Source organism: Furipterus horrens, unplaced genomic scaffold (assembly GCF_987537825.1).
Source record: "Furipterus horrens unplaced genomic scaffold, mFurHor1.1.pri manual_scaffold_3, whole genome shotgun sequence".
NCBI lineage: Eukaryota > Metazoa > Chordata > Mammalia > Chiroptera > Furipteridae > Furipterus > Furipterus horrens.
Genome location: NW_028327173.1, coordinates 191769235 through 192057592, shown reverse-complemented (window position 1 = coordinate 192057592; position 288358 = coordinate 191769235). Strand labels below are relative to the sequence as shown.

Here is a 288358-nt window from a genome sequence, read left to right as displayed (position 1 = left end):
CGATGGTGTAGCTTCTTAAGTGTCTATCTGCACCGCAGAGAATGGTTGTGCAGTCCGACTCCGGAGTGACACGGTATCTGTCTCCTCCCGTGTTGAATCGACATCTTACGATGACGCTGGAGTGTCCTCTCCAGTGAAGTTGAAGCTACAGAGCCTGGGCAGGGTGATATGGAGGGTCTGCTGTTGCCCATGCAGCAGACCCCCCCTCTCTTCGCAGCTGAAGGATCCAAGGGAAAGACGGAGTCAATACAGCTTGGCTTCAGGTGCGCCGCAGGAGTTGCCGGTGTTGACTACAACGTCAAACCGCCTTAGGGACTCCGGCTCCGGATTTTCTGTCGGGGTTTACTCCCCTAGCCTTTCCCCTGAAGAGGTATGCCGCAAGGCAGCGGAGGTTTTTTGGAGTCAGAGTTTTCCTTCTCTGGAACTCTATGGTAGACCTTGGCTAAGCAGCGGTGCTATGATCCAAGCATGCTATTGGCGTTTCTCTCTATCTGTCTGTCTGCCTTTCTCTGTCTGTCTCTCTGTCTCTGTAACACATACACACGCTCCTGTGCTCCTTCCAAGGGAGACCACCTTGGTGTCAGTTTTCCTTTTCATTTTATTTTAAAGCAGACCCCTTTGGAAGCAGGAGTCAAGGCCCATCTGAACTACTTTTCTTCCTCTTCTCTCCCATGTTTTGTCTCCTGCCCAAACAAAAACAATGGCCCTGAATTTACGAGAAAAGCCCTTTTGTGGGATGGAGAACGTGAAGCGTTTACATCTTTTTTTCTAGAAAGTACTTGCATCTGGCTTGATTTCATTCCAGCCTACTTCCCTGATTCTGAGGGACTCAATCAACGTTTGTTGAATAAATGAAGGAAGGGAGGAAGGTAAGGAGGAAGAAATGCCCGAGTGTTTCAAGGCTGCATGAGGTGGTTGGCCAAAAGGCAAGCTGAGATGATGGACTGGCAGGACTTGGAGACAGACATGGGGGCCTCAGAAGTCCTCGAGCACCCACCTTTGAGAATTAAATGACATCTAACCTTGGTCAGCGTTTGGAAGGACACTTTTTGTTCAGAAAAGAAAAACGTTACAGTACACTGTGATAAGACCATTTCCTTTCTCACAGCGTCTCCTTTAATGTCAGGTCTGAAATATGAAGTCATTAGGGGATATTAAAACAGTGCTGACAAACTAATTAACAAAAGACATTACGCCGGATGGGCTCAATTTATCCTTTTTAATGGTTCTTATAAATGGGTGCCGCCAATTAAAATTAATAAAGATTTACCAGCGATTGCCCAGTGTACATTGCTAAGAAGCGCTGCTGAAGGTCGGCTTAAAGTCAGCGTTGTAGGAGCTACAAGTTCAGCTCTGGAGCGGCAAGTCCCCTGGAGTCCCTGCTTTTGTATTTCCTCCCGGCTGGTTCTCCTTCAGCTTCTTTCTCGGGCCTTTCTACCTTCTGCTCTGAGCTGTTAGTACATCTCCACCCCCACCCCCGCCCCCTACCATCAGCTCCAGCCCATCCTGGGCAGAATGAGAGGCCCCAAAATTAAAAACATAAAGGGAAGAATAATACGCTGCTCCTCGTCTTACACTAGCTGGTCTGATCTGTATCATCGCATTTCTGCTGTCACTTCTGGAAAGTGCCTTCCGGGTTAGTTTAGCAGAGCCCAAGTCTTGAGAAACACTCCCTCCAGCCAAGCTTTCCTGGCAGCCTGCTCGGTGTCCTCAGAATCCTGGGTGACCCAGCAGTGTGGGTGCACTGATGCCATAGGCCTGGGCCTGAGAACGGTGCCTGAATGAGCTGACCCCAAACTCAAGTGTGCTCCCACTGGGCACAGTGTGGAGTAAGGGGGAGTGGCCCCTCTTCAGACATCCCTGTGGTCTTGCTTTATGCTTTAATCAAGAGTAGGTTCCTTTCATTTTTCATCAGAGAACCACTAGTGGGTGTATCTCTCTCTGTCTCTCTCTCTTTTTTTTTATAAGTGAGAGCACAAACGCAGTCCCCCACTACCACACATTATACAGCTGAGTTTCCCACATTCGGGGAAATCACAGGGGCCAGCACATCGGGAGGGTAGTGGATAAGCCCCACCCTGGGTAAACCTCCTTTGTGATCATGGTGTCTCCCCCGCCAGTAAGTGTAACTGGCGTCTCTCTTACAGCAAGGGGTACCCAGGATGTCCAGGAGGACTGCGCCCCATTCTGAAGCCCTGCCCCTCCTTCCGACCAGCCTGGGGCTGAGTGGCTGCTCTGCTGTAACTTCTTATCCCACATCCAAGCCTCTTCTATCCCACAAGTGGGCTGGCCTTGGCTCTGCTCAACATCAGCCCCCCTCCAGGATGGTCATTCAAGGACTGGGGCCAGGTGACTTCCTGAAGGAGGTCTTCCTTGGCTGCGGGGGTGGGAGGGTGAACAGGGCTGAGGTTTCACCCCCTTCCCCATGCAGCTGGATGTAGTGGGAGAGGCAAGGGCTGGGGAAGAGGTGGAATGGTGGCGGGGGTTCCAGAGAAGAGGCAGAATCTTGCCGGTGGTTGTCCTGGGACCTTGCACAGCTGGGACTGGCTGCCCGGAGTGGGTAGAGGCACCAGCCCTCTGTTCAAACCTCTGAAGGGCCTGTGTGAGAGGGTGAGAAACAGTAAGGAAATCCTTTTAGGGCATGAGCCCCAAGGTTGGAGTCACAGGAGCCTGAAGTGTGTGGCTCCCTGTGTTGCCAGGACGTGATTTGAAGGACGCCAAAAGGCCCCTTCTCCTGATGGGTTGGCCATCATGCCCTTTGAAGTTCCTAGGATGGGAGTCAGTGAGGGTTGCATTCTAGGCACTCATCTCAGCTCCAGAAGCTCCAGTTAATGCTGCTTCCCTGGCTTTCAGGCTGACCTCCATGGGTGTAGATGTCTTTAAAAGATGAGCCACGTGGCACGAGACTCCCAGGCTTTAGAAAGCAAAGGAGCTAGAAACCAACTTCTTCGCTTCAAAATTTACCAAGTACCCGCTTTTCCTTATGTGCCCTTGATGTGAAATTCTGTATAAAGGCTTCCCCAAAAGTGAGGTCTCATTTCCCTCTTACAGTCCCCAGCAGGACTGTGTCACACATTCCTGTTGCAAATGATTCCATTGGACCTTCTCTTACCCGATGGGTCTCCTGAGAGAAGGCCACACTTAGGGGCATCCAAGGAGGAACACTGTGTCAGAGTCCGCTGGACTAAGGAACCCCCACATCTGACTGTGTCAGATAAGAGAGTCATTCAATGTCCAGCATATAATTATATACAATGCATGCTTGTTCCCTTCTTGTAACTTATTTCTGGGTCCCTGCCACCCCATCTGCTGACAGTATGGGAGTCATATTGCCCTGGTATCTGGGACTATGTGGTTGGAGGGAAGTGACATTCTTGGCAAGCCAGTTGGCTTTGTTAAAAGAATCCAGGGAAGATTCTACTCCTTCAGTTTTTCCAAAGAGAGAAGAACCAGGAAGCCTTGGACTTACTTAAAAACTCAGAAAAATAGTAGCACAAGGGGATCTATTTGTTCTAGGTCATTCGAGTCATAAAAGCCAGAGCTGGACAGGCTCTTTGAAGTAGGGGACAGAGCCCTTGGAAAGGGTGAAACAGGTCCATTTTCACCTTGGAGGGTCACTGGGGGGAGTGGGTTCTTGCTATCTTCTCTGTTCCTCCCCTCCCCCACCTCCCACCAAATCCCCACCTCCACACGGAAACATGGAAAAAGGGCCCGAACGGCTCCCACTGCAGAGCCCCTTCAAAGGCCATGCACGGGGAAACTCCATGGGCCTTGAATGTACGAGGAAATGTGACCTCCAGAGACCCTGATTCCCTGGGAGGCATCAACTACTCTCTTAATCATGCATTTTATTGTTTCCTTTCTGGCACTGCACAGCAAGTCACTTGTGTGACAGTACATTAGAGGTGACAGAGCAAGCTAGAATAAATAGACTCTGTTCCCCTCACAGTGCCTCCTCTCTCAGAAACCAGGACACAGTGTCTTCTGAAGGCCAGAGGGGTAAAGAGTCCCTGAAACAGGCTTGAAAAGATTTCAAGAGAGTGCCCAGGAATGCCTTCAGCGCAACTAGGCTCAAAGAGCAAGACGCAGACATGCTGGAATTGAAGATTCAAATGTTTCCAGTGATAATCTGGTAACAAATGTAAGGGACCCCATGTAATTTTAGCTGTGACCCAAGCTATGTCAAAGGCGATTTTAGGGTTCAGTGTGAGGAGGCAGTGGGGAGCAGCTGAGAGACCACTGGCTTTAGAACCTGAGATCTGTAGTTCCTCACCCGCTGCCAGGGTGACCTTGCATCAGGAGCTTTGCTTCCCTGCATTCTGACAGCCCGAGTTTCCTGTCAATTAGGAATCAGAACCCCGGACCACCTCATAAGAGGCAACACCCTGTTGAGACTCAGATGGGACTATGTACCTGGAAGTGGTGTGTACATAAAATGTGAGAGGTAATTAGATCTCCCTTAAGGGTTTAAGATCAAATGGGGAAAGGGAGTAAAGACTGGCTATTGGGTCTGTATCTGGAGAAGTTAGCTAACATATATTATACTTTAGTAGTTAGCAATTTTGTGGTTTGGGGACTTTTATCCTCTTTTTCTATGTGAGAAAATCAAGTGTCAGTAAATGTGTGAATTCCATGTGGTCATACAACAAAGGAGTACCAGTGCTTAGACTTGAACACACGTATTCTAACCCATAGCTCATACCCTCTCTAACACACCAGGTTGGCTTTGATCAGTGACCCAGAATCATCTGGCCAGCCAGCATCCACGGCTCAGTGATCCTTCCCAGGAACTGTGGTCAGGAGGCAGTAAACACAAACAAGGTCAGGGCCGCAGGATCTATTATTCATCTACAGCTGGTGAACCTATGAGGAGGAAACTGTTATCCATTCTCTTTGTCCATCTGTCCATCCATCCATTCATCTGTCAATCCTTCCTTCCTTCCTTCCTTTCAGTGTGATAGAAAAAGAGCAGAATTTGGAGTCAGAAGAAGTGGGTTTCTGTCCCTAAGGCATAAGAACCATGAGTTAAATGTGTGATTCCAAGACCCACTAAATTAGCCCATAATCTGTATACTTAAAGCCCTCTTGGTGACATCGGTGCACACATGAGTGTGAGAATTGCTGCTCTAAAGCATTATCCTAACTTCTGGTATGTTTCAAGCTATTCGAAGAATAGAAAATCAAACATTAGTCCAGTTCGCCATGGGGACTACTCTGTGGGCTCTGTCCTGGAGGTCAAGTTGTTCCTGACTCCCTGTGAAGTGGGGCTCTCTGTCATTTATTTTTCCCTCAGCAAAGGAACAAGCCTCCCTGATCTGGTGACACTCAAAACTGATCCTGTTCTGGGACTCTTTTCTCTCTTTCTACTCTGAAAGCTGACATATTCTAGAATCCTTGAGCAGGGAGGAGCCTTGGAGATTCCAACCTGGCTCTTCTGACAGCAGTCTATGTTCTCTCTGCTGCACAGAACTCCCTTGCATACAGCTACAGCTTTAAAAATGCTTGCACAATGAGTCGGTGATTGAGTATTTCTCCTAAGCATTAAAACAAGCTCCTCATTGTCATTGGGAAACTAGATGTGGATAATGGGCACTATAATAATCCTTATCGGTTATAATAGTAACGGCTGCTATAGCATCATTTATTGACACCTATGTGCCAGGTGCTCTTTTAGATGCTTTATATATATCATCTCACAATAGTCTGCGAAGGTGTATTTTTATCTTCATTGCATAGATGAAGAAATTGAGGTTCAGAAATCTAAGCTGACTTGTTCAAGGTCACAGCTATGAAGTGGCAGAGCCAGGATGTAAAGCCATATCTTTTAGACTCTGAAGCCCATATTCTTCACAATGCTCCAGGGAGGCCCTCTTTATGGCTCAATAAGTGTTAATCTGTCAGCTCTCCCAGGAATTGTGTGGACAGCTTGGCCTCCCCTCACACTGAGGCTGCCTGGTCTTAGTAAGTCCACATGGGAGCCGTGGGACGCAGTGAAAAGAATCCTGTCCATGCAGGAGCAGCTCCAGGTGCAGCTTCGATGAGTGTGAGTGCGCTCTACCCCCACATTAAAGGAATAGGCTGGAGTCCTCTTGACCCCTAGACCACTGGAGCTACTTTAAAAAGTGTATACAGTGGAAAGAAATAAAATTGTATATTTATCTAGTACCTACTACCTTATAAAAGACTTCCACATATATGCTCCAGTAAGTCTCATAACAGGTTGGAGAGGGACATTATAATCGTTCTTAGTTGTTTAGATGAGATGCTGAGGCTCAGATATGGTAAGTTTTCCAAGGTGATGCAGCTAGTGAGTGTCTGAGCCAAGATGCAAACCCAGTTCTTCAGACCTCAACCCCCCACTACATCTATTAGCAACATGCTCTCAAAACATTAAAATGTATGCAGATTCTGACTCAGTAGGTCTGGAGCACAGCCCGGGACTTTTGCATTTCTAATGAGCTCTCAGATGCTGTCCCTGCTGCTGGACTGCAAGCCACACTTGGAACAGTGAAGCTCTGGACCATGGCACCTGGGCACCTTGGGGTGGCACTGACCATCCCAATAAGGCTGTGAATCTTTAGTGGGTCACACTCCTCCAGAGCCCCTCCTAGCTTCTCTGTCTGTCATCTTGTATGGGGGCTTCCTTTTTAGTACAATGGAGATGAGATCTTAGTAGAGAAGAATTATGAAAGCTAAAGAGGACTGCTTCTTGTTTTTACGCCATTTCCTTATCGTCTATACTACCTGGTACGTTCCTTTCAAGGATACTGGAGAAAAGAAATAAAAATCACAAAAGCTCTTCAAAGTGTCCAGCTCAGGATAATCCAGGCAGGCTTCTGGCATCCACCCTCCTGGGGGTTTTCTACTAGGGAAGTGTGGATATTGAAAAAGGGAAATACTCAGGGAATCTTAGCAGAGAGGACGTCGCATCTCTTCCCCAGGACACCTTGTGGATAAACTTGAATTCCATTAGCATTTACTGAGCACCCACTATAGTAGAAGCAGCAGTCAGTGGCTAGTGAGGGTTTCCTGTGCGCCTGGTACTGTTTCAAATGCTTTGATCTATTAACTCATTTAACCTTCCCACCAACCCTTAGAATTGTGTAGTATTTTCATTTCTTTTTTTACAGATAAGGAGGCCCAGAGCGATGAAACAACTGGCCCAAAGTCACACAGTTAGTAAGTGGCAGGGCCTGGATTCAAATCCAGGCCCCCTGACTCCAGGATCTTAGCCCTCTAGCTCTGTGACTTTACTCCTCGGATGGCTTAGGAGTGTTCAAAGGAGCAGGTGACAGGAAACCGGAAAGCAGGTGCGGGTGATTTGATTGACTACCGGTAAGACTGGTGCTTTGCAAGCAACATCCTCCTAATCCTTACAGCAACCCTTTGAGATAAGAGGGGAAATGGAAGGGATGTCTAGTAACCTCTCCCAAGTCTCACAGTTAGCAAGAAACAGAGCCAAGGTGCACACTGAGAAGCGTCTGCCTCCAAAGCCAGCGCTCCGCCCCTTACCCCCAGAGGGCTTTATGGGTGTGACTAACACCCAGCAGCAGCAGCGAGACATTCTAATGGGAATGGGATCCCCTTAAGCCCATGATTTAGATGAACCCTTATGAGGGAGGAATTATGGGATCTTCCCAGCAACTGACGAGGGGCCCAGATACTTGCATCAGGACTCAAGTTTCTAGGTGGTGAGAAAGGCAGGTGATGCAGCGGCACTATCATGTTCTCCACCTCCTATAGCAAAAACGTGTATGCGGAACTGCAAACTCTAAAGTGTTCTCTGTGTGCCCATCATGGATCATCTTTAGTGAATGATGCCAGTGTAGGTGTGGTCACTGGTGGTGGGATGATGCTCTTGCCATGGGAGTCATCCATAGTGAGGATGGCGCTCAAGTGGATCTCTGATTTTTGGACCCGCCAGGGTTTGTTCCTTTCTTCTGCAAAAGAACAAGCAGAGACTGCTAATTCAGGCTGTTGCTTATTGAAGGTGGCAAAGCAAGTGCATGGGAGACAGGACCGTGTTATTGTCTGGGCAGAAGTAATGTTCAAAGACTTAGCATCTGGGAGGTGTGGGCTCTGGCCAATTAGGATTGATACTAGAGGTACAGCTGTGCTGCTAGGTATCTGCCTGACCTTTGGGTTGAGAGTTTTATGAAGTTCTATGAAAATGCTTGAGACTTAACAACAACAACAAATAGTAAAGTTAATGTCTTAATCAAATGCTTATAAATCATAATTGCAAATCAACTTCTAAATAGGTATGAATTCTATTGAAGGTAGGCTATGGGAGTCTTTGAATATGTTTGGGAAGCTGTGGGATGGGGTCTCCAGAAGTAAGAGCACCTAGAATTTACAGAGACCCTAAAATCCCCAGGATGGAGGGATGATTAGAACTAATAGGCACTCTCAAGTCAAATTTCTCCTTTCAAAGCCTGTTTTATTTCTTATGTTTTTCTCGCCCATCTTTCCCCTGGGTCATCACCTGGATAAAGGAGTTCCTTGTTTTCTGAAGAGGGCTGAGGAGAGGATCTCAGTGCAGGTAGCAAGATGGGCACTGGCCCGTGCAGCCAGAAACCTGCCTTCCTTGCCTGGATTAACTGTTTACTCATGTGTTTATTTACCGAGCCAGGCCCTGTGCTAGACCCCGGTAACACGACTAAGTGGCTGGGTGGCTAGACAAGTCTCTTGACCTGTCTGAACTCACTTTTTCCATCTGGAAGATTGGGGATTGGACTAAAGGGCGTTTCTGGTCCTTCTGGCTGAATACACCCAGAGACTGTGGTGGAAACCACCCATGGTCTTCATGTGTCCTTGGGGACGTGGGAGCTCTTTGTATGTCCAGCTGGGTCCAGCTGTTTAGGAGCTGCAGACTCCAGAACCCGAGACTGAGTATTTCTATCTGAGACTGGTGGATGGGCAGGACATGCAAAACCTCATGTTGGGAGCATTTCTCGTGAAGAGAGGTCCCTGGCTACACCTGGAGGCTCAGCATCTTGTCTCTGTCCAGAGGTTGTGACATCTTCCTAGAGCCAGACCAGAGGCTGCCTTTCTTAAGAAGGTCTCTCGGTGGTACCAAGCTTCCTTTCAGTCCTCAGGCAATTGCTGGGGAAGGGTAGGGGGAGAAGTATGTCATGGGGACCTCTCCTAACACAGCCACCTTGAGGACATCAGGAAATAGGGCAGTGGAGAATATGGTGGGATAAGAGCTAAAGCAAATATTTGTAATTTGAGAATCCAGGGTCACCTCAGGCTTGTGAAATAAATGAAATTAATTTTAATAATGATTTTATTTAACTCCATATATCCAAATATTATTACTTCAACTTGTAATCATATAACATTATTAATGGGATAATTTACATTCTTTTGCTCACAGTCTTTGAACTCCAGCATTTATTTTACTACAGCATATCTCCATTCTAACGAGCCACATTTTGAGGCTCAGCAACCGTTTGTGGCTTGTGGTTACCATCTTGGATGGTGCCACTCTAGAGCATTCATAGGTAAGCTTTAGGGAGGCTGTGAAACCCTTAAAATCAGTTGCAAATGTTTGTTTCTGTGCACATTGTGCATTTTTATGAGGGAGTCTGTAACTTTATAAGATTTTTAAAAGGATTAACAGCAAAATGGCAAATTTCTCAGAGCTAAGTCTTGTGATATCTAAAAGTTGGCATTGCAGTGCTAGGTGGAGTACCCTGTCCATGGACTTCCAACATCCTGGCTAGCTCTGTTTCCAGATAGTCTATGTGTATGTGGGTCAAGAAATGTGGTTGCCAGGTAGTTGGGAAGGGCAACCCAGGACTTGCTGAAAGGCAAGGAAAACCATCATGGGAGAGAGGGGACATTTCTTGAGACTTGCAGACCAGTATTTTTCCTGGATCTCTGTTTCATGATAAACTATGAGGTTATCAAGGAAATTTAATTCTCCAGATAACAAGGCAAAGGTAAAGAAAGTACCTGGTTGAGAATTAAATGCAGATGTGTTTTAAATCTTCCTTTCTCTCTCTCTCTCTCTCTCTCTCTCTCTCTCTCTCTCTCTCTCTCTCTCTCTCTCTCTCCCTCTCTCCCCGCCCCCCCTTTCTCTCCCCCTCTATGACTCCCTCCCTCCCCCCAAAGACATAAGCTTTTGAATCACATGCAGTGATTTGAAAATAAAGTGACTACTGAGTGGCCTTGACCCTCTCCTCAGCCCTCAAGGTTGATTTCTTCCTGGAACAAGTCTAATCAGAAGGTTCACCCTCTATACCAGGGATCATTAACCTGGTGACCATGAATGGGTGTTATAGCATGGCACCTATGTGCACACTTGTGAGAATTGCTTCTGGGGAGAGCATTCTAAGATTAAATCAAATTGTCTAAGAGGCCCATGACTCTTCATATGAGGCAAATCACGGGCCTATACCCTCCAATAAGTGAAGATTAGAGCTGAGTCTAGGTCGCCTTCCAGTCCTGGAGTGTCTCATGAAATTCCCCCCGGGAATTTAGCAAAACCTTTAGGGTTTCTGTGTCCTCAGGACCCAGGCAAGACTCATTTGAATGGTCTGCAGAATCATCTCCAACCCCCTCATCTAGTCTCTTGAACCATGTGATGGCTAAGCCATGGTGTAGATCTGATCTAGGGTTGTGTGGCCCACTATCTCCATTGTTTTCAGCTTTGGGGAGTCCTGGGTGCCTGATGTGAGCCCCTGTGCCTGGGAATAGTGTGAGGGTAATGGAGTTTTTATTTCAGCTCTCCCTTCCAGATGCAGAGGCTATAAAAGTTAGATGGGGACTGTGAGTTCATCTGTTCCCATTCCTTCATGTAACAGATGGGGAAACTGAGGCTGGAGTGGTAAACTGTGTTACCTAAGGACACACAGTCTGTAGGCAGAGCAATTAGGACAGAACGCAGCTCTTCCCACTGCCCAATAGAGTCCTCAGAGGACTCAGATAAGGTCATGACTGACTGACATTAGAGTGTGACACACCTGGGTACAAATTTCAGTTCAGCCATTTATTAGTTGTAAGACTATTATTAATCATTCGAACACTGAGCCTCATTTTCCCAGTCTGTAAAATGGGCATAATGAGTCCTATGTCCTAGGCTTATTGTAAGGACTAGATTAGATATGGTATTAGAGCTTTTGGCACAGGGTCTAATGCTTATGTGCTGAGTAGATTGAGTTATTAGGACTTATAGGGTAGGTACTCAAAGAATGTTGGTTGAATGAACAGATATTTATAATGGTGGCCTTCAGTGTTGTAGGCTGAATAGTAGCCCCAGAGATATCAGGTCTTAATCTCTAGAATCTGTAAATGTTACTTCATAAAGAAAAAAGATCTTTGTGGATATGATTAAGATAAGGAGCTTGAGATGGGAAGATTATCCTGGATTGTCTGGGTGACCCCTAAATGGAGTCATGTATATCCTTACAAGAAAGAGGCAGAAGGGGATTTAATTGCACACACAGAGGAAAAGGTGATGTGAAGACAGAGCAGAGAAAAGAGTGATGGAGGGATGTGACTACAAGCTAAGGAATGCTGGCAGCGACTGGGAGCTGGATTCTGCCCTAGAATCTCTGGAGGGAGTGTGGTGCTGCTGACACCTTGATTTTGAATTTCTGGTCTAAGGAACTGTGAGAAAATAAATTTCTGTTGCTTTAAGCCACCTAGTTTATGGTGGTTTGTGACAACAGCCAGAGGAAACCAACACAAGTTTGTCTTTATCCAAGGAAGTTAGTAACATGGAAATTTTAGGGACCAGAAAATTACATTTTCGAGGATGGAACCAAGGAAGCTCAACATTCTTTAATTCTGTGTTTACATTCTTTCTCTATAAATATTATTTTTCCTCTGTGAAGCCACTGACAAAGTCTGATGGTGTGGCTGTGATAAGAATCCAGAAGGAATGGGTGGGTTGAAGTGAGTTTTGCTCTTGCATCAAAGGGAAGAGAAAGAACCAATGATGACTTGTGGATAAAAGTGGGGAGGAGGGGGCACAATACTGAACAAAGCTGAGCTGCGTGAATTCATTTATTCATTCAAAAGATGTTTGAGTGTCTACTACAATAAGTGCCAGGCACTGTTCTATGCACTGAGGATTCAGTAGTGAACAAGATGGAGGAAAATTCTGATTATGTGGAATACCTCCTGGTTGGGGTAGACATGGACCCACAAATAAAATGAGTGTCCACCTCTGATGGTGATATTTAGCTGGGTGACCTGGACAGCAGTAGCCCTTCCTATGACATTGATTTCTGACTCCAAAAGCTTTGTCCACTGACACAGCACAGGCAATTCTCTGCTGATGGTCAGCAGTCTTTCCAAATGGCTGTTTCCTGGAACACTGCCCCACCCCACTAAGTCTCTGAAGACATCTTCCTACACATAAACACAACATTCTTCTCTCTCTCACTTTCTCTCTTACCCTGTCCCTGCAGAATTGCTATTTGTAAACTTTCCAGAACCTCTGATGAAGTTGGAGGAAACCGAGGCAAAGAAACCATAGCCTAAGATTTTTAAGGCTCCCTCATAAAGTGAGGGGCAGAAACAAGATGACTTTCAGGATTGAAGTATCTCTTTCCCAACTGGCATATCAGAGTTTGTGATACTTTTAGTACCTTTGAAGAGACCAGAAAAGGCACCCAGAAAGAGGGTTTCTGGTTTTGTCTTTCTAGAAACTGATCTGAAAGATGTGAAGAGATGCTGTTTGGGAGAGGATGCTCAATATTAGGACCAAGACCAACAAGGGACAGGAAAGCAGAGTCCAGTTCATTGAGAAAGAACTTCCCGGCTGTAAGAGTGGTCCAACAGAGGAGTAGGCACCTGGGCAGGGGGAGGGTCACGTGTTCACCAACACAGGGTGAGTGCAAACATGGCTGAATGGACACTTTAGGAATGTCAGAGAGTGATATAGCTATAGCTATACTAAGAGGAAAACTCATAGCTTTAAAAACTTAAGAGTACTGTGTGCTACAGCCAGATGGCCTAGTTAAAATCCCTTTCCTACCACTCATGAACTATATATACTTGTGCAAATTAATTATTTTATGCCTCAGTTTCTACACCTAAAAATGGGTGTAATAATAGTACTTACCTCATGAGTCCTGTTATGAGAATTAATTTATACAAGTAATATACTTCAACAGTGCCTAGTACATAATATTATTGCCAGCCATTCATTAAAACTATAATAATAATAATATATAATAAGTCATGGATACTGAAGCCATCTTTAAGATGGGCAGCACTGGGCAGCTTTGAAGGCATTCTAGGTTTCTCAGATGGGGAAAATTGAGCAGAGACCTGAACATTCTGAGAGAGCCATGCAAAGATCTGGGAAGAGTGTTTAATATGAGGGGACAGCCAATGTCAAGGCCGCAGAGAAGGAACCAGTTTTGCACAATTGTAAGAAAAGTGATCAAAAGGCAGAGGGGCAGGAGATGAGGTCAGGCCCCGACAGAACAGATCCAGCAGAGCTTGGCTTTTTGTAGGATGGGGTATGGAATGGGATTGCTTCACACAATGATGTGGTCCTTAAGTCAAGACTGTAAATCCAGCGGACCATTTAACCAAATGGCATTCTGGGATGAGCACTATACGGAGAGAGTCAGAGATTGAGAATTAGTTTGACTCAGCTACATGCTTGCTGGGTGACCTTACACAATTTCTCATCTCTAATGTTAAAGAAGTAGGGTCCCCTTCAGTTCCAAGTCCTTGGCACTATATTTCAGCTGCAGGAAACAAGCTTGTCATTTGGTAAAGAAGCAGAAGGAAGAGGGAGAGGAAAATGAGGAGAAGACAGAGTTCTGAGTATGTGCAAAGAGTTGCCAATGCACTGAAGGAGAGATGGCACTGGAAAGAAACAAGGTCACATCTGTTCCTGCTCATAGTAACACAGCAGTGTCAATAAGTCATCTGAAAAGTGAATGGGGTCTGAAACCCATGTCATCACGAGAGTACCCAGACATAAACAAAAAAATAATGAAGAGAGCCAACCAGGATAAACTTGAACATGCCTATGGAGGAATATCTTACAATTACATGTCCTTCAGGGCTTGGGATATTTCTGGCAAACGCTGGAGAGAAGAAAATATGAACGTAGGCGAAGCTCCTGAAAGTGAGAGGAAAGCTACAGGAAAGCCTGGCCAGCAAATGCAGCCAATGGAGATGAAGATTGTCAAGGCCTTTCTTGGGAAGCACATCTGGTGGGTCTAGGTCAGGGTCCCTGGAGGAGATGACTCTAATGGCCCTCTTTGCCCTCTTCTCTTAGGACTAAAAATGCGTTGCAGTGTGTAGGGGCACTCAAACTTGTCAGTGAGGGGTAGAGCAGAGGTAAGAGCCATTCTCATCTCACCTGTGTGACTTTGGGCAAGTCTTTTGACCCCTCCATGCTAAACAAATGAACAAACAAGCAAGCAAACAGACAAATAAATACAAAATAAGTATCGCATTATCTACATCTACATAATGGGTTGGTGCAGGGATTATGATAAAGTTGAATAGAGTCAAAAATACTACTGCCCTTCTCCAACTGGGCCTAAATCAATTTTTCAATAAAATAAGAATCTTCATAGGGAGGCCCCAAATCACCTTTATTACTGAGAAAGACCAGGACATAACTTGTAGCCGGCATCTACAGGCCAAGGATCTCCTGACACCGAGCCCCAGATTGACAGACTTACCTGGCCACTGGCAGTTTGGACCCGCTCAGCCCCAGTCAAACCTGAGGATGAGAGAGTACAGCCGTTAACTCCCAAAAGGAGGCGGAGGCTGCTGGGAAGAGGATCGGCCGCACATGCTCAGTGTCTGCTTCCAACTCACTGATCACATGCTTTCTAAAGGAGCGAAGGGGTAGAGCCTGGAGTGTTTCAGCCGGTGAAGTTCACCCCATGTGGAAAGAAAATCTCTGAAGTAGGGAGTAATCTAAACAGATAAAATTAGGAAATCTATATCCTGTGCTCAGTGCAGGAGCAGGTATCTGGTAAGTGCTCAGTAACCAGCAGCTTCAAATAACACCTTCAGCCTGGCTTCCTCATTCTCTCACACAGCTATTTCTTGCGCATATGCTGTGTGCAGGGTTTTGTGCAGCTAGAGAGGATACCAGAAAGTCTTCGACCCCAAGCCCTGCACCACTCCTCCTGTTCTGCTGCTGCTGCTGTAACTATTTCTTACTCCTAGCGAATATTTGTTATTTGAATACTACGCGCCCAGAACTCACGTCAGATCCTTGTGTGAATTATCTCATTTAATCTTCACACTCTGCTGAGAAGTGCTTGTTATTCTAAGTGTACCTTGTAGTTGTGGAATCTGAGACAGACAGTTAAGTGCCTTGTTCACGGATAGAGGACCGTTATGTGCAGGGCAAGGCCAAAGCCCCTGATGGTTAAAGAGCAAAGCATGTCAATAAGGAGATGAGCAGGTTCGCCCCTCAGCAACAAGGGTGAAAGGTCCCCAAGGGGGCTTTGGAGTGATGTGGCTTTGCCATCAGCATGAAAACAATGCAGGTAAGGTGGCAAATAAGGATGTCTTCAGGACACTTCCCAGACCATTTTGGGTGTGGCTTCACTTTCCTATTAAGGATATACACTTGGAAGAAATAGAATTGTCCTGGGGACGGAATGAAAGCAAATTAGGAACAAACTCAAGGGGCAGAGGACCAGCTTGAAAACCAGTCCTTCCCTGATGCAGCTTGGGCTGCCCGTTAGGAACTCGCAGAGACTGGTGGGTGACCCTTCAGTGGCAGCTTTGACTCCTTTCTGAAGGGCAGGGCCGCTCACCTCCCTCTAGCACTGCTGTGCTTAGGAAGGGCCATCGGGCTGGTGCAGCTCTGCTGTTTATGTGAAGGAAGGCAGCCGATGCCTCTCCAAGCACAGCCCTCCCAGCTGCCTGGGACCTGCAGTGGCCCTTGCTGTTGTCCCACAAGGGCCCGCTCTTCTCCGTGGCTGGTGGTGGTGATGGTAGTGCTCACATTGTCTGGGTAAGAATTATTTTCAGGTCATGGGGTTTAATGGGCTACCCTCCCCACCCAATTTTTAATAATGTTGCTAACGAGCCAGAGCCATAATTCACAGTACACACTTATTAAATGAGCAGGACCCACACAATACACAGCTTTTATGACGGCAGCTCTAGGCTAAAAAACAAAACAAAACAGAACAAAACAAAACATGCAAACTAACAAGGGCACAGAGGAAAGCAGACTAACATTGAACTATTCAGTGTGTGTCTTAGACTGAATTTCCCAAGAAGCAGCCCGGAGATAAGGATTGGACAGCAAATGGTTTCGCTGGAAGGTGATCCCAAGAAGCATTAAAAAGAGAGGGGACAGTGAGACAGAGGGGAGAAAGCTGGTTAGCACGGGAGGACCCCAGAGCTCGTTAGTCCTACTGGGGACCCCTGGACACTGTGTAGCACCAGCCTCAGGTTCCTTCCTCCAGGGAGTGAGGCAGCCGGGATACTTCAACCCCAGCTCCCACCAGTAGCTGTTGTTTGAGGGCCTGGTGTGCCCTGTGCCCACCTTGTCATGAGAGGGTACAGCATGCTTTCATGGCCAGAGAAGCTCTTGGAGAAAGAGATCCAGATGTGGCAGGGGGAGGAGAGGCCGGAGGGTAAGGCTGGGGCTCTGGCAGAGTCTGTTGCCCTCTGGGAGCTGGTGCCTTCGTGACAAGTCACTTAATCCTCATGGTGGTCTGATAATGCAGGTGACACAGTCTACACTGTAGAGGTGGGCAAGCTGAGGTGAGAAAGTTCCGTGTTTCTCAACCAGAGTGTTATTCTTTACAACCTAAGGTGTTTAGCACCTTTGGTTTCTTCAGCTGCCTACCAGTGGAATCTCCCTCCCCCAGTCATTATGACAACTAATCAGTCTCCAACCGGAAGACAAAATTGTCTCCCCCTCCTCTACTATATACACGCAAGTGCCAGCTGGGGAGGATATCCTATAAGGCAGGTCTTCCTTTTAAGATACTTGACATCCTACCCCAGGGTCATATCCATTGATTAGACTGGGATGGGAATGAGCCGATCTGAGGCAATGTGATTCTTGGAGCACAGTTTACTTAACTTATGTGAAGTGAACGCCCTGTTGATCAGCCCAGCGTCACCTGTAAACCAGAGCCGGAGCAAGCCAGAGAAAGGCCAGCCAGGGTCCCCAACCCTAAATGTTGGGGAGGGTTGTGTGGGTACATTCAGATAAGTGGAAGCTCAGTGTATATAATGTGCATACCCAGCCATCCATCTGCACACTCATTAACAGCAATGTCTAAGTAAACATAGCCTTTATGAGAATTCACCCAGATTTCTGTTTCTTTTTTTTCTTTTTCTTTTTCTTTTTCTCTCTGCTGGGAAGGTAGGTCTTTTATAAGCTTTCAGCAGTGTTTGGCAACTTCTGTCATATTCCAGTGACCTGCCAGAACCTGTTCCATTGGCCAGATTGTTGAGATGGCAGCCTCAGTCCAGCTAACTTTTGCCCAGGCAAGGTTATATGTCAAGGTTATGAGCTGGTTATATGCTGACTGTAAGTAGAGGAGTCTCAGCCCATTTTTGCTTTGGTGGCAAGTCTGAATTACAGCAGTCCCTCTTGATATTGCAGTTCACTTATCGTGGCCTCACTCTATTGTGGGATTTAAAAAATATATTATATTTAATTATTTATCATGGATTTTTTGCTATATCATGGGGTTTTGTGGTACCATATAAGTATGTTATTAAAGTTACGTAGGTTTAAAAGTGTAGAATAAATGTAAGGTTCCTAGTTCATGGGGTGGAGGCGTCTGGAACATAATACCCATGATAAGTGAGGGAATACTGTAATTCCTGGCTGTGCACCACCTTCCAGGTCCTCAGGAATATGGAAGGAGGAGCTAGACCAATATTAGTATGATTGCTTTTGTGTGTAGGATGGTGAGAGCTACACACAAAAGAGGGAGTGAATACAACCTCTTAAGTTCTGGAAGCAAGATTCAGCCTTAGTAATTCACCCGAGAAATGAGGCTTTTTTTGTGTTTGTATTCCTTTACACGACAGTAGTAACTAACAGGAATGGTGGAATTTAACATGGGCCCACCCTCTGGCAGGTGCTGTGACCACTGTTCTGTTCCTCACCACAACCCTCAGTTGGTATGAATATTCCCATTTTACAGATAAGGGTGCAAACTCATAGAGAACAAGGATTTGGTTGTAAGGTCACAGAGCTAGTGAGAAACACTCTAGCTAGGATCAGGATCACCTTTTGGACTCCTCACTCTAGTCTAGGGTTATGCAACCTTGCACCTGTTGACATTTGCGATAGATAACTCTTTGTGGTGGGGTTGTGCCGGGCATTGTAGTATATTTAGCAGTCTCCCTGACTTCTAAATATAGATACAGGGAGCACTCTCTCCACTCTACAGATTACAAAAACCAAAAAATATCTTCCTCTAGACATTGATTGCTCGGGTTGAGAACCACTAGCTTGGCCCTTCCCATGGGAAAACCTCCAGTTCACGCTTCTAAAAAGAACACTGTTAGATAGTGACCTTCAACCCCTAATTCTAGGCAACATCTCAGCTCTGACTTCCACTTTCCCTTTCAGCTTTTCCCTTAAACAGCTTTTCTGTTCAGCAGTCCCATGGCAATTCCTTCCTTCATTCATTCACTCACTTATTCAATGACTATTGAATGCATACTCTGCCCTAGCAGACAGAGAAATAGACAAAAATGCTCACCCTCATGGAAGTTACATTTCAGTGAACAGAAAGCACTCGGTAGATATGACCCATGTACCTGCGCTAACTTATTCCATTCTCATAGCAACTATTGTTACTTTCATTTCACGGGTGCCCACCCTGAGACACTGAGGTGTTAAGTATCTTGCTGAGACCTCAGCTGGCCAGCAGTGGAGAGTTAAACCCAGGCCCCCTGGGCTCCAGAGCTGTGTACCTGGCCTCTGCGTTCTCCTGCCTTTTGAAATCTGTATCCTCATCCCACAATTCCTTTAACTGCTTTGGATATTGTCACATAGTGTCCTGGTGTCATTTCAGGCCCACAGGTAAATCAAAACTTGTCATCTCTCCCCCAAATTAGCTGTTCACCTTATCTCTCCCAGAGGCAACACTGTTCTCCCTGCCAATGAAGGTCAACCTTCTGGTGTCACCTTGACATCATGACCTTCTCTTTCCCTATAACATCTCCATGTCCAAGTCCTGTTGATTTTTAGGACAAGTCTTTCATCTTCATCCAGTGACCTAGCCTGGCAAGTCTATTTTTAACCTGTTTATAAGAGGAAGCTGAGGACCAAAGAGGTCACAGACTTTGCATCATGAACAAATTGTGTCATGTAAAAGCCTTGTCTTGGCCCCTTCCTCAAGAGCTCGCCGAGGGTAGGAGCCATGGCTTATGCCATGTCTGGATCTCTTACATGGATGGAGTCTAATGCTTGTGTTGACGCAAAGAACTGGAGCTCTGAAGCCCAGAGTTGCCCGGGCAGAACTTAGATTGTCACAAAAGTTAATGATCTGAAAGCCCACCAGATGGCAGTGTTTTCCCCATGAAAGAGGACATTCCAGAGCCAAAGTGTGGACTGGAATTCAGAGGCTAGGTTGAAGCCACCAAAGAATTTAAATTTGAAGAGGGTTCTTGTTCTCTCTTCCCTTCCCTTCCCCTTTGCCTCCCCCTTTCCTTCCCTTCCCTTCCCTTCCCTTCCCTTCCCTTCTCTTCTCTCTCTCACCGTTTACAGTCCTGCTGAGTTTAAACACTGATGAAATCCTGATGCTATTATGGAGGCACTGGGAGAGCATAAATGTGATGTGATTTGCGCTCTTAGTCAAACCTGTGGCATTTTCTAGCTGTATTACCCCAAGGAACTCTCTTACCCTCTCTCAGCTTTTATGTTTCTCATCAGCAAAGTGGGTACAAGAATACCTGCTTGGTCTCCTTCACAGGTTGGGCTAGTATGAGGCTGAAATTGGGCACCTGTGAAACTATAGATGGCTTTACATATATATGCTATTGTAAGTATGGAGGTTATGAAGTTAATCTAACTGTTAGTCTGGTAAATACTTTTGTAGGAAAGCATTGCTTAGAACCTTGCTACTCAAAGGGTGGCACCAGCATCACCTGAGATTTTGTTAGAAATATAGACTGTAACTCATCCTAGACTACTGAATTTTCATACTGTGCTTTTTAACAAGATCCTGGGGTGATTCATCAGCATAGTAAAGTTTCGTACTGGCTAGAAAACCACTAGGTTTAGTGAGTTAAGAAAATATCAAGAAAAACAAGTTTTGGAGATTGTTTGGGAGTTAATATTGAGTTAGTTCAGTTCAGTTTCTCCCATAATATGTGTTTGCTATGATGAGTCTTAGTCATGGTAAAAAAAATTGGTCCCAAAGCTCAAAAAATATATTTCTGTATCCAAGTTAACTCCTTGTGGAGGGAGGGTGACTTTGGGTTGAAATGCCACTTTTCAATCAGTTAGGATAGGCTAGGTTGTGCTGCAGTAACAAACAACCTGACATTTCAGAGGCTTTCAAACCCCAGGGGTACATAGACATTACAGGGGAGCAAGGAGCTATGCTCAGCCATTCAGACGTTGCAGAAAAAGAGCTCTGAGGGTCTTGCACTCACCATTAATGTCCAGCCCAGGGGTGACACATGGCACTGCCACTCACAATTCCTTTGGCCCAAACTCGTGACTTGACGTGGCCTGAGCTTGGGTTGCAAGGCAGGAAGTATAATCTTACCCTGTACTCGCAAGGTAAAGAGGTAGAAATATTCAGTGAATTGCACAAATAATAACTACAAAGGTTCCTCCTGAATTGTTCAGGGCAGGGGCTCCCAGAAAGGGTTGTGCAGGGGAATTAATAAGACAGTTTATGAAAGGTACAGATTCCATATCCCCCGCTCAGGGACTCCAACCCAGAATCAGCAGTCTGTTTTAACCAGTGCCCAGGTGATTCTGATTCCCTCCCTCCATAGACAAGCATTTGGAAAGCCCAGGCTTTATGCATTTCTACTCCTCAACCCCAGCTAGAAGCCAGAAGTCCAGACTCTGGATGTCATTGGCAGACTCCTCTTTTTGGAGGTTCTGCGGCAGACCCCTTCCATGCCCCTCGCCTAGTTTCTAACGACTGCTGGCCAGCCTCGGTTTCCTTGGCTTGTAGCTGTGTGACTCCAGCTTCTGCCTCCATCCTCACACGATCTTCTCTGCCTCTTCTCCATGCCATTGAATTTAGGGCCACTCAGGTACTACAACATGATTCCATATTAAAATCCCTAATTTAATCCATCTGCAAAGACCCTTTTTCCAAACAGGGTACAGTGGGAGGACATTTTTTTTTGACCGGGTCCACTATTCAGTTCTCTACAGGCACCCACATTCACACTGAGCCTAGTGTTCCGCCTGTTCAGTCTGCACAGCCAAGAGCAGGCTTTGAGAGCCAGGTACCACAAGGGGTCAGGCAAGCCTTACTTTTCTGCTGCTAGTTCCCTACAGCACCCAGGAATCTAAAGTTGGGAAACACTCCACTGTGAGGGTCAACCAGGGCAAGCTGCTGGGCCGGGATCCCAGACCCAGCAGCCAATTTTTAGCCTATTGTTCCATGCAAAATAGGGGCTTGCACACTAAGAGAGCACAGCGTGGGATAAGCCTCGCCTCCACATGTGCAGCTCACTCTGCCAAACCACTGGAGAAAGTTACCTAACATTCCCATAGCCTCAGGCCCATTGAGGACCCGGATGTGGACAGCATTTCTCTCCTTGGTGATGAGGGCTATGTTCCTGAAAACTCCCAAGGTTGGAGGATTCCAAGTGGATGGTCATAAGATGTTATGAGAAAAGTAGGTGTGGACATTCGGGTCATCGGATGAATGCTTATTTTTATATTCGCTAAAAGATGATAGTCATGACAGTACATTAAATGGAACACCTCAATGTCATTTGACACATCTTGAATTAGCCATAATGGATCCTCAACAATTATTTTCCATTTAAGCAATTCCTTTGCTGTCCGGGAACATTTTTAGCACATTAAGTGAGATATTACAAATTAATCTTGCTTGGTTTTCAAGATTATGCCTAGGAAAGGGGGGGCATTCTTTTCTGTGTGTGGTTTTCCATTTAGCACCAACGTGTCTGAAATTTGACAACACCGAGCACCTACACCAACTCTCCCAAGGTCACAGTCTGGAGAGACCTGTGGCTCCTTACCTGGGTGGTTGCTGAGAAGTGTGTGGAACAACATCTGGGGGTGTGGGGACTAGAATTTGTCTCAACAAGATTCTTAATTAAAGGACTGGATTACCAGGAGCTTGGAATGTCTAGCTCTGGCCTTCCTGTCAAACTGGCCTCAGTGTTCCAAGCTGTCAGCTGTGTGGCCACCTCCTCAGAGCTCAGCCCAAGAGTCAGCCATGGCCTGCTGTCCTTTCATTGAACTTAGGTGACTTCAATTCATGACCACTTGGTTGTTTCACTGTGTAGGTGGCTTTGTGTTTGGCATTCTCACTCCTGGAATGTAAGCTCTCTGAGGGTAGAGCCTTGCTTGTCTTCTCCTCTGCTGTTGCCCTGGCGCCTGGCCCATACCGGAAACTGAGTAGGTCTTTGGTAACTGTTCTTTGAAAGATTGAGTGTCCACCTGCTTGTACTCGGAGCTGACCTTCAGGGGAACCTGCTCCCAAGAGCTGTTGACTGGTCTTGTGCAAAATGCTTTTCTCTGGGAAAAGAAGGTCCTCTGCTTATCACTTACTGTTTCTTTTGGCCCTGGGGACTTTTGAGAGCCTTCAGTCTGCAGATATGTATTGTAATCTCCAAGAGGGGAATTTAGCGTGTAATATTCTCCAAAATAGTGACCTTCTGTCTTGACCACTGTTGTTCCAGAAAGGGTCAAAGGCAGACTTGGGTTCCATCTTCCTGTCTGGTTGTGCTGACCAGCTGTATTCTCCAGTGGCTGGGGGACCCTTGTCACTGCCCAGCCAGAGGTAAGTGAACGAGTTCTGGGCAGAGTCCTTGTTTCTGTGTTCTGAGCCCAGTGCAACCATCTCCAGGCTGTTCCACTACGAGCAAGTCACTTCTGTTCTTTGGGCCTTGGTTTCATTCATTCAACGAGTGTTTATTGAGAGCCTATTAGTTGCCTGACATTCCACTAGGCATTGGGGATAAAATAGTGAGCAAAAAGACAGCCCTGCCCTCCTGGAGTCTGCACTATCGTCAAGAAAAAAGATGTTAACAAGCAACCCACAGACAGATTCAAAAATGCATTTCTGAGAGCACTGTGGAGGGGAAGTCCGGATGGTGTATGAGTTCCTACGACGTGGGGTCTGACCTAGTGAGGAGACTGCCCAGAGCAGGGATCTGAGGGACGAGTAGGAAGGGAGAAATTGTTCCAAGTATGGGAATCTCCTCAGGCTCAGGCCCCATGGTGGGAATGAGTATGGAAAATGGGTGTAGCTAAAGAGAGGTCAGTGGGGCCAGTGAAAAGAGTGTTAGGAGGATGAGGAGCATAGAGGCCAGAGAAGGCAGGAGCAAGCCACGCAGGACCTTGTGGGCTGTGTCAGGGTCATTGGATGTTGTCCCGAGAGCTGTGGGAAGCCAATGCTGTGTCTGAAGTCTGTGAGTGCAGGTGTGAGCAGCAGAGAGCAGACAGACAGCTGATCAGCTTTGGGAGATGGCCTGGACATGGACCAGAATGGGCATTGGTGGGCCAGACAGGAAGCTAGGGTAGTTGTTCAGACAGGAGACAGTCATGAAGAATCAGTCTATGAATATTTCTGAGCACCTACTATGTGCCAGGTACTTTTCAGTGAGCAAAACAGGCAAAGATCCCTACCCTCTAGAGCTGACATTTTAGTGAGGGGAGAAACAGCAAACCTAATAAATAAAAAAGAAAAAGAAATCAGAGGAAGTGAGACTGGGAATGGAGATAGTTTATGGCAGAGATCATAGGAGATAAAAATGATAGCGCTCCATGTTGGAGGACTAGGTTGCAGGGAGGTGTCAAGGTCAACTCCTAAGTTTCTGATTTGTACACTGAAGAATGGTTTCAAAACAGTGTTAGGCTGAGCGTCACTCAAGTCTTTCTGATTCTGTAGCCCTGCGAGCCCTGTGAGTGTCCTGTAACTTCAGGGGCTGCAGGTGGGCCTACAATACAGTCTCCTAATCCTCAGAGGTTATCCTGAGGCAGGAAACCCCTGCCCTGGACTTGTCACATGAGGATGTGCTACGTTGCTCTCTGAGCGCGGCAGGGCCACGCTGTGGGCAATAGAGGCTCCTGCTGCATCTCCCTTTCCCTGCATTGGTGGCATCTGTCCCACGTGTGTGCTTATTGATGAGGACTCAACAAACATGTAGCGTTGCCTCCTGTTGCCCTGGGCGGGGAGGCTGCCAACATCTTCCGAGTGCCCAGCCCTTGCCACTTCTGCCAGCCTGGGTGTCTTCTGTTTCCTGAAACAACTCTGCCTTAAACCTCCAGGGAACAGGGTATTGGTGGGTGGACTTCTTGAGTTTGGCTGGGAGCTCCAGGGTCACTTGATAGGGCTTGCTTTGGTTGGTGATTTCTTGTGAGATCCCAAAGACCAGAGAGGTTGCATTGGTTGACCCTGAGACTCCAGTCTGAACAGTTCCCATGGTTCCCTCCGTAGAGAAAGGTCAAGGTGCCCTATCAGGCTCCCCTTGGAAAATGTCTGGTGTGGACAAAGGAAGATGATGGAATAACAACAATAATTGACAGGATCGAATGCTTCCTATGTGCTGAAGAGTTTTCTGTGGATTATTTCATTTAAGCCCCAGAGCAGCTCCATGAGGTAAGTGCTGTTAGTATCATCTTTCTCATTTTAGAGATGATGTAATGATGTACAAGTTACCCAAGGTCACAGAGCTAGCAAGGTACGGAGCCGGATTCACACCTAGGCCAGCCCTTACTCTGAACCACTCTGTTCTAGCAGCTAATGGCTGGCCATGAAGGGCACCCAACCGGGGGTCTGCTGTTTGGACTCCAGTCCTGACTTTGCACTGCGTTATGAGGCAATTTGGAGCAAGTCCATCTGCTCATTCATTGAATCATTGAATATTGATCAAGCGCCTTCTCTGCAAGGGTGGGGGACATGATGAAGTGATGTCTTACACTAACTGCTTATGTGTGACTATTGAGAAAGACACATTATCACATCATCTGGGTTACAATGGGGCAGGTGCTTTATGGAGTAGGACAGAGGAGGGAGTGACAATCCTGGTCTGGAGAGGGGTGGAGGCCTGAGAAGAAGATGTGGCCTTTGTGTTGAACCTTGAAAGAAAAGGACATTTGCCCAGGTCTTCCAGGCAGTCAACTGTGAGCAAAGGCATGAGCTGTCTGGGCTGTCTCAGGAACTTCAGTTGTCTCTACAGTTAGAATAGAATTCCACGAGGCATGCACCTTGGACCATTTACCTGAGGACAGCCAGGCTGTATGCAGTGAGTGCTTATTGGGATATAGATTCCAGGCTGCACCCCAGACCCAAGAAACCAGAATCTTCAGCTGCTGGGGCCCAGAGATCTGCATTTCAGCCAGTGCCTCCGGGGACTCTGACATGCTCTGAAATTTGGTCCAGGCAAGGAGAAGCAGGGAAGCAACCAGTTCTTGGTTTATAACAGAGGTCAACAAACTTTTTCTGGAAAGGGCCAGAGAGTAAATATTTTAAGCTAAGAGCAAAATTGAGGACACTACGTAAGTACTTATATAACCATTTAAAGACATAGAAGCAGGTGGTGGGCAGGCTTGGCCCACCTTAGTTGCTGACCTTTCTCTGCTGGCTCCTGCTTTAGAATATGAACCAGTAGCCACAGGGAGAAGGACTGGAGCTGGCGGAAGTGAAGAGAGGACCCAGTGGGTGCCCTTCCTCCCGGGAGCACACCTGCACCTTCCTGTTGCTCTTTTCCTTTCCCCAGAGGTGAACACTCCTAAACTCTAAGGGTCTCCAGGAGACTTGCAACCAGGGAGTAATCGGCAGCAGCAGCGCATCCCAGACTAACCCCTGAACCTGTCTCCAAAGCCCCCTTTTTTCTGACTCTCCAGTGAGCCCAAGCATCAGGAAATGAACATTACCATTCATGCAGCCTCTTATCTCTTCAGTCCCCTGTTTGTTAATACACCCCTTTCTGTGCATCTAACATGTGCTGGAATTGGGTAGACAGGTATGATGGAATACAAAGCTCCCATTTTGCTTGGAAAACAGACATGTAAGCCAGCAGAAACTATGATATATGGTGTGGGGAGTGCTCTAATAAAGACAGATACAAAGAAGTAGAATGAGGTAGGTTACAGAACCTTGGATATTACTGCAGATGGGCACTACCTTTAATCCTGAGCTTCCCGGAAACCATGGTGAAAAGGAAAACATGTTGTTCTTATTGTCCAATATGGTATTCTTGAACAATTGCAATGTATTTTGCCTTTCCTATGGATCCACCCAAATTGTTATTTGACATTAAAAAAAATCATTGCAATTATTACATTTAAATGAATTTAAAAGAAAACTGGATATTTTCATAAATGGAAACCACCATCACTAACCATAAATTGAGGGGAGACATATACATAAGAGCATTTTCATTAAAATAAAGAATTGTCTATTAATATAATTTAAAATAATCTAAAATTCTGAGCCATTTACAACATGCCAGCTACACTAGGGTAATAAAATGATGTATATAAGGTCAATTGCAAGCAAACATCTTTTCTGGCATAAAATTCAAGGAAGTATATATTGCAAAAGATACAAATTCCATTCAAATGGAGGTTTTTTATGAGCCCTGTAGAAGTTAAGGGCATAGCATTAAATCTTAGTACCCTGAATACTTTTCTGTGGAGAGCTAAGCAAATAGCAAGACAAGCATGTTGCTTCTGATGATCTAACTCAGGAGTCCACAAACTTTTTCTGTGCAAGGGCCAGGTGGTCGAAAGTTTGGGCTCTGTGGACTATGTGGTCTCAGTTGCAATTTGTCTATTCTGACTTTTTATCCCAAGAAACCACAGACATATAAACACATGGGAGTGGCTGTATTTCAATAAAACTTATTAATGGGCAATGAAATTTGAGTTACATATAATTTTTACACCTTACAAGATATTATTCTTTTTTGGAATTTTTGCCAACCGCTTAAAAACATAAACACCATTTTTAGCTCATGGGCTGTACAAAAGTAGGTGGTGAGCTAGATTTGGCCTGTGGGCGGTAGCTTGCTGACTCCTAATCTAACTGACTGAACCCTCAACCAGGGCTTAGAGAGCCTAGAGGAGTAAAGAACTGTTACACTCTGTCCATTGTTTTTCCCTCTCCAGCCTCAATGCAGAAGGGCTTCACTGACCAGCAGTAAGGTCAGGTAATGGGCAGAGTTAGGATGAGAACCCAAATTTTCCAGTTTCAAACTTTGAGTCTTCTCCTTTCTAGATTCTGCCTCCCTGGATGGAGAAAACCTTTACCCCGTGCCAGGCCTGATGTAGGTCTCTTAGTAAATAGAAACTTGCTTACTCTTTCTGAAAGTCTTTTTGTGATGTTATGGACCCATCTTTTAGGTAAAGAAACAGAGGTTTAGAGAGGGTAGAAATTAACTGCTAGATCATCTGGTCAGAATTTATACCCAGATCGGTCTGATTCTAAGGACTTGCTCTCTCCATTATAATTTGTAGTTCTTTCCTATTTCTTTGGGCGCATTTGAACAGTGGCTTTGCTAAGGATTGCCTTGACTTTGATAAAGAATCCTCTTCCCATGTTCTTTCACACACCCAGGCACTTTAATTATAAGTGACTGGCTTGTGGGGGCAGAAAACATGGCCCCTGCTTTTCAGGAGCAAGTAAGCTCTGTGATGGATGGATAGAGTGACAGAAAGCACACAGGGGAGAAAAGCCTTGTCCCCCGCCCCGAATTCTCCTTTTTAAAAATAATTTTTTGAGGTGTATTTGACATACAAAGATGGCATATATTTATAATTGTACAATTTGATGTTTCAACATATTTATACACCCATGGTCAAGGAGGCAACATATTCATTGTCCCCTTCACCGAGGTTGCCTTATGCCCTTTAGTAATCAGTCCTCCCCAATCCCCTTCTTCTTACCCATCTAGGCAACCACCGATCTTCTTTTTGCAACTATAAATTAATTTGCATTTTCTAGAATTCTATATAAGTTGAATCATATAGTACACATTTTTTGTCTTACCTTTTTTACTCAGCATAATTGTCTTGTGATTCATTCTAGTTTGTATAAAAATTCCATTCCTTTTTATTGCTGAGTAGTTTTCTGTTGTATGGACATACCAGAATTTCTTTGTCCATTTATCTGTTGATGACATTTAGGTTGTTTCCAGTTTGGGGTTATTATAAATAAAGTTTCTATGATCATTCATGTGCAAGTCTTTATATAAACTTATATTTTCATTTTTCTTGGGTAAGTGTCTAAGAATAGAATGGTTGGATCTTATAGTAGGTATATGACATTTTTGTTCATTGGGTTTTTATTTTAGAAACTGCCAAACAGTTTTCCAGACTGTTTGAGAACTAGATTTGCTCCACATTTTGGCCAACATTTGATATAGCCATTTCTTTAAATTTAGATATTATAATAGGTATATGGTTTTAATTTGCATTTTCCTAATAACTAATGATAGCTTAGGCTTTGCATTTTCCTAATGACTAATGATAGTTTAGGCTTCATTAATTATAATTAGTGACTAATGATAGTTTGTTTTCAACTAAAGATAGTTGAACATGTTTACATGTGCTTATTTGCCATCTGTATATCTTCTTTGCTAAAGTGTCTTTTCAAATATTTTGCTCATTTTTTATTATAGTCTTTGCTTTTTAATTGAGTTTTGTGAAGTCTTAATTGTGGATACATGTCCTTTATCAGACATGTGATTACAAATATCTTCTCATCTGTGGCTTGTCTTTTCATTCCCTTAATAGTGCCTTTCAAAAATCAGAAGTTTTTTCAATTTTGATGAAGTTCAAACTTATCTTTTAAAAAAAAGATAGATTATGCTTTTGGTGTCTTATCCAAAAATTCTTTGCCAACCCAAGATCACAGAGATTTTTCACCTCTGTTTTCTTTTAGGAATTTTATAGATAGATTTTACATTTAGGGCTATGATCTTTTTTGAGTTAATTTTTAAAAATACGATGTGATGTATGGATTGAAGTTCAGTTTTCCCATATAAATAGTCTATTTTTTTTTAGCACCATTTGTTGCAAAGACTATATTCTCTCCACTGAATTGCATTTACACCTTCAAAAAATCAGCTGCTCATGTGTGTGGATCTATCTATGGATTCTTTATTCTTTTTCATTGATCTATTTGTCTGTATTGATGCCAATATCACACTATCTTGGTTAATGTAGCTTTATAATGAAGTTTTCTCTTCCTTTTTTGATGAATCTTGAAATAAGGTAGTGTTAGTCCTCCAACTTTGTTCTTCTGAAAGAGTTTCCTTCTCCTTCATCAGAAAATACAGCTAGAGTGGGTGTGGAGAGTTCCAGTTCTCGTTTTTTGCCTGATCAATGATTTGAGAAAATTTCACCACAAACCTCTGGCTCTTCTTCATCCTCCAGTCTCAGGTTAATGTTAGCGAGGCCTCCTCTAGATGTGTTGAAGCCCCTACTTTGTACTCTCCCTTATGAGTGCCCATCATACTGGTAAATAGTTTATCAACATTGTCTTACTTTCCAGATGGGAAAGGGACCCTGTGTTTCTTGTTCAACTGTTTAATACCTGAGCTGAGCACTTGGCACATAGAAAATATTTAATGAATATGTGAATGATGTAAGGGTATCAAGCATAGCAAATTATTCCTAGTAGATGCTCAGTATATGGCTAGTAGAAGGAAGGAAGGAGGAAGAAATGAAGGGAGGAAGGAGAGGAGGAAGAGAAGGAGGGAAGGAGGAAGGGAGGGAAGAAGAGGGGATCTGTACTCTCGATCTTTGGAAGCTCTAAGACTCAAAATAATGATATAGCCACAGAGATACCACCCACTGATGTCCACGTCCTTCAAGAAACTCCCATCTCAAATAGCACTGGACCCACAAAAATCAGAATATGAGAGACTGGTGTAAACTTAGAAATCTAGATTAAAGAAGCATCTAAGCTATTCTGATGCAGCCATCCTTGGAGGGCTTTGGAGAACTTCACCTTACAGTCACCTGAGTGTGCATATTCCTTGTGACTCAGTAGCCCTATGTGGCTAATGGTTTCCATATTGAACGCTGTAGAATTCTAGGCCTTCTCTCTCCTAAAGCTGTACTGCCCAATACAGTAGCCACTAGCTATGTTACTGTTTAAATTTAAATCTAAATTAATTTAAATTCAATAAAGTTAAAAATTCAATTCTTCAGTCACACTAACCACATTTCAAGTGCTCAACAGTCATATGGGGTTAATGGCAGCCTTACTGAGCAACACAGGTATGAGTATTTTCATCACCCAAGAAAGTTCTATTGGACAGTGTTACTCAAGAGGGGATACTCCTCTCCCATTCTCAGTCCACATGCTTTGGTGGAATTGACTCAACCCACAGTTCCATGGATGAACATGTGATGTCGAACTCCAATTACGGTATTGTACGTGACTCAAGTCATAATCAGAACACATATTGGGACTTTTACTCAAATGATCACCAAAGGCATTCTCTTTTCCACTGATATGAACCTCTATATATGTAGGGTAGTTTAGGATGACACAGAACCATAGAATTAAGCCAACAGAGAGGGAAGCAGAGCTGAAAAGTCAGGTCTGGATGATACTTTTTGAATCCTTAGACAAAAGTTGGACTTGAAGACAGAGTTTTCAATTCAGTGAGCCAAAAAAATGTCCCTTTTTGGTTTAAGCCTCTTTTTTCTACTTGCAGCAAAAGAATGCTGATTAAATGCACAGAATGACCATTGCAAGTCACTTTTTTTCTAGCCCTCAGTTTCCCCATCTGTAAAATGCGATGGTTGAAATAATTAGCTCAGTTAAGTCTCCAGATATACAGCGAGCTTGTATTGCCAAGTGTTTGTGCTTAGTTCAGAATGATGATTTAGATCCAGTCCTTCCCTGCAGGAATTCACAAGTATAAACTTAACTATAATACACTCTGAGAAGGGCTGATTATTGATATGGGAAGAATGGCCTGGGACCACAGAGGATGTGTTTGACTTGGCCTTGGAGAAGACTACACTGAGGAGGTGACATGGAGACTGGGTCTTAAAAAATGAATTTTTTTTTTCTAGCAGAAATATCAGAAGAGGACATTTTAGTTAAAAAAATATGAATAAAACTTCAAATTAAGAAAGCTCATGATGTCTTTGGGGACTGATAGATTATTATGCCCACAACTTGAAATATAAGAGAAAGGATGAACTACAGACTAAGAGAGGCTGGGGGAACCTGATTGCCAGGGCTTTGAATGCCGTGCTAGGGATTTGGAGCTTTCTCTTGCAGGACAAATAAAAGCAGGGGGATATGGTAATCAGACTAGCATTTAGTAAGATCACACCTGTGAGCAAGGAAGACAGATTGTTAAGGGGAGTTACCAGAGGCAGAGGGACCAGTTGGGAAGTTACTGCGATTGTGGAGGCAAAAAGTGAGGCTAAACTATACATTCAAGATAATTTACACTGTATTATGTGCTGGATGTATTGAATTGGTGCATAGTAGGTGCTCAGAAAATGTTTGTGGAGTAAACATTGTTGAGTGATGGGGAGCATATTGGAGAGGATGAGCTGATCATCTGAAGTTATGAGTCTGGAAGGTTATGAGTCTGGAAATCGGTAAAAGAGGATAAAGAAGGGAGTTGGTGGAGATGTCAAAGACTACAGAGAGGCCAAGTTAGGACACCAGCGACCTTTGCAAGGGCAGCAGCATTGGAAACCGAGTTGTAGTAAACTGAGTAGTGAAGACAGCAAACATGCCATTGCTTCTCAAAAGAGATTAGCGGCTGAAGAAAAGGAAAGACAGTAAGTAGTAGCTGGCAGTGGGGAAAGTGGAATAATGGAGCTAATGGCTGTCTTCCAAGATTCTGTTGCCCCACTTCTTGCTCCCTAACAGAACCCCAATTTTGTTAAGGTTTCCACTCACTATGATGAAACCCTTAGACTCAAAGTCCCAGGGATGGGCACTGATTAATCTAAACCAATCATAGTAATCCCATTCCTCTTTGCCATTGGTTGGCTCAAGAACATGAGCTAAGTTCATCAGTGCAGGGAATTCTCCTGGCAATAGTTATTTATTGTCCAGAGCACTTGACTTTATGGTCCAATCAGACTGATCAAGGTGTGGGCTACTGGCAACCCACCATGAGAGAAGCCAGTCTGAATACAAAGAGCTGAACTCAGATTGTCATGGTACCTGGAGACTGCCCTACATCCAGGCTTCTCATTAATGTGAGATAATACACTTAATGATTATTCAAATCATTTAATTAGGTTTTCTATTACATGCTGCTGAAGACATCATTGACGGTTACCAGTGGATTTTATTGTATTTTAGGGAGGGAGGCTACACAGGGTTCAGAGGGAAAGTTAAGAGAAGAGAAGAAATTAAAGGCATAAGACAGAGAAAGGAGAGAATAGATAGATCAAATTCCCAGGAGAAGTAGGCATGGTTGTGGTCAAGACCACTGGTGGAAGAGTAGGCTTGGAAAGAAATAAGCAAACTTCTTTCTCAGGTACAGAAGGGAAAGAGGTATGAGAATACAAGAAAATTTGGAGGTGAAGGCAAGTTGGGAGAGCAATCTATAAGGACCCTTAGAACTCTCCTACCTGCAACTGCTTCCCCTCTAGTCAAGGACTTGAGGGGCATCAGTTGGTGAAATCAAACTCATCAAGTGGTACTGCAGAGAAGGAGCCCTTCCCCCTGGAGTAATCCACAATGGAGGAGAATTCTGAGTCCGTCTCGATGGATGGATTTAATTACAGTAGAGTGTGGGGAAATATAGTGTAGGCACTGTACTTCATTTCTGTTATCTCATTTAAATGCCGCATCCTTGAAAAAAATATATTGAAAGGACAGGGAGAGACCAGTGTGGCTGCAGCAGGGAGTTCAAGATGGGGACGTCAGGCTGATGTCAGATCCTAGAGGGCCTTATGTGCCAGGCTGGCATTATTAACTCTAATGGGCTTGGATTAGTGTTTCTCAGACATGCGTAAAAAAAAAAAAAAAAAAAAAAAAAACTCTTGCTAACCCCCAATTTTGACTTAAAATTATTATTATATGATAACTCTGAAATATAAACACGCATAAAACTTAGTGTACACTCCTTATGCTTGTATCACGTATATGAATCACAAAACCACACTTAATTAAATACAAAAAGACATAACACTAATAAAATTCCACATTAAGTGGACTAGATGATATTTGCTGAAATTAAATTGCCACTCACAAGGCAAATCTGGCATTGACTGTTACTGAGAGTGATGGGCTGATAAATTGGCTCTCCAGGAAAAAAGGAAGCTGTTTCCTAGCATTTGCAGATTTCCATGGGGTAAATATTCTTAGCATGGCTCCTATCATAATTGCTATGTTTAACAACTGGCTCTCAAAATACCTGAAAATTGAACAATGGGCTCTGATGAGCCAAAGCAGGCTGGTTCCAGCCCACTATTACTTTGGAGGATCTTGTGAACTCATCATGCCTATTTTCTGTGTTCACTGCAATAAGTCAGTTGTCCCGTTCCTTTCCTGTTCCAGTTTCTGTGATGTCTATGTTTGGACACAGTCCAGGTACATAATTTGACCTTTACTTAGATTAGCATATCATTTACATATTAAATTAGTCACTATTCTATTTTCTACAACCTAAGATAAAATGTACTGTCCCTCACTATCCGAATCTACACAGTTTCCAAATTCAAATAGTGCATTATGATGTAGTAAGGGATGCTGAATTATCCAAAGTTATTCGCTTCCTGTATTTGGGATAACAAGTACTAAGAACTCAGAGAGTAAGAGATATTAGCCCTATTTAAATTTTTTTTTTTAGATTTTATTCATTTCCTAAGTTCAACTAGCAAGTATCTGGATAACAAAGAATATCTGTAGTACTCCTTGGCACCAAAAGGATTGTTTTACTGGAATAAGAAATTCTGGTGATGAACCCAAGTCATCTGTCAGTTTGGAGAGCCACTGTTCTCCTTTGAATGGACTTTCTGCTGAGCAACTCAGCAGCTGGAGACCACGGAACCACGGGCCTCTGGTGGACTCTGTCACAGCATTGGATGACCAGGACAGAAAGGAGCTCCTGAGGGCACCGTGGGTATTTCTGGTTACTAGAAGTTAGGGGCAATGGAAATCCCATTGGCCTAGGAGTTAGGAGACAAGGGTCTAGACGTCCCCAATAAGTTGCCTTGATTTGAGTGATCTTGCATAGGGTCTAACACCCAAAAGGTGCTCAGTAATGCTGGCAAAACTGCACTGATCTGTAAAAGCATGCCTGTCCTGCTTATCACCTAAATTTTTGGTAGAATGGTATGCATGGAAATATGTTTAGAATTAAAAATCACATTAGAATCTCAAGGTATTATCATAGTCATAGCAGGGGAAGAAGGAAGGAAAGAACTTTTATGGGGGTGCTGCCATGGACTTGGCACCACCCCAGGCATTTTCACAGAGCCTCTCTCTAAATTCTTACAGCAGTTATTTTAACTCAGGAATATAATTCCCGTTCTTGTTAATGGGTTCATTGGGTCTCAGAGAGGTAAAATAACTCTCTCCAAGTCTCATACTGTGTGAGGGGCAGATCTGCATTGTGAGTTATCCTGCCTTAGAAAATGCAGCTGTGTCTGAGCCTGGTCTCAGGACAGGGAAGCTGTGGATATCAGGGAGCAGTTAATACCTGAATAGGGTTACCAAGAATTCCAAAACTAGGCTGGCTAAGAAGGAGCTGGATGGGCCCCAGAAAAGTAAGGGGACTAGTTATAATTTGCTGAGACGGGCACAAACACTGAACATGTCCCCAAAAGCAATTTCTGCAAGACCCCCTCCCCTGCCTCTAGCCCGGGTAGCCTGGGCCGGCCTGGGCCGGCTGCCAGCTCCCTGCCCTCCTCACCTCTGGACTCAGCACCCACTCTCGGTCCTTCTCACGCCTCCTCTTGCTTTTACTTTTTCTGCCGAGTTCTGCCATTTAAACCTCCCTAATTTAATAGGTTTGTCTCATTATTTTGATTAATCATATTAACTCATGTTAATTAAGAGAGAGATTTAAGCAATGACAGAGGTTAATGGAATCATCCCCTGTTCTTCTCTGGCTTTTGTTGGGGGCCCTGACAGGCATGGGGAAGGAGCGGGAAAGTGGGAAATGGAGCATCAGCAGGGCCAGGCCTGGAACAAGCCAGGGAGTCTGTCAAGAGGGAGGGGAGAGAAAGGTATCAAGGAAACGATCAGTTCCCAATCAGAGTTTCCCACTAATTGAACGTCTGATTTCATTAATGATGGAATTTATAAAGGTCCTTAAGAAAAGAAAAGAATTTAGTCAGTTCAGCAGTTAACTGTGAAAATTAATGCCAAGGCTATAAGTTAAAATGGCCATTTTATCTGTCTTCCCTTTTCTCCCTTGTGGTGGGGATGAAACTGGGCACAGCAACTCAAAAGTCTTTCCCATTTCGGGGCTCTTTATTTGGTGTCAAAGAAGCAGACAGATGGGCGCAGGCCTCATCCTGATGCTATTAGGAACAATAAACTCACCTACTTTATTCCAGACTCTGTGCTAAGCAACTTTAATGCACCTGTCTGTCTATTCCGTGTAACAATGCAGTGAGGTCCCCTTTTACAGGGGAGAAAGCTGAGGCCCAGCGATGTTTGCTCACTAGTCCAAGGTTTCACAGCTCAAGAGCCACGGACCCAGGATTCCCACCAGGCCCCTGACTCCCATGCCCGTGAGGTTCAGAAGGAGTAGGCAACGTTTCCCTCCCAATGTCATTGTACAGCTACAAGGAGAATGCTTTGGAATCAAGGGGTTGCCTCTGTCTGGTCTTGATGATGTCAGTTCTAGAAAGGAGCTGTGACATCTTGACACAGGACCCACTGGAAAGGCTCTTCATGTGGAGAAAACAGAAAGGAGGGGAGGCAGATAGAGGGAGGTTCATTCTTGGCGGGTTGAGGTTGAATTGGCTTCACCTCAGCTGACAGGCTTGTCTCTTCTCATCTTGCAAGATGTCCCAAGGCTGAGAAGTGTGTGCCCCTGGAAGTTGTGTTGAAGTCCCAATCCCTGGAACCTGTGACTTGACATCATTTGGAGATGAGGCCTTTGCAGATATAATGAAGTTGAGGTCATACAGAATTAGGGTGGACCCTCATGCAGTATGACTGAAGTCCTTGTAAAAAGAGGAGGAGAGAGACAGACACAGATGCGCAGGAAAGAAGGCCATGTGAAGACAGAGGCAGCGACTGGGGGCTGCTGCCACAAGCCAAGGAATGCCTGGGGCTACAAAAGGTTGGAGGGGACAAGGGAGGACTTTCCCCTAGAGGTTTCGGAGGGAGCATGGCCCTGCTGACATCTTGAGTTTGGATTTTCAGACTCCAGAGAGGTGAGAGGATAAATTTCTGATGTTTAAGCCACTCCGTTTGTGGTAATTCGGTATGGCAACCCTAGGAAATGAATACACCTGCAAAAGCCTGAATGGGTCTGAACCTCTTTTACTTGCTGGCTGATGCTTCTTCAGCTTAAGATTTCAGTCCCTGTTAAAATGCAGAAAATGTTTTTTAGGCTGCCATCTGTCCTTTATAGATAACTGGAAGGAGAATATGATGTGTGGCACTTCTTGGAGTCCCACAGGGCAAACGCAAGTGACAGGGAATGTGACTTTGATCCAACCTAGCCTGGGGCAGCCCTCCTCTTACTGCTGGAACACCTGGCTCCCAAACCTGGGTCTTCTCCTGGGTCAATAAGTCCGGGGTATCTGTCTTGTGTGCTTTTCTCTCAGACCTTTAGGATGTAAATGAACTCTTCATAGGTTGTAAACTAATTCTTACTAGGGTATCTCTGAGTTTCCCATGACCTACAAGAAGTTGCAGATTCTGCTGTAGGAATTTCAGTCCTTCCCCTACAACGTGAGTACTCCTTATCTAACCTCCTGACTTCATGACACTGTCCGAGGTCAGCCCTCCCTCTTTTCCAGCTTGACCTCTTGAAGGATTGGAAGTGAGAGACTGGCAACGTGGCAAAAATCACTGTAGTTTTCCCAAAGACCTGTGGAGGCCCAGACTTCGGCATGTGATGCAGAAATGTCTCTTCAGCTTCTTCAGGGCCCATGCTACTTTAGTTGACAAGGAGTTGCATGGCCCAGCTGTCTACTCTATTCATATTCCCAGTTAACTAAAGGAACTTAACAGGAAAGATGGGAGGAACAGCACTGTTTCCCTAGAAGTGCCATGTTATCATCCATGCCAGCAACAGAAGTGTAGTCCTTGCTACTTTAGGGGACAAGATCTATCCGGAAGACCCTGTTGGATCACGGCAGCCCCCAAGACAGCATTTGAGAATTATTGTTCAATAGGATATGTTCTTGGGCCCAAAGCCAGTGTCTTTCTTCTATCATAGTGCCTGATCCTAAGTAAAGACTTAGAAACGCATGTTGAATTATTTTCTACATCTCTCCCGAAGGTCATACCCTTGTGTAATTCTTGTCTACTTTACTTTTAAAAGTTTTTATTTTTCAAATATAGTTGACATTCAATATTATTTTTTATTAGTTTCAGGTGTACAGCATAGTGGTAGGACAGTTATATAATTTACGAAGGGATCCCCTGATTAATTCAAATACCCAGCTAGTATCATACATAGATATTACAGTATTATTGGTTATATTCCCTATGCTGAACTTTACATCCCCGTGGACCATTTTGTAACTACCAAGCTGCGCTTCTTAATCCCTGCATCTTTTATACTCAGCCCCTGACTCCCCTCCCCTCTGGTGACCATCAGTTTGTTCTCTGCTTCTATAAGTGTGTTTCTGTTTACCTACTTATCTTAGAGATGACTCTATTCTAAAACCTTTTCCCCAAATCATAGCCTTTTATAGATTGCATGGAAACTTCCCCACAGTTGGGAAAACCAGCACTGATGCATGGTGAAGAACATGTGACCAGATGGGATGGGGGAAGGGAGCTGGTGACATTTTCAGAGACTTCAGTAGTGTCTACTGAGTTAGGACATGCAGCTCCGTATTGCTGTCTGGTTTAATGGGTAGAAATATAAACTAAGGAAAGAGCTGAAGGCCTTTCAGCCCCAAATGGTCCTGCTGTCATTGCTCATAATGCTCTCCATCTTCCCCTCCCTGCACTTCTCAGCTGGTAATTGTAGCAGGATGGTGTTCTTTGCCTCCATCTAAACCTCTTCATCCCCGCCCATCCCCACCTGCAAGGATTCACAAGGGAAAGGCTCTCTGTCTTACAAGTGCTTCACACTGAAGGCTCTGAAAGGTGAGTTCATCTCCTTTGGTGAGGATTCACTTGAGTCTCCCAGGATGGAGCCAGGAACTCTGGTTAGAAGGGATGAGGTGGGGTGGGTAGGAGAAGAGAACAAGCCAGGAATAAGAGGCTCCTAGGGGACCTTGTAAGGTAGGGTTTGTGGGAGAAAGTGAAGAAATGTTTGGCAGCACCCTCTGGGTGCTCTGAGTGTTTGGGGTTGGCTGAATCAGTAGTTCTTGGCCCTGAGTATAGGTTATATTCACCTGGATAGCTTTTATGAAATACCGATGCCCCCAGATATTCTGATTTATTGATCTGAGATGGAACCTAAGCAGCAATAGTTTATAAAGCACCCCAGGTGATTCTAAGTGTAACCACTGCCAAGAATCACTGCACTAAAGAGAGAAATATGTTTCCCTTTTTGTCACTGTGGGTTCTGAAAATCAGCCGCAACTGAACCCTAGTGGCAAAAGGTGGGTTCATGAGTGGAGCAGAGTGACTTACAAATCAGGAATGAATGGAAAGAAGATATCTTAATGGCTGGGCCTCACAGAAGAACTTGATGTTCCTAGGTTTTCATTCTTGCCAAGAGTTTGGCATGAAGGGACCTGGACCTGGACCTGGGTTGAAGTTTCAGTTTTTTCATTTGTCAGCTGTGTAGCCTGTTCAGGTCACTTAATCTCTGTAAGACTTTTTTTGAGCATCACAGTTGTCTACCCCAATAGGTAAGAGTGTCTGTGGATCCTGGAACCAGGTTGTTCTGCCTCTTAGAGCCATGTCACTGGGCAAGACCCTTAGCCACTCTGAGACTAGGTTTTCTCACCTGTAAAATAGAGATAATAAAACTTGAGGGGCTCTTGTGAGATTTAAGTAGATTACTCCATGTAAAGCACTTAGAATAATAACTGGCACACAGCAAGTGTTAGCCCGTCAGTCACAACTCCCCTAACTCCTGCTAGGACTGCCTGAGTACATCTCCTCGTCTCCATGCTCTGAAAAAGAGCATTTCATTTCTCTGGGTGCCAGTCTTTTATTTGCCCAATTGTTCAAGTAGGCGATAAATATATATTTACAAACAAAAATTTATGGGTAAGGAAATATTTGCTCAATTGGCCTTGCAAGATCACATATGCTCAGAATGTTGTTCTTTTTGCCTTGACATTGTGAAATGGTAAATTAACAGCCTGCAAGCTGAGGCATGGATGCTGCCTGTGCTGGGGGTGTTTTGTAGGTGTCCCCCTTTACTCCCCAGTAAATGAACCTTCTCATTTACTCTTTTATGTGTGTGATGTTGGAGAGGGCTCCAGGGGGCTAGAGAAGCAGGAATTACCAAAAAGTCACCAGGGAGGTTGCTGGAGGTGGGGTTGGGATGGGGTTTCTGATGAGCCCTGTGTTATAAAGGGTGAGTAAACAAGGTACTGGGACGGTCATAGGATCAGTGACATTTGTTTTCCCCACAAACTTCTTCCATTCTTCTGGTTACAGTGCCTGATTTTGCTCTGGGAAACCACCCCTACCCCCCCCCCCCCACCTCCCTCCACAACTCCAGTGGAAGGAGAGCTGAATGAATCACAGTTGGTGCTCAGCATATTTCATCCTACTTAGGTGTGGGCATGTGACTCAAGTTCATCCAAGAGACTCATTTTGGTTTGGTCTGGTTTGGCTTGGCTTTTTTTGGTTTGGTTCATAGGGACCTCTTTAAAAAAGAACAAGAAGAAGCTCTCTTGTCTTGCATTCTGAATGTAATCTCCTTTAGTCCTCACAGATATTTTGTTATGCATAACTATCCCCATTATAGAGATTACTGGGGTGAGGTTTTTACACCTTTGAGGGTGGCTTCTCTAGGCAGGAAATAGTTATTTAGGGTTTTAAACATTAATGTGTAATAAACTAAAATGATGCATTATAAGCCCCAAACCCTCCATAGATTTTTTCCATTGTTTTTATTGTGATTTTTAAAAAAAGCCCACAGACATACAATTTACCATGTTAAAGTGTACAGGTAATTAGTATTAAGTAGATTCACATGTTGTAAACAGATGTACAGACGTTTTTTTTGTACAAATCTGAAACTCTGTACCCATTAAACACTTCCCTTTCCCATCTCCCCCCAGCCCCTGGGAGCCACCATCCTACTTTCGGTTTCTATTTCTATGACATTGACTACTCTAGGCACCTTACATAAGAAGAATCAGTGTCGGTCTGCGAGCTACGTGTCGCTGGTTCGATTCCCAGTCAGGGCACATGACTAGGTTGCATGTCAGGTCCCCAGTTGGGGGCACGAGTGAGAGGCAACCACACAGTGATGTTTCTCTCCCTCTCTCCTTTCCCCTCTCTCTAAATAAATAAATAAATAAACAAACAAAACAAAACAAACAAATAAATAATTAAAAAAGAAAAGAAAAATCATACAATTTTGTTTTTTGACTGGCTTATTTCACTTACCATCATGCCCTCAAGGTTCATCCCTATTGTAGCTCGGGACAGGATTTCCTTGTAGGCTTTTAAGATCAGCTTATGCTTCTTATTATTCTGTTTATAAGTCTGTTTACAAATCATTTAAAGGGCCCTTAAATTCTATTTTGCCTCATTTTAAAACCTAGTTCATTAAATACTTTTGAGTATTTTACACTGCATTTATAAATGTGGTATGTTTTATTTCCTTCTTAAATATTTCCACTTCCTGACTTAATAAAATCTTCCCAAGTACTTAAATAATCCTCAAAAATCTATGAAATTAAACTAATAAAGTAAGTATAAGTTTCTCTTAAATGTTCCAACATCATACAATGTAAAATTCAAGGTCTTCAATCAATTATGTAATTATACATTTCAAATTGAACTAGAAAGTTGTTATGCCAAAGGCCAAACCCCTTACTCTTTGCAAGTATATAAGGATATCAAGTTTTTACAGATTCACTAATTCAAAAAATGTTAAAATATAATTTTGATTTCTATAAATGTTTCTCTACATATCAATTTTCTGGGAGTTGAACAAAATATGCCCCTTGGAAAGTAATGACATCTAGTTAACTGAGGTTACTGATGTTTGAGATTTCTCCAGGATTCTACCTGGATTTCAGTTCATGCCCCTTTTGGGATACACTAAATCATACTTATGGTTGCTATAAAGTTGATGGCTTTATAACTCAAAGGGTGAAGTCTGGTACCCCTATACCCACATCCATATTACATGTATTTCAGAAAGCCAGCAGCTCCCATTTAGGTGTTACAGGATTACTTTTTTTTTTTTAATCTCAAATTCTGTGCATGTTTTCCTTTTAGGCAAGAACTTAACAAAATTCTGCATTCCTTTTATATTTTTCTTACCTCTTTAATGTACATACAGTTGTTATACGTATTAATATAATATTGGATTGAATATTGGGTATTTTGGGTATCTCACTTGGTTTCGTCTGTCTTACAGTTACATTGTGTGAGGTCATTGTATTGGCATGAGTAGGGAAACTGAGGCACTGAAAGATTAAATGAACTCCTCTAGGTCTCACTATGAATCAAGGAAAGGGCAGGATTGGGTCTGTGGACTAAGATGCTAGTGGCCTTTCTATTGCCACATTGCAAATCATGTAAGTTAGGCTAGAAAGTTTCTATAACTCATTTAGAAAAAACTATACTGTCAGTCAGCAAATATTTATTAGGCTTCTGCCACGGTAGAGTCTGTAGTCTGGAGAAACCCCATGCTGGCTGCTGGCAAAGAGTAAGGAAGGGTGTTCCAGGTAGTCACGGTAAGGTGACTTAACCTGTGCTCAGGGGCCAAGAGGGCTTTCTGGAGTGGACCTGAAAGAAGGTCAAAATTTACTAGGCCAAAGTAGGAGAGGGGGGTCAAAACATCCTTGGGAGGTGGGGTGGTGGTCTGTGGAAGCTTTGTTCTCAATGACACTTTTCTACTTTTTAGGTAATAATGTCGATATGATAGTTAAGATCATAATAAAGAAATATTAGAAGAAAGGGTATGAAAAACAAAGACACAGAGAGAAGCTAGTCCAAAGGTGAGTCCTTTTTATTGCGCTCAGTCCCCTGCCAAAGATGGACAAGGTGCTGCTCCCCCTCCACTATGCCTTCAGCTTGACTTTCCCGGATATTAAAATGCTGAAACCCATCTTCTGCCTCTGATTGGCAGGTGCGGCCAGACTTCCCTACAGAGGAAAAGCAAAATGGACATTCTTGCCTCCCTTCCTTTCTTTCTCCTTCCTCTTTCTTGGGCACCATCTTTCCTGAGCTTCTACTCAGCACCAGGCACTAGCCTAGGGGCTGGGTTACAACGATGAGCGAACACAGGAGTGGTCTTTATCCACCAGCAGCCCATGGCCAGGCCTCGATGAGGCGATTATTCAAATCCCCCTATGAGCAGTTTCAGGGCAAGGGTTTTTTTTTTTTTGTTTGTTTTGTTTTTATTGTATACTCTCCTAGTGAATTTAAATATCATGAAACTTGTATTTATTTCCTGCATCCAATATGAATCTTTGACCTAAAACACTCCTTAGGAAGTTTCTTCTTGTGAAGTTCCCATGTATCATACCTTCAGATTTTAAGGCCTCATTCGTCAGCTAGATAAACGCATACACACAAGAGCATGCATGTGTATTAAAAAGGCCTCTGCATGGAAAATAAATGAGGAAGAAATGTCAAGAGAGTCTTATCAACTGGGGTATCTGAGTATCTACAGAGAGAATCCCAACCACTGACTGCAAACAGATAAGGGAGGGGAAGCAATGATAAAGTAGGAAACCTTATAATAGTTTACTCTGTACAAAGCCGGGTGGTGAGTGTGTGTCTACAATACTTTTTGGGGTGAAATTCTTTTTCACCATTTACAAGCCCTCCTCACTGTGACACGTGTGGACACACATGTACCCAGCACTGTGTGCAGCTGTCCTTGGTCCCTGGCATGCGCATGGCCGGGCCCGTCGGCACGCAGCCTGCTGTCGATGTGGGCAGCATCCGCGATCTTCGGAGCCCATCCATATGCATGTGTGTCTATATCCCAGCAGCGGTCGGCATCATTCATTTCCAAAACCAGCATGCATTCATTTTCATAACTTTTTGTTCCATTACAATATTAATGGGACTATCAATGGGAAAGGACAAGAGAAGCATTTTTAATGTTTATCTGACAGTTGCAAATTTCACTTGAGGTTGTTTACTGGGATCTGATTGTTGGCAGAGAGGAGCAGGAGAGGCGGCAAGATTAATGGGATCACAGGAAGAGGAGATGTATTTATGGGCCTTCTGAACACCATCTAAGAGTAATAAAAAGTCTTGCCGCACCCTTTCCCAAGTGAGACTTAAGAAGTTTTAAACGCCGAGAAATGAGGGATTGTTTTAATTAATTTCCACCTAATCCAGGTGGCCTGTTCAAAGTGAATCATGTTGCATTTATGTCTCAGGGTATTAAAAATTAGATGGCCCTCTCCCATCTCCCACCTATCATCTCTCTCTCTCTCTCTTTCTGTCCCCACCCCCTACTCCCCTCTGACCCTGGGCTGCTGTCACCCTGGCTTGCCATATTTTTTCCTTCTTTCTTAAATTCTTGTTCAATCGCAAGGAGAGGACCTGGTGGGGCCTTTGACTGGGAGGATGGAAGAGAGAAGGAGGAGAGGATGCCAGAGGCTGCTAAGGGAAGGGAGGTGGGTACTTGGCTTTGGACTGGGGGGATGGGCTTTGTGCTTCCCCCTGAGCTTTCTCTGCTCCGGGCTCCTGAGGTCTGACGGTACATGGCAATGGGTCCCAAGATCCCTCAAGAACCTTGTGAAAGTCACCTTTCAAAGGGGCACTGCACTGGGGCATAGCTCGTTGGAGCCAGGCTGGGCCCGAAACCACCCATTGTGTCAATGCGGACACCAACGTTCACTATTTCCGAGGAAAGGGCTGTGACAGCAGGGTAGGACAAACCTGAAGTTGGCAAGTAAGAATGAGAGAGAGGGGTCAGGGGAAGAAAATGGGCTTAGGAGTGTGGATGGAAAAGTTGGAGGAAAATATTCAGAGACCCCAGTTCTGCCCAGAGCAGTGCTATCTCCCAGCCTTGAGTCGAGGGCACCCAGAGCAACTGTCTCGCTACTTACCTCCCGCCCTCTAGGCCCTGCCTGGAGAGCCTGGGGCAGCAGACGGTTCCCTGCCAGGTTTCTCTCAAGTCTACACCAATGGACTGGGGCACGTGCCTCCCTCCTGAGCATCTCTCCCCAAACCATGCTTGTCTAAACTAAATGCTCCATGTGAAGCAGGGAAAACAATGGATGTTGCCGGTGTATGACGGAGGTCTGCCAACTCACCATCCCGCAGTCTCGCCTCCCACACGTGCTATGGAACCTACAGAAGGAGCCCTCATGCCACACAGGACACAGGACACAGGCTCCAAAGTCAGACCCAGCTGCCGGTGCCCAAACCAGGTGTGAGCCTCTCCTTGCCTCAGGTTCTTCCCTTGTGAACAGGGCTGAGACTACATGATTCTGGGGCTATGGGAGATTATAAATGAGCCGCAAAGGGTCTAACCCACTGCAGAGTACAGAGCAGGAGCTGCGGGGCTGGCTCCATGCCCTGCCCTCTCTCACTATAGATGCCATCAGGGCAATGACCTTGTACATGGTATCTCCGAGCTTTCCTGACAGATGCCTGAGCCCACCAGGTGTATCCCCCACCCAGCAACCCAGCAGAACATGAAAAGAGGAGTCGAAAATGGTGTGGGTGATTCTCCCCTCTGTCACTGACTAGCTGTGTGGACATAAGCCAGTCACTCAGCTTGTGCCTCAGCTTCTCCATCTATCACATGGTAATTAGAATGTGTCCTCATCTTACAACGACCCTCCAAAGTCATTATGGGAATTCCAGTAAGAACAGAGCAGGATAAGTGAGTTGGTTCTGGAGTCAGACCTCAAGGTCGCAGCCCGCTCTGCCTCCATCCACGCCGTGTGCTTCAATAGTCTCCTCTGCGAAATGGTGGTAAGAACAGCACTGCACTTTCAAGCCATGGCAAGGGTGATGTGTGCAAAGGGCTTAGTCTGGTGTCTGAGAGTAAACACTCAATATATGTTAGCTGTTACCACTATTTCATTTATTCAATAGCTATTTGTTGAGCGCTGACCTCATGCCAGGCTGTGTGTGGTGGTTCTCAGATCAGCCACACCAGCCCTTGGGTGGCTGGTGGACCAATACCCCTGGAATTGCAGGCCTGCTCAGGAATGTGAGGGACCCTCAGTCAAGGAGTTTCCTGTTTGCAAAACACTGCTCTCCCTGCCTTGGCAAACCTTCTTCATACCCCCATGTCAGTGAGGAGACCCACACCCCACTTTTCCAACAGACTGTCTACATCTGTGGAGCTTCCCAGACCATCTGTTGAAAACGTCATCCTTCCATATCACCTCCAGCACTGCCTCCCCCAACAACCTCTCCTTCGCCCAGGTGTTAACGTCAAGGCCAGAGTTCTAGTCTTGGCCAATATCCATCTCAGATGAGAACAGATGGGGGCAGGTTGATGCACTCCTTACATTTCTGTGCCAAGTCATGCAAATAGGCCTGCAATTAGGTTGAGAATCTAGCTATCAGCCTAGGTGTAAAAATATTTTTATACATATATATTTGTGGAATTAAGCCCCAAATATATATAGGAACGAAAGTCTGGAGTTGGAAGGGACATTAAGGGTAGCCCTTGTCTAGTCTGTTCATTTGACAAATGAGGACATTGAGGCCCCGGGAGAGAAGAATATTGTCCATAGTACCCACAGTCATCATCCCCGGACTTCTTCCAACTTCTAGACCATCAGCTCATGTACACCCCTCCACTCCCCGCCCCCACTTCACTCCCCTCCCACACACAAACAGAGCACATCACATTTGCCACTCATTGGTGTTTACTTTCATGGCTATTTTGACTGGTCACTTGTCCTGACTCATCATAAGATGGTAATATGTGCTGGGGCAGAGGTTGACCTCTGACTCTTCCCAGGCACTTACACAAGGGGTTTTCAAAGGATAGGTGCTTACTGACCCTCTGACTGATGCACAGATGGTCTAGAAGGGCCTTTTCCAAATCCCAGAACCCTGCCTTTCAGCAGGAAATCGGTGACAGTGTTCACTCAGTGTTTGATATGGGTCCCTTAAGCTATGTTAATAAGCTAAGGAAGGATGGATGTTTCTTGTGGAAGAAAAATAGATCAAACTGGGACACTTTCTTGGATAAACTTTGAGATGAGGAATAAATTTATAATACAAATTTTTGCAAGTGACACTTCCTTTGTTTTCATTAGAAATTTTTCTTATTAACTATATCATACATATAAAAGTGTTTAAGGAATAATAATAACATGAACACCTGTGTATCCATCTTAAGAAATAGGATCCCTGTCATCTTTGGAACTTCTATGTGTGTATGAGATTCCCAGTGCTATCTGAGCACCTCTACTCTCTTACTTCATTTGGGTGGCTATAGCAAAATACCGTAGACTGGGTGGCTTGTATACAACAGACATTTATTTCTCATAGTTCTGGAGGCTGTGAGGTCCAAGATCAAGGTCTTGTACATTCAGTATCTGGTGAGATCCCATTTCCTGGTACTCTGTGTCCTCACATGGCAGAAGAGGTGAGGGTTCTCTCCGGGGTCTGTTTAATAAGGACACTAATCCCATTTGGGTGGGATCTGTCGTCATGACCTAAACATCTTCCAAATGCCCCACCTCCTAATACCATCACCTTGGGGGTTAGGATTTTAACATATGACTTTGGGGGGGGGGTGTAAACATTAGTCCATAGTACCCACTTTGTGGAAGTTTGTGTTAATTACTTCTTGCCTTTATTTACAGTTTTACCACATATGTATGCATCCCCAAACACTGTATAGTTTAGTTGTACACTTTTTTAACTTTATGTAAATACAATTATATTCAATATATTCTGCAATTTGCTGTTGTCGTTCAACATTGTGCTTTTGAGTTTTATTCTTGTTGGTGCATGTGGCTATTGTTTGTCTGGTGTCACAGCTGTGTGGCTTTCCATTGTATATTTATACCAACATTTACTTATGTTGGCATTGATGGGCATTTGGATTATTTCTAATTTTTGCTATTATGATCAATGCACAAAGATTCTTATTCTGTGCATCTCTGGGACGATGTGCAAGTTTCTTCACAGTATGTACTGAGAATGGAATGCTGAGTGGTAGAGTGTGTTCACCTTAGCAGTTATTACTGAATGGCTTTTCCAAAGTGGTTGTACCAATTTACACGCCCACTAGTATCAAGTTACTCATAACACTGATGTTTTCAGACTTAAGGTTTTGACAATTTAGTGGGTGTGAAATGGTGTCTCATTATAGTTATAATTTGCATTATGCTGATTACAAGTGATTTAAGGGCTATTATGTTTATGGGCTCTTTTTATTTCCTTTAGTGCCTGCTTCATGTTCACATTCTTTGCCCAATTGTTTATTGGGTAGTTTCTGCCTGTTGATTCATATGCTTTCTTTATATATTCCAGATATTAATCCCCTATTAGTTATCTGTGTTACAAATATCTTCTGGTTTGTGGCTCATCTTTTCTTTCTCATGATGGTATCTTTTGGAGAACAAAAGATCCTGATTTTAACGTAGGCAAATAGAATAATTGTTTCCTTTAAGGTTTACACTCCTTTGTCTAAGGAAATCATTCCCTACCTTGGTGGCATATAGATATTCTTTTCTTTCCTCTACCTTCATCACTCATGATGCCCTCTTCTTGTAGGAAGCCATCCCAGAGGCTCCCACAAGTGGGTTATCTCCCATGTCAAAGTGAACATACCTCCTTCATAGCTCTTAACCTTCTCTATTGCCACAATAAGTTACTTGCGTTCACCCTACTGGGCCATGAGCGGGACTTTATATAGGGTTGGCCAAAAAGTTCATTTGGTTTCTTTTGTAAGATGGCTCTAGTAGCACTAAGTTGTCTTCAACTTCATTCAAAACAATTTTGTTAGCTTATATTGTGACAGCTGTCATATCAGTGTGCATTTAAAAAAAAACATCAAAACTGATGAATTTTGGGGTAATCATTTTAATATTGAAGATAGAAGAAAATAAGCAATATTTTTGGCCTATTATGCTTTATTATTACAGGAAAGATAAAGACGAAACTGAAATACAAAAAAAAGATTTGTGCGTGTATAGAAAAGGTGCTGTGACTGATCAAATGTGTCAAAAGTAGTTTGCGAAGTTTCGTGCTGAAGATTTCTTGCTCAACGATGCTCCATGGTCAGGTAGACCACTTGAAGTTGAGACCGATCAAATTGAGACATTAATTGAGAACAATCAACGTTATACCATGTGGGAGGTAGCCAACATACTCAAAATATCCAAATCAGTGAAGTTATTGGTGAAAATGAAAAATGTGCCTTTTATTTTATGGAAAAAACTAAATGGACTTTTGGGCCAATCCCATATCATCAAGTTCTAACTGTGCAGCTCCTGTAATGCTTAGCACACTAGTCTCTCTTCTCTACAGATTCTTCATTTTTTGCTTTCTTACGACCTCTGTTTTCTTTGATTCTGAAGCAGTGGGTTCCTAACCAGACCTGCATGCCTTGTCTGGCCCCTCACCAAGCTTTCTGATTTAATCATTCTGGGTGGGACCCGGGCATTAACGTTTTTTAAAAAGCTCTTCCGATAATTTCATGCGCTGTCAGGATTTTCGAACGATAGCTCAGTAGTTTTGTGGAAAAAGGCAGTGGCAGCATCTGCCCTCTGTGAAGCTGACCCACTTCTCACCCTCTCTTGGCCTCTTATCTCAGCCGCAGGCCCAAATAACAAGCCAGGAGGGAACGCTGGAATATTGAACCTCAGACACTAAAAGTCCCCAGAAGGTGGCCTGCCAAGAGCCCTCCTGGTCTCCACCCATCAGGCCGCCATATTGGTGAGTTCAGTTACCACTGATGGGAATGAATGAATGGGGAGGTAATGAGGAGGTTTGGAAGGGGGCAGATGATACAAGTACCATCTGCAAGAAAGGCAGAGGGATAGAGGGAGAAGCAAAAGCAACACAGTTTGGAAAGCGCCAAAGTTTTGACAGGAATCTGCCTCCTTCCCCCTCCCTCTCCCATCTGTTTTGGAGAAATGTAAATGCGCCTGCATTCCCAGGTGACTGGCCGGAGGGTAGCCTCTTTGGAATTCTGTGAACTGGCCATCTGTCGTCTGGTAATAAATGATAGCTATAAAAGAAAGTGATTATGGCACTGATAGAGGGTGAGGCATTTGTTTATATTCTTATAATATGTATCAGATTGAATAGAAATTATCACTTAAAATTGACAAATGGAGAGCAGGGTTCCTAGGAGAGGGAGTCGGGGACACAGCAGCAGTGATGGGACCATTTGTAAACTTTATTTGACCAAGTGTCAGGGATCAGCTCAGTCCCAGAGGTTCCCAGAATTCACGCGGGCCCTGAGGGCAAGGATTGCTATAGCTTTCAGCCTTCTCTGGATGTCGCGGGTGTGCATTTGGCGAACGTGACTTAATTGGTGCATATATGAGTCACTCTCCCCTCCTGTCATGGAAGGAGGAGGCGTGTCTGAGATATACAAAAGCTAGCTTTGGCTCCTCTGTCCCTGTGGGGGCTGCTTGACTTTGTAACACCTAGGCATGCCCCCCAGCAAATGACTAGCCCCCTGTTTGATTTTTACTTTTCCAGACAAGTTTTGCCAACCCCTGGTATGAAGCCTGCCAGCTGGGTCTCCATCTTTCTGACTTTGCCTTGCTCTCCTCCCCCTTCTTGGCCCCCAGTTTGCCTTGTTGTTGTCTGTCCAGGTCCAGAGCAGCATGTTTCCTTGGAAGTTCCCAGGAGGCTCACTTCCCTAATGTGCCGCTGCACATCTCTGGTGTAGTGTGGTTACCTCCTGCTTCCCAGCCCAGCCTAAGGAGCATTCAGAGCACACCTCTCCCAAAGAGGAGCGAAGGTATGAGTAGCTGCTGCATCTCCACCTTCTCCCGCTCACCCACCTTGGCTATAGCCTCTTCAGCTCTAAAATGCGGTGTTGTTCCAAGTCCCAGAATAATGAAATGGAGGCTTATATATAGCTTGCCGACCACTTTTACTTACCCTCTATGATAAGCAGGGAAAGTTTCATTCCTTCACCCATCACCATCTCCCAGTTGGGATCATTGAGTTATATGGTCAAGGTCACATATTAGGGAGGGCAGGGTCATTTCTTTAACAGTCTTTTACTCCTGATTAGTACCTACATGGCAACCAGAAAGCTTATTTTAGTTTTCAAATATTCTTCATTTCCCTTTTTGATAATCTGACTGTATGTCTACAAATATTTATATAAACAGAAAAATACATTTATATATTAAGCACAGGTCTATAAATGAGTACTAAATATATTTGTATATTTAATGCTTCCCCCCAGTCTTAGTCACTGTTACTACAATCATTTTGATTCTTAGCTCATTTTTAGTAGATTCCTCAGGAGGGGTTCATGGGGATTTCTTGGATGTTTAAAAGTTTGTCTACAGCCTTTATACTTGACTATCAGTTTGTATGGACATAACATCCTTCACTCTTAATTTCCTGGAATAGATTTATTGATCTAGATAACCTTTTGGCACCAAGCATTGCCGTTAGAAAGTCTGATGACAATTTGATTTTTTTTTCCTTTTAAAAAAATTTTTTTAATTTTTTTATTATTGATTATATTGTTACAACAGTTCCAATTTTCTCCCCCTTGCTCCCCTCCACCCAGCACCCCCCTCCCCCAGCAATCCCCCCCAAGTCCATACCCCTGGTTTATAAAAATTAACTATCCCCCCCTCTCAAATATTAGGACCCTTTGTAATCTTGTAAAGGACAATGGGCGAAGGTCTCAAGCTCCTCTAGCTGCTTCAAGCTGGACATGGTCGTCGTCCTACCTACCCTTGGGTCCAGAAAACCCTAATAAGAGTGGGAGTGTGGAGGGGAGGGTGGCCTTCCCACATGAGGAAGGATCGTGCAGACTCCAGGTCAGTTGGCTGTCTCCAGTCAACGGCGTGCTTGGTTTAACAGGCTGGTGACCTTGTTGTGTTCTGGGGGCAACAGATTTGGCAACAGGGTTAAAAGACATCATTCACTCCATAACTACTAGATGACAAAAGGCAGGGATTAATTTTTCAATGTTCCATATTAGGGGAAAAAAAAAAAAAAGGGCTTCTTTGTAAGAAGGTGTGCTAGTTTTTTTCCTTTTTATGTGACTTTGCCTCTTTGGGGGTGGGGGGTGTTGGCATTTGAATGTAGTTCCATTGCCTTGCTCTTGTTTAAGAGAAATGTGTGCCCCTGGACTGTTAAGAAGGGGATACGGGCAGCATAGCTATCCTAGTTTTCTGCTCCAGACATTGCTCTTTTGTTGTTTTGTTGAAGTGATAAAAAAAAAATAATAATAAGACCTCTTTCTTTCTGAGACCCGTGCTTCCTTCCCCCACTTTGATCTCCAGAGCTGCCTGATGAAACTCTCTATGATTATGGGAATATTCTCTATCTGCACTGTCCAGTCCAGTAGCCATACAGTGGAGTCCACCTGCCACGTGTGACCATCAAGAATTTGAAATATGATGAATGCAACAAAAGAACTAAGTAATAAAATTTAATTTTCATTAGCCTAAATGTCAAGAGCCATATGCAGCTGGTGGCTTCCAATAGACAGTGCAGAATTCTAGATCTTCTCTCTTCTTTTTCCCTGTTATCCCAATTCTCCTCCGCTTGATGTCTCCAACCAGGAATCCGTCTTCTATGTAGGACACTAATTTGTTGGTTTTAACAATTATCAGGTCTAGGATGCCTCCATCTGCAATTTGGGGCCTGCTGATATCCCTTCTAGCTTAGCTGCTCTTTCCACATTGGCCAGCACCCGCTGGTGTGTCGGAGGGTCTCTAGCTCTCACAACCATCAGAAGCGACCTGCCTTGTCTCTGTTTCCTCTGACACAGTTGCTGATACTATGCAGGTCTTACTGCTGTTGGGTGCTTATTCTCATCTACTTATACTTGGGGGTTCATGGAACTTCTTACCAATTTTGTTGTGGATATTGCCTACAGATTTTTGTATTTCTATGCTAGCTCCTTTATCTGTTTTCTGGGAGAGTTCAGGAAGATTCAAACCTATGTTGCCATGACTGCCATTGTCCCATTTTTATTTTGAAGACCTTGCCTCTGTGTGTATTTCAGAAGCATAGTCATGCTGGTGTTTAGCTCCCAGCAGGAAAAGCCACATGTAGTGAAGTGCTTGGTATGTGGGAAGCATCTAAAGACTATGTGTTAAATGAATGAAGGCTCTTAACAACACCAGATCAACTTTAGACACTTGAGCAGATTCTAATAGTGTGGGAGAACTTCTGGGACCATGAGCAAAAATGACAAGAAAGGACTTCTTGTACAATGATGATTCAGTGGCTAGGACTGTGTGGCATCTGAGACTCGGACGCGGGGCAAAGGGTGGCTCTAGTTGGCTCTGTGCTGCCCTTGGGCCTCCTGCATGCACATCAACAAGCAGAAGAGCAACAACCCCCGGCAAACTGATTAAGAGACCCCCAGCAAAGGGAGGGAGACAGTGGATTTGGAACTGAGCCCTGGAGGAGAGCGCAAGATACGGCTTAGACTGAAATATTTATTATGGGCATGGCACAGCAAACATACTGGGAACTTACTAAATGAATCAATGGAAGATTTGAAGAGGCAAACCATGAGTGATTGGCTCTAGCCACCCCAGTACTGTAGGTCTCAGGTTGCTCTTCTAAGAAGAAATAGTCTCACAGGGGCTTTTCTGGGCCTTGACCCCTACCCCAAAACCTATACTCCTGCAGAAATTTGGTCTAGAGCTTCATCCTGGCCAACTTGGTTTTGATCCCTCCTTGGAGCTCTCTGCAGAGATCATACCATCTTTGTTCTGCCCTTCTATGAGAGACCCTTTTATACCAAAGGTCCCAGGTTCTAGCACCTGTGGTTCTCCAGGTGTCCACGTGCACTCAGTGGGAGCCCGGAACCGTCCCTCTGTCCTTCACCCTTTGCTGGGATCTCCTTGGCCTCAGGACCCTAAGAAACCTCCATGCTGCCTTCTTTTCAATCTGGTGTCCTGCCTTCAAATTCACCAACACACACAGAGGGGAAAGGATGAGCTTGCCAGAAGGGTCAGTCCCTTTTAAAGAGATTTCCTGGAAGCCCCACACAATGACGCCCTCTAACACCTCATGGCTGTTCCAGCTGCGAGGGAAGCTAGAAAACGTCATTTCTTAGCTGGGCACCTCGCCATCCTCAACACTATAAGGATTTTGTTAGTAAAGGCTTAGCCAACAACACCTAACCCGTACTGAGTACTTATTCGATGCTGGTGTTAAGCTCTCTAATAACATTGCCTCATTGCACACTTGTGACAACTCTGTGAGATGAAAACTATTATTACTTTTGCTTTCCATAAGGGGAAACTGAGGCACAAGGAGTTAAGTAATTTTATCAAATGGCAGAGATAGGGTTTGCACCCAGACAGTGTGTCTCTAGAGCTGGAGCCCTTCACCTTCAGGCCGCAACACACCTCGGGGAAGCAGGGAGGCAGCCCAGTTCCATGAGCATGGCAGTTGCTGCCACAAGATCAAAGAAAGCCCATTGAGATTGTCCAATTAGGATTAATCCTTGGGTAGAGTTTCTTCCCAAATTAGGCTGTTTTCCACCTGGACCCTCAGCAACTCCCACCTCCACAGTCTCCAAGTCATAGCCTGTGGCCCTGGTGGAAGAGCTTAGCCTTCGGGATCAGGAAGGCCAAGTTCAAAGCCATCCTTTGAGACTTGGGTGAGATCCCCCAGCTCTGCGACTCACTGCCTCTCCATCTCCAGTGCTTAGTCTTAGTAGTTCCTGGTCCTCTACCCTGTCCCCTCCTGTCCTTACCTCTCCCTCTTCCTGTTGTTCTGTTTCCCCCTCTTTTTCAATTTTCCCTTTCTGTTTTTCTCAAACATTCCTTAATCCTTTCTTTAAACAAAAGAAGTAGTCTTTCGGCCAGGGTTTGGTTTCGATACACTCTCACCATCTCCTGCTCCTCCTTTCCCCACTTTTCTCCTCCCTCCTGCTCTCCCCTCATTCCCCCCATGAACGCTGACTCCCCATCCCCCTCCCTCACCTGGCACCCAGCCACCCCTGAGCTCACCACAGGGAGCAGGCCCAGAGCCCACCAAGCCAGGGTCATAGACATAATGGAGCTGGCACGGGCCCCTCCCCAGGGCTCGCAAGGCAGTAACTCACTACGGCCAACAGGCCGCATCCCCAGCTCCCTTCACGGTGCCAGGGAGGAGAGAGCCCAGAGTGAAAGGGACTTTGATTTTCCTCCAGGGAGCTCCACCTTCCACATTCTTGCTGCAGTTCCTCCTGCCCTGTGCCAGGCCTACTGGCGGTGTGAAAGGGTTTTTGGCCCGAGTGGGTTTCTCTCCTTCACTTGGCAAACACTAATTAATTAACAAGAACAATCAGTAGTACCAATGAAGAGCTCGCAAGGCTGGATGGAGAGGTGAAAAAGGCAGTCAGGGGATGGGGGTTGCACATTCTGCAATGGGGGGCTGGAGCCCCAGGTGGGTCTCCTGTCTTCCCCCTCCACCTCCTCCAACCCCAAGACTGCAATTTCTGGGTAAAAGTAACCTGCTCTGATACCAAACAAATTCAAGTGGCTTAGCTCATTCATCCTCAGAGCAACCCTGCTTCACTCACGAGGCAGTGCCCAAGTCCAAACAGCAGTAAGAGCCATGTTCCTACCACAGGGCTACTCTTGATTGTTGCAGATATCTGCTTGTTTCAGGATGACCAGGGAGGAGAGTAGAGGGTGATAATATTCAGTTCCAGCTCTGCCATGCAAAGCTGTGTGCCCTTGAATGGCAGATTCTATCGCCTGGCTACCCAAGGCCACTTCAAAGCCCCCTCTGTCTTGCCTGCCTCTCTTTGTACAAGACAGAAAACCACATACCCGCCTTTCCAGTGTCCTTCACAGCTAGAGATGGCCATGTAACTCGTGTCCCACCAGCACATGCAAAGAAAAACTTTAAGAAGCTCCAGGGAATGCTTGTCATTCTGGATAGAAACGAAGGGGTTTTCTGCTTATTCTTTTCTCTTCGCTTGGCATGGTGGTGTGCGGATAGAATGTTGGAAGCTGAGACACCCATTTTTTAGCATGAGATGGCCAGCATAAGGGCCAAAGCCAACATATTGAAGGATATAAAGAGCCTGAGTCGCAGAGCACTGTCCCCAAACCCCAACTCCTTCCTCCACACTTATTATGGGAGAAAAACAAACCTTTGTGTGCTTATGTTGTTACCACAGGCAGAATACTGTCTCTTACCCCCAAAGATGTTCATGTCTTATCCCTAGAACCTGTGAATATGTTAGTTTATATGGCAACAGGGAGAAAAGGTAGCGGATGAGATTAAGATTGCTAATCAAAATAGGGAGATTATACTGGATTGTCTGGGTGGATGCAATGTAATTGTATTAGTCAGAATTTTACGGAGAAACTGAACCATGGAAGATATATATAAAGAATCTGCTCATGGGATTGTGGGGCCTGGTAAATTTTGAATGTATAGAGCCAGGCAGCAGGCTGGAAATTCAGAGAAGAGTAGCTGTTGCAATCTCAAGTCTGAAATCTTCAGGCTGGAGACCCAGGCACAGTGTCCCATGGCAATCTTGAGGCAAAATTGCTTCTTCTTCAGGAAATCTCAGTCTTTGCCCTTAAGGTCTTCAACTGATTGGATGAGGCTTACCCCCATTCTGGAGGGCAACCTGCTTTCCTGCTGATTTCAGTGTCAACCACATCTCAAAAGCACCTTCACAGCAACATCTACACTGGTTTTTGACCAAAGACCTGGGCATCATAGCCTAGCCGAGCTGACACATCAAATTAACCATCACAATAATCATGAGGTTCCTTAAACGGTAGGAGAGAAAGGCAGGGGAGGGAGGGTCAGAGTGACTGCATGTGATGAAGACTTGGCTGGCCATCCATCACTGGCTTTGAGGAAGGGGCCATGAGCCCATCTCAAGAATATGCCAAGGAATGAGGACAAGAAAATGAGTTCTCCTCCAGAACCCTAGAAAGCATCATGCGCTTGCTGACACCTTGATTTCAGCCCAATAACAGCCACTTGGGACTTCTGACCTCCAGAACTATAAGGTGATAAATATGTTCTCAGCCACTAAGCTTGTGGTAGTTTGTTATAGCAGTAACAGGAAAAGAACCCAGCCACTGTTAATTCAGGTTTTTTTTTTTTTTTTTTTTTTTTTTTTTCAGGCACTTGAAGTCAAAAGCACACCTAACTTTCACTTGGGAATACAGCATTCCCTCACTTATCGCAGGTATTATGTTCTAGACCCCCCCTGCAATAGGTGAAAATCCATGAAGTAGGAACCTTACATTTATTTTAGTATTTATATATTTTAAGGCTTTATAAACCCTTCCCACACACTTATAAACCGTTCCCAATCCCTTATTAACCTTTCCCACACTTTTATAAACACTACTTATGTTCTTAAACATATTCGACACTCTTAAACCTATGTAACTTTAACAACATATGTATACAGTACCACAAAATCCTGCAATATAGCGAAAAATCTGTGATAAGTAATTAAATATAATATTTTAAGAAATCCCGTGATACAGTGAGGCCACGATAAGTGAACCGCGAAATAGAGAGGGACTACTGTATCACTTTACCCTTCTGGACTTCCATTTACCTCTGGTAGTAGTGGGAGCTGGGGGGGTGGGGTTGTCTGCAGACTAGAGACCTCTAGGCTCGTTTCACTGCTGCCTCTCTTGGGTTCTAAACCTGCCCCACTCAGGGATGGCCCATCATTCTCTTGAGAAGTTCTTCCTCTGCACGATTGACAACGGCCACTCCAGGATGTTGACCATTTGCTGACTGCTGCCTTTGAGGCTCCCCAGCCACATGGTAAGCTGGGGCTGGGGCTGGGAAGTTAGTTGTATTAAATAGCCAGCCACCAGAGTCCACTGCACTATACCTGAATGAATGTATGAACGAATGAATGAATCTAAGAGAGGGCTCCCACCGGGACAAGTCTGGAATTGAAAGGAATTTGGCTTTCAGAGTCCTGTGTGGTCACTGCGTCAGGCCTGATGAGAGTTCATGCCCAATTTTCCCTCACGCCTGTCTTCCCACCCCTTTGTAGGGCCCCTTCAATTTTGGGACCCTACTATAGTTCTTTACAGCCAGGAGAGACAGACGGGAGGTGTCTGTCCCTTCTGCTGGTCCCTGCCCCCATCCTGTCCATACAAGATTGATAATGAAACCAATACCTTTCACCAGCGTAATTTTCATATTTAATGAGCGTGACTCAAAAACTATTACATTAATTAGTCAAATCCCACAAACCGTTAATGGTGCACGCGGTAATTAATACCGTATTCAATTAAAAAATGACCTGTTTTGGGGGCCTCTCCCAGGTTGGGGGCTTGGGGGTCTAGGGATGTTTGCAGACATGCTGGCAGAAGCCCTGTGGTCATGGCTGCTCTTTCTTTTCCTTTTTCTTTCCTGGCACCGCCTGGGCGGAGAAGGCGCCAGGAGAGCACGTTCCGCCCCCCGAGCCGCTGGCCGGGGGGCTGGCTCCTCCCCCGTTTGGCTGCTCTCCCCCTCGGCCCCTTCCCCCTCTGCCAAGCCGACAGCCTACTTGCTGTGATTTATGGGAGGACCTGGCACAGAGCTCACAGACTGGAAAATTTCCAGTTTACACAAGAATTCCCTGAAAAATGAGCTTGGTTAATTTATTTCTTTCATTAACGAGTTTGAACTGTGAGATCATCTTTCTGCGTGCCCCCCCCCCCCCCACACACACACACCATGCCCACCCGGTATTGTTCACACATCCCGATGAGCTGTGCCCTCGCCTTCATCCCACCCAGGGAGCCTGGGGACCTCAGGGCCAGCCTCGGCGTGGGCTCAGTGTGCTCAGCCCGTGTCCACTCACCCGCTGGGACTGGGAGCTGGTGGCGGACGGGGGATACCCATGTGTCCCACACTGTTAATGACCGGGATGGAAGCTCGGGTTAAGTCAACAGGAGCCTTGGCTTTCTGTTGGCTCAATGCGCGTACAGAGGGCACAGCATCTTGCTGAGGCCCTGGGTGCTAGCAGCCAAGAGGAGCTGAAGCCAAATTGCCCCTCAACCAGAAACTTCAGACCCAAGTATGGAGATAGGACTTATCTGCAGGGGAGAGCTGGAGGGCCAAGGCTAAGACGAGGCCCACCCCTTACCTGTGTGGGTGGGAGCAAGAAGGTACAAGGGGCCCCCAACCTGCATCTCTCCCACTTCTCTTCCTATAGGACACCCCACTCCCCCCTCCAGCTTTTGACCCTCTGTGCCACCCAGCTGGCTGCCTCTTGACCAGCTGGCAGGCCTGAGGTCAGCATGCTGGTGCCTTGACCCACCTCCCAAAAGTAGACTCAGAAAGGAGGCCTACATAGGTAGATGCTGGGAGCCACTGAGGGCCACGCCATGTGGACAGGGAATTCTGAGGATGCAGAGTGTGGTCTATGAAGGGGCACAGGTGTGGCTCTGGAACTCCTTGTCCCATGGGGAGGAGCACAGCTAGAGAAGAGGAAAAGTGGGAGGGAGGGAGCCTTTCACCTGGGTGTAAGGGCAGATCTTATGAGATTATGGTGGAAACACAATTTGAAATCAGAGGATGACAAGGGGAAGCCAAGGAGGCAGCATGGTATGTGGGTGAAGGCTTTGAAGCAGGACCTGCTGGTGGGAATCCTGACTTACCACTTCCTGGCTGGGCAGCTGTGGACAAGTTATATATCTTCTCTGGTCTCAGTGTTCTTCTTTTAGGAAGGGAATAAAAATTGTTGTCTCGCAGGACTGTTGAGAGTTAGATCACCTATGTAATGCACAGGGCCTGCTCTGACACACCGTAGGGATTCAATTAGTGGAAGTGATTATTATTGCATTAATGGTAGTATTGTTAGAAGACCTAATAATAATGCTTTGGAAACTTCCATACTCATGATTGATGTTGCAGACTTGGGAGGCACCTGCCTCTACCACTTGCTGTGAGATCTCGGGCAAACTCTATAGCCTCCCTGTGCCTTGGTTTTCTCATTTGCAAGAGAGATGACAAAAACCATCTCATACATAGGATGTTATACGAATTAAATGGAACAATGCATGTTAAGGATTTAACACAGGGTGAGCACTTAGACGGAGTCAGTTATTATTTGTTAAGCATCTGTTACTCCATCTCAATATTTAGGGTCCATATTATCAGCCCCCTCCTAACAGTGCTATAGGAACACAAGCCAGCACTGCTGTGGGGAAAGGCTAAGAGAGCAGGTCTCCCTCCTCCATGCAGGAGAGGTGACTACAGCAAGGGGGAGTCTCCAGGGCACAGTGTGTCTGTTCATGACAGGAGGGGGCCTCTGGTGTAGGACATGTTAGCAATAGCAGTGGTGAAGCTCCTGGTATAGGGAGGGTGCTGGGTGCTTTAGGAGGCCTGGGTGGTACCCACCCCAATGCCAGCCTCTGTAAAGGTGGATTCTGGCAAAGGCAGCAATACCGGTGCCTATGCCCACACAGCATCCTCCCGGGGGCGCGGGGGGGGGGGGGGGTGAGTGCTCTCAGTGGTCCCTGGGCTGCACCCAGCCAGAGGATGAGAAAGGCATTGCTTCCTACTGGCTTCAGGGCTCATTAATGAGACACAGGACACATTCACTGGGAACTCCCAGAAGCCCAGGATGCACTTGGCCAATAATGTCTGGAGAGGAGAGCCAGAGAGGTATTGCTGTTCGTGCTACTGTGATTTTATCTCCAGATTCTGAGCACCCCAGCCGGGGTGGAACCATACTTGATTCATTTCTGTGCTTCCCACAGACAGAACCACACTGTCTTACAATTAATGTGGCTCTTCTGTTGTTGAATACAGTATTCCCTCACTTATCATGGGTATTGCATTCTAGACCCCCCTGCGATAGGTGAAAACCCGTGAAGTAGGAACCTTACATTTACTTTAGTATTTATATATTTTTTAAAGCTTTATAAACCCTTCCCACACACTTATAAGCCATTCCCAGTCCCTTATTAACCTTTCCCACTCCCTTATGAACCTTTTCCACACTTTCATAAACACTACTTATGTTCTTAAACATATTCTACACTCTTAAACCTACATAACTTTAACAACATATGTATACAGTGCCGCCAAATCCCACAATATAGCAAAAAATCCGCGATAAATAATTAACTATAATATTTTTAAAAATCCCATGATACAGTGAGGCCGCGATAAGTGAACCGCGATATAGAGAGGGACTACTGTATATTAATCTAAACTAGAATCTGAAAGTGCTATAGACTGAATGTTTGTGTTCCCCCATCCCACTCCTGCCCAAGTCATATGTTGAAGCCCTAACTTTCAGTGTGATGATATTTGAAGGTGGGGCCATGGAAGCTATTTAGATTTAGATGAAGTCATGAGAGTGTAACCCCTATGATGGGACTGGTATCTTTATAGGAAGAAGAGGAGACCAGAGCTCTCAATCTTTGCTACATGAAGACATAAGGAGAAGGTGGCCATATACAAGCCAGAAAGAAGACCCTTATCAGAACCCAAACTGGTCTCCTGATCTTGGACTTTCAGGGTCCAGAACCATGAGAAATAAATACCTGTTGTTTAAGCCACCTGTACAGTATCTGTGCTAGCAGCCAAGCTGACTAAGACAGAAAGGAAGAGGCAAAGGGCTAAAATACTCTTGCAAAAAAATAGGTAACACACAGGCAGGGACAGTGATGAGGTTCCCAGTAGGAAGGTGACAGGACAGGAATGGGAAGTGAGCTGTGGTTGGCATTAACCCTATCAGTTCTTCAACCCCCACCCCTGTCTCTCTTCTACCAAACATTTCCATGCTTTCTTTGACACTCTAAAACATAATCCAAATGTAATATAACCTACCTAAATGAATAATTTAAAAATAATATTGCAGGTCCAAAGTATAATGAAAGAAGAAATCAAATAAAAGTAATTTATTTTAAAAATAATGTGACTTTAAGTATTATATAAAGTAAAATGCAAGTAATTTATAACAAAACCATTTGTATTTTAATCCATCTGTGGTCAGGTATGGTGATACTAGAAGACATAATGGAAGAGCCAGTGGTCTAGTCAATTGGAATGTGCCAATCAATTTTCTGATCTTGATAATGAACTATATAGTTAGGTAAGATGTTTTCCATTGGGGAAAGCTGGGTGATGGGTACATGGCATCTCTTTGTACTATTTTTTGCAATTTCTTGAGTCTATAATTATTTCAAAATGAGTTAAAAAATTTTGTAAAAGAGTTGGAAGCTTGCACGTACGTAGATTCACTGCAAGTTTGACAGCTACAAATGCACCCTGATACATACTGCCCAATGAGCCAGCTGTGAGTGGTGTCCCCAAGTTGTGATTTCATCTTCTGAAATAATGAGCAATTCCTGAACAAAACGAAGTCCAGTCTCACCTTGGTTTATAAAAGTTGAATTGCTGGAAAATTTGATGATATTAAAACTTTGCAAAAAGTTACCTTATTACCAGGCTCAGATCAGTCAAATCAAGTTTTTCACATATGTGAATGTTGGGTGAAATATTTGAAATTCACATGGGACAAGAGACATCTTGTTGCACAGGATTATCCTGTGTGTTTCTGGATGTCAGTCTTCTTGGACACACCTGTTAAGTGCCAGCAGGGAAACCCAATCATTGGAATAGCCAGCCCCTGCCCCAATGTGATGAGAGTTCATTGTCATGAACTATGGCCCTAACACTGGGGGGACTCATTTAACATTAACTGTCTTGAATTTGGGCCTGTAATGCCAGGCTGCCCTTGTCCCTACCTCTCCAGGGAAGCTCTTGCATCCTTCTCCTTGCATATCTTTCTTCAACTCTGTATTCCTTTAGCCTGGCCCATGTCAGCATCAACTAATGAATGAACCATCTGAAGCCAGGTGCCAGAGCTGAATTCCTGGGTACAGCCACAGTCCCCCTGAGAGAAGAACCATCTCTCAGGTCGGTGCAGAGAGAGGAATGAGGCCTATCCACAGCCCCAAAGACTTCCCCCCATGCAACCAGCCCCTGCCTGAGCCCAGGTCTCATGCCACATCACTGTTATCCAGCCAGTTCTCTGGAATTTGGAACCTGGGTAGGAATTCCCGACATCCTACCACATATATGCTGACACATCCCGAAGAACAAACTGCCCAGTCAGCCTTTACATTTTTTTATTAATAAAAGGAAAACATGGAGCTGGGAAAGAAATGTGATCCTTGGCAAAACTGATCTCAAATGGAACCAAAAATGCTTACAAGCTATGTAGCAAGTCACTTAACCTCTCTGAGTCTTTAGGACCTCAAATTATGTAAGGCTCACGTGAAATAGTTTATATGAAGTAAGTCTGTAAACTCTAAACATTTATAGTAATATGATAAATTGCTCTCACTGTTAACTGTTACTGAAGCTAGTCCAATGATTCATTTAAATATGGATAAAAGAGAAGTGGGTGGGAATCCTGACTTATAGGAACCTAGAATACGCACCCCCTTCAAATCCATCATCTAGTTCAGGGCTTGACTAACTATGGCCTGTGAGAAAACCTGGCCCGCAGCCTGCTTTTGCAAATAAAGTTTTATTGGAACAGAGCCATGATCGTTTTGTTATACACTGTCTTGGGCTGCTTTTGCACTGCAACAGTGAAGTTGAACAGTTGTGACAGAGAGCAGATGGCCTAGGAAGCCTCAAATATTTATTCCCTGGTCTTTTACAGGAAAAGTGAGCCAAAGCCTGGTCTATACAGTCAACAGAAGAATCTGTCTAAAGGGCCAGCCATGTTCCTCCCCGCCTCTTCAGTGGTTCCTGTGGATGACAGACTCAAAGATTTCACATGGAAGGTGAGGCCCCCCATCGCCTCACTTCAGCCTGCCCAGCCAGCTCACCCTTCTGCTCCTGCCTGGCCAGCTCACCCTTCTGCTCATGCCTGGCCAGCTCAATCTTCTGCTCCAAACTGCGTGCTTTCAGAAAACAAGCTTCTTTCCTGCAGTTCCCTCACTCAAAGCTGTTGCTCACCACGTGTGTTTGCCAAGGACACAGGTTGCTTTGGGATGGTTCTGGCAGGTTGAGGCTGGAACTCCTTCCCCAGCTCACACTTGGACCCCTTAGCCTCATCCCTGGGGGCCTCAGCCTCTCTGTTCTTGAAACAGAGAATCTGTGAGCTCCTCTCAGCCTTGGAAGACCCTGAAGGAGTGAGGACCACTCAGGAACTTGGCTCTGGGGTATGTAAAGCCCCAGCTCCAGGCCGATTGCCCAGGAAATAGCAACAAATAACTACTGTTATTACTTCTCACCCACTTCGTGACCTCTAACTTGCATGGGGCCATGAAGATACAAAGGGAAGAAGACACCCCCCCAACTGTCTGCCTGCTGCTCCATCCTTCCTCTCCTCCCTGGAAGATGGCAGGATTTTTCTAAAGCATATAACACTATAATTTCAAATGCTCTGTGGTGATTTCTTAGTTACACAGACACTTAATAGAATTTTCTGAGAACGTGTCTGAGTCCATAGTCATTCAAGACCTTCTACCAGTTGAGTGAAATTGCTGATAATAGACAATGAGGTAAATACTGTGTAACCTGCCTTCTGGTTTCAAAGCAAATAATCACACATGCTGTGCTCTCAGGGGATCCAAAGCTTATTTCTATTGCGCCTGATCATGCCCCAGTCTCTGCCCAGCTCAAAAAGACCTAATGATCCAATCAATAATAAGACAGCTGGATCTCTGACTGGGAAGGGACATTGAGGTCCTATGGTTAACAGACAGTGGCTCCCAAAGATGTCCACGTCCAAATCCCCTGGACCTACGGGTATGTTATAGTCCATGGCAAAAGGGAATAGAGGTTACAGATGGAAGGAAGGTTGCTGACCAGCTGGACTTAAAATAGGGAGATTAGCCTGGATTATCTGGATGCACCCAGTAAAATCACAAAGGTCCTAAAATGTGGAAGCCAGAGGCAGAACAGGAGGTCAGAGTGATGGGATGGGAGAGGGAAGAGGCTCAACCCGCCACTGCTGGGCTTAAACATGGAGGCAGGGAACCACACTTCCAGGGGTGTGGGAGGCCTCTAGCAGTGGAAAAAGCAACGGAACAGGTGTTCCTCAGGCCTCTGGAAAGGAACACAGCCCCGCTGACCCCTGAATTTGAGTGCGGTGAGATTTGTGTTGGATTTCTAACCTACAGAGCTGTAAAATAATACATCTGTGTTGTTTTAAGCCACTAACTTTGTGGGAATTTGTTACAGCAGCCACAGATAACTCATCCTGGCAGATCCCCATTCTATTCCAGACTCTTACCTGATATAGAAACCCCTGTGCAGCAAACCTGATATATGGCATCTGACCTCTGGTCTAGGACTTCTGGTAACAGGGAACTTGCTGCTAAGGACATGGCCTATCTGATAAGGATCAGCTGTCACTTTTGGGCAAAGCTTCCTCTGTGGCTCAAAATCCCATCTCCTATAACTTCCCATTTCTCCTTGGGAAACACCCTCCTTTGATCTCCAGTCCTGGCTGACAAAGCTGTTTATCCCTGCCCCTGCCTGGCCACATCAGATTGGTTCAGGATGGCACGTGACTCAAGCCAGGAAAACTGGAACCCATGAAATCCAATTCTTGGACTTCGTGGGAGGACAACCAGTGAGAAAGAAGCACTCTTCCCACAGGAGACCTGGGAATATGAACTCTGAGCAAGCACCCAGCTTAGTGTGTTGCATACTCCACTGATCACACTTTGAGAAACTGCACGACCATCATTCATCTCAATCTGAACCCCGCAAATGTGGACTCCAATACCAACCCCGGAGGTGGCTTTTACTCAGGATCTTGTGAAGGCAAGAAAAGGATTATTTGAAAACACTTGAACTTACATGAGAATAAACTGGATAATTTTGTTAAACATAAAGATATAGAGTTAGTTATAAATAATATTTTGGAGTCACCCCAACTTTTTCCAGTTTACTCACTCACTTGAGGACTTGTCAACTTGCTAAATAGTCAGCTGCTCTGTGTGTCTGTCTCACTATCTCTCCCTATCTGTTTCTCAACTTCTCATGCAGACACCTAAGTTATAGAAGACAAAGAAGGGCCCAGTCCAAGGGCCCCTCCACTGCCAGCCTCCAACCTCAGAACAAGTGAAAATCTCATTGTTCCTATGGACAATCAGGGCCAAGCGGCTCTTGGGAGCATGGAGACAGGGATCCTGTCTTCACTGGGAAGGCTGGGCGTGAGCACTGAGGCCTTTGGAAGAGCCCCAGGGTGCTGCACCTTTTGAGGTGGACCTTCTCCTCCCTTTGGATCTAGGTTCCATTCAGGTGCCAGTTCTGTCCTGTTCTGAAGGACAACTGGGAAGTTGCTACCAGAGGCTTGAGCAACACCTGTGGTTTGGGGCCACCCTGTGATCCCCTGAGACCTAGAGCTGAGAGTTAGCAATACTGCCCAGGACCCCCACAGGAGGTCCTCTGAAATACTTGTTCAGTAAATGAATGGATGAGAACAGAGAGAGAGGGAGAAGGATGAGAGGAGAAGAGGGGGCGGGTAAAGACTGGGAGAGATCTCGCTCATCATCTCCTTTCCCACCTTTGGGAATGAGGGCATGAGATTTAGAGAAGTGTTTTATTCCATTTGTTTCACACAATAACCATTATAAATGTCCACTTAAAACACAAGCATAATAACCATAGTAACTGTTCTTTCAACTTCCACATGACTAGAATAAACAGCTACTTTAACAAACTTCCTATAAAAATTACATTGCATGCACAGTAGCTAAAGGGTGGAAACAATTCAAATGCCCATCAATGCCTGATGGATAAAGAAAATGTGGTATATGCATACAGTGAAATATTATTTAGCCATATGAATGGAATGGCATGCTGATTCATGGTAGCACATGCTACGGTGTGGACAAATATCGAAAAACTAAGTGAAAGAAGCCAAACACAAAACGCCACATATTTTGTAATTCCATTCATATAAAATACCTAGAATAGGCACATCCATACAGATAGAAAGCAGATTAGTGATTTCCAGGGGAGGGGAGCAACAGTGAATGACTTTGTAATGGGTGTGGAGTTTCTCTTGGGAGTAATGAAAATATTTGGAACTAGGCAGAGGGGATGATTGCACCAATTCGTGAATTATATACCTTCAAATGGTTAGTTTTTATGTTGCGTAATTATATCATTGTGTGATATATGAGTCTTGTTGCAGTGCCTTGTGGCAGTCTCCCTGCACCCCACCCTCCCTGTGTGAGGGCCATGACATTCTCAAGGGCTTGCTTTACAATGTGAGGATAACCCCACCAGTGCCCTCATGTGACTTGCCCCTCGACTTCTTCTGTGGCCATGAGGTATTGCTAGAATTCTGGTTCTGGGGTTTTCTCCACCTGGCCCTCTGTAATTTCTTGTTCCCTCCTGCCCACTTCTGTCCTTTCAGTGGCCAAGACTTAGTGCCTCCTTACCTTCACCTTGAGCAAGTTGCCATCCAGAGAAGTTGAATATAAAGCCAGAAGGTTCAGGGGTTAACCACCAATTCTGTCCTGCTACAGCTTTGCTGACATCTGTAGTCAGGAGTGACTAAAATCATATTTGTTTTGATTTCATCCTCTGGCTCTATTGTCCAGTTCACCTTGATGTGGGCTCCACCAGGATCTGGTACAGTGGGTCATTTTCCATTCTAAGGACGCATAACTATTCCCAAAGCATCCTCAGCCCCTGCCTCTGCCTCTCCCATCACAGGGTCTCTCACACACAGCCCCTGCCTTTGTCTCTGGACCCTGAAGACTCCTTTGGTTGTGCTCAAGCCCGTCCTCTTGCCCCCGATACTACAGAAGTGTGCGGCAGATGTGCTCAAGGAAGGCAGGCTGGTGAGAGCTCCTGAGCATGCACACGCAGCTGCACACCAGGCTTTGGTGGACCCCAAACCTTGGGTCAGGGAGTGTGGTCCCAGGGGTTCTCCTCCCTTTACCCCAGGAATGCAGCAGCTGTTCCCAGGGCTGATGTCAAACACAAGCTTGTCTGCTTTCAAAACAAGTACTTTCCCATCACTGTACCTGTACGTTATGGGTTGAACCATGTTACCTAAAAAGATAGGTTTTTTTTTTTGTTTTTTGGGTTTTTTTTTAAGTATATTTTATTGATTATGATGTTATAGTTGTCCCAATTTCTTTTACCTTTGCTCCCCTCTTCCTAGTACCCCCCCTTTCCTCCAGCAATCCCACCCCCCTTGGTTCATGTCCATGGGTCATGCACGTCAGTTCTTTGGCTTCACACTTTCCTATATTATTTCTAACTTCCCCTTGTCTATTTTGTACCAGCCAATTACGCTTCTTAGTCCCTGCACCATTTCCCAATTTCTCCCTCTTCCCTCTCCCAGCTGATAACCCTCCAAATGATCCCCATACCTATGATCTGTTCCTGTTCTGGTTGTTTGCTTACTTTGCTTTTGTTTTTATTTTTTAGATTCAGTTGTTGATAGTTGTGAGTTTGTCATTTTAGTGTTCATAGTGATGATCTTCTTTTTCTTAAGTAAGTCCCTTTAACATTTCATATAATGATAGTTTGGTGATGATGAACTCCTTTAGCTTTAACTTGTCTGGGAAGCACTTTATCTGCCCTTCCATTCTAAATGGCAGATTTGCTGGATAGAGTAATCTTGGTTGTAGGTCCTTGCTTTTCATCACATTGAATACTTCTTGCCAGTCCCTTCTTGCCTGCAAAGTTTCTTTCGAGAAATCAGCTGAGAGTCTTATAGGCAACTCTTTGCAGGTAACTCTGCTTTTCTCTTGCTGCTTTTAAGATTCTCTCTCTATCTTGAAACTTTGGCATTTTAATGATGATTTGTCTTGGTAGGTCCTCTTTGGATCTAACTTCTTTGGGACTCTCTGTGCTCCTAGACTTTTATGTCTATTCCTTTTGCCAAATTGGGGAAGTTTTCAGATAAGTGTTTGATTTCTTGCTCTTTTTCTTCTCCTTCTGGTACCCTTATGATTTGGATGTTGGCACCATTAAAGTTGTCCCAGAGGTTCCTAAGCCTCTTCTCATTTCTTTTAATTCTTGTTTCCTCATTCTGTACTGACTGACTGTTTTTTTCTTCCTTCTGTTTCAAAACATTGATTTAAACCCTGGTTTCCTTCCCTTCACCATTGGTTTAGTGTGAGTTTTCCTTTGTTTCATTTAGCATAGCCTTCACTTCTTCCCTTATGCATTTGCCATACTTAAGTATATCTGTGAAGTCTGTGAGCATCTTTATCACCAGTGTTTTGAACTCTGTATCTGTTAGGTTAGCTATCTCTTCACTTGTTAAGTTAGCTATCTCCTCGTCGCTTAGTTCTCCCACTGGAACCTTGACCCATTTCCCCTTTTGGGCCATACTTCTGTCTCCTCATCTTGACAGGCTCCTGTTTTTGTTTGCCTCTTTGTCTTAGGTAGAACTGTTGCACCTGATGTTGTAAGGGGCGGAGCCTTAGGTATTCATCAGTATAGGGCAACCTGTTTCACCACGTTGTGGCGTTGTGTGTGTGGGAGGGGTCTGAGAGGGAACAATGCCACTTGCTCAGCACTCGCCCCTTTTCCAGGCACTTCTCCCATTTCCATATGGGACTGGTGCCTCTCCAGCTGTTGCCCTGGCCATTATTCCCAGAGTGGGTGTGTCTGCGGACCTTCTAGGACCGTGGTGGCCCTTTAAACAAGCGGACTCTACTAAGATACTGGTAATTTCTGCCTTCGCCCCAACCCCCACTGGTTTGCACAGTCGGAAGCAATGAGGCTTTATTTTCCCTGGTGCTGGAACCATGAACTGTGCAGTCTGGTCTGGTGCTGGGAGTGTTCCCCAGGTGTCCCTCCCTACTTTTTAAAACGTGTGACTGTGCTTTCTGCCAGCCTGCCGCTGCCACTGCCGCTGCCACCTCCACACCACATCCTCTCCACCCCGGCTCTGCCCCTCCTACCTGTCTGGATGAGTATTTCTTCCTTATGTCTTTGTTTGTTGGACTTCCATGCAGCTCAGTTTTCTGGAACTTCTGGTTGTCTCTAGTTTTAAGGTAGTTGTATTTTTTCTTAGTTGTGAAGGAAGATGCAGCATGTCTATCTAGGCCTCCATCTTGGCCAAAAGTCCCCCCTAAAAACATAAGTTTAAGTCCTAAATCCTGCACCTGTGAACGTAACTTTGATTTTCAGATGTGATTAAGTTAAGGTCATCGGGGTGGGCCTGAACTCCAATATGACTGGTGTCCTTATAAAAGAAGGCAATTTGGACCCAGATGTAGAAAGATGGCCACGTGAAGATGGCGACAGAAATTGGAGTTAGTTTGACACAAGCCAAAGAATGCCAGGGGCTCCTGGAAGTTGTGAGAAACAAGGAAGCCTGGTTTTCTAGGGCCTTCAGAGGAAGCAAGGCCCTGCCAACACCTTGATTGCAGACTTTGGGCTCCAGAACTGTGAAAGAGGAAATGTCTGCTGTTTTAAGCCACCTAGCTTGTGACACTTTGTCACAGCAGCCCGAGCACACTAATAGACTCTTCCACACTACACCTCATCTAGAGATAATAAATAATAGACATATTTTGAAAATGGAAAAGCTCTCACACATAGGAGGGTGTGTTTTTAATTGCTTCACAGAATTGTTCAGGTTCAGGAAGTTTACCTGTGAAAGGAGGAGGTTTGGAAAGTGTTAAGTACCAATCACATACATTATTATGAAATAATTATTCCATTATTGTGAAAGCAGAACCAGTTCTGATCACCGGCCTCCCTTCTCCCTTGTACACACATCTGGCGGTTTCTTAACCTTTTACATTCCTCTTTCTGTCAGTTCCCATCTCCCTTCTTCCCCTCTAACGTCTCACAAACACAAAGAAGCAATCGTCCCTGACAGCCCAGTTAGGGCCACGGGACGGGTTAACCCAGCTCCAAGGCACCCAGTTAACTTTACCTGCAGGGGACTGGGAAGCCCCATCTCCCCCCACCCCCACCCTGGCCATGTGCCTGTGCACTCATGTGTGCCCACGGAGCATAGGGAGAGAATCCAGTGATATTTCACACAAATGAGAAATGTTATTCTGCAGATTAAAGCCTCGCCGAGCCTGGTTTTGTCTTTATTTATGCTTTTCCATTTCCCTCTGCGCAGACATGGGTGCCCACGCCGGAGAGCACCGAAGGACGTAATTGGCGTGGTGAAGGATTGTTGAGCGGACCAGACGCTCCCTCGAAGAGCTACCCCCCTTCTCTCCCCCATCTGTCACCATCTAATGTGACAAAGTTTTTATCAGGCATTGAGGCACAGGAGATTAAAAGTAAATACTGCAATCAGGAGGCAGCTGGGGAGAAAATGCAACGCATTTCACAGTAAGCTGCACAGCTCATCAGGGTAGCCTTGTGGCTCCAGGAGGCAAGGGTGATGGGGGGTGGAGAACTCCAGGTTGGGGTGGCAGGGGGAGACACAGGCCCAGGTAGCAGCACTTTTACACTTCAGTCAGTGATAATAAAATGACCACAGTTACCATCTATCCAGGGCCTACTGTGTGCTGGCCAGGTGGTTGTAGTACATTTTCCAATTTGATCCCCATGATGATCATGTGAAGTTAGAATAGACTCCTCCTTCAAAAGAACCTGAAGGCCACAGAGGTTAAGAAACATGCTTAAGGCCACACCGCTGGTGTGAGGTCCAGGATTTCCTCCCTCCTCCCATCCCTTTCTGCCCTCTTCTTCAGTGAACAGATATTGGAGTTCAGGCTTGCAATATAACCTGTCATGGGAGAACTTTGGTTTTGTTGCAGCTTCATTACTCTGTTGCACCATTAATTTAATCATGTATATTTCATTTAGAATGTAAGCTCTATGTTTTGGGTTGTTTGGTTTTGTTCTTGTGTTTTTAGTTCAGTATCTATAGCATTTAGAACACCGTCTGGCATATAATAGGTATTCTATAAATATTTGTTGAATGGCTGAATGAATGAACAAATTTCTGGTCCAGTCTACGATGGTGCAATATTGGCTACTAAGGCGTGGTTCCTGGGCCAGCAACATTGGCATCACCTGAGAGCTTGTTAGGACTACAGTCTCTCAGGCACCACCCAGACCTCCTGAGTCAGAATCTGCATTTTCCCAAGCTCCTCTGTGCTCTTCATGTGCATGCTGAAGTTTGAGAGATATTGGCATATGTATGAGACCCTTTGTCTGGATGGCCCAGGCTGTCCCGCTTTGTCATCAAGGGTGAAAGACGTTGCACTCCCCACCTACTCCTGTGATGGTGCTTTATGCCATGTGCCATTAAATCCCACTGTTGAATCACCACCATTAGATGGTCTTTGGGGCAGTTTGAACTGGCCATGGATGGGCACCCACAAATCCTTTCTTCCTTTGTCTCCCTACCCCTTTACTTTTTCTCCCACTACCCTCCCTACAGGTCCCAGCCTTATAGTCACAGCCAATAGGGGATCCTTGAAATTTTCAGACATACTGTCCTTAGCCACAACACTCTTCTCTTGAAGAGTTAACCCCCCATTGTGGGAGGAACAAAGTGGGTGGAGAAGAAAGAGAACTCCATCTTTCTAAGCTTTGAGCCAAATAAGCCTTTACTTATTGTGGTCCATTGGAAAACAGAGTCACATTCCTTCGTTTACATTTTATAGCTATGGAAACTGAAGCCCAGGTGGGAGGGGAAGCCCCATGTGGCTTGAGGACGCCAGCACGCAGAAGTATTGGGTCCTGGATAGGAAGATGCGGCACTGGTCCAGATAACAATTTCCCCTTGTTGAACCATGTGCAGTCCTTCCCTTCCTGCTTCCAATTCGTGGGCTGCATGGCCATGGGGGCAAACAGGCTTGGCTGTGATACTAGTCTCACGCTCCAGCCTCTAACATGACTCGTCTCCAGCAGCCAGCCTTCAGATGGTCTAGAATTTAGAGCCATAAAACATTGTCAGCTACTCAGTAGCACCCATTATCACATTACCACACATAACTTTATCAAGCACTATAAATGTAAATGTGCTTTTCTCATTTTAATATTTCCAAAAGCAGAGTGCAACTTATAAGCACATGTGGTAGATTGCTTAATTAAAAAAAAACCTTCTATTGAATCGATGGTATGTGTTACAGTTGATGGCATCTCACAAGTGAGGGAAATGGTATTATGGCTCTAATAGAACAGGACACAACACAGGTACATTTTGATTAATTATAAGGAGTTCAGGAAATGTGGAAATGAGGATAAAGTAATAATTACTGAATAATCATAATTAATACTACTTATCAAGTGCTTATTTTTATGCCAGTTAGACATTCTCTCTAATTCTTAAGTAATCCCACAAGAAGATAATGTGACTTTAATCATTTTAAACATACATACTTTGGTCTTCATCCTGTGATCTTTGTTTTCAATAACAATTTTATTGACATATAATTCATATGCCATAAAATTTACCTTTTCAAAGAGTACAGTTCAGTGGATTTTAGTATAGTCACAGAGTTGTACCTATAGTTTTTTATCTGAATTTCTTGAGGATCTGATCTTATGTCTCTTATATCTGCCAACTTTCACTCATGGTGGATTATTTCCTTATGCATTTTGTAATTTTGGATTGTGAGCTCGTCTTCAGTGAGACTTTATGTGTGGAGACCCTCCATTGATTGGATGGAGGATGTGTCCCTCCAGAGGGGCCTGGCAGGAGCAGGAGGGCAAAGCTTGGTGGCAGCAGAGTTCTAGCAAGAGGAGCAGTCGGAAAACATCAGTTCACTCAGGAGTTTCTAATAGTCCTAGATCCAGATACCTACACCCAGGACAGAAGGAGTGATGGTTCTGTTCAATTTACAGGCGTTTAATGAGTGCCTATTGTGTTGTGCTGAGCTCAGCCACAAGAGAAATAAGACCCACCACTCACTCGGAAGAGACACTTCTGGAAAGGGTGTATCACATGGGGGAAAAAAGAGGCACAAGGTTTTAAATGGGACAGGCCTGCGTTGGTGAATCCAGTTCTACTTACTAACTACATGAGCCTGGAAAAATTAATCTCTATGATAATTTCATCATTCATCATAAAACAACAATTGCCATTAATTCTCTATAGTACATGGTGAGCATAAAAAAAAAAAAAGTCTTTCATTTTTCCCTAGCCCTGGAACCAGCACCTAACTGTGTGATTGAAACTAAGGCTTCCTGAGTCTCAGTTTACTTACCTTTGTAGTGGGAATTATATTTCCCCTCTTTGAGATTAAAGGATGCTTGCTAAGTGCTTTTCTGCTCAGCTCTAGTCACTTTTTCCAGAGCCCAGGAAGTGGCTGTAAGCAGCCAGAGGCAAGTGGGCCCTGAAGCACTCCCAGACCCTACTTGGCTGCGCCATGGGTGAAGAACACAGTCCAGTGTATGTCACCCATCTGTGGCCCTGGCGTTCAAGATGGTAAATTCTGTCTTGAAAGGTTGTTAGGAGGACTAAATGACATGATCCATGACAGTGTTTCTCAATCACTCTACTATTGACATTTTAAACTAGATAATTCTTTCTTGTGGGTATTGTTCTGTGCTTTGTAGCATGTAGCAGCATCTCTGGCCTCTACCCACTAGATGCCAGTAGCAACGCCCAGGTGTGACACCCAAAAATGTTTCCAGACATTGCCAAATGTCCTCTGGGGGACAAAATGGTCCCCAGTTGGAATCTATGGGAAAGCACTCTGTAAGCCTGAATGTGTAAGACAGCATCCTTGTAATGACTTTTTATTACTGTGTTGCCAAATGCCGATGCTATGCCACCTTCGAGGCGTGTATGTCCATTTTGTGTGTGTAGTGGTTTGTGTCTGGTTTTTGCGAGGGTGGACAGTAAGGAAGTCAAGTTCTGTGGGACAAGGTCAGCCCAAGTGTATTAGTTTCCCAGGCCTGTTATAACAAACCACCACCAACGGCGTGGCTTATAACGACAGAAATGTATTCTCTCACAGTTTTGGAAGCTAGAAGCCCAAGGTCAAACTGTGAGTGGACCATGCTCTTTCTGAAGGTTCTAGGGAAGAATCTTTCCTTGCTTCTTCCTGAAGGAGGTGGTCGAGTGTAGGGTGAGAAATGGAGGCCCCTGGATGGAGCGGGAGGAGCCCACAGCCAGAGCCCTCTTACACCCTGCTCCACTGTGCGCCAGAGCCTGGCCCCAGTCTGCTGCTGCCCTGACTCCTGAATGTGACCCTTTGGTCTTGTTCATCGGAAATAAGCTTCTTAGTGAAAGGGACTGGTCTGTCTCATATATCACTGAGGAAAAGGCTGTTGGTGCAGCTTACCCACCCCCACCCCCAGACTGACTTCCCTTCTCCACTCATCCCCCTCTGCACTCACCCCTCCACTTTGCACCCCCTTTGTACTTACCCTGCAGGTACTCAGGGCAAGTACCCTTCACTTTGAACTTGATTCGCTGGGGAAGCATGCTTAGTCTGCACAAGGGTTAGGCTGGAAATACCAAGGAGCTACCCCTCAATGATGATGCCTGCGAGCTGAGGGTAAATGCCCGGCTGCTCAGCCTACATAGGGGTAGGACAACTCTGAGGTTGGCTGTACATTCTTTCTCTGAGTGCCCAGTGTGATTGAGTCCCAGGCGCCCCCAGTGCTGACTCGCTCATTGACCTCTTGAATTGCTTTCCTTCCCTTCCCAGTTTCACTCTCCCATGTCCCTACTGAGCTTCCTGGGTTCATGTCCCAACAAACCACCTCACTCTCATCCTATCTCAGGCTCTGCTTCAAGGGGAGTCCAGCCTAGAACAGCACTAAGTACCCAGAGCAGTGCCTGGCTCGGAGCCAAGTAATGAATGAATGGATTCATGCATCTGCATTCCTTGGCACAAAGAGGCAGCCCGATGAACTTTGGTTGGGATGAGAATCCTTAATCTTGTCACTTAGCCACCCTGACCTGTGTACATACACACTCAGAGTCTCTGCCATGGTCACCACCCTGTCCCTTCCCCCGGTCACAGGGAGCCAACGACAGAACCCAGGTTCGCATGCCCACTGGCATGACTTTGCACCCCACACAACAGAGTGGGCTGGAGCTGGTGGAGCAAGGCTCTGTGTTCTTGGCAGTGGCCTGCGGGTCCAACCCCATGTTCCATGTCCCATGTCCATAGGGGCTTCATCCTCCTCAAGGGGCTCCCAAAATACAGTCATCCCTGGCAGCATGATCTTCCTGTTGTCTTTGTGCTAACCATGAGACAACAGGGTGGGTGAGTGGGGAGAACCTATGTTTTTTTTGGCTTCCATGTGTATTTGTGTGTGCACGGTAGCTTCTGTCATTATGCCACTAATGGAAACACTGCCACGGATCGCAACTCTCAATTAGCTCCCGGGGCGATCGCTGTGACAGCCAGTTACCAAACAGCAAGGCCTAAAGGAATGAATTAATTTGTAGTACACGGCAGTTAGAGTCACTGTGTCAGCAGTGGATCCGACAGCCAGACACCCTGATTAAAGGAGCTGGGACCACTGGGCATCCGCAGGGGCCTGGGAGGTATCTCCCCTGAGGGCCTGACCTGGGCAGGGGATCAGAGGAACACTGGGGACCTTTGCTGAGCTCAGGACTGTGCAGCCATTAACCTCCCTCCAGGGCTACCCCAGGGGAGGGGGTGGAGCTGGTGGGGGGTGGGGCAGGCTATGAAACTATTCTGTTCCTCATCAAAATTTTACCCACTAGTGTTGGCATCCATTGATGATTTTCTAACTCCACATCCCTTCTATATTTATTACTTGGCATTCTACTACAATGAAGAATTATCCTTTCTCCATCATTTACTCATTTATCTTTTTATTCATTGAGCTATAATTTATTACTATTACTATTTATTTTGATGCTCAAATTGTCCCAGATTTGGCTAGAGGGATCCCCTCAAGTTGGTTCATGTGTCTCCATTATTCTTTGAGTGCAGCTTCCTGATGGGCACAACTGAATATTTGGACTCCTGTTGGACTTGCCTGGTCCCAGACCTGGAATCAGCTTTTCTACAAGGACCCCCCAGGCCCAATTTGACTTCTTTTGTCTGCAGAGCACTGGGGGGCCTCAGAGAACTGCCATGCATATGTCATTGTCATCGTGGTCCAGTTGGCATGTTTTGTTAAGCTCTCTCAGAGCTTTTGTGGGCTTATAATTTATAGTAATAATGATCTTACTTATTATCCACATTATGTTTGTTTTCAACTTCTTGTATTTACTTTTTTTCCCCATTAACAGCACAATACAGTTACATGAAACATAAATGACTGGCCATCATATTGGAAGAACAGACGCTAAAGGATTAAAAAAGGCTTTCTCCAGAGAACGAAATGAAGAAGCAATCTAGATCAGGGGTCAGCAAGCTACCACCTTCCGCTGTTCTTTTAAGTAAAGCTTTACTGGAACACAGCCACAGCTGTAGGTTTACCTGTTATCTGTGGCTGCTTTCACCCGACTCCAGAGCAAAGCAGTTGCAATGGAGACTGTGTGACCCATGAAGCCTAAAATATTTATTATGTGGATTTTTACAGAAAACGTTTGCCAACCTCAGTCTGAATGAAGAGATGCTAAGAACCCAAACTGATAAGGAAAGATAAACATTACTGAAATAAGTGAGAAACTCGATGCCTAGTAATTTAGACTCCTGCGGCAATTACTTAGGATGGCCTTGCTTCTTACATAGGAAGTCAACATGGAAAACAAAAATCCCACACAATCAAACTTGCCCTGGAAAATCTCCTGAAAATTGCCCTGTTGGAGACTGATACACCATTTCTAAGTCCAGCACATTCCGGTTTACCAGCATCTACAAATTAATGTTGAGCATTTTGTCAACGTATACATGCAAGGTGCGTGGAGCCGCATCGCCAGCCCTGAGACCAGCAGCTCAGATCTGCAATGTAATCAAGTATAATTCTGAAACCAGATCACATATGGCTGGCGATGTTTACAGGGGATCAATGATTAAAAACCCTAGAATAGCATCCCCCGAAGCTCTCTCATTTGGAAAATTGCAAAAGGAAATTGAAGAGATGTGGAAAGTGTTTTACCAACACAAAAGCTTGAAAAAAAAAAAATCCCTCTTAAACATGTTGAAAGAGACTTTATATTTTATATCTATATCCTTGTAAATTACCTCAATGCAAAAATAGCATCTACCTATGAGTGGTTAAAACACTGATTTGAAAGACCGTTTTAAATATGTTTGAAATGCTCTCTGGGCTCTGATTAATACAGCAATGAGACACACTTCCATAGCCACTGGACTGGCACGTGTAGGTAGGATTACACACCAAGTGATGACCAGGATCCAAGGAATGGGAATGCTTAAGCTTTACTGATGGGAGGAAAATGAATAGGCCCACTCTGAGAAGGGATGGGAGTGACCAGGAGGTAAGGTGCATACACTCAACCACCCAGCAATTCGGCTTCTGGTTAGATGCCCTGGAGCACCGTTCTCACAGTGTGATCCCAGGACTCAGGGGATCCCTGAGGTGCTTCCAGGGGACCTGCAAGGTCACAACTGTTTTCACCATAAACGAAGATGTCACACATCTTTTCCGCTGTGTTGACATTTGCATTGACGATGTAAAAGCAACAGTGGAGAAGACCCCAGCACCTGATCATGAATCAAGGTGGTGGCCCCAAACCGTGCTAGTTGTCATTGTATGCTGCACCACCATGCACTTTGGAGGGAGAAAACCGGTTTTACTGAAGGAGATTCTGGATGGAAAAGTACACTTTTTAGTTTTTTCAAATCTTGAGCCCAGAGTCCATATCTTCTTAGTACCCTGTGTGATGAAATGGGAGTTGTACACAAAGCCCTTCTGCTAAATACTCAGAGATAGTTGTCTCCGAGGAGCGCACACATGTGACTGCTGGAGATGGAAGATGAGCTAACTGCTTTTTCACAGAACGCTATTTTTTGCTCGAAACAACAACTGCAAACGGCTATTCCGGTTTGGGTATTTAGGAGATATTTCTCCCGCGAAAAAAGAAGTGAGCCTGTTGCATCAGGGAAAACAACGGGTCTTCTTTGTTGTCAATGATAAAATATAAACTTTCAAAATTTAGGAAACTTATATCTGCCACCATGAGCATGACAGCTTCCCAACACCTGAAGACTTATCTGATAAGATCAGAGGTAATGTTAACAAGTACAAATTTTTTGATATTGTGCAGTGTGCTAACATGGAGAAGACTATGGGATTGTGAACCAACGTTTTCCAGATGATCAGGGTATGATGTTTCAAAAATCAAGAGTGAAATATCCATTCAAAATACAAACTAGACCAATGCATTTTAATGTAGGAATATAAAAAGTTCGCTAATAGTGTTGCAGATTTCACATCGTAACTGATCTAAGAAACTACCACCTGTTGAGTTTTGGTGTATTGTCCAAGAATATCTACTATTACCTGAAAATTACTCCTCTCTTTCCAACTATGTATCTGTGTGAGACAATTTTGCTCCCAGGGTACATCCACAATGTCTCCAGACATGTTTGGTTGCCACAGCTGGAGGAGGGAGAAGCTGCTGAGGCATTTGGCAGATAGACACTACTAAACATCCCACCACAGGACAGCCCCCGCAGCAGAGAGTTTTCTGGAAGAGGGTTGAAAAACCCTGGAAGAGAACGACCCTTAATGTCCCTTTCTGCCCTGGAAATACTGGGGACTTCTGGAGGCTCTCGTTGCCTGGACATGGCTGGAGGAGCATTTGCGCCCCTCCCCTCCCCCCCCGCAGTGGGAGCCCTTGAGAAGGATGGGCCAGAGCACAGGGCTTGTTTCCAAACTGCTCAGACTCCTCCGGTCACTTTGTTATGGGAGAAACTTTCAGAAACTCAGTTCTTCTCGCCAACATAGTAAAGAATTACAGATCAGTGAGTCTATTAGCGTGCAAGCAGGGTTTATTAGTGATCCGCTCTTTATGGAAGAGAATGGGCCTAGCTAAGGTGCGGTGGGGGCGGGAGGCATAGGTTCAGGGCCTGGGCAGTCAAAGGCCAGGTGGCCTGAGGCCTGCAGCTGGAGGTCTGGCAGCCAGAGAGTGTCCTTTGTTCTGAGGACTTAGATAGCTGGGATAATCCCCAGGCAGACGTGACTGCACAAAGTTAGGTGTGTAGGGGGGTCTGTTAGCTCGAATCCTTATTTTATTCCAGGCTCCATTTGTTCATCTTGTTGTAAAACAGATACACGACAGGAGACAGTTAATTAACGTTGGGGCAGTTGCCCAAAGTTATTTAGGGGCTCTTTCTGTAAGCATTAGGGACTCCTTCGTAAAACAGACAGTGACCAGAGGTAGGTAATTAACCAAGGTTGTTTTATGTGCTTCTTCTTTGGGCACTGTGGACCCTTTCCTGCCTTTCAGGCCTTGGGATGAACTCACAAGTTTCAAGGCTCTCTTTCCCAGACAGTGGAAATGACACCTAGAATTGCAAGGACTGCCCTCCTCCCATGTAAGCATGGTGTTTCCTGTGATGTCGGAACACTTGGCAATATTATCCGACCAGGCTCAGGACTGCTGAGTTAGTGGGCGAGACATGTCTCCCTCCTCCTCCTCCTCCCTGCCTTGGTTTGCTATCTATCCTACCTAACAACTTCAGACATTTTGTTAAATGCTCAAGCTGCTGTAGGTTCAAGGTGGCGCCCAGAAATCTCTGCCTCTAACCAGTGCCCTAGGTGAGTCTAATGAAAACCCAGGTGAGAGCAGTGTCCCCACCTGCAGACCATCAGGATTCCCTGGAGGCTTTCTAAGCAAGCTCTGGGGTGGGGTCCAGGTTTTGTTGTTTAAATTCCAAAAGTAATTTTGACAAAACCGTCTTAAAATTTCGCATCAGCTTTGGGGGGTATCTGTGGGAGTGACCTGGGCACTCATTCATTCATTTATTCATTCATTCATATTCATTGTGCTAGGATTTAAGGAAACTGGATCTTTTAGCAACTCATTAACAATTCCACTCCTTGTGACAAAGGCTGAACAAAATCCTTTGAGAGAGCTGAGGAGGGCAGGAGGAACCCACAGTGCCTGAGGGCTTCTTGGAGGAGGCTGACTTTTGCATTAGGTCTTAAAGGATGAGGATGAAACCGTAGGGAGGAAATTGTGTAGAAACAGTGGAGGGAGGCCCCTTGGCAGAGAGATTAGGCAGCAGGACCAAAAAGAGAATAGAGGAAAGTTGCCCTCTCTTGGCCCAACATTTGGCACGGCTCTATTTTCAAGCAGATCTGAAACGGGGCAACACGAACAATGTGAAGGAAGTCTCCCTTGTCCAAAATTGAAATAACGCAGATCCCGCTTTGTATCTTTTTCTATGAGAAAATTAGTCTTGGATTTCGTGAGTCTGAACTTAGGAGAGGTTTCCGGAATACATCTCGCACATAAAAACTGGCCTGCCTGGAATTGAGCACCTTCTGCCTGCACTTGCCTGTGCTCTGGGTTCCAGAGAGGTCTAAGGCCCAGCCCCACCCTGGAGGAGCTCCCAGCCAAGTGCGTATCCCCCAGCCCCCATGCCGCCCTCCTCCCCACCCTGTGCAGCCTTTGACCTGAGTTTGGCTAGAGGAAGGGCAGCTAGAGGAAGAGGCGCTGAATCTAGCGGAGAGGTGGGCTGGGGCCAGAGGGGGAGGGCAGCAGGTAGCCTGGGGACCGATGCTGGCATTTTAAAGAGGCTCCTTGAGAGTGGACAGCGGAAAGAAGAGCTGGAGTGTCCTGCTGCTGGAGGCCACCGGAGGCCACCTTTGTTCCTTTCCTTCCCCCTGCACAGCAACAGCACGGCTCTTGTCCTTGGAGCTTGATGCTTGGTCCTTAATTCACCCACAAATATTTACTCAGTGCCTCCTGTGTGTGCAGCATTGTTGTATGTATCAGGGCCGTATCAGCGAACAGATAGACCAAATACTCGCCCTCATGGAGCTTACGTTCTTGTAGGAGGAGACAGGTGGTAAGCCAAATGAACAGGGAGTTTGCATAGCGTAGCAGAAGGTGGTTAATGCGCCGGAAGAAAATATAGCACAGAGGGGACACCGAGCGCAGGATGGAGTGTGTGTGTATGTGTGCACACACATGCTTAGATGCACGAGCTTTAAAAGGTTTTCAGGGAAGGTCTCACTGCGAATGTGACATCTGAGGGTTTCTTTGAAATCTCACACTCACATGTGTACATGTGTGTATTTTAGCAGCAAAATTGTAACTCCTCTGGGGCAGAAACTGCCCTGCTTGTCACTGACACTGCACTGGGGTCTAGTACAGAGCTGGGCCCCTTACGGGTATTCAAAACTCCTTTTTGGATAAATGAATGAAAAGGAAATATATAAATTAACAAAAATGGAATGAAAGAATAAATGAAAAGAGTCCTGCCATCCTTGCACCCAAGTTTGGTCAGTTAACCCAGATGTTATAGAATCCAGCCAGCCAGGGACCCTCCTTCTTAAGGCCAGAAGAAAAGGATGTGATTTGGGAAAGGGAAAGCCCTGGGGGCAGGGGTGGAGCAGGGAGGGTGAGGTGGGATGGGGTAGAGTTGGGAGGAGCTGGTAGAGGAGACAGAGGAGCCAGAAGAGCAGGAGGGGAGAAAACAAAAGATCAATAAGAACAGTGGGGAGGTGACAGCAGCCAGCCAGGGAGCGCTCCTCCCTTGATTAGAATTCATGAACTCCCCTCTTACATTAAGTCTTTATATGACACCTGGCCTTTAATGCAAAGCTGGCTGCGAACATTAAAAATTAAAAGCCGAAGGTAGGCTACATCCATCTCTGATAGCGCAGCTCCCCTCCTATCTGAGGTCTGCACAAAGCTATTACACATTGATAAATTATTTTGGGTAATAGCCGAGATATTACATTGTTTCTGAGTGAAGGTAAAATCTCTCCCTGACGCGGACATTTATCAGGAGTGCCTTTCATCCTATTTATTATGGGCCAGGTGGGCATGGGGCTGTGGCCACTGGGGTGTTGGGCTGGGCCTCCTTCCCCTTGCCCTCCTCCCCTCCCTCTTCCTGTCACTCCCTTGATGAGCCTCTGACAAGTTAATTATTAATTAAAGACATGCAAGGGATGTTTGGTTCTTGAACGATCACAGCCGAGGCCCCTGAACCCATCCTGGTTCCACCTGGTGGGCCTGAAGCCAGGTCTGTGCCCATCCTCATCCCACTTGCCTCACCTGGGGTAAAATCCACTCGGCTCGTGCCCCGGCTCCATGCCCTCCCCACCCATGCCACAAGCTGGCAGCTAATCAGAGTTGCTGAATGTCTTGCAAAGGAAGAGGGCTTGGAGGTATTGACCATGCTAGTCCCTCAAAACAACTACACCCACACCCATGCACTGCCCCCCTCCCCGAAGGTACATAGAGTCTAGGCTAGAAGCCACTGCCTCCTGGTGCCAAGTCCCCTAATGGTAGTATCTGCACCTCCTGCTGTCCTTCCCTCTCCCTGTCCAACCTCCATGCCTTCCTTGAAACGCTTTGATAGTGTCCTCTGTGCTGACAGTTTGAGGAAAAGGCAGCCTTTGGAACCTGGCTTTAATGGTAGGCAAGTTATGGGAACTTTCTGAGTCTCGATTTCCTCAATTGCAGTAGAAGCATCATAACATACTGCCCAGCTCTCGGGGTTGCTGTGGCAACGTGTCATGTCAGGGATGCCTGGGCATCGGTGTGGAGCCCTGGGGGAGGGTGTGGAGGCAAGTGCTCTGGATGACTGGTCCCCAGGGATAGGTTTCCTCAATGGCCTTTCATTCCTGGATCTGTGCAGCTCCAACTCCCATCAGGCGCTTGGCACAGAATCGGTGGTCAATAACAGTCCTTGGAATGGAGAAACGGGTGATGGAAGTGATGAGTGTTGAGTCACAGGTGGGAGATGTAACCTCTCTGAGTCTCACTGGGCCCAGGTATAGTCACTCAGTCCTGCTTTCTAGCAAACAGAAGCTGCTGGCTCAGCTCAGGGGAACTGCCTGTCCTCAAGCCCCAGGCAGGTGACATGACCTGTAGCAAAAAGGAAAAGGGCCATTGTCGCTGGATATAAGCTAAGCACCAAAAGTCCTCACACGGTCAGCAGAGCCAGAATGACTGTTCTCTTTCTGGAATGTCTACCTAAGGACCAGACACCCATGGAACACGCCAACCGGCAGGGGGAGGGGAAGGTCATGCTACGTCACATTGCCCCTGGGCCCAGCTTGCACTCAGCATGCAGGACAGGTGGGTGCTGGAGGAGGCCTGGGATGGGTTCATCACTGAGTCATGTGCTCCAGGCCCACCCCCACCTCTTCAGTGTCTACTTCCCTGGCCAGCCCTCATGAACTTCGGCAGGACCGTCTGACAGCCTCTCAGTTTTGGCTTCAGCCTTCTGCCATCTTTCCAATCATCTGATTCCATTCTCTGCCAATCAGGACCAGCCCCACTCTGCCCTGCATCCAACCAAGCTCCCCAAAGCCCAGGAAGGATGCCTGGACCCTGATGATGGATGAACTTGGGCATCTCTAAGAGAACAGGCACCTGTTTGACTATGTTGAGAATTCAGTTGGGCTGAACAAGCCCCTTCTTAATGGCTGTTTTCTTATTAGGAAAAGCATGAGTCTAAAATCTCCACCACTATTATGGGCTGTTTTCTCTCCTTCCCCATGAAATTCTGATACACCCTGCCAGCTAAACTCAGAGTCATTGCTGTTTACTGCCGAGAGTAATCTTATTCAACAAGTGTGATGAGGCAGAAGAAAGGCTGAAACTCTGCTCTAAGAAGTTGATTGTATAAATGAAAATGAAAGGACAACCCTTCTGAGATTAGTTCAATGATAGAGTGATACCTAATAATAATAATAATAACATTAGCAGCTTACACTTACTGAGTGTCTACCATATGCCAGGCACCATGAGAAGCATTTTATGTTTAGTTTCTCTTTAATCCTCATCAACCCCCAGGGAGTTGGTGTTACAGAGGCTCAGAGAGATCAACAGTGAGGGGCAGAAATGAGATTTCACCCTGAATCGGACTCTAGACCACATGCTCTTAACCATCACCCTGGGAAAGCTCTTCAAGACTAGCCACTCCATCTTTTCATTTCTACCTGAGAAAAACTAAGGCCCAGAGAGGGAAGTCCATTGCCTAGAATTAGTGGCAGAGCTGGAACTGGACTCTGAGTGTCCCAGGTCCAAACCTGAAGCTTTTCTCTACTGCACCACACTGTCCACTAGGAACAGAGCTCTCCTGTCCTCTCCCCTGTCCCTCCAAGGCTGAGGGAGATCATAAAGGCAGAGATGGAACCTAGAGCTGGGAAAGCTGGGGTTTGGCTATGACCAAAACATTGCCACACAAACCAATAGGTGTAGGCTTGTGTCCAGGGAAGCTCCAAGAAGCTAGTGTTAAAGGTAGAAGCCGGAGTCAGAAGCCAAAAGAGCAGCTGGAGGTATGGAATTTGCAGCTACCTGTGGGCTCAGGTGGGTCAGGGGTCAAGAAATTGGTAAAGACAGCGGCCATGGGGCCCCAGTGTTGAGAACACCTGGAACGGGAGCTGGCAGAACCAGGGGTCTGCTGAGGCAGGAAGGATCCCAACAGGCTTGAGATAGAGCCACCGAAGGAATGTGAGAAAGCGTCAGCAACAGGCAAAGGCAGAGAGACCTAGGGTGAGAAGAAGGTGAGTGTTCTAACTAGTAACAGGAAATAAAGAGGCAGCCAAGTTCAAGGGACGGGAGGCAGTAACAAGAAGTGAAGAGCCGGGTCACTGCATTGCACAGCTGCTGGGGTGTATGCAGAGCCTGACCCAGAGGCCTGGACTGCGGCTGGGAGGGCTCCTTGGTCTGGAGCAGATACCTGGGGAAGAAAAGATGCCAAGAACATCTTAGAAGTTTTTTTCTGAGCATCAGATAAATATTTTCTCTTTGTTATTTTCAGAGGTAACTGTTATACACACTTAACTTGTTTTAACCATTTTTTGGTAAGATTTTTTTGTGTGTGTTGAGAATGGACCACATGGGAGCTGGAATTTTTGAGGGTTCTATTTCTAATCAAGAAACTTCTTTTTTTTTTTTTTAATAGTCAAAGGATGTGATAGTTGTATACCTACTACGCCTGCACCTAGAACTTCTCTCCTTTCTGCACAATATAATTTTAGAATTTATTTTTTAAATGTTGGTAAAGAGGGGTACGCAGTATTGACCATTATTTACCTTGCATTTACCTCTCATTAGGGCTTGCTAGGGTCCTCAGAGTCTTTTCTATCTCTAAAAGGAGAGCTGCGGGCAGGTAGGGAGCGTGTTCTCTAGGGATGAGCAGACAGGCCTGCAGAGACTTCCCACATCAGATCAGCAAAGGAGCTGCAATCATTCAGGATGCGTAAGTAAGCCAGTCTTGCATCCAGTCTAAGCTAATTCTGCACATTCTTAATCTTTGCAATATTTCAAGCTGCCGGGTGTTAGACTTGGCTATTTAGAGTTAATGTTGCTAGGGGGAGGTCAGCAGAGAGAGGGAAAGAGGAGGGGTGATGAGTTTTTACAAACTCAGTGCCTCTGCACCCAGAACCTGGTAAGGGGGCAGTGGTCAGAGGGAAACAGAGGGAGAGAAAGATATCAAGTGTAGTAATCAGAATGAAAAATGGAGCCGCGGTTACTTTAAACAAGAGCTAATTCATCACAAGAACGAGTGGATAAGTAGCTGAGTTTCAGGCGTTCAGTAAGTTCCCCGTTCTGCTCCAAAAATTATTCCACCCCTGTCTGCATGCTCCCATAAATCATCCCTTCTTCACATCAGCTCCGATTACCAATTACTCCTGCCTGTAACACGCTTTCCCTGCCCAACACCATCTGATGGGGCCCTGCCTTTTAATTTTACAAATGCCTTTTTTCTCCACTTTGCTTCTTTCTCCTCCAGTCTCTCCCCTCCCCCAGCCTTTCATTCCCTCACTCTCTCCTCTTTCTCTTCTTACTTGCACAAAGCGCCGCCTCCAGGCCCCTGCCAACCTGGCCATCCTCAGTGGTCCCTTGGGAAGCGGGGAGCAAGGGCACCTTGGGTAGTAGTGGCAACCGGAAGGCCTGGGGAAGGTCCCTCTCGAACTTGCCCCCATAGACATCCATCTCCAGCCTGCTTCTTGGTCCAAAGACCTGGATAGAGTTTGGGTCTAGGTTCTGACAACCTGTTGGGAAAGTCTATTGATTGTTCCCGATGACAATGGTCATTGTAAATACAGTCATGCACCGCGTAACAACATTTTGGTCAACAGCGGACCTCATATACAAGAGTGGTGTACCACGAAGCCTAGGTTTGTGTAAGTGTACTCTATGATGCTCACTCAACAACGAGGTCGCCTAAGGACACATTTCTCAGAACGTGTCCCCATTGTTAAGCAGCACATGACTGCGTTTATCGGCTGCTGGCAGCCTTTGACGCACGGGGGTAAGGAGTCTCTGCAGGGTTCTAACAACCCACAACCCCTGTAGAAGAAGAAGCCCTGCCTTCCAGCCCAGCTTCTGCTCCTGCTGTAGAACTATTCAAAGTTGTGTGTCCCAAACTTCACTTGTTACTCTATCGCTTGCACAATTTTTGCCACATTTGAGTGCTATGTACTTTATTTTCTTTAAATCAACATTAAATTCATTTACCTTTCAAAATTTAACATTGTCATAAGCAAAAATTCGTGAACCTGTGTGTTTGAAGTGATAGCTATGTTTCCCCATACCTGTAAGAATACATGCTTAGCTACTATACCAATGAACCTCACGTTATACTAAGCAGCACCCACTGAATGTGTACCATGTGCTGGATAAAAGCACCAACCCCACCTGTACCCCCAGAGATGTGCTGTGATGGATGACAGGGGACCAAGCCACTGAATTCAGGGAATCTGGAGCTCCAAGAACTTCCCTGCCCATCCCAGTCCCACTTACAGAGATTCAGATTCTGATTCAGGAGATCTGAGACATGGCCCAGAAATCTGGAGCCAGACAAGTACCCCTGGGGTCCCTGACCCCGCTTTGAGCAAGCCTGGACTAGCCTGTGCATCAAAACTAATTTGCTTTATGACCTTAGGAATTTCTCTTTCTTTTAATTGCTGAAACTTTGCCTCGTGAAGGTCAGAGAAGGTTCGAACTTGACAAGTGAAGTACGGGATGGGTTTTAAAAAGTACCCAGCTCTGTTCAGGTAGATCTTCAGCTTCCATGCCTCTTTACAGGGACAGGAACTCAGTTCCACCTGCCCGTTGGTTTTTGCATGCTGGCCTTGTATCATCAGAGGCCATCTGTTTTGATTGGATTTAAAAACTACAGATTCCTGTGGGTTTGAGAACCCCAAAAGCGGATTTCCTGCAAGTTTCATGTGGTCACTTAAATACAATTGTGTATAGGGTGTGGAGATATAAAAAGTCACCCAGAATCTCAGGGTCGAGACAATGGTGCTGCATTCAAAGTGTCTCCAGGGCAACATTTAAAGGGGCCCTTCCTCTCAGGTTCAGACCCTGAACTTGCACAATCCTGAGGGTGAGGGCCTCCTTCGGTGCTGTCCCCCTGCCTGTCCTGCTGGCCTCCTCCAGGCCTGGCCTTGCAGAAGCCAGTGTGGTTGGGTCTAAATCCTTGCAAGGCAGGGTGGAGGCAGGAGAAAGAACCAAAAGGTAACTGAGCATCCGAGGGGAAAGGTACTATACCAGGTGTGTCCACCTGTGTCATCTCCTCTAGTTTCACAGGAGGCCACTGTGGAAACACTGTTCATTTCATTTTACCCAAGGATGCCAAGGCTTAGCCAGATTAAGGAAACTGCCCAATGAAAAGAAGGGAAAGAAGAAATTGGTAGACCTGGAATCTAAACTCTGGACCTATGTTTTTTTCACTTCGATATTGACTTTTTCTCTCTCACCGAGTGTTAGTTAAAATAGAATTGATTCCATCTCACAGTTAAGGCCAGTGAGACCCCGAGCCCTCATGTTTCCTATGCACTTAACCATCACTCATTGTCGAAGGGATTTTAGATCCCCCGTATTCATTTAGAGCACTCCCTTTCATCCTCCCGTCAAACATGGCTGGGTAGGCAATGAGTCTGACCCAGCAGAGAATCGCAGACATTCTTCTGGGGATTTAATTTTTTTTTTTTTTTTTTTTTTGAGAGAGAGAGAGAGAGAGAGAGAGAGAGAGAGAGAGAGAGAGAGAGACATTGATTTGCTGTTCCACTTATTTATGCATTCATTCGTTGATTCTTGTATGTGCCCTGACTTGGAAATGAACCTGCAACCTTGGCATATCAGGATGAAGCTCTAACCAACTTAGCTAGCCAACCAGGGCCAACTTCTTTTGGGAATCTTAGAAGCCAGCGGGGAGACAATTAGCTAGTGTTCATGAATGAGATCAAGGTAAGTGAAGAAAGGAGAGTCTCAGCTATAATCAAGAGGAGATACACATACCAGAACACCTAGGCTAAAGATGACTGTGAACTTTTCGTAGAATTTAGCCCTGAGCTTCCCTAGTAAGCATAGCAGCTGCTACTAACCAATAAAAAGTACCCCTGCTAATCGGGTGAGAGACACTTTCTCTGCACTAAACTGTGAACATAACTCATGGCTGAGAATCTTTATCGGAGGGGCATTGACAGCAGCAGGGCCAAGAATAATAATATAGTAGTAATAATAAAAATAGTAGCTACTCTTTATTAAGTAGGCACTTTTAAATGTTACTTAATCTAATCCTCAGAATGATACCATGAAGCAAGTATTATTATAATCCTTCCTTTTCAGAAGAGAAACTGAGGCATCATACAACGTGGTCCCAAGTTCCACAATCCTGCAGTCAGGAGTGGCAGATCTACTCAAGAGCAGGTTTTCCCTAAGTGTCCTGTGTCCTGTGTCCCTCAACTGCTCCATCTCTAAGACCAAAACTGCCGGCCATGTGGTGAAAGTCACCTCCCACTTCTGAAAGGATATGTTCACAGACATTCCAGTTAATTAACTACCTTGCCCCCTGCCCTTTCATTTCATAATCAGCCCTGTTGATCTGCGGCCAAATTTCCTAATGTCCCCTATTTTATTAAAGTCCTCCCTTCCTGCATGTATCTGCGTGCGCTCTTCATGATTCTGTGAGACTTGAGTGAGGCTGTCTAGAGCAGCGGTTCTCAAAGTCTGATTCGGCAGCACGTGGGAGCTTGTTATCTAATACGTGATTATCTAATAACGTCATTCTCAGGCCCCATCTCAGAAGCCTGGGGTGGGCCCAGCAGCCTGAGATTTAATCAGCCCTCCAAGTGACTCTGACATACACCAAGGCTGGAGGACCGCTGGTTTACGTCAGTGGTTTTTGACTGTGGGTGCACATTGGTGTCACCTAGGAAGCTGTAAGAACTATCAATGCCTGGGTCCCACCCTCGAGATCCTGATTTAATGGTCAGGAGGCTGATCCCTTCACATGGGACCATGTACTGGGAGAAAGAGTCAGTCGTCTGTATCTTCCAGGTGCTTAGAGGGAGGAGGGACATATTATGTGACACTTATCACACACTGTCTTGCCCCCTTCTTTCCATTCCCATGTCTGATGTCCAAGTTCAGGCTCTCATCACTTCTTGATGATCTGTTCAAGAGCCTTCATGAGTATCATCTCCCTGTTATAGATTGATGAGTTTATTGCAAGCCTGGTTTTATTCTATTGGCTTTATATGTAGCAACTCACTTAATTCTTAAAACTCCCTTATGAGGTATAGGTACTGTTATTATATCCATTTTATAGGTGAGGAAACTGAGGCACAGAGAGATTAAGTAACTTGCCCAGGATTTCATAGCTGGGCAAAGCAGAGATTCAAAGTAGACTGTCTGGCTTTGGAGCTTAATTTTTAACCCCTCTACTAACTCTCCTTCCACCAGCCTTTCATTTCCACCAGAGGCACCTTCCAGCAACAGGCTTAGAAGGGGACATAGCAGTCACTAATAGCAGTCCCCTGGCATCTGGTTTCCATTTCTTTCTGACCAATGGAACCCTGATTTCACTTAGGACTACCACTTATCCCATTAAAAAGACTCATTTCCCCAGACTCCTTTGCAGCTGGAGTGATCATGTGACCTGGTTCTAAGTAATGGGACAGGGCTCTGGGAAGACTTCCAGCAAGAGTCAGGGGGCACAAGTCTTTCTCCCTTGCTCTTTCCTCATTCTTCATGGCTGGAGCATGGTGGAGGAATCTGGGGGTGCAGCAGCCATCTCACGACCATGAGGATGACAGTCACATGCGAAGGGAGTTAGGAAGGGCCTTGGTTTTATGACTCCCTTGAGTGGTTGCACTAGCCATGGACTACACACCTCTGGACCACTTGTCAGAAGAGGAAAATAACCCCCTACCTGGGTAACTGCATTTGGGCTTCTATTATACTCAGGCAAATGTCTTACCTAAGAAACAAAGGGGATCACACATCCTTAAAGGTGTGCCTTCATGGTCAGTCCCAATAGTTCACCATTACCCACAGCAGTGTCCTCAAACTTGACCAGAATCACCTCAAGGGCTTGTAAAAACATGGTTGTTCAGCCCCAGCCTGATTCACTAGGACTGGTGGGGGTCTGAGAATTTGTATTTGCGTATCTAGGAGGTTCCCAGGTGATGCCGATACTGTTGGTAGAGGTATCACACTTTGAGAACCATCGCCCTACAGAATGGAGCTCAAACTACTACTTTAGGGCCCTTGGATGATCTGATCCTAACTGGTCTTCTGGGCCTGTCCCTGGCTCCCCACCTCCAATTCCCCAACCACCCTATTCTCCAGCCACACAAAACTGGAGAATTTGCCGAGCATCTCACACATGCTCACACCACTAAGTCTTTGCCCAGGCTGGTCCCTCTTCTTACAATGCCCTTTCCTTTGGTTTTTCTGCAAACAAACTCTCACTCATCTTTTAAAGCTCGGTCTTCTTCTCCATGACCTGTTGTTCTCCAACTCCTCCTGAGAGTGAAATATTCCTTCCACCGAGTCCCCAGCACTTAGCTTTGATCTGTTCTAGCATTTCTTTTGTTCTGCTTGGAATCACAGCAATTGGTTGCATGGTGGTCTCTCATCAAAACAGAGTTCCACGGGGTGGGGACCACGTAAGTGTATTTAGCTCTGTAACCATCCTCTCTTCAAACTGGCTCAATGCTATAGACATAAAAGTTGCTTAGAAAATAATGAATTACATGAGAACTTTTGGATAGAAAAGAGCCCCTCCGCCCAAAGCATAGTGTTTCCTAAGAGCTAGCGATAGGCCAGGACCTAGTCTACTTGCACGGTCTCACTGAGTCTCCCCAGGTCCCAGGGTAGGCCGCATCATCATCCTCCCATAGATGGGGAAACTAAGGCACAAGGGGTTGAAGTAACACCATGCCACGAAGAAGTGGTGGAGGCAGGACTTGAACCAGAGCCCCTGCCTTTCCCCAGGCATTTACCTGCCTGTCAATTGCAAACTTCAGACCTGTCAGGTCAGGGATGAAGAAATATTAGGGACAAAGGTGATCCATTCCTAAATGACTAGGAGGTGAGTGAAATTAATCAGGGGCCTTAAGTGGCTGAGAAATAAACCACCTATTAAAACCTGTCTTTAATAAGAAAAATAAAGTTAGGAAATGGGTGCAATTAGTAAGTCATAATAAAAAAACAGGTAAAGAGTCACTTAGAAAAATTAAATGCTAGGGAGAGGCATAAATCAGGGGGTCTTGTGGCAGGCAAACTGAACGGTCTGGCCGGAATTAGCTAATGAACTTAAGGAACTCTTGACATCTTTCAAAAAGTGAGGGTGAACCACAGGAGATGGTATAGAGAGAAAAATCATGGGACTAGACTTGAAAAACAGGAAGAAACCCATTCCAGCAATTTTTCCCCAGGGAAGCCTTAAGTTCCATTTGTAGGCAAGCCATAGAACAAATTTTATGATTAAAAATTTACGATAAATTTTACGAGTAAAAAATCCAGTAAGCAGCTGGAGGGCAACGGAGGCCTGAGCCATAAACTGAACTGGCAGGTTTACGCAGAAGTCATGCCGGGAAACCATAACGCTTTTTTATTCTGACTAATTTGTAATATTAGTGGGATGAGGGTCCACTGAAGATTTAGTGCTTTTTGATTTTTAGAAAAGCCTTTGATTCAGTGTCTCATGAAATCTGACTGGCAAAATTAATTTAAATTGGCATGGACAGGGACCACCTCAGGGATGGGGCTCCGTGGAAAGGCTATAAACAAAGCTGTGATGAATGAGAGTCGCAAACTGGAGGGGCGAGGGGGCGGGCCTGGGCCGCTGCTCTCAAGGGGGAATTGAGCAGAGCAGGTGCCCGATCACACTGACGGTCTCCATGAAGGTGAGGTTAATGACGGATCAATTAAATCTGCATGTATAATTTAGCCAGAGTGACACAAACAGGGGAGGGGAGGAAACCTGGGAGACAGAAAAAGGACAGAGTTATTCCCAGTAAACACTGTGTTCTGTATGGCAGGTACCTGAAGGCTGAAGGACCAAGTTCCACCTAGCAGGAGAAATCAGAGTCCAGGCAAGTGTCTAGCGAGGGGTGGGGGACACACAGGTAGTCAAAGCCAGAAGGGGGTGCAAGTAACAGAAAACCTGCCTCAAGCAACAAAGCAACATCTCACATGTGGGCATTACAGAGGTAGTAGGGTTAGCTTCGTGAACAGAATGATCGGGGTTAGTTTCTCTGCCATTTGTTGGCTCTCTCTCTCCCACTTGTTAATGTCGTCCTCAGGCTGGCTTTTTCAAGGTTGCAAGATGGCTATAGTGGGGTGAATAGTGGCTCCAAAAAAAGATACCTATGCCCTGAAACTGACCTTATTTGGATAAGGGGTCTTTTCAGATGTAATTAAGTTAAAGCTCTTGAGAAGAGATCATCTTGGATTGGCTGGGTAGGCACCAAATCCAATGACAAGTGTCCTTATAAGAAGCAGAAGAAGAGAAGACAGGCGCAGAGGAGAAGGCCACATGAAGACAGAGGCAGAGATTGGTGTCATGAAGCCTCCAGCCAAGGAGTACCTGGAGCCACCAGAAGATGGAAGAAGCAAGGGAACCTCAGTTTTGGACTGTTGACCCCCAAATCGTAAGAGAATAAATAGCTGTTCTCTTAAGTGACCAGTTTGTGGCAATTTGTCACAGAAGTTTCAGGAAGCTAATGCAATGCCTGTTAGGAAGCTGGGTGCTTCCTTGCTCTTGAGCAGGTTAGCTTTGTGAGGCTAACCCTGAACCAGTCCCGGGCATGGCAGTTGGGACCATATTACATAGTTTCTACTCATCACCCAGTGGAAGGGGTCACAACCACTGGCTACTTTCTAGATGGTGGAGCCTTGCAACCTGCGTCTCCTGTGAGGGAGAAGTGGAACAGACATGACCAGCCTCCATGACTGACATGCAGTGTGAGAAAGGACCCTTTCCTCTGCACCACTGAGATCTGGGGGCTATTTGTTACTGAGGCCTACCTGACTAATACAGAGGGGAAGATCACTGACATCCATTGGCAGAATTTTCACAGGAAGATATAGTCCACACAGGCAGAATGCATGAGCAGGGGACAAGGGACAGTGTGTTCAGGGAACAGCGGTGGCTGCAAATGGGGAAACAAATGCCAGAAAGGAAGAGTGGGGCCCAGTCAGGGAGGAGCAAAGGCTCCCCCGGTACTGAATCAGAATGTGAGGAAGAGGAATACAGGTGACAAGCTAAGTTTAGGAGGCTGATGCCAAAATCCAAGTAAGAATGATGAGGACCTACCCCAAAGAGAAGCAATGAAAAAAATGATCATAGTAACACCAGTAGTAAGAGTAACACCAAAGTCACATGTGTGCCGGGGACTGTGCTGAGTGCTCTGTCTTCATATCTTGGTGGAAAGGAGGGCTATGGCTAAGACGGGGGTGGGGGGTGAGGTTGGGCAATGAAGACACAACATGGGTTAGCACCGAAAAGCCACCCCTGAGACCTGGGTGGAGCACCTCTACTTTGCCTCTGTAGGGCTCCCCTTGCAAGCCCTGGCCTACGGAGGAGGTTCGCCCTGAACTCTGGTGAGCATGTTCTCTAGGCTGGTGACCCACTGTTGGGGAGGTGGGGCCGGGGTGGGCAGCAAGCCCATGGCCCAGGCCTGCATCACAATCCAGGAAGGTCAGCCCTCCTCTGTCCTGATGAGAGGTGGACTGCTCAGAGGTGACTATGACGAGTGTGCTCCTCTCTGAGGGGCTGCTGAGCCAGCCGTGGTTTTTGTGTGCTAAGCCACCCTGGAAGTGTCAGGCCTGGTGAGATAGCACGGGAACTGCCTGGGTGTCCTTCAAAGAACATGGTTTCCCTTGGGGTGAGAATGTGTGGTTCCCCTGAAAGGCGCAAAGTTATAAGTAAACTAAGGGCATTACTGGTTCACGTTATTGAAAGGCCCATGGGGAGGTGTGGTTTAAAGCTGGGCCAGGTAGGGTCTGGGTGCTTTCAGGATGTCAGGGATCCGGCCCTTGCCCTCTCTTAGCCCTCTTGTCTTTGGTCTTTCTCTACTTGGTGGCAAGGCTGACCCTGGCTGCTTAGCTTGTGGCCACTGATCCTGGTGAAAAAACTGTGCCTCTTTCCAGTGGTTTCAGCAAAAATCCCAGGGAGACCGCCACTGGCACAGCTTGGGTCAGGTCCCCAACTCAGGGCCAGCGGTGGGCCCAGCTCCATCTAAAGTGCGTGAGCTAAGTAGGATGGCGTTAGGGTGGTATCTTAGCTGGGTTGCCCCAAAGGCAGGCCTTGAGACAGAAGCTTGACTGCAAGTAGTTTATTTGGAAGGTGGTCCCGAAAAGCATCATTAGGGACATAGGGAAGTGAGATGGGGAAGGGAAGAAACAACAGAAGGTGCGTTAATGAGCAGGTTATATTGTGGGCAACCGGGGCTCAACTCCACCCAGGCCCTCTGGGAGATGGTGCAGAAGCAGCCTTGGAGTTGTTCCACACACCAAGGCACAATTTACCTTTGGCCAAGGACTGCTTCTGGGGGCATTAACTCTCTAGCACTTTGCACCTGCTCCATGCATGTGGACTGCACATGCTCCTGTGGCCAGAGAGAACCCTCTGGCAGGTGTTCCCAGTAAATAGTCCCCAGTGTGTTTGGAAACTGTGAGTGCTGAGGGAAAATGGGAAGGCTGTTGACACTGTGCTGTAGACTGTTCCCAAGGGAAAATAAGAGGCCATTACCAAAAGCAGGCAACAGGAATGCAGGGCAAACATAAACTGCTGACGGCTACTACAGCCGAGCTCCTAGTAGAAGGCGCCCTGGATAAGACAGGGAAGCTTATTTTTGATACCCTGCCCCCCAAAATTTGTGCATGTTTCTGGGCAGACCATCTACAGATTCCATCAGACTCTCAAACAAAGTCTGTTCTTAAATCCAGAAATATTAAGAATCATTTATCTAAGGAAAACCAGATAAAACTGAAGGTATTATCCCTCCCGAAAGATTCATACTAATAAGGGATGATGACAGACCCAAACAAGTACATCACTAATGGTAGAGTTTCAGGCTCCCTAAGAGTTGTTCTCAGGGAGAGGTTCTCGGGAAGAGGGACCTCCCCTTGCATTGATACCCCACAGGGAGTCATCTCTATGGCTAGTTAGATATAACATGATAGGACTATAGCTAACAATAATCATTACTAATCTTGTTTGATCTTTTAATAATCCGTGGGCAGGAAGACTAAGCATCATCCCACTGTAGAGAAGAAAAAACTGAGGCTCAACTAGGTCACACAGCAGAGCAAGACTCTAACCTGGCTTGTCTAATTCCAATCAGATTCCACTGTTGCTGTCTCGCCTGGGACAAATGGCACTGGCAGGGAAGTTCTTGCTTGTGTGACATTATCCCCCTCCAAGTAAGAGCACATTCCTTGAACATTTTCCCCATGGCCCTAAGCCTTCCCCCAAATCCAGACCCTACACGGGGGCGACCATCAGAATGGCAAGGGGCAGAGTGGAAGGAAAGCACAGAGACCCCAGGGGCCAAGTGCAGAGGACTCAAAGAACACTATAAAATAATCATGGCAACCCAGTCACTGGGAAGACAGGAGGACAAATGTCTCACAGAGTCTCCAAAAGCATCCACTTATTGATTTTGTAGTCACACGATTGAGCATTTCTGCCCTACCTATGCCCTCTTATATATGTGCACAAGGCAAAGTGGCCACAAGTCCCAGAAAGCAGGATCTTTCCTGCTAACAGCTGCACCTCTGGGCACTCATGGAAGAAAATTGTGCCCCATGCTAAAACGTACCACTTAACCAGCTCAATCAGTTCTCCAATGCCCAGTGTTCAGGGTATAGATGCACCTCAGCTGGGGAAAAAGTCAGCCTATAGTTGTCTCGTGTGCCTTTGGATGTTGTGGTAGAGATCCCAGTAAATGTGAATTTGACCCTGGGGCTTCCAACTTCTATGATTTGGGAAAGGTCCTTAAGCTCCCTTGTATCTTTTTCTTCTCATCTGTAGAAAGCAGATAATAACAGTACCTACCTCTTGGATTGTTTTGAGGATTAAATGAATGGATACATAAAAAGTGCTTAATACTGGCACATAGGAAGTATTCAATAGGTGCTAGCTATTTGGATTATTAGTAAGTATGTTACCCTGGCTGGTTTGGCTCAGTGGATTGAGCGTCGGCCTGCGAGCTAAGTGTTGCTGGTTCGATCTTCCAGTCAGGGCACATCAGAGAAGGAAAACTCTGACTCCAAAAAACCTCCGCTGCCTTGCGGCATACCTCTTCAGGGGAAAGGCTAAGGGAGTAAACCCCGACAGAAAATCCGGAGCCGGAGTCCCTAAGGCGGTTTGACGTTGTAGTCAACACCGGCAACTCCTGCGGTGCACCTGAAGCCAAGCTGTATTGACTCCGTCTTTCCCTTGGATCCCTCAGCTGCGAAGAGAGGGGGGGTCTGCTGCATGGGCAACAGCAGACCCTCCATATTACCCTGCCCAGGCTCTGTAGCTTCAGCTTCACTGGAGAGGACACTCCAGCGACATCGCAAGATGTCGATTCAACACGGGAGGAGACAGATACCGTGTCACTCCCGAGTTGGACTGCACAACCATTCTCGGCGGTGCAGATAGACTCTTAAGAAGCTACACCATCGTCTCTCGAGACGGACGGCTGCCGACGACGAGTAAGTATGTGGAAGGAGCCTACCTCTAAAAGGGAGCTGCTATTTGCAGGAAGGGTGTCCCACGAGGGTTTCTTAAGACCTCGGTTGTTTTTATTGCGACACCATCAACATTTGGTCAGCTGACTGCAATGAATGATCACGGCATTGCAGTTTTCTGGCCTAGCTGTGCCTAAGAGATGCCAGGCTGTGGAGTGAGTGTCTTGCATAGAGAAGTGTTAGATCTGCTTAAATCTCGCTCTTGAAAGAGGGTGGGCAGCCTCCTTTAGTTCAGCTGGGGTCATTAGACAGAAAACAATGGCCAGCTGCTCCCTCTCCTGCAAGAACTCAATAAGAGGAAATGGCCTTGGGCTGCGGTCAGGCATGTTTGAGGCCTCCTTCCCTGAGAGTCTCGAAGATGAGCGTGGAGGCCGACCAGCTCTGTGTGGGGAGACAGCCAGTGATATTGCTGGGCTCACAGCCCTTCCTAACTACTCATCCTCCTGAACCTTGCTCGGCCTATCTCCTTTCAGGGCAGAAGAAGGATCTCATTGTTTTATTTGATCTTCCCACTAACCCTCATGAGGTAGGTACTATTTTACCTCTTTTCTAGAATTGAAGAACAGTGAAGTTAAGTAAGTTGCTCAAAGTCACACAGCTATTAAGTAGAAAAGTCAGGCTGCAAACCCATGTCCATGCATCCAGCTCCAGAGCCCCTGCTCTGAACTATATTGTTAACCGGTAGCCAAAGAAGAACATCTGCAGCTCCCTTGGTGGCCTTCAGTTACGTGTTCATGAGCAGTCGGGACACGAGCAGCCTCATGTAGATCCCTGACTCTTGGCCGTTCTGACTCTGCCCTCAGATTGCTGAGATGTACAAAGCCCCAGGAAAGTGGGAGCTCCAAGGGTCCTGAGTGTTGTTAATGAGAGAAGAGAGCAAAGGGGTGACTCAAAAAACATTACCAGTGGGGTGGCCTAGAGATAAGGGGAGGCCAGAACCAGAAAAGCAAACTTCCCACAGATTCTCGGTTTGCCCAGGACTGGCTCTGCCTGCCTGGCACCATCCTTCCCAGGTCCCCCACCCCAGCCCCCAGCCCCTGATCAGGATGCAGCATCACAATGGGCTGTTTTTAATCCTTGCTAGATCTCTTTTATTTTTTTCCCCCTTTGCTGGGCTTCCTGGGCTGTAATTTTTCCCTCTGTGTCATCCATCACAGACACAACTTCGCTTGTGCAAATTAAAATGCACCTCAGAATAATAAAAAAGGGGACTTCTTTCCCCCCCTCCCTTTCCTTCCCAGCAGCGACTCCTCAACACAAAACATTTGTCTCTGGACAAGAGCAGGAGCATTAACCCTGCGTGTGCTGTCAGCAGGCCCATGTAGTCCTTGCAGCCATATGCAACCCATGAGCAGGGTCAAGGACAGCTGGAGCATGGCAGAGAAGTGAGCCTGGACCTGTCAACTTCACTTTGTGCCGATATGTGCCAGACACTGTTCATACGTTGGCTCTTCAGTCCTCTCTGCTCCCTATTATTGTCTTCATTTTATAAATGCAGGACCTGAAGGGGGGGAGGTTAAGTGACTTGCCCAGTTAGTTGGTGCCTGAGTTGGGATTTGAATACTGTCTGGCTTTAAAGCCCATTTTCTACCTTTGCTACTCAAATTGTGGTCCATGGACCAGTAGCATCATGGGCATTACCTGGGAGCTTGTTAGAAATGCAGAATCTTGGGCTCTACTTCAGACCTACAAACCAGAATCTGCATTTTGCCCTGGCCAGCATGGCTCAGTGGGTTGGGTATCATCCTGCAAATTGAAAGGTCATGGTTTCAATTCCCAGTCAGGGCACATTGCTGGGTTGCGGGCTTGGTCCTCGGTCAGGACACATGCAGGAGGCAACCTATCAATGTCTCTCACATCGATGATTCTTTCCCTCTTTTTCCTCAATACCCCCCCCCCTAGAGTCAATAAAAGAAAAAAAAATTTTTTTTAAGGATCTGTGTTTTAACAAGACCACCAGGTGATTCATGTGCACATTATATCAATAATTCACAGGGGAACAATTTTTAACATAATCCCTGTTGAGTTTGATTTTTCAGCTGTTTTAGATTTAAATAGGCATGCTGATTTCAAAACGGCAGTTAGTTTTCTTCTATCATGTCAAGTTTTTTCTCTACAGCTTATCTTAATGTGACCACTCTAGGCTGGATCGAGCCTGGATCGAGGGAAGCACCAGTGCTCTCCTATTGGCTGAGAGCAAACCTCCCTTGAGTGGGGAGGGGTGGGGGATGACCTTGGAGACCAGTGACAGGTTCATACTTGTCTAGGCTATTCAGTTACACATGAGACAGTGTGGTGAGAGGTTGTGTGTCACTCTATATAGTGAATCGCATTCCAAAGTCTTGTCCAAGCTCTTGTCTGTATACAAGGAGGTAGCAGAATTTATTTTTTTATTTACATACATACTGATTTCCTTTCCTTCAGGTCATATCTGCTTCTGCTATTTCTCGTAAGTGCCTAAACAACCTTGATTCGTTTTGTTAGATCTGTGGCAGTTTCACCATTCCCAGTCAAAGGACAAACATCAGCACATTTGTCAGGCAAGCCTATTTTGCATATTATAAAGTAAAACTTGGTGATCAAGATAAGTCTTGGGCCCCTCACAAGGTGTGCAGGCAGTGTGTCGGGAGTTTACAGATGTGGACGAAGGGAACACGTGATGAATCGCCATTTGGTATACCTATGGTTTGGCGAGAGCCCAGAGGTCATTCAAGTGACTGTTACTTTTGTATAGTGAAAACGTCAGGATATAACAAGAAAAAATAAATGTAAAATAGAATATCCTAGTCTACCATCAGCTATACACCCAGTGCCTCATTCAGCTCAAACCCCAGTGCCAGTTCTCATTGAACTACCCTCTTTCGAGAAATAGGAGTATGGTGAAGAACTAAGTGACAGCAACTATGAAGATTTTGAAATTGAAGATGACTCAGTTTGTAAGGGATTTGATCATCATGAGTTGAATGATTTGGCACAAGATTTGGGACTATCCAAAAAGGCTTCAGAACTCCTAGTATCAAGACTGCATGAGAAAAACTTGCTTGAAAAAGGAGCGAAGTCATCCTACTTTCGATCAAGGGAAAGTGCATTTCTGTAGTACTTTCAAAGTGACCGTGGCTTTGTGTATTGCCATAACATACACGGTTTAATGGAGGAATTGGGAATTCTAATCTATAACACAACTGAATGGCGACTGTTCATCGATAGCTCAAAACGGAGCTTAAAGTGTGTCCTCCTCCACAATGGCAATTTATTTGGTGCAGTTTCAATTGGCCCTTCAGTTTTTTTTTCATGAGGAGTATGAAGACATAAAGAGAGTCATTGATCTGTTGCAATATCACAAGCACAACTAGATCATCTGTGTTGACCTTAAAATGGTCTACTTCCTTCTTGGCAGCAATGCGGATACACCAAGTACCCCTGTTTTCTGTGTATGTGGGACAGCAGAGCTCATGAGAAGCATCAGGTGGAGTCAAACTGGCCTCTAAGATCTGACCTGGTGATCCAAACATTCTACATGAGCCACTTGTTGACAGAAAGAACATTATTTTCCCACCTCTGTACATAAAACTGGGTCTCATGAAGCAATTTGTTAAAGCTTTGCCAACTGAAGGAGACTGGTTCAAGTACCTCATTTTGGCATTTCCTAGCCTGTCGTTTAAAAAGGTAAAATACCTTACTTAATATGTATGTTTGGTAGCAGAACTTTACTACTTGTACACAACTTGACTTTCAGTAACAATATATAGCCTTTATATAACTCTAAATAAACAGTCTAGTCAGGTAATTTTGTCTTTATTTTCCTTTGTGTGTACATTTTGTATGATGGGACAAAAAGAGGGTATCCTGTACCTTAAAAAGTTGACGTGGTAGAGAAAAACTGGTCATTTTTGGATTCAGATGCCAAAAGTTAGTCAAAAACAAGTGTCAGATCTAACTCAATGAAACTTGTGTTCCCCAGTGAAGAATCGCTGCTCTGAACCACCGCACTATAGCCACTCTCTTCTGCTCCCCACCTTGGTGTCCCTACCTTGACCTGCCAAAAAGGGACCTTCTCTGGGGATGGATTAGGAGCTCCAGTGTACTTAGCTCAAGCATCTTGTTCACGAAGTCAGGCCCCAGGAGGATCTGACCAGGCTTTCTTACCTGGACCTATTTCCATCACAGCAAGAACAACAGGTAAAAAAGTACACTTGCACTTATTTACCTATGTGTCTGCTTCACCTCCCCACAAGCGCCTGGAGGCTGGAGTTGTCCCTTATTTTGCTCTGTCCTTGCAGTGCCCGTACAGTGCCTGGCATCTAACTAACGACTGATAATGAGACACCATGTGTGTGTATCTAATGATCCCAAACACAAAAACAACCATATACACGCATATTTTTTTCCAATTATAAAAGTTATATAGTAGGACTTCTGCTTCTGGGAAGAGAGAATAGACATACATTTCTATTACTTCCACTAAGTATAACTGGAAACCCTGGACATTACATAAGAAACATTAAAAAGCTGAAAGGCAGAGAGAAGAAGGCAGGCCGAATAGGGATGTTGAAACCTAAAGAACAGCATAAGGATGAGTTCAGCTTGTTTACTTTGGCTTCGTATCCCCCAGGCTTGAAGCTGAAGCAGGCAACCTAGAAACACCAATAAACACAGATTTTAAAAAGCCCATATGAATATAGGGGTGGGAGACACAAACATTTAATCCATAACAGCAACTATATACCATATATAATGAATTCACTTATATACTATAACAATGTAGGTAATTTGAAAGAAAAAGAATGGAAAAAATATGTCTTGCAAATTCTAATCTGTAGAAAACCAAAGTGTCTATATTAGCATAAGATAAAGTAATTTCAGAGCAAAGAAAATTACCAGACATAGAGATACATTACATCGTGATGAAAGGGTCAATCCACCAAGATGACATAACAATCCTAAATGTGTATGCACCAAACAACAAAACTGTAACATATATAAAGCAAAAGCTGATAAAATTTAAGGAGGAATAGGGGAATCCATAATTTTGGTTGGAGAATTTAATACCTCTCTCTCAACAATTAATATAACTAAACAGAAAACCAACAAGGATGTAGAAAACTCAACAACACCATAAACTAACAGAATCTAATCAATATTTATAGAACATTCCACTCCACAAAGCAGAATACATATTCTTTTCAAGTGCTTATGGAACATGTGCCAAGACAGATCATATCCTGGACCATAAAATAAATCTCAACAAATTGAAGAGTTGGAAATTTTCAGAGTGCGTTATCTGACAAAAGTGGAATAAACTAGAAATCAATAACAGGAAAATCTCCAGCTATTTGGGGAAAAAATAATAAATTTATAATAATCCATGGATCAAAGAAGAAAGTCTCAAGAGAAACAAAAAATATATAAAATTGAATGAAAATGAAAGTACAGCATATTAATGTTTGTGGGTTTGTAGCTAAAGCCATGCTGAGAGGGAAATTTGCAGCATTAAATCCTTATTTTGCCAAAGAGAAAAATCTTAAAACAATATTCTAAGCTCCCATCTCAAGGTCTCGAATGAAAAGCAAGCAGAAAGACGGAAATAAGAATGATAAGAACAGAAATCAGTGAAATTAAAAACAAACAAAAAATTTTAATCAATGGGAAAAGAGTTGGCTCTTCTGAAAAATATCAATAAAATAGACAAACCTCTAGAAAGACTTACAAGATAAAAGGAAAATTACCAATATCAGGAATGAAACAATGGATATTACTATACAGTAGATGCTGCAAATATCAAAAGAATGATAAGAGAATACTACAATTCTACACACGTAATCTGATAACTTAGATGAAATGAACCCATTTCTCAAAAACACCAATTAACACAACTCACCCAATAAAAAACAGATAATCTGAATAACCTTATATCTTTTGAGGAAATTAAATTTATAACTTTAAAACTTCCAAATTAGAAATCTCCAGGCCAAATTAGTTTTACTGGAGAATTCTACCAATTATTTAAGGAAGAATTAACACCAATTCTATAGTGATCAAACTGTGGAATTGGCAAATGAGTAGATACTTAATTCAATAGAACAGAATTAAAAAAAACAAATGAATAGAGGTAGACCTCCCACAAAATATGCCCACCTTCATTCCCTTTTATTATGTAACCTACTGTGTTCCAGGCTCAAGGGATTAGATCATGGACTGTTATTCTGCCTACCATAAATACATCTAAAGAAATAAAAATTTAAAATAAGAGCGAGGAACATGAGTGCAAAGAACAACAAAAAGGTGGAAATAAAATAAGTGGAACTTACAGAAATGGGAAATATAATAAAGAGTCAATGGGAGGATTAAACAGAAGATTAGACACAACTGAAGAGAAAAATACTAATAATATAAAAAAATAGATTCAAATGTTTTCCAGAATTTAGTTCAAAGAGACAAAGACATGGAAAATATGAAAGAGATGCTAAAAAGGCATGGAGGGTAGAGTGAGAAGATCTGGAAAAAGTCTAACTGGAGTCCCAAAAGGAGAGAAAGAGAATGGAAAAGAGCCAATATTTGAAGAGGTTATGCCTGAGGATTTACCAGAGTTGTTGAAAGGCATTAATACTAATATCCTGGATGTCCAACAAACACTAAGTATATACATTAAAAGAAATTCATTCCAAGTACATCACAGTAAAATTACAAAACGTCAAAGAAAAAGAGAGTTTTAAAGCAGCTCAGGAGAAAAGACAGTTCACTTAAAAAACAACAACAACAACAACAAAACCCTCCCCCAAAACAAACAAGCAATTGGGTGATGGCTCATTTATCAATAATAACAATGGAAACTAGAAGACAGTTATAGTATATTATCTTCAATATGCCAACCTAAAATCTGTACCCAGCAAAATTATCTTTTAGGGTCTAAAGATTGGTAATACATTTTCATACGAATAAAGACTGAGTTTACCTCACATTAATATTTTATTCAGTGCCTACTATGTGCTAGGCACTCTGTAAGAACCATCACAGTCTGGTGAGGTAAGCATGATAATTCCCATGTTATATGTGGAAAACTGAGTCTCAAAAAGGCTAAGAGACTGGTCCAGGTCCTTCTGACCCCAGAGTCCATGCTTTTTGTCCTACACCAAGGAGATGCATCTTAGATTGGCAGTGAACTTTCCAGGATCCTTCTGTTTCAAACCTGGATTCAGGATGGATATTTTGAACACAGGAGACTACCGACTTGAAGAGAGGGAGCTTCAAAACCTCATATCTCAAGAGTTTACCACTTCCCCTCAGCAAGTCTGGGTAAACCTGTGCAAACAAGTGATCATAGCTTGGGAGGAAGAACTCTGTACATGTGGTGATGTTCCACGTGATGCCTTGTAGAGAGGGTTCTGAGACCTACAGTCAAGTGTTATTCTTCCCCCTTTTCTCTCCTTTGCTTTGCCCTCTCATACCCACCTTGCAGCTCCAATATTCTCTAGTTTGGACAGTCCTTTCCATGATAGTTATAATATCATTTATTTTGCATGCTTGTCATGAACTCTAAGTGTTCAGGAGAACTCCCCATAATGTGTGCACACCATCAAGGTTATTCTCCACTTCTCTGTCCTTTATCCACTCCTATCAGCAACATTTGATACCATGTTCTGTAACTGGCACTAAGAATCCAGTGACAAAATACCAGATGGGATGGCTACCAGGGTCCTTACCCAGCCAGCATCTTAAGTTCCAAATGGAAGGAATAAAATTAGCAAAAATTAAAAAATTAAAAAAATAAAGAAGCAAACATGTAGCTTTTCTGTAGGAATGGAGGAAAAGAAGGTGGAGGGAAAGAGGGGAAGAAAAGTGGAAATCACCAATATTCTTAATCATTACATGGCGCATTAGAATAATATGATTATTCAGTAGCATTCTAATTAGTCTTAATGAAGAGTAATGGGTGTGAGAGAGGCCTACAACATACGTAGTTTTATATAGTAGGTGTACCCTCTGCCCTGGCAGGGAAGCACAGGACACCTTATCAGGACCCCAGGGCTTGCAGGCGAGAACAAGATGCAACCTGGGCCAGCTGGTGTCCAACCATAACTCCTGATATGTATGGTTGATAAGATTAGTGTCTGGGGAACCATGTTCATTCAGTGTGTTAAAGAACAGATAACCCTTGGCAGGTGAGGGATGGGGAAAGACAGAGGGATATTTTGTGAGCTGTGAGTGGCATGGACTTTTATTTTGGAAAGCAAGCTGGTAGGTGGCAAACATGTGATATTATGAGTTGTGAGCCCCTCCCCCATGGGGCATGTATACCTACCTATAACGGGTATCTCAGGATACATATGAGTTAGGAATGTGACAAGGTCAGATTTAGTGGGTGAATTTCCTGTGAGTTTTAAGCATCCCCAAATAACTAGCTACATGGAATACAAAGAGGAAGACTACTCAGCTCTCTTTCTGCTGTCTGAGGGCTTGTCTACCTTCATGGTGGTGAACTCATGGATTTTACAGCTCTTGAAGTCATGTCTCCCTAGTGGTTGTTCATCTGTATTCCTGGTTACTGTATGAGGGCCCTCCTTTTTTCCTTCCCTCTTTCCTTTTTTCCCTCCATCCTCTGCTCCCTCCCTCCCTCTCTTCCTCCTTGTTTCTGGGTGAGAGGGGGTTGGTTGGACTGGGGTCAGCATGAGCAGTAAAGTGGACCAGCATGAGGACAGAAGGATAGACTATAGTTTCCATTAAGTCCCCCAAACCCTATGGGCTCTTTGGGTGTGTCAGCTGGGACAGCCTAGGCCATGCTGGTTTAAAAAAAAAAAAAAATCAGAAGCTTGTGATAACAAAGTTTTCATCTATTTATCCTGGGGACTCTACTCAGTGTTGTCACCCCTCCAGGGCCCTGACTGATGAAGAAGCCACCATCTGAATCATTGTAGGTTTTCAAAGCGAAGTGAAAGAGAGCTCTGGCAATTCAGTCCTCCAGCTTAAACATGAAACTTGGTAATTGCACACATAACTCATGGACCATAATGATCCCATGGTCCCCCCCCCACCCCCCACCAATCACAACTGGGTCAGGGAGTGTAGTCCTACTGTGTACCAAACAGGTGGGGAGTTAGTTACAAATACTTGGTTAACAGCACTAATGAGTTTAAGAGGCTCCGTGGTCTGAAGCCTACTTGTCGGGAACTTTCCCAGGTCATGGCCATCAGCTACTCAATTGTCAAATATTTGCTGAGGGCCTATTGTCAGTCAATCCTTGGGCTGAGTTTTGAGGGTACAAAGGTGAACATGCCATGGCCCCTGCCTTCAAAGACCTTAAGGACTTATGTGGCAGGCAGACCAGTAAATAAGCAATTGGGGCCCATCATTGTAAGTGCTCTGATGAATAAATGCATCTACTAAATAAATGCAGGTGCTGGGGAACATAAGACTCAGACTGAGAAGTCTGGGCTGTGGTAAAGGAGGTGATGCTTTAGTGGATCCTGAGGATTAAGGAGTGAGGGAGAAGAAAGGGAAGGGCATTTCAGGCAGAGGGAATGAGATGTGCAAAGGCCCAGAAGCAAGGTGCTTTCAGAGAAAAAGAATATATGACCTGGCATGCTTGGTATGGAATACAACTGATGAGAGATGGCGCTGGAGAGGTAGGCGGAGGCCAGGTCACAAAACACCTTGTCTGTGAATTTCATTCTATAGTCAGCAACAAGCCATCAGGGGCTTAGGCTACTTTTTCAAAACAACCTATTGGCTGTTGTGTGATAAAAGATCACTTGGATGGAGCCACAAGACTGAAGTGAGGGATAGCAGTGAGGAGAGATGGCAGCAGAGAGTATTTCAGGTGAGAGACATTGGTGGCCTGACCCAGACAGTAGCAATGAGGATGGATGACAATAGACAGAAGTGGATAGTTTCAGGCTGATACTTATCAAGTGGACAGGAGTGGTTGACCAGTTGGACAGGGTGAGCATGCTCTGAAAGAAGGGCTAGAACTTGTGTTACACTTTGTTTCTTTGCAAGTCTGCTCTGTGGTGTCTACTTTACTTAGAACAAGGCAGGGCACAAAACTCAGTACTTCTCTTTGCTGGCTGTGTACAAGGCACAGAGGATTCAACATGAACGAAGCCCAGCCCATGCCTGGAGGAGCTCACGGTCTTAAGATAGGTTTTTCATCCAGCCTTGCTGAGGCTTAGGGCTGACTGGGGGCAGGGCAGCGTGGGGCTCCAGACTTCTCTCACACAGTGCTACCCAACTTCATTTATTCCAGCTCCACCTTCACAATGTTCACCAAATCCACATCTCACTTCTATTATTATTTACATAATATCTTTATTTAGACCAACCCCCTTTAAGTCTTATGTACCTACTTTAGCTTCCTCCTAAGCAAAATATCTGTAGACCATATATTTGGATATGTTAGTGATATTTTCTCTAATACACATGAAAAGAAAACAAAGCAAAATAACATTTAAAAATACAGTATTCCCTCACTTATCGTGGATATTATGTTCTAGACCCCCACACCCCCACAATAGGTGAAAATCCGAGAAGTAGGAACCTTACATTTATTTTAGTATTTATATATATTTTAAGGCTTTATAAACCCTTCCCACACACTTATAAACCATTCCCAGTCCCTTATTAACCTTTCCCACTCCCTTATTAACATTTTCCACACTTTTATAAACACTACTTATGTTCTTAAACATATTCTACACTCTTAAACCTACATAACTTTAACAACATATGTATACAGTACTGCAAAATCCAACGATATAGTGAAAAACCCATGATAAGTAATTAAATATAATATTTTTTAAAATCCCGTGATACAGTGAGGCTGTGATAAGTGAACTGTGATATAGAGAGGGACTACTGTAAAATGTAAAAAGTGTCCAAGTGCCACCAGAAAGCATCCAGCAACCACACTTGAGAAACACTGTCTTATAAGGAAAGATTAAGCAAGTCCAAAATTGTGTTTCTTTTCAGGTCTACTCCTTCGGTGGCCAAATGACCTGCCTTCAGATCCTTTTAGCAAAGATGTAGCCCCAACCTCTCCTCTTATTCAGGTTCTTTTCTTTCCAGCTACCCAAGGGTTCAAACATTCAACAATGCATTTGTTAAGGGTTTCTAGTGGGCAAGGCTCTCTTTAGCAGCCCACAGAGGGCACCCATGACTACTTCCTTGCTGATTTGTTAAATGCTATTAGACAGTGTCAGGTCAAGAGCAGTTGCTGAGGTTATGTGAACTGCTAATTACATGACTCCCCACCTGCTCAGGCTGGGAAGCATCATTCAGGACACAGGTGTACCCCTATCTGGGCACAGGCTAGAGGAATTCACTTGGTGTGAAATGCAAAGGATCACTGATATATATGGCATCTTTCAGGAGGATCTCCAACGGTTGGACATGCACCTCCTTCCCTCAGGAAGCAGGCAGTTAAGCTCAGCAAGGTCACTACCTGTTTCTCTATTAAAAGTCTTCCTTGCTGGGAGGCAGCTTCACTGACAAGTTGACCTGTGTCATCTACAGTCATTTTCTGATCCTGGATTCAGGATTTTAACAGGGGATCATCAAGGTCATTGATTGCAAACACCAGATACTGAAAGGGGAGAAAGGGGATTTTATAAGAGCAACACTGGAGAGTTTGCAGAACTAAGGACAAGATGGACAATCCAACCTCAGGAAGGGCAGGAATCTGGGCAGCTGGGTAGCTGTAACCACAGCAAGTCCCTTAGGGAGCTGGCATCACATGACCCTGTCCCAGAGTCTGATTAGTCAAACTCAGACCCTGGCCCCACCCCTCAGTGGAGAGGACAGTATAAGGACCAAGTGACAAGGGAACAGAGAAGAGGGATGCTGTTATCACAAAGAGAGAAAGGGATGGTATGCTTGAGAGAGCCACATGTCCACTACTGAGTTGCACAAGGAATAAAAGAATGAGTAAATGGGAAGGTAACAGAGTTCATTGATTCAACCCAACAAGTTAGGGATTAGGAAATCAAGACCCAGAGAGTTACACTAATTTGCTTGGGGTCCCTGGCTCTTCTGTGGCAAAGCTGGGTCACCAGTCCAGGCAGGGTCCCTGACTCTCATCCCTGACTCTCACAGCAGCGCTTCTCATACTTCACAGCTATCCACGGACAAAGGAAGAAAATGTGTGACAGTTAAGGGTGAAATCTTCTCAACACCCCAGTGTTTCCATTTGCTTATTCTTAGAGCACCTTCACTTTAACATTTTATGGATCAGGAGGAAGGTCCATAGAAGAGGGTGGGAGAAAGCCCCATAACCCAAATGGAAGCCAACATTATCTGGTGCACTCCAGTCATGGAAGGGACTACAGGGTCAAAGGAAACCACTGCGGTCCCAGAGATGGGACAGTGAGGAGGACAGCTGGCTCAGGTTGACTTCCCTCCCTCTCACCAACCCTAGGATACTCATCTCTCCCCAGTGTCCAAAGACACCCCAAGGAAGGGGAATTGGGCTGTTGACTGTGAGCAGAAGAGACTGGGAGCCTTTGCCTCTTCGGAAAGCAAGGCACTGCCTGGTGCCCGTGCCTTTGCGTGTGCTGGCGTCGTTGCTCTGGCAGCATGAAGGATGTTTGGTTTTGTTCCCAGTGCTGTTATCATTTATCTTCCTCTTGTAGAAGCTGGCACCCTCCTCCTGTCCCCCTTCCTTCTCTCCCAACCCTCACCTCCACTCCAAACTCCCCATCCTGCTTTCTCCCTCCCCTGCCACTGAGGGGAGCCCTCTCGTATTTACCCCAGAGGAAACTCTGAGCAAGTCCTCAGCAAAGTAATGCGCTTGGGGCTTTGGGTGGCAAAACAGAAGTAAGACAAGTTCCTGACTTCAAGGACCTTGTATTCTAGCAAGGAAATAACTATGAAGTCCTAGGCAGCAAAACACAGGAATGCTCAGAGAGCGAGGTAGAAGAACCACATGTTTGGAGAGTCTGGGAAAGGCAGCGCTGGTGGCCTTTGAGAGCAGAGGCAGGTGGTGGGAGATAGAAGGCAGGGTTAAACAGTGAGTGGTGAGGGTGACAATGAGAACATCAAGTATCTTGAGGGGGGAAAAAATGGCCCAGAACACAAAGAAAGAGATGAAGTCATCACTGGAAGAGAAGCTGTCATATTTGAGCCGGTATGAAGGTGAAAGAGAAGGAGCCAGTGGGACAGGAAGGCTGAAGGTACCAGAGAGAGGAAATAGTTTCTGAAGCAAAGGCCTGAAGCAGGCTGGTGACAGGGGGAAAGTCTGGCTGTGGATGGAAGTCAGAATATATCTAATTTCAAGAACAGTGGAAGGGAAGAAATGGCTGTGTGGCTATGAGGGGAAACTTGGTGGTAAAAGGAAGCTGTGTTGGCTCCATCTTCTTAGTGGATCAGGAGGTGAGGTTACCTGCTAAAGACGGAATTGGCTTGGGACCTTAAGAATACTGGAATTTGGAATCTCCACTGAGGGTAAAATAAAGGTATAAATTAAAATATAGAATACAAGTTCTGAGAAATAAAAGAGCTGTCTAACATTAAGGCCCCTGCTGAGATTCCATCTCACCTCAGGACCTTTGCACATGCTGGTTCCTCTATTTGCATGATTAGCATTTTCTCATCTTTTAGATCTTGGCTTAAATGTCACTTCTTCAGGGTGGCTCTCCCCAGTAACTCCAGCTAAACTAGATTCCCTCCACATCTCATGAGTCTCCATCTCAGCTTCTTTATTCCTCCCATTTGTAATTACTTTATTAGCTGCTTTAAAAAAAAAAATCTGTCAACCCAGGGGACCAGGGACCACATCTGTCTTGTCAGACACATAGCAGGAGCTCAACAGACACTTACTGAGTACAGGAATGGCTGTTGAAGAATGTGTGTTTGTAGTGGAGCAAACAGCCAGGCTGAGCCTTTTCCCCCAGGGTTAAGGATTGCAGGCAGAGGCTAAGATGGAGTTAAGGGTGCAAGAGGTTTATTGCTGGTGGGAGATAGGGGGTAACCTGTGAAAGATAAAGAAAAGGAAGGAAGGATAATCTCCACACGTGGCCCGGAGGCAGAGCCAGGGTGGAGGTGGGGTAGGTAAAACTGAATGGAAGGCAGAAGTGGGCTCCATCCATAACATAGTGACTAGATGTATGTCAAAAAAATAAATAAATAAATAAAAAAGGAATGGACTATCCAGCATGTAGGCTTGCCAGATTTAGCAAACAGCAATACGTATATGACACCCAGTGAGGTTTGAATTTCAGATAAACAACAGAAATCATAACTATGCAATATTTGGGACACACTTATACTAAAAATTATTCCTTGTTTATCTGAAATTCAAATTTAACTGGACATCTTGGATTTTATCTGGAAATCCTACCAGGATGTTAAGTTTTTGTCACTGAGGGTATACTAGCCCAGTCTGGAACACCACGTGGAGGCTATGGTACAATGATTGATTGAGGTATCACATGGAGGCTTGACTTTAAGAGTCCCACCCCACCCCCAACCAGGCATTCAATTTCCCCAGTTTCCCTGGGGCAGAGTGTTTAGGCAAGGGGCATCCTGGTGCTCCCCAGAAGGATTTAATTCACTGTCCCTGAGCCGGACAGTGACAGTGACAACGGCAGGTCCTTGTTTAGAGCTCTGACCTTCAATGGTCGGCAGCAGCCCGCATCCTGCAGCCCCATCCAAGAGCGGCCAGCCTGGGGAGTGGGGGTGCAGGTGGCTGAGCTCATCCCTACCGCTGGCACAGATGTGGACCCAGCAGCCCAACCCCCCAGAGCTGGGTCCCTCCCCCACCTCCTCTTATCAAGCCCCTCTCCTGGGTGGTGAGCTGTCACCTCCCTGCGCTGTTCCCTTGGCCTGCCATCACCACACACACTCGATTAGGGGGATCCGAGTGACTTACAGGGGCTGCTCTTCCCCAGGGTCGGCATTAGCATAGGGTGATGGATGCGGAGATGTCATCTAAACACATCTGCACTTTGCATTTTAAACAAAGCAATTTCCAGAGGAAGCTGGGCGAGCTTTGTCTCCTTCCAGGAACATTTCCTCTGAATCGAATTCTTTCTTTCTGGCACTTCCCACCACATCGGGCCCAGATGCTTCTTCTCACTGGCCTCCTGCTCACTCCCCACCCCCAACTCACCTCCACAGTAGTAACCCATTTGCCCAGGGCCAGTCAGAGATCACCTGGCCTTCCCTTCAGTGCCTGACTCTGGTTCCCGCCCACCCCCAACCCCCATGCTCAGCATGCAGGATACCTGTGACTAGGAGAGGAACCTTAGCCAGAACCAACCGCCTATGAGACCTGGTTTGAGGGACACATAATACCTGCTTTGGATATCCCTGTCCCCTCCCCCTCCCAAGATACAAGCCAAGGATACCTCTTAGATCCTCCATGTTCTGTTTGGGAACATGGGGTTTCTTCTAACCTCTGACATCTGATATCTACCATACAGTTGAGACTTTTCCTTGTAATGAGTCTAAGAACCCCCCCTACCAGGGACCTTTAGGAATATGATAAAAATGTCACCATAACATTTGCCCATAATATCAGGATGAATAAGGAAGCAATAAGGTAGACAGTCCCTGGAATTTTGTGCCCAGTGATGTGGTCTGAGGGCCAGTAGTGTCAGCCCAGCTCAGTTCCTTACAAGGGGTGTGGCTTTGGTTAAAGTCACTTAACGACCAAACTGGCATAGCAGTACCCCCTCCAGAGGCTTCACTGCAACAGTGCATCAACTGCAGGGCACAGCAAAAGCTTGTTGATGTTCCCTTCTTCTCTTCCTGTCCAGCTGAATGGGCCACAGCTGTCCCTGGTGGGAGCAGACATCTGTGGCTAGGGGTGGCTTCTATGGGGCCATGTGGTTCTTTGCGTGGGAGGAGGGCGGGGAAAGGAATGGACATTGTTAAGTGCCTACTATGTGTCCGGTCCTGTCGATGGCTAGTCTGAAATATGGCATGGCAGTTAAGAGATTTTAATTGAATGCCGGCAGATGTGGACTCAAACGTGAGCTCTGTGACCTTAAGCAAATTGATTAACCTTTCTGAGCTTTAGCCTTTCCTGAAAGGAAGGCAGTAGCATTTACATCAAAGATTCATTGTGAGGAATGAATGGAACAATGTGTGTGAAATGTCTAAGATGTAGCTAGCAGCCACCTATTATAACGTCTTAGCATCTTTTCAGAGTTTTGTCGGCTGCATTGGGCAGATGGGGAGGGAGGTGCCTGGCCCTGGGCCGCACCGCCAGTAAAGGCAGAGCAGGGATTTGTGAGCCTAGGCCAGTCTGAATCCGCAGCTCATGCCTCACACTGGTAGCCAGTCCACGGAGGACAGAAAGCTTGACCCCTGTCTCTAGACGGGAGAGACAGATCTGGCCATGTCCCTCCCTGCTTAAAATTCTGCCAGGGTTTTCCACTTGTTCTGGGATAGAGCAATGTCCTTATCAAGGCCGACCAAGCCCTATACCATTTGACTCCTGATTTCCAGCCTCCTCTTCCTCCTCTCTGCCACCAAACAGCCGATCAGCGGTCTTTTTCCAGTTTCTTGATCAAGCCTGGAGCACATCAGCCTCTCTGTCTCTCCCTCTCTCTGTTCCTCAACAGCTCTCTCCCTTCCTGCAATGCCACCCCCCAGCCCCACCTGGCTTCCTCCAGCCTGCAGGTCTCGGCCTCCACCTGGGTCCACAGGATGGCTTTCTTGCACAGCCCTTCCCCATCCAGAGGCCAGATCAGTTCCTTTGTTACACACTCCCATGGGCTGCTGAACGGCTCCTATTTAAGATACCCTCAAAAATCGCTAGTTTGATGTCTACTCTGCTCAACTGGGAGCCCCCACCATGCCCCCAAATCTAGCCCCCTGCCAGGTGAGGAACGAGAGAGTAAAGGGTGGGCCCAAGTGACTAGTGTCAGTCAGGAAAGGGAGGGCTAAGGAGAGAGAGCACACCCAGGATCAGAACAGATGGGCTGTTCTGGGTGTTTGCGGAAATAAGACTGGAGGCTGGAGGTGAGTTCCTGGAAGGGCCTGTCCTGGCTCTGTGGACCTACAGTTCCTTTGCACCACATAGCCTCAGGCCAGGTAAAGGTCAGCTGTCTGGGGTTCCAGGTGGTGTCTGTCCTTTGGGGCAAAGTGAATTTGCAGCAGAGGCAAAATGAAATAAATATATGAAGTGGTGAGCGTTTGTCCACCACCACCACGCCACACCCTTTGCTAAAGAAGATATTTCACTTGCTGGGTCAGCTTCCGACTCTTTAGCTTGTGCAGGAAAATGAAAAGGAGCTAAGAGGCTCTGCTGATTTAGATAACAAAGAGCCGAATCCTGGTGAGCAGGGCCAGGAAGGGGTGCCCATGGAGCTGAGTTAGGGAGAGCTGGGGCAGTGCGGAGCTGCCCGAGAGAGGTTCCCAGGAGCAGCTGCTGTGAGGGAGAGAGGAAAGAAGAGAGAGGTTTCTGATGAAGTTTGGCTGCGCAATAATAATTTAGCAACCCGCAGGTGATGTTGACAATGCTCAGGGCAAAGACTTGGATACTTCTAATTCTTCTGTGGTTTGCTGGACTGTTGTTTCTTTGGAAGTAAGTGGCTGGGCATTGAATGTGGCATTGGGGCTTTATCAGGGGTATGTATTTAACGAGGGGCCTTGTGAACAGGAACAGGGTAGAAGTACAATCATGTAGCTGGTGGCTTGTTCTCGAGCTTTCCAAATGAGGAGCCTGGCGGGCCCCTCCTTTATGTCGGCCCCCATCTTAGCCTTGTTCCAAGCTTGCTCATGGGGGGGATCGTCATGTCTGTCAGTGGGAGGAGGGGACGGGAAGCTCTGGTTGCCCCTCTTCTCCATAGGGGAGATGGGAGAGACTCTTCAGTACCCAAGTGAGAGCCCCAGTGCCTTAGCTTTGCCTTGTGACAGCTGCCACAGGGATCTTTGCATAGATGGACTGGGCATTTGGGCTGGCAAGGGAGGGGCGTCTGCAGAAGTGAGACCAATTTCCTGGAAAAAGTAAGCAGGAAAAAAGGCCTCTAAGGACCACCCCACCCCGCCCCTCGGCCCATCTCCTGTAAAGAAAGAGGCAGGCTTCTGACCGTCAGACACTGAAGAGGGGATGGCTAACGAGGTGCTTCAGGTTCTCATACATCTGATGTTGCATGTCCTGGACATTAATGAAGAGAATAGAGTGCCTCACCGTTACTATTCCGAGTATGAAAAGCAGTAGAGGGTTTCTCAGACCGGGATCCTACTTCTCAAGTTGCATTCCTGAGTTTTGCTGCTGAACACGCTTGAATACCCAAGAACTTGGGCCGGGGTGGCTCTCCCCATGGCCGCTCCTGGCATCGGCCTGAGACCCGAGAGCAGCGCTGTCCAGGGGGCAGCCAGCCCGAAAGATAAGGTATGAAGAAATCCTCCAATAGGCTGTTCCTTATTTATTAGATTCCAGATACACGGGACCAGGTCTGGAGAATCCTAGGGTGTTTCATTTACATGGGGGGGCGGGGGGTTCTCTGGGAGAGAGATACAGAGGAAATCCGTACAGGTGGGCGATGCGATGAGGGACTGCCATTTTAAAAAATATATACATCTTAAGAAGCCATTCCAGCCACATTATCATTATTAGAAAATAAAACAATCTTTCCACATAGTGCTCTTCTTTGGTGCTGTTCCATGGACAGGGTCCCCGTCTTCCTGTTACAGGCTTATCACCGCTGCTCCGGGCTCCCTGCCACCCCCGCCCCCACCCCACCTCCCCACACTTCTCCCATCTGCACAGGGGGAGGGGAGAGGCTGGGTGGAAGGGTGGCTCCCCCATACAGGGGTGCAGGCAGATTCCAGCTCCTCTAAGGCCTCCTCATGGCTCCCACCCTGCACCCCACTCTGGTTTTGAGAGCCTCATGCTAGGCTCCTCAACTGCGCCTGGGAAATATCTGAGGTTTCCTGTGTGTAAAACCTGGGGGCCTCTCTCAAGGCTTACGTGTGGCAAACGCAGTCTGAAAGCTTTAGAAAGAGTGGGGACACAGGGACCAAACAAAACCCAGCCACAACCACTTTCTCCATGGTTGGATTTGTACATTTTATTTCTTGGTTCATTGCAATGACCTGTGTGATGAGAATACAACTGAGAAGGGCTATTTCCACTTTACAGCAGATTTGGGGGTAAACTTGAGTTCTGTTTTGTTTTTTTTTTTAAAGGGTGGAGTATCCTAACCTCTCCTCACTTCACCATCCCCCTACTAAGTCAGGGTCACCCTCTTTCCAGGGAGGCCCCAGAGCTGGTGAGTCTTCCAACTAAGGAGCTGGTTCCTATGCTTGTTCTGTGCAGATCAGTGGCCCCATCAAGTAGGCACCAGGGCCTCTCCCACTGAATGGAGTTTCCGGTGGTCCTGATGTACTTCCTGTGGCCCTAAGCTTCTCTAAGAGGGAAAGCATCAGCAGTGTCCTTCTCCTTGGCACCAAGCTACCAGGACAGCACCCCCTCTGCAAGAAAGGGGCTCTCACGCCAGGACACTTGCAGAAGCACCAGTTGTTGCACCAGCAGCCAGATAGGTCTCTCTGGAAAAGATGGACTGCAAATGCCAGCAGGACACAAGCCCTGCCCTATCCGACGTTATGGTCCTCACACTTGATCAGAAAGTGACACTGCACAGAGCGGTGTGCCCAGGTGAGGAGATGCCGCCCTCTGTCCCACCCCCTCCAGCACACAGCGCAGTGAGCGGCAGGCCCCGAGTTCTTACTGGGAGTTCTCCAGTTCAGACCTCTGCACATGGGTGTGCACATTAAGTTAGACTTGGGCTTTGGCCCTGGTTCACTGATGCTGAGGGGGTACCCTCCCAGACCAGGGACAATGGGGGTCCACACAGAGCTAGGGATGGAGCATCCTGGATCGATTGTAATTCCAGTGCAGCCAAAGGGGAGTGGAGGGGGGCACACATCACTGGGGCCCTTGAGATTTCCTGTGTGAGGACGTCAGCCAGTCACTCTGCAGCCGGTGGGTCTTAGCCAGCCCTTCTGCCTGGAGAACTGGTGTCTGTGTGTGGAGAGACAAGGAGGTGGAGCCAGCAACGGCAGCCTGCCTTAGAAAACCCGAGGCTGTGGAAGAGGGTGATTGGGGAGGTGAGTCGGGGGAGGATGGGAATCTGCCTGCCTCTCCAAGTGATGGGAAGTTGGCTTAGAACGGGTATGGATATTCCAGAAAAACATCCAAGGGGGCAAGGAGTGGCTCTGATGTTTGCTTTAGGAGGCAGCTGCTTGGAAGGGCATCCTCCATCATGCCTGATACCCTTCCATCCTCAGGAGAGCCTCCAAGCTGCTCTTGGCCACCTGTGCACACCAGACAGGGTGTTCAGAGCTGCCCTTCCCCAAGTGGGTTAGATGTTCAGGTGACCAGCTGTCCCCATTTGCCCAGCCTGAGGGGTTTCCTGGGATAGGATGTTCAGTGCTAAACCCAGGAACATCCTGGGCAAACCAGGTGGTTGGTCACCCTTCACAGCAGCGGGAGGAGGCCGGGGCGGGTCCACCGGAGAGCTGGGCCCTCACAGTGCACCACTCCTCGGTCAATGGGAGCACAAGCTACCCAACCTGTAGCACTGTCCACCCAGCACCTTGGAATGTAGGGAGGGGGTGTCCGGGTGTCCGGTGCCCCTGGAAGCAGGACGGATCAGAGAGGCTGGTGGCCTCCACTGAGCTCCCTGTCTTCAGGTTTCCCCTGCCTGCTTCTCTGCTTCTGGGCTTTTCTGTGCTCAGCAAAGATTGGTTTGGGCCTCTCTCCAACCTGCCCGATCCTCCCAGGACCAGCAGCCTAGAATGCGAGTTCCCAGGCACCATGCACACCTCCCACTTCCCACAGACCACCTGCTCTGGACCCGCCCTGAAGGTTGACAGAAGGGCAAAGCAAGGAGAAAGGGGGGCTCTGTGAGCCAGCCCTGTTCTGGCTGCAGGCCCTGGTCATGCTGGCTGGCTGAAGCAGTCAGTGAGCTGAGGGAGGGGCAGGAAGTAGCAGGGGGTCTCCTGGGGGTGAAGAGGAGGAAGACAGGCAGATGGGAGGCACCCAGTGCTGGGTGCCCATGAAAATGCAGGAGTTCTTGCAGCTACTCTCTTGATGGTGAGTTCCCCCTGGGAGTTGGGTTGTGCAGAGCTGAGTGGAAGTGTGGAGGGAGGGGGCCGGCTGGACTGTGGAAGGCCTAGAGCCTCTTGAGGGACCGTCGGAACCATAGAACAGGCAGTACCTGCCCTCTGAGAAGGAACACCGCCAAGTGGTATCCAATCTGAGTGTGCCTGAGTTCTGGGTGCTAGCACTGCCCTCCGGGCCAGGGGTCGGGGTGGGGCCAGGAACTGTCCAAGCTGCGTCTTGGTGGTCTGATGGGGAGAGAGTGCCCTCCCTTGGTGGTCTCCAGTCTCAGGGAAGCCAGCCCTAGCCCAGGCCTCAGCACTGCCCATGGGGAAGGAAAAACATACCAAAGAAAAAGCCAGTTTCTGATGAGCCCCATGCCCCGGCCCCCCATCCCCATTCCCCTGCCCCAAAGCACCCAGGGCTCTGCACACAGCCAGGAGGCAGGAAGCCCCTTCTTCTGGGACTGCTCATGGCCATGACACAGGGCTTGAAGGTCAAGGCTGGTGGCTGTGGTGGTCTCTGCATCGGGCCGTCCATTTGTCTGTCCACAGGCAGGAGTCGGTCTGTGTGCCAGGCCGTCAGACCTTGGCCTCCAGCATCTCCAGGAAGAGTTTGTGCATGGGCACCTTGCCCTGCAGTTTGATGCTGTAGAAGTGCTGCACGGCCTTGGCCGCCGTCTGCCTCAGCAGGGGCAGCGTCAGCAGCAGCTGGCCCGTCCTCCGCGGCTCTGCGTGGCGCTGGCTCAGCTCGTAGTCCTGCAGCGCCTCGTGCAGCAGGTCCTGCAGCTTCTGGACCGCCTCCAGATCTTCGATGTACATGGAATCTGTGGGCACAAGGGTGAGCATCAGGGGCCTGGGCGGAGAGCACTGTCATGGAGCTTGGGAGCCGCCAAGGGCCTTGGGGTTCTGCTTTGGAACCATCTAAGCCCTCACTTTAGAGAGAAGGAAAGCAAGGCTCAGAGACGCTGGGCTGCCTGTCTGAAGTCACAGAGGCTGAGGACAGAGCTAGGGGTTGGACCCAGGGAGAGAGAAGTCTCTACCTATGGAGCACATTTCTTAAGAAACCAGCAAGAGATAGAGGTGGAAACCCTGAAGGGCTTGAACTTGAGGGGACCTGTAATTGCCCTGCAGGTACTGGGTGGACTCGAGCTAGACTAGTGGAGGTGGCATCCTGCCTCCCTCACTTGCTATTAGGCAAGGTATTTAACTTCTCGGTGCCCCTTTTTCCTCATTTGTGAAATGAGATAATAGCCACACCTACCTCAAGATGTTAAATGAATTAATACAGATCAAGGGGTTACAACAGTGTAAAGTAAGTGCCCAACTAGTGGTATCATCACCATTATCATCATCATCATCACCATCACCACCATAACCACCATCACCACCACCACTACCATCACCACCACCACCACCATCCCCACGAACAGCAGCAGCATCACTACTATTGTTGCTGCTGCCACAAGCCCTCAGGGCAATCACTAACCTCACAAAATGCTGGTTAGAGAGCACCCACACAGATAAAGAAGCTAAGCTCTGTGTCCGGGTGCCCTGTGGTAGGGGGCATAGCGGGTACTGAGACAGCTTGGCTGGACACACGGGGCACGGTGATGAAGGTAGCTGTTGGAAGGGACCTTTGGGTCCAGGCTGTGAATTGGGGGTTCAAACAAAATTTACCTAAGTCTCAGCAGGGCAGGAGGAGCCTGCTGAAAGCCGGGTTACAGTTAGGTCTGAGCTGAAGCAAAGGGAGTCTCCTGGAACCCATTCCCTGGCCTTGGGGGAAATAACCAGCCCTCTTCTGACATTCCCTGAAGTTCCCGAGCTGCCACCCTGAACGGCAGCGCCCAATGCCTGCCAAAGGTGGGAGGGGGAAGGAGCATGTGAATCAGGTGAGCTTGAAGCTCTGAGTGGGTCTCCAAGGAAGGCTGGACAAGTTTCCTGAATTACTCAAAGGAGCAGGGCAATTAGGTTGGTTTAGATGCCAGACTGCCAAGGGCAGCTGCACCAACCAGCCAACACCAATGACCACCCCCGGTCCTCCTGGGTCCACACTCAGCCTGTGTCTCCAAGGGCCCTGCCTCTCTCTCTTGGGAGGAGAGCAGTAGGATGAGGCAGGTAAGACTCTGGGGCCTTAGCTGCTGCGTGGGTTTGGCCACATTAGTTGAGCTCTCTGAGACTGTTTCCTGATTCTAAAATGGAGTAAATGAAAGTGCGTACCTCAGAGTAGTGGTGAGGGCTAAATGAAATGCACATTACCAGGCAGTAAGTAAGCACCTAATAAGGGTTATTATTATCATTATTGAGAGTACTCCAACTGGGGTCGCGTGCTCTTGCAGCACTGGGACATCACTGGCCCCCACCCTGGACCCCTCCATGTGTTTCTGCTCCTTGTTACCAAGGCGGTGAGGGCTCCTTCTTTGCGAGGTGCAGGGGAGCCTGGCTCCATTCCTGCTCTCGCAACTGTTTACAGAGTGTCAAGTTAAGATGTGCTGGTGCCCCTCAGGCTGGGACCTGGCCATCCAGGCTCCCTGCCTCCTGCCAGCTTTCTTGCCCCACCCCCCATCCTCCCCAAGGAGGCTGAAATTGGCAGCTGCCTTCGACCAAAAATGAAATAAAATAACATTGCAAGATTAATTTCTTTGCAATCCATCAACGCGTCTGTATCGATGGCATTGATAAACTGTTAATTACAAAATCAATGGCTATGATTTTTTTCCCTGCTGTCAAGGAGCCTTGGAGAGGGACAAGGGGCGAAAGTCAGCCAGCAGGCTCCCAAGGGGCCAGGCTTTGGGGCCACAGCCTGTCTCTGACGTGCTTCGCCCTTCTGCCTACTGTCAGCTCCCTGAGCCACATCTGAGTGGTCCTGTATTGTCCACTCAACCTGAGCAGTGGTACTCACAGTGGCCCTTGGGGCTGCCACCAGGACCACGGCAATGGTCCCCTGGCCCCTGTCTCTCCTCCAGCTAACACACTCTGTCTGCCTGGGTGACTTCTTTACCTTACTGCTGGGGACAGATCACTACCCCACTCTGACCTTATCTTTCATGGTTCTCTATACTGACCCCATTACTACCCAATCCCTTCACAGCCTGGGAGCCTCTATGACCCAAACTGCTTTTCTAGCCTAACACCCAAATGGGCCTGTTCTTCTCCCGTTTCTACCTGTAGCTGACTGCTCCACTATGCAGTCAGGGTCTTGAGCATCACAAGCTCCTTCTCCACCTTGAGCTTCTTGAACCTGCACATGAGAGGCGGTGGGGCTTGGCAACTGCCACTGGAGCCTTAAGAAGTCCAGGCTCCTGGAACTTCATCTCCCCCAACCAAGTGTGTCCTTAGGCAAAGCTTGATGCTCACGGAAGGTCCTAATGGGCTCATGTCACCAAACCACCGTCGGTCCCCAGGTGGTGTGTGTGCATACCCGTGTGAGTGTATGTGTATATTCGTGTGTGTGTGTACATGTGTGAAGATCGGTATGTGTGCATGCTTTTCTGCATCTGCCCGTACGCATTGAGACCAAGGCAAGAGCAGTGGGCCGGGCTGAAGAGCCTTCTGAAAGCCCTTGCAGCGTGGTGCTGAGGGGTAGCATGAAGGTGACAGTTGAGTGGCCTTCCCCCTTCACTCTCTCCTCCCAGCTGGGGTGAGCTTGAGCTCAAGGTCTGATGTGAACCGGTGGGGAGAACCCAGGATCGAGGACATGCCCTCCAAGGCTGCCAGCCTTGCTGTCTTGTGTGGTCACGCGGTGTCCTCTGCTTTCACCGTGTCCCCTTTCAGCCTGTGCCCCTCCAAACTCCCAGCCCCTCTGCCATGCTGCTTAAGACGCTGCCCTCTGAAGAGGTGAGCACAGGGGATTGTGGAGGTGGTGGAGCTACTCTGTGTGATAGGTAATGATCGGGCACTGTTATGCGTTTGTCAAAACCTCTAGACCCATACAATGCTAAGAGTAAAAACCCTGATGGCAACTATGAGCTTTTGTTAATAATAACGTATCGATACTGGTTCATTAGTTGTAACAAATTACCACACTAAGGCAAAGTGTTCATAACAGGAAGAACTATGTACACGGGCAGAGGGGCACACGGAACTCTATATGCCGCCTTCTGAGTCTGTCCATCTAAAACTGTACTAAAAACCCTGAGAGCATTAGCATTCTCCAACAAAACACACATTACAATTTGGGAATCTTAAGGTATCAATAAATGGTCTCTATAGAAGCGTGCATCATTCTAATTGTTATTTTGCAGTAGTTTATTAATAAATGCTTCCCCAGGAGCAGAGGCTGAGAGGGGGACAGGACAGGGCAAGAGTGGGAGCCTGCAAGGTAAGCATGCGGCCTCGGCTTCCAGCTGATCCCACCCTGCCGGGAAGTCTGCCTTTTGTTCCCCTGTCTGGGTGTAGCATTGGCTGAAGGTGCCAGGGGGGTGGGTGGCATAGGTGACCGTCCTGGCCAGGCAGGTGAGGGTGAGACTCTGGCGAGGGGAGCGATTGTGTTCAGCCATACAACTCAGCAGCTGGGGCTTGTGTGCACTGACCCAGGAAGGGGAGGTCTGATGGGGCATCAGCAGTGTCCTCTGCAAACTCTGTGAAGCCCTTTGTTAGGGGAACGCACTGACCCCGGTGAGCCAGGGACTGAGGTTTCCTGGGATATGGGACTTGCAGGCAAAGTACAACAGTATCAAGCGAACCAGTTGGTTCCTCTATTCGTACTGGCTCCATCTGGGAGCTAGCTCTCCCCCTTCTGTATGCTGATAACACTTTCTTTCCTCCAATATTAATAATAATGATAATAACGAATCCTTATTGAACATTTCCTCCAGGCCAGGCACTGGGCTAAGCGCTTTATCTTCAGTTGATCATTTCATACAAAAGTGCTTCAAGGAGGTACTGGGATATCCCCATTTTACACACAAGGACAGAGCTAAGAAAGATTGCTACCTTGCCCAAGGTCACATTGCTGCCACATATCGGAGCTAGAATTTGAACTTGGGTCGATCTGACTCAGACTTGAGCAGTTAAGTGAATGTGTCGTCTTGTAGCAGAATTATGTGCATGTGCTAACATGCTGTCTTTAGGACAGGGACCATACCTTTCTCTTCCTTCTGCCTCTGGGCATGGAACCTTGCATATGGCGGACGCCAAGCGTAGAGACAGGTTAGATTAGATTTAAGCTCACTCCCCTATGCTAGCCCCTCTCCCCAGAAGCTGATGGGAGCTAAGGAAATGGAGTGAGGCCTCCTTTTGAATGCCAGACTCAGTTGGGAAGGTTTTCTCTCTTGGACCCAAGCAATTTGGTTTTGAGATTCAAGGAATGATCATAAACTCAGGTTGATTTTAGAATCGCAGGACCTTGGTTTGACTCCTAGCTCTGTGTGACCCTGGACAATTTGCTTCACCTTTCTAAGCCCCAGTTCTCACATCTGTAACATGGATTTACAAAAAATAAGAACTTTGCTCATAGGGTTGTTGTGAGAATGAAATAAGTTCATAGCTAAATTTATTATGGACCAGGCATGTTGTAAGACCAATATAATTCAATTTATTATGGACCAGGTATGTTATAAGCCCAATATAATTCTATACAAGTAAATCCCTTCCATCGTCTTGCAGGCTAGGGACTGTTTACTGTTTCCATTTAACAAGAAACTGAGGCACAGAGTGAAGCAACCTGTCCAAGTGAAAGAAGCAGGACATGACTCTCAATAACCTGGCTCTAAAATCTGTGCCCTTAACCAGTGTGTTGGTCTGGAGATTGGGGGCCCAGCAGGTGCCCCGTGAATCAGGGCTTAGGAAACACTCAACCCATGCTGGCGTCCATCGCCATCCTTGTACAATCTGCAGTGATAAGAAGCTCCAGAATCTTCACATCATCCCACTCACAGGCCTCCAAGTGATGCCCCCCAGGCCCTGCAAAAACGTCTGAAAGCTCCCCCACGGGCCCACACCCGCTGATACCTGAGTTGGCCAGGGCCAGGGCCTTGAGTGTCACAAACTCCTCCTTCTCCACCTTGAGCTTCTTGTACCTGCGCACCAGCTGCAGGATGGCCCGGTAGAGCTCCAGCAGCCCCACGAGGCGGGAGTGCTCCTCGTCCATGATGTAGTCCTCCGCATACACCAGCTTGTCATCGTAGGGCAGCGAGCGGTACACGATGCCCAGGATGAGGATCTCCATCCAGGCGCTTTGCAGCAGGCTCATCTGGTCCCCCAGAGAGAGGTTTGAGAAGCCTGTGGGGAGAGGGGAAAGGAGGGCAGCCAGGGCCAGGTGGGTAGGCCAGAGCCTCCCGGGACTGGGGGAGGGCGGGACAGGTGGGGTCCAGGCACCTCCGGATCCTACCCCTCCCCCTGTACCTTGGGGACTCATCGTCCATCCCTGGGTAAATAAGTCAGACATGGATTTCACGGAAAAGACTTACATAACAAAAGCGCAGTCAATGCTGACACTTGTTATTATCATCATTACTGTTAGTTCTCTGGTATTTTTTCAACAGCCTAGAGAGGCTTTTGGATTAGTTAAATGCATTTGTAATTTAAGGAGTTAGTGAATTCACAGTAGTATTAGGAGGTGGCAGTACAGGGTCCCCTCCAGTCTGGGAGTTTGGAGGCTCCCCTCTCTGCTCAAGCCAGGGAAGGTTTGGGTGTTTGGTTTAGAGTGAGGCTTGACCCTCAGTGCCGGCTCAGCTGTGCAGACCCAGGGGCCCAACCTGGACCAAGGACTCAGCTGTTCCTGGCCAGTGACCTCCGCTGGCCACAGCCTGGGGCTACAAAATGCTCAGGAGCTCCCAGGATCAGGGGGCATTTGTCGTGGGGCAGCCTGTCCTCCCAGGGGTCCGACCCCTGATGCCCAGGTCATTAGTCTCCACTTAATGATGACCCAGCAGTCCTGTATCCTATGAGCCTGGACTCATGGCAGGTCCCCCTCCCTGCACGCAAGGAGGACGGGCATAGGGATGGCCCCAGAATTGTGGCACTGTCTTGTCCAATGTGTTCTAAAGACCGCCTGGGCTTGAATCCCGATTCCCCATTTACTAGCTACGGCTTCTCCACACCTCAGCTTCCTCATCTGTGAAATGGCTGTAAGAGTGGTGCCTGCTTCAGAGCGCTGCTGTGAGGTCTAAATGAGCCAATGATTATAGCACATACGACACAGGTACAGAGCTCTTACTATTGTTATTAGTGACGAGATGAGAGTGTACATCTGCAAAATGAGAATAATAATTGGAATTGCATTATATGTGCTTAACTTGGGCAAAGTCAATTAACATCTTGATAAACAAGAGAGATAGGAAGAAAGGAGGGAGGAAGGGAGGGAGGAAGGGGGAGAGGAAGGTTTTTCAAACAGCTAGTCACTAAACACAGGTGTAAATTCAGCAGTTGGTTCCAGCACTGACCAAGCCAGATATATTGAAAGAAGAAAAAGTATCCACAAAGTCAATTGCACCCGTGGGTCACGGCAATGGAAATTCAGGGACTTCCAGGGCTTATTCTGCTTATGTGGGACTCGTCAGTCATTGCCGACCGAGAACCTAACGCCACCTGGACACAGCGGGTGCTGTGAGGGTGAAGACAATGCTAAGTGGAAGCACCGATTCCCGCACACAGTGGGTGCTCAGCAAACCTGAGCTAGAGGGTGGTGGCGACTGCTGTAGTCGCTACTATTACTGATGCTGTTAGCGTATTATTGATATGACTCTCTTCTCCCCTTTGGACTGGAGGCCTGGGGTGGTCCCGAGCTTCTAGACTGGCCCATGGAGTCTGTCTCACCCTCGTGTACTGTCCTCTGTCTCTAAAAACCACTGTCCCTCCCTGACTTACAACCGGTTCAGGCGTGTTCACCTGCAGGGGCCAATTCTGGGGCTGGAGCCCCTTTACCTGGCAGGTGCCCTTTCCCTCTTAGTCCAATCATTGCAGTGCCCCGGCCCAATCTGCACTACCCGGGCCTGGGATGAACACCTGGCTGCTGGCACCTGGGGGTGACTGACAAAAGAGCTGGATCAATTACACTGACGACAGGGGCGAGCCTGGATTGATGTACCTTCTCAGGGGGCAGGCTGTGGCACAGAGGGTCAGGTGCATGTGCGTTGTCCAGATCCTAGTGTGGGAGACCGTGTGTGGCTGCCTGTGGTGGCGGGGAGAGCTGGGAGGTAATAAGATAGATAGAAATGGACATCCAATTTCCCTTATCAGGCTTCTGAGCAAGAGAGGCCTTGGGCGACATTAATTAACAGATACCAATCAGCCAGCCCATGAGGGTGTGTGCATGTAGGGAAGTGTGGGACCGCACTGTGGAGGGAGGGCGGGATGGGGGGGGTTGCGGGGGGGGGGGGTCTGAAAGCAGACAGAATGGGAGGAAAGATGTGGGAGGTGGATGGGGGGAAATTAATAGACAGTTGAATTGGAGTGGCAGAGAGGGTGAGGTAAGATCTGTGGCTTCTGGAAACTAAGGAGAAAAGACCCCTGGGAAGCTAATCACTCAGGTGCAATCACTGGAAGAATGCGAATAACATGCTTTGGCTTTGGCCTCTTCATTCATTCAACAACAATTTACTGAGCACCTACTAAGTGCCAGGCCCTGTGCAAGGCACTGGGTACAGATGGCGAGCTCAAACCGGAACAAGTGCCTGCCTTCGAGAGCGCACAGTCAGGGGGGAAAGATACACCAGGTACCCCATGTCCTCATGAAATTACGACTTGAGGATGAGCTGTGACAAGATGGAGGGCTCTGAGGAGACACAGTGGGGGGATGTGGCCCGAAGGAGAGTCTAGGGAGGCTTTGCAGAAGAGGAAACCTTGGGGCTGAGCCCTAAAGGGCCACGAGGGCGCCTCTGACCTCACATCTGCGAGCCCTGAGTGCTGAGCTCCCTGTCACCTTCCCACCCCCACTGCTGAGCACCCGTCCTGGTGCAAGCAGGTGCCCAATGAACATTCAGGTCACAGAGGAGAAAATGGACAAATACCACTGGGCCTTGACCCCTAGGTAATGAGAAAATGTGTCAAGAGCACTTGGTTATTGCCTCCTCGTCCTTTAGACAAGAGTGTGGTTTTGCTGCCTCTGAGTCAGACAGACTTGCCCTCTGGGGAGAGGGGCGAGGCTTCTGGGGGGAGAGAGGGAGTTGGGGAGCTTTGCGCCCACATTGGAGGTGTCCTGACCCCCCCTGCCAGGCTGGTCTGAGTAGTGGATTCAGCCCCTGCCTTCTCTCCTCCTCCTTGGGCATCTTCCAAAGGAGCTGGAAACAGCTTTGAGAATCCAAATGCACACTGCAAAGTGCTGGACAGCGCACAGGTGGCTTCCTTTTGTGCGAGGAAGAGGAAAATGTTTGACCTTTTCTAAATTTAACAAAAGAAACAATAGGAGGAAAAATGAGAAATAAAAATGGTTACATCTAGGAGGAAGAAGGAGGAGGGGATAGGGATAGAGATGAGACTTCTGTGTACACATTTCCGTCTGTTTTTGGCTTTTGAACCTGTTCGTGTTTAAGATGTCCAAAGATAAAATTAAATCAGGCACAAAGTGAAAGGTATGCTCCCTTTAACCCGGCAATTCCACAGCTGGGAATTTCTTCTGGAAAGAAAAGTAGGCTTAAACACACAAAGATAAATGTGCAAAGGTGTTTGTTAGATCAGTCTAAAATGGCCCAACGCAGGAAACAACCAAAATGTAACTTACGTAATACATGCAATTGTTATATAAATGTGATTATTAGTTAAATGAATGACATATTAGAAGCCACTAGAAAGAATGAGGTAGAATAACTGGATGCAGAAGATGCTCAAGAACACAGGGGAGGGGCAAGTGTGAAGGGCCCAGAGGCCAGAGCCGGACTATCTGTTAGAATCACGGCTTTGCTGACCACTGGCCACCCAGCTCCCTCTGCCTTTCATTAGTAGAGGAGGAATAATAACAGTACTGACCTCAGGGGGTTGTTTGAATTACATGAGCTAAGGTGAGGGGCGCTGAGAACACTGCTTCACATAAGGGAAGTGCTACTATTGTCCATAATTCAATGGCAGAAGCAGAGTGTAGAGCCGTGTTACAGTGTGACCCACGGAGGGGATGGAGACACACTCACGTGCACGCACACGGTGGTTGTACGTGTCCAGGAAAGCCCCAGAAGGATGCACAAGGAGGATGAGAGATTAGGAGCTCATCATCTCCTCCCTGCGTCACATCCAGCAACTTTCCCAGAAGCACACGTTCGTCTTTCATTTAAACCCAGACAAAGGGGCTGAGCCACTCCTCCCTGCCCTTCAGCAAAACACCCCTCGCTTCTACTTTTTTCTGCTGGGGTCTTCTCCTCTCCAGTCAAGTCATTAGCTATTCTGGGACCGAGGGGGCTGCTGGGACAGGCTGGGTGTGGCCCGTGCCCCCTGGAGTGCAGCACTGTCCTCGTGCCTGGTTGACCCAGCCGGCACTGGCCCCTTCAGGTGCCGCCCAAGCTGGCTGCCCACCGGGCTTCTCTCCCCAGGTCTCCCACCTTGAGCTCTTCTGCTCCCAGAAAGTTTTCTTCTCTGCACTGACTGATCTAATACCATTCAGGCTCTTCCCCAGCTTCCCCTCCCCCAGTGATCTGACAGCACAAGCTCCTAGAATTAAAAAAAAAAAAAAAAAGAAAGAAAAGAGCACATAATTTGTGGCAAGTGGAGTTCATAATCTGTTAATTTATTATCGTTTCTGTCGACCTGGAGGGCCATTAGCAGAGGTAATAAAGGGAGATGTAATTATAGGATCTGAGGCCACTCCAGACACAGCTGCTGTCACTCGGCAGCCCATATTTCATCGGCCGCTGGCACCCTTCTCTCCCCGGTGGGAGCCAGCCGGCGGCTACCTGGGCGCAGGGCCACCGAGGGCCCCTCTGTGAGGAGGCCATGCACCTGTCAGCAGGAGCAGGCAGGGCCTCTGGTGACCCCCCATGGGGGTGCTCCTGTCCAGGGCCACCTTGAGACTGCCTGGGCTGAGGATAACGGCCTAATAACGTCAGAGGCTGCAATTCATCACGGGATTCCCACTGTCTGCGGAGGCCGAGGGCTCTTGTTCTCACCTCTCACTCACCGGAAGCAAGAGCTGGACGATCTAAAAATTTGGGTTTGTTCTCTGGGCAACCCAATACTTGGAAAACTAACATTTGGGCGAATGTGAGTTCAGACTGACTGACACAGAAGAGTGGCTGTTGTCCTGAGCAGACCCCAATCAAGCCCAACTTCCCCACGGGGCTCACCCTGTGTGTTCGGCACTGTGGTAAAAGGGAGGGGGTGCTGGGAATGAGTTTGTGCTGAAACGATCCTTCCTCTGGCTGAGCGGGTCACTTGGTGCCTGCAGGAACACACCCGCTTCTGTGCTGTGTGTGAAAGTGTGTGTTCGCAGTATCTCCTCCCCTCCCGGACTTCCCTCCATGGCCTCTGCCCATCAACCCTGAAGGCCCCGCTCAGGTTCTGCTCTCTCCCCTCACAGCCCATGGCGTCCCTCCTGCCTCTAAACTCCGGCCTGGGCTTCTTCTCGCTATAGTCTAAGTGTCTGTCTCATGGATGAGAGACAGGAGGCAGGACACAGAGGGCAGAGTGGAAACAAGGCTGGCCATGGGCAGTAACTCTTGGCTCAGGGTAGTGGATACACACAGGTTCATTATACTCTTTGACCTACCTTTGTTTAAAATTTTCTATGACAAAGCTTTTTAAAAAATTGTCCATCTTATTCCCCAGTGGGATCCTTGGGGCAGAAATCAACCCAATTCTTTGTATCAGCCACACCTAGCAACAGATCCGACGTACAGTTAATGCTCAATAAATGCATGCAGAGGCAACTATGAAGCCCCCTCTGTGTGCAGGGCTCTGGACCAGAAGCTAGAGGACACAGAGCCTGAGTATGGTTTCCTTTGTTTCAGGACAGAGGCTTGGGCTCCCCTTCAAAGCTCTATTCCTGAGCAGTCCTTCTGTCTGTCCAGGAACTAAGACAGACAGGAACAGACAGAAGTCCCAGGGTGGGACCCATGTGTGTCTCCTTCCTACTCAACCTGCTACCTTCTTTACACTCTCTTTCTAGGGGTTGGTGAGCAGACCTTCAGGTGAGCTTTCCATCTAATCTAAGATGGATTAAGTCAATTTATTTAAATATATCAGGCACCTGATGTGTCAGCGCCCTTGATAGGATGTTTCCAGGCAGTGGCAGGAGACTCTATTAATTAATTTTGCCTTAAACACGCAAAGGTCAGACCCAAATAATTCAGCATGCAGATTTATGCAAAATAGGCAAATTAGCGTTTGAGGCAGACAAGTGAGCCCCTATGTTTACTTCATTTTTCAATCAAAAAGAATTCAGCTTTGGACAAGGAGAAATGATGGTGCAAAAGGAGGCTTTTAACACTATTGACAACAATGATGATGATCACAGTCTGCCACAGGCGCAACCGGGCTAAGGGTGCTCTATCCTCCCAGCAACCCGCTGAAGGGGCCCTATTCTGGGTTGCATTTCACAGGAGAGGACCCTGAAGCTCAGAGGAATGCAATGTCTTATAATACCAGGAAGGACAGCTGGGATCAGAACACAGGGCTGTCTGAATCCAGGGTCTGTGTCCCCCGGAGCCTTTCTGCTCTGTCCTCAGCCTTCTGGGTTGGAGCTGGGAAGATAGCACCCAAGAGGGAATAGGTGCTGGGGAGACAGTGACTCTACCCTCTGGGAGGTGTGGCAGGGGTGGGGTGGTATAACGGGGAAGCAGTAACCCCGGGGGACCACCAGGAGCCACTCCTGAGCCATTGCTTGGATACAGCACCTGCTGACCCTGAAGAGGAGTGTCTGATGAGGGGAGGGGCTGGAGGGAAGCTGTGCCCGATTTGGCCCTGGGTTAGTGGAGCAATCCAGGCTGAGGTGTCTTAAGCAGTGGCCTGACCCCACATCTGTGCTGAACCAGCACAGGACAGATTCAGAAACTACTGAGGGCGTAATCCCCAGAGGCTGAGCTCCTTAGTAAGGGCTCTGCAGCCCAGATCCCCAGGGAGCCCACCCCTGAGTCAAAATGCCTTGGGGCCACTAGGGAGTTCCCCAAAGTGGGAATTCTAGGCATCCCGCCAGCTAAGGAACACCAGAACCACCTCTGACCATGCGGGCTCTTTATAAGCTCCTGTCTGTAGGAAGGCTCCTCCCTACAGGCTGCGCACACATCTTACATAAGGACTTTCTCACTCACTGCGGGCCTTAGCATCTAAAGTCTAGGACACCTTTGCTACATAACCATGTATGTTGTATTCATCTTCAGAGTTAATGACAAACAAACACATAAGCAAAAACAGGACCTACAGACAAGAAGATAAAGTGCCCCACACCATATAGCTAGTAAGAACCCAAGTCCACGGTGGATCCTTGCTGGAGGGTAACAGGATGTGCCCACCACACTACAAGCCACGCTTGTTAGAACCTTCAAGGAATAAACTGCACAGAATTCAGAAAGGTCTCCAACATGTATGTAATGTAAAATACGTGGGTATCAGTATCTACAAAAACAAAACAAAAAATGGTTCCCCCTGTTTATCCAGAACAAGAAAAGCTAAAAGGGGGTTGGGCAATGTTAAAAAAGCCCATGTCATCTGAAACATGTTCATTACACATACTTCGCATGCCAGAAATGATCACAAAATCACAGAATCCACATAAGAAGACCGGCCTCCCTCAGCAATCTGGCACATGGCGACAGTGAGCATGCAACTGATATTTACACGTGCCTACTGCTCACATGCCTGCCCATATCTCATCCTCACGGCGCAGCCCAGCAAGGAGCTTTTTCCCACAGAAGTGGGTGGACCTGCCCAGGGTTACACAGCTAGCAAGTTGCAGGCCCAGAATTTGAATCCCAATCTGATTCCCAAGCCATGTTCTTAACTGTTCCACTCCAGCTGCCTCTAACAGGGATCTAGAGAACCAATCTGTCTTCTGCATTGTTTTCCAGTGTATTTCCAATAAGCTCTACAAGAAAAACCCTACTTCTTGGCCTTTAAGGATTCAAAGAACTTGCTCTTTGAATATCACCTATTGTAGATGCAATCATAACCCCTTTAGAATGATAACCAGTTCTGCAGGCCCCAGAAGTTTAGGGACCTTACGGGACCTTCCAAAGACCTGCTCACTTCCAATCCCACAAGGAGAGAAAAAGAAACCAGAAACAGGCTTGCCAGGATTCTACAGGGTTCCTCAGTTCCAGGCTTCCCTGCGTCAGAACCACAGCCGGCATGGGGACCGTGGCTGGGAGGCCCTGGCTGCGTTCTCTCCCTGGTCCTGCGTCACTCACCTGGGATGTGCTTGGCCCAGCCGATGATGACCACGAGCTCTCTGTCCGCCAGGTCACAGAGCGTGGTCAGGGCCTTGATGTCGCCCTCGGGCATGCCGGGGGGAGGCCTGGCACGCAGCTTGTCCGGCTCAGCCACTAGCAGGTAGGAGACAATCTTGGTCACTGCAAAGACCAAAGTGGGAATGTCAATGCCTAGAAAAAGAAAAGGGGCTGGGGCGGAGCCTGGGATGGGTCAGGAAGAAAAGCCAAATGCAGAGGAACCCAGGAAGGTCAAATCTAGCTGTCGCTTCCCCTCCCTGGTGAATTCTCCCAAGAGGAAACCTCTTTGAGTGGGTGGCTAGAGGGGCGTGTTCTGGGGGCTGGAGCCCAGGCGCTCTTAGGACCACGCTTCCTTTGGAACCACAGTCTGGGGTGTCGCATATGGAAAGGCCTCCTGAATCAAGTATCATTGTGAAGCACCCAACACCAATGCCAGGCACTGATGCCACCTGCCCAGCATCCACATTGCCCCATAACCACGCACTGGGAAGATGGCATTTCCCCAAGGGGTGCCAGATGTTCCAGTACAGATGTTGGCAACAGGAGCATGGGCTGCCCTGGCACTCACATGGCTTTTTAGCAGGTGGGGAAATCTGTAAGCTCAGGTATGGGCTGCTCTCCGAGTCCAGCCGTCGCTTGTATTTCTGGCGGCCTCCACGTACTCGGTCAAGGCGCACACCTGTTGCGGGGAAAAGCGGGAAAGTCTCAAGGATTGTTTGACATCGCCAGGGAATATTAGCACTGACTTAGGGATTTCAGCACTGGCTGAGTCCTTCAGGGTCACACTCAGATGACCTTTTACAGCTGCTTCATGGCCAGCCTCAGGCCAGGAGGTTAGACAATTGTAAAATAATTTCCTATAATAATGGCCCATCCCAGTTGCCCCAGACCTGGTCCTGCCTCTCTGGATTCAGCATCCTCCTGAAGTCCATCCCAAGGAACCTTCAGATGCCAAGTCTTTCTGTCTCTAAAAGGGAAAGAACAACAAAAGCTCTCCTCCACAGGCTGGAGAAAGAAGACTTGTTATTTCGGATCTGCTGTGAATCCAGGGAGGGTTTAGTTAGCTTGCCAAGAAGTGGGAGGAATACTTGCCAATGGCAGGTACCTCAAAAGGCTGAAAACAAGGATTTTCAAACTTTTCACTTACGAAGCAACTGGGTAGGCGCTCAGTATAGATGTCAATTTCTGGATCCCACCCTCAGAGATTCTAGGAGAGCATTCTAGAGTCAATCAGCTACACAAAGTCCCCACAGGATGGAAGTTCAGGGGTCCTGTCCACATCTCGAAAACCAATGCCTAGAAGTATCTCAGCAGCAGGTACAAAAGCAGTATGGCCTCTCCACACTGACACCCAGTTCCAGGAGTGAGGCCCAGTCCTTGAGATCTGTATTGTCACTGGGTCCCTATCACCTTCAAGAAACCGGCCCCACCCCCAGCTCCTGCTGTCCACACGGACACATTGTACCATCTGACACTGCCACCAGCAAGCAGAGTGGACAAGACCTGGGGTGGGCTCCTCCTCCAAGGGCATACAAGCTCATGCTGCCCACCAACCTGTGTGGCCTGACCTGAAGAGATGGATGGGACCCGTCAAATCAGCTCCACAGTATAAACTAACACAGAAAACAGAAGGGCTCTCCTTCCCTTGCCATGAACTGGACCTTGACTAAAACAAGTGAAAAGTCGGGAGTCAGAGTCCTGATAGGAAGACAGCTCAGTGGCCTCTGCAGCCTCTGATGTGACCAGCCAAGTTCAAGGTCCAGAATCAGAGTCAGCATTTTAACGAGGTGATATCCATGCACACGAGAGTTCGAGAAGTGCTGTACTCCAGCATCCTAGCAGATGCGGCTGTCAATCAACTTCCATCAGCCCCTGGGACCTTGAAGGGACAGCTGAATCCTATCTGGGGTAAAACCTAAACACACAAGCTGATACAACTTCAGCTCACATTTGCCCCCAGACCCCTCCTGGCTCCTTCAGAGAGGCCAGAAGGAGCAGGTGCAAATGCAAGAAGCATGGGTCCTCACTTAAAGATTCTTGGGGAAGAGTTCTCTGTTTGGCAGAGTTTTCCTGCTGCCATCCTGTGACACAGCCACAAAGCAGCTCCCATGCCCGACACCCAAGGGAAGCCAGCCCTCCACCAAGCTCTGCTTCCCCTTGGAAGCTTCACTCATGAAGGACAGGGAGGATCCCATTTCCTGAGCACCTACTATGTGCCAGCATCTGTCATGGAATCCAGGAGGAGCTCATTCCCCACTTCACCGAATTTCTCTCCTAGAAGGGCCACTTCATGAGCTCTGCCCTCCTACCAGCCTGCCTGACCCAGGCAGCTGTCATGAAGAGTGGAAACTTCCCAACAAGAAATCAAGAGTCACTTATCCCTTAGCCAGACAAGACAATGGGCAGTTGCCACCTCTGTCGTTGCCTCCATCTAGAATGTTCTATGTCCTGATGCAAGACCTTGCCCTTAGTGGGTGTTCAAGAAAGTCTTGATGAATACAGCAGTGGGTGTGGCTCCTTCCTCCCCCCACAGCAGCCAGGTGCCTCTTCCAAGGCTCCAATAACAGACAGGGCTTCGCCTACTGACTAGGTGCCCCCTACACACAGCGACTCCATCCCAATCCAGGGTCTGCCACGGCACCCAATGGGCAGTGGATGCTTAAGAAATGGTAATATTACTTTCATCATCATCATTACTATTTTTCTTCCCTAGTGCTGTGCACATCTCTCTGGAAAATCACATTAATAATGATAATGTGAACAGCCTAATTTACAAAGGACTTTCTGTATATACTGCCCTATTTAATCCACAACATATAAAGCAGGTGCTATCATCCCTATTTTATCTCTGTTATCCCTATTTTTCTTTCCAGAGATTTAGTAATTTGCCCAATAAAAGAGCCAGTATCCAAGCCCTTTGCCGTTCCAGGGTCTGACCTCCCAGGGCACAGCAAGTGTAAACTTTGCTCTAAATTTCTTTCTCCAGATCTTTACAGCAGTGGTCAATGGCTCTAATCAATAAATGGATCAATTACCAGGTTATTTTGTTTAAAAAACAAGCTGCAGGCTTTGATTATCCACAGACTGACACCTGGTGTGATGTGTTTGCTCTCCTTGCTTCCATCTGCTTGTCCCCTGTACAAGCTCATAACTGCCCAGTCCAGGGATCCGAGGATCAAGGGCCCAGGCCCGTCTCTGCCTCTTAGAGGTCATACAGCCTTGGTTTCTCCATCAGGTACAGAGGAGGAGGCAATAGTAATACCAGCTCTGCTGACTGTGTATGGCTTTTGTGACAGTCAGATGACAAATTGTGGGAAAAGGCTCAGTAAGTTGGAAAGTGACTGCAACAGGCTGGGCGAGGCGGCCATTCCCATCGCTCTGTGCTTCGGCACTGACCTGGCGCTCACAGGCCACCTCCCACTGTGTCCCCCTATTCCCATACGATCAATCTTCAGTTCATGGGCTCTAGAGGCCAGGGCCCAGGTCTGCTCCATGCGCTGAGCTCCGCCTCCCCCTACACACTGACCCACAGGCAGGATCACTTCAGGTCAAAGGGTCCCGTAGCAGAAACATATGCTTCCCAACCAGGGACCCCCTTCCCAGGGGCTAGGCTTGGGGCAGATGGGCCCCCACCTAAGGGAAGTGACCTTAACCCTCCTGCCCACACTATTCCCAAAGGCAATTCACACCCTGAATGCAGGAAGGCCCATTCAAGTATTATCTCTACTGAGAAGTCTTCCACACCCTTCCTGGGCTCCTCCTGCTCATCCTCGATTTCGGTAACTACAGTCAAAACGACAACTCTTCACAATACACCACACGTCCGTCTCCCTGGTGGACTGTGGGAGCCTTCTGGGCGAGAACCTTTTTTCATCTTTGCAGCCCAATCAAGTGTCTGAGTGAAATGATGCACCAGCTGAAAGGAAGCCCCGCAGACTTAGGAAAAAGAATCTCAGGGTCTGGTCTTTCTCTGGTTTCCATTTGTCTCTCTAGCCTCCAGAAATTCACTCCCTCAAGACAGCCCATTCTTCATAAAATTTCCCCCTCCTACGGAGTTAAATTCTATCTCTGAATCACTTCCTGACCATCTCCCCATCCACGAAGACTATACGCTTCCACAAGACAACACATTATGGACTTGAACTTCCTCGGGCACCCTCCTTTCATGGGCAAGCATTCTTTATTTTCTATATTTGTAGAGTGTTTTCAGGCCAATCACCTCCCAGCCCTCTATGCATTTGTCTTTATTGATGTGATTTGCTCTGAACTGAGAAGGGTCAGCCCCTCAAAAGCAGAGACAGCGGACAGAGGTCTCAATTCCTTTGCTCTAACTAAACAGGCATTGCTTGACTATGTTTATACTTATTGTTGGCAATGTGTTTTTATATTTTCTTGAGTATGCTGTTCATAACCTTGGTAAGTAAGAATAAGCTCCTCCCCAACAGGTATGGACTGGTTTCTCGTCCTGAGAGCAAGATATTGGATCATGAATCCTTCAAAAGTGGATCACCAAATTCTAACAGTTGGGTCTAACAGGCATTATTAGCTGTCTGCCCGGTTTTCAATCCATTCCCCCTCTTCCATACTAACAGAACCAGGATTTTGTTAGTGGAGATGATTTGTCCTAGCAAGTCCCAACAATCCTGCTCCCCACTTTCCCAGTTTCCCTGATAAACCAGGGCTGGTCAGATGACCTGGTTCTGGACAATGGGATGAAAAGGGAAGTCCATGGTGGGGGTTTCTGAGTATGGTTTTTGCTTTTCTGATAAAAGAGACAAATATGCTGAGGTAGCTGTTTTTGCCTTTCTCCTACCCTGACCTGGAAGGTGAAGCCCAGAGCTGTGGCAACCACCTTGCCACCATGAGGCAGCCATGTGAGGACAGCCAAGTACAGCCTTCGAGCAAGCCTGAGCCCTTGGTGTTATGTTGGAGAAGCCTGTGCAATACCAGCCCATCTCCAGACTTCTTGTTAGTGGGGAAATCAATCTCATTTATCAGTGCTTAAGCCACTAGCAATCAGGGTCTCTGTAACTTGCAACAGAGTGCGATTTTCACTGATAACAATGGGCAATTACTTTTAAATTAGGATGCTAAGTCTTACAAATACCAAATTGAAAAAAAGGGAAGGACTTGAACTTGAAATGAGTTGCCTTATTGTTTGCATTCTTATATTAGCAAAATATCTAAAAGGTAGGCTCACGGAGCATGTCAAAGTACTAATTAATCTACACTTACTGCATGGGATTATTGGATTGTATCATCTTGTTGATACTTTATGAATTTAAGCAAGCATTAATAGGACTCCTCTGTAAAGTGTACCTGATCTCCAAATACTGTAATAAACATATCCTTTGTTTTAACCACCTTTCAACACAGTTTAATCTCTTAACATGTGCAGGCCAAAATTTAAGTATTCATAAGTGTTCCATCAACGCAAAAAAGAATGATAATCACTGGACACATGCACCGGTGCAGACCGAGTCCTTTAGTTGAGCCCAAGACTGGATAAGGAGTTGTCCCCCTTCTTTGCAACAGGATAACCCTCCTAAATCTTGTAGACACAAGTATAAGCACATATTCACATCTACTGACCAGTTACTACCAGGTGTTGGCCCATCGTCTGAGCATTGTATGGATATCATTTCACATATGGATTGCAACAACCCTATTAGGGACCTTCTATTATTATCCCATTTTACACACGGGGAAAGTGAGGCTAAGAGAGGCTGAGGGACTTGCCAAGGCCACATAGGGAGGAATGGAGTCTGACTCCAGAGCCCAGGCTCTCGACCCTTCTGCAGCCCACATCTCTCAATGTGTGAAGTCTTCATGTTAGAAGACAAGCAGCAGAGAGACCCTGGGCCAGGCCCACAACACACACCTTGAATTCAGTCTGAATGGCGCCCCCAGAGATGCCCCTGATGGCCCATAGAAACCAGTGTGGCCTCCGCTGAGAACAGCCTCCCTCACTGCTGGTGGATTGATCTTGCCCAGAGGCCATTTGCCAACCGCATGTGTATAATCTACAGATGACCCCTGCTGTGGCATCTACGCCATCAGGGCCAGTGACAGCTCCTTGTGAGCAGCTTTCGGTGTGGGTGTGTGGGCTGTGCTTCCTTTGCTCCTCTAGTTCCACACTACTCTTGTCTGCCCTGCTCTGTCACCTGGGATCCCTTGCCCTCCAGCTTCCAACTAAGTGTGCTTTCTCGAGGCACCACAGAAGATAAGGAAGCAGGGGACTTGGGGTATTTATTCCCATCTCCCACCACTTCCATCCCTTCCCGTTGGGTCACAATGTGGCTGAGAGTTTGACCTCTAAATGCAGCTACAGTTCTCACATCTGTTCCTGCCCAGTCCTGACCAAGAGAGCAGGGAAATGGGATGAGTTTGGTCATCCTTGCAAGGAGCAGGGTTCACAAAGTGAACAGAGGAAGTGTCATATCCATGCTGAGATGTTCCATCATGATACCTGGATGGAAACACCCAGGGGCCTGACTGTGGCTTCCTATGCTTACCTGGGGACTGTGTTTATCTTGACAGCAGCAACTGTGTGGAGGCCTAGATATGACTGCACTTCTAAAGCAGAAGAAAAAAGCACTAGGCTCAGGGTCTACCCCTTACTACTTCCTCAATTCTCTGTGCCTCAATTTCTGCACCTGTAAAATGGGGTAATAATAGTACTTACCTTGTAAGATTGTTATGAGGATTAAATGAGCTAATACATGTAAAGCACTTAAAGTATTATAGATAGCATATATTAAGTGCTAAAGAAATGTTAGCTATTATTATTAATATTAAAATACTTCATCCTTGAAATTGTTCTATATCTTGATTGATACAGTCAAGTCAATAGTCTGCTGTGATATTATCCTAGAGTTTTACAAGATATTACCATTGGGAGGAACTGGGAAAGAGGTACGTGAAATCTCTCTGTATTTGTTCTTGCAACTTCATGTGAATCTACAATAAAAAGATTAATTAAAAATTTATAAGCACTAAGTTGTTGGCCAGGCTTCCTGATTCCCCAAAAGCCAAACAGAATTATCATATGACCTTGCAATTTCACTTCTAGGTACTACTCAAAAAAAAATGAAATCAGGAACTCAAACAGATACTTGTATGCAGATGTTCATTGCAGCATTATTCACTATAGCCAAAAGGTAAGACAATCCATGTATCTATTGACAGATGAATGCATAAACAAAATGTGGTACTCTACACGCAATGGAATATTATTCACTCATAAAAAGGAAACTAGTTCTGGTACACGCTACGGCATGGATGGACTTTGGAAACATTATACTAAGTGAAATAAACCAAACAAAAAATAAGAGACATTGCATGATTTCACTTATAAAAAATATCTAGACTAGGACTTCTGGCCAAGATGCAGGACTAGACAGACATGCTGCTTCTCCCTCCACAACTAAGAAGGAATACAGCTACTTTAAAACTAGAGACAACCAGAAGTTCCAGAAAATCGAGCTGCATGGAAACCCAACAAACAAAGATATAAAGAAGAAATACTCATCCAGAAAGGTAGGAGGGGTGGAACGGACACGGTGCGGTGGCAGTTGGCAGCAGCAGCAGGCCAGCCGAAAGCTCAGTCAAACATTTTAAAAAGTCAAGAGGGGCACCTGGAGAGCACTCCCAGCACCAGACCATACCACACAGCTCACGGTTCCAGCGCCAGGGAAAATAAAGCCTCATTGCTTCTGACTGTGCAAACCAGTGGGGGTTGGGGTGGAGGAAGAAACTACCCATCTCTCAGCAGAGTCTGCCTGTTTAAAGGGCCGCCACAGTCCTAGAACATCCACAGATCTGCCCACTCTGGGAACCACAACCAGAGCAACAGCTAGAGAGGTGCCAGTCCCATACGGAAGTGGGAGAAGTGCCTAGAAAAGGGGAAAGTTCTTAGCAGGTGGCATTGTTCCCTCTCAGACCCCTCTCCCACACAAAGCACCACGACATGGTGAAACAGGTCGCCCCGTACTGACGAATACCTAAGGCTCTGCCCCTTACAAAGTAACAGGTGCGACAGCTCTACCTAAGACACAGAGGCAAACAAACACAGGAGCCTATCAAGATGAGGGGACAGAGAAGTATGGTCCAAAAGAGGGAACAAATCAAGGTTCCAGTGGGAGAATGAAGCAATGAGGAGATAGCCAACCTAACAAACGAGGAGAAAGCCAACGTAACAGATGTATAATTCAAAACACTGGTGATAAAGATGCTCACAGACTTGACAGATATGCTTAAGTATGGCAAGCGCATAAGGGAAGAAGTGAAGGATATGCTAAATGAAACGAAGGAGAAAATCCACACAAAATCAATGGTGAAGAGAAGGACACCAGGGTTCAAATCAATGATTTGGAACATAAGGAAGAAAAAAACAGTCAACCAGTACAGAATGACAAAAGAATTGAAAGAAATGAAGAGAGGCTCAGGAACCTCTGAAACAACTTTAAAGGTGCCAACATCTGAATCATAGGGGTGCCAGAAGGAGAAGAGGAAGAGAAAAAAATCAAAAGCTTATGTGAAAAATAATGAAGAAAAACTTCCCAAATTTGGTGAAGGAAATAGACATACAAGTCCAGGAAGCACAGAGAGTCCCAAACAAGCTAGACCCAAAGAGAACCACACCAAGACACATCATTATTAAAATGCTAAAGGTGAAAGATAAAGAGAATCTTAAAAACAGCAAGAGAAAAGCAGAGAGTTACCTACAAAGGGTTGCCTATAAGACTATCAGCTGACTTCTCAAAAGAAACTTTGCAGACAAGAAGGAACTGGCAAGAAGTATTCAATGTGATGAAAAGCAAGGACCTACAACCAAGATTACTCTATCTAGCAAAGCTATCATTTGGAATGGAAGGGCAGATAAAGTGTTTCCCAGACAAGGTAAAGCTAAAGGAGTTCATCATCACCAAGCCATTATTATATGAAATGTTAAAGGGACTTACTTAAGAAAAAGAAGGTCAACACTATGAACACTAAAATGACAACAAACTCACAACTATCAACAACTGAATCTAAAAAATAAAACCAAAAACAAACCGAGCAAACAACCAGAAGAGGAATAGAATCATAGGTGTGGGGATCATTTGCAGGGTTATCAGCTGGGAGGGGGAAGGGGGAGAAATGGGGAAATGGTGCAGGGACTAAGAAGCATAATTGGCTGGTACAAAATAGACAGGGGGAAGTTAAAACTAATATAGGAAAGCGTGAAGCCAAAGAACTTACATGCATGACCCATGGACATGAACTATGGGGAATGGGATTGCTGGAGAAGGGGGATATTGGGTGGAGGGGAGCAAAGGGAAAAGAAATTGGGACAACTGTAACAGCATAATCAATAAAATATACTTTAAAAAAGAAAGAAGAAAAAAAATCTAGAATAGACAGATAGTAGTTGATGGTCACCAGTGGGTGGAGGAAGAAGAGAATGAGAAATTATTATTTATACGAGTACAGATTTTCTGTTTGGGATGATGAAAAAGTTTTGGAAGTAGATAGTAGTGATGGTTGCAAAACATTATGAATGTACTTAATGTCACTGAATTGTACACTTAAAAATGGTTTTGAAAATGGGAATTTTGTTATTTTATCTCAATAAGTCTGTTAAAAGATTTTTTTAAACTATTTCACATTTTTCAGATCAGTGTTAATTAAATAATATAAATGTGTGAAACATACTTAAGTGCTTGGTACATAGTAGGCACTTAATAGTAATTTCTTTCCTTTCACCTGCCTATTGAAGGTGATGGGGTCTGGCTTGGACTGCCAGCTTTTTTTCCTGGGAAGAAAGAGAGTTGCGTCTCCTTGGGTATAACTGCCATGGGTCAGGGGCGTTCAACAAAAGCCCGTAAAACACTGAGGTTCAGAGAGGTTGTCCCCGGGGGATCACAGCTCTGACCCAGCTCTCTCCTGAATATGTCCGCAGGGCAGAGGGGCCACCTCTGTCCACCCCGAGGACAGGGCTCTGCCCTTGCTGTAGTCATAAAGCCTCCAAACCCTCCACCAGTCTCAGCACGGGGCAGCTGTCCCCATCCAGTCCCAATGTCCAGCTTAGAGCACAGGAGAGAAGCTGCAGGCCCCCTCTGGGGCAGAAACTCCGTGGCAGGGAGGGAGCAAGGTGCTCCACACCTCTCTGCAACCCACAGCCCATCTGCTGACCTCTCTAGCCCACTGCAGGGACGTCAGAGCAACCAGAGCTGGCGGCCACCACCTCCTGGATCAGATGTCCACTTGCTGACTTGATAAGATTGGGCTTCTGACTTTTTTCTTAATGGAAATAAAATAATTCCTGATTCCCTCCCCGCCTCTCCCCACAACCCCCATCCTCTCTGTTTCCCTTCCTAAGCTGGAGGAGAGCCCAGTCTTTTGGAAGTAAAAATAGCCGAGTGTGCAGGGGCCGCGGCGGCAGCGAGGGGCAGTTTAAATTTCTTTCATTTATACCGAGGCACTAAAAATAACCAGCTGGAGCTCTGAAACGGTGGCCCTGCACCTGGCCCAGAGCCCAGCCCAGGTGCGGCCCCTGTCACGTCTCGCCTCCCACAGGAGAGGCTCAGACAAGACCTCTGAGCCCGTGTCCTTCTCCTGCCGCCTCTGTAGAGCTGCCGTCCACGTTGAAGGGCAGGATCTCGCCTGACATTGTGAAGTTTTCATGGTCAAGACCCTTCTCTTCCCCTTACCCAGAGATCCCACTCCCCTCCCTCAAAGTCAATGTCCTTGGCATATTAATGATGAAGCACATTCCCGTGAATGCAATGCTTCCCAGTTCTCAAAACTAGTTCCCTCTCTCCTTTGATCTGCATAACAGTATTTAGGGAGGTAGAATTAGCAATGATTATTTTCCCATGTGAACATTGAGGCTCAGAAAGGTCAGGTGACTTGCTCATGGTCACACAGCCAGGAAATGTCAGAGGATCTGAACCTTAATCTCCCAGTCCTATCTCTCTTGTCCTGAACTTGAGAGCACCCATCCTGCATGATCATAGAATGCCCTAGAAAGCCTTTGAGCTAAACAGGCTTTGAGGACATAGCCTGTGTCAGCAGCTTGGAGTGATGTCCAGGGATGGATAATTTCTCAAAGCTCCTCTAATGATTCTGATTATCTGCCAGGTCTCAGGGGAGCACTGTTCTAAACTTTTTTTTTTCTTCTTTCTTTCGCAATACTTTCATCTGACCTGTGTTCTTCCCAGGGGTCTTGAAGGCTGATTCTTTGTCTCTGTGTTCTACCAAATGATAGAGGTGGAGAAACACACATGCCAGCTAATATTGCGGCGCTAGTGCCAGCTGCTCCAGGGTGGGTGAAATGGCACTGAGGGACGAGCCCCTGGCCTCCTGTCTATTAGAGAAGCGTCCATCTCATGCTGCTCTCTCCTGGGGATCCTTCTCACCCAGGGAACCACATCGCCAAGGACATTTCGGCAAGCCTGTGCTATGGCTGTATTCCCAGCTGCGAAAAAGTTCCTAAAACTACACACTCTCCAGGGAAAATTCACTTCAGCCCAGCTTCCCATTCCTTTCCCTCCTCTTTGTCCCCCTTTGAAGGACTACGTGCTTTGCTATTGGCCAAGCCATCTACATTGAGTTGAAATAGGCTTCTTAGAAGGAACTCTTGCATAACCCAGGAGACTGGATTCCACCCAGATTTGTTATTTACTAACTTTGTGGCCTTGGGCAAATCACTTCAACTTAGTTAGAGGCACCAGATCAGATCAGGCAAATAGCTCTCGGCTGTGCCACTGCCCTCCATTTCCCAGTCTGTGGAAGACATTGCTAATCAATCACAGTGCTCTTGCCTACTGATCCCAGACACTGCCTAAGAAGCCTTTCAATCACGAATTCTAGGCAGCCACTCCCCATCCTAGAACTGACCGTCCGGAGTCTGGAAGGTTCCTCGGGTCCTTCCTACCTCTAAAAGTCTGATCAGGCAACAACACGTCCCAATCTGGCTGCAGGAAACTCTTAGGTGGGCTTCCGGGGTTCTGTGAAGCTCCTAAATTGTCAGCAAAACTTTACGTGTCAGTACTTGGCGTATGTTTTATGATAAAGTTACACTGGATTTTCAAAAGAATTTGTGAGTGCCTTAAATCAAGAACAATTGTGTAAGAGGCTGTCAGAGTGAACAAGTACACAAACAAGCCAAAGAATAAATAAGACCATTTCAGACTGGGAGAAGTTCAGAGGAAGTACACAGTGGGATATACTACAAAATAATGAAGTGGGAAGAAAGGCCCTTCTGAGATGGCATGTGAGTTGAGGCGGAGGATGAGGAGCCATGGGAAGAGCATTCCAGGCAGAGGACACAGCCTGAGAATCCTAAGATCTGTCATTCTTGAGAATCAAAAGAAAGCTGGTGATACTGCAACAGAGTGAGCAGGCTTGAGGGGCAGGCCAGGAATGGTGCAGGGTGGTGCATACTGAAGAGGTGGGGAGGGGCTAGATCATGCAGGGCCTCGAAGACAGTGTGTTTAGATTTTATTCTAAGTGTGACAGAATGTCCCTGAATAATGTAAAGCAAAGTGACAAAATCATACTAGTGTTTTAAAAGACCGCCCTAGCTGCTGTGGGGGTTAGATGAATAGGACCAAGAGTGCAACCAGAAGTCCAGTTTGGAAATTGCTGCTTTCCAGGACCAGGGTCATGGTCAAAGCCATAGAGATAAAAATAAGTAGACAAATCAGAAATAGATTTTAGACATTGACTTGAGAGAAGTCCAGGATGGCTTCTAGGCTTTGTTTGAGCAATGGTCATAGAGGGGTGCCATTCCAGAAATGGGGAAGCCTGAAAGTGGTGGAAGGGGTGGTAGGAAGAATTGAGAGTTCCTCTCTAGACGTGCTGAATCTGTGATGCCTTGTAAGGGACCCAAGTGGAGATGCAGGTAGGGCAGTTAGATTCTGGAATCTTAAGTGCAGGGAGGGAGTTGAAACTGGAGGTCTAAGATTGAGGTTCATCTGGTATCTAGTCTTAGATCTAGAAGAGATCACGTGCAGGGTGTAGGAGAAGAAGAGGACCTAGTTCCACGTCCAGAACAACACCAAAATCTAAAGGTCAAGAGGAAAGAGGAGTTTGCGAAGAAGACTAAAAAGCATGGTCAGAGAGGTAAGGCAAGCAGGGTGTCAGAGAGGCAAAGAGAAAAGGGGTACAAGGAGAACTGGCCAACTGTCTGGAATATTGCTGAGAGGCCGAGTAAGTGAGGACAGAGAAGCTCCAGGCGTGGCAACTCGGGCTGTGGAGGGCAGGCTCAGGGTGGGTCAGGAGTGAAGCGGACTTAGAACTCAGCTCCAGCAGGATCAAAGACCTAAATGGGTAAGGCAGGTTAAGGAAACAGCACTACAATAGCAGGTTAGAAAAATATTTTTTTAATGACATAAAAGTCCAAGCCATAAAAGAAAAGATGGATAAATTCATTTCATTAAAATTACTAACTTCTGTTCATCAAAGGACTCCATAAAGAGAAGGAAGTGACAACTGAGATTTTTACAACACGAACCACTTAAAAATGACTAACAAAATGACCAGAACATACCAATATTTCTATAACAAATGATTAAAAAAAAGAAAACTGGAAAAATAGGGAAAGACTCAAGTAAGCACTTCACAGAAAAAGAATGCCAAGTAGCTAATAATTACGTAAACTAGGCTTTTCTCATAGTTGAGAAAACACATATCAAAGTAGTAGGAAGACACCACTCTACACACACCAGCAAAAATTTAAAAGTGGTGAGGGTATGGAGCGACCAGAACATTTGAACACAGGTGGTAAATCAGTACAACCAAATCAAAATTAGTTTAACATCATCTCTTCAAGCTGAAGGTGTACATATCTGGCACTTCTATAGCCAGGCCTGTAATCTTCACATATGTGTAACAAGAAATGTGCACCGAACTATTTATAATTAGCAAAAACCCAGAAGCCCAAATGTCCATCAGCAGTAGAAAGGTAAAATAAGCTCTGCTAAATGCACACAATGCTACTGTATGTATAGTAGGAGTTTGCTAACTACGGTCTGTGAGCTGAATCCAGCCCTCTGCCTGTTTTAACAGAAAGTAGCCCTGACTGTTCATTCATTTACACGTTGTCTGTGGCTGCTTTCACAGGTCAACATAAGTGTTAAGTAGTTAACACAGAGACTCTGAACCACAAAGCCTAAAATATTTATTATCTGGTTAACTTCTGGAATCCAGAAATGAAAATAAATTAATTATAGTACCATGCAACAAGAAGCATTAATCTCAGAAATATTGACTAAAATACCAAGATACAGAAAAATATGTATAATCTATTTCATTTAAAACTAAAAAAGCAATCATTAGAGATACCAACATGTGATAACGCTATAAAGAAAGTCAAGGGAAAATAATGCAAAATCAGGATAATAGTTACCTCTGAAGGTAATGAAAATGAGGAAGAACACATAGGAAACCTCAAAAGTAAGGATAATTTTCTTATTCTGGAGGAAAGTATCAGTATTCTTCATATTTCACATATATTTTTGGCAAATAACAATGCTTGTCCTCTAAAATATGTTATTCCCTCTTTCATGTCAAGAATTTTTATAGGGTACATGGTATCCTAGCTAATGACTATAATTCCCAGAATTCCTTGCAGAGTTGTATGGCCATGTGACCCGGTTCCACCAACGAATTGTGAATGAAAGGGCCATGCACCGCTTCTGGGTCCTGCCCTTCAAATGATCTGGCATAGGCTTTCCTTCCTCCAACTCTCTAGGAGATGGAAGACTGGGTCCACTAATGGAAGCCACTTGCTAAGGATGGCCAAGCTGCCAAATGATCCTGGAACACCTTTGACTGTCTTGGTGTGAGAGATGAGAGAGAACTAAACTTCTATCCTGCTTAAGCTTCTGGGGTTTTTGTTTTGTGGGGCAGGGAGGGGAAGTAGTCTCTCTCTCTCTCTCTCTTAAATAGAAGCTTAGCCTTACTTTAATATAATATGCAGTATTATAAATACTTTTCTGGATTTATTTAATGTTTACTTTGTAAGGAAGTTTTTTTTCTATTTTTTTTCCTTAAGTGGATAGGGTGAGGAACTGGATGTAGTAAGTGCTGTCAACTCTTTGGGGGAAGTTTTGTTGAGAAAGGGAGCAAAGTAAGGTAGCAGTAGCTGGATGGAGATAAGAGTCAAAATACAGTTGTGTGTTTTAATTTTGTTTGTATAACAGTTGTGCAAAAGTATGTTAGTGTGCAATGAAAATGAGCAAGTAGTGAGGAAGAGCTTGATGATGCTGGAAGCAGAGATGATACTATAGGAGTGAAGTCCTTGATAAAGAAGAGAGATTTGGAGCATAGGTGGGTAGACCGGCTTTTGATAGGAGCAGAGCTCTATCTAACAGGAATGAATGCAGAAAACAAGCCAGCATGTTTGTGGATTTAATAGCAGAAGGGTAAGAAATTCCCCACTCAACTGTTTCTTTTTCTTTCTTTCTTTCTTTCTTTTTTTTTTTTTTTCAGGAAAATGTGAAGCAAGGTCATCATTCAAAGAGTGGGGCTATGGGAGATTCAAAAAGGCCTTCTGGCTCACAGAGGAAGCCCAACTTTATAACATGAGGAAGAGTATCTATCCCAGATAACGACCAGATACTACTTTGTGCTACAACAGTAGGGGCTTTCCCTGTCAAGTGGGAGCAAGCTGAAAATGGTGCCTGTTATTCCCATTTTACAAAGGAGGAAAAGGCTTAAGTAAATCGCCCGAGGAGCTGAGAAGTGGTGATGCTGGAGTTTTGCTGGGTTGTATGACCACTAAATCTGTTAGCAATGCTTGCAAACCCTGAAAGCCCTGATTGAGCAATAATAAGGACTCAGCACAGATATGATCATCTCCTACACTTCTTTCCATCAACACCTTCCCAGCCAAAGGTCATCAGGTCACCGTGCCTGAGTGGTCCAGAGCCTTCAGGCCACACGGGATGATCCTGTGAGCCACCAGACATATGTGTGTGTGTGTGTGTGTGTGTGTGTCTGTGTCTGTGTGTATGTGTGCAGGATGGAAAGTGGTCTGGGGGATACAAACATACATCAGAGTTCCTGGGCTCTAGTTGAAAGCTATTCTCTGAAGTGCAGGAGGGTTGGTTTATTTCAGAACACTAATGTATTTTGGAGAAGATAAAGAATTTTTAAAGGTAAGCCATCTCTCATTCTCTTTCTTCATTCAAAGGGCCAGAAAAGTGGTATTTCTGGCATGGGTTAGAGGCAGAACACTCTATAAATACAAAGCCATTAAATCCCATGCAGTGGGAACCTGATCGAGGCCTCCTTTTAATTTCCTGACATGAGCTGGCCACTAACCCAATTACCCAGAATCCCCGGAGGAGCCCTCCGCCTTCCCAATGAGCACAAAGAGAGGGAGAGAGTATTGCATGGATGTCAGCCTAGCTTTCACTGAAATCAAATATCTTTTAGAAAACACTTGGGGAAAGGCAGGCAGGGGCTGAGGGGAGGAGGGAATAGAGCGGGACCGGGAGGCTGGATGCCTGAGGGAGGTGAAGTGAGGTGAGGAGAAGTTTGCAGGGACAAGCTATCTAGGGAGAGTTGCTGAAACTCCTGAGCTGGACTAGAGACTTGGGGGGAGGGGGTGCCTGTGAAATGCCGCACATGTTCTTTCAGGTTCTCCTGGCTTAGAGGTCGTCAGTCCATACCGTAGCCAGGCTACAAAGCCCACCTAAGTGGGGAGAGCTTCTCCACTTGCTTCCTAGCGGAACCCTCATCCTGGTTCTAGACCCCAGACAGGGGGCCAACCCAAGACAGAGGGCCCTCTAAGTTTCCTACTGTCGAATCCACGCAATGGGTGGGCTGCTAAAAAGTTGAGTGCAAACGAGACTGTCTATGAATCAAATACAATTACAACACACCCAGGAAGCTGACATTGTAGAGCAATCGCACGGTGGATTTCGCCAAGGAGTTGTCACATGTGGTCCCCATTGGGACCTGTTGACAGAGAGCCAGTTCCAACACCCCTACTCTCCAGGTGAGGAAATGGAGGCCCAAGAGCGTAAGAACACTCAGCAAGAATCCCCCAGAGCCAGGAGGCGGGCGCAGGCACAGCTCCTCACCGCTGCAGGTTTTATATTCAGTTCTTTATAAAGAGAATAATCAATCACCTTTCCTCCCCCCAAAATACAGATTTTCATACATGGGTTTGCTTAAAGCAATACAGACCCCTGGACATCACCCACATTCCACCTTCATTGCTTCCAGAGCCAAGAGCAGCCTCCAGGGAGAGGCTAGCCAACAGAAGCCATGTGTGACCTCTTCCCCAGCAGTTGCTGGGCCTCCCAAATCATGCAGCGGTCTCTTGGGTTATTCTACTTAAGAAGGGAAACCTGCAAAAGGCCTCTAGAGGGACTGCGCAGAAGAGGGGAAACAGCATTTGGATGCGCAGGGGAGATGGGGAGGAATGGCAGGCTGGCATCCACATTCTCCTCTTCCCCAGTGCCCCCCAAGACCCAGAACCCCAGCCCCAGCCCCAGCCCCCACGCCCAGGCCTGAGGACCACTGTGGAATCTTAAAGTGGGGAGCAGCCCCGGAGAAGGCTGGAGTCTGCCTTTCACAGGCAGGTCAGAGCCAGAGCACAGGCAGGAGGAGGCAGGGGGCCCGTGACGGTCCCGGGGGCCTGAGCTCCTGCACATGAAGCAGGGACACCCAAACAAAAGCAGGAACTAGGGCAGCTGCCAAGAGCCCCTGCCTGGCAGGGACCCAGGCTCCTCAGTGAGGCCCGTGCCTCCTAAGGGGGCTGATCCCCACGGAGCTCCAGATCCCAGGATCGCGCCACAGCTCTGTACTGCGGGACAGCAGCTAAACGGAGCGCTCTGCTTTGTCCACGGTGGGAGCCTCTGTGGCACCTTTCCCCCTTTGCGTTTAGAACTGCCAGCACTGGGGATGGTGTGGGGAGGGGAGTGCTCTGGTCGCTGCCCCTTCCTCCTCTGGGCAGAGCTCCTGAAAGGGCCTCTCCAGGCTGGACCTCAGGAGGTTTACCTGCCCGCTCCTGCCCAGAGCCTTGGATGCCCCGGGCTGCCACCCTAATTAGAAGCCACCCTGTGCCCTGCGCCCTGCGCCCTGTCCTACCTTACGTCCTGGACCAACCACAAGGCTATCTGCAGCAGGGGTTGGTCACGGCTGGCGCCCACCCTGCCGGCTGCCCCACCTGGGCTGTGTTTCTCTCAGGTCTGTGCGCCCAGCCCCCTCATCCTGTCGTCCGGGGACACACAGCAGTCAGCTCACTTTTTTTAACCAGCTGGCTGGGTGCCTCGGCTGCAGGTGCTGCTCAGTTGTGTGCACTTGGCCACCCACTTATCTGCCGTCAGTAAACCTCCCTCATCATTCCCTTTCTGGGGGGTTGCTAGGAAGGACCCCTAGTCTCTTCCCAGCACAGGGAAGTACCTAAAGAGACTCTTCACTGTTGCCAGATGGTCCAGGGATTTCAAGTGGTGGTCCCCACTTTCTCATCTCTCCCTCCCCTGCTCCTTAGCCCGCCGTCCTGGGGGCAGGGGGCCTGAGGTGTGAAGCCTCTCCTCTTCCTGACCTAAACTTGGGGTAGGGGGCAGACACGGGCAGCTCCAGGCTCTGGGCCCAGCTCCTCTGAAACCAGCTGTGTGACTGAGGAGGGGGAGTCATCTCTCCCCAATCCATACAGAACTCAGTTTTGTCACCCTTAAAATTCAGGGGTACACTGATAGTGATGCAGCTGCCTTCTGCTCAAAGTGTTTCAGATGCTGTAAAGTAAGCAGAGGGGCCCCACACGCTCCAAACAGGAAAGGCGCTGGATAGCTGGTCCCCAGCTTGACCCTGTGTCCTCATAGCCAGCTCCCCAGAACTTGGTGGCAGCTCCCAGTCTCGCAAACTCAAGAGCAAGGAGCCTCTTTGAGGCTCTGACACCCTTAGGTTGGTTTGCAACAGCGCACAGAGCAGAGAGTCAAGAGACCAGCACTAAAGCATGCTCCTGAGGGCCTCTGTGCCTCAGTTTCCTCACCAGTGAACCCCAGGCTGCTCTGGAGGGACAGAAAAAGCCTGGTGTAGCCAGTTCACACACTCGCTTGGGTCCCACCAAAATTGTGTGGAGTCTAAATGAACCACCACAGTCTTCTTCCAGCAGGTTCAATACAGCCCATTTTTAATCTAGAAAAAGGGGCTGTTTCTCCACTTGATCCCCCACTGCAGCAGCCGGCTGGCCTTTCCATCTCCAAGGGGTTAAAATGAGTGAGTCATGAGAAACGCAGCTACAAGGCCATGTGCTGTGTAGGCACAGGGGTAGCTGAGGAACTGTTCCCAGAGCTTCTGTTTTACGGGTGTAGACACTGGGCTGAGCTGAGGTGAAGAGGGGGGACCCGGAATGGAAAACAGAGGGCCTCCGATTCTCACAGCACAAGAAGGTCCAAGTCATCTAACTACAAAGCATCTTAAATTTGGGTCCTCTTCCCAGAGGGTGCCTGGAGAGGAGAATGGGAGGTTGCCCTGGAACTCTCAAAGGCTGGGCGGGGCTTCCAGAAACCCTCTCCTCTGAGGAACTGCATTCCAGGCCTGCCCCTCCTTTTCTCCCCCAGCCCCTCCCATCATCCCTTCCGCAGCCCACACCTCTCTCCCTGCCTCCTCCCACTTCTGGAAGGATCCCGGAGCCCAGAATCATAAAAGCTGATCTGTTAGCATTTCCACTGACTCCCCCTGAAAGCTAGGGAAGGGAAGAAACATACACACAATACCCATTCCCCCAAAGTGGTACCCCACAAGCCTCATCCCCCTGGGCTGATCAGCCAGGACGGTGATGACGAGGAGACCTAGAACAGTGCTACCCAAATAATGAGAACCGCGTGGTATTTTAAATTTCCTAGTAGCCACATTGAAGAAGGTAAAAAGAAGAATGTGATAATCAATGTTCCGTTTTACCCAATATATCCAAAATGTTATCATCTCAACATGCAATCGTTATTTAAAACTTGTTACTACATGATTTTATACTCCTTTGATCACCCCCATAAGTCTTTGAAATCAGGCGTGAATTTCACACTCAGAACTCGAGGCTCATGTTGCCACGGGGGACAGCACAGCTCCAGAGGAGAAAGAGGTGAAGGGAAGAGAAAGGAAAGGGAAGTGAGAGGGTGGCGAGAAGCGGACAGGGAAGGGGAAACCATCCTCAAGGTGATAGCCAGGCGCTGTCCGCCTGCCGGAAAGTGGGTGAAGAGTTCATTACATGTCATTCCAGATCTTACTGTCTCTGATCAGTGCACTCCCACACTCCTAGGGCTCCCGAGAGCTAAAAGAGCACCTCAAGCCTGCCCCTCCTGGGGTGCAGGGGACTTGCCCCAAAAGGAGGACCTTCTGCAGAGTGCCACGCCAGTTTCCCAGGGCCCATGTGGGGTCCTTAATGGAGAACTTCTGTCTCCACCTTCCTGACACCCTTTGTCTCCTTCAGGAGTAGAGAGCTAAGGGGCAGCTGGAGGCTGCGAACCTGCTCACAGGGTGTGAGAGAGGACAGATGGGCACTCCCGGGGGCCAGGGCTTAACCTGGGAAGCACAGAGGGACTTCTAGAGCCCGGGGACCCCATGGAACCAGGTGCACATGCACTGGCCTGGGGAAGTCCACAGCTTGTGTGTATCCTCCCAGGGGTCTGGGACTCCCAGTGAGAATGGCCTCCCCCAGGACCCCTCGGAGAAGCCTCAGCGGGTGCACAGGGCATCTTACCTTCCTTCAGCATCCCCACTTTGAGGCATTTCATGAAGCGGCAGGCCTGGCAGGACTTCCGCCTCCGCTTCGTGATCTCACACTCGTTGGTGGCCGGGCAGCTGTACTCGATGTTCCCTGTAATCAGACACAGACAGGGTTGCCAGGTGCCATCCAGGGCCAGATGGGGGTTAACCAGCCAGACCTACACTGCTCCCCATGCTGAGGTTCCCACCGGGCAGCGGTTCTCACAGTAGGTGCTTGTCTCTTAAATATAGGCCCCAGTTCCTGAGGCCCGGGTGGGCCAGGCAGCCACAGCTTTGAAGAACAGTCACCCACTGGGCTGGGGCATCAAAACACATGGCGTGGCTGTCCTCAGGATTCATTGACCTCAGTCTCCCCATGTGGCACGTGAAAACCATTTACTGCTGGATTTTCTGAGAACACACATGAGCCAGGTTCCACCAACAAAGTGCTTCAATGTAATGAAACTATTGAGTCCCTATAACAAAGTGCCTAACTGTGTACTAAGTACTCATAGTGGCTCAGTGAGTGCCCTTATCTCCATTTATAAAAAAACAAACAAAAAACTATTTATTTATTTATTTCTAGAGAAAGGGGCAGGGAGGGAGAAAGAGAAGGAGAGAAACATTAATGTGTGGTTGGCCCTTGTGCACCCCCAACTTGGGACCTGGTCCACAACCCAGGCATGTGCCTTGACTAGGAATTGAACTGGCAACCCTTTGGTTCACAGGCCGGTGCATAATCCACTGAGCCACACCAGCCAGGGCCCTTATCCCCATTTTGTACTGGTGAGGAAACTGAGGCTCCAAGAGGTTGATTTGCCCAGGATACCTTACATCGCTATCATGCTCTCTCTCTCTCTCTCTCTCTCTCTCTCTCAAGTCCAGGTGGCCCAAACTTTTTTCAGTCCCATTTCCTGGAAGGAGCAGGGCTGGAGGTCAACCTCCATGCTCAAGGATAGGAGGGGACAGGAAGGAATAGAGATTCTGTGTGCTCCTCTCCTCTCTTACCTACCCTTGACCATTTCATAGGTCACTCTGGCTTGTGTGACTTCTTGGGAAATAATTTCAATATTCACATAAGTATGGTAAAAATTAAAAGAAAGGAGGAAAACCCATACATGAGCTGATTTATCCAAGTCTATCCTGCCTGGCTTAGAAGCTGTGCAGAATCTGGCCCCTGCCCCCACCTACCTCAGCACTGTCTCCAGCCTTAACATCCCTGTTGTTCTGCACAATTATCAGTTCCTGGGACTCAGTGATCTCAGCTCCCAGGCCTTTGCTCCTGCTGCTTGGAGCAAGCCCACTCTGCTCCCTGCACCTCCTCGCCTGGCCTGTGTGCATCTCCAGGCCCCACTTAGGTAGATGTTTCTTCTCTGTCCCATTACCTGTGTGCAACTCTCTCCTCCTAGACCAGCTCAGGTGCCTGGCACACAGTAGGTACCCAATGCACCCTGAGAGCTAGCACTAATCAGTGCTTATTAAGAAGCAGCTACAGTTCTGCTTTCCGTACATTGAAACTTTCATTTTCCCAACAACTCTGGCAGTGAACGTCTTTCTCTCCATCTTACAGGTGAGCGAGGTGAGTGGAGTCCAGGATGAGGCAGAGCAAGGACTGGCACCCAGGCAGTCTGGCTCAGTCTCTGCTCTGAACCACTGCAGGGTGCTCCCAGGGCCTGCTGTGGCCCTGCCAGCAGCTGGTGCAGTAACTCTGCCACCTTGAGATGCCATGCACACGCTGCTGACTTTCATGTTCCTTGGTCACAGCCTCACAGCCAGCCTGTCATCCCTGGAAGGAGGATGGGTTCCAGGTTGCTCAGGGCTGCTGCTCTAGCAGAGGGTCAATAAGTGTCTGCTGATTTGACACCACTGCTCTCCCAGGACAGGAGGACAGAGCATTAACAAGAACTCAAGCCGTGTTCTTGACTCTCTCTCTCTCTGTGTGTGCATGCGCGCACGCAGAGAAAGAGAGATATTTCTAATTTTATTTATTTATTTTTTCCTTTCAATTTGTTTTATGGCCCCAGCAGCTGACTGCCAGCAAAGCCAGCCTGGTGGCCTTGTAATTTCTGTAAGTGCCTCCTCGATAAAGTGATGAGATTAATTCATCAAAATTCCTGTGGTCTCTTGAGGGCAGTCTGGGAAAGCTCAGGAGCAGGGAGAGGCATCTGTCTCACACACACCATCCCCAGCACCCCCAAGCTCAGGTGTGGCAGGTTTGGGGGCGGGCTCTCATAGGATGGGGACATGGCCAACGGCTAGCATATTCAGGGTTCTGACCTGGAAGTGTGCCCAGGACAGACACATGCAGAGTCTACTTCAGGCAAGTCACCTAACCTCTCTGGGCCCTAGTTTCCTCATGTGTTAAGTGGACACAGTATGTTCCCATGTCATAAAATGGTGTGGATTCGGTGACGGAAAGTGTGTGAAGGGCTTAGTGATGTGCACACAGTGGCAAACACATAACCAAGGGAACGCTTATTTTTATGTCTAAGCAGGGCTGCCAGGGCGCAAAGAGCCAGAAGATCCCTGGGGAAGTCCTTTGCGGGGGTCAGACCTGAAGCTAGCCACCCAATCGGACCCTTAAGACATTGGGCCTTCCACAGCTTGTCCTCAGAATGGACGCTGCACGTGCCTTGGGAGGGAGGGAGGAATGCCCCAAGCCCGACTTGGATGTCTGTGTGACCCGGAGGCAGAGGGGAAATACCCACCATCAACTCTCTTTGATCCTGTGCCCCAGGAGAAAGGGCACCCCATCAACTCGCTGTCCTTGAACAGCTGCAGGGAAGGGCGGGCCTCTCTCAGGGCTCAGGGACAGAGCTGCTCGCTAATGGCAGAGCATGAATGGGCTGGGCTGGTGGTCACTGGGTTCCACCCCCTTCTTTATCTCACTCCTGGGAGACAGAGACGATGCCTTTCTTCTCTGTGTGGTCCACTGCCCTTAGCTCTCCTTCCTCCCCTCCCCCTGCCCCACCAGCTGGATGATCTCATCCCTGCCACTGGCTTCAGCTATCACAGAATTGGCAAAGGTGGGCAGCCAGATGCACTGCCTATGCTTCACGCCCTGAAAGCCATCTACCTGCTGGTTTCTCACACTTCCTCACACTGAACCCATCCTCACCCAGCCTCTTCCTCTTCCTGTGTTCCTTGTCTCAGCAAAGGGGCCACTGGCCACGCCACCACTTAGGTCAGACACTGAGGTGGCATCCTGGACACTGCTAAGATCCGCTTTATCTCAAATCCCTGGTATTTCCTTCCTCCTTCCCCTTCTGCCTCAGCCACTTTCAACTCTCAGCATCTCTGGTCTCACCTCTGATGTGCTAGCCTCGTCTGCCTCCATTCTCCCTTCCACCCTGCCTCTGGGGGAGGGGGGGGCATTAATAGCTTTCCTGTGCAACATCCCTCGATGGATCTCCAGCTCATCATGGCAGATTGAACACATATGTCTGTGGCCTTTCCCAGAAGCTCACTAAAGGGCCATACAGGAGTGAGAACCGTCACAGAAGAATGGAGGGGTAGAAACCAAAGTCGCTAACAAGATAAGAAGTAAGTCCCTGGTCCTGCAGAGCCTCAGAAAGCTTCAGGTGTTGAAGACTCAAGACTCAGCAGAAGATGGAGTGAGTTTTGGGGCTAGAAATGAGAATTTGCTGGAAGTCAGTATTTAAGGAGTGCTTAGCTGCCACTCCATGTGGCCACCAAGTATCTCCCCGTGACCTGCACAGGAGAAGTCAACTTAGTCCCTGGAGAATATGTGCAAGTGAAGTCTGGACTCAGAAACTGCAGTGGAGGGCAGAAGGGAAGTCGAGGCTGAACAGAGGGCTGAATATTGCATAGTTAACAGCGAGACCACCCAGCCCACCCCCAAGCCCACTCCCAGAATTCCAGCTGCCAGAGGCACACTCCACCTCCCTGCAACCTGAAGATAGGAATTTGTAGGCATCTTCTCTGGGAGGATGAACAGATCAGAGAAAAGCCCATCAGATAAAGATAAGCTGAGGGAATGTTCCTGCTACAGTTTTCATCCCTGTTGGCATTTCGGACCATTAGCGTTACCGATGCATTTATGGAAAGCCTTCAATATGGAAGACTAACCAAAACAAACGGGGGAAAGCATGTGGGAGGAAACCAGGGAGCAGAAATAAACCCCCAGAAGGTTGACCTGAGAAGAAAAAAATACTGCATTCATGAAACAAGAACAGTGTGTGATATAAAGAAAGTATAAAATGGGGCTCATAGAAAATAAAAGTATGAAAGCCACAAAAAAGTCAAAAGGACCATCTAAGTAGCTACTTTCTCTAGAATAGACCAAAAATCAAAGAGATGGACAATAGGCTAGAAAAGATGTAAGAATTAGAAAATTGACCCTGGCAGCTTCATACTCAGTCATTACGAGTTTCTGAAAGAGAAAATGCTGGAGAGGAAGTTTTCACAAAGGGAGAAAGGAAGGGAGAGAGGGTGGAGGCGTGAAAATTTCTAAGACCTAAAGAATATGAGTGTCTGGACCAAAGAGCCTGCTGAGAGCCCAGAAGAATGAATGAAAAAAGACCTGGACCAAATTATTGAGGTGAACCAATTAGCTGCCAGGGGTCGGGGAGGGGAGAGAGGGAGGTAGCGTGGCTATTAAAGAGCCATACCAGGGGTCCTATGTTACTGATCTGTTTTGGATCGTGATTGTGGTGCTGGTCACAGGAATCTATAGTGATAAAATTGCATAGAAACACACACCCATGAGCATGTACGACTGGTGAACTCTGAGTAAGGTGGGAGGATTCTATCAACACCAATGTCCTGGCTCTGACAGGTGCTGTTGTTACGTAAGATGGGGGGAGGGGGGGCTCAGAGAAAGGTGTGGAATCTGAGTATATGGGATCTTTCTGTATTATTTCTTACAACTGCCTGGGAATCAACAATCACACCCAAACAAAAATATAAAATTAATAATATGTAATCAAAAGACCTAAAACGCACAACCCAGATTTTTATCATAAAATTTCAATCATGCAGACAAAAAAGAAGAGCCTAAAAACTTGCAGAGGGAGTAAAAAGCTAGTGAAATACAAAGGGCCAGAAGTAAGATTGGCCACCATATCTTGAACCACTAGGCAACAACCTCCCTGTGAACACACACACACACACACGCACACACACTGTGCACACATTGCTTGTTATTTCTACTTAGCATTGCTTTTTTCTCTGCAGTTTCCTGGCACCTAGAACCATGTCTGTAAAGGTGTGAGGCCTCCACATACATTTTCCAAGGATACACTTTCTTAATGATTTTTAAGAGAGGGAAGAAGAGAGAGAGAAAGAAACAATGTGAGAGAGAAACATCGATCAATTGCCTACCATATATGCCCCGAGTAGGCAATCTATGTATGTGTCCTGACCAGGAATCAAACCCACAACCTTTTGGTGTATGGACAATACTCCAACTAACTGAGCCAGCCGGCCAGGGCTGAATTACATTTCTTGACAGAAGCACTAGAAGCTAGAAGACAAAGCAGCTTTATCCCTCCCTCTACCTGATACTCTTCCTGGTGAACCTTCTACAACCTGAGCCTCGGTCTCACATGGTCCTCATGGTGACACTCATTTCCCTTCTGTCCCAGCCAGGCTCACATGGGCCTTCAGATGTGCCCTACAAGCCTCATCTATCACCTATCTCCCCCACTTCCCCACACACACGTAAGCAACTAGCTTAGTGTTTCAAAATCAAGGTCTCACATATTGCCCTCCCTTCCAAACTGTATGCTGACGGGAGACGGAGGTCATTAGGTCTTTCCTTTTTATATCTTGAGTATAGTGCCTGGAATCTGAAAATACCTGTTGATCAAAACAAATGAATTGAAAGCAAGAATCTCCACCCTCAGAATCCTAGAGTTCAAAAGTAACCTTGCCGTTGTCAAAGACAATCACTTCCCCTGGGTCCTCCCTGTCCTGGTCCTTCCCGAAGCCATAGACACCACTCACACCTTCTAGAACCCACACCTCACCCACTCCTCTGTGAGACTCCATCTCCCTTCTCCCTGTGGGGACTTGCAACATCTCTGACCATCTCTGTACCTATCACATCGAATACCAGATTCTCTGGATGCTAAGACCGCAGCATTATTTTATGTCCTGCTAAGAAAGAAGGGGGAAAAGCTGCCAATCAAACCAGGACTGTGCTTCCTTGCCACTAGCATTGTCCTTTCTTTCTTATTAGAAGAGCTCTCTGCCATTTATTTAGACACAAAGCAGATCACATAGCATTCTTGTTCATACATGAAAGAGAAAATTGGGGGAATAAACTTCCCAGAGTGTGATTCTCCTGAATCATTTTTTATCAAAGTCATTGTTTTCATGTTTTCCTGCAGAATTGTCCTCTCTGCTAACAAGGGAGCTGTGCTTCTTAAGCGTGCCCATTGTGTCGCAGGGTTTCCTTCCAGGTCGCTGGCCCCTTTAATGTGCATGTGAGGGCAGTGAGAACAGCATACAGCTATCACCTGGCAGACAGTGACTGGCACACAGTCCAACGCAGGGATGCACATGGAGAAGATGTGCGTCCTGGAACTGATGAAGTCGGGTACTTCTCAGTCTCTTTCAAGGCTCTTACTCCCCACCCCGCTTCCTTTCACAGTGTCCCTTCGTGTCCCTTCTCCTGCCCCACCCCCACGCCTTTCCCCTCTTCTGTTGAACTGCTCTCCCAGGAACAAGCTCCCCAGGAGGGCTTGTGAAATCAGGTCACTGCCCCCCTCCCCCAAAAGTCTCAGCTTTAGCAGGTCAGGGTGGGGCCAGAAATTTGCATTTCTAACAAGGTCCCAAGTGAAGCCTCTGCTTTGGGCCTGGGGACCATGCTCTGAGAACCACTACCCTAAAAGATCTCATTAGACCCCAAATCCCACTCAGAGTCTACTCTTGGCCTCTCTCCAGGGTAAGTCCTGTGGACTGATCAAACTCAATATGTACCAAACTTCATGCATTATCCCAACCCCTTCCTTGCTGCCTGCCCCGCTTCCACCAGCAAAATTCTTCTTTCTGGGTTTCTTTTCCTTAATAGTCTCACTATCTGCAAAATTAGTAATCTACAGTAAGAGTCAGGCTCATATCCAGTCACTATTCTTTTTATCCTGACTCCCCTCTCAAAAGTTTCTCAAGCCACCTCTAAATAGACAGTTAACTAGATCTCTTCACTGGACTGTTAAAAATCACCTCCTAATTGGTCTGTCTGCTCCTAGACTCCCCCAAATCCAGACCATCTTCCCTATCATTGCCAGACTCATCTCGCTAAAAGGAGATTTGGCTCATCCCCTGCTCAGACACCTTCAATGGCTTCCTGTTGCCTAGCATGAAAAAACAAAAGCAATTACTATTCACTTAATGGTTATCCTATGCCAGATACCAAGCTAAACACTTTATAAGTGTGTTTCACTTAATTTCTGCGATATCATTATAGGAGTAGGAACTCTTCATTAGCCTCATTAGTCCCATTCTTAACAAGGAAATTAAGGCCTAGAAAACTAAGGAACTTGCCCAAGTTGACATAACAAATGGGAAAGCTGGGATTCTACGCCAGGCGAAGCAGTCCTCACACTGAACTATGCTCTCTGACCTTCGCTCACACAGTGTACGAAGGCCTTTGACAGTCAGCCACACGCTGCTTTCCCAGTCTGTCATCTGCCACTGAGTCCCCACTTGCCTTAGCAGAACATCTCCTCCGGGCCCTGCTCCGGCTGTGTGCTGCGTTTCCTGCCACCCACGTTTACCTTCCATTCCTGCTTAAATGCCCTTCTTCTGGGAAGCCCCCCACCCCGCCCCACCCTGCTGACCTCTGTGTCTCACCTGACTTACTCGCCATCTGCGTCTCTGAAAACAGACATCATGATTTGTTCTTCCTCTCATTCCTTCAGTGCCCTCCAGATAGCAGTTGGTGGGTTTATTAACTCTTGTATAGAGAGAAAACTGAGGCCAGAAGGTCCAAATCCCTACTCAAGGTCAACCAGCTGGCGAGTGGTACCCCACTCCCAACCTTCACCCACTCCTGGCTTTGTCTCTGCATCCCTGTTGTCTTGTGTCCCCTGGGATCTCCCAGCCTTATTCTCCAGGACAAAAGGCCTGGAGGTGGTCCAAGACAGAATAACCCATCAATCACGCCCTTGCCCCTGTCCTCGGGGAGTTGCCTTCCAAGCCTGCATCTGGGCCCCAGGTGAACAGAGGAAGCACTGTGCCTGGGCCTCTTGCTCACTTGCTCCTCCTCGTCTTAAGTCACAGACCCAGGTGCTGCTCAAGGGGCCTCCCAGTGACCTGCAAAGTTGGCCACATGCCCTGGGAGCTTACGGAGGGGCACAGCGTGGCTTTACCCTCTGCACAGTCCCTGTGGCCAACGCACTGCGTGTTCATTTACCCGTCAATAGCTTTCGTTCCACCTAGAAGAAAACCCAAGTGTGGCACTCACCACCGCCCGGTGACTTCGCCAATATCTCCAGCCCATCGCCTTCCCCTCTGCCCTCACCCACACACTGGCCTTCCTTCTGGTCCTGAAAGGCTGGTCCCAGGAGTCTTGCACATACTTCACCCTGCCTTGCAAGGCCCCTTCTCAGCACGGCCTGCTCTAACCCTCCATCTATATTAGACCCCCTCTCTCAATCACCTGTGGTTTCTGGTTTTTCTCCTCGCAAAACTAGGCTCAGTCTGTCATTGTGCTTCTTTATTTCTTACTGTATTTACTGTCTGCCTTCCTCGCTAGAAGACAAGGCCACCAAGAGAAAGCCCTTGCCCCCTCTTCAGCTCACAGAACAGTGGCTGGGACTGCACCACTGCTTCATAAGCTCAAATGTAAGACAGGAGCTTTCCCCAGAAGTTGCTACATATATGAGCCTCCATGAGGTCTCCTATTAGAAGTGCTAAGTCAATCACTTTATATTGAACGACTACCACTTGGGAAGACCACAATCAACGCTGGGCACCCGAGTGAATCGGCAAAGGGGGATCAAGACATTTTACACAAGTTCAGTTACGTCTGAAAATGATCTCACAATGACAGATGTTCAGTGTCAACAGCGGACCAGACCTGACACATTGCAAACACCATGACTGTAAACTGATGCAAATGAAAAAGAACTGTCCTGATGGTCTAGAAACTGTACTTACGGCCCAAAGTAAGATTTTTAGGGATAGCAGCCCAAACATAAAGTCTCAAGTAATGGAAAGGGAAATGAAGAGAGTGTGCTCTAAAATACTGTGTAAAATGACTCAAAAAGGAGCCCTAGAGCAGGCAAAGACACTGTTATCAAAGACTCAGTGAAAAGTTTGATGAACCTTGCTTTACAAAATTGAGTAGAAAAAGTGTTTCAAAAAATATAGTTTTACACATTGTGACTTAAAATGCAATATAACAAAAGCTAACATGTGGTTATAAGTAGACATTTGACTTGTTTCTCTAGATCCCTAGAAGTTTATATATACAAACCAATCAAACTTCTTTGGTTTGTCCTCACTGGGAAAACAGGATCACTTTGGGGATCACCTTCTGTTCAGACACATGGAGAATTTCCTGTGTTCCAGGTGCTGCGGGCAGATGTGGAGCTCAGTGAAAAACCAAGGTATAGGTAATGCTGTTCCCTAAGAGCTTACAGTCTTCTTGGGGAATTGGACAAGTAATTGCAATAACCAAACAGTGTGGAAAGAATTGCTGGTGTGCTGGGAGATTTACAGGAGCACCCAGGAGAGGCACTATACACACCAAATGAGAGGAGGAAGTCCAAGAAGACTTCCTGGAGGAAATGCCAGCTAACTGGCAATCTAATGGACAAAAGTAGGGACTGGAGATCAGGATGGAGAGCAAAGAGAAGACTAAAAGACTACATGTGAAGTCTAGAAATTGAAAGCATGGGACAAGCTCTGGGAATTAGAAAACAGAGCAGTCAGACCAGCCTTCACCCTGCAAGGGAGAGGGGCACAAGATGAGGTGGCAAGGTCATTGTGGGGCGATCCCAAAGGACATCCTCCATCAGGTATGGGAGCTTTGATTTTACCCACAAGGAGACAGAAGAGTGACATGTTCGTGGGTATTTCCAGAAAGGTTTCTCTGGCAGCACTGAAGATACCAGACTGGGAGGGGGTGAGCCTAGCAGCTGAGACCAGGGGAGATGGAGAGAAGCTGTTGGGTTGGAATGGAGGGGGCCTTAAGGGCAGAAAGCAAAGTTAAAGAAAAGACCCATTTCCGGCTTAAATATTGGAGGAGTGATTAGGACTGAATTGGGAATGCCAGGAGAAACATCAGATGTTTAGCACTTGCTGCTTTTGGGTGCTGCTGGGACATCTGCATGGAAATGTTCATTGGGTGATAAAGGAGCTGCAACTCAGGAAGAAGTTCGGGGCGAGAGCTATGGAATTGGGATTCATCCTGATTCCATGGGCAGTTGAAGCCATGGGCAGGAGGAGATCTTAGACACATAAGGAGAGACTTATAAGGTGAGTCAAGAACCGAGAGAAGGAAGAGAAGGGGGATATTGGAAGCTGAAGTTTGAGGGGAGATATATAATTTTTTTCTTAACTGGAGATACTAGAGGCATTTAAATGCTGAGACAGAATGAGACTACAGAGTGAGAAGATTTTTTTAAAAAAAAGGAGAGAGCCCTGGTTGGTTTGGCTCAGTGGATTCAGCACAGGCTTGTGAACCAAAGGGTAGCTGGTTCGATTCCCAGTCAGGGCACATGCCTGGGTTGCAGGCTGGGTCCCAATTGGGGGGGTGTGAGAAGCAACCACATATTGATGTTCCCCTCCCTCTCTTTGTCACTCCCTTCCCTTCTCTCTGAAAATAAATAAATAAAATCTTTTTTTTTTTAAAGAGGAGATAATGGGTAGGAGGGTCCCAGGGGAGAAGGGAGGAGAGAGATTCAAAGCCTGGGAAGTGCTGAGCCGGGGGGAGGAGACATCTTCCAGCAGTAACTGGGTAGCTATAAATAACTGTGATCAATGAGTGAAAGACACTGCAGATGTGGGAGAGAATGGGTAGTTTTGATGACAAGAAGCTGAGGGAGTTCCCATGTGGAGCTTCTAGTTTCTCAATGAAATGGGAGGCAGGGTCAGTGCTGAGAATGAGAGAGGGACCGGGTCAAGGAGTAGGGCTTGGAAAAGGCCCCAGAGCCGCTCCCCTAAAGTTCTCCTCATTGCTTCAGTACTCATTACAAAGGTTTCTATTGCTGTGGGGGTCAGTGTCACACAGTTCAGAATCTGGCACTCAGCCCTAGAGTCCAGAAGCCACAGAAAGGGACTCCATCTCTTGGGGGCAGACTTGCACTGCTGAAATGCAGAAACTTGAGGCAGAAGCCCAGAGATGTCAGCGCACTCAAGTGCAAGGAGAGGCTCAGAGCCTAACCAAGCTCACTCCAAGCAGAAGACCTACAGGAGAGCCAGATCGGGTCAACGGATTGTTTGACCACATCAGGCTGTCCCCAGGCTGACTCCCTTTCCTAGGCATGATGCCTTAGCCAGGGTCCACCTTTTATCCTATGCCTCCCGGGCTGATCCATGCTTTTGATGGGCACATTTCTTCCCTTTAGATATGCTAGTAAATTCAACCAGGTGGAGGGTTAGCTCAGTTCCTTCTGGAAGGTGCCTTTTTTGTCTGTCTCTGAGCTCATCTACTGTGGGTGACTGTCACCACAACCACCAGCAGTGACAAGAAACTCCCCTCCATAGCAAAGAATCTGGCAAAAGTTGTAATGAACCCTTAACAGGCAGGGGGACTGCAACTACCTTGTTTAATGCTGTAGTGCAAGGGAGTGCACATTTTTTCTGTAAAGTGCACAATAGTAAATGTTTTAGGCTTTGTGGCCAGAAGGTCTCTGTCCCAACTACTCAGTGCTGCCTAGGATCATCAAAGCAGCCATAAGCTATACGAAAACAAATAGGTGTGGCTGGTCTCAATAAACTTGATTGACAAAAGCAGGTGTCCAGCCCGCAGGCTGTACTTTGCCTGCCTCTCCCACCCCCTCCACCCACCCCCGCAGCGCTAGCACCTTGCACAGCCAAGCACACAATCATCGCTCAATGAACGTTTGGAAAGAAGGAATGACTGCCTGCCTCTCTCCTTAAATCTATCGTGTTGTACTGGCTTCTGCAAAACATCTTTCCATATTGGTGCAATCACTGAATTGGGCAGAATAATGTGACCCAAGGAGGGAGGCAGGTGTGAGCCAGTATGATTTTCAGAACTGTCCAAGCGTTCACATATTTGTGAATGGATCCCTCTATGACTAATGGCACTCAGAGAAAGTTGTTACACTTTCGAAAATATCCTTCTTAATTGGGTATGTGCTTAGGAAGCTGCCCTGGGACTACGCCTGCAGACTTAGATGTTCTAAGCTTCTGGAGGGCAGACACCATCCTCTCTGGCTTCCCCTGCAGTTCCTTACTCAGAGCAGGGGCTCCATAATCCTCCCTCAGTTCTTAGCGTGGCTCTGCGATTGTCCAATTAATCACAGGTCATTTTTCCCCTCTTCTATATTTTACTTATTTATTCCACTTTTTCTGTAATGAATACATTCAGAAACAACAGAACTAAATCTTTGTTAGAACAAAACCGATGAGTTCATAACCAGTAAACACTTTTCCCTCTTCTAGACAGAACCCTTTTTCTGGTTATAGACGCAAAACTCTTCTTGTGAGACACAGAAGAGACAAGTTCTGTTTTGACTGTTTGTCTCCCCACTTCTAGGAAGAGATCATTATCCTGTTCCTGGTAGCAAACAATTAAGACTATTTACAAACCCTCCTCCTGATTTGCTAAGGACATTCTCAGCACCTGCCCTCTCTCGGGAGTGTCAGTAGGGTTTCTGAGTCTACACCAGCCTCTGTTTCCAGAACATTAGATCCAGAACTCTCCAGCTCATTGAAGAACATGACAGAGAGGAGAAAATGTAATTATCTCCTAAAAAGCGTTGTTTCAAAAACCGACTTCACAGAGTCGATCTTACCAAGACCACTTCCCAATCTGTGAAGAAAAAAAGAGGCTATTTCAGTAACCTAAATTGGTTTAAACATTTCATGTTTATTTGTCAAATATCTGAGGATATTGATTAGAAATGAGACTGGAGGTTTTCAACCCTGGCTGAGGCAGGAGACTTAGAACCACTGTGCAATGCTTTTCAAATCTAGAGATGCCAGAGCCTCTTCCCAGACTGGGGGGTACAAAGCTGGCAGGGGGCCAGGTGTATTGATTTACTGTGCTGGAGGCTAGCACTGTGCCTATTGTGAAGGTGCTCCATAAGTGTTTGTGGACAGAAATTGTTATCATGGCCCCTTCTGAGGTTCAACAGCCCAGTCAGGAGTTTTCCTAAAACTTACTTTTTGCTGTTTTGCTCTTTTGCACTGTTTGAATTTTTGCCATGCTTATTTTTTTTAAAAAAAAGAGTTCCTTTAAAATAAATAAATACTATCTATAACTAAAAAAGCTAAAATAATTTAAATCCTGTTAAATCCAACTAATTAGTTTTATTTAAATACGTGTAGTTATAAAAGCTTGCTCTGTAAGATAAAATAAATTGTATACATCTGTTACCTGAGTAATAATGTCTTAAGTAATATTGTAAAAGTGAAAATAATTGAAAACATTTATTTTGTACTTACGAGGTGCCAGAGCACATTCCAAGTCCTTGCTATGTATTAACTCAATCCACTTCTACCAGCTGTGTGTGAGGTAGGGACAATATCTTCCCACGGAAGGTGAGAAAGAAACTGAGGCCCACAGCATTCGGCTGGAAGGTAATGAGCCCAGGAGCCCAGGTGGCTAGCCACTGCACCACACCATCTTGACTAATATGCAGAATTGGAAACACAACCCATCTTAATGCCTGCGATTGGTTTAATACACAAATTTTCATCTCAAGAGATCTCAACAAATACATATTTGGTGAATGAATACACTGAGAATTGCCCCAGGGAAGCTCAGTCTGCCTCTTCCAAAAGGGAAATAGGGGAAGGACTGCTTGGCACAGGCAGGCAAGCCCCGGACAAGGGGTCTGGGCCAGGGACAGCACAGGAGCCCCCAGGTTTTCCCCAGTCTGTTTGCAGTGTCTGTCCCAGTGGCATTGCTCAGCTCAGTGACCTGCAGGAGCAGGGCTCCGTCTGTCCTGTCGCGAGCACCTGGAACGGTGCTCAGTAGAAAGCTGGCCGAGCACACCAGCGTTCTTACCCACGCCTGCTACTGCAGTGAGCGTGTCACTACGTCTGCCCAGCCGCCTGTCTTTGCTGGGCCGATGCCTAGAACTTGATAACAGACTATCATAATCCCCAGTTTAACTAGGGGTCACTTTACAAAGGGGACCCATCAGGGCTCTTGCACGCCTTCATCAGAATGATTCACTCCATTATCCATTGAAAGAGGCAGCCACCCCCACAGCCACTGGGACATGACTCAGCTGATATGCAGACGCACTGAGAAAATCCTAGAAAACCAGCCACGCTGGGATCCGGACAGGGTAAGTGGTCGGGGGGACGTTTCCTTGCTCAGTCAGCCTGAGCCTTGCACGATGAAAAAAAGTCATGTTTCACTTGTGTAATAAAAGAGAGAGAGAGAGAGAGAGAGAGAGAGAGAGAGAGAGAGAGAGAGAGACCCTTTATATTTCAAGAGGTCTGCAAGTGCAGGGTGAATAATGCTATTTCCCCCCAAAATCAGCTATTTGAGGAGCACACATCTGACAGTGCTCCCCATCCCAGTGAGAGGCACACCGTGATGAGGCAGTGTGTGGGATTTTTGAGAGGTTTTCTGGGGCGCCATTTGGGGTGGCATGCCATTTCAACAACAGTCCTGGAGGGAGGGTCCTTATCCAGAGTCTCAGCATGAGAAAACCTGAGAGACAGAAAAGGGGGCCCATGAGCCTCTGCTGCCAGCACCCAGACCTGACCCGGCAGCTCTCGGGGACCACACGGTTTCCTGTTGGGCCGCAGGCCGGGGCGCCCCCTCCCGCACCCCTCCCGGGCCCTGCTCGGCTGCCACGCACCTTGGATGGTCCTCTTGAAGAAGGCCTTGCAGGCCTCGCAGGAGGCCACCCCGTAGTGGTAGCCGGAGGCAACGTCCCCACACACGAGGCACAGGCGCTTGGGGATGGCGTTCAGCATGTATTCGCACTTGATGGCCGAGTCCTCCATGATGCCACTGGCACAGTCCTCGTAGCTCTTGCGGCACGGGGTGCCTCCCAGCCCGGCGCCTGCAAACATGGGCGGCGAGTCCAGACCATTGGCGTGGGCGCCCAGGGCCAGGCCAAAGGCGCCGCTGGCGTCCGACGAGCTGCTGGGGCTGTGGTGGCTGAGCGCGTCGATGCCCGAGCACGGGCTGGACGGCTCCGTCTTGATGAAGGAGCCGCAGCTGGAGCTCAGGTGCCGGTCGTCTGCGGACATTCTGTTCAGCAGCCTGTGGACACAGAGCGGGGGAAGTCAGGTCTGCCGAGGCTGAGGTGTGACGCAGTCCCCAGGAATTAGCTCTGGGCTCCGGGCACCAGTGGGTGGGGCTGCTGGGAGGGGCCCCATGCTAAGGCTTCAGGGAGATAAAATTCAGCCCAGAAGGCCCATTGGTCCTGAAACGGCACAGCCTTGGGCAAGTTTCTGGCATTTACGCCTCTCTTCTCCCAGAACCTTCTGAGTCCTCCAAGAAAAACTATTTTTGACCAATAAACTTGAGATTAGGCACCTAACATTTTGCAAATTGCTGGCTTGAGGTTGACAAAAAGTGGTAACAAACAGTTTGGCCAACATATTTGGCCAGACTTCCCGCACAAGAATAAAACATGGTGGCTGCACTTGAAAAAGTCCAGGCGTGCCAGGTCCTGGGCCACACGCCCTCTGGACAATGATCTGGTCACCCATTTTGCCTGGTTCCACTGGGGCTCGGAGCTCGGAGCTCGGTGCTTAGAGCTTGGAGGGGGAGCTTGGAGCTTCCCCCACCCACACTACCATCCCTGAGATGCCAAAGGTCAGGGCAAGAAGCCGGGCTTATGGCAGAGTCCCAGCTAAAGTGGCTGCCCTCTGGGCTTTGCCCCTGGCCCAGGGCACATCTGGAGGGTGGCTTCAGGCCCCCTCCCCAGGGCAGGCCCAGCTCTTCCCTTCCGAGGGACAGCAGGAGGGAGCCTCCCAACCCCAAGTCAGTATATCCTCAGCTGTTTCTCTTAACTTTACATTTCAACCTCCCTGGTAGATAGACTCACTGGAGCATTATCAACATGACAGAATCTCTAGGAAGCTTCCCTTCGTTTCCCGTAAGGAAAGCCCCTCCCCTTAGAACCCTGCTGTGTAGGTGGCGGGCAGGGTGTGACCCTCCCAAGTCCCAGCTCCCTGGATGAGGGGAAGGGCCTCTCTGGAATGAGCTAGAAAAGCTCACAGCAGGGAGATCTGGTGTGCGTTTAGGGAGCCCAGCTGCAGTCCTGGCTCCAGCCCTCTGGGCCAGCCGTGATCTGGTCAGGAGGTGGGCCAGGGTCCCTTAGTCCATGGCCTGGCCTGGCCTGGCCATGTTGGGGGTGAAGAGGAGGCCAAGGTTTGTGCCTGAGGAGCAGGTGAAAGGAAAGAGGGGAAAGATCCTGCAGACAGAGGAGAAAGGCTGGAGGGGTCAGCAGTGCAGCCCGTTGGTGGCGAGGTGGCTCTGGGTTGTGAAGGAGGGTCTCAGTGCTGGAGGGCCCCCCCGGGGAAGCAGCCACAGTCCCACCTCCAGGGCTGCTTAGAGGGAGCCCCTGTCTTCTGAGCAGCCTACTGGGGAAAGGACTGGTCACCCCCGGGGGAAGGCGCTGCCTTCCACCCCGACAAAGCCCGCCCCACAACACAACCTTGGTCACACCCACATCACCAAACGCCATCTTATGATGGAGAGGGGCCTTCATTATCTCTGGTCCCACTAATGAGTTCATAGTTAATATACCTCCCAGGGGGCTGTTCCATTCAAACACACTTGAAGATGTCCAGAGATAGGGAATTCATTGCCTCAGAGCCAGTTCTAATCAGAAATGGGTGCTGCAGATACCAAGATAAAAGATATATATAAGGCTCCTACTCTTAAGAAGTTTATTGTTTACTGGAATGTAGTGTTTGAAGATACAGGCTCCTGGGTTTCTTGTCTTCCAAATCAGGTATTCTGAGCCCTCAAGTCCTTGGAGGCACCTCTTCTACGAGCCTCTGTGTCCTTTTACATCACTGGCTGGTGCCCTGTCAGCTCCCTGGACTGCCCACAGCCACCTGCTTCCCCTCTATCCACTTAGTGGGTCCTGATGTGACCTCAGGAAACAATATCAGCCTGGCAGGGTATCTAGCCCAGGCAGAAAATCTGTCTGAGCAAGCACAAGTGCACCTTTGGGTGCCGCCCCACAATGCCCTGGCACAGGGCAGGCAGGCAGGCAGGGAGAGCTGACCAGGGGCTCTTTCATTTGTAACCCCCTCCTGTCCACTGCTGCAGGCTCTGCAGTTCACAGGAACATCCCAGGACCCTGGGACAAACCCTGCTGGGTGGGACAGCTCCCAGCCCCCGCCCTCTGACCCCGCCCCTCGCCCTCTGACCCCACCCCTCCCCCAGGCCCCATAGATCCAGGAGATATACTTGACATAAACAGTACTGATAGCAACTACTATTTAGTGAGCATGAATTATGTGCCGGCGCTTCAGATCTGTCCCTTGGATGTACAAGAAGCATGTGTCCTCAGGGAAGAAGAGGGAGAGCCCTCCAGCTACGCCTAGTGGACAGCAGGCCATAATTGTCCCCACTCTCTTTCTCCAGCCTCATGGCCTCAAGGACACCAGGGTGGGCAGTCCCCTAAGCCTTGGTTCCTGCCTCTGCCTCTCTTTCTTGGTTCAGAAGGGCACAAAGCTTCCTGCAGTGAGTGGGCTGTGCGGCCCAGACATGCCCTGTCTAAACCTCGAACCCAGGCCCAAGTCAAAGACCCTGGGGCTGAGAAGGAAGCAGACTGGACCAGCCAGAGTTGGCATGGAAAGCTGTGCCGGTTGGATGCCTGAGTCCCAGCTGCGGGGGGAATTCTAAAGATTTCATTCTTGCAACTTCCTCGTATCTATGATCATTATTTTGGCCCCACTAGAATGTCTTTTCCAGGGACAGTCAGTCAACCTGTATTGGGGGCACCTACTATGTGCTAAGTGCTAGCCAGATCATGGGGACATGACAGGCACAGCCTGCAATCTCAGAAGCTCTCATGGAAGGACAGACACTAACAAACACATGGCTCCAGAGCTCCAGAAAGGGGCAGGTGGACGCAACATTGACAGGGACCCCCCTTGCTGTTCCCCGCTGGTCTTGCTTCATTCATGCAGATGTGACAACCGAAACCTTCTTGAGATGTGCCAGATGTTCCGGGGAGTGAAGGGTGCAAATCGCCCCCGGTTGGAAACCACTGACGTGGGTGTATGAGGGAAGAGGGTGGACACGGGGTACAGGAGCTGAGGGTTGGGCAAATGAATGGCGCAGTTTCAGGACAGAGGGGAGTGACGTCAGAAAGGGCGGAAGTGGGAGAAACGGAGAGGTCCAGAGCGTGATGGTTTCCAGGGTGGAGGCTGAGACACAGCGGGAAGAAGGAGCAGGAAAATGGGAAGGATGGGAGACCAGGTCAGGGAGGAGTGCAGGGGTGAAGCTCTGGTGGCAGGTCCAGGAGCGTGAGGCTGCGGGGTGGGCCGCTGAGAGGGTGCGCAGGGAGGGCACAGCCTCAGAATGAGGGGGAGGTGGCTGACCAAGCTCAGGGAGTGGGGAGCCATGTGGAGTGCATCCTCTTGGCTGGCCAGGACCCAGTTCCTGGCTGGGTCGATGACTATTGACTATGTGAAGGGACCAGCGGCCGCATCTAAGCAGCCTTTGAAAGAGCAGTAGTCAGTGATAGAAGCCCCTCAAGGCATTGTTTTCCTGCTGATCCCTCTAGGAACAGGAACTAGCTAGAGCTGCCCTGGCCTCAATTTACTACCATCTGATTAGACAAGGCCTCCTCCGCCCCCACCCAGCCCACCCCTGGCCCCGCTAGTGTCCAGGGTGGGGACCTGTACCCCAGAGGGACCTGAGCTCCAGGGGCTCCTGAGCTGGCTCAGGGCTCTCTCCCTCTGCTGGACAGCACAATGGGTTGGGAATTTTCCTAACGCAGAGACCAACAGAATCTTGGCAGTTCTGAGTGAAACCCCAGCTGTTGAGATGGTCCGCCATGGACCTCTAGAGGCTGTCGCCATAGAATAATCCTTTATTTTTAAGCTGTCATTCTGGGGATCTATGGCCCTCAAGGCAGAAACTCCTGAGGAAAGAGGGATGGCCTGGCGTGGTTAGCCAGTGCCTGGCTTGCTCTGCTCTGCAGGGCTGTGTCCCCCCCACCACACTCAGAAACCTGGGCCACATGCAAAGGGGCAGCCCTCAGAGCCCTCTTGTGGCTTTGTGCTGGGACCACCCTCTTAGAGCAAAAACAAGCAGCAGATTCCTCACCGGTCATGAGCCTGCACTCTGGCATCAAACAAACCGATTCCCTCTTGTGGCAACTATCTGTTCACTGTGAGTGAACAGGTCACCCTCTCTGGGCCTCAGGGTCCTCATCTGTAAAATGGATGCAATCACAGCTCCTCATTCATAGGGTGGTTCTGGGCGAGCTGGAGCTAATGCAACAAGCACTCAGAGGATGCTCGAGGCTATTGTGATCTCCCAGAAAACCCCTTTCAGAAAACCCAGCCACTGCAGGCCTGCAGTTAAACCCAGAGAAGCTCCTTCCTCAACCAAGTCCCCAGCCAGATCTAGAAGAGATCTTTCCACAACGAACTCCCCGTTTACTAGGAGGGAAAGTGGTTGGTTAGGCAAATTAAGAGGATAAATAAGCCTGAAAGGAGAATCCACTCTACAGAAGAAAAATGGTTTCTGAACATTTGAGAGGCTCTTATGTGCATTTCTGTAATTGGTTTGCTAAGCAGGGGCCACCTGGGCTATTCAATGAAGCTGACCCTCAGACCCTCCAGCCAGGCTTTGTTAGGAATCAGCCTCTCAGGCACCTGAAAGGAACACAGCTAAATTTCCTTTAAAAATATTATTCAAGAATGCAGAAGGAGTCTTTAATAGGGGGCTAGAATGGGAAGGACCACGTGGCTAAATATGAGTAATTGTCAAGGCCCTATGTTCCTGTTGGGACTTGAATCTATTCGCTCTTATATGGAAGACAGGGAAGAAAGGAGGGAGGGAAGGAAGGGAGGGAGGGAGGGAAGGAGGGAGCGAGGAAGGGAGGAAGAAAGGGTGAGGAGGCCAATGAGGACTATTATGAACCAAGAATTATAATTAATCAAATTCTATGCACCTGAGATCCATTAATTATATATATTTTTTCTTAAACCCAGATGTTTCTTTAATTCAAATTGACCTTCCCCCTGAGTAGTCTGAATCACGTATTTTAATAAATGGGGTTTTATCACTACTGTCTGATTGAAATCTTGCATATGTGTATCTTTCAATAGTGGATTCATTTTTCTGGACACACCAGCCAAGCCGGAGTCAGTGAATCATAAGTTCTCAGATATTCTCCTGCCTACCCTGGTGACTTACACACGAGGCACTAAAGCCCCGAGAAATTGTGACTTGTTCAAAGTTACTAACTAGAGAGTCAGGCTGGTCAGGGGCTGGTTGGGGACTGGTTGGGGTTTAGTGAGTTGGTGACCTGCCCAGGAGAAGGAGCTGACCCAGGCAGTGGCCCATCTGCCAGCCTCCATGGCCACATGGTGTTCTCTATAACCTGGTCTCCTCAGTAATACTTGCCTAACACTCTCTTCTTTTTTCCCCTTGGGAGCCCCTCTGGGACCCAGGACTGCAAAATTACCCAATAGCAAACTGGCTTCAGTGAGAACCTGCCTCCCTCTGTGCACTGGAGCTCGGGCAAAAATCTGTAATTAAGCATCTTGTCGTTAGAAGGATTAGTCAAAACCAGGCTGATCCTGGACAACTGATTGAAATCTCGTTCCACACAAATTACGGAATGGAAAATAATGATGGGTAATTAGTGCCTTTCAATGGGGGCTTTTTACCCATGATTTTCCAGGCTGCATCCATCATAATGAGAAGAGAGGCTCAGTCAAAGGAGGAGGAGACAACGGAGGTGGAGTGGCTGCCTTGGGACAGCAGGGAGGGTCCACCGTGGACCCTGCAGCTGGCTCAGACAGTAGCTCCTGCGAATTAGAACCCCCACCCCCGACCCGGGAGGCCAGGCCCACCTTGGTCATCTCAGTTGAGTGTCCTTAGGCAGGACCCAAAAATACCTGGAGGCTCTCTCTTTAGCCCGTTCAGCCAGCTCTGGGCTCTGACCACCAGGGCATGTTTGGAGGAAGAACAGCTTCACCCATTCAGAGTATGCCCCAAACACACCTCTAGCGTCCTTCCTTTCAGTAGCTATTGGAGAGCTGACATCTGCAAATTTATCTTAACTCTTCTTGGGTCTGTGTTTATGCTCATCCTGTACCAAGTACTGACATGGCATAAACATCCCACCTACTGTCACTGTCAGATTCGGCAACTTCCAGATGCCATGAAATCTGCCCAGTGGCCATGGTGTTGGGCCTGAGAACCTGGGGGCTACAGCTGGACTGCCTGAGTTTGAATCCCAGTTCTATTCCTTACAAGTTATTTAACCTTCCTGTGCCTCAATTGCCTCATCTGTCAAATGGGGGAGTGATAATTATCATCTCATAGGGTCATCTTGAGGATGACTGCGTTAATAAAGGGAAGAGTTTGGAACAGTTCCTGGCATACAGTAAGTGCTCAGTAAATAAGTGTTAGCAGTTCCTAGCACTTCTTTTTGGCACTGAGGAGACGGCTTCTCTTCACAGCCTCTAGAAAATTCAATCCCATAGTGAGCAAGACAGTCTCCCTCCCTCCCTCCTTCCATCACTCATCCACCTCTGCATCTACTGAGCCATCCATTTAATCACACATTTGCATGCCTCCCCATGCTGGGACTTCCACCGAGAAAGTCCCTTTTCTGGCAAAGGGGCTCCACATTCAGGCACTCCTAGAACCAACTGTAAGAACTAACTAGCCTCTCTCCTAGGAGATGACATCCCAGTCCAGTCCTCATTCATTCTCTCTCTCTCTTTCACAGACACATACACACACACACACATGAGCTCCTGTAGGAATTGCCACATTCCTACATATCTCCACCTCACGAGCCCAGCTGGCTGACTCAGGGGTGTGCACTGGACCCCACAATGAGTCTCCCATGAGATCTGTGGCTTCGTGTCTGCCTCGCTAGGGACAGAAGCAGTAAGATGGACAGCTCAAGTGTGAACAAAGTCATGCTTCACCCCATGTGCAGCGAGGACCAAGACTACGGAAGCTGGCAGCAGAGAAGGGTGCTGGCCAGGGGCAGGGTCCTGGGAGCAAGCCTTTGTCATGGTGGGCAGGTGTTCATAAGCCCATCAGCACTTCTGCTCACTTGAGTAAGAAGAAGAGCCTGATCCCCTGACTCCATAGCTCATACAAGGGGGGGTTCCAACATGTAACCAAAAGAACAACTCCCACACCATCTCCTTCATTCGTCTCCTCTCCCTTCATTTCATTACCAGTTCTTGAGTGTCTGCCGGGTGGCAGACACTATTCCAGCCCTACGGACAGGATATTTCATCGACTCTAAGCTACATCATTTTTTCACATTTTACTCCTTGGCAATCAGAATGCATCTTGAATTTATAGTATGCCATAGTTTAATTTAATTAGTGGTTCCAAAAATAATGGTGTCTTTAACAATAGATGATGTCATAGACTCAATGAAATATGGTAAGTATAGTGAGACTGTTATGAGTTCACCCAAAGCAATTTCATTTTCTTCCTAGACATCAGAAATAGTACATTTCCCAGTCTTCCTTTCAGTTAACTGTGGCCACCGACTCCTCTTGGCGAATGGGATGTGGGCAGAGTGATATAAGCCACTCCCTCTTTCTGGCCCATAAAAATTTCCCATGACACTCCTGTCTCTCCCTCTCTGTCTCTCTCCATCCTGCAGGCCACACAGGATCTGGGCAAAGACTCCAGAGGATGCAGGCAGAGGATCCAGGAGGGGGCTCCAAGGCCTTGGGGGATGGCAGAGCCACAATTTGGAAGGAACCTGGACCCCAGAAGAACCTCTTGAAAGGTTGGCTGTCAAACACCCTGACCAGAATGTTGAGTGGGCAAGAGGTAAACTTCTGTTGGGTTAAGTCACTGAAACACAGGGCTTGTATGTAGTCATAGCTAGCGGTACCCACCCTAACTAATACCATAAGTAAGCAACCAAAGACTATAGATTCAGTTAATGGCGGGTGCTATGAAGGAAGAACAAGGAAGGGGACAAATGGTAGATGGAGTGTCGAAATGCGGTGGCCAGAGAAGCTTCCTCTGAAGAAGAGACAATTAAGCAGAGGCCCGAAGAAAGGGAGGGAGGCAGGCATGGAGAGTGCGGTGTTGGGGGAACAGCTGAGTCAGGGAGAGGCAGGCAGGGCCCCCCCTCCAGCCACAGGCACTCAGACCAGGCCAGGACCTCGAAGGGCCTCTGATCGGTCCCTGTTGCCAAGTGGCCGCCTGCCTTTGTTGAAGACCCCAGCAATAGGGAGATCAGGAAGCGATTGTTCCCACCTTTTGACCACTCAGATTATTAGAAACAAAAAAACAAATAAACAAACAAACAAAACCTGTCAAAATAAAATAGACTGTAAAAAACAAACAAAACAAAACAAAACAAAAAAAAAAAAAACTGTCAAAAGCCAACATATTTCTTCCCACCGGAGCTTCCAGTGTAATTTATACAAGTGTCTCTCTCAGGACCTATACAACAAGTCTGAGCCCTCCAGTTCCTGAAGGGGGCTTCCTCTCCTCACCAGGATCAGCACTTGCTCTCCTTCGAGAATAATCCATCTGCTCTGTCTATTCCTCCTAAAGAAGAGTGTAAGAACTGAGCACAGCCCTTCAGGTGGGTTCTGACCAACGCAGAGCAGGACAGTACCGACCCCTCCCTCATCCTAGACACTATACTTCTGTTGACGCAGCCCGAGATGGAACCAGTGTTTCAGGCACGTGGCTCACATCTCCAACCTCCACTCTGCTCCTTGCGTGATCACACATCAGAGTCTCTTGTGTGTGTGCTGTTGGTGGGTCTTAGCGCTGCTTCTCTGCGTGTGTATCCCATGGGGCAGTGTGCAGGCCCAGTGAGGGGGACAGGCCTTCCATCTGCCACCTGGTCATGGCTGTGGCCCTTCCTGTGTGTCCTGATGCACTGCAGAGTTGACACAGGACGCTTGAGGCTCCTAGCATCCATTTCTCTTCCTGAATCAATTTTTTGGTCTCTGGGTGGATGACAAAGAGATATTTTAACTCAGGTGGAAAGGTGAGGGCCTGGCATCAGTCAATTGGGAACCTGCTTCTGACCTTGGTAATGTTGATGATAGTGTGATGACCAAGGCCTCTCTGTATGCTGGGCATGGAACTATATGCCATTCAGTCATTGATTTCTTGCAACACCCTCCTGAAGTAGGTACTTCAACATTTCCCCCATTTTACAGATTAAGAAACTGAGGCCTAGAGGAGCTAAATATTTTGGCAGGGGTCACACGGACAGAAAGAGCTGGAGTGAGGTACAAAGCACAGTGGAACTAAGTCACAACACTCCTCTGCTCAGAATAGCCAGGGGCTTCCCATCACTGGCAGAAACAGGAGTCCTTTCCGAAGCTGGGAAGGCCCTTGGGACCTGGGCTGCTACCTCTGCGGTGCCGTCCGCTGCTCGCTGTCCCCCGTGGTGCTGGGTGCTAGCCACAGGGCCTTGGGGCTGTTTCTTGACTTTACGCTCCCACAGTGAGCCCTGTGTGCATGAGACGAGGGCAGGGAGGTGTCTGCTTTCTTTTCTGCTGTTCTCCATGGTCTGGAGCACTTCCAGGCACCCAATAGATGCTCAATAAATATTGGAACAAATGAACGAGGAGGTCTGAGAGTTAGGTGGGATGAGTCCCCAAGCCAACATCACTCAGGATGTGACAGTCACAGGGCTGAGCCACAGGACAGGATCAGTATCGGAGCAAGGGGGTCAGCCAGTGCCGAAGGAGCAGAGCCCAGAGGCCCAGGTTCCACAGTCCCCACTGAAGGACCTAAAGGATCAACCTCACCACCAGGTCCCATTGAATCCTGCTAATCTTGGTTTAAAATGGAAAGATGGATATATGAATCCAAAACCGCATCATGTGTTCAGAAGCAATTTATAGAGGCTAGGGTCTGAGAGTCACATATCAAGAAATCTGGTTTTGAAATGTTAGAAAAGATACTTTAACACAAGAATCAATGTAATTTATAAAAACCTGTGGAAAGTGGGGTTGGAAAAACAGAGCCAGAACCCGTATTCTGTGTAAGTGAAAAGGGTCCACCGCTGTTCCCTGCTCTCTAGAGAAGAGACAGAACAAGGGTTCTGGGCCCGGACCACGTGGATTCGAATCTTGTCTTTATCACTTACTCATTGTGCAACCAGTTGCTTAACCTCTCCACATCTCAGTGCCTTCATCTGCAGAATTTGTCATATAAAGTTGCCAACCTCATAGAAACTTTCTGAGGATTAAATGACAATAAATGGGAAGCACCCCCAGCAGCACCTGCACATCCCAAGTGCTTGATAAACGTGCGCTGTTAACTATTTTTGCTCAGCTCCCTTAGGTGCAGGTCCTGCCAGCCACAGCAAGGAGGTCTCACAATTTGGGGTTGCTGGTCTCCTCTGGGAACTGGATCTAAGAGGAAGATGTGGAAAGGGAAGGCAGAGGTGGGGGGCGGCCCCAGGCTCCTGGCCCTGCCCTGGGCTGCTGGTGATGGGACGCTGGATTCACCAGGCTTGCCCTTGGAAAAGCTGTCACTTATCCAGCTGACTTCTCCAGATGGAGCATTTTGACTATTGATCTGATAAATAAACAGTCTGCTGGCTCGATCAAAATGTTATTTTGCATTTCAATTACTGTTCACTAATGCAACCTTCATCCCACCATGATGCTGCTGGCAATGACACTGGCCCTGCCACTGGCTTGAGAGTCACCCCCAACCAGCACCAAATAGAATTAGGGACCCCCCCCTTCCTGGGCCTGGGAAGACAGCTGCTCTTGAGGAGGTGAGGGAGGAGTATGAGTGAAGAACTGGAGAGGCAGGGGCTGCCGTCCTGTCCTTATGGCTGCAGGTATGCCAGGCTGGACACACCTAACCCAACCAGGGTCCCCTGGGGCCTCAGAGTCAGGCCTCAGCAACCCCACTGCTTTGCTGCAAGGCCTTGGTTGTTTTACTACACTTCCCGGCATCTCAGATGCCACATGGGAAAACTGGATCCAAGAACAACTGCCCCACTTCGCTGGTTTGATGTAAGGAGAAAGCCAACATGGAAGCCCTTTAGAGGAAAAAAGACATTAATACAACTGTATTATGTAATGGAATAATAATTTGAAATTTCCTTTCTTATTAAGCACTTAACTATGTGCAAAATGCTTTACCCATACAAGCTTTTTTAATCCTCATGTTAACTCTGGAGTTGTAGTCCTATTTTACAGATGGGAAGATCCACTGAGGCACAAGGCTGTTGAGTGCCTCGGATATGTTGAAGGGTAAAGTTTTGAACTCTGATCCATTCTGACACCCATATCTGAGGGTTCAGCAACTGGGATCCCCCCACTCCCCACCCCATACACACTAAGATCAAGAACTGATTCTGGAGGAGTGTAGTGATTCCAAAAGTTTACTTCTTCCCTTTCCTGTCCAGATTGGCCTTTAAATGTGGCAGAAGAAAAATGGCTTCTGTCCTCCTCTTGGTGGGTCTGGGCTCGAAGGAGGAGCAGAGGCTGCTGACAACCAGAAAGAGGATGGCAGGTGCCATAGACCAAATATATCCACCCAAAGTTCATATGTTGTGATGGCTTAGGAGGTGAGGCCTTCCAGAGGTGATCAGGTCATGAGGGTGGAGTCCTCATGAGTGGGATCAGTGCCCTTGTAAAAGAGGCTCTGAGGAACCCCTCACCACCTTACACCACAGGAGGACCCAGAAAGAAGATAGTTGTCTGTGAACCACGAATTGGGTCCTCATCAGACACTGAATCTGCTGGAGCCATGATCTTGGACTTCCCAGTCTCCAGAGCTGTGAGAATTAAATTTCTGTTGTTTATGAGCCACCTGGTTTATGGAATTTTGCTTTAGTAGTCAAAATGGACTAAGACAGCAGCAGGACTGGACAGAAACTACTCTCTGGACCACCTGGGCACACACAGCTGTGACCCAAGTCTTGCCACCAGGGCCAAGAGGACGGAAATGCAGTAAGCACAGCCTGTTCAGTGAGACAATAGGCTGTCCAGAGATCTAAAAACCTGGGCACACCTCAATGACAGGGGCAGGCAGAAGAGATGTCACTTAGAGCCAGAAGAATTGCCAGGGCAATGTCATCTGTGTGCAGAGCTATGAGGGGGTGGAGGTGGCCTGTGAGCCCTGAATGGAGAAAGTTCAAAGTGGATGGAATGGGGGCTCCCAATGTCAAGGGAATGGCAGCCATAGGTCTCAGGGGCCCTTTTTGAAAAGGACTGCGCACACCTCCGGACTCTGTGTGTCTTGGTGGAATTGAGGACAAATTTTGGTGTTTGCTTTGTCCTTTGTCCTCATAACGCACTCACCTAATGTCTCTCTCTCCCTCACACACACACACACATGCACACACTCTCTCTCCCACCTCCCATTTCGAGGATAGAATTGCAATTCTATAGTTTAGATTCCAGGTTTTTAAAGAAATTACAAACAGGTCTTTTGAGCTGTTATTATGCCTGGTCAAAAGAGCCAGCTACTAAGCCGTATGGCTTCTGCCCTGGCTCTGAGGATGTGTGTCCTTGAGACAATCACTTGCCCTGTCTGGACTCAGTCATTCTACTTTCCTCTCTGGAAAGTGAGACAGCCCTTAGACCTCTGCCAGAGAGGCCTAAAAACACATGACATGGGAGGTAACACAGTGGGCCATCTGGAAGCAAACAGGCTGTTAGTCCCAAGATTAACCTGGGAAGCTGGACACCAGTCACAAGCTTTCAGCTCATGTTGGTTTCACAGAAAACTCCAGGGTTAAAAATGAAATCACCTGAAGAAAAAAAAAAAAAAAATCCACATTACAAAATGAAATGCTCCCTGTAATACAATGACCTGAAATCAATATGATGTGTAAAGACTGGGAATCCATAACTCCCTAGTCTCCCACGCTGATGTGTCTGCCCAGCCAAACACCAGTCCTGCTGCTCCACACGGCAGACCCCCTCCTAAAGCCCAGGATCAGGGGAGAAGGACTTCTCTACCCGCATCCACCCGGGAGCTGCCTGCCTCATCCACCCGCCAGCTCAGGCCAGGCTACATTGTGAAGAGGAGCCACCCAAATTTGGGCTCTCCCAGTCCAGGTTCAACTCATGGTTTCTGCCCCTTCCTTCCTCCATGACCTTCAGCAGATTCTTGACCTTCTCTGGGCTTCAGTTTCTTCAGCTCTAGAATAGTGATAACCCATCTCGCTACCTCATGGAATTACTATGAGGATCCAGTTGGGATCCTATTTTTCCTAATTGGAAAGCTTTGCAAAGTGCCCCTGCAATGTTGTCACGCCTTCCCCATCCTCACTCTGGCAGTTCACAACCCCGGCTCCTGGAGAGAAAATGAACAAGGGCTTCAGGGAAGCCAGTCCTACCTGGTAGGTGTCTACTTGCAAATGAAACCCAACGTGAGCCCAAGTTGATGAGCGCTTACACGTCTGTCCAGTTAACCAAGGTGAAAAGCCTCACTGCCACGGCAAGGGTAGAGGAACCGAGGATGGAAGGTGTCCTTGTTCAATGTCCCTTTGTGGGTTGGGGACAGAACCAAGATTTGAACCCAGGCTCCTCCAATCCCTGAGTTCTGAACTTGACCTCAACATTTCACAGCCTCTCAAGATGACAATTCCAAAACGGAAATAGTTTAAAAATACAAAAGCAAACTATCTGGTCAGCTGCCTCCAAAGTTTCAAGGTCATGAACTAAGGAAAGTCTGAAAAACTGTCACAGACCAAAGGAAGTTAAAGAGACAGAACAACTAAATGCTAAGTGAGATTGCGGGTCCTGAAAGAGAAAAAGGGGCTCAGTGGAAAAATGAATGCAGAGGTGGGGGTTAGGGTCTTCACTGTCACCAATGTACCACAGCAATGTAAGACGTCAGCGAGAGGGGAAAGCGGACACTGGTACATGAAACTGTCTGCACTGTCTTTGCAATTTTTCTGTAAATACAAAACTATGCTAATAAAAAGGTGGGTTTTTTTTGTTTTGTTTTGTTTTACTGTAAACCATTCAAAAGCTCCAACTTAGCTTCTTGTAGAGAAGGTGAAGAGCCACGTGACTCACGAGCTGACCTGTCCTCAGGAGGCGTCTGCTATCTGACCACCAGCTCCTCCCTCAGGCCAGAGGCCACCGGCAAGCCTTGCTCTGCCCGAGCTCTGCTCCTTGCCCACACAGGGCACTGCTGGGAATGCCTTCTCCTCTCTCCACCAGCAGTCATGACGTGGCCGTAACGGTCTAGAGCCATACAGATGACCAAACACTGCGAACCAGGTATCTCATGCCTATCGATTTAGCCTAAGATAGTTCATCAGAGAAGGAAAACTCTGACTCCAAAAAACCTCCGCTGCCTTGCGGCATACCTCTTCAGGGGAAAGGCTAAGGGAGTAAACCCCGACAGAAAATCCGGAGCCGGAGTCCCTAAGGTGGTTTGACGTTGTAGTCAACACCGGCAACTCCTGCGGCGCACCTGAAGCCAAGCTGTATCGACTCCGTCTTTCCCTTGGACCCTTCAGCTGCGAAGAGAGGGGGGGTCTGCTGCATGGGCAACAGCAGACCCTCCATATTATCCTGCCCAGGCTCTGTAGCTTCAGAGTCATCACAAGATGTCGATTCAACACGGGAGGAGACAGATACCATGTCACTCCCGAGTCGGACTGCACAGCCATTCTCGGCGGTGCAGAGACTCTTAAGAAGCTACACCATCGTCTCTCGAGACGGACGGCTGCCGACGACGACGACGACGAGTTCATCAGAGGCAAAAAGCCACCTGCTTGAAATGTGACCTGTAGTATTCACTTCAAACACACACGTGTCCACACACTCACAAGCACACAAATACTGCTGAAAACAACCTTAATTTTGGTTTATAATGCCATATCCACTGGGTTGAATGGTGGAATTGTTGAAATGCTGGGAATAAGAAAAAAGTAGAAAAACATGTTGGAAATAAAATCCAGTCCCTTCCATGGTCTGCAAAGACCTTTACAACCAGCCCTGGCTACCTTACCAACTTCACCTTTGACCTTTCTCCCCATGTCCAGGCACACTGGCCTCCTCACTCTGCCCCAAATATGCCAAGGGCATTACTACCGCAGGGCCTTTGCACTGGTTACCTATATATACAACATAAACAGAGTATATATGGAAGATAATGTGCAAAAAATGAGAAGAAGTGATATTTGGGAAATTAACTGAATTTTTAAAAACATTTCTCGAATTAGTTAATATTGTAACATGATATGATATTGTATAAAGAAGATCAGCTTTGATATTGTTCAGACCTCATTTCAACGTCTAGCTCTCCTATTCACTTAAGCGAGCCATTTAGTTTCTCCAACCTGCAAGTGTTTCATCTGTAAAATTGATATCATACTCCCTTATTCAGAGGGCTGCTGTGAGGCTTAAAGAGAAAATGAGAAGAAAGTGCTTAGCACAGTACTTGGCATGAAGGGGTGGCTTTCCCAAAGGTCACTTCCCCCAACAGAGTCCGTTCAGTTCTGTTCATGTTGTTTGTTTTTGTTTTGGACTAAACCGAAATGTCACTCCCTCTACAACTTTCCAGTGAGGGACTCCTACTGAACTTAGAACACACATAACTTATACACACTAGACTTGGCTGTTGTCAGCCTCCCCCGGCTAGCTCCTGGAAGGCAGGGTCCTTGATTCGCTCACATCTGGATCCTATAAAACCTGGCTAAGTGGCGAGCACAGAGTGAGCTCTCAGTGGTGCTGAATGAATGAATGATTCACGAACCAGAGGCTCTTCTGATCAAGATGGCGGCATAGGCAAACACGGCTCACCTCCTCGCACAATCACCTCAAAATTACAACTAAATTATAGAAGAACCATCACTCGGAACCAGCAGAAATCGAGTTGAATGGAAGTCTCACAACCATGGATTAAAGAAGCCACATCTCTCCATACAGGTAGGAGAGGCAGAGATGCAGACAGGCCAGTTCCACACCCATGTGTCATGGATAAAAAGTTCAGGAGGGATATCTCAGGAGTGAAGAGTCCCAGCCCCACATCAGGCCCCCCCAGCCCAGGGTTCCAGTGACAGGAAGATAAGTCCCCATAATTTCTGGCTGCAAAAACCAGCAGGGAGTGAGTCAGTGGAAGAAATTTCTGGAGTCCCAAGCAATTCTTAAAGAACCCACACACAGACTTACTCAGGTTCACTCCCTAAGAGCTCTAGCACCAGGGTAGGAGCTTGAAAGGCACCAGTGGCATACAGGGAGGGATTGAACTGTCGGGCTTCAAGGCAAGAGCTGAGGAGAGCTTTTTCCCACTCGGGAAGGGGGGAAGAGGCTATTGTCCCTTTTCTGAACCCTCCTCCCACAGAGCCACAGACATAGCAGGCAGGTGCCCTGGGAAAAACATAGGTGGGGGCTGACCTTAATCTGTACCACCCAGGAAACTGCAGAGCCTGTGCACTCAGTGGACAGCCACAGACCACATCGGAGCACCACCACCCTGCCCCTGCACAGCTGATTCTCCACGGAGGGCACAGGTTCTTGGTCAGTGGTCACAGCCAACCCTTGCAGCTGACTGGCCTAGGTAAATCCACCCCATTGACCTTCTGACAGCAATCAAGGCTCAACTACAAGAGGAGGGTATACTCAACCCACATTAAAGGTGTACCTTGAGTACCTAGCTTAGGTAATAGGGGAGGCTGTGCCACTGGACCCTCTGGGACACCTGCTACATTACGCCATGCTACCGAGACCGGGATTCATAGCAGCTCTACCTAATACATATAAACAAACACAGGGAGGCTGCCAAAATGAGAAGACAAAGAAACTTGGCCCAAATGAAAGAAAAAAATAAAAAGATCAGAACCCCAGAAAAAGAACTAAACAAAATGGAGATAAGCAATCTATCAAATGCAGAGTTCAAAACACTGGTTATAAGGATGCTCAAGGAACTTAGTGAGGACCTCACCAGCATAAAAAAGATCCAGTCAGAAATAAAAGATTCTAAAAGAGAAGGGTCTAGTCAAAGAACTAGTATAAATGACCCATGGACATGGACAATGAGGTAACTGGGTGGGATGGACTGTGGGAGAAGGGGTGGGCAGGGGGGGAACAATGGGGACAAAAGTGGGACAACTGTAATAGAAAAACACAATAAATAAATTTAAAAACAAAGAAATAAAAGATTCACTAATTGAAATAAAGAACAATTTACAGGGAAACAATAGTAGAGTGAGTGGAGCTAAGAATCAAATCAATGATTTGGAACATAAGGAGGCAAAAAACAACCAATCGAAACAACAATGAAAAAGAATTTTAAAAAAAATGAGGATAGTGTAAGTGGCCTATGGGACAACTTCAAGCATTTCAATTTGCATTATAGAGGTGTCCGAAGAAGAACAGAAAGAGCAAGAAATTGAAAATCTATTTGAAAAAATAATGAAAGAAAACTTCCCTAATTTGGTGAAAGAAATAGACATGCAAATCCAGGAAGCACACAGTCCCAAACAAGATGGATGCAAAGTGGCCCACTCCAAGACACATCATAATTAAAATGCCAAAGGTTAAAGATAAAGAGAGAATCTTAAAAGCAGCAGGAGAAAACCAGTTAGTTCCATACAGGGGTTTCCCATAAGACTGTCAGGTGATTTTTCAAAAGAAACTTTGCAGGCTAGAAGGGATTAACAAGAAATATTCAAAGTCATGAAAAGTAGGGATCCATGGCCAAGATTGCTCTACCCAGCAAAGATATCATTTAGACAAGAAAAAGCTAAAGGAGTTCATCATCACCAAGTCATTATTATATGAAATGTTAAAGGGACTTACTTAAGAAAAAGATCAAAACCATGAATATTAAAAGGGCAATAAATTCACAACTATCAACAATTGAATCTAAGAAGCAAACTAAGCAAACACGCAGAACAGAGACAGAACCATGGATACGGAGAGCATTTTGATGGTTGCCAGATGGGAGGGGGATGTAGAGGAATGGGTAAAGAGATGAGGGATTAGGAAACACAAATAGGTAGATACAGAATAGCCATGGGGATGTAAAGTACAGCATAGGAAATGGAGTAGCCAAAGAACTTATACGCATGAACCATGGTGTGGGGACTGCCTGAGGGAGTAGGGGGTGTTTGTTGGAGGGAGTCAAAGGGGGAAAAATTAGGTCAACTGTAACAGCATAATCAATAAAATATAATTAAAAACAAAAACAAAAACAGGAGAATAGGGAAGCTTAGTTGTAGAGTTTCCATAGAATTTTAGGGCTGGAAGAGATCAGAATACTCACTTAGTTCAATCCCCATTTTACAGATGGAGGCCTCAGGATCAGAGAGGATAAGGAACTGGTGCCAGGTCACTCAGCCAGTCAAGGCCAGGCACTTGGCTCCCAGCCCACCCAGCCCACCCAGCCACACCACTGCGCCTCTGGGACAGGAGCCCTGGATTCAGGCAGTCACCCTCAGGTATCTCTAGGGGAGGGTAGAGGCTGGGGGAGGAGAGGGTTACAGTGTATCTCTTTCCAATCAGTGATTGTGCTAATCAATCAACTCAATTAAATCTAGAATGCTTAAAAACAAGTAATAAACAGAAACTGCAGCAAAAGGTAATGACTAATAATCAAGTAAAATTGGATTATTTCTGTGCTGACTGGTTAGAGTGGGTAGGGAAGTGAGAAAGTTCACTGGAGAGAGGGAAGAGAGAGAAACAGCCAACTCAGCAACCTGGGGACGCTGGGGCCTGGGAGGGGACGCTGGCGCCTGGGAGGACACACAGGGTCAGAATTCCAGGGCTCTCTCAAAAAAAAAAAAAAATCCACTACCAAACACGGAACTATGTCCAGGCACTGTTTTAAGTGCGACACACAGATTACCTCATTTTGTCTTCACAGCAACCCTCAGAGATCAGAGAACTCTTATGATCCCATTTTACAGATGGGGAAACTGAGGGGCAGACATTTGGTCCCACAGCTCGGGTACAGCCAAGATTTGTTTGGACTCCTATGGTCTAACACCAAGGTTTTGCCATTAAGGACATGCTGTTTGCTTCCTGGGAGGTGGGGTGCTCTATGTGCCTGGGGAGGAAGCACCTTTATCTCATATAAAAAGCAGTTATTCTCATTTAATTTCATTGACCACACATTTACTACATTCAACACAACAGGGAACTTGCCCCTAAGCTCAGCAGCTCATGGCAGATACACACAAGTGATAATCACAGCAATGTGGCCAAAATGTGATGATAGAGTCACACACGCATTTCCATGAGAATTTCTGAAGCAGAAAGAAGGGGTATCTAATCCTCCTTAGGAGAACGGAGTCAGGGAAGACTTCCTGGAGGAGGAGGCATCTGAACTCTTTTAAAAATTGATTTGAGAGAGATATGGAGAAAGGGAGGAAAGGAGGGAGAGAGAGAGAGAGAGAGAGAGAGAGAGAGACATCGATTCGTTAATCCACTTATCTATGCATTCATTGGCTGACTCTTGTATGTGCCCTGACTGGGGATCAAACCCACAACAGTATGCCTATCCACACACCGCTCTAAACAACTGAGCTATCCAGTGGGAGACTGGGCTTTCTTGACGAACAAGTAAGGTGTTAACCAGCCAATAAAGGGAGGCAGGACCAGCATGCCTGAGTCACAGAGATACACATCCAGGGAAGTGCAGGGATCTTTGGACTTCTGGGACTAGAGGTGTGTGGCAGGGGGCATAGCCAGGAAGATGTCAGGTGAGGACCGGGCAGGAGGTACAAATGGAGAGGTGAGCCAGGGCCAGTTCCAGAAAATCTTTGGGTGCTCAAGTGAGGGGCGCCTGCTCCAGCAATCCTGGAGCCTGTGGGAGGCTGGGCTCACCACACCCCACACCACGCTGGGCGCCCCGCTGGGCGGTCTGCCGCACCGGAAGGATGCGCAAAAGCCGGGCAATCGGAACCCGCCGCCTTAGATGTGCCGGCAGTCGGTTCCGCGCTGGGTTCTCAGCGAGGATAACGTGGGGGTTGGGCAGGGCAGCCGCTTTTCACTGTCATTAGCAAGGAAACTGAGGCCCCAAAAGGTACAATGATCGTCACATAGCAGCCTGTTTCCCAGTTCTGCCCACCTCCCTTTTCCCATCCACCCTTTCTTTACAGTACAAATGCATTAGCAAAGCTAGCTATTTAAAGGAACCCCGCAGCTAAGCCTTGTGCAAACGGAAAATCTTTAAGCAAAGTTAATAATCTCCCTGTAATCCAGCTGTTACATAATTCTCTTCACTACACTACTGGGGCTGAGATATTCTGGTCCTGACAAAACCTTCCTTGTGGAGAGAGGATGGGGTTGGAGCAAAGAACTGCTGAAAAGGTGCAGCTTGTACTGGGACAGGCTGCAGTTTGGGTAGGAGGGCTGAAAGGATGGAGGTCCCCAGATCCTCAGCCGGTGTTCCTGCAGCCCTGCGTGCAGGCTCCCAGCAGTGGGCACAGTGGGGTATAGGGCACTGGGTGATGGGGACAGGCTCATGCGAAGAAGAAAGAGGCCAGGCCCTTCTGGACTCCACAAGACTTTGTGCCACATCTTCCAAACACCAAGCAACAAAAAGGGAGGTAGCACAGCTCAAAAGGGGAAACAGGTACAGAGCATTAAGTCATGTCTGTTCCTTAACCCCACTGGCAGTCCCCAATCCCCCCAAACAGCTTGGACTGCAACTTGTCTCCCTGTTCTTAAATGGGAGGGGCCATGGCCTATACTGGCCTTTGTGGATCCCCTCACTCCACCCCGCACCTGGCACATTGCCAAGCAAACAGCAGATGCTCAATAAATGTGTTGAGTGGGAATTAACATTCACTTTACAGAAATTAAACATAGAATGGGGATAAAAGAGAACCAAGATCTTGATTTAAAGCTGGTAAAGGGAAAGAAACAAAAATGAGAAATCACATATATTGAGCATTTCTTGTAAGCCTGGCATTGCACTAATTCAATTTAAAACAATACTATTTTATTATGTACATGCAATTATATTTTAAATAATGCTAGCTACTTAAAAGTAGTATCATACTATAAGAACAACATTATTCTTATATTCTGGTGACCTAACTTGCACCGAGTGGATGAATAATGAATTAAAGTTTCCCTAGCTAGTAATACTAGTAATTGCTAATATTGAGAGGTTACCATGTGCCTGGTGCCGTATCATATCATTCAGACCTCCCCAGAACCTTATGAGGATGGCACTATTATTATCTGACCCTAGGTTCTGATGCCACCACTATTTTGCAGCACAAATAGTCACTGGATCCTTGATCCCCCCTCCACCCCCGACAACTGCCTGGTAGAGAAGAGGGCAGAAGGAGCCACCTGCAAGATTCTGACAAAGCACTCAGGGACTCCGTTCACTCTCACAAAGGGCTGCTGAATTGAAGGAGGCACTAAACAAAGATGCCGTTGGAAGTTTCCGTTCTGTTCTGGGGATGCTTAGGTGTAAGCAGACAAAATGATAGCCCATGAATGGACCCAGGAAAAGAGCTGGAGAAGTAAAAATCCAAGTGCCTCTTGTTCAGCTTTGAGCAGTTCTCTCTCTTTTCAGGTAGGTCACGTGATTCCGTGGAAAGACTCCGGGATTTAAGCCAGGCTATTGACAAAAGTTTGGCCCTGCCACACACCAACGGGTTTAACCAGTCTAAACCACAATGTTTCCATCCGTAAAATGGGACGCCCAGGCTGCCCTCGCGATTTCTTGGAGGAATGAAGAAAGCTGTGCGTGAGTGTGAGTGAAAAATCTCTGCAAAGACACAAGAGTCACAGAAAACTTGGGAACAGTGGTTACTCTAGGGAGTCTGTCTGGGGGATCCAGGATTAGGGGCAGAGGAAAGAATAACATACAGTCATTGCCTACACTCTTGGCACTGTTTTGTTTGTTTGTTTGTTTGTTGTTGTTATACATGTGAATATTACTTATTTTATGACTAAAAACTTAAAAAGTACACATATAGGCACTCAGTAAATGACAGGTTATACTATGTACAACAAGTCCCATTAAAAATCTGCTTCATCCTCATAGACTGAGTAAAATCATCAGAAATGCACACCCTAGGTGATCTAGGGGTACAGCTTTCACCCAGGATCCACACAGAAAGTACCCCCTTCTTCATTTCCTCAGCCTTCTCACCATCTCCCAGTCCCATCCCCCCAAAACTCACTCCCCAAAGGAGCCCCCTCAGCTTGTTTGGCTAATGTATTCGCAAACCAAATTAGTGGCCCTGGCTCCCAGGGAGGTCCCCAAGCCAGTCGGTAGATGCAGGGAATGAGATACCATCTTCTGCTCAAATCCAATTAGGTCCCACCTCCACCCTCACCCCACATGCAAAAGCCCACTTCCTAATCAATTTTACAAAGGGCCCTCTGCAGATATACACTAATGGTATTGAGCTGAGATCTTTAAACCAAGTCTGCAAGAAGCCCGCGGAGATAAAACGTACATACTGTATTAAGGAGTAAGCCTGTCTCCACAGCGTCCTTCTCCTTAAAGAGAGAGGAGTGGGGTGCAGGGGAGTGTCCACCACAAACAAATGGCATCCCGACTTCAAGAGCACCAGCGTCAACTTCTCCTTCCCCTTTCCAACTGAACCTCTGCCCAACTCCTTCCCCTGAAGTTTCCTTGTCATTTAATCTTTCTGCGCTAGAGGCCCAATAAGTGATCCAGTGACTGGTATGCTATTCTTTCCCCTCTAATCCTTGGTCCCCTAGACAGACTGCTCAGAGTGACCAAGTTTTTTTGTGACCTGTGTAATCTTTTCACAGATTTTCCATATGCGTTCATGCTCAGCTTACTTCATCCCTCCAAGAGACCTGCAAGGGAAGCCTGGGTGACCCATTTTACAGATGGAGCCATCGAGGCCCAGATGTGGTCAGTGCCAGCTGGGGAGTGGGTTAACACCTGGCTCTGCCACTGCTACCTGCATGGCCTGGAGCATTAACGTCCCCACTCTGGGCCTCAGGCTCTGCACCTGTAAGATGGGAGTGAGAGCCATAGGACCTGTCTCAAAGGGTTAAAGAGATGGTATGTGCACTGTGTTCAGAGTCTTGCTGGATTGGAACTAAGTGCTCAATAAACACTTACACTGCCATTTACACCAATTTTTTTGCTATTCTGCAAAGATTCAATGACTTCCCACCTTTTCACTGGACCCCCTTTCACTCTTCCTTCGTGAAGAAGCCTTCCCTGACCCCTCCTGCTCTCTCCTGATGCTTCCCCAGCACGTGCTCATTGAACAGAGACTGGCGGAGTGGCTGCTGTGTGCCAAGCACTGGGCACTGGGGGACCTTGCTGTTCTCTGTACTTCTTGTGCTTTGGGGCATCATTTATCCATTAAGTCCCTTGAGGACAGGGATTGTCTTACTCATCTTTGTGCCCTCATAGAAGGTGCCTACTACATTTTTGTGGAATGAACAAAAGAATGAATCAGTGCGTGGGACCAGGTGACACGAGGCAACCGCAAGCCTGGCTGTTTGCATTCTTCTTGGGCCAAGGTCTGACGGCCCCTCCAACCTGCCTGGTGACTCAGGGTCCCGAGTCTGCTCTGAGATGTAAGCCTGACACCCTGTCCTTGCAGATGGCCGGCGTATGTGTGACCTGCATGCTGTGTGCTGCTTGGTGTCTGTCAGAGGGCTGGGTAGCCAGGACCTGCGGTCTAGCATCAACAGTCACCTGCCCAGGGGCCACACCAGGGGAACTCAGAGGCAGCTTGGCACACGCAGATCAGGTGAGGAGTCTCCACCCCGTTTGGGGGAAGAAGCAAACTGGTTGCCTCCATCCATGTTGGCCTCACTGGCTTCAGGCTGCCCAGCCTGCAATGCCAGCACCTCTGTGTCCTGTTCCAAGGTCATCAGGCAGCAGCGCAGTAGCTCTGCCCTCCTGGAGGCACCCAGACCCACTCCTGCCCCATCAATGCTCAGCAACAAGGGCTTCAGGCTGAGTGTGAACCAGGCTACATGGTCCTGCAGGTCCTGACGTGTGCATTGAGCAGCCTGTGTGGCCCGGAGCTCCCAAATCCTCTGGTCTAATAAAAAGTAATGAGAAAACCAGAACTCCCGCCCCAAGGGGTGCCCAAACCAGAGTCCAGGTGGTGTCTCTGCTCCATGCAGGCTCTTGGGCCCTCAAACACAGAGAAGGGCAGCCCTCAACCCCCACTCTGTCACCAACTCTGGAATCCTGGGCTCCTAGGTCACACTGCATTCCAGTTTGAGACAGCCCATCGGCTCTAGGTTTATGTCCTATCTGAAAAAATAAATGAAAGTCACTAGTTCTCAGCGAGGGCCTTTTTCAGGACAGTCTGGGGACCAGCAGCATCAGTATCACCCAGAGGGTTTGTTAAATTCAGATGCCTGGGCTCTGCCCCAGACCTGCTGAATCAGAATCTCTGGGCTTCAACCTTCACTATAATATGCTCTCCAAGTGACTGTCCCTCCAATGCAAGTTTGAGAACCACGGTTCTGCGAGCCATGTAGTAATCATCTGGGAAGTCCTCTGCAAGCAGAAAACGTGTCTGACTCCTGGGCCACTGGCACGTGTGAAATCTGCATCTTCTCACCAGATTCTCCCAGCTGCCACTGGAGGCAGGCCGGGCAAATATTCCTTCACCCACTCATCCACGGAGCCAGCAATGATGTGCTGTGTGGAATTACTAGGTGCCAGGCACTGTCCTCGGTGCTGGAGACGTTGTGGGGAACAAAACACAATCCTGGCCCTCAGGAAGTGGTCCAGACCACGTGCAAGTCAACAAACTAGGACATGACAGGGAACTCCCTACTCCCTTATCCTGCCTGCTTTGCTTGTTTTCACAGCATTAATGGCTCCTTTTCTGTTTTTTTTTTTTTTTAAGATTTTAACCATTTATTTTTAGAGAGAGGGGAATGGAGGGAGAAAGAAATAGAGAGAAACATTGATGTGAGAGAGAAACATTGGCCTCTCCTACGAGCCCCAAGGGGGTACTGAACTCACAACCCAGGCATATGCCCGATCGGGAATTGAACCGGTAACCCTTCGCTTTGTGGGATGATGCCCAACCACCTGAGCAACAGCGGTCAGGGCTGGCTGCTTAACATTGTATCATGTACTAGAAAAGAATGGGGCTCCATTGTCATTAAGATGGCATTTGAGTCTTGAATGAAGAGAGGGAGAGAGCTACATGGGTATCTGGAGAGTTAGGGGAGAGGCACTCCAGGCAACAGAACAAGGTTCAAAAGCCCTTTCACAGATTAAGTTAGCAAAGCATCAGTGAAGAGGCCAGACCCAGCCTGGACTCTGAGCCCCAGCCCCACCCACCACACTGGCTGGCTCTCAGAGACCTTGGACGGACGTCCCCAGCTGACACCTCCTTTTTCTCCCTCCTGCTCCTTCCCTACCCAGTCACTGCCAGGGCTGGAACTGGGTTGGTTTGTCCATGAAGCTCTGTATACACAGAGCCTCTGGCCCGTGAATTTTTCCAAAAACCTTTATGGGTTGAAAATATACAAAATATTAATCTACAAACATAAAAAAGCAAAATAAGAAATGTTAATGTTCAATTAAATGTCCACAAAGCATAACACAACAACTTGCTTCATTTATGATGTATTCATAAATGTTTCATCACATCTGAAAATAGCTGGTAGGTTAGATTTTCTTAGTAAGAATTTCTAAGTTGTCTTGATGATTTCCAAGACATCAGAGCCTATTTTAAATTCAGTGAGTTATTCACATTCAAAAAATTCCAAATACTTTTTAATTCTTCCAAATAATTTTTACAACAAAAATTGTATCAATGAGGCATACAATACATAGACTATGATACGGATCTGTGCCTGGCTCCGTGCTAAGCGGTGAGAGCAGAAGCAGGAGCAGCGGCCCCAATCCTGACTCAGCGCCCTGTGCCCTAGGGACAGGACTCCTGGGGCCTGAGACAGAAGGAGGCTCCTGCCGAGCAAGGGTAACCTGTGAGGCAGGGCACAGCCACTCTGTCCCATTCCACCTGCTTACCTGGGAGCATGGTCAGCCACCGCGGAGACCAGTCCCTCTACCACAGGGGAAAGGCCCTGCTTCCCGAACAGTCACTCCCCGAGGCAGGTATGGAGCACAGGGTGGAATAAGATGCCCACCCAAGGGCAGGGATGGGCTTGAGCACAAGAGAGGGAAGGGGGTTCCTGCCAAGGTCCCACAGTGACAGTGACACAGAGGGAAGCATCAGCAGAGGAGAATCCAAAGGGCGGTTTGTGGACCTGCCCACAGTAGGCGCTTGAAGACTCCAGGCTGGTTCTATTTCCCTCTCTGATCTGTTTGTGGACATTGACCCAATGCCCCACTCCCAGGTTCACCAGGAAAAACGGCCAGGCCCTCCACCCTCTTCCGATCACACCCATGAATTCAGAGCCCAAGGAGATGCTCCCAGACTACCTCACGAGGGAGCCCTGGAGGTGGTTCATCCTGTCCTCTGGCTACTGGGCCTCTTTAAAAACATTAATGTTATCAGTATTCAAAAATATTACTCTGATTACTACACCTCATTTATCATCTTTGGGTTAGTGACTAACTTGGCCAACAAACCAGCTCATATGCTTGGTTTCAAATGACTTTGTCTTTTAGGGGAAAAAAAGTCAAAATCATCATTAAGGGCATTCAAGAGGCTGGGTGGGAGCCAGAGCTGACTCTGAGCACAGTGTAAGAGGGGAATGGAGGGGATACTGAGTGGGCAGGAGGGACAGGGTAAGGGGAGGAAGAGGAAGGGCAGAGGAAGATAGGAGAGGAGGAAGGGAACGAGGGGGAGGGGAGGGGAAGGAGAAGGGGGAGGGGAGGCAAGGCGGGGAGAGGGAAGGGAAAAAGGAAAAAGTGTAGGGGAAGGAGGAGGTGGTGGAAGGAAGAAAGGGAGGGAAGGGAGATGTGGAGGGGAACAGGAGGAAGAGGGGGAGAGGAGAGAGGGAGCAGCAGATAAAGGGAGAAGAGGGGGAAGGAGAGGGGGCAGCTGAAGGACTTGCAGTTTCCTGAAGGCCTCTACTGATGGCATGCAGCTCCTATGAGGGTGTAAAATTCAGGGCATTTACTACAAGACCTTTCCTAGTAGTCTGTCCGTTCATTCCTTTATTCATAATATTTCTTGGGTAATGTTCTGGACACTAGGAATGCAAATAAGGTCCTTGACCTCAGACAGCTTTTATTCTAGTGGGAGAGACAAATAATTTACAAGGACATCATTTCAAATTATATCATCATATAGCATATCATATTACATATGATTATAATGTGATAGAATATAAATAGTTTTAAAGTACTACGTGATGCAGGAGTACATTTAAGGTGGTGTGTGCGTGCACACACGTATGCAGACACGCTGGTCTTGTGCTCCTCTGTGGCAGGGGCTGGGCCCCTGATGAGCAGTGGCTGCTGAAGACAGACAGAGTCATCCACGTGTGCATAGACTGCTCATCCTCTGTGGAGCACCCTCATGTAAAATAGTGTGCAGCACCCTTGCTCATGAGCAGAGAGGCAGACAGCATGCCAGACGGCTGAGAGCACCCAGACTTGTCCAAGTCACCTGGACCAGAAGTCCTGCTCCCAATGAGCAGAGCCCTGCTGCCTGTTACCCCCTTGTCCCTCTGGTGCTCTCAGGGATCACCTCCGAGGGTGCCAAGTGAAACACAGAGCTGGGCAGGGTCCCTCTGTCACCAAGCAAGGGCATGATGGCCTAGGACATCCTAAGCCAATGTGTTTTTGCCTTTCCCTCCGGAACATGATCACATTTTATAAACATACAAAGTCTCTCTTCCCTAACTGGTATTATACTTCCTCCTGTTCCCTAAACTCTCCAATTTTCTTTTACCATTAAAAGGCATCCTGTCAGCTAAGGGCTTTCAGATAAGCTGTTTGATTTCAAACTACATGCCTGGTGGGGCGTCTGCTTCCTTTGCTCCTAAAGGTTTCCTCCCAGTCACACGGTGGGAATCAGGGTGGTAAGGTGGTAACAGGCCTGGGTTCAGATCCTGCCTTCCCACTTGCTAGAAGGTCATGGAAATATTCTGTGCCTATTTCTTGATCTGTCAAATGAGATACAATTCCTAACTCAGAGATTAAATAAGACCATGCATATGAAGTGGTTATCACTGAGCGAGCACTACTTGAGTAAGGACCGATAAATTGGCCTAATTAATAACTCCCAGAAAGTTCTCTCTTGAGTCCTCTCCCCTCTGGGTGCAGTTGGACCACGACAGCACATGGAGGCTTCAGCATGCACAACATTCCCAATCATGGACAGGCCACCTTCTCACAGCCGGATGGCACTGCAGAGAGCAGGGAGGAGAGGCCCAAGAAGCCAAAGTCAAGTACTTTCAGGGATGGAGGTCCCAGCAGAGGAAGTTCTGAGGGCCAATGAGGTCTCCTTTGCTGTCTCCAGGGCAGTGTTTCCCAATGTATGGTCCACAGAGTCCTCTTCCCCATACCCCTTCTGCCAAAAAAAAAAAGGACCATTGTCCAAAAATAGGGAAAACACTTGGGTAAACAAGTCAAGTAGGTTTCTTCACTGTAAAATTTCTCAGAATCTTTAGTACACTAACATGCACTGGAGGGTCTAAGACAGAGCTATAGTATTATCAGAATCTCCCACATTCCTTTGACCACTGTGATGGTTAATCTTATATGTCAACTTGACTGGGCCAAGTGCCCAGCTATTTGGTCAAACATTGTTCTGGCTGTTGATGAGATTCACACTGAAATGGGAAGACTGACTAAAGCAGATTGCCCGCCCTAAAATGGGTGGGCCTCATCCAATCAGTTGAAGGCCTGCACAGAACACACAGGATGACCCTTTCCCAAGTAACAGAGGATTTCTCCTGCCTGCCTGCTTGCATATTGGGACCTCAGCTTTTTCCTGCCCTTGGACTGAAACTGAAACATCAACTCTTCCTAGGTCTCGAGCCTGCTGGCCTTTGGGCTGGAACTACACTACCAGCTTTCCCAGTCCTCAAGCCTTTGGACTTGCTAACTCATCCTGTAGACTTGCTAACTCATCCTGTAGACCTTAGGACTTGTCTACGATCATAATTGCATGAACTAATTCTTTATAATCTCATATATATATGTGTGTGTGTGTGTGTGTGTATATGTATATATATATATATATATATATATATATATATATAATGTGTGTGTGTGTATTCATACATACAGGCACACATACTTTTTTGTTCTGTTTCTCTGGAGAACCTTGACTCATACAACCACAGAAACCTTCTTTCCCCTGCAAGAGCATCTTGCAGTCATTGGATTGCATAAAGTCTTCAAGGAATGCTGTAGCTGAGGGTCAGAATCTAAGCGGCCCATAGGCCTCTGCTCTGGCGCTACCCTCAGCCTGCAGCTGGGGTGCTCTCTGAAGTAATGAATCACTATGGTCCCCATTCATCATGATCTCTTTAATCTGAAGTTTTCCAGGCTGGGGATTAAGAAGGCATGCTCTTTCATGAATGACAATTCCCAGTCTGTTTCCGACTTCCCCTTTTGTTCCCTTCTTTGACACAAGGAGTTCGGTGCTTTTCTCCTCTCGATCCTCCCCTGTGAATACCCAGGGCTGGGCTAGCCTCCACGGTGGCCTGGCCCTGACCTGCATTCACAACAAAGGGTGACAGGAGCCTTTCTTCTCAGACAGGCAACTCCCTGCAGCAGGGCCAGACAGCAGAGCTGGCAGAATCCAGGAAGGATGGTGGCTCCCCCTGAGGGCTCAGTCAAAGCAGAGAAGTGTCATATCTCTGCAACTTGGAACCAGCTGCCCTCTGTGGGCACAAGGAACAGAGCTCCATGGAGGAGGAGACAGAGCCCCAGGTTCCCTACAGAGCCTGTGGTCCGGCCTGAGGACCCTGGGTTCCGGATTCTAGGCCAGTGGCTCCCCATTTTCCAATCCACAGGCTAAACCCCACTCCACTACCATCAGATTTGGGGACCAATACAAGGTGGACTATTATGTCCAATGAGAACATTAAAGAAAAAAAGGATCTAGTATAATCATCTTTTCATAAATGCAAAGCCATCTTCATAGCCTGAGTGAGGAAGGCCACAATTTCAGAGAAAAGGACAAACTTCCACTTGATGTGAGCACTCTGGAAGGCCCCCATGCCATGCCTTTCTCCCCAAATTACATTCTTGGCAGTCAGTCTTTGCATTCAAAGCATATTCTTGCCTGACCAGCGTGGTTCAGTTGTCTGGGTGTCATCCTGCAAAGTGAGAGGTCATCAGTTTAATTCCTGGTCAAAGCCTGGGTTGCGGGTTTGGTCCGTCCCTGGTTGGGGCATGTTGCCAGAGGCAATCAATCAGTGTTTCTCTCCCTTTCTCTCTCCCTCCTTTCCTCTCTCTCTAAAAATAAATTAAAAAAATCTTTTTTTTTCTTAAAGCTGATTCTGTATCTCTACCTTTCCCAGAATGGTTTCTCCAGAAGTTCTCTCAGAAGCAAAATGACAGAAGAAGACAGTACTAGAAAAGGGGAATTAGTGCCCATTTTTAGGGGTCCCACTGCCAGGCTAATTCTGAAGAGCAAGTGATGTACTGGGGGTGAGCAGGAGGGGTTTCCCTCTCTCCTGTGGCCTCCTGCTAGACTCTGGAATGCTCCCGATCATTTGGCCTTCCTGGCCAAAGCCATGTGGGTTCTGCTGGGTAGTTTGAAGGTTTGGCTGGTAGGCTGAGAAAGTTATAGGCATCTTACCAGGCCATTACTTATTCTGCATGGGACAGGACTGGGCCTGACCCGTGGCTGCCACAATTACCCACAATCCCCCTGGATAACCGCAGAGCCCCGCCAACTTTGCTCCACAAAGTGGTGGCAGCTGGTCAGGAGCAGCGGGGTATGACTGTGAAGTCAGGAGACCAACTGTGACCAACTGATATTTATACACCCTGGTGAGTGCTGTCCCCTTCAGTGTGGTCACCTTGGGCATTTCTTCCCAGTTCCCGGTGATGCTGTCTTTGGTCAAAGTGTTTTTGGAGTTCCTCTCGGGAACTGCCTCTACAGCGAGATTACCTGAGAAACGGAGTCACATCGTCACTTTTCTTTGTAATCAAAAATTGCTTTGCTCAGCGTTGTCACCCAGCTAACTCCCGACACTTGCTTCCAAACGACCTTGGCTGCATTCAAAATTAAATACACCCCAGAGAAAGATTAGTCACCAGAGAGCTTATTCAGAGAAGATGATGCGGACTCTGCCGCCTACCAAGGAGGCGTGAGGGGTGGAGCTGCCGCTAGAACCCGCTTCCCAGGGAGCCCACCCGATCTCACCATTTCTGGAGACTGGACCCTCCCATGTACCGAATGAGCTGGGTGCTGTTATTCATTCCCATTATGCAGCTGAGCAATGGAGGCTCAGAGGCTAAGTGACTTGTCTAAGATCACAGATCTACCAAAGGGGCCTCTCTAGGGCTTCCGACTCCACCCGAGGGAGCTTCCTGTTGGACTCGTCAAAGCCCTCCATCTGTTCTAATACAGATGTGTACACTGATTGTGAAGAAACACCTCGCCAGCGAACAAATCATCCCATCTCCTCCCCACGCACACAGCTTCTTGACTGTCTCTGAACTCTGGTGGCATGGAGAGTGACAAAAAGGAGATCCAAGCAATTTCCAATGAAGAGAGAAATGAATACTGTACAGGGAGAATCACTGGTCATCCACATGGGTGCCCAGCATAGTGGACTCTGGAGGTGAACCTGGGTTTGAATCCCAGCTTTGCCTTTTATTAGCTCTGTGACTTTGAGGATGCTCCTCAACCTCTCTGAGCCCCCATCTTCTCACCTTTAAAATGAGGGAAATGTATGTGGATACTTCACAGTATGATTGAGATTCAAAACAAAAACTAGGTAGAAGCAAAGCTGGGCCTGACACAGAACAGACATTTTGAGGATTATGAAACCAGTTTCCCAATAAGTGCAGGCTTGTTGGAAATATAAGTGAGATGATTTAAAAAATAAAAAGTGAGAAGATGTTCAGTGAGGCCCCGCACAGGCTCACCATCTGCTCTCCACTGATATGAAATGAATGTGTCTATTCTAGAGGGGGAAAGTGCACCACAGAGTGGTCAATATCCTGCTGGCTGATGTAGCCTCCAGAACATTCCAAAAAGGTCCCCTTATAGCTTACATGCCTCTAGCAATGGAGGACTCAGTGCTCAGAAGGTAGTCTACATCTGAGTACCAGACATCAAGGTTCATCAAAGACCATCGACACAAATTGACTCTACACCAAATAATTCTGTTTTAGAATTACTCTAAAGCCAGCAACCTCACCTTCCTAAAGAAAAATACTCGTCTGCGTAAAGCTGAGATTGTAGGGCCAAGGTCAACGCGTGCACATTTGCTGACACCCCAGATCAGGTCCCTGGCACGCCGGCTATTTTGTGTGGGAAGTCAGACTGCAGGGAAGGAAATGCAGAGCTGGTCATTGCTGGGGAGTTCTGCTGCCCGGCCCGGCTCTGCAGGACTGGCCCATTCGGGGCAGGGAACAGGGTCTCGCCCTCTGTGTGATCCTGGGTCATCCTCTACAAGCGCCCTCCCAAAGCATCCCTGGGACAGGAGGCCCAGGTCCCACAGGCGGCCTCTGGAGGCATGAGTCTACCTATGACCTTGAATCCGAAGGCCTTGCCAAAGGAATAACAATGAGAAATGTCGCCAGACACAGCTCTCTTTGACGTGTCCCGACCTGGGGAACGGGTGTCAGAAGACACACAGAAAAGCCAGATGGTATTTTCCAGGGTCATGGTCTGCCATGGAGAGAAGCCCAGGGCTCCTTTTCATGTCCTTTCCTGAGTCCATCTATGCCAGGGCGGCTGGGGTGGGAGCACAAGAGGCCGGGAGACACAAGATTAATGGCTTGCGAGGCAGGGGGGCAGCCGCCCACTCGGCCAGTCACGATCCTCCAGTGACTCCCTGGGCCTGGCTCCGTGAGGCGTGAAGTGTAGAAAGGAGCTGGAGACGCCAGCCCTTGCCAACCGGCCAGAGCCTGGCTGGGCTGCCTCGTCCACCGTCAGCAACGCCACTGGGACCCCTCCGCGGGCCAAGCCCCCACCTGGGTTTGTGTTTGTCATGGCTGCTAGCAGAGGTTCTCCTGGACTTGGTGAAAAGTGCATAGCAGGGGACGGGGGAGCAGGTGGTAGGAGCCAGGGCAAGGACAGAAGTTGTTCTGTCTGGAAACTCTCCTCTGGTGTTGTAGAAGGACCCTCTTTTATTTCGAGGTTTTTCTTGGGAGAGTTTGTTAGTCTGCTTGTGTGCTTTGGCTTCCTTAATATTTAAATGAAAATTGTTTTCATTAAGAATAAATACTCGCATACGATCTAAAGGGTGAAATCAAAAGTAATAATCTCTCCCAATCCCAAGTTTCTCAAGTAGATTCCCTAGATGTGACTCAAATGACAGTTTTTTGTGTCTCCTTCCAGAAGTTTCCAATGCTTATGCCTAGCAATTGAAAATTAAAACCATTAATATAATTTTACTATATACAGGGTGTGGCAAAAGTAGGTTTATAGTTACAAGTATGTGAAACCGAGCTTATGCTTGTATTATAATTTATTAATTATTGTATTATTCTCCATAAGAACAACTGTAAACCTACTTTTGCCCACCCTGTATTCCGTTTGGCTACCCACTGTTTTCCACTTAACTCTATGTTGGTTATATTTTGGTAGCAGTCCAGATGGACCTATGAGTGTCTCTTTTTAATGCCACAATATTTCCTGACCCCCTGTATCATAATCTTGGTACTTTTATTCTCCATTGGTTGGAAAAAATATAATAAACCCACAATTCGGTAATACTTTAAAGTGAATTCGCAAATAACCACAGCAGTGGTAACAGAGGATGTTCAGGGCATGACTGAATCGTGAAGTCCCAACAATACCCCTGTGTGAGCATTTCATAAGTATCATTTTATTGAATCTTCCTGTAACCCTGTAAGGGAAGGATTATTATTTCAATTTTCCCGATGAGGCCAGAGTGACACAGGGAGGCTAGGTGACTTGCCCGGGCTATACAGCAAGGGTAGCGGGCAGAGTTGCCAGGTGAATTCAGACCCATCTGACATCAAAGGTCCCACCCTCTCCCTCCTCCAAGGAGTCCTCCTCTAGCCTCGCCAGCTGAGCCAGCCGTGTTTATAGGCACAGGAGCACTGCCAGGCCCTGACGCTGACCTCAGCTCAAGGATGGCTGGTTAGGTGCTGACCTTGGACATGGGCTACAGTTAGCCGGGATGCTGCCTGGAAGTACCCACAGGGCTGGCAGCAGGGCACCGTGTTCCTATTTTCATGCCAGCTGTGGGGCAAGACACAAGGAAGGCCGATGTGAGCGGCAGAGTATGTGGTCTTTATTGTCATGTAGCTTGTATCTCCCATTGTCTCTTCCACTTGTCTCTTCCACATGCCCACAGGAAGACAAGCTCCTTACTCTGTCTCCCCTTCAGTCACCAATTATGGAGAAGGGCTTAAAGAGGTGGCCTGGGGAGAGAAGCATGAGGAAGTCAAAGGCCTGCATCAGGGGACAATGGCAGAGGAACCATGTGGAAGAGAAGGCCACCTTGCCAGGAAGATCAGCTCATCCTGTATCCCACCAGCTTCCATCTATTTGAAACTCTTTCAATTCTTTGATTTATTATCATTTTTCAAATTGGAATTGTTTGTGTCAGTCCGTCCAGCGCTCCTCTGGTTTTGTCTGGCTCCTGCAGTCTGGTGGCCTGGCCTGGCATGCGGCCGGTGTGACAGTGGCACATGGGGTCTTTGATCTGCACTACTCAGCCCTGAGGCTCACAGTCCAAGTCCTCAAGACCACAAGACATTGGAGCACTTACTGAAGCTGAGGGCAAATAGAATTTACATTCGGAAAGACAGGCAGCGTGAGACAAGGTGCTGGGTGGGGCTTAAGAGGCTGGGGCCTGGGCTTAGTGCCCCACCTGAGCGCCAGGACTATAGACAAGGCCCCAACTGCTCAGGGCCTCCGTTTCCCATCTGTAAAATGAGGCTCAGGCGCCAATGAGCATCTTGGGCCTTCCCCAGCCCCCACCTCCTGCCTTCTCCCTCCAGGAAATAGAACATCCTTATACTAGCCATGCAGGGCCCTCAGGGGTTCCCAGGGGTGCACCTTTAGAAAAGAAGGCCCAGAGAGGAGGCAAAAGGTAGGAGTAGCTGAAAAAAACACTTTGCACAGTGCCTGTTTCATAGTAGGCCTTCAGCAGCTGTTAGCAATGATTACTGTTGCCACTAGCAGCAGAAGAGAAAAATACAGTGACACAGGCCTAGGATGACAGAGGCTGAAATATAGGACTAGTGCAATGGATAGAGAGCAAAGAGTTGCAGAATCAGAGAGAAATTAATTTCACCTGGACTGGTCAAGTGGACCTGTCATGGCACTCTCTCTGGCCTCACCTGGGTGGATGGTATAAACTGACCTCCAAAGTGTTGCCCCTGGGAATACTGCAGCTATGGAGACCCTTGCCTGAGCCCTCCTGGGCACCCCAAGCCCCCGTGCCACAGAGGAGAGGCCTCTGATTCAGATCCTGCTGTATGTGGGCACCTGCTGCTGGTCCAGTGCCTTCCTGGAAACACTGCAGACTCACCTACAGGCACAGCCCCTATCCGGTCACACCCTTGACATGGGCCCCGCCCCGTAGACCCACCTCCTAGCCTGACCTCCGCTCTCCCTGTGGCCATGGCTTGGCTGCCAGGGGTCCTTGTTTTATTGGACCACTCTGATCCCACGTAACATTTTTTCTTTGCAATACAGTAGTCCCTCTCTATATCGCAGTTCACTTATCGCGGCCTCACTGTGTCGCAGGATTTTTAAAAATATTATATTTAATTATTTATTGCAGATTTTTCGCTATATCGTGGGATTTTGCAGTACTGTATATGTATGTTGTTAGTTACATAGGTTTAAGAGTGTAGAATATGTTTAAGAACATAAGTAGTGTTTATAAAAGTGTGGAAAAGGTTCATAAGGGAGTGGGAAAGGTTAATAAGGGACTGGGAACGGTTTATAAGTGTGTGGGAAGGGTTTATAAAGCCTTAAAATATATATAAATACTAAAATAAATGTAAGGTTCCTACTTCATGAATTTTCACCTATCGTGGGGGCGTCTAGAACATAATACCTGCGATAAGTGAGGGAATGCTGTAAAGATACTTCATGCAATGTTGAGATGTCATAAAATATAAAATTTTTTAGAAAACTACATTTACAGATCTCACAAAATGATCCATTGCCATGCCACGTGTAACTCTCTTCATTACTGTCACCACAGGGAAGTGCCCGGTGGGCCAAGGCTTGGAGGTTTCGAGGGGTAGAGGGGACAAGTGAGGCTGATGGCCACCATCACACCTGCGGTGTCTCATGGAGCCATGTTAGGGGCACTTCCCAGGGCAATGAGAGCCTTTTGTTGAGGAGTGCCTGTCTCTAAAGGAGGGCAGGTTAGATCCCCTACTGTTGCCCCAAGTCAAGCCTAACAGGGTCCCTTCCTGGGACTGCCCTGCTTGTCAGGTGTGGAGCTAGGGGTGGGGGTGGGAAGAGCTCAGGGAACACAAAGGAAATAAAACCCCAAATGTTAAGGCAGGCCCGCTAGGTACTGGCCCCCAGCGCCTCCCACGTACCCCCACACCCACACCCCACCAGGCACCTTGAGTCTGGGAACACAGGCTCCCAGCACATCTCTGCTCCATGGGCATCCTGAATTAGCAGCAGCAGCAAGAGCAGGGCCTGGGTGTCCTTCCTACTCTGTGCCTGCTGAGAGCTGTGGGCAACTTCTAAAAATTGCAGCAAGTCTTTTGAATGAAGAGTCATCGATCTCTCCATTCGGGCTGCAGGGGTGGCGCTGGGCAAAGAGAAACACAGTGGCCGTCAGAGAGCCGGGACACATGTAAGGGGGGCTGCTCCCTGTGTAGGAGTCAGGGCCTAGGACCCCTCAGCCCCCTTCTAGGCCCTGAACCCCTTGGATTCTCACCTTGCTGCCCTGTGTGCCTTGGCGTGAATTGGAAACTCTTAAGTTCAGACCTCCCTCACCTCCTCAACCAGGCACTCTTGGCCGGCCAACAACCTGTACAGGTAACCCACCAGCAATTCCGCCCAGTGCACACATTTCCTGGCATGTACAGCTGGTAGGCCTGGCCATTACCTGCAATCTGTTGGCCCGCAGTTCGCTTACCACTGGAAGTGGGTCGGCCTGGCCGAGAACCATGTGTAACAACGGAGCTGGACCTCCTGATGCTGAAGGTCTGAGCCTGAAGCGGTTTCCAGTGATCTGCGCCAATGCCCTGCCAGCGCAAAGCCCTCCTCAAGGGGCACAGGGCACCCTGCCCGTCTCCCAGGCCTGAGCCTTCCTGGGAGCTGCAGACCAGATGCTCTCTACTTCCCGCTTTTCTCTGGGATACCCCAGCAACTGCAGCTCGGCCAACGAAACCCCAGCTCGAGCTGTCTCCAGCCTGCGCGCTAACTTGGGAAGGCTCTGGAATATTCCCTCATCTTCCAAAGCCAGAGGGGCCCTTGCCTTTGTGGGCATGGCTGTACCCCCCAAGCATTTTCAGGGAGAGGAACTGCCCCCTCACGTGATCTTAGGGACCCACCACAGCCACCTGCAGAACATCCCTTCAGCCTGAAGCCTGGATATTCCTAGTATCTGCTTTGACCCCGCCCAAGCTGGTCTCACCTGTTCAACCAGGTTGGGGCTGCTGTGGTCCCAGTTCCTCACAGGGCCTAGGGCACAATCCTCTATGGCCCGAGGGATTGAGTATACACCTCCCCACCACTCCGCTTGAAAAACTAGTTTTATGTTTCCTACTTTGAGCTACTATAGTTAAATCCCAAGAGCAAGAGTCCAGCAGGGAAAAGCAATAACCTTCCACCCTGGGCATAAAACTCACATTCCACCCTGGGAAGGTCGTCCATTCCAATAGACTTTGGATAGGGCCAAGGCTGGGGCCAGGAGGAAGAAATACTCAAAAGAGCCAAAAGGTATTGAGCACTTACTGTGTACCAGTCTTGGCTTTAAGTACTGTATGGTGATCAATGTTGAATTTTATAACAACCAGGAAATCACTGCCAGTGAGGGACTCTGAGGCACAGAGAGATTAAGTCACTTATCCAGGGTCACAGAGCTGGGATGTCGTGCAGCCAGGCAGTGGGGTGGTGGCACAGGTTTAACAGCTGGCTGGAAAAGGGGGACTGATTGGAAGCATTTGTTGACCTCCATAGTGTAAACACTCCCATCGTGGCCGGGTTCCAGCTGCAATGTGACATCACTGACATCATGCTCCTCTGAGGAGGTGGCCCCTTAACACTCTGCCATAGAGTACTCCCACCTACAGACACATTAGATGCACACTTACTTCAAGAACCTAAAGCTCAAGGGAGTAAAGTATGAGGAAGTAATGAGTTTTGAGTCCTTATTACCACTGTTTTGAATACAATGTATGTAATCATAAGTGTATATAATTTCATTTTCAATAATGTTTGTGTTTAACCATCAGCTCACAAAATTCCTGAAAATTTAACAGTCAGCTCTCCTGAGCCAGTTTGAGCTGGTTCCAACACACCCCTAGGGCCAGGATTTAAACTCAATCCAACTGAAGCCAGAGATTTCCTCCTAACCATGACACATTCTGCCTCCGAGAAGGGCAGGGACACCCACCTAGCCAGCCAGCTTTGCCCCTCTTGATGAACAAGACAACAGGCTCTGCAGAACCAGGTCCCTCCTGGCCACTTTTTTCATGCCTTTGCCCTCCCTCTATGTCCTTGGAATTGCCCTCACCCACTTCCCATTTTCCTGGGTCAACTACACTAATATGCATTAAGCACCTCCTCTGTGCCCGGCGCTGTCCTAGACAGTGGGGACACAGAGACGAGTTTATACTCTAGGAGTTCATAATCTAGTGGGAAAATATAAGTACATATTCAAGTTCAACAGATTTACAACCAGTCAGGGGCATGGGCCAGATTGCAGCTACAAGGAGAAAGATAGGGAGAGAGAGAGAGAGAGAGAGAGAGAGAGAGATTCCCCTTGGGAGGGGCCAGGGATGGCTTCACCCAGAAGGGCATATGTGAGTAGGGTTTTAAAGGATAAATAGAAGTTTGCCAAGTAGACTGGGGGTTGGGGGCTTCTTTCTCTACCTTCCCCTGTGCCAGTGAAACAGGCTGCAGGGCAATTCTTCCATCTGCCACTTCAAAAACGAGACATGGGGCCCCATATCCCCTTCCAGCTCCACCCTAAACTTCACTTATGTGTCTGACCTACACAGCTAAGAAGGGGTATCCTGAAAGCTGGAATTAGAAAGCTGAAATTCCAGATGCAATGAGTGGCACTTAACATAGTGGTTAGGAGAGCAGGCTCACAGTCCGACTGGCCCTGAGCAAATCCCAGCCATGTGACCTTGGGCAAGTGACTTAATGTCTCTGTACCTCAGTTTCCTTACCTGTCAAATGGGCATGGTAATAGGACCTACTTCACGGAAGTGTTGTGAGGAAGAAATAAGTTAATAGATGACACATTCTTAGAACAAAGCCTGGCACATAGGAAGTGCTCAATAAATGTCGATGATTGCCACTATTACTGTTATTACAACTGCCCACTTCTGACACTATAGCTTATTTTTAGCTTTTTTGTCTCCCCTAAAGATTTTCTTCCAGCAAACCCACCCTAAAATGATCCCCAGGGGGTCAGGTGTCTGGGAGAACAGAATCTAAACAGAAGTACTGGGCTCTGACAATGTTGCTGGCTGCGTTGCTTCCACATGTGCAGCAGCTGGAGGGCTTTCCTCAGAGGGAATGAGGCCTGAGCACTTTCCTGGAGGTCAGGCAAGCCATGGACTCAGGAGTGTGTGGTGAGAGTTTGTGTGTGTGTGCACCCGTGTGCATGTGTGTGTGTGCTAAAGAGCATGCGCGGAGCATGGCTCTGAAAGGTGGCTCCCAAGCCAGAGGTGCTTTCTGGAGCAGGAGTCCTGCGCTCACTCCTCCAGGATCCTGCGTTTCTGCGGGCTCACCCACTGGGATCTTCCACACTCCTTCGCATCCTGTGAAGGCTCCATAGTGGTCCATGAGGTGCAGTGCAATAGAGGGCCTGCAGGGGGCTCTAGAGCTCTTCCATTCCCTATACTCTGGGCTGTGAAGGTGCAACGCTTAAAACAATGGTGTGTTTACCCAGGCTGTGAAGAGAAGCTGGGGTTCGCTGGTCCCCCTTTAGTGAGCCCCAGTTCATCTATGCTCCCTACTGGCTGTCTGAGGTTTATCCCTTTGTCCTCCCTGGTCCACCATCTAACACTGATTGGGGCAGTGTCCCCAGAGTAACCTAGTGGATGCCTCCAGAGGGTTAGCCTCCTGTCCTTGTGTGGGAAGGGGGGGAGAGGCTACTGCCTTGGCTTCCAAAGTGCAGCAAGAGCAGCTTCCGGTTACTGGGGCTCTGGTTCTAGCAGTCCAGTCCCCAGCCTGCTTGTCAGGGAAGCATCATGCAGAGGCAGGTTCCTGAAACGGCTGGGCTTACCCTGCTCCTCCCCAAGGCAGAATTCAATAGCTTTGGGTCCTGTGTTAGAAGACCTCATTTGGCAGATTTGCTCACCTAATTGCAACTCTATCAATATGTCTGGATGACAGAAGTCACTTGTACCCACTAGCTTCTAAGGATATGGCCAACCGAACAAGTTAATATTGGCAAAAAGTTAAAGATAGTCATTTAAAAAACAATTTGAAAACACTAAACACATCATTGTTCTTTCAGGCATTCATCAAAAACAAGAAAAATAAGGTAAATGTGTTTCTTAATCAGAACAGTTTAAGAAAAACACACATGGGTAGGGTTGTCAGATTTAGCAAATACTGCATAGAACATACTTATGCTAAAAAATTATTCGGGGGTTATCTAAAATCCAAACTTAACTGGGTGTGCTATACTCATTGGGCAACTCTGCCCACATGGCTGAGGATATAGGGGTTCATTCAGAGGAAATTTCCTATTCATCACCCCTGTCTCAAATCATAATTCCCTCCCTAATCTCCTGTGTTGCATATGGGAAACCAGGCTACACTGATCTCATTAAACAAAGTAATCAGTCCAAGCGTCCCAGTCTTAACTGCTGAGGACTCTCATTGAGAGGCTATGTCAAAAGAATAAAAAGTAACTTCCAAAAGATAGCATCAAGAAATTAATAAGAATGTGGGATGCTTAATATACACCTGCTATGTCCTTCCACTTGTGAATTAACTCTGTTTAATCTCCTCAACAACCCTGAGAGATACATACTATTCATGGAAACTAAAAATAGTATTGACAGGTCTAATTTCTGTAGTTCTTGCAAAGACATGTGCATTTCTGGTCAAGTACTTCCCAGGGAAAGAAAGGGAATGGAAACCAAGAAGGACAACATCCTATCAACAAACCTGCTCATTCATAATGCAACACCAGGTCTGTTGCTACTTGGTTATGTGCCACTTACACAGGAAACTGTCTTCATGTCGATAAGTGACAACTGGCTGGGGGTATGGAATTGTGAGAGCGAAGTGAGTGGGCAACCAGTAACAGTCTTTCCAGTAAGTTGACCTCAGGGCTGAGGGAGATGTGTTGCACCCCCGGATAATAAACAGCCCACCTGCATGTGAATAAAGGCACGCTCAAGCCATCCCAACCCTCAGTGACAATGACATGCAGATTCCAAATGTTCTCCATAAGAAAAAAACACCCTTTCTCCTAATCCTTCTTAAACGCAACAAGACTGATTGGTTTTTATTATTCATGAATTAATTTTTTACCGAGGGTCCAACAAGGGAATTGAAGCTCTAAGGTTTCTCACCAATTGAGGGGAGAAAAGCAGCTCTCAACCTGAACAGCACGGCCAGACTCTTGCTGGGATCCTTGGGGGCAGGCTGTTTTGTTTGTTAAATCAGTTAATAATCAATTAATAACCCAAAGCTTTGGGCTGTTTTATTTTTTAGAAAAAAAATTGAACAAGAATTCAAGTAAAAATATTAAAATAGAAAAAAAATAAAGACCCCTGAGGGACCCTGGTATATTAAGTGCCTTCTATTATATTAGGCTCGTGTATTAGGCTGCCTCCCATTTCCAAGACACATACAAAAAAAGGCGGGTGTGGGGGGGGGTGATGAAGAATGAGAGGCAATAACAAAGGCAGCGCCGATTTCAAAAGTGACTTGCAGATGAGCAGATCGGAGTCAGGAGGTCGGCAATGAAGAGCCATGAGAGGGGTCACAGGATCCAGAGGGTCAGCTTCCCCTTTCCCTCCCTCTAATCTCTGCCTCCAGAGGGCAGGTGGAGGTACTCCGGAGCAGGGAACAGCAGCCTCAGAGAAGCTGAATGGCCCAAAAGGCAATCAAGGGTGGCGAGGTGACTTTGCCTCTCTCTTCACACAGTTCTTTTCCCAGCTATTCACATGCGCCAAGCCATAACCCCCCTCCCCCTCGTCCTCTGTGTGCCTTTGGTCTGCAAACCGCTCCTGAGATTGCAGTCAGAGGAACCTAGGAACTTGGGGGGATTGAGAAGCAGAGCGTGGCATGGGGCCTCAGAAGCTCACGGTGGTGGGTTCAGACCTAACACAGCATCCTTTACGAGACACATTCCTCCCTTCCTAGTTCAAAGGCAACACACCTAGCCTGTCTTCAGGGGATGGGGGGCATGTGACTAACACCATATTCTCCTCTACCCGTCTGTTCCTATTTCAGAGACCAGGTAGTTTTAGCTCCTGGAGGAATTTAGACATGCATGTTTATGTTTGCAGAAAAACATTTATGTTCGGGCGAAAGACACAGCAACACTTATCTGGTTACTATGAGAAACTGGTTATGAGAATTGCTTTGCGCTTTTGGGGAGGAAAAGCTGCAAGCTGTTATTACTGTTCTCATAATTATTACAGCCCTAGCATTATTGCTATTATTTCTGTAAAAGCGGTGTTCTTTCTGCCAAAGCTTATTAGCTTGATTGCTTAGGTAGACAATGTCAACACACAAATGACAAAGGGTGAGGCTAAAAGGAAAAGGACAAATACTGCACTCTGCATGTGTGCTGAAGGGATGTTCCACCATCAAAAGGGAATGTCTTCTGCTGATCAATGAGGATGGCAAAAACAAAACGACACACCAGCTCACTGGCTCCACATCCACCAAGATCCCAAACAAGAGCTCAAAGGGCCCGGAAGTGAGAGGAGAGGGAGAGATTTAAAAATTAGTTTTGAATAAAGTTCTGTGCTTCCTGATGGCCTCACCCACACCTCCAGTCCCTGTTGCCTTCTTCCTCGGGTGACAGACACAGCAAACCTGGCATTTGCCTGTAAGCAGGGGGCCTTCACCTTCCTGTTCCCACCAATGCAGGTGAGCTGGCTACTGACAGCGCGTTAAGAAAACTGACTGCTGAGTCAGGACAGGGCACCCAACCCCAGGCATACTGCTTTGTGACTTCGCCCGCCTCAGCGTGCTCTGGCCCTCCAAACAGCTCGAACACACCCACACACTTGTACACACACATACACACTCACACACGTGCAGGTACACACACACAGACCCACACACCCTAGATTCCTTCCTCCAAAACATATACAATCAAAGAGGGGTAAAACGACAAGGGTAAACTAGAGCAACTTGAAATGAAAATAAAGGGAAAAAATAAAGACAAAGAAAAAGGTTACCTCATAAGACATGAGAGAAACTCACCTAAAACATCATCCCTCACACCCCCCTCCTTCTCAAAGCTTTCCTTTACAACCGTATTTCCTTTTTCTTTGCCCTTTGGACACCAAGAACACACAAAAAGGATCGTGGTGCTCAAAAGTCATTTTCCAGGTATCTTTTAAAAAAAAAAAATACATACCAGGTAACAAATACCAAAACCATGAATCTTAATAAATATAATAAAAAAATTTAACTTACAAAGAAGAAAAGAAAAAGCTAACTTATAAATTCAAGATAATTCAAGCAATTTTTAAAAGAGCCAAGTTAAAAGAACACCCAGTATTAAGGGTTTTGAAACTCCTAGCTTCCTAGATGAAACGGCTTGACTCGGGCGCTTTGCATTCGTACAATTTTAAACACAACCTTTCATAAACACCAATGGTCCGGCTGCTGCTGTAATTGGCAGGAGAGGACCCTGATATAGTTTTAAGTGAAAACTGATCACATTTGAAACCAGAAGATAAAAACAAAACCTTGTCAGAGTTTGTTTAACTGCCTTTTGACCTCTGCATGAAATGACATTGAGAAATAAAATAACATTATCCAGAAAACCATTCCCAGAAAAGGCTCAACCCTGGAGATGCTGAATGACGATACTGAATAGAATATTTTAAAGTCCTAAGAAAGGGGGTGGGGGGAGAGAAAATGAACTTCTTTGGGACTAAAATGTATATAGGTTAAAAAAATGAAAAAAAATTTATTTCTCTAACCCCCATGAAAACTTTTGTTTGGGGTTTATTTTAACCCAAGCTCATACAAATTTGAATTTAAGACATTCAGCCAATAGGTTTTTTTTTTCCCTACCGTGTCCAATTCCATACTGAAAGTCCCACAGGCAGATTAACCAGTATGATTTTCCACCATTTAAGAAAACATTTGACCCTTCCAGCTACAGGCTGCCAATGGCTACCTCTGGGAAGAAGGGGAAGCCGGGATCCTGGACCAGAACTGGCAAAGTGCTCCCTTGAGTGTGGCCATCTGTTACCCCAGAGAAGGGCAGGACCTTTTTCTCTGGGGTCTGCCCAGCCCTGCCCAGGCCAGAATACTGCAGAGGCTCTTAAGAAAGGCCTAACTCCTCGGGCTGCAGGGACAGCCCACCCTCAGGTCCCTCTGTGTTCCCTTTCACACCATGGAAAAAGCCCAATGCTCCACAGCCCCCCCCCCCGGAATGTGTCCACAGCCTGACCTTCGCCCAGGCCCGGGGTACCACAGACAGCAGAGCGGGGGCTGTGTTTAAAGAGCAGAGCTCCTTGACCCCTCTTTCTCCCACCCTAAAAGGAAACAGCACCATCACACACTCTCACATTTGTGTGCACTCAGACCCTCCAGGTAGGAACTCTCCTAGGAATGGATGCAGCTTTTGACGTTTTGGGGTTCAGAGATATCCTCTACAATGGCAACAAGACAGGCCTTCACACTCCCTTAAGCCACTGTGTATAAATAAAGATGCTTTAAGATCCTTTCTGTTTCAACCCTGATCAGTACAGAAAGATGCTGCAGATAGGCAGATACAAGTACACTCGGAGGAAGGGGGGAAAATAAAGATCATGCGGCTCCATGGTTCCCCGCTTGTCTGGTCTTTCAGTGCCTTATGTTGGATGTTGGCTGGGAGCTCTCTGCTCTCAGGGACAAATTGAGCCTGTGCTCTCCTGTTGCTGGCATCCCCACAAGTCCCTTCCCAGTGGGGCCCACTGTGGCTGTCCAGCTCTGCGGACCCCAGGAGCCAGGAGGCAGTCACATCCCCCTGCCAACTGAGCCTCAGGAGCACTTGCTGGAAGCCATGTCCCCGTTAGAGCCTGCCTTCTTCCACGAAGGACCCAGGAGCCACAGACCAGCATTGCCCCAAAGTCTTCCCATCACATCCTTGCAGGGTGCTGGGGAAGTGGGAGGAGATGCCCCAGAGCAGCTTGCCACACAGGGTCTCACTGCCACAAGAGGCAAGGGTCATTTGTCCAGTGGCCTAGGGAAGAAATAACTCCCCAACTGTCACCTCTCCTGGATGCTGCCCCGACACCCCTTCTGAGGAAGAAGTCTGGTGCCACCACCCTTTATCCAGGACAGCTCTGTCATTATCAGTGAAAGGTCAGTGGCCTTACCAGAGGCAGGGGCAAACTGGCCCGGTGGGATTTAACTGCCCAGCCAGCCATCACAGGGTCGCCATGATGCACAGAGAAGTTGAGCATCCCAGGCCCCCAGAGCTCCTCTGTTAATTACATTTGCAATTATAAACACCACCACCTCCCTGCACAGGGACCAGGCCACACCAGCCATGCCAGGGAACACCAGGACCAGAGGAAGCCTATGGGCCCCGTCTCTGAGGAATGACCATGTGTCTGATGGTTCCTGGAGGTCCTAAGCTGCTGGAACTGAGAAAGGGGAACTCGCCAGAGATGAAGCCCAGTCAGGGGTCACCAGCACTTACAGTCTTTGATTTATCCCTAGAAATCAGCAAACGGCCTCCAGGGCAAACAGGCAGGATACGGGCTCAGATGCTTCTGGTTCCAGTCCATCCCCAAGTTTTGCCCTTCCTGGCTTCTGGGCGTGGTCCGTGGACCCTCTACCTGAAGCCCCTTGGGGAGCCCATATACCCTCTAAGAACTAAGTGCTGGTGGAGGGTATCAGAGGTTGAACACTAAGATATTCTGGGGTCTCCTGGAGATATTCAGTCAAGACAGAAGCACCCAGCAGAGCTGTAGAAAGTTCTGGCTAATTCTGGGCAGACCTCCTGGTCCAGCTGGACCCGCAATTGGAGGACCTCACTTCTCACTTCCAGGAGAGATGGAAAGAGCCCCACGAGGGCTGTGGGTGTGGGGAGGCATCAGCATGGGGTGCTCAGGGTGTGGCATGGATTTCACTTTGAAGGAATAGATTACGATCTAAATACCTGCTATCCCTTCCCCTTAAATTGGAACCACGAATAATCGTCATCATGTTGAGGCAGCCTCTAAAGCATTTGAGAAGACAAGTTCGAGAGAAGGGCACTGCAGAACGGGTGTCAAACGCATCCTGCTCCTTGCCTCTCTGCATTCCGAATTCTCGCCTTTTGCACCCCGCTCCTTCACTCAGCGGTTCCCTCACCCACCCCGCGCACACAGGCTCTCAACGTCTCTCTCCTTCTCAGACCTCGTTCCCTTCGGCCTGTCACACTTGTACAGATCTTTCCAGTTTCAAGCACTCAAAAGAAACAAGGCATCTTGCAGAGGACTGAGGAAATAGACAAACTTTTTCAATGAGTTTAGATTATCTTTAAAAACCATTCGGCAAATTGTCCAATTATTAAGAACATGGAAAAGGTATGCAGGGCAAAGTTACAAGGGCCCCCTGAGCTAGGGCGGGGGCACTGGGAGAAGGCAGGGCTGGGACATGAAATCTCTGTCACAGCCACTTCCCTGGCAGTGCTTTCCTGGAAAAGTCCCCTCTGTCCCTCCCTTCTCGGGCTAAATGTAATATTTACTGGCCACCCAGGTTGTTTCCTCATGTATACATATTTTTAAGAAACGTCTTTTCATATGTCCCAATTACTGGTAAAATAAAGAATTGTTTCTAAAATAAAGGGAATGGGGGAAATACTAAGCTCTGGGAGGAAATTTCCAGCGGACATCAGGATCCCACTGAGCTGGAAAGGGCTTAGCTGGGACTGGGGCGTGGGACTGGGGCCTTCCTCATTGACCTACTCCTTCCTCCTAGTTTATCGCCCTTGGGCCTGAACAAGTCCAGCCTCCTATCACCCATCCTCTCCCATGGCAGCCCGCATTTCCAGAAGGGTGGCAGACACATAGGTTTTTTTTTTTTCCTAGAGCCCCTACCTTGGAAAACCAAGACTAATGTCCTTGCTCTGATTTATTTTTAAATGTACCATTAAAAATTAATTTCCCTCTTTGTTTTTCTCTGGGTCACTGATTCTGAATTACCATGTGGCATTTTTCCTACGTGTGAAGCCACATATTTTACCTTCAGGACAATTTGTTCTTTGTTTCTTTAATAGCAGCAAAGTGGTCACTGGCAGCCCCCAACCCCCAGTTTTTATGCCGAGGGGGTCTCCCACCAGGCGGGTCATGGATCCATTTGTACACAGGCACACACAGGGCAGCGCACGCACTCCCACTCCAGCTGATTATATATGTACATAAAATATTGATTAGAAATGGTAATGGAGTCACCTACAGGATTGGCTACAGGAAAATGAAAATGAAGGATAGAAAGGTATTAAAGTATGTGTGTGGGTATGTGAGAGAGAGAGAGAGAGGGAAAGAATTTCTCACCTGGGAAAGTGAGAATAACATTGAAGCATTAAAAAAATGCTCTCTGCATGTTAGCAGGTGAGGAGGGCTGAACTGTGGTCCCCTCACCCCTGGGTTTTCTTAAGTCCAGACATGCCGATTAAGCCACATGGGTAGAAACTGCATGTACAGAGCACACAAACACACTCATGGATATGTTCCCCCAGAAACACCAGCACTGGGGTGAATGAATTTGTCCTACCATCCTTCCAACAAACCAAAACGTGCTGTCCTGTTGTGTTATTTTGCTATCCATGGCTCTAAAGCTACTTGTCATGAAGCACTGGGGTTGAGGTCCGAGAGCTGCCTCCCTGCTACCCCAGCCTCTGACCTCCACAACAAGCTTGTCCTTGGAGATTTTGTACCCCTGTCCTAGAGCAGGCGTAGCTCATCACTAGGAGGCACACATCACTGTATGGGGCCAGCTCAGCAACGCACACGCGGGGCATTGCAAAGGAATGCTTAGCTCCTCTGCGGAAACAGTGGGTATATTGATGCATTCACCTGTGCCCCATAGAGTGAGAAGCTAAGTCTTTGCAAAGAAACCAGAAAGGGTAGGGAATCCAAGCCAGAGCCAGACTTAGTTCATAAATGATTTCCCCTTCAAACCCTTCCCAGACACCCGGGACCTCTGCTCCCTCATTCCCCTTTGCTGTTTCCCTGACATTCCCTCTTTGCCCCTATTTCTCCTCAAACTCAAACCAGGGTTGCCATCATCTAGAGGGATTACCCAGCTGCCAAACCCTCTGTCTCTCCTCACTTTCTGGGCAACATAATCAAAGGATATAGTTCCCTCATTCGAATTTTCTTATTTATTGTCTATGACTTGAGCCAGGGACACAAACATAGATATTTTGAGCTCAACTAAAAAAATCACCTCTGGCAATAATTTAAATACCCACTATCTGTCGCACTTGGTAGTTTTATGTGAGAAAATGCCCCAGAAGCATCTAATATTGTTCACAACCTCACTTACCCACCCCGAGGTTTCTTTCACAGCTCCCACTAGCAAGCGCTTTAGGAGGGAGCATCTTAGGGCTCTACCCCACCCCCACCCTTCCAGCCGTACAAGCTGGGCTCAGTGTAACCTTTAACCAGAATGAAAAGCCACTTTTCAAGCTGATGAGAACCTGAATCCATTATAATGAAGGATTTCCCTCATCTCCCAACCCACTCACCACCTTCCGACACTCTTGTCTAAATTCTGTGGGTACCTAAAGGACCCTCGCGCAGGGAACTCCTAAAACTAGAACCAAAAAGGTCAGCGTGGAGGCTGGGCCAGTCCGGTCATTGACATGAGAGGCTGCTGTGAAGCTGCCTCCTCTCTCACGCGTGGTCCACCAGGGTGGAGGCAGTCCGGCAGCGAGGGGGGCGGATAAACACACTTCCTGAGTATTTATTTTAGGACGTCCTGGTTCTTGGGGGGAGGGGTACAAAAATGAAAGGATGGTGGAAGGAGCAGTGACTTCAGTAGTTTAGTTAACTTCAAAAAAAGAGAGAGAAAGAGCACGAAGTTAAGCAGGCAGGTCCGCGAGAACCTAGAGTTTTCATTTTATTATCATTTTTGGAGCATTCCGAGGGACCACTCTGCGCGCTCCCACACCCAGACGACGGGCCACGAGCGCAGTTGCGGTGGGACTCGGAAGCCAGCGGGGAGACCCGGGCAGGTACCCGGGCAGGTGGGCTTCGGGAGGGCTCTGGGAGGGAGACCGTGCGTGGCCAGAGCTCAACCCCAGCGAGCGCAGTTTTGGGTGCTCAGGGTAGCCCCCGCAGCTGGGGTGAGGGATGTCGATCAGTTCTTCTCTTTCTCACTCTGCGCGCGCGCGCACGGCGCTCTGCCCAAGCCCGGTGACCCTGGGAGTCCAATTCCGGGGCCAGGGCCACTACCTATGCTCATGCCACTTGGACCACCCCATGTTCCCTCCAGGTGAGCGCAACGCCGCTCCGGGGCACAGAAATCTCCACTGTCTGTTCCGCCGGCGCAGCCTCCTCCAAAGCCGGGAACCAACTTTGCCTGCGCCGCCGCACAGGGCCCGTGTCCCGACTCCAGGCGGATGCGGACTCCCCTCGCAGTGCTTGCTGGGCACAGTGCGCCCGGGACTGTGAGGACCGCACTCCTGGGGCACCTTGGCTCCGGAACCTCGCAGCGTGCGCGCCCTCGGGGCGCCTCCGTGGGACCGCGGGGCGAGGCAGTGCGAGCCGCCTGCGGTTTCCAAACCAACGCAACGCAATTCCTTGGCGATTTCGCCCCCTTGCCGATCATTTCTGATCTCCAATATGGAAATAAATATTAAAGTCAAAGGGCCCACGGGGAAGCTTTCTCAGACAGGACAGGATATCTTTGCGCCTTTCCTGCACCTGTTCTAGGCTTGCTCCTCCCCATTCTACAGAAACTCAAATATTTTCTCCGCGTGAGAGAAAGAAAGCGTGAATGAGAAAGCGCTGCTTTAGAAGTCAGAGTTTGTGAAGGGGGGGGGGCGGGAAAAGTTAGATGCAGGTTACCCCCAAGAAGGAAAGTCAGGAAGTGTGTGGCTTTCCCCTTCCAACATTCCCCAAGTGCCTCCGTGGTCCCGGCCACTTCAAGAATGCCTAGAAGACGACCTGCGACACCCAGGACAGAGACAGCCCGACAGGCAGAAGGACAGACAGAGAGAACAACGGAGAAGCAGAGCACCTACTGGTTGTGGTAGCCGAGGGGGTCCGGGATGCAGAGTTCTGACACGTCCATCAGGCCTGCTTTAGCATTCCCAGCTGGTAGAGAAAGACCGCGGGGGAAATCACGCGGAAGAGCGAGTGAAGGGCACAGGCGAGGTGCGAGTCCGGGCCGGGGCACAGGGAGCGGGAGAAGGCAGAGTGGGAGGAAGCACCGTGGCGGGGCGAGAAGGAGGCAGAGAACCGTGTGCGCCCAGCCCAGCGCTCCCACTGCTGCACGCACTCCTGGCGGGCAGAGGGGACGGGGCGCCGTGGAGGAGGCTCGGGCACCCGAGACTTGGAGCCCACTAACCCTACTGTAGCTTTAAGGCTAGGAGACTGATGTATGGTTTGGCTCCTATTGGCTATCTCTCAGGGGCTGGACTTAAAGTGACAGAATCAAGCTGGGGTGGGGGGAGGGGGGTGAGCCTGAGAGACTTCAATGGAATCAGACGCTCAGGCGAAGTCCCCACCTCCTGAGGAGCAGCAGGAGGACAGGGCTGTGAGAGCCGCAAGGCCTGCCCTCTCACTATTAAAGAAAAACAATTTTTGTCCGACTGGCTCGTGGGACTGGGTTGGGGGGTGGGGGGTGGGGGGTGAAAGATTTGCTGCTTGTATACCTGCCACCCTCTATCCTATCTTTTTAACTGGCAGGTCTAGCAAACTCACCTCGCAGCCTTTTGGAATGGGTCTGTTTTCGAGATATTTAAAAATGAGTCCTGCTTCTCTGCTCTCACACCAGGAAGAGGCTATAGCCTTAGAAATTCGCAGCGTCCTACCCTGGGTTGGGTGTGCAGAGGTGCAAAGGGTCAGGCCAGCAGGTGAGGCCTGACAGCAAGAGAAGGCACAGAAGAGAAACGATTCCCTGCCCAGCGCCCCTCACCTGGGCCAGCTGGTTCTGAACCACTTTCATGTGGCTAGATGCAGGGTGTGCATCTATAAAATGCTCTCTGGGTGTGTAAAATGACGCTGTCTTCATTGGCAACCCCCAGAAATGTACCCAGGGCACAGACACAGGCAAATAAATTCCGGTCCGCTTAGAAAAATACAATAGTGGTTAAAACAACCAACCTGTCACATCCACTTCGAGGCACACAAGTAGACACTTGAACATACACACCTGAATCCCCAGCTATGAACACACCTGCATGCCTGTCTGCTGCTCCCTCCATGAACCCGATGGTTATGGGCTGCCACTGTACCAAAGCAAGCTATAAGTCATGCCCCAATTCTTCTTCTGGGGCTTGCCATCTTTTGAGATGTGTCAGCCACAGGGATAATAATCAATTTGATGATTCAAATGAGTGTGGGGAGGGAAGTAGGTATAGAATTATTTAAAAGGGAAAAAAAGCCCTCAGGAGAGACCACCACCTTATTCTCCTATATTCTACAGAAGACAATGAGCAGAAGGGAGGGAGGAATAATTTTATCATCAAAATAACGTCTAAATGGAGTGTAACTCCAGGCAGTGTTTAAGCACTTCAGGAATAAAAGCAGGAGGGTTGTGAGAAACCCCAGGAGGTGCCAGCCTCTCGGGAGGGGCTGGGGACTGGGCAGAAAGACAGCAGATGATACTTGACTTGGATAAATGGACGCGTGTGCAGGATGTGGCACAGCTGAGATTTTTCATAAGTGCTGAAGTAGAGGAACGCGGGATTCTCTGCGTGCGGGGCTCAGGCAGGTATCTCGGAGAGATGGATGAAGATGTCTGCTCTGTCAGCAGAACCCCAGCAGCCCCGTTTTTTTTTTTTTTTTTTTAACCACATAAGTACTTGGTCACATTAGAGATGGAAAGGATGAAGAGACACTTTCCTTGAGCGTCTATGCAACCACCGGATCTTGCCAGGACCTCAGTACTGGTTTCTCTGCATTCTTTCTGGCCCCAGAAGTCCCTTCTCCAAGCACACAGCAGTCGGGAAGCACTTTCTAAAATGCACACATGATGTGCCCTTGCTGCAATTCAGAAAGGGGCCCAAGTCCTTCCTGTAGCGTACAAGGCAGGCCCCACATGACAGGTTCACGTGTGTCCCTCTGAGCTCCTCCTCGGCCCCTGCCATGCTCCCATCAGCCCTTGTATCTGCCACTTAGAATGCCCCACCTTCCAGACCACACCAGAATCTTCTGCTATTCACTTTGTTTCAGCTAATTTGTTAGTTTGCAATGACATATATGTGTATTGGTATGAGTAATACTCTCTCCCCACACACGCACACACACTAGATTGTAAGCTCTGTGAAAGGTAGGGACCATGTCTGTTTCTGTTCATCAGAGAATCTCCAGGGCTTAATGGTGCCCAGCACACAGCAATTACTTGGTAAAGATTTTACTGAATGAATTGGTAAACTGTAGCTTTTGGGGTGGGGTGTCAGAACCTGCTGCCCCAGTGGGGGTGAGGCCCTGCCAGGTTGCCTGGGATCAGCTGACTCCTTGCTGGGCGTGGGTGCCCCATTTTAATTGGAGACAATACACTCAGTGGAGCATGAAAAGAAAACTTCACAGTGCAGAGCAGTGGATGCAAAGCCACAGGGGGCAAATGAGGGGAACGAGGAGGTCTGTATTGGTGAGAAAGCTAGGCTGATGCCTGCACACAGTCATTATCTGCACCGCCTCACTTCTGGGCATTAGCTGATTGTCCTCCAGGGCCAGAATGGGGCCCTGGAGACCCAGCCCTCTTCAGATTGTCCTCTGCTGTGCCTATCCAGCCTCCTCAGCCCTGGGGCAGAGCTCTTTTCCCTATGCCTCCTTGGCAAGCTTGAGCCTGCAGACAGACCCTGCTACAGGGGAGATGAGGGCCCCTGGCAGAGACACCCTTGCTTTCCCAGGCAACCATGGCCAGGTTACACAGAGCTCATGGGACAGCCTTTCTCCTACTCTGTCCATAGGCAGTTCATGGGGGATAGTATTCCTTCCCAAAGCCAGGGTCAGCTTCCATGCCTCTAGCTGGAGAGGTGGCAGTGTGGGAGAGTCGAGGACTCCTGGATCTAGTCCTGACTACTCCATGTGACCTTGCCAAAGTCACCACCTCTCCGGGAAACCAAGGTGGAACAGCCGGTAGAGAGGGAAAAGGAGGGCTCTTAAGTTCCCTCAAACTTGAAAGTCATTCAACCATCTCTTCATAGCTCCACTGCTCACTTAGTGCAGGGACTATTTGTAACCCACCTCTAACAAAAAGCTCTAAGTCACCCCCTTAACTGTCTTGTGTCCCAATACTGACACCCCTAACTGGGCAAGCCTGCCAAAAGGAAAGGGGACAAAAGTTGTTAGACACAGTAACTGCACAGAGTGTAAGGGGACAGCCAGCTCACTTTGTTTTCATGACAAGCTCCCTTAAACAGATATTTATTGCATTCACAGAACCTTACAGGTAAGAGGGCTCAGGGATCATTTAGAACCATCATAGGACTTTACAATTAAGGAAGTCTGTCAATTTCTCTGTGTGGGGACATGACCTACTCAAGGTCACACAGCAACGAACTAGCAAAGCATGCCATCTGTGGATTTTCACTTATCCAACTCCTATATCTTTGTACACAAGTCTCTCCACTTTCCCTCCTCTCCCCTTCCCCAAGTTCAAGCTCTTTCCTAAGGAATATGAAGCCAAACCAGAATAGTGCCACTGACAACACCCATGCGTCACCTGGGAGGTGGTGGGGAACCAAGGCTTCTGCCCAATCTGCTCCCCAAACCTGTGTTTCTCTAAGTACAAAAAACTCCCACTATCTGGTAGATTGTGGTGCACAGGTCCACACTAAACACCCCTCTTTCCCTTTCTAAGTCCTTAGAAAGGCCTGTCCTAATGCCTGCACCTGAATCTCGAGGGTCGCCCAAGTGGCCTGCGATGATCTAAGCAGCTGGCCCCAGCACAGCACCCCTTGCCATGGGTCTGGTGAAAACCTCCACCATTCAGAGTCTAGTCTTGGTGTGTTTCTTCCCTCTCTTGAGACAGCCTCCTCTGACATCAGTCATTTCTACACCCGTAAGGCAGCAGCAAGCAGGTTCTCCTGGGGTCTTGAAACCCCTCCCTGTGATGTGATGTTTACAACCCAACAAGAGGCATGTTTTTTTTCTCTCATCTTGCAAGCCAGGCAACTTAGTAGGAGCTGGGGGACTCAGCAGAGACCCCAAGAAGACAGAGGACTTGATGGCTTCACCATTCAAAGGTAAGGCCCACCAGGACTTTTTGAAGAGTCTGCCACAGGCTCCCTAAGTCCAGTGAATGTGGAACACAACTGGTTTCGTTACACCACACCTGTCCCTCACCCTTGCCCTTACCCACATTCCCTGAACCCAAGTTCCCACGTGGGAATGATGCCCTGGGAAACACTCGGGTGTGCAGCCACTTCTTACCACCAGCCCAGGAAGGAGAGGAGGCCTCCGTGGACCTGTCTGAATCACACGCCACGCTTGTTTCTCTTGCACCCCAGGGTCGGCGCTGGCAGAGGCGCGTCTGGAAAGTGAACCCCTTGACAGTCCATGAGGACTAAGGGAGGCCTGGCCTAGACAGCGAGTCTAACCTGTGCATCCCTGCGGACAGTGCAGATCAGGCCAGGGCTCCATGGTATCCAGGCTCGGGAAAATGTCCCTGGCCACACACATCTGTGGTCCCACTCACGCTCTTGTCACCTGCTTGAATAGGGGGGTGTGGAGTTATATCCCTCAGTGGTGGTCAGCAGACTGGCATTCCATTGGCTGGCACACATCCCAAGGATCATAATGAACTGATAACACTAATACAATGTGAGTTTGTACTCCCATAATAGTCTCCTGCTGACAGATAAATGCTGCGGAAACATGATGGCTTTTCCTGAAGCTGTAATGGGCCATTATTGGGGCAAGAAGGCTCATACGCTGTTAGCACTGCCACCATGACACCAAAGATAAAATAGGAAGGGGACAACGTCTTGAGTGGATAAATGCTCGGGTTCCCTCCCACCATCACCATCATCCCTGTCATTACTTTAAATCCCTACCAGGAGTCTTGGAATAAACTCCAGATAGTTCAAAGATCCATCATGATTTTTATTTTTCTGAACCTCAAGATCCTATTCTCACCAACATGGCTGAATAGTATATTAAAGTTCTCTGTTTGCCAAAAAGACCCCCTTCCTGCAGGCACTATGCAAGGTGGCAACTGTGTGGCCCTGCAGGTGGGGGGGTCAGGCACGTGAGATATGTTTCTCCATAGAAACAAAGACCTTTCTCCCTCCTAATCACCAGGAGAATAGGAACGCATTATGACAGTGACAGCCTTGTCCTCTGCCAAGTTCTTTTTGGGGGACGGGGGGGTGGCAAGAGGAGAAGTATAAAGAGAAGAAGAGGGAGGAGGAAGTGGGAGGAGGGGAGGAGACGAGAGCACTGGGCCTTGATAGCACCTGTTACCTAAGAGGCATTGAACTACTAGCTGCTGTCTAATTCAGTCTTTTCGGTGAGAGTGGATTGTGGTTTTTTTCCTTATAACGAAGAAATTTGACCTTATTTCCATCCTGTGTCACATGTTAATTTATCACCCAATTTCTTGTGACTTTTGCATCCATTTAAGCATAAAACCTAGTTGGTTTCAAGTAGCTGCACAATTTATTTCTCGGGTCATGTCATCGGTAAAAGGAAAACTCCTCTTTGATGATAAAACAACTGTAAACATCTCATGGTCAACAGTGGCCACAGAGACAGTGAACGGTTTGCTTTGCAAACGCACAAACGATGCCTCCATGAACATTTCTATTTGCCAGGATGATTATCTTAGAGAAGCACAACTTACATGGAACACTTGGAAAATTAATTCTAAGGTAACACACGCGTGTAAATAGCTGTTATTAAGTGGGAACAAAGAAGCACGTTGGTCGAGCATGTTTCCCTGGCATTCATGACATAAGATCAAGACTGGGAGCATTGAAAAGTGTTTTCATTCCCTAATAGCTCAATTAGGGTGGGACTTCTCATTTCATTATCTTCCAGAATAAAATGCACCTTTTTTTCCTCTAATAAAATGTTTTATGAAGAAGAAAAAAAAACACCAGCAAATGCTTTTAGGTTTCAGGAAAAATCAAATGTGTTTTGTAAACTGTTAAGAACTATACCTATATGGAAACATGATTAAGATGATAGCTTTTGACTATGTTCTCACTGCTGGCTGAGTGCTCCCTTCACAAATGCATACTATGGGGTTGGCCAAAAAGTTCATCTGGTTTTTTTCCGTAAAATAAAAGACACATTTTTCATTTTCACCAATAATTTAATGGATTTGGATATTTTGAGTATGCTGACTAATTATTAATGTCTCAATTAGATCACTCTCAACTTCAACTGGTCTACCCGACCATGGAGCATCATCCAGCAAGAAATCTCCAGCACAAAACTTTGCAAACCACTTTTGACACATTCAGTCGGTCACAGCACCTCCTCCACGCACTGCACAAATATTTTTTTTGCATTTCAGTTACATTTTTACCTTTCTTGAAATAATAAACGATAATATGCCAAAAATGTTGCATATTTTCTTCCATCTTCAATATTAAAATGGCTACACAAAATTTCACCAATTTGGTAAGTTTTTAAAAAATGCACACTCATGTCACAGCTGTCACAATACAATCTAACAAAATTGTTCTGAATGAAGTTAAAGGCCACTAAGCACTACTAGAGCCATCCTATGGAAAAAATCAAATGAACTTTTTGACCAACCCAATACATTGAAACTAGTCGCCGTGGTACTCTGCTCCCTGCTCCGAATGATGTGGCTATGAATGGGCAGTACCAGTTCCAGATGAAGGCTTGGGTTCTGTAGCAGGGCCTTCTCCAACATCTTTATTCTTCATAAACAATTGGGAACATGAAGCTTTAGGAGGATTCCTGACTCAGAAGTGTTTGCCTTTCCTAGAAGGACAATACAAGGCAGGAAGGGAAACTGCAGAACCACAGGGAGTTCAGAAAAATGGGTGAAAGGCAGTCAATGATACAAGATTTAATATGGATAAACACCGGTAATACACTTGTCAGCAATGACCCCAGAAGGAGCCGGACAGTAGCAGAGCTGGTGGGAGAGCAGTGGAGCAGAGAGACATCTGGGGTCAGAACAGATAGCACATTAAGCACAGGCTTCCAGCTCAATGGCATGATAAACACTGCTTTGGGGTAATTCTGCAAAACCCAGCCGAGCAAGGAGCAGCAATAATTCCTCTTTACTCTCCCTTACAAAAGGTGCAGATGGAATTTTATGCTCAGCCCCGAGGGACTTGCTTCGAAAGCCAGCTGGAAAGGTGACGAGGACAGGTCTTGGAGAGAGGTAGAGAAGGTGCTGTAGGCCTCCTGAAGTACCTGAGCCCACCCTTCCAGGAAAGAGGGACAAATGTGGGACAAAGTGGGATGGATTGATTGTCCCTGCACGTAAATGGATAAAAACCTGGGTCCCAACACTGTGTCACACACACAGCAAGTGTCATCTTTGGTTCCTCTGACTGCTCCCTTTCTCTGTCCCTTGGTCGGCACCCCCCAAGGCCATGTCTCAGCTCTACCTCCAGTGCACGAGATCTGACTGACCGAGGGGCCAGATGATGGGCCCAGAAGTGCAGGAGGGTAGCTCCCTGAATTCCTCCTTTTCCTGCCCTCTGTGCATAGTTTCATGGTGATACTTTTATAACCCTTCCAGGAAGGGCATGCATGCCAGAGCCACCTGTAAATTTCCTTGGGGTTGGACAGGAAGTCCAACCATGGCACATCACGCACCTGTCCTCACCCCAGTCCCCTTTATATCACCCTTCGTCCCCTGGCCTTCCACCTCCCAAATGAAGTGTCAGCATTGTTAATGCCTGCCTCAGGCTCTGTTCTCTGGGGAACCAGGGCTAATATACAGACTGAATCAGCAAAGAGTTGATGGCCACTGACTTGCCCTCAATTTTAACTATTTTATTATTTACTACCCCCTCCTTTCGTCAGGGGAGGGGAGCATAATGAGGACAATGACTGATGGATGACTAGGGTAGTCCCTACATGAGTTACAGACTGTTTTACGAAGGCCCACATGGACCCTGCCCCACCCACGCACTCACCCATCCCCTCAGACACTCTGGTTCTGGTTCAGTTGCCAAGAAGTTCAGGTCAATGGTGTCACCTGAAGCCAGCCCACAGGACCATCTGGGCCAATATCCCTTCTCCACGCTCTTTTTTTTCCTTCACCCGCCATACCCAGGAGGCCAACTGCATACAGTTGACCCTTGAACAAGGGTTTAAACTAGGCAGGTCTATTTATACGTGGATTAAAAACAAATAAATACTATACATATATTTCCCCCTCCTTAAGATCTTCTTAATAACATTTTCTTTTCTCCAGCTTACTTTATTTTAAGAATACCATATATAATACATATAACATACAAAATACATGAAATCTACTCTATGTTATCAGTAAGGCTTCCTGTCAACAGGAGACTATTAATAGTTAAGGTTTGGGGGAGTCAAAAGTTACATGTGGATTTTTGACTGTGCGAGGGGTTGGCCCAGGGTAAGGGGTGTCATTCACACACCCCCTGTACTGTGCTCCCCCTTTCCCTGGTCTTTTCCCCGCATGCACACCTACCCAACAATAACTCTAAGTTGATTTTGGCTTCCTGCGCCAGGAGAGTCCGGCAGAAGTCTATGATCTCACACAGCAGACATTCTAGCGGCAAGTAGTTTCACCTTTCTGGTCTGTTGTCCTTAGCACATCGGCTGTCACCTTCAGCTTGCCTCCCCCCACCCCCAACCCCCGTGATTGAAGGATGGTTCTTATGGCCTGTGCATCACTGTCTCCCTCAGCTGTGCCCACATCCAGCAAGGACATGTATGTACATACGTATTTCTATTGGGGGAAACGTTGCTCCTTATGACTCTAGTTGTTTTTTCACTTTTTTGTTTTGATTTGATTTTAGTCCAGAGGAAAATCTTCCCCAGGATTTCTGCATCCCCACCCCAGCAGGCTTATCCTCACATCTTCTTGGCCAGAATCCAGTCACATACTCAACTCAAACCAATCACTGTCAGAGGAGACATCGGTCGCCATGACTGGTTTAAGATGTGTTTACTCCCTGGAGCGGGGCGAGAAGGTCACTGTTCCTGAGCACATTCAATGACAAACAGATCCGCTCCTGTTCGAAGAGGAGGTGGGAGTGGCTGCTGGGTTAGCCACCAGGAGTGTCTGCCACACCCGGTGGTGGGCCACGGGCAGGACACTGGCTAGAGCACACCATGGATGCAAGCAATAGACGGCCATCATCTGTACAGACAAAAGCCAACAACAAAAAGCCTGGCTGCTTTTTGCTGCCACCGCGCTCCAGCAAGTCAAAACAAGGGCAGCCCTCACCTGCCCTCCCTAAGAAAATCTCTGGTTGCTCGAAGTTCTACTCAATTGTTGCAGTTGCTGGTGAGTTGTAATAATACATGTGAGCTTCAAATTAGCATGTCTTTATTGCCTAAATTTGAATACAAATGGCATTCCACGTGGAAGTTATGAAGTCAGCCACACACACACAAGCTTAGCGACACTTAGCTACATGGTGTTTTAGTGGTAAATTCATAACGGGAAGAATCATTCAAGCAAACTTAAGGTGCAGTTTGGGTCTCTGCCCCTGGGTACGGTATGTCCCTGTGTTCAAAGAGAGCACAGTGATTCTACAGACAGAGAAAGAACTTGAGGTTCTTCGATCGTCTTCTATGTGACTGCTTAGAGGATTTATTTGCATTTAAATTTTAAACCGTGAAACAGAGCATAAGTGTGAAATGTGATACCTATAACTTCAAATATTAGTTCCTATGTGAAAAATTCTGTTGAATTAGAATAATATTTTAGCATAGAAATTTACTCTTCATTTTGAGTTGTTTATGGTTTGTTTTTAAATTAATCAACAAATCAGGAAAATAATTTTGATAATTAAAAATTTTTATTTATTGATTTTAGAGAGAAAGAGGGAAAAAAAGTGAGAGAGAGAGAGAAAAAAAACAACATCTATCTGTTGTTCCACTTACTTATGCATTCATTGGTTGATTCTCCTATGGGCCCTGGCAGGGCAGGGGGACGAGGCGCGTGGGGGTGGGGGGCGGACAGGGATGATCAACCAAACTGGCAACCTCAGTGAATTGGGATGATGCTCTACCTAACTGAGCTGTCCAGCCAGGGCCAATTTTAATAGTAATTTCACTTTAGTAATACTTTAATAATGATCATTATTAATTATGATATGATTATTACAAAATATTATTTTGTTGTACAGAGGAGGGCAGGCCCAGTGTCAAATATTCAAGGTTTGCCCACCTTCCCTCCTCTTGATCAGCTGCTCTTTTCCTCCTCCCACCCTGAGCTGGGCTAGTGGTCCTTGGAAACAGGAAGGCAACTCTCCACATTTCTCCAGGATATTTCTAAGGGAACTCATCTCCAGATAGATCAGTAGTAACTGTTCTGAGCCCCAAAGTGTCCAGAAATCCCCTCAGCATCTTCATCATGTCTCCATCTTCTTTTAATTGAATAATTCTGCCCTTTATCAAATGTCATCAATAAAGACCGAAACTCTATTTCTTATTCATGATATGGTTAATTCTGTGTTTTCATTTTCTCATCTATTTTGCAGTGTTCATTGGAGAATGTTAACTCTAATATGACTCTTGAGATTCATTGACGAGGGGTGGAAAGGGGTGGTGGGATATACCACTTTCTGAGCACCCACTCTGTGCTGGGCACCCACACTGTTCTGCCATTAGCCCAGTCACAGCGTAATCAAGTCCACTTTCCATCTGAGATGACTATCATCACTCTCATTTTACCCATTGAGAAGAAAATTAAAGCAGTGAGGGTAAGTGGCCCACGGCCAGAAAACAATCTGAAACTTGACTCCCTGTCCATTCCACCACATCACCTTCAGGGAGTCATTGGCACTACACCTTTGACTAAGGAAGAGGCTTTCGTGGGCTCGCCTGGGAACCTTGCTTAGCATCATGGAGAACTGGGAAAATCTGAGCTTTGATACAAGCAACCAACTTATTCAATACGGGAGGGCTTTAGGAACACAGTCTCTGGGAAGTCAATGAGGACAGACCTATCCCCACTGTACATGCATTTAGCAAGACATGTTCATTCCTAGTAGAGAAGTTCTTTAAAATCAGAATGAGGTATGCTCTCAGCACTGAAGGGAGAAAATGAGAAAAGGACTGTAACATTGGGGAAGAAACAAACTGATTTTATGGAATGATGCCAAAGAGTAAATTTCAACGTTCTGACTTGGAGAAGGTGAAGGGCAACTGGAAGAAGAAGGACGAGGTGATGAAAAGGAAGATGACCTACTGCCAAAGCAAAATTTCCCCATTAGGGCCAATTTGCTCAGTTGGAGCAGGTTCAAATGTGCAGCAATTCTGAAACCAGCTGGATATGTTTGAATGGTTTCCACAAACACACCCAAGAAATTAGGAGGTCCCCTCTGGAGGTAGAAAAATTCCCTAAAAAAATAAGGAGGGCTCCAGTTTGTAAGGTCACCACAAGACCAAATAAGTGGTTTTATTTTCCTATTTCTTCCAACGTCAACTAACTGCGCATTTCCCTTTGTTCACTGGAAGCTCACTCACCTACCCATTCAACTAAGGAGATTCCCCTCTGGCCCCAGGATCAGAGGATGCGCTGGAGGATGTGTCTCTACAGAGACTCAGCTCCTTAACTCTGTAACGACAGCCAGCCAACTGGTCCACAGGAGAGAGGCTCTCTCGTAATGTGGGGTTTTATTTTGTGTGTGTGTGCTTTGTTTTTTTTACCTATGGAATTGCAAAAGAATTATTTTAAAGCAATAGTTTTCCCCAAAACAATTTTTTAAGTCTTTCTTCAGACGGAACTGTATATAGAACTCTGTTATATAAAGCAGCAAAAAAGTAAAAAAGTAGCTTTTCTGGTTTAGACAAGTGGGTCCCACTCTCTGTCCTTCACTCCCACCCCCCGTGCAGAGGGGCGGGCGTGCCACAATCTACCTCTTCAGAACCCAAGTCCCCTGGGAGCACACTTTGAAAATCAAAATGGGATCTTTAAAATCAATGTTCTCTAAATAGCGTTGAATAAATCAACAGATAAATAAATAAAATAAGAAGTATTGCTTCTATAAAGCAGCTCCATGCCGAGAATGACACCCTCTTTGGAGGCCCCAGGGCCCTGTTAGAGGAGGCCATGGTTAAAAAGCAGCAACCTGCCCAAACACCCTTGCTTTCTGCATCAATATCCTTTGCCATTCAGAATGAGGCCAACCCTGCTTAGGTGGCTTGTCTTGCAGCACACTTGGGAGCAAGGAACAAACTCATTGTCATGGGTATGGTATCTTGGTGGTTCTCAACCAGCGTCATGATGTACAGGTGGATTTCAAATCAGGTATGAAGTCAGTTACTAGGAATGCTAATATTGGTAAAGTCTTATATTAAAACTCACAGCACAGTGCTCTTTCTCATTTAGTGCTTAATAATGACACTTTCATTCACTTGCCTGGATGTGCTTTCTTGAGCGGGAGCATAAGGGGTGAATCTAGAGACACCTTATATTTTATGAATTACAAGCAACACTGTGTGCCGATGGGGTAGTGTCTTCAGGTAAACGTTTCCTGCAATGGCAGAGTGAAAAGAGCAGAGGCTTTGGAGTGCGGCGGACTTCATTCAAATTCTCCCTCTGCCCTTCACTAGCTATGTCTCGGGAACAGTATGTAACCTCCCCGTCCATGTTTCCTCAATCTTTAAAATGTTTTGTTGCAGGGTAATGTGTATAAAGCACTTTGCAGTGCCTGGCACATAGTAGGTGGTCAACAGACACTTCTTTTTCTCCACCCTTCCCTAAGTGGAGGTCCTGACCTCAGCTCTAGCCTGCCTCTCACAGCGATCTTCTCAGTAACATATCCACCATCCACATTACACTCAGCCCCCAGAGTAGAGAGCACCTGAGGCATGAGTCAGCGGCTGACTTTATTCACTGTGACAGTGCAATTCACATGTTCCCCTCTCTGTCCCATCTCATTTCCAGACCCTGAGGATCTGGAGCAGCATCTTCTCACCTGTAATTGGAGCGCGGTTCCTCCGAGCCCCACCAACCTCTGCCCACCTCACCATGAGCTCCCTAACTGGATGGCCCAAGTGTTGAATGCCTGGCCCATTGTGGTGAGCTGTAGACCCTCATTCAATATCAGGGTCAAGGCCACAGTCAGGTCCACCCATTACAGGTGCCCTTGAGTCTGCTTTGAGTCTTCCTTGTGATTCAAACATGAAATCTCATGCCACCCTAACACCTCACTATGATCTGAGTCCTTCAACAGAGGTGGAAAGAATTGCCATTCTTGCAGCCTCTGAGGCTTATTCTATCCTTGCAAAGCCTTTGATCTTCTACATACCTGTTAATAACACCAGATGTTTCCCAGACAACCCTCAGAAATGTGTATATTACTCCCATCTCTTAATCTTGAAGGGTCATCAATATGTAAAAATCCAAGTGCTGGCCATTTCTTCTCCAAGGGACACTTTGGAGGTAATGGAGACACAGGGCTATTCAATTTCCTGCAGCTGAACTCACCTCACCTCACTGCTGTGGCAGACAGGGAGCTGACTACCTTGAGGTCTCCCTCACACCCCAGCCTCCCATCTCAAGGGACCTCTCAGTGCAGCCACCTTGAATGGGCCCAGGCAGAGGCACGTGAGCCCCTGACATCACCTGCCTAAGCACTGGGCAGGCAAGTCATCTGGGATGGGTTGGGACCACCTCCAATGCAGGATGGTCTGAGTATAATGAAAACACAGGGAGGGCTTCTCACATGTGTCCTTCACGATTCCATGACCAGCAATGTGAGAGAGTTCCCTGTCCAGTGTCTGCAGGAGGGGCCTGGTGGCAGCACCTCCAAGCAGGGTGGAGGCCATTTGTGTGTCAGATGACTTGCCATCCCCCAGCCCTTCCTGGGTTTTATCTCACAGATCCTATTAGCTCACAATCAGAGGCAGAGCAATATCTTCCATCGGGAAAGAGGGAAATAAAGTCAATCCAGCCTCTGTGTGACACTCCTGGGACCTTTTTTGGTGGAGGGTTTGGGCAAAGAAGATATTGACAATGAAGAGCATGTTCTTGGAGTTCGGGATGGAACAACCCAGAAAGGTGGGCAGGTGCTTACAGATCCGAGACCAGGGGGACAGAGCAATAGCTCACTTTTATCATCTGTTCAGTCTTGTTATCCTCAATGCCGCTACTAAAGTAGAGCCCCAGATACAGCGGTCTGTGAAGCTGTGACTTGGACTTGGGGAGCCACCCCACCTAGTATAATGATGCATGCTAAGGAGAAAGGGGGGCCATCAGCCCTCTCCCCACATTTTCACCTCTACCCACAGAAAAGGCAGGAGGAGTGGGTAACAGATTGGTTAGTGCCCAGGACATTTTCTGGGCCACGTTTTCCTAGTGGCAGGACCACTCCGTGTTAAAGGTTTGAGCATCTTCCCAGGACTCTCTCTCTTGTCCACTTGACGTCAGGGCTTCCGGCCTCTTACAGGCAAAGCCAGCTCATTCCTGCTCTCCCTCTCTCTTCTCCCAGTTCCTCTGTCTGCAACTGAGCAGGTGAGGGTCTGCTCAAGATGCTGTCTCAGGGTCATGGGGAGGGAGGAGGGGGCAGGAGTGGAAAGCAGTAGGAAATCCGAAGGGAGCAACAGGAGCCCTACCCAAGTGCATGGCTGTCTGAGTGTGCTGCCCAGGACAGGACTGCCACCCTTACCCACCAGGCTGGACACAGCAGAGCAACGTGACAGCGCAACAGGGGGAGGGAGGACAGGCAGCTGCTAGCACGGGTCTCAAAGCCCGGAGGCAGCACCCTCAGGCACTGAAACTAGACCCCCGGCCACCTGATTTTACATACTTTCCCCCCTTTTACTACCTTGTCCTGTAGAAAAGCCAGGACTAAAAAGCAATGGAATCCTGGTGGCCTGGGTGCAGCCACACCTGAGACAGGAGTTGCAGGCCAGGGAGCCTTGGGGGCCTCGGCTTTTGGGGCTGTTTTTCCTTCACTCCCAGAGGTCCCAGCAAACAAAGCCCATGCTACGTCGCTCTCTGGATCTTTCCCCACACGCCGTTTCTTCCCTCTTCCTTCTCAGGGCTTCCTTCCCCAAACCTACCTCCCCGCCAACCCTCCCCATGGAACCCGGTCTTTCCCTGGTACATCCATGCAGACAACCCTGGCATCCCTACTCCTGGCTATTAGTGCAGGCGGTTCCAGGAGTGGGTGACTGTGTGCCCATCGCCTCCACCCAGCTTGGCCACAGACTCTGGACCAGGGCCTCCTTCCTGACTCCGCCCCGTGTAAGACACAGGGCTTCGGGCAGGCTGCCTAATTCTCTGAGGGGATACTGATCATAGTGACCTCAGAGGGTCGCTTTGAATTGTGACGAGGGTATAAGGCTCTCAGCATAGTGCCTGGCCCAGAGTAGTTGCTCAATAAATGTTTACTAGTGTTTCACCCCTAAAATGGCGCTCACTTGTGTTTAAATTACAATGCCAAGGGTTGCAATTTGTATATTCCCCGTTCCTGAATGATTTTGTCCCTAGGTCCTTCCCACACCTGGTGACACAAATACCCACTTTGACTAGAGTTTTGCAAAGGCATCCAGAGAGCTGGTCAAACTCAGTTCATTCTGCTCAGAGCAGAGTGTCAGGTGGGCAAAGGCACTCACATCTTCCTGAACAATACAATAGAATTATCATCCAGACCCGCTTTGGTTTTGTGAAAGGAAGACTATGCCTCAATATTCATCAGCAATGGCCCTCCTGTACCATCATGCTTGTGATTCTAGAGGGCTATTTAGGGCAGTGGTTCTCAAAGTGGGCTCCACAGACCAGCAGCATGGGCATCCCCTTGACACTTGTTAGAAATGCTAAGTCTCAGCTCCCTCACCCCTAGACCTGGGTGGGGATCAGCAATCTGCACGTTAACAAGCAGTCAAGTCACCCAGAGGAACTGGATGCATGCTCAGGCTTGGAAACCACTAATTTAAAGATTCACAAATATTAAGTATTATAAGTTCTTAAGTATCTCCTTGCAACCCATGTTTTCAGCTTCAGATAATCCCAGAGAAGAGGACTTTTTAAAACAACCATTACTAATTCTTAATTAGAGGACATTTAGGGGGAAAATAAACCCTTACCGATTGTGTGGTGTGTGCTCTACAGTAGATCTGATTAAACATGAGGTGATCACCCTTTCCATTTTCAATATCTCCTATTTTCTTTTCTTTTTCAACTTTTCATGGACGTAACATACATAGAGAAATGTTCACATAGCTAAGTGGACAGTTCACGGAATTTTCATAAAAGAACCACATTTATGTATGTACCCGGCACCCAGGTCAAGATATGGAATGTGGTCAGCACCCCAACGTCCCCCCTTTGATCACTCTCCCTGCTCACATTCATTTCTCTTTTGTTAATTGTAGGAATATTTTAAATAAGGAAAATTATTTTAAAGACGGAGAGTTACCACCCTAATCACTTACACAAAAGTTATTTCGACTTGGCTCATTCCCTTCTGCACATCAATGTAATGTAGGTTTGTACATTCTGAAGTTATACTACACACATGTTCCCTGTTGTTACATACTCATCATTTAAAACGATCCCACATCATACTATCGCGCTGAAGTGTCCGTCAGTTCCACCAGGCCTCAGATCAGGCTGCTTCTAACTTTTCACTTCTGCAAGGACTTTCTTTGGCCCTCATGCCTCCTACTTTTCAGGAATGATTTCCTTAGAATCAGCTTTCAGAAGTGAAATCACTGAGTCAAAGGCCCTGACATTTTATTAGGGCTCTTTATTACATGCACTGTTTTTTGTTTTTTGTTTTTTTAATGCAAACCCCTATCTTTGTGCATTTCTGAGCTCCTCCCAGCATCTTAGAATTCTGGATGTAGATTTTTCTCTCCCACCCTCCTGTGAACCCAGGAAAACGCTTTTGGTGACACTAGGTGAGAGTGGAAAATGCTGATAAATTACCTCCTCTCACCACCCCCCTCCCGCCCCCTATTAATTAGGCTGCAACTTGGCCCCAACAAGCTGCAGGAGCAGGACAGCCCTCTGCCCAAGGTGCAAAGTGGTTCAAACAGAGCATAAACCTTCCCCAGGGTCCCCATAGGAAGCGCCTAGTGGCCGTCAAAGGCCCAGCAAAGGCCTTTGGTCTCCTCTGGGAAGGACAGGGAATTCACGGTGGCCACGGTGCAGTGAGAGAGCGTAAGGTTGGACAAGAAAGTAAGATTGGGTTAAAACCCACGGAAAGAGTCCAGCCTCCCTGAGCAATCACAGGACCAGGGGCTGATGGGGCAGGACGAGGGTGGGGGTTGGGTATTGATCCATGTGCTGTTCGTTCCCCCTTCCCAGGTGACTTCCTTCTTGCCCTTGAAAGCTGGGCAGCACCAAGAGGATAGGATGAGTCTGGAGGAAGCTCAGAGCTGAGAGGTCTGAGTACAGAGCTCTCCCATGGGCCACATAAGATGGGCAGGCCTGCTCAGCCATGGGCTGGAAAGGCAGGCATGGACTAGAAGAAATCAGGCTTCGGGATTTGAATTAAAATGCTTGCAATATCATCCTGGCGACAGTATAACAGTAGGCAGCACAAGTTCCAGAGCTACGTTTTCTTGTGTCCTTATGTGTAAAATGTGGGAAATACAGTACCTAGCTCATAGGGTTATGTGAGGATTAAATGAGTTAATAAACCTACCTTACGGGCCCCCAGCTACCCTTGGAGAGTAGCACCCAGCCCCTGGTAGCTGTTCTCAACTCCTCCAGCCCTACTCAGGTCTCCATTGCCTCTGGCCATGTGGTCCCTGCTTCAGGCTGCAAAGAGGGTTGCCTGCAAAGGAGACACATCAGGGAGGAAGTTGTACCCAAGGGATGAAGAATAAAAAAATGGTGACTTCCAATTCTCTCCTGCTTGGCCTACAAAGATAAAACCCAGGACCTTCCTACACAAACATCCCCACTGTTCCATTCCTGTGACCCACACCGCAGGTACTTGGGGGTCAGGCCCTCACCTTATCACTGTCCCTTACAAGCCTCTGGCCTGAGAAGCTGAACACAGACCAAGGAACTACGGTTAAGAACAACTTTGTTCACTCTGTGGAGCTGGCAGAATCCCTCATCCCTGTGATCTCAGCATTCCCATCTCTAAAACGGGACTAATGTACATTTCCTCCTCACATCAGGGGCTAATAGTGGGATATGTCCTTGGGAAAGAGGCTGCTGCTATTGGAGACTGGCACCCATACCTGAGTGACATGGCTCAGTGTGGTGCGGGTAGAACAGAGGAAATAAGCCCATGGAGCACCTGCTGTGAGCCTGGCGCTGTGCCAGGCTGCAGGAAGAGCAAGACTCCACAGCCCAGCAGTAGAGGCAAACCAGGGACATTGGTGACAGGCACCTGGAGAGATAGTGGTGGGAGTGGGGGGTCCCTGGGGTCACAGAGCGGCAGGGAAGGGCTCACAGAAGTTTGCTGAGCAGATACCCTGGGGGTGAGGGTACATGTATACAAGGTCATGGTCAGGGTACATGTGTACAAGGGCACAGGGTAGGACCAACTACACAGAATTCAGTAGGGGGGCAGTAAGACACAGTAGTAGTGACATCAGCTTGGAGCCAGGGTCCAAATCCTGGCTCTGTGCAATCTTCCCCAAGTCACTGACCTCTCTGAGCTGTTTCCTGGTAGGTGCTACTGGATACAATGTTATATACATAAAGCCCTAAAAAACCCTACCTGGCAGTCTAAATAAAAATTAGAGATGCTGCTGCTGAAATCCTGAGGTTAAAATGCCAAAATAAGACAGGGTGGGAACTCTAATTTTTGGTCCTAGGGTTTAGGAATGGCTGTGAATCCAAGATATACTGGGTGAAGCTTCAAACAGGCAAATTTGCAGATATGAGGCCCTTTTAGCAGCCGAGTCGGTTTCAGTATCATACTGAAGAAAAAAGTAGTGGGGTGTAGGAATGCAAAAGAGAGGCTCCGCAGCTCTGTTCCCTTCTTTTCGTCCAGAATGGGGAGGGCGGACCCTAGCACCTCCGCGGCAACCGGGGTACCCTCTGCCCTTCCCCTCTCCACTCTCCAGGTGGGTTTGGCTCCGGAGCTCTCCAGGAGGGCAGCAAGCGCTCGAGAGAAGCCATAGAGCAAAGCGGCTTTTCCTACACACCCATGAAGGGCAGTCACGGGTGCCTCGGAATGGGAAGTGTCAGAGTCACTAGGACACGTCCAATGGGTGACTCTGCTGGGCGGTGTGAGCGGGTGGGGCCTTGTGCGGCCCATCGCAGGCCGAGCGCCACCAGAGGGCGCTCTGGATCTCAGAGTGCGCGGAACTGGCTCGGGTGGGCCGGTGCGCGCCGGCACGTGTGCCGGGGACCAAGAGAAGAAGAGAAAGTCTGCTTTGCGGAATTCAGCCCGGAGCTCGAAGATTAGATTTTCCAATGATCTAGCTCGGAGCAGTCAGGGCAGAGTCCTTAGAAAAGTGATACTAATCATATTAAACTTACATATTTCTCACTCTGTACCAGACACTGTAATTCTACCTCCACTACTACCCCCTGAGATAGATGCTATTATTGCCTCTGGATAAAGTGCCAGAGGGCGTACAGCTGGCAAAGGCCACAGCTGGGATCTGAACCCTCAGGGACAGGCCTCAGAGCCTGTGCCCTTATGGGACACACTAATAATAATCTCTCTCTAGTAATCCATTCTCCTCCCTCCAGTAGCAGATCACTAGTTAAAGGAGCTCAACTCCTCCCTGCAGAAAAGGTGTGTGGCTATATTTCCACTCAGCCACATGGCATCACTCCGATTGTCAAACTAAAAAACCAAGGCATGGCCTCCAACAGATTCTGATTTCATTAACATTTATTGAACACTTACTGGCTGGTTTAGCTCAGTGGATTGAGCGTCGGCCTGCGAGCTAAGTGTCGCTGGTTCGATCTTCCAGTCAGGGTACTTCAGAGAAGGAAAACTCTGACTCCAAAAAACCTCCGCTGCCTTGCGGCATACCTCTTCAGGGGAAAGGCTAAGGGAGTAAACCCCGACAGAAAATACGGAGCCGGAGTCCCTAAGGCGGTTTGACGTTGTAGTCAACACCGGCAACTCCTGCGGCGCACCTGAAACCAAGCTGTATCGACTCCGTCTTTCCCTTGGACCCTTCAGCTGCGAAGAGAGGGGGGGTCTGCTGCATGGGCAACAGCAGACCCTCCATATCACCCTGCCCAGGCTCTGTAGCTTCAGCGTCATCGCAAGATGTCGATTCAACACGGGAGGAGACAGATACCGTGTCACTCCCGAGTCGGACTGCACAACCATTCTCGGTGGTGCAGATAGACTCTTAAGAAGCTACACCATCGTCTCTCGAGACGGACGGCTGCCGACGACGACGACTATGTGTCAGGAACCGAGTTAATGCATTTACACTAGTTCTCATGCAATACTCCCAATAATGTGTGAATTATGTGTGCTCATTCTTATTTCTAGTTTACACATAGGGAAATAAAGTCAGGAAGGTAAGTGATTATAAGTGACAATAGAAACCTGGGGGTCCTACCACCACCATATACATCCATTCCTTCATTTATTCATTTAACAAACTTATTGAACACCTACTCTGTGCCGGGCACTGTTTAGGTGCTGGGGACTCAATAGTCAACAGGACAGATGAAAACCCTTGCTTTCCTGGAGTTACATTCTTCACCAGCTATAGGGAGTCCCCCGGTGACATTAACCCAGTTCTTGTTTCTAGATGGCTTATGAGGAGAGACCATGTGTACTGAACAAGCTTTTCTCATATGGTGCCATATATAGGATAATATTCCTGATCTTCACCTGGAAGATGGCTATTATAGGTAGAATCATATCTCCCAAAATGATATAAAAAGTTCTAACCCTCCACACCTGTGAATGTGGCCTCATTTGGAAATATGAACGGTCTTTGCAGATGCCATCAAGTTGAGATGAGGTTGTACTGGAGTAGGGTGAACCCTAAGGCAATAGGACTGATGTCCTTAGGGAAGACACACGCCTTCACACACTCACACCCAAGGGGAGAACGCCATGTGACAACAGTGGCAGAGATTGAAGTGCTGCACCTGCAAGCCAGAGAACTCCAAGAGCTGCCGGCCACCAGCAGACGGTACCAAAAGGCAAGGAGGGAGTCTCTCCTAGAGCCTTCAGAGAGAGCAGGCCCTGCTGACACCTTGATTTCAGGCTTCCATGCTCCAGAACTGTGAGAGAGGACGTTTCTGTTGTTTTAAGCCACTCAGTGTGTGGTACTTTGTTGCTGGTGCCCTTGGAAACCACTCTAATGGTATTAACTTTAATTTTGTTTCCATGAGTAGGGATGAACCTGGCTTATGCACCCAGTGTTCTTTTCACCTCATCCCCACAGTGGCCAAGGTCAGGAGTATTACTGTGGCCATGCACTGGTACAAAGCTCACTGGCCACAGCTAAGCCATGCTCCCAGTCTCACCATCCTCTGCCTATCTGAACCAGCCCATGGCCCCCATCCAGGAGATAAAGGTGTATCCAGTTGGCAGAGGCAGGGCAGACAGCTGGCAGGTGCACCCAGGCCCCCGCACCTCACCTGCCAGCCTCCTCAGCATTGCCAATGCCCCATGTGGCTGATGTACTGCTTGTTGGTTCCCAGAAAGGGGAGGGGCAAAGGAGAGGCCAAGTCATACTAGTCCAACCAGCTGTGTCCAGGTGGCCCATGACGGTGGCAGACAGAGGCCATCAGGAGTGTGGGGAGTCACCCATGACCCCGTCCTTCTCACTCAACTGTCACCCCATGAATTGCCTCAATACAGCTGTCATTGTGCCTGGTTCTGGGAGGCAGAATACTGATTCACGTGGCTTAGCAGGTTCTGGTCTGGAAATGCACAAAATGCCCAATCTGAAAACTGTGGAGTGACCTAGATCCTCACTGTGAAGCTGCAGATACATATGGACCTAGTGGCTTCTACTCTCCTGGGAAACTGGGGCCTCTGCGATACTGCTCACTTTGAATCTCCTGGGCAGCCTCTCTGCAACCCCTCAGCTCACGAAATTATTCTGGCCTTTCATATGCAGGTGCCCTGCCTCTGTGGAAGAAAGCAAACTTTGTGAGGGCAGTGGTGGTCTGAACCAGTTTGTCTAGCTAGCACAGTACCTTCCACAATCAAAAGAAGCTGGGCATGTGGCCTCTTTACCCACAGCCCCAGCTGGCTTGATGGGAGATGTGCTGTAGAAGTAGAGGTTCCTTCTGGACTGTCTGGCCCAGCTTATGGGGGAGAGAAAGGAGCAGAGATTCCGTTTAGATGTCCTAGGTGGGACTGGAGACAGCTCTTAGCTGGAGACTCCGCAGGGGTGGATGTTTCAGAAATCAGAGCAGGTTGGTGGGTGGCAGAAGGGTGTGGAGGAGACAAGAAGCCTCCAACATCATTCACTAAGAGAATATTTGTCTTCTCTGTGAACAGGTGACTAAGAAGCGGAGTGAGAAGGGAGCAATACTGTTCTCATCAAGCTTGCCTGGTTGTTATTAGACCCACCCAGCTGCATGGGTCCTTCCTTCCTTTCTTCCTTCCCTCCTTCCTTCTCCATTTACTCACCATTTAACACATCTTTAGAGAGCATTATTCTAAGCCAGGTATTGTTCTAGGTGCTAGGGACAGACCCAGCAGTGAGAAAACAGACAAAATCTCCTGCCTTTGTAGAATCCACATTGTAGTGTATGCATCTGTCCTTCCGTTTTAACAACTCATTTCTTTTTTTTTATTTTTTTTTTATTTTGGTTTTTCAATTACAGTTGTCCCCTTTTCCCCCAATTTCTCTCCCCCACCCAGCCCCCCCCCTCTCCCGCAATCATATCCCTCCCCGTTGTCTATGTCCATGAGTCTTTTATACAGGCTCTTTAATTAAACCCTTCCCTTACTTATCCCCCTTAACAACTCATTTCTTTCTGTTCTTCTTTTACCACCCACCTAGCTCTTGGTAACTAAGATAACCTCCAATTGGAGTCTAGATCTCATTCATTCATTCATTCATTCAAAGCTGTCAATGAAGTGCCTACAGGGTTCCAGGCACCGTGCTAGGCTCTGGACATCCTGGGCATCTACCATGAGGCCACAATTCCGGGGTGAATTACCCCTCCATGCCAGACCAGCCCATCTCACTCAGCACACAGAATCACAAGAAACTCTTGATGATTTGTGGATATTGTCTACAGAATCCAGAGGAAAGTAGAAATAGCCAATATTAAGCCGATATGTTGAGCTAGTTGAAGAGACACCGAGGCCTCCACCTCCCTCCTTGTTTCCACCTCTGTGCCCAGACCCAGAGCACCTTTTTCATGTCCAGGGTCCTCTTTGCACCCTTTGGAGCCCAGCAGACCACAGAGGGGAGCTCAGGTCCACCCCGGGCCCTTTCCATATGGGAGCCACCTCCAGCAGCAGCCCCGCACTCTGGACTGCCGCTGCCTCTGCCAGCCCTCACTTCATTTTGTTTGTTTGTTTGTTTGTTTTTTACTTTTTAATTCTATTTTATCGATTATGTTATTACAGTTGTCCTGATTTTTTCCCCTTTTGTCTCCCTCCACCCAATGCCTACCACCATTGTTCATGTCTGTGGGTCATATGTATAAGTTCTTTGGCTTCTCCATTTCCTATACTGTACTTTACATCCCCATGCTATTCTGTAACTACCTATTTGTACTTCTTAATCCCCTCCCCTCTTCATCCATTCCCTATACATCCTCTCATCTAGCAACCATCAAAATGCTCTTTGTATCCATGACTCTCTCTTTGCTCTTCTTGTTTGCCTAATTTGTTTTTCAGATTCAATTGTTGATAGATTTGTATTTTTTTGCCATTTTATTGCTTATAGTTTTGATCTTTTTTTCTTAAATAAGTCCCTTTAATGTTACATATAATAATGGCTTGGTAATGACAAACTCCTTTAGTTTTTTCTTGTCTGGGAAGCTCTTTATCTGCCCTTCGAGTTTAAATGATACCTTTGCTGGGGAGAGCAATCTTGGCTGTAGGTCCCTGCTTTTCATGACTTTGAATTTTTCTTGCCAATCCCTCCTAGCCTGCAAAGTTTCTTTTGAGAAATCAGTTGACAGTCTTATGGGAACTCCCCTGTAGGTAACTAACTGCTTTTCTCTTCCTGCTTTTAAAGCCTCTTTGTAGCCATCTTGTTTGAGACTCTCTGTGCTTCCTGGACTTGCCAAATTAGGGAAGTTTTCTTTCATTATTTTCTCAAATAGATTTCTAGTTTCTTGCTTTTTCTCTTTTCCTTCCGGCATCCCTATGATATAAATGTTGGACCTCTTGAAGTTGTCCCAGAGGCTACTTACACTATCCTTGTGTTTTTTGGATTCCTTTTTATTCTTGTTGTTCTGATTGGTTGCTTTTTGCTTCCCTACATTCCATATCATTGATTTGATTCTTGGTTTTATCGACTCTACTGTTGTTTCCCTGTAAATTGTTCTTTATTTCAATTAGTGTATCCTTCGCTCCTGACTGGATCATTTTTATGCTTCTGAGGTCCTCACTAAGTTCCTTGAGCTTCCTCATACTCAGGGTTTTGAACTCTGCATATGATAGATTGCTTACCTCCATTTTGTTTAGCTTTTTTCTGGAGCTTTTATCTGCTCTTTCATTTGGGCCAAGTTTCTTTGTCTCCTTGTTTTAGCAGCCTCCCTGTGTTTGTTTCTATGTGTTAGGTAGAGCTGCTTTGACTCCGTGTCTTGGTAGTGTGGCCCAATGTAGCAGGTGTCCTGTAGGGTCCAGTGGCAACGTCTTCCCTATCACCCAAGCTGAATACTTGAGGTGCACCCTTTGTGTGGGCTGAGTACACCCTCCTTTTGTAGCTGAGCCTTGGATGCTGTTGGCAGTTCAGTGGGAGGAATTTACCCAGGCCAGTCAGCTGCAAGGACTAGCTGTGACCCCTGACCACCAACATCTGCCCTCCGCGGAGGATCATCTGTGCATGGGAGGGATGGTGGTGCTCTGAGGTGGTCTGTAACTGTCCACTGAGTGTGCTGGCCCTTGGGTTTCCCAGGCGGTGCAGGCCAAGGTCAGTCCCCACCTGTGTTTTGCCCAGGGCCACCCTGCCTGAGCTATAAAGCAGTCTGAGGTAGCTGCTACCTGTGCTGGGCTTAGAGATTCCCAGGCAAAGCCAAGCTATGAATCTAAGCTATCTGCTGCTAGTGCCAGGCCTGGAGCTCACTGAGGCCAGCTGTTTCTTGTTTGATAGGATTTAAGAACTTGTGAAGCAGGAGCCAAGATCAGACATTCATATGGAAAAGCCACATGGGTGGGCCTGTAACTTGGGCAGCCCTCATCGCTTTAATTAACTCAGCCTGGATGCGCTGACTCACTCATGGGCTGTGACCTGCCTGGTCGCAGAGGACACCTCCTCAGACACAATTACATTTGAGGGTGAAGCATTTCCTCTGGGCACAGGACACACCAGTGAAAGCTCTTCTGGGGGGCAGGAGGGAGGGCCAATTTGGAGATGACTCATGAAACAGGCCTCGAGGTTAGTCGTTCCCCAAAGGGCTGCGTGTCTCACTGAAATGGTATCTGCCTGGCGGGCCTTCCTGCTCTGTGGAAGTCGGTCTTCTTGGGGGACGGAGAAAATGTGTCTCCCTTCCCAGGCCCTGGCTAAAGCACCTATGCTTAGAATATCCGAAGCTCCCGGTGACAACCCAAAGCCCTGCCATCAATTACCCATATTTATGCAACACACTCTATCTCCGTTCTTGTCAGGATGCAGAAGAAATGAAATATGATCCTTCATCCTGGACTTGGGGAAAGAATCAAGCCTCCAAGCTCAGGAACATCCCCCTGAGATGGGTATTCCTAGTCCCGTTTTATGGATCAGGAAACCAAGGCTCAGAGACACCCAGTAGCCTGCTTTCTCAGGAACCACACTGCCTTTCACAATGAAATTAGTCAAAAATGATCTACGTTCTAGCACAGGTGACTGGGGAAAAACCCAGAAATAAATGGAAGCCCCAGTCCCCTTTCCTGACTTGCATCTTGAAGATTCAAGGAGAGAAAAGTAAAAAGTCAGCCTCTTAGGCTGTGATGAAACAGTATTCAGGGGGCAAAAGTCCTTTGTTCTCTCAGTCCAGCCCCTTGCAAGCCTCTGGGGCCAGCAGGGTCAAGCCCCAGACACCCATCCCTGCTTTCTTTGCTGGGAGCCAGCATATCTGTTTAAATTGAAGCAGACAAATTTGCATTTCAATGATGATTTCCCAGGTTTGTGCCACCTTGAAGAAGCTGTTATTGAGGATACCGGACAAGAGCGATTCCAATGGGAAATGTGTATTTTGTTTAAAATGCACTCAGACAATTTTCTTATGAAGCTGGTGGGGACATATCCGTCCACCCATCCATCCCTCCACCCAACCATTCAGATACTTCCTGTCCAGTTATCAGGCGCAGGCGGAACAGCGAACTAGACACGCATGCTCTCAGAAGCTCACAGCCTGCTGTGCGAGCTGCAAGTAATGAAGACACACTACAACAGGCAAAAATCTCATAAGCCCGACCCCGGCCCCGCCCCCGCCCCGCCCCAGCCCTGAGCATCAGGATCAGGGGTTAAGCTGCACACAAGTGTAAAAGTCCATCCTCACAGCCCCTGCATGGACAGGAGCAAGGAGGGAAAGGGGTGTTGCCTTGGCCATTGGGTTGGTTGGTGGCTTTCGAGGGAGAAGAGACTCCTTCTGAATTGTTTGCTTGGAGTCCTTGACCTCAAAATGGGCCTAATGAAGACACCCTGGAACTTAGGACTGGACAGAACTGGATTTGAGCCCTGGCTCTGTCACTTAGTAGTTGTGCAATTTTGAACAAACGACTTAACTCCTCTGAGCTTTGGGTTCTTAATGGAGAACCCAAATGCCCACCTGGAAGAGTTGCTGGGCAGATTAGTGAGTTGACTCAGTATTCTCTCTCTCTCTCTCTCTCTCACACACACACACATGCACGCACACACACACACACACACACACACACACACAGGAATGCTGGTATTACGTCATTTTACAGATGAGAAAACTAGAACTCGGGGGCCACAGAACCAACCCAGGTTGCTCAGGAAGTAAGAGACCTTGCTGAGAGTTGAGCCGCATCTCTCTGGCCCCAGAGCCTGTGCACATATTAACCTTTCCTCATCGCCAACCTATGTAGGCACAGACTGATGGCGGGCTAGTCCAGGATCTGACTCTTCCTTAAGCTCACAGAGAGAAATCCCAAATTGGATGAAGAAAAATAAAGTCTGAATGAAGCAACCTCCCTACAGACCGAGGCTCTGCCCAGACCCCCAAAACCCCTGCTGATTCCTCAGAGGCCAGGACCAGGGAGGAGGGTGAAGGGGTCCCACTCCTTGCTGCCTCCCAGCAGTGGCGGCCGGAGATCCCGCACAGGCCCAGCTCTGCGGGCAGGGTTTGCATAAGCACGTGCCTGGGAGCGTGTGTTGGGGGGATGTTATTCACAGTTGCTGGCCAACAGTAAATAAGACAGTGGGGCTTGATTCATGAGGTCTGACAGGAAATCTATAGCATGTGGTATCTATAATCCGCACGCTACAACGTGGCAAAAGGAAAGAACAACAGTCCAATTACGAACTCCTGGTTGATTCTGGGCACGCTACTCAGACCTTGCAGGGCCCTGGCTCAGCCTGGTTGGGGCAGCCGGGCGGGGGCAGCTGGGTGGGAACAGCCGGACAGATGTCCGCAGGGCCCAGCCCTGTGGACAGCAGGCCTACAGCAGGGCTGCCTGGGCAGGGGAGGGAGGGGGTGGCATGGTGGTTGGCCATCTTACCAGCTCACCCAGCACCCAGTGTCCCGCCTGGTCTGTCTGTCCAACTTCTTCCTGGACCTCTCCCTCCCCTCCCTGGGCTCTACGTTAGACTGTTTCTCTGACAGTCTAAAGACCCCACACTTTTGCACTTGCTGTTCGCTCTACCTGGGCTGCTCTTGGCATGACTCAGTCATTCTCACGCTTCAGGCCTGAGGTCCGAGTTCTGAGAGGCTTTCCCAGAGCGCCCTGTCCAGAAGACCCCTCCCCCTCCCCCAGCCACAGTCTCTCCGCCATTCTCTTTCTCTCCTTCATCACTGCTTATTCCATTTTGTAAAGATCTCATGCATGGTTTACTGCCCATCTCCCCACTAGTGCATAAATGCCTCAAGAGCAGGAATTTATGCCCTGACCGATATGGCTCAGTTGGTTGGGAGTCGTCCCTCAAAGCAAAAGGTTGCCAGTTGGATTCCCAGTCAAGGCACGTGCCTGGGTTGCAAGTTTGGTCTCTGGTTGGGGCATATGTGAGAGGCAACCGATCAATGTTTCTCTCTCTCTTTATCCCTCCCTCCCACTCTCTAAAAATAAATAATTTTTTTCAAAGAGTAGGAAGTTGGCTGCCTAGGTCATTGGTGTGATCCTAGGACCTGGCACCAAGCCTGGCACAGAGTAGATGCTCTACAAGTATTTTCTCAGTGAATGAATAAATGAGTGAATGAGTTAATTAAAGAGGAATCCAGGCAGTTACCATTTACTGAGTTCTTATTCTGTGCCTGGAACTACACTGAGTGATGGCCACCCAACAACTCTGTGGGATGAGCATTACTATTCCCGTTCTACAGATGAGAAAATCAAAGCTCAATGGGCCAAATTCAAACCAGAACTCCGGTTCCAGACCCCATGTTCTTAACCACTGGTCTGCCCTGCATGAGTCTCTTCACTTGCCTCAGTTTCCTCATCGAGATTAATGGAGATGATCTTTCACCTGCTTCTCAGGTTGGCTGGCCATTGGGGAAGAACGCAAGCGGAAGTATTTATACCACGTGATGTGTCAGGTAAAGACTGGGGTCAGCAGTATTTCCCTGCTCTTGGAAAGGTCCAGGAGCTCAGTAGGCTCTGCTTAGGGCTCTCACCAAGTTCCCTGCTAACCTACTGCCTTGGCTGATGATATTCCTTGGTCCCTGCTAGAATGAATGGCACCTCTTCGGAAAGGTGTGTGATCTAGAGAGGCAGGGGGGAGAAGATAGCTCACACCTGAGAAGGCCTCCTGGGGACTCTGCCCTCCAGTGGTCTCTAGGAGGGTCTTGTGTTAGCTCTGTCCATCCTGATGTCTCTAAGGCTGGCCTGTGTGTCTTACCATTCTGTACACCTCACCACCAACTCCACCACCTGGGGGCGCTCTCAGCAACTCAGGAACTCTGCCCCTGGAGCACCAGCGGCCCCCCACGCCACCATTCTCTGACGGATTTTTTGCTTTCAGCTTGGAGAAAGGGCAATCTGGGTCTGTCAAAGTGTCCCACAGAACTCTCATCCAAGGACATTCTCAGACATCCCCAAGCCTGTGGTTTAAATGTTCTCGCTTCCCTGTCTGAGTGGTTTACAAAATACCAACTTGACCACCAGAACTAGGTTCAGATTCTGGCTCCGAGAGATAGTGGATAGGTTTATTTATCTGTCTGAGCAGAAATTAAGATCTCTGTCTCTCAAGGTTATTTTAACAGATTAAATAATTCATAAAGTCATAACAGCCCCTTTTCCCCACACTTCCTCCAAGAACCCCAGGGCCTATCACTTCCATGGCCAGAGACCCTGGCAGCCAGAAGCTTTCAAGCCAGCTCTCTCTCTTGAGAGAGAAATGCTGATCCCCAGGGCCTGGGAACAAGGGTTCTGATGGTATCAGGAGGGCCAGATGGGACCAGACAAGCCTCGGGGGACAGGAGGCCATTGGGAGTGACCACGGCAACTGGTTATTGGAGGCACAGCCAAAGGGCCATGAACTTGGAGGTGTTTCTGAAAGAGGTCAGACTGCGGTGGCTGAGGAGAGGGCAGGTTAGAGCACCAGTGAACAGAGAGCTGGGTTGGTGTCTAGACAGGGTGAGTGGCATGCAAGCTTCTCTTCTGAGAAATGGCAGGTCTCAGGGCCAGGGAGGATGGAGTGCAGGGGCAGGAGGCCCAGTCTCTGGGGGGACAGGGGAGAAGGGAACTCCCTGGACAGGAGCTGGAGCACGTGAATTACACTGGGGGCTGGGCCAACCCTGTTTTGATGAACCTTGGGTACAGCCTGGGCCAGATCTGGGTCCTTCCCATACCCTCTCTCAGCCCTGAGAGGGAGGGATGATCACACCCAAACTGCTCATGAGGAAGCTGAGGCTCAGAGAGACTGGATGGTTCAGTTCAGTTCATAACAGAATCCAAACAGTCCCACTCAGGTCCAGAGCCCAAACTCAGGCTCTGTCCTTCACCTCCAAGACAGAATTTGCCAGCATGCCACTCTATGGCCTGCCCACCACCCCCAGACCCATCGACCCTGAGGGTTTTCCAGAAAATTCACCCCAGAAAGTCAGGAGCCTTTGTCTTTAGCCTGTGATTGTCTGAATAGTCCCCACTCCATAAATAAAGCTGTTCACCAGATGGATGGACCGGAGGGAAAGGCTGGAAAGAAGATGACCACACATACACCTGTTCACACCTCTTTCCAATTCATGGCCATGGCAATTCTACCGGAAGGTGTGACCTCCCCAGATAGCAGCGAAGGCCACAGAACCCAGAGAGGTTAAGCCATGTATACACGGTCTCTCAACCTGGCTGGCATGGGGCCAAGGAGCCAAGGCATAGAATTCAAATCGAGAACAGGCTGGCTCTTTCTACTATGTCATTAAGAACATGGAGCAAAAATGAAAACTCAGAGCTAAAGAAAAGAAAGAAGTGTATGTCTGGACATAGGCCAGGCTCGGGGTATAGGGGATGTGTGGGGCGGGGGGGTCGGGGGCAGGGAACCCTTGCATCTGTCCATCTACTGACCTGGCCATTCTCCAGGCCTCTGCCTGCAATCACTCTGAGGGCTGTTATCTGGGGCCACATCCGCCGCCCCTGGGTAGCAGGGCCGGAGCAATTCCTTCCAGGTTGTCTAGGAAGGACACTCTCCTTGGGTGAATGGCCACTCTCTGTGCCTGCTGTCCTTTCCCTGCCTCCTGGGCTCCCCACTCTGCCCCTCAATTGTTATCTGTCAGTACACAGTAATTAGAGATGTGGCATGCTTGATAAAGATTGCAGGCTGCCCCAAGATGGAACTGCCCTCTCGGACGTGTCTAATTAAAGTCCTGATTGATAAGATGAAGAAATCCCACCCGGATGGATGCGTGCCGGCCTCTCCCCTCCTCCGAGCACCCAGCCTCTTCATTATGGTGGCGAGAGAGCGAGATATAAAGGACCCCAGGAAATGCTCCTACAAACCAATCGATATGTCCTTTTGTGCGACGTGACAGGGCACGAGGCACAGCCTCTTGAACTGCTCCTGGGGCCTTGGAGGCAGCTGTGCAGCTGGAAGAGCCCCTGGCCTCAAGCTGGCCAGGCTTGGGGCTGCTCATCTGCTCTGGCCTGGATCTGCTCAGGGATGCTCAACGCCGAAGCCAGACTGGCCGGATTTCCCACCCAGCCCGCTTTCTCCTGGCAGTGAATTGCAGAATTCCTGGACTCCGTGCAGAGCACGCACATCCACACAACTGGGTCTGTCTGGACACTATGCACACCACACATCCTTTAGTGGCCTAACATTGGGTGGGCATGAACATGTACATTGGAGGTGCAGCCTGGAAGCCACAAGGTTCCCCCACGAAGCGCAGGTGGACGGGGAGAGGGGATGGTTATGATGATGTCCCGCATTCGTGAGCACTTTTCAAGAGCCAGGCCTTTTGCTAAGGGCTTTAGTTAGCGCAATTCATCCTCACAAATCCTAGTAGGTAGCAGTGTTATCATCCCCGTTTTAGAGGTGAGGAAACTGAGACACAGGGAAGCTGGGCCACTTTGTCAAGGTCACAGAGCTGCAAGCTGCACTTCGATGCGAGTCTATGCTAATACCCACAAAGCTACCAACCGGAGGTGAGCAATGGTACCCAACAGAGTGTACCATCCTTGGGCACACAGATGTTACTTAAAAGAATTTTTAAAGGTCTAGAAAGATATGTAGTAAATTCATGATACTTGTCACTGAGGAGGGGCTGGGATATAATGCAACTGGGGGATGGGCACGACGAGCCTTTAGCTTACCTGAAATGTTAATTCTGCTATTAAGGCGCTATATATATATATATATATATATATATATATATATATATATATACACACACACACACACACACACATATATATATATATACACACACACACACACACACACATATATATACACACACACACACACACACACATATATATATACACACACATATATATATATATATATATATATATATAAATAAAACATATTATCAATTGTCAATTTTGGGTGGTAAATACATCGTATATTGTTCAGTGGTTTCTTAAAAATACTGTCTTCTTTTAAAAAAGGAAAACTTATTCCCCAAAAGAAAAATAGTGCATACTCTTCTCTCCCAAAGGAGGGGAGAATATGTGTGTTCTTATAAACACATTGCAATTTCCTTCCCAGCTCTGCCAAGGACAGGCAGTCTGGGGCTGAGATGCGCCCTCTGGCTATGGGGACTCGCAGGTACCTGTAAGGAGCCGTCACTGCTGAAGAACAGATGACTTTGGTTTAAGGAGACCAATACCTCATCCTGTCTCAGGTGGGGCTGGCACAAGGTGCCCGCTGGAGACAGAGAGACTGGACAGCAGCTGGCCGGCCAGCACTGCCCCCTCTAGCTGCCAGGGTGCCAGGGTGCTCTGTTCACGCTCACCCTGGCAGGAGCCAGGACCAGAGCTTGGTGGAAAGACACCGCTGTACCAGCTAATAAATAGAAGTAATTTGATTAGCTTTCTCTAACTGGTGATAAGATCCTGACAAACCCTTTTTAATGCGTTTCTGGAGCAGGATGAAATTGTTTCATTCGGAGAGTGGGGCCCCGCGGGAGTCGCCTTGAAGCTCCTTCAGTGAGAGGTAAAAATATGCCAATCATTAATGAGGGGAGAACTACGGAGACTTTAATACAATCAGAGAGAGGAGCCCGGAGGCAGCTCGGGAATAAAACCTGCCCTTAAATCAGGGAGAGGCGGCTGGAGGCAGGAAGGAGGAGACACGCAACCACAGGAAGCAGAAGCCTCAGGCTCTGCTGGGCAAAACGGCCTTAACTTTGTGGCTGTGTCCCCAGGGACCCCTATGTCGCATTAGGGACTCCTGCCCCAGGTGTCAAGCAGGGGAAGCAGCGATGGGGTCAAGATGAGGCTGTGTTCAGGGACCTGTCCTCTCAAGATGGGCCCCTCAGAACCATGACCAGGACCTCAGAAGTTCCTGGAAAAGTCAGTGATTGACTGAGGCCTCCTTCCTGGGGCAGCTGTGGGAACAAGAGTTTTGCAAAGTCCTTTTCTGGAGCAAAAAGCAAGATTGTTTCCTTTGGGAAAAATTCCAAGTGGTGGCACTTCAGCCAGAGGAAAGATCAATCATCTGCTCCCCACCCCAATCCCCTCACCCCAGCACCCATCCCTAGAAAGTTCCGTGGATTCCAGCCACCATAGTGTGGAAGGTGAGAGGCAGCAGGGATGTAAGTGGACCAGTCTTTTTCTGGAACTCCCTTGGTCAAGAGGCAGGCATTGGAAAGGACAGAAATAGCTGCCTCTGGGCCTCCTTTCTACCTGCTAGCGGTTTCCACAAACCCTCCAGCATTCTTGAGAAAACCAGGACAGCTCTGGGAGACTGGCTCCATGGAGAAAGTCCTCTGCTTCCGCCCACTTGGACTTCTTGTCTCAGTGGGCTGGGAAGTCTGAGCCCCAGCAGATTCTGTGCCAGGGTAAGCAAGTCCTGTCTCTCACCGACACCTTTGCTCAGCAGCACAAGCGGGTGTCCATCCTTCAAAGATCACTCTCTCACTGCACCTCCTGCCACACTTCTCATTTGCTCCACACCTGCTACTGGCCTCCTTGCTATGCCTTGAACACACCAAACCTATTTCTAACACAGGACCTTTGCACGTGCTCTGTGTTCCCTATGTATGAAATGCTTTTCTCAGACTTTGGCAGGGCACTTTCCCTGGCCTCCTTCAAGGGTAGTGAGGTGTCGTGAGGGTCTCTATGGTTCCCTTGTTTCACTATTTCTCCATGGCACTTACCTGTTTAATATACTCAATGCATTATTATCTCTTTCTTTGGTCCATCTCCCTTACTCCCCATTGCTCCCCCCGACCCCCATGTACACAAATATAAGATTCATGAGGGCAGGGACTTTTGACTGTCCTGTTCACTACTGTACCCCCTGCACCCAGGACATGCCAGTACATATGTTAGAATGAATGAGTGGATGCAGAGTGAGGAAAGCCCCTGGGACAGGCTCACCCTGCTGATGAGCTGAGCTAGGGCAGCCACAGTTACAACCAAGCCATCAGGGACTAGCCTCCCCCACTCCCACTGCTTCCCAGGGCAACTTGGGTTGATGCACAGGCTGCTGGTGTCTGACACCCCATGGGAAAGGCAATGGAAGGGAAAGTGGAGGTGCCAGCTCTGAAGAGGGTGGCACAGGGCAAGGAGGGCAGGGAGCATTAGGCCCGAGAGTCCAGGAATAAGGGTCCATAGAGTGTCAAGGACAGCTGAAAGGCAGGTGCAGACTCAAGGGGTCAGAAGCTGCACATGGGCCTTTCTACCTCCTTCATCTGAGACCGGTTGTCTGCTACTAACGAATGTAAAACAATGCTCGGAAGGTCAGCCTGGGGTTGTGGACAGCCTGGGCCAGAAGGGCCGCTCAGCCCAGGCTTGGACTTGAGCCCATGGGCCAGTCAATCCCTTCCCATCCCTGGGCCTCAGCTTCCTTGGCTAAAACATGAGAGAGGTGCAGGAGAGGACCTCTGAGAGCCCCCCAGTGTTGCCATCCCATGATTCCTGGAAGGCGTGGTGCACAGCTTGGATATACCCAGCAACGGTACCTTGTTAACTAAAAGGTAGCAGGTTTCGGCAAATGGGGTAAAATGGGCCTTTCTGACCCGTTTTCTACATGATCAGAGGCAGCCACTGGATAATGCAGGGTGGTACAGAGCCCTGACTCCAGAGCCAGGCTGCCTGAGTTTTTGTTCCAGCTTCATGCGACCTCAGACAAGTGAGTTCACCTCTCTGTGTCTGATTTTCCTCTTTGGGAAAACGGGTCAAATAATAGTACCTATTCCATAGGGTTGTTGCGAAGATTAAATTAGATTGTATTACCTGTATTGGCAAAGTGCTTAGCACCTGACACATAAAGAGCACCTAATAAACATTGGTGGTCACCATTTATTACGCCTGAGATTAGAGCTAACGAAATCAGGACAGGGACTTCCTGGTGGGCCATAGGTAAGGGTCCAACTCAGGAGCCAGCCTCACAAACATAAAGCTAGGGTTGGCGGGGGGTGGGGGGGCAGGGGCGTAGCACAGTCAGAGAACTAGCTAACTCTGAACCAATAGCCAGCAAACATTTATTGAGCACCTGCTGGGTACAAGACACAAGGGAGGATATAAAAAGAAGCACGGGGGTACCTGTCACTTTGCTGAACCTTCCCCCCCTGACTGTAAACTCTATGAAGGCAGAGACTGTGGTCTGTCTTCTTCACCACTGTAGCTACAGGACCCAGCACAGTGCCTGGCACACAGTAGGTCCTTCACACAATGTTAGTGGAATAAATAGCATGTACACAGTAAAGTATACATACTGGCCCCTGTGCCTCCTCCTATAGCACATTCCATGGAGTAGAAAGGTTTAGGGGCTGACCGCTGGCCTTCCCCACTAGCTGAGCAAACAGACGCAGCACCTGGCATGACTAGGTGCTCAGAGAGTTGGTGGATGGACAGAAGGATGGTCAGAGGGTAGCAGAATTGCCAAGCGAGTGGTGCAGACAATGGGTAATGTGGGTGAAAAGGAGACAGGGAGATTGGTTGATGGAGGTCATGGCTGTGGCTGGAGAGTCAGGGAAGGCTCACAGAGGAGATGGGACATCAGCAAGAGTGAAGGAGAGCATTCCAGACTGGCCCAGTGCAAAGTTAGTTGCCAGACAAAATGGGCCAGGACCCAACCGCCTGTAGGTGACCTAATGGGGTACTGAAGCGTTGCCTCCATCACAAAGGTGCTGGCCAACCACCAGGTACCACCAAGGGGAGGCCAGCCCAGAAGGCACCTGGCCAGCTCTGGTGCACCCAACCCCAAGCCTGCTAGAGGCTCAGAGAAAGAAGAATGACTCCAGGCCTTGGAGGATGAGCAGTTAGATTCCTCTGTAGACTTCATACCCACATGGCCCCTAATCACCCCCAGAGTTCTTTGTCTCTGCTGTGGGTCAGCCAGAACCAGCAGGGTGATGGTCAAGTCTTTACTACCCCAGCTTCTCCCAGTCCTATCCAATGGGCACCCAAGTGTTTCTAGCTTCCCCCACCCAGCAGCCCCCTTCTGGAAGGGAATCACAGCCCAGAGAGGATGACCTGCATGGTGCTGCACGGCCAGAGGCTGGGCCCATAGCTAGACCCTCTCCGAAGTTGGGGAGCACACCAGAACAGGAAGGTCTTGTGGGCTGGGAAGTCAGCACCCCCTCCCCCCAAGCAGTCCTTCAAGGGGGCCAGCCAGCAAGGGCCGTCTTGCTGCAAATGACTCCCTTTGTCATTCTGTTTTGTTATGATTAAAAATGCATGTCGCAGGCAAGGCCCTGGAGTGGAACCCAGTTGAAAATTGAATCATTAATATTCCCCCTCCAGCTGATGCCCTGGCTCTTCCCAGGCGGCTGTGAATGGGGGGAATGCAACAGTTCTGGAGTCAAAGCAAGATAGGGAAGCCTAAGGGGTACATCAGGACCCCTACCCAGGGCTCCTACCCCATCCTTCCCTTGAGATGGTAACAGGTATCAGGCAAAGTCTGACTCCCTAGAATTTTCCCTGGTTTCTGAGACTCTGTTTGTGGAACTGAAAAGGAACCCAAACTCTTTGAGGATGGACGTGAGGGTCGCTGCCCTGCTGACTGCCTCTGCTCCCCACCCCATCACCCCTGCCCCAGGCCTGGCCTCCCCACTCTTCCTTCCGCTCTGTTTTCTGTCTGGACTGATCCTCCTGCAGAGATTTACCACTCTTGTTTTTCTAATTCTTCTAACAAACGGCCAACATTTAAGTAGCACTTTCTGCCTGCCAGGCACTATGTTATTTAGCTCTTTATGTTTATCGACTTATTAATTCTCATAACAACTCCAAGGGGTAGGTTCTTTTACTACCTCATTTTACAGATAAAAAAGCTGAGGCCCAGAGTGGTTCAGCAACTTGTCCAGGTCACACAGCTAGTCAGTGGCTCCAGCGTTTGTCCCCCTAACCTTGACATTTGTGGTGTCCAACACCATAGCCACTGGCCACATGTGACTACAAGGCACTTGAGGCGTGGTGAGTCTGAACGGAGAAGTGCTGTGAGTATAAAATGGATGCCAGAGTTCAAAGACTTAGTACAAGAAACAGAATGTAAAATATCTCAGTAAGAATTTTTTATATTGACTACATGTTGAAATGATAGTATTTTGACATATTGGGTTAACTAAAATGTATTGTTAAAATTAATTTTAACTGTTTCTTTTGACTTTTTAAAAACGTGGCTGCAAGAACATTGTAAATTACCCAGCTAACTCCCACTTGCAGTGTGTATTATATTTCCACTGGACAGCACTGCTCTGGCCCGTGCAGACCCTCACAAGCTCTCCCCCGTCACTCAGAGAGACTGAAGTTTAAATGCCACCTCCTCATCACAGAGGCTGCCTTGATAACCCTCTCACTTACTTGTGTAGCACTGGATTCTCCCCTAGGCACAAAACAGGTGCTTCCTAAATATTTTTTGAAAGGCTGTTGTAGAATGATCTGTAAATTGGGAGTGGCGGGGAAGGAGAAGCCTGGCTTTTTGATTTTTCTGACTCAGGCTAGGGTGAGAGGCGGGGACCACAGTCACAGCGCCCCAAGGAAATAACTCCTTAGAGGGCTAGGGGCTGGGCACTGGGCCTCCCAAACTCTACTCTGTAGGCCACACCTAATCTAGGGACTGCTAGGGATGCGCCCCCCACCCCACACACATACATACATACATACATAGGTGCAGGGTCCAGGGACCAGCCGCAAGGACTCCCCACCTGAACCACACAGACAGGAGCAGGGCTGAGAGGGAACAAGCCTGGGCCTGTAGGTATCTCTAAGGACCCCCGGACAGTAGGACAAGCTTCTGCACAGCACACTACACACCCCCGCCCTGCCCCACAACCCCTCCCTGTGACCTTCAAATGGAGACCCTTAGAGGGCCAAGTTAGCCTCACCCATCCCATGTCACAGGTGAGGAAAAAGCAGGTGGAAGGAGCAGTGAAGCTCTGATACCCCCTCCCAGCGCCCCCACTCACCCCTTCCCATTCAATGTCTTGAAGAGCAGGAGCCGGCCCAGTAGCAGCCCTCACTACCAGCCAGCCCTGTGCTGTGCACCTACACGTGTTCAGTCAGGTGAGGCAGGGACACCTCATCCTCACTGAACAGATCGGCACAAGGAGGTCAGTTAATTGATGGAGCCAGCACCTGATCCCAGGTCTTCTGGTTCTAAACTCCTCAATCCTTGGCCGTGCCCAAGACCAAGAAGAAGTGTTCAGAGCTCAGAGAAGGCTGTGAAGAGCCAGGCAAGGATTGGTCAGCAATCCATTTCTAGTATCTCATGGAGGTATTGCGTGGGGGCGGGGTAGGGGGATTAGAGATTGCTGCTGTGGGCCGGATGGATCCCTTTCCCTTTGGCCCCTGGCCCAGTCTGGGCAAGGTTGGCTGACATGGGAGGCTGGGTGGCCCTCCTGCCTCCCCTCCAGGGCAGGGCCAGGCCATCCACAGGACCTCTAGCAGGGGCTGCTGTGGCTAGTGATTTGGAGGCATAAGAGGTGAAGACAGAGCCCATCAGTCAGGCCCTCCATGGGCCACCACACCCTCCATTTCCAGAATCTCCCAACTCCTCAGCACATCCTCCCACACATCCCACCCCACAAGCCCTGCCTCCTTTCACCCCCAGTCCCAGGATTCACCCTGTGTCTCTGCCCATGCTGTTTCCCCCACTGGGGACACCCTATCTTCCTGCCTCTACACCTGTGTTTCATTTTGGATGGCGGCTCAGCTGGAGTGGCCAGCCCTTCACAAAGCTACCTGATGACTCAGCCCCCAGGTGCCAGGGAGGGCCTCTCCAGGCTCTTACCCAGGAGGCCCTGCCCACTGTGGAGAAACGGTCAGGGAGTGTACCAGGACAGAGCAAGGGGACAAGCCCAGCAAGCAGCCACCTCAGCCTTATTTAGGAACACACTTGCTCTCTGTTGTCCCTGCACACTGGGGGTGGGGGGGTGGGGGGGTGTCTTTGAGTTGTCACCCATATCCTTCTGCCAACAAAAGTGTAAGGCAGCTCTTTGGGGCATTCTAACCGGCATCTGTCTGCCACTGCGCCCAGGTGGAATGACAGTCAAGGTCCAGGAGTTCAGGGGACTGGAGCCCTTGGGAAGACAGAGAACTGGCTCCAGGGACCCCACCTTAGAGCCCAGACCCTAAGATTTCTGGTCCTCAGCCCTCAGGCACTGGCAGGTCATGGAGCACGTGCTTCTGAGAGCCCAGGGTCTCCTTTAGAACCCAGACTCCTCCTTGCACTATGGAAAGTCTGGACGCCCTGCGACTCACGTGGCAGCGGCAGAGGGCAGGCAAGCGTGGCACTCGGCCCAGGGGGAAGTGGGTGCAGAGCCAGCGCGGAAGGGGAGCTGCAGGTGCGTCATTCAATCGCTCTGTTTTCCCACCCCTTTGCCCCAGACCCTAACCCCGCCCCACCCTCAGCCCCCTCTCAGCCCCTCCCCCTTTCTCTTCTTCCCTCCCCCAGCCCCACCTCCCCAAGGACAAGCAAAGTTATTACAATAATGAATTAGCCAGCCCGCTTACTGCCGCCACTGGCGAAGACAATTACCCCGCCGCACATCCCCAGCCGCTGCTGGCTCCCTCATAAAGACAGGCTTTTGGGGCCGCTTTGTGCTTTGATTGGAAATGAAGAGATTGCTAATTAGGGAACACCTGCTGGGACCCGGGCTGGCAGGAACAACGGCAGGACGACTGAGTGGCCCCGTAAGGCGGGGCTGTGCGTGCATCATGCCCCTGCGCCCTGGTCTGCGTGTCCAGGGGTGGAGGCGGGGAGGGGGGGGGGCGCGGACAAGAGGAAGGAAAGAGCCAACGCCACATGAGCACCCAGTGATTTAATCCAACTCCTTGATACCCCCCTCCTCGGAGCCATAAACAAAAGCCAGACAGTTTATGGAGCTTTTCACCTTTTAAAGGATGCTAATTTGTTTATGGGAGGCTGTAATTCTGCTTGTGTTTGCATAGGTCAGTGCCCGGCTTGTGGTGCTCCATGTTGTGCTGTGCACAGCTGTTTGCAGCGGGGCCAGCCGGGGCTGGGTGCACGGAGCCTCCAGCTCCCAGCGGAGGGACAGGGATGGGAAGTGGCACACAGAGATGACCTGCTAGCACCAGCACTGTCTAGTGGCAGGGACAGTCAGGGACAGGAGGTCAAAGGGGAATTCAACCTGACATTGACTTGATTACTTATTCTTGGGCCCTTTTCTCCACTCCTGCCTGGGCCCTGGGGAAACAAGCTCATTGGTGGTCTATGTCCCAAAATGAAAATTCAATTTTTACCCTGGAACTGGTGGGGCTTGGTGGCCAAAGAGATACCCAATTGCTTTTTCCAAAATATTGCCGTAAAGTACTAGCCAAGGAAATCCTTCCCTGACTCTTCCACCCTCAGACTACCACAGCCTGACTTCTCAGTCATTGCTCCTGTCTGAACTGGATTCACAAAAGTGTATTGAGCAACTGTTGTATGCACTGAGGATTACACACACAGACACACACAAGCTCTTTAGGACATTCTTTTGAATATTTGCACACAGTTCTTGGTTCAAGAGATCTCAGCCCTGGTGGGAAGACAGATACGGAACTATAACTCTGGGGTGACTACAGAAGGGGACACAGCGGACATGCGTGGACCAGGGCTGGAGTGATGACTTCTACAACAGGAGGTATGAAGGAGGGCTTTTCTGAAAAGGAGATAACTAGCAGAGTTGTAAAGGTATCTGTGTGAGCCAGGACACGGGAGTGCGACCCAGCCTGGCCCTTGGACAGAAAATGGAGTGTTTCAGCCTGGCTGGAGCAGGGGACTCAAGGGCAGTGAGGGGCAGGAGGGATGGGGATGTGGGTGCAGAGCATAGGAGATGTGCTAGGGGTCAGGTGGGGTCCTGGCCATGGAGGAGGGGCAGCATTTGCACACGCAGACTTTCTAAGGCTGCCTGCCGCCTTGCACACAAATTTTGGGGTGGGGATCACCCAGAGTCGTCTTAGGGGGTTTAAGTGGCTTCCCATCCAGTGCATGTCACTCCTGGGCCAACTCTAAATGCTTCCTCTCTCCCCTCCATCTCCTGCACTCTAGATTTCAAAAATACAAGAGTGCTTTTGCCCACAGAATGGAGCATTTGCTAAAGTGCATGAAAAGTATCCCAGCAACCCCTACGTTCATGTCGGGAGGTGAGGACCCTCACAGGGTTCTGTATAGGCACAAGAACTGGACTGAGAGTCCTCTGACCACTGGCCTTAGTTTTCCCACCTACAGAATGGGGAAGTACTCCTCGCTTATACAGGGTCTTCTGCAGCTTTAATATTCCATAATCCCACTAAGCATTGCACAGTATTAAGATACAAGAAGTGGTTAAAAGTATAGGGGTTACCAGAAATAGACCCTCACATATAGGGTCAAATGATTTTCGACAAGGGTGCCAACACTATTCAATAGGGAAAGAATGGTACTGGGAAAACTGGATATATCCACATGTAAAATAATCAAGTTAGACCCTTTCTTTATGGCATTATAAACAAAAATCAAAATGGATTATAGACCTAAACATAACACCTAAAGCTATAAAACTCTTAGAAGAAAACACAGGGCAAAGCTTCATGAGATTAGATTTGGCAATGATTTCCTCAGTATGACACCAAAGGTACAGATGACAAGAGAAAACAAGGGACAAATTGGACTTTACAAAAATTAAAAACTTCTGTGCACCAAAGGACACCATCAACAGAGTGAAAAGGGAGAAACTATTTGCAAATTATCTATCTGATAAGGCATTAATATCCAAAATATAAAGAAAACTCCTAAAACTCAACAACAGCACAACAAACAACTTGATTGGAAAATGAGCAAACTACATGAACGACTATTTCTAAAAAAAAAAAAGAAAAAAAGATACATGAAAGGCCAATAAGCATGTGAAAAGATGCTCAACATCACTAATCATTAGGGAAATGCAAATCAAAACCACAGTGAGATGCCACTTTACATACATTAGGATGAATAATATCAAAAAAACTCAGAAAATAAACATTTGAGAGGATGTAGAAATTTTAGAACTTTTGTTCTCTGTTGGTGGTAATGTAATATGGTGCAGCCACTGGGGAAAAATTATGGCATTTTCTGAAAAAAAAATTAAAATAGAATTGCCATAATATGAGTCAGCAATTCCACTCCCAGGCATATCCAAAAGAACTGAAAGCAGAATCTCAGAGATGTTTGCACACCCATGTTCATAGCAGCACATTCACAACAGCTAAAATGTAGGAGCAACCCAAGTGTCTGTTGGCAGATGAACAATAAGCAAAATGTGGTCAATACATACATGCAATGGAATATTATTCAGCTTTAACAAGAAGGAAGTTCTGGCACATGCTACTCTATGGACAGAACTTGAGGACATTGTGCTAAGTGAAATAAGCCAATCATAAGAGGACAAACACTGCATGATTCTACACATATGAGGTACAGTAGTCCCTCTCTATATCACGGTTCACTTACCGCGGCCTCACTGTATCATGGGATTTTAAAAAATATTATATTTATTTATCGCGGATTTTTTGCAATATCTCAGGATTTTGCGATATTGTATGTGTATGTCATTAAAGCTATGTAGATTTAAGAGTGTAGAATATGTTTAAGAACATAAGTAGTGTTTATAAAAGTGTGGAAAAGGTTAATAAGGGAGTGGGAAAGGTTAATAAGGGACTGGGAACGGTTTATAAGTGTGTGGGAAGGGTTTATAAAGCCTTAAAATATATATAAATACTAAAATAAATGTAAGGTTCCTACTTCGTGGATTTTCACCTATTTCGGGGGGGTCTAGAACATAATACTCACGATAAGTGAGGGAATACTGTACTAGAGAAGTCAGATTCACAGAGGCAGTGGAACCATGGTTTCCGGGGGCTGGGGGAAGGCAGAATGGGGATTTATTGTGTCATGGCTACTGAGTTTCAGTTTTACAAGATGAGGAGGGTGCTGGAGATGGATAGTGGTGATACAAGTGAACTTAATATTACTAAACTAACACCTAAAACTAGTTAGGATGGTAAATTTTATAGGTATTTTACCACAATTAAAAAAAACTGGCAATACAAAAGCAAACAAAAAAAAAACCTGTCAACCATTTAATTTTTAAAATTCTTTAAATTTTTGAGTATATAGTATATACTTATGATTCAAATGTTAAAATGTATATGAAAGTATGCAAAAAAACCCACAAAAATTAGAACAAGACCTGGTTCAAATCCCAGTGCTGCCACTCTGCAGCTGCGTGGCCTAGGACAAATCCTACAACTCCTCTGGGCCTCATCTTTCTCATCTGTAAAATGGGGGAAATAAGAGTACCTACTTTCTAGGGTTACTGAGTATGAGAAGGAACAGCGAAAGCAGAGTACCAAGCACAGTGCCTGCTTCATAGTGTGTGCTCAGTAATAGGACTGTCTCCTCCTCCCCTTCACCCCTCCCCTCCCCCTCCTCTCCTCCCCCTGCTCAGCAGCACAACCTGTATTCTTTTCCATGGAGCCAGGTTAGAAAGCCCATGCCTCGCTTAGCATCAGTACCCTTTCACCATAATTTAACAAGTATCTCTGTTTTCAGAGCCACCTGTACGATTTCCCTCTTTGACTCATGTGAAAATAGAAATCTCCCAAGGAGTTTCCAGATCTGTCAGAGAGAAATGGAAAAGCTGGCAAAGCCTCCCCCTCAGCTCAGGGTCCATGCCCTGGTGGGACAGGCAGGCAGCCACAGATGCAAGAGATACAGGCCTCTTGGTTGAGAAGCCTTTGCCAAGTGCTGGCACAGGCCAGGCAATGTGAGCCTCTGGTGCTGAAGGACAGTGGGCCCCCTGCCTGGCAGCAGGAGTGGGCCCCTGAGAGAAACAGAAACACAAGCCCCCAAGGGGCTGAAGGCACAGCTGTGGGGTCATCCAGCCCAGGCCTGGCTCCCCAGCCCAGGCAGCTGCCAACAGCTGAGGAGGGCACTGGAGGCTGGGCTGGTGCTGGGCCCAGGCGTGGTGGCTCCAGCAGATGGTGGCCTGTGCAACCCAGAACCCTCCCTACACCCAAGGAAACAGACGTGCCAGGCACTGGAAAGAGCTGCTGGCTAGACGGTGCTTTCCTCCCTGCCCTGTGCATGGCACAGCCAGAGAAGAAAACACGGCCTGAAGGCAGAGGAGCAGTGCACCATCATGTGGCCTCAAAGATCTCACAGAGCAAACCTCATCTCTCCTCTCTTCCCAGGTCTGTAATCAAATTCATGAGTCAGCCAAGTTTTAGACGAGGCTGACATTGTTAGTATCAGAACGTCCTCCACCACGGTGGGTTTGTGTCCCTGAAAACCCAACTCACTGTCCTCGAACTTTGACAACCTAGCCGGGTGGGGGAGTAGAGCTCCGGACCCCACCCCAGGCTTGTGCTTCCTCCTGCCTCATCTCATTTAGTCCTCACAACCACCCCACGAGACGGGATTTGATTGTCCCCTTTGCACATGTGAGAAAACTGAGCACAAAGAGGTAGATTAACTTGCCTGAAACCATAAAGCAAAGAGGCCACAGAGCCAAAATTTGAACCCAGGTTGGCCTTACTCCAAAGTCGGGTCTTTTGCCATTCCCCGTGCTGGCATTGGGATATCACTGGGTCCTGAAGTGTCTTTTTCATTTTGATGGTGCAGAGCACAGAGCAAGTGCTGAGGATAGACTCATGAGGAGCAATCTACACAGGTAGGTAAGCCAGTGCTGAGCAGCTTGTACACAGAGCATCAACGCATGTATCCACAAGCACGGATGTGAACAGGTGGGTGCTCCGGGTGCGTGGAGACATCATGGGAATCTGTAAAGGATGCTGGCCATGCAGAACAGGGGAATGGGGGTACTTCACTCTCGGGCTTTATATCACTAGGGAAGCTTCAGGGAGGAAGCAACTTTAACGGAAAGATGTGGCTGGGTATAGGGCTGTGGGAGGAAGCAGGATGGATGTGCATTACGAGGAGATGGACGAGAGGAGGGGACCGAGTAGGGCATAGGAGCTCACACGGGAGAGGCATCCAGCCCTTGGGGACTGGGATGAGCCGGGACAACCTGGGATCACTGGGCCAGCATGCCTCCAGGCACCCTAGAGTTCTCAGAATTGGGTACCAAGCCCTACTGGTTTAGTTTTGAGATGTGGACTATAGAGGCAACCAGGCTTGAGTCTGAAAGTCATCTTTACCATTTCGTATGTCTGCTGTGTCCTCGGCTGATGTGGACGCCTGTGTACCTCTGGTTCTAAATTGGAGACACCGAGTCCTGCAGGGAGATGACAAACACTTTGTCCCCAACAGCTGTCGTGTGCTGGACTCCATCCACGATAGGGAGATATTATAACTGTCCTCGGGAATGAGGTTAGCATCCCAAGAGCCAAGGTGGGAGGATTAAGAGGCGATAAGGCCACAGGAGACTGGGCGAGGCTGTGGCACTGGCCAGAGACCCCTTATCCCCAGCCTCGCTCCCTCAATAAGAAAACTGTGTGGTGGGTTGCGCTCGGCGCGGCCACACAGGAGGAAAGGACACATAACATCCAGCAAGATATTGGGGTGATATTGGTGGCAAGAGGGGTCAGGGAGCACCAGTGTTGAGTTTATAAAGTAGATGAAGCTCTCAGAAGACAAGACAGTTGAGAAAGATGACCTGTGGAAAGAGCAGGGCGGGGAAGGAGACAAAACTGGAACCATAAAGGGAACAGACCCACTGTGTCGGGACTGACTGCAGTGGGAAAGGCGGCGGGGGTGGGGGTGGGGGGGCACGGGGAAGGCACAGCCACAATCGGGCAGGAGAGAACAGGAACGCACTTTCTGAAAGAGGGGCCCACCTCACGGGGGCTTTTCAAATCTTCCCATTTTAACCACAGGGTTTCCAGCTCCTCTGGAGAGAGTTTAAAAACCGATTTAGGGGAGAGCAAGACCGTGGGTAGTTGCAAAGGAGGGCAAAGTGTGATGAACAGAGGACTCACTGGATAATATTTATAAGGATGCAAGGACTTGGAGAATAAAAGCTCAGAGTGCAGCTTCTCTCGAATGGGTCTGTTCAAGGGAACACCTGACACTTTTCAAAGATGAGTAAAAACACTAAATTTTTGAAAACGTTGGTCCAAGTTCAGTGTTTATGTAAATGATACAAAAGGGTATACTTGGTGTGGCTTTTAGTGGTTGCCTGCTTGCACTGAGCCCTGGGGTACATTGTGGAAGGTGACAGCAGACCCTACTACCTACCGCCGGGGTGGCCTTAGGTGAGAATCCTAACCTCAGTGCCTCTGTCTGCTCTTCCATAAAATGCAAATAATAATAGTACCTCCTTCTCTCAGTCATTGCAAAGGTCAAAAATAAACTATGTGAAGTTTCCAAACAGAGCAGTTCCCTGATAAATGCCTTTCCTTCTCCCACACTGAGAAGCACAGCTGCAGAGGGGAGACACAGGAAAAAGTTGAGAAACTGGGCAGGCACGAGACAACACTGTAAGGAAATGGGGAAGAAATGCTTCGAGGAAATGTCAGGATTAGATACCAGGTCATACTGGGTACAGTCAACACGCAGTGAGGTTATTGTCAGGAAGAAAAGTAGAATCCTTCACAATATGGTGCAAGAGAGGGGTACTGAAGAGTACCCCATTCAGAATGTGGTGCATCTGGAATTTGAAAACTGCTGGTTAAAGAAAATATGAGGTTTTAGGGGAGAGAACAAAGCATGTCCCCAGGCTCAGTATGGAAATGACAGAGACCTAAGACCACCTGAACTGTGAAAGTCCAGATGTAAAAACTGTTCTTCTGGGACATTTTGGCGGAGGACTAGGAAAGGCCCGGGATCAAGGGTCTGACATATAAAGGAATCGCTTTATAAGTTTTGTGAAATGGCAGACAGACATTAAAAGGGGCACAAGGGATCAAGAGAAATAGACTGAAGGACTCGTGGGAGAATATTTTAGAAATAAGTTAGACACATTAAAAAGAATCGCCACATAACGATTAATGATAAAAATCAAGGCCATTTAGTCAAAAATAAAAAAAATCTTTACAAGGAATCACATAGGGACCCAGAAAATGGATAAGGGATACTTTGTGCTCTGAGGTCTCTTTATTTAGCAAGTCTCCAAATGTAATATTTTTAAATTAATAAGAGTATGATGGACAGAGGGGGAAAAAAGAAAGTACAGTACAGTGATCATGTAGCAAGGTAGGCATGACAGCTGAGAAATAATGTCATTTCTCAAAGGTGTTTCCAGTGGGTTTGTTTAGACAACTCTACTTACATATTATGGTGGAAAGATTTTCCAGCTCACACCATGGAGGCAGGAACCACCCCCCCCCCGACCAATGAAGGGCCAAAACTCAAGCCAGGACTGTGGCATTTCTGGAAGCAGCAAAGCTCATTCTGGGTTAGGGATGTTGGCATTTTCACTAGTGAATTCAAAAGCATGTTGGGAGCCTGTCACGTCCAGCCACTGTACTGGGTAACAGAGCCCTCAGTCCTTGTACACAGAGCCTTAACTCGGGGGTGTGGGGGACCATCATGAACACAGTTGTGACACAAGATGATCATTGCCTGAGTGGGGCATGGAGGACGTTCACGGCTGGACCCAGAGGAGCACATGGAGGCCATCTAGTTCACCATTTCTTATATAGCTAAAGAATCAGAGGCAGGGCGAAATGCAATGGCTTGGACAATATCATCAGGCAGTGAAAGAGCTAGAACTAGAACTAGAACTAGAACTGGGGGCTTCAGGAAGTTAATCCAAAGGCTTGCTCAATACACGGCTATAAAATTCAGTTTTATTTTCATAAGCAGTATCCAACTACATCAGTAGAGGGTCGTATTTCAAGGTAATATTTCTGATACTTTTAGCAAATGGAGTCCAAAGATTTCATTATAATGCACCCACTTGCCTTGTTTTTGTCCCCATTACCCACTGCCAGTGAGGAGGCAAATGCATCCCTAATAATAAATGGGGAAGAAAGCAAGTGAGGAGCCTGAGAAGCCAAGGCAAACACATGCACTTGGCAGATGAGCATGCAGAGCACTCTAATAAGCATGTACTCCTCTCCTGAAGTGGGCATTTCTCATTCCCACGCACACCTTACGTCTGATCCCTGGGCAAAGAATGGCATCTGTTGCATGTTTTAGATCCTGCCTCTAGAATTTTTCTGAACATGCTTCCCCTGTCAATGCTTTTGGCTGTCCAAATCTACCAAGACAGCTCATTAGATTAAGTTGGCTTTGCTTTGAAACTTCTATTGCTGAGGGCAGCGATCTGGGTGAGGATTTCCTGTGACAGAAATGCCACCACCATATTTCTGTATTTCTGTCACCTGAGAGTAAAGCTTGAGCTTGGAGGGACTAATATCGAACTCATGATCTTTTTCCCTTGGGCTAAAAGCGGTGCTTGGTTCCCACTGGCTTCCAGAGGAGCAACAGCAGATGGGCATCTGAAGGCAGAATTAACTCAGGAGTCATTACATGAGGGTGTTCTCAAGTGAGTGCCCTAGAGTAAACAGTAATTACACTTTCCTTCAAGATTGCTCTCAACCCAAGACAGGGAAAAAGGAGAGTCATGGATGGCTGACCACAATACCCTTAACGTGCACATGTGTGCACGCACACAGGCTGGTCACAGTCTGGGTTTGGAATTTTCCCCTACAAGCATGATGCCGGCGTTACAAGTCCCTCGAAATAGGCACTCACTGCTCCCCAACCCTGAGGCATTAGAAATTGCCCTTAGTTATTCCCATTCTTCTTGCCTTGCTAAGTGGTCCCTAAAGACACACCATCAAGTATGTGGAGAACAAGCAATCCCTGCTTAGTTACGCTGCACAGGGAGGATGAATTGGCCCTTTGCGGAAAATACACTCCAGTCACTCCGTGACTTAGAGACCCACAAGACAACTCATTTAAACCATTTCCAGCCTTCCCACCTGGACTTGGACTTCTGGACTTAAGCAGCCATCTGTGCTAGGCTGTGGAGAGCAGATTACCTTGAGAGGTGAAAGGTTCGGCCAGAGGCCCTTGAGCCCCAGTCAGGCCCTGGGAGGATGCTCACTTGGTTTTGGGAAATGGAAATGGAGGGAGTCGTGGAGGACCAGGGTTTGTCTTGAAGTCGTCCCTAGAGCAGCACCTTCTGCTATACAGTAGTCCCTCACTATATCGTGGTGCACTGTATCACGGGATTTTTAAAAAGATTATATTTAATTATTTATCGCGGATTTTTCACTATATTGCAGGATTTTGTGGTACTGTATACGTATGTTGTTAAAGTTACGTAGGTTTAAGATTGTAGAATAAATGTAAGGTTCCTACTTCACGGGGGAGACTGGAACATAATACCTGCAATAAGTGAGGGAATACTGTATTTGTATGCTGTTCAGAGGGAATTTTGGAGGAATGTGGGAACTTTGCATGTCTCCTCTCTCTTGGTCTTTTTGGCATGGGGCCCTAGAAAATGATTACAATAGTCATATTATCATCATCATCATCATCATCATCATCATCATCATCATCAGCAATGGAGTCCGGAGTTTATTGTCTAGCAGGTACTGTTCAAGGGCCTGGACAGGCATGTCCTTTAATCTTCACAATAACTCCACAGAGAAGGTGCCCTTGTCCCAACCATTATACAGATGAGGAAACTGAGTGGGGGAAACTCAGTTTCCTCGTCTTATGGGTCACAGCTAGTACAAGGTGGACATGGGTCCAGGCACATGGCTCTAAAGCCCACTTAGTCACCACCCAAACTACTTCATGGGGATCACTGTGCAGGGAACTCAGTTAGTCTAAAACTGGTAAGCTCTCCATTTTTAAAGAAAAGTGTATGCTCTGATTCTTATTTTAGCCCCGTGCCAATCTTGTGAGACACTCAGAGCAGGTTCCAGTCTTTTTTTGTGGGTGAAGAAATGAAGGTGTGGCAAGGTTAAGGACTGGCTGAGGTTGCCCTGTTGGGAAACTGTCTTTGCAAACCTCACCCATGCTCCTCTCTCTAGAGGCTGCCAAGGGGCTTCGCGCAAACCCTGAGGGGAGGCACCCTGGTGCTGGGGCTTCCCAGACGTACAGAGGCCTAATGTGACCTGCGGGGGAGCGGACTGGGGGGAGAATATCAGGACCACAGAGATATGAAAGAGTGGCCTCTACAAGTTAAAAACAACATTAAGAATGCAGCGCTTATAAGCAGAGTTGCCAATGAACAAGCAGTTCTGACCAGTTTGCCGCTTACTGCTCAGGTGTGCGTATAGACAGGCGGAGGTGAGGAGCGAGGACAAGCTGAGAAAAACGATAGGTAATAGAGACTGACTGCTGGTTGTAAAAGGCAGGAAGCCCAAGAAAAGCCACGTCTGGGCTCAAGGTCTTGGATTAAAGGGACACCGGCTGCTGACCTGTGGTTATCGGTTGTGCTAGGAATTCAATGTGCCAGGTCCATCTTGAACATGGTCTAAAATGGAAACGTTTAGGGCTAGTGGGCCTAAGAGATTTCTTGCAGGCCCTCATCTTATGATCGGGGAAGTGAACTCCAACAGCATGTGTGCCTTGATCACCCCGGATCTGGAGGTGGTTGAGCTGGACCCACCTGGTACCTACCCCTTTGTCCCCCTGAGCCACAGATGAAAGCAGCCCTCAAAGTTGGGCCTCCCTTCAGGGGGCTTTGTCTTTTAACTTTTTATGTCAAAATAACTCTAGATTCACAGGGAATTGCAGAGAAAATGTCCGGGGAGGTCTTGTGCAGCCTTCCTCCTGCCTCTCCCAGCTGACTTGTCCACACAGCGCTCTAATATAACCACAGGTATACATGGGGTGATAGGCCTCTTCCTGAGACTGAGTGGCTGAGGAGCAACCCGACATTTCTTTCTCAGATCTTATCCTATGCCACTCACTTGCCATGGACCCTAACTCACACACACAAACACACACACACACACGCAGCCTAATCAGCAATAATTTCACTCCTGAATATTGCTAGAAAGATCACGAAGCCAATCCAATCAATTGTCTCAGCCAACCACCAGTCCCCAAGAGATGCCTAGATTTTTCATCACTATCATTTAACCCTCAACAGCCTGAGATTTTATCCTGTCTTCCAAAAGAGCACAGAAATACTGTCCTGGGAAGAATCTGGGACCAAAGATCATGTTTTTTATCTTGCCACTGTTCAAAAGACTTGTCTGTGCTAATGGAGACAGACACTCTGGAACACTTCAGAAGGCAGGGCTCCCTCTGACGTGTACCACCTGGGGCGCCAGCCTGGTTAGAGCAAGAGGAGGAGCAGGGGCCCTGCAGAGCATGAACAGCCAGAGTGGGCAGGTGCAGCCCAAAAAGGGAGCGAGGAGAGCAAGACAAATGAGGGAAATAGTCACAGGAGAAACACCAGTTTAGCAATTAAATTTGACATCGACTTAGACAAAGCTTTTTACCGAACAAAATAAAGTTCCTGGGAAGGTTCGTGCCCATCTGAATAAGGACACCTCACTTCCCTTTTTTTTTTGGCCAGAGGAACATGGAAGCAGGAGGGACAGAGAAGAGAGTGTTACGTAGCAATACCTCCAAATCACAGAGGAGAGAGTGAAAAGAATACGGGGCACTCGGTAAGTTCAGGTGGCATTGTGACTCACACTCCTGTCCCCTGCTGCAGCCAGGAAATAAGTGCCTTCTCAGTGGGGAAAGAAAAGGACGGGGTTCACTGGCTTGTAGCACAGAGTCCCTACACAAGAGACTCAAAGGAGGTGTCAAGGATGCAGGGTCTGGGGGCAGCCCAGGAGAGGACGCCTCTTCCGGAGGTCCTGTGAGGCCCACTTGGCTCTTGGATTAAGCTGTCAAGAGACCACATTAAGAGAGAGGAAGACAGAGCTGTCACCTGCTGCCCTGAGAACTGCCCACTGGCTTCACAGCCAGGACTGGCCTGGTCTGCTCTGTGGGCAGAGCCCAAACTGCCCTCTGAGGACATAGGGTCGGGGGGAGGGAAGGGTTGCGGGGTGACTCAGAGGCCCAAGCATGAGACTGTTCATTGCAATGGGGGCCAAGGCTGCAGGAGTTGACAGAACTCTGTTTCTACAGAGTGGAAACAAGTCAGGTCTTCTTCCCCGAATGTAGGACAGCCAGCCGAAGTCTGGCTCACATTCTCTGCTTTCCCATAGTGGGTTAGAAGCCCCAAATTCTTTTCAGGTTGGGGGTTTCTGGATAGGCCTTTATCTCTGGCTTCTGATTGGAATAACCTGTCCAAGGATGGAGCTGGAAGTCTTGCTGACACTGGACTCTGCTTGTGAACATTTAGGGAAAATAGCTTGCTATGGCCTGAATGTTTGTGTCCTCACAAAGTTCATCTGCTGAAGCCTTAATCCCCAGAGTGATGGCATTTGGGGGCCTTTAGGAGGTGATTAGGCTGAGGTAAGGTCATAAGGGTAGAGACCCCAGGATGGGAATAGGGTCCTTAGAAGAAGACACAGACAGCAGAGCTGAGCTCTTGCTGCAGTGAGGACACAGTCAGAAGGAAGCCATATGCATACAGAGAGGGGCCTCACCAGAACCCAGCCATACTGGCACCCTGATCTTGGACCAGCCTCCAGAACCGTGAGAAAATAAATGTCTGTTGTTTAAGCCACCTAGTCTATGGTATTTTGTCATAGCAGCCTGAGCTAACTAAGACATAGCCTCTTAATGAGAGAGGTAGGGACCTGTTTTAATTTTTTATATATACATATTTTTATTTTTAGAGAGAGGGGAGGGAGGGAGAAAGAGAGGGAGAGAAACATTGATGTGTGAGAGGAACATCAATCAGCCATCTCTCGCATACCTGAAACAGGAGACCTGGCCCACAACCCAGGCATGTGCCCCTGATGCGCAATTGACCAGGCAAACTTTCACTTTGTGGGAAGATGCCCAACCAAGTGAGCCATGCTGGTCAGGGTGGGACCTGTTGTTAATGGTGTGACATGAGAAGTGACTGCTCTATGCTGAACAAACAAATGTACTAACACATTGGACAAAGGACAAATACTTGACATGCATTTCCTCTTCCCAACAACCCTATAACGAAGGTTCTAGAATCATCCCCAGGCAGCAGATGGGAAAATTGAGACCATTAAGGATTAAGTAGTTCAAGTCTCACAGCTGAGGGAAGATGGTGCTGGAATTTGAACCCTGGCTGTCTGCCTCTGAGTGCATGCTCTTACCTACCCACAGCTCTGTACAGTTCGCGGGAGGCACCTGTTAGGGCAAGAGGGCGGGGATGATCAACAATGACCTGGCCTTACAAAGTGGAATGAAAGGCTGTCCATGCTCTTGGTCAGTTGCAATGGGGGAGACCTGCAGAAGCCAACACACCTCAACGCAATAATGAGGGGGGAGACCAGCTGGGGGCTCCAAGAAGAGGGGGAGGCCAGCCACGTGAGAAGGACTGCACAGAAGAGTTGCCACAGACATACACGCCACCTTGACTCAAGAAGGGCAAATGCACAGGGACTCACAGGCCACCGAGCATGAAGCACAAGGAAGAAGGTACTCAGGGGACAGGGGAAACAAGAAGTCAGAGGCCCAGAAATGCAAAGTCAGCTGTCAGGTGCCTCTGCCGACCTCATGGAATGGGAAGAAAAGGCCCAAGTGAAAGGCCTCAAAACTGCTCAGTTAGTGTGTGGCAGAAAAAAGGACAGATGTCCCCAGGGCTTCAGAATCCTCCTGTATCAGGGATTCCTGCCCTTCCTTTCCAAGCTGGGGAAGGAAACAGCACTCCTGGAGAGCTGGGGCACGTTGTGGGCCCTCTGGCTCCGACTTGCCCCTCTCCTCTACTGTACCCCAGAGAGCGAGAAGAGAGCAGCCAGAGCACTCAGAGCACTCAGACTGAGGAACTCAGCTCTGCCTTGACTTGGCTTGACCTTGGTGGCCAAGTCACTCCTCTCCTTCTCTGGTAAAAGATCAGGGAGTTCTTGACCTGCTTTCTCCTGGGCACAGTGAACTAGACAGACTTGGAGGTCCTCGCGTGCACAGAGCCCTGAGCAGAGGGAGAGCAGAGGAACCCAGGGACCCGGACAGATCACAGAGCGAAGGGGGAGAGAGACACTATGAATTTGCTCTCGAAGGGAAAGACTGCCCTCAGCATGTCGCAGGCAGGACCAAGTGGGGCGAATCCTCTCCCCCAGCGCCCCCAGGCAGCAGGGGGAACTCTCCAGCCGCTGGTAAATTGAGCCATACTCCTGTCTCCATGTTCTCACCTCCGGACTGGAGGAGGAGGATTAATCTGGGGAGTTACAGGCGCACAGCCCCTCCAGGCCTTCAGTGAACCAAGGACCCCAGTCTGCTACGGGGGACTTTCTTCTGAGCACATCAGCTGACTCTGGCTTCAGAGCTTCAGCCAGTTTCCATTTTCGCTTTGTGCCCCGATTCCCCCTGCGCCCCACCTTTCACTTTGCCGAAGTTGCACAGCAGCCTGGAAATGCTGATGGCTTAACTGGTTTAATTTTTTTTCCCCAGCAGCCCTGAGGGGTTTTAACTCTTTCCTCCTGCAGAAACCCTGCTTTTGGAGTTGAATGTTTAAACTCTCACTGGGAGACTCATAAATATTCGGAGTCACTCTCTCCCTCTCTGTTTGATTAGGAAATGAGCCTTTAACTCAATGTAATCCCCAAGCCATTAACAAAAAAGCCCTCAACAGCTCCACTATTAGAATTTCACTCTTAACCCGCTGAGGATTGAATTAGATTAACATAACTACCCACAATCTGAGTTTATTTTCTGTGCCAGATAGAAATGTGTTTTTTCAAGGAAGGCGAGAAGGGGGAGGGAAGGGGGGGTAGAGAGAGCAGGAGGATAATGAAATGTAAAAATAGAGATAAGAAAAAGATGGACAGATACAGTGCAGAGCAAAGTGCTGGAGAGAAAGAGCTGTGCATAGTCTTTGGTTTAAACATCCTGCCAGCTGCCATTTTTTGTGTATGGGATATTTGGAGAGACCCCAGCGATGCAAAATTGTTTGAATTAGGGGAGCACTTTGCAGGTATTTGTGATTTCTTCTTCCTCGAGATTGATGGTCCTGCACCTGAGCCTGCTGTATTCCAAAGCACCTGTTCATTGGCCCCACTGTCCCCAATTTGGGAGGAGGCTGGGCTGGGTTTCCACGTGCTGGGGGTTGGGGGAAGGGCACATGAAACAACTGTGCGTTTACATTCGGAGAAATAAGCAGCCACAAGGATGGAATGGGTTAGGTTTTGCAGACATGAAGTCACAGACAGCCCATGACCAATTGCATTTAAAAAATCAGTTTGGAAAAAAGATGAGTTGGATGGGAGCTCGGTCCACATAAAATTAATCGTTACTGAAGCAGAAACTAAGTAACCAGAGGCTGCCTTATGCAAATGTCTTGAAGTTTCCCCCAATTGCTTCTCTATCACTAAGCCCAAAGGGGGAAAAAACCACATCCTAAACTCCAGGATGAAAGTCAGGCCCTCCATCACACTGCCAAACAAGCCCCTGGCCCACCTAAAAGCATCCACAGGTAGCCAAAGGAAGGAGCAGTTCTTGCCTAAATGTTCCAACAAATACTCTTTCTCAACCACTAACGCTAATGACAACATAGTTCTTGCTCAAAAAGGAGTCCCTCCCACTGCACTTCACCTTGGACCAAGGCTCCAGTGTGCATGTTGAGGAGGGGAGGAAATGGTTTGCTCTTGTATTAAAAGGTAAAAAATGTCACACTTTCTCTAAAAAGCCACTGAGATCTCAAAGTCCTAGGGTAGTTCCATTTTGCAAACAGCTGACTGCTGTGATTTCTGAATGCAATGTCTCAATCACGCGATTCACTTGAGCTTTAATTAACAATAATCCACCAAATCCCACTTCAGCATTATTGTGGGGGACCTGAGCAGGATGTGTTTAGCACAACAGAGCCCTTGGAAGAGAGAAACAAGAATGTTCCGTCTATAACAGGCTCAACTTCTGTTTATTTATTCCTTCATTTCTTGAATTTTACTTACCAGACTAGGTTTTAAATAGTAAATCTCCCACCCCCTTCATTCTACAACAAACTTATTCTGAATTTCCCCACCAATGAATGTGGACTTACTACCTGCAGATGCAAAGTTTACCTTCTAACTTCTTATTCCTTCCTGGTACCCATTCTCCCCACCAAAATAATAAACAAATGGAGTCCAGACAACAAGAGCTCTAAATAAAATCCCAGTGAAAATAAAGAAGCAAGAGAAGGAAAGTTTAAGTTCCCAAAGGTCAAAATTAAAATGAGATCAAATTGCCTCAAAACATGTGTATGTCCACATTATTCAACTTTCATCAAGTTAGATTTGCTGCGAAAACTATTTTGTCTTGAATCAAAAACAATCCAGACATATCTGTTCTGTTAAATGTTTTTAAATTGTTGGAAATATTTCTTTTGTTAGGATATTGTTTTCCCAAACAAATCAAGATATAGTCCTTAGCAATATAGTATATGGTAAACACTTGTATTAGTAAACAGAAACTCAGCATTATTAGACTTGTAAGAAGAATGAGATGCATTTTAAAAGTTGTTGATAATATATATTAGGCATTTTCAATTTTTTTTTTCCAGAATCTGGGGCTATCGTTTCTTTATAAATAATACAGCAAACCACCTCAAGTGCAGGATTGTTGCAATACTATGCATTCTCCGGGAACTAAAACCCCAAATGTCCCACAGGAAGCTTGCGGTGTGTGAGGTGTGTGGCCCACCAGATGGTGTCTGGGGACTGCCATCTTGGGGAGCCACCAGCGCCTCACAGAGCCCGCACTCTGATTGTCTGAAACAAGCTCAGCTTGGACGAGAATCACGCTGCTAAGTTTCTTCCTTCAGGAAGGATGCAGAGAGATGCATCAGCAACACTCCCACACCTGGCTTCATCCTTCCAGACTCTTCCTCCCCCAGTCTCCTCGCAATCCCCCTACCCCCATTTCAGGGTGAAGAAAACACACCAACAGAGTGAGCCAACGAAAGCCTACAAGGCAAGACAAATCCTCAGCTCCCATCTCGACTTCCCAAAGCAAACTCACTTAGTGGAGGGGAAAAAAAGTGATTTTCCTTTGAGGCACTATAGAAAAGCTGGCCATGGGGACTGTCATGACACCCCCTGAACCTGGAAGCTCCCAGGCTGAGCCCAGATCTGCCGGGAGCCCTCCATCATCACCTGTCCTGTGTGCACTGAGTGTCCCTCTGTAACCTTCCCAGCTCACCCAACGCCTGAGCTGCCAGCAAATAAAAGTTTTCACGCTGGGAGACATACCCACCCTGCTGAGCTGCGTGTAAACTTTCCCTTGCCCTTTTGATTTACTTACTTTTTCTCAGCGAAAGCAAATAAAATAAAAGAGAACCCACTGATTCCAAATGAACTTGTGAAACTGTCGCACCAGCCAGCCATTCCCCGTCACTCTGACCTTCCCATGACAGTCTGGCAAAGGCAACGTTTCCCTCTCAGCCACCCAGAGATGCTTTACAGTGCCGGAAACCAGGATGAAAGAGCAGGCATGGGGAGGTATTTTTATCCATTTAAAATGAGAGAAAGAGAGAGAGAGAGAGAGAGAGAGAGAGAGAGAGAGAGAGAGAGAGAGAGAGAGAGAGAGAGAGAGAGAAGGGGGGTGTGCAGGATAAGAAAAGGGACGGAAGGCACAGACAGGGTGGATTCTGGGCAGAGAAGGGGAAAGTTCCGGTACTCACATGCTTGGGGCCGGGAGAGCACCGGGCTGCGTGGACTGTCTGCCCCTCAGGTGTTTCCAGTTGCTGATGACTTTCTGTTCAGCTCCTCTAGCACCAGCTGACAGTCCCCTGTCTGTGTCTCTTTGTGACTAAGGACACAGTACTCCCAACCTATAAATAGATCCCGACTCCGTGATTGATATAACAGGCAGCTGACAAAAAAAAATTCCCACAACCATAACCAGGTCTTAAACAAAACAGCAAAAAGCTCTAGACTTTCAACTCTGCCGAGCCCCATGCAGACCGCACGGCCACTGATGGGCACTGGAAAGTGGGGAGAAAAATGCACAGTCCAAGGGAGGAGGACCTGGGTGGGGGGAGCACAAAACCAGGGAGGGAAAGTGTGAAAGATAGTTAGTTACTTCTTTAGAGGTGGACCAGTCACTTGGGGTCACTGGTGAGCCGATGACTGATGGTGGGCAGAGGGAGCAAGGGGAGGTCCTGACCCCGCCAGGGAGAGGCCCCTCAGACCCTGAGCCCGTGGATTCGTCAGGGCTGGAGTCAAAGTCCTGACTTGGGAGCATTCGTCAGCACAAGTGCTTTCCATGAAAGTTTCCATCCTTCCTGCCAGATCAGGAGGAAGGAGGGAGCAGAGCTTTCCTAGCTTGGGGGCCAGACAGGCTTCTCGGGGGACCCGCAGACGGCCCCTGCAGGGGGCGGGGTTGGGATGAGGTCCGAGGAAGCAGGGTCCAGTGGGCCCATTGCAGCATGTAATGGGTTTTTTAAAGCATATGGGACGACATTCACGATAGGTGGACTGCCCAAGGTTCAAAGGCCTCGGGGGTGTTGATGCCTCTACTTTACCCACGAAGATTTCCTAAGAGATTAAATTGCATGAAAAAGTGTCTTCTTGGGGAAAGGATCCCCAGTCTTTGGGACACTGAAGAGTCTCTAAGAAACACTGCCTGCCCCAGTTTCTGCAAAGGCAGGCCAGCCCAACTCTGAAAGCTGAGCCATGGGGCAAAGTTTCCGGAACGTGGAAGAGTTGCGAAGAAATGACGAAAGTGTGGGCTGTCCAGCAGCTAACAAGGTGAGTTCCTGGTCACCCTGGGGCTTCCCATCCCATCACCGGGAGACCCATTTGCTCTGATCACACAAGGGCCACCTGGTTACTTGTGCACACAGACTTAGGTGGAATTTCAGGTGACGTTTCCCCCTCTAGAGGGGTCATGGGACCAGCCCCTGGCTGGTGTGGTAAGGGATAGGTACTTTATAATCCTTAAAACTTCCTGATCTCCAATGTTTAAAAAGCCAAGTTGAATTTCTTCTTCATGTTAGGTCTAATTCTTTAGTCTCCAGGTTAACAGAAACTATGAGAATGGGGTGATATCCAGGCTGTTGAAGTCAAAGCCTGTTTAATATGCAGACCAGTGAACATTTCTGTGAATAATGGAGGTTGGAATACAACCTCCAGGAGAGCAAAGACCCTGTATTTGTCTTATTCATCATTGCATCCCCAGTGCTCCCATGACACTTGACACAGAGTAAGACTTTCCTGGGTGTGGATTGACTGACTAACTGATTGATTGATTGAATGAATGAATGAGTGATGCATGAGTAAAGCCTAAGGCATGCACGATTTCAGTCACTTCTTTCTGGAGTCATATTCTCTCTAGAAACGTGTGCATTCTGAGGGTGCCCTATAGAAAGGTAGAGAATAGGGCGTGGGACTTCAGGCAGATATAGCCTGACTGACTCCCCGTTTATGCATAGTTTCGCCTGAGAATCACTGTGCTCTGGATACCAGGCCAGTGCGGCCACCAAGCCCTTCCCTCTAATCAGGCCTGAGCACACACAGGGTCCTCAGTGAGTTGAGTTGCTAGGAAGGCGGACAGCCCTGCCGAGAGGGCTCCAGATTTCCCGTGCTGGTGACTGAGGCTCTAACCCTTCTGTATGCATTCACCGTTCACCACCGGGCTCCTTTTTAGGGGTAAACTCTTCTCTTCTGATGCAAACCGAGGACTTCCCTCCGTTATTTGCTTTCTTTTCAAATTCTCCAGCTATGCCCAATAGGATCTCCCTGACCTGCCCCTCACCCCTGCCCCGTTTCTGCCAGAAATCACGCATGAGTCTTCCTCTCTGTGGCTGCAGCCTCTCCTAGAACCCTAGCAGCCAGTACTAGCACAGTGTCTTATCTGTAGGAAGAGCTCTGGGTAAATGGGTTGAAGCTAGCCATTCCCGCTAGAAGGCATCCTCCTTAGAAAGCCCTGTGGGACCATGAGTTAGGCTTTTTATCTCCCGGCCCATCTCTAAATCACTCACAGTCTCCCGGCCCAACTCTCCCAGCTGAACCAAACCTTGGTGTCTACAGCCCTCTGTATTCATGCGGCTCTTAACAGCTTCATGTTCTCACCATAAAGCCCTCCAGCGTCAAGAGCCAGGCCCTGTGGGACCCCCAGAGCAGAGGCACAGACACACCCTCTAGCAGTTAAAGCACTGACGCTGGATTAGGCCTCCCTCCCTGGGCTGGAACCCTGCCTCTTCCACTTAGTGTTGGGGAACAGGTGCAAGCCCTTAACGTCTCTGTGCCGCGTCCTCTCCAGGTGCTCCAGGTAGCATTACCAGCCCCCAGGCATGCGGCCCACGCTCACTCTGGAGGTGGCCCCTGCCTATCTCAGCCACATTACTTGAGCTTAGGTTCCTCCCCAAAAGCTACAGGTAGTCCTGGCAGGGCAAGCACCTGACTGTAAGAAGTGCTCTGGCCTGCAGAGCTTGGCCAGGGGTCAAAGGTCAGGAAGAGAATGCTGTCTGGGGGCTTTTGGGGTTTTAGTGTGTGAGCCCAGGGGCAGGTGAGGGAAGGACAGGTGAACCCAGAGGACCCTGAATCTCTCTCCTGACCACCCAAAGAGCCAGGTTCTGAACATGCCCACCCCTCTCTCCAAACCCTCTGTTTTCCCCAGAGACACCCCACCCACCCTGAGTATTCTGAGTGTTCCGGAAGACTTGACTATCACACCCTGAGCCTGCCCTTCAGCAGCTTCCCAGAACATGGCTTTTTAAAGGTGAGGAAAGTATCACTGCAACCTCAATTATTTAACCCATTATTCCCTGGATTATGAGCTCTGCCTCCTTCAAAGGTGGTGTCAACTCTGGGACTTCTTCAGTTTTCTGTAGTAACTCTTTTTTAGCATGCAATATATACTGTTTCTTTTTATTGTAAAATACACATACTACGAAGTTCACCATTTTAACCATTTTACAGTGTACAATTCAGTGGTAGTTCATTTACTCGCAATGTTGGGCCACCGTCCCCACTATTGAGTTCCAGAACATTTTCATCACCCCCAAAGGAGAAACTGTACCCATCAAGAAGCTGCTTCCTATTTCTCCTTCTCCCCAGTCCCTGGCAATCACTAATCTGTTTTCTGTTGGTGGACTTACCTAGTCTGGACACTTCATAGGAATGGAATCAGACCTTATAACCCCATGTGTCTGTCCTTAGAAACAAGGAGCCTGACCACTTTGCAGCCCTGTCTTCTGTGGTTCACCAGCCCTCCATTTGTCTTGCCCACCCGTGTTCTTGTCCCATGTCTTGGGCTGAGCCCCTGGCCTCAAGGTCGGATGACTGTTCATGGGCACCCACTATGGTTTCAGTTTCACATGGGCTTCCTTATGACATCTTCCCTGCCCACCCAAGGGGTGGGTTATTACTCCCCTGGGTTAGTTGCCCAAACTACCATGCACTGGGGGCTTACAACAGCAGGAATGTACTGCCCCACAGTCCTGGAAGCTAGATGCCCAAGACCAGCAGGCGGGCAGGATTGGCTCCTTCCCAGGGCTCCTTCCCAGGGCTGTGAGGGAGGATCAGTTCCAGGCTTCCCTCCTCGCTTCCACTGACTTGCTAGGGAACTCTGGTGTCTGTTGGCTCGTAGAAGCACGTCCCCTATCTCTGCCTTTGTCTTCACCTGGCATTAACCTGTGCGTGTGCTGGCCTCTGTCCAAAATCCTCCTTCTTAGAAGGACACAGTCATACTGGATTAGGACCCACCCTCTTGACCTCTTAAATTAATCATGTGAAAAAACTTTATTTCCAGATAAGGTCATATTCATAAGTAGTGGGGGTTAGGACATTAACATCATTTGGGGGGGACACCATTCAACTCATAACATCCCCTTTTTACAGAGGAAGCAACTAAACGTTCAGGAGGTTTTGCCCTCAGTGTGAGACAGAGCCGAGTGCATATCACCAGGAAAAAGACACAGACAGAGGGAGGTGAGGCCCTGACAGCCCCTGTCCATGCCGTCAGGACGCTGGCTCCCGCCCTGGCTCAGTGCCACTGGACTCCATGTGGCTTGCTCCGGCGTCATTATTCCCGGCACATCAAGGTGACTTTATACTGTTTACAAGGGCCACTGAAGGTACAGTCATCCCTGCCCCCACCAGCTTATCAACTCATTTACCTTTCAGAGCTCCCTAACAGACTGCAATCGGGTTGGGAGGTGGGGGAGGCAGGCACCCACAGCCCAGGGAGGGCCTGCATTCATTTTATCTGTGAAGAAAAATCTATCTGCTTGGGAATAGAACTAAATACAACACATTGGTGCAGCTAGGCCATTAATCATCTTCCACCGGGACACAGGAGACCAGGGAGCAGCCATTGTGGGCACTGGCTTTACACACAAGGGCCAGGCAGAGGAGCCAGGGCCACAGCCAGCTGGCTCTTCCTTCTGGAGGGCATTCTACAGGGATGAGGGGGGGGGGTCAGTAACAGGGCTCCAGGCTGATGACACCTTCCTTGGGAGGAGATAGAAGGGAAGCCTGACCCCACCCTAGGTGGTCAGGCCTGGAAGGAGGTACTCCCCCTGAGGCAAATACCCCCCTTCCCACCACCACCACCACTGGATGCAAAACATCTCTTGACCAGGAACACAGTTTGCCAGGGAACAGCCAGGCCCAGCAGTTCTACATGTGCCTACAACGCCCTCCGGGAATCCTATACCCTTCTTAGAGGAAGTGGAGGTGCCAGAATAGGGGACTAATAGGAGACCTAACACAGAGCCAAGACAATAAATCAAAGGTCCCCAGACCACCAAGTCTGGTGTTTTTTCTATTCCTGTACCCCAAATGACTGACCCTACCCTGCTGCCCAATCGGCCTATGGAGCATCCCATAAACAAGTGTGATGTCCTATCTGTCTACTCCCTGCCCACTGGGGTCCTGATTGCAGGTCTCCCCCACTGCCAACAACACGTCTTACATGTACTGTTGTTTATACCGCATCCCACTTTGCCTTGACGTGTGTGCTGTCTTCTCAGGTGCATTTGCCTCATGCTACAACAAAGCAGTAATAATGGAAATAAGTCACCATGTATCAAGCACCTACTGTGTGCCAGGGTCTATGTAAAACAACTGATCTACATTGCCTCATTTAGTCCTTACAATGACCCTAATGGACAGGAATGATTTTCCCCCATTTATCATCATCCAGGAAACATAGTCGGGGGGGAGGGGGAGGTGACGGTGGCTTTCTTGAGGTTGCACAGTGGGTAAGTGGTGGAGTCACATCTGCCTCACTTGAAAGCAGGTGCTCCTAGCCACTGTTTGACCTTCTCTGCTATGGCCCTCTCCCCGCGTGGTTCTTTATGCCGTGGGATAAAATCCAAGACCTTTGCCTGGCTCTCACCTATAATTCTGCTCCAGCCTATAGTCCTGGTCACATGTCTCACCATGCCCTGCCACATGGAGGTTTCTCCTCTACAACATTGCATTCCCTTTCATACCTCTGCCTGGAACATACCATTTGGCCTCCAAAACCCAGCTCTGCCCTGGCTGGTGTGGCTCAGTGGCTTGAGCACCAGCCAGGAACCAAAGGGTCACCAGTTTGATTCCCAGTCAGAGCACAAGCCTGGGTTGCAGGCCAGGTTCCCAGTTGGGGGCGTGTGAGAGGCAACCACACATTGATGCTTCTCTCCATCTCTTTCTCCCTCCCTCCCCTTCTCTCTAAAAATAAATAAATAAAATGTTAAAAAAAATAAAATCTAGCTCCAATGTCACGTTCTCTGGAAGACTTCCCCTACATCGGCCATACCTTCCTCTGTACCTATAGTACTGTGTGACATGATACGCTCTAGCACTCGTCACACAGTGTTATCAACATGTGTTCACATGTTAGTCTCCTGGAACATAGCTCCTAGAGGATGAGCACTTGCTTTCTTCATGTTTCTATCATCCTCCATCGCACCGCCATCCAATGCCTCTCCCAGGTCCTGGCATTTACTAGTAACCAACAAACATTCACTGAACGAACGAATGAAAGCTAATGAATTAGGAAGTGTAGAGTAAGAGGGTGAAGAGGGAGGTGGGAGACCAGGAGAGGCTGAGTGAGAAATGAGAGTTCACGGGGCTGCCGGCTGAGAAGGGTGAACACCACACAAGTGCCGGAGGCACCGTTCACGTGCAGCTCCTAGATCAAGCAGGTCATAGCCTTTCTGCAGCCCCAGGAAAAGAACAGACTTAGGAAGGCATAGGCCCTGCTGCAGGAAGAAAAAGAACCGGCCAGTTGATATGAATTGAAAAGGACTTTGGGAAAAGACGCCATGGATGGGGTTATGGGAGAGGAGCCTGAGCCAGTCTGGCGGATGTGTGACTGGCTGCCTAACCTACAGCCCTCCCTGGCTGGCAGGGCCCTTGCATCCTGTAAAGGCGGAAAATGCCACCTGTTTTCCCAGACTCCCTTGCAGTTAGAGGTCATCATGTGTCTCAGTCAGACGAGACTTAAGGGGGAGTTTGTGGAGGAGAAGGGGTATTTGGGCGATATTTCCTCTGTGGTTGAGAGAGAGAGAGGGAGGGAGAGAGCCACAGGACTCATCTTGCAGCCATGAAGAAAGAAGCTGGGAGGAGCAGAGCCAGTACACAGAGATGGCGGAGCCCAGGAAAAAGGCAGGAGGCTCTAAGGCCTCAGTGACCCACTATGCAAGACAACGCCAGAACACATACCCTTGTGATAGGAGATGAGGCATGTTTCCATTGCTTAAATCACTATTAGTTATTTTTCTGTTGCTTATATCCCAAAGCATTCTAACTGATGTACTGGGTGGGGGGGCGGGGTGTCATGCTAAAAAAGGGAGCAGCCAATTAATGTAAACTGGATGTAAATTCGTAGAAAAGGCCTGAGACCTCATAGGTGAAGAATCCCTAAATGCAAACATTAGTAGAATAATGCTGATGGTGTGAATTTAATTTCATTTTTTCGGTTATTCCATTTCTCTCTGGCTTAAGTATGATAAGTTGGCACCAGCTCCCCTTTGTTTTAATCCACTGCCCCCTCCACCACCAAATGATTAGTCTTTAGGCCAGAAAAAATACCCTGCACATTTTGGTAGCACTTTACAGGACGATTTTCCATTAGTTAAATCACAGTAGCCCCAGGCGGATGGGACGAGGTAAGGAAATGGCCGAGGGACAAGTGGCTGCAATGAGATCACAGTATATCTCTAAATCAGTCAGGCCAGGGGAGTTTCTTGAAGAGCTCCTTTTGCATCTGAGCGCCTGTTATGTGCCTGGCACTGGGCTGAGTACATCACCTGTGTTAACACACCTGATCCTCCCAGCCACCCTATGAAGTGGGGATACTGTTCTCATCCCCATTTGACAGATGAGGAAGCTGAGGCAGAGGGAGGTCCTGTAATAGTCTCACCTTGAAAGAGGCAGAGCTGGGATGTGAACCAAGTCAGTTCTGCTCCAGACCTACACTTCCCCCCACAAAGTGCTCATGGACGTGGCAAAGCCTTCCTGGAAAGAAAAAAAAGTGGTCCTGTGCTTATGAATTCATCGCCTTCCAGGAAGAACTCAAAAGCCCTGGCAGGAGCTAAGCAGCCCTCCGGTTCTGCTAGCCTTTTCATAAGGGTTCTACCAACCTGTCCTTCTGCTGGCTGACTCCAAGATCCACATTTTCCTAAAGGGACAGCCATGGATTGGGGGGAAGGGGTCCCCATCACCTCCACAAGGACAGCATGAGGCTTACTTAATAAATAACCTGGAACTCCACAATCTTTCCCTGCAGATTGCTTGGTATTTACCTTCAATGGGTTCAGGAGTAATTCAATGACTGTGCAACCAGCCTGCAAATCTCAGGCAAAACCTTGCGCTAAAGTAAAGCCTTACTAATTCAGACAAATGAGGGGAGGAATGGGGGAAACCGAAAAGCACTGTGGCTTTCCTTTTAAAAGGAACACATATTTTACATTTCAAGTACTTATAGTAAATCACACTAAACATTAACAGCAGCCAAATGGAGTTCTTGCTGAGTTTGTGTGAATGAATAAATAAAACTAATTTTAATTAGCATATTCCTTGTATACAAATGTCTTCTATTAAGGCTCTTTGGAGAACTTGTTGTCTGAAGGTTAAACATGGATTCGTTCGTCCAGCCGGCATCCAGAAGAACAATTGCTGAGAAGCCACAATGTGCTGCTCCGTGCTCCATGCTAGAAGCCGAAGGTAAAGAGATGAATGAGATTCAGAGGATGCCTTGGAAGAATCTGTGTATGCAAGTAAGCAAACTGGGATGCAGTATGCTAAGATTTATTAGAAATATATAAGCAACATACTGAGTGACCACAATCCATGGAACAACTGAATCTCCCAAGAGGAAGTAAAAGAAGGCTTTGCTGGGAAGGTGATATTTGAGCTGGGTTTTGAAGGATGAGTAAGAGTCTGACAGGAAAGAAAAGGTCAAAGGCCAGGGTGGACCAGGGCCCAGGGATGACACTCCAAGGGGCTACTCTTCATTCATGTGTCACTAATTGTGACTTGTTGGAGTAGAAGTTTTCAAATAGATGATCAAATGCAGAAAACATTTAAAATATAGGAACACTTTTAATACAGAAAAGTGCAAAAGGTCATAAATACCCAATTACTTGCCACTGAAAGGAACAAATGTTAACCTTATGTCATTAGCTACAGGGTTGTTGCTTTTTTTGAGAAACAACATTTTACATTAAGACACTGACCCTGCTCGTCAGGCGTCGCATCGCCTCCTCTGATAGCCCCACCCCCCACTACCCTCTCCGAGCAGACCCTTCTCCTTTCTCTGTCAGATGCATCTCCCCCAGTTTGAGGTCACCTTGTGGATCTGTTGATTCAGCTCCCATGTAAGGTCATCTCCGCAAGAGATACCTGGAATGTCTTATTTATCATGGGACCCTCCGCGCCCGACATATATTAGGTGCTCAACAAATATTTGTCAAAGAAAGAGAGGAAAGGAGGGAAAGAAGAAAGAGAGAGGTTAGCAGGGAGGTTGGTGTGAACTCTTTTAGGAGACAGAAACAGTCTTCAAATGAAGGGACCTTAGCAGGAGAAGGGACAGCTATTCAGTTTAATTCCACAAATAGTTTTGGAGCACCACCAATGTGCAAGGCCATGGAGGGCGCTTGGGAGAGGCCCTGCCCCCAGGATCTACCCTCCAGGAATATCCAGTGTTCCTGGGAGCTGGCCCCAGGGTGGGGATGGTTTGGGGCCTGTCCAGTGGATTTGAGAAGTCTAGTCAGGGTCAGGACCCTAGGGCTGGAGACAAGGGTATCAAGGTCTTTGTCAATCAACTTGGAGCAGAGGTGGCTGGGCCTGTGGCAGGTCTGCAGTGGGACTAAGCTGCACATTGTAACCAAAGAGACTGAGCAAGGTGAAAGTGTTACAGGCAAATAAAAGAAATTGACATTCAGGAAAGGTGATAAGTTACATATTAAACCATGGGATGGGAGAGGGCCGAACCTCCCCCACAGCATATCCCGGAAGACTTGACTTCTTGTTCACACAGAAGAAAGTCCCTCCCTTTCAGATATCACTAGCATTTCCCTTCCTGGTACTCCCGAGCATGAGGCTTTAGGCTTGGGATATGAGGACTTGGTAGCAAGTGGCTTAGGAAGAGGAGCCAACGCTGGCCCATTATCCTAACTAACGGCCCTTCCCTGCCCAGCCCACTGATACCATTCACTGAATAAATGTTTGTTGAGCACCTACCTGGAGCCTGGCACTGGGCTAAGGACAGGCTAAGGACCAGGCTACAGAGATGAACAAGCCCTCTTAAGAAGTCAAACATAAAAGGACAGAATATAATACAACAGAGTAAACACTAAGGCAGAAGTAGAACCAAGTGCTTAGAGGATTTGAGTCAAGTTGTTGAAAGAGAGTTTATAAAGAGGTGAGGTATTTGAGCTGGGTTTGAAGCCTGAAGAGGAGCTTGCCAGGAATTAGAGGCAGACAAGAGTTGTTTTCCGGGCAAATAAAAAGCATAAAAGGTCCTGGCGTGCCTGGAGAAAGAAGAGGGAGAGTGGGGAAGGAACTGGTCCCTGTGCCTAAAATGCTCAGTCTTGCCTGGTGGGCTCCTTCTTGTAATTCAAATCTCAGCTTCATGGTCACTCCTCAGAGAGGCTTTCCCTGGCCACCCACTGTTAGCATGTCTGTACTTTACCTTAAAAGACCCCAGCAGGTAAATGTGATATGGTGCGTGCCCGTGACTTAGGTTAAGCCATAAGCCCGGGTTTGCTAGCATTTCCATCAAGAATACACAGTGCAGGGTGAGGGTTGGTGATTATCCAGGAGATCCATGGTCGGAGGGCCTGGTATTTGTGCCTAGATCTATAAACAACACATGACTAAGCAGGATAAGTGAATGTCAGAAAGGGATTTTTATTGAAAAATTAGAAATGAATTCTCCCAGGAAATTTTCAAGATCTATAGAGAGGGTGCTACAGGTGCCCCACCTCTGCCCATCTGGGTTCACTTGCATCCGGGGTGGCCAGTGTCCTGGCTACTTCCCAACTCAAGTGCCTGTATTTTTTCTCTTTTCTGCCTGTCTTCTCCACCACCCCTGGAGCTTGCTCAGCTAAAAGCAGGTCCAACCAGGAGAGTTAATGTCC

General features: G+C 47.7%; 2 protein-coding genes, 1 long non-coding RNA gene and 1 other non-coding gene across 4 annotated transcripts; 1 reads left to right on the top strand and 3 right to left on the bottom strand.

The window, feature by feature from the left end:
• Positions 1-1964: 1964 nt before the first annotated feature.
• Positions 1965-2127, bottom strand: LOC150017085 (U1 spliceosomal RNA). The gene has a single exon (XR_016510391.1). It is a non-coding gene; the product is annotated as a U1 spliceosomal RNA (small nuclear RNA).
• A 116817-nt stretch (positions 2128-118944) lies between these two features.
• On the bottom strand, positions 118945-132953 carry LOC150017084 (steroid hormone receptor ERR2). Its single transcript, XM_090271215.1, has 3 exons — positions 132798-132953; positions 124483-124752; positions 118945-119357 (listed from the first exon to the last, which is right to left on the bottom strand). Exons 1-3 carry the CDS (start codon positions 132889-132891, stop codon positions 119113-119115), a joined length of 609 nt encoding a protein of 202 aa, XP_090127341.1. The 5' UTR covers positions 132892-132953; the 3' UTR covers positions 118945-119112.
• Positions 132954-133242: 289 nt separating this feature from the next.
• Positions 133243-219731, bottom strand: ESRRB (estrogen related receptor beta). The gene is made up of 5 exons (XM_090268367.1): positions 219432-219731; positions 168524-168933; positions 153538-153654; positions 133405-133515; positions 133243-133319 (listed from the first exon to the last, which is right to left on the bottom strand). The coding sequence occupies exons 1-5, from the start codon at positions 219479-219481 to the stop codon at positions 133243-133245; spliced, it is 765 nt and encodes a 254-aa protein (XP_090124493.1). The 5' UTR covers positions 219482-219731.
• Positions 219732-259108: 39377 nt separating this feature from the next.
• On the top strand, positions 259109-264498 carry LOC150017082 (uncharacterized). The gene is made up of 3 exons (XR_016510093.1): positions 259109-259153; positions 260327-260455; positions 264454-264498. It is a non-coding gene; the product is annotated as an uncharacterized LOC150017082 (long non-coding RNA).
• The last annotated feature ends 23860 nt before the right edge of the window (positions 264499-288358 follow it).

Coding starts and splice junctions, on each gene's coding strand:
- ESRRB (XM_090268367.1), bottom strand. CDS start 219,481: ATGGACGTGTCAGAACTCTGCATCCCGGACCCCCTCGGCTACCACAAC. Junction 168,934..219,431: donor CCCCTCGGCTACCACAACCA/GTAGGTGCTCTG, acceptor CTGTGTCCACAG/GCTGCTGAACAGAATGTCCG. Junction 133,516..153,537: donor AGTGGGGATGCTGAAGGAAG/GTAAGATGCCCT, acceptor TCCCCGCAACAG/GTGTGCGCCTTGACCGAGTA.
- LOC150017084 (XM_090271215.1), bottom strand. CDS start 132,891: ATGCCCGAGGGCGACATCAAGGCCCTGACCACGCTCTGTGACCTGGCG. Junction 124,753..132,797: donor CTGGGCCAAGCACATCCCAG/GTGAGTGACGCA, acceptor CTCTCCCCACAG/GCTTCTCAAACCTCTCTCTG. Junction 119,358..124,482: donor CCTGGCCCTGGCCAACTCAG/GTATCAGCGGGT, acceptor TTGTGCCCACAG/ATTCCATGTACATCGAAGAT.